The sequence below is a fragment of the Hermetia illucens genome, chromosome 4 (genome assembly GCF_905115235.1).
Source record: "Hermetia illucens chromosome 4, iHerIll2.2.curated.20191125, whole genome shotgun sequence".
NCBI classification, from domain to species: Eukaryota; Metazoa; Arthropoda; class Insecta; order Diptera; family Stratiomyidae; genus Hermetia; species Hermetia illucens.
Genome location: NC_051852.1, coordinates 63,654,244 through 63,942,601, shown reverse-complemented (window position 1 = coordinate 63,942,601; position 288,358 = coordinate 63,654,244). Strand labels below are relative to the sequence as shown.

Here is a 288,358-nt window from a genome sequence, read left to right as displayed (position 1 = left end):
TGTTATCAGTCCAGTCCTGTTGTGGTTTCGTCACAAGTTATTTTCCATGTATTGTTGTTAGCCCCACCCAACCGCCAACCTGGAGGACCAACTGGTACAATTTGCCCCATTTTTATGCGGGGGAGACTCACCTTCATCCTTCGCCATCTGCAGCTTTTCGTTTAGAAAGAGCTCCCTGCGGTCACCAGGTGGAGGTGGAGATAGGGTTTAGTAGTAGAGCTTTTGGGGTTGGTTGCTCGGTTGCTCCATCGTGGGTATCAATTCTTACTGGGACCTGTACTACCCTTTGACCCGATGCGATAGTGGATACAATTCATATTTCAAATTTAAAAGAACATTCTAATACATATTATAGTTTAGAATATTTCCCTATTTACTGCCTTATCACTTTTATCTACATCCATGTAACTATAATGACCCCACTTCGAAAGCATCTTTTATTATGTATTTTTTATCATCATTAGCGCTTAGGACAATTTTGAGTTGTCTCCCTGAATCTTGATTCACTCCTTTTTGAGTGTTGCTTTTCAAACATTGTACAAAATCATCGAATGATAGTCCGTTCTTTACAATTTAGCGTTTGATACCTTTACCCAGCACGTGAAATGCACACAGTTTTGAGCGTGAACCTACGAATTCGGTCATAATTTTTCCAATAATCTCATTTTTCATAAGGCACAATATCTTTTTGTTTACCAGGGTATTCCCCAAATGTTATTAGAAGAATAATCACTAATATCAAAGCCATTGCGACAAATAGGTTTAATTACTTCATATAGACATTGTGATATTTTATTTAATATATATTAACAAAGTTATAATAGGTCAAAGCTGTCGCTTGTTCGCAAAATCAAGACTTTGAATGTCAATATCACACGAAAATGGATATTCTCACATAATATATGCATATACCATATTACGTGCTTTGTACTAATGGGACAAATGCACACTCAAATGTCTTTATAAAAGAAATGCAGAAAACCTATCATACCTGAGTCGCTCCGCTTTCGGTTTCCCGACTTATTGATTCTGCTCCATATTGACCTGACCAGTGTGTTATTAATTTCGCGAATGTTTACGAATGTTTTCCATTGTATTGGAAACATTGCATTGTTCATCACTTTAAACAACTGTTTCTCAAAGTAACTTTTTGATGAATGAATGAATTTATGAATTTTAATAAGTTTAGACAATGCTCAATAGTTTCGGTAATATTTTAATCCAGGCGGTGCACCGCATTCTAGACAGAGGGTGAGTAGATTGTATAGATTATGTAACTCCGTTCCCATTGCACATCTACTTCAAGGATATAGCCAATAGGTGACCAATCAGACACATCTTCTACCTTAAAATCTGCAGGGTTTTCTAGAACTATTTTAAGGTGGAAATTAACACATGGCCCTTGCTTATTGATTATTAAAGTCATTATCGTTATAATTAAACATGCATTGTCCGTGTTCCTGTATCAAGGGTAAAATAGCTGGGAGCAATTGGAGTGTCCAAATTTGTTGGTTCTAAAATTCAAATTTAAATAATCAAACATTCAAAATAAATTAATAATGAATCTAATTTAATCTATTACTTGCGTAGTGACGAACACTGCACAACAGTACCTTCTTCATAAGTAACTAACCTACGGGAATCTGCCATTGCTGTCTGCAACGAAACAATGCAAGCATGCAACGCCACTTCTCATAGTATGCACGGCTAGATGCACGCACTAGAAACTTGTGTGATTGTCTGTCGATCTTTTTGCTGTTGTTGTTGTGAATGGCCTAAAGGCCGGTTGTGATATCGAATACCAAATATTGTAGGAGCACTTCGAGTGCCTCGAAACCCTTATTAGCGTGCACTAAATGGAAACCTACAAGTCCCTTGAATGACTTAGTTACTGATGCTATTGTTTCTGCTTATAAATTTGTTGTTGCTGGAGCACAGCTCATGTTGAATACACCAGCGCATATAGAGCACTGCCGCTATTGTTTCTGTGCAAAACTCTAGCGGGTGGCTGAGATTGTGGCAGTGAATTTCTGTTTCTTGCCTTTAATCCTCCACAAACAAGTTCTGTTAGGAGCCGTTCGCTTCTAGATCTCGGAGGGAACTAATGTGTGCGGAGCAAGATTAGACAATCGATAAAGTCAGAAAAGTGAAGTTAAGTGTTAAAATGAAGTAAAGCGGAGTGCTCTGTGGAGCAATTGATTGACCTAAAGGAAGTATAGTGCTACAGTGCATCTCAACATTGTTGAGATACTGTATACCACAGTGCAATTTACAAATAATTGTTCTATTTTCAGTGAATAATTGAGGATTCCGGAATCAAAAGAAGACGGGCTTGGGGACAATAATGTCCGCCAAGAGGACAAAGTTAGTTCTGCCGGACGAAATTTCATCAGAGGAGGAGGGAACCACGGGCCCTAAAACTATGATGGAGAGGAACTCGAACTTCCTCATTGCGGAGCTGGAGCAGGAGGAGGCCGACATGGCCAAACAGTTGGAGTGCCAGTTGGCACTCATCAAACAACTGCAGCAGCAAATGGCTGATCTGCAAACAGTCAACATGGCCGGGAAGCAGCCGGCCCATCAACAGCAGGAGCAAGAGCAACAGCAGCAGCTACTTATTCAACAACGGCAACAACAGCAGGAACAAAAGAAACAACAACGACAACAACAATAGCAGCAACAACGACAGCAGCAGAATTAAAAAGTTGATGGCATGTGCCCGAAAGTCATCATCGAGAAGGAGGAAGGAGACCCCTTCAACTTCGTGGTACGGAAGAAAAAGTCATCCAATAGAACTAACGTTAGTGCCACTACTGTAAGTGCCCCACCAACCACCCCACAAGCAGCCACCCCCAAGAAATTGAGAATTCCCCAGATAACGGGGTACAAACTAAATGTTCCGCAATTCCTAAAACTCTTTAAAGGGAAAGGGTTGAAAGTAACCCTGAAGAACACAAGGGCTGATAGGACCCTCTTCTTCGCCGAAGCGGTTGAAGATCACGGCGCGACTTTCGTTCTCATAAGAGAGAAAGGGTTGCATACCACCACCAGCACCCCACCGACCTTGAGGACTAAGTCGCTGATTATTCGCAGTCTCCACAGGGAGACAGATGCGGCAGACATATTGCGGGAGCTCAACGAGGAGTACCCGCCATTCAAACTAAAAAGCATGGCCAACTTAGTCACGAGAGTAGACAAGCTTCAGCACAGCGAAAACACGACGCTCCCGATGAGCCCTGCCAAGAGCTCAGTGAAGTATATAAAGTGAAATACATACTTCACCAAAAAATTTCGCTTGAGAAAGTCAAGCCAATGCAAGAAGTACAATGCTACAACTGCCAGAACTTCGGGCACATCACCCTCAACTGTTCTACTGTGCACAGGTGCTTGAAGTGCACAAAAACACACGTTCGCGGGGAATGTCCTACAACCTCGGCGGAGGCGCCGCATTGCTGCAATTGCGGCAATCCCGCCAACTACCGTGAATACCCGGCATACAAAGATATGGTTGCCAGAAGGGAAGCAGGCAGGGCAAAGAAAAACGCGGAAACGGCAAGGAACAAGCAAACGGTGACACAGATGTCACAAAGCTTGTCTCGGCCAGGCGTATCGTACGCCCAAGCAGCTAAGAATACTCTTGCTAGAACTGCAGCCCCTCAAACTCCACAAGGCAACAAACTGGCCTTCAAGAATCTGGTCGAAAGTCTTGCTTCCGTCCAGACGAACGAGTAGGGGCAGTTTGCCGCCATCCAATTAATTATGAACCTATGGAGTTTAAGTCCGCGTCCCTGGTCTCACACGCCCAACGTGCCACTGCCCAAGCGCTGATTGATACTATGAAAGCAGACATATTTTGCGTTTCGGGGACTCATCCAAACCATAGACATAATGTCAATTTCACCGGATACAGCACTATTCGGCATAAGAGCAACATGGGCGCTGCCCTTCTAGTTAAAAAAGACTACCATTTTGAGGAAGTCGTCATTGATGAATTACTAGTCTGTTCCGCTGCAGCGGCAATAGTGAAAACTAACGATAATAGATTTTTGTAGTTTGCGTTTATATCAAATGCAATTCCCGAAGTCAGCAACTGGGCCATGACTTAAAAGGCTTGGGCGATCTCCAGTTAAAATCAAAATATCTTATTTTCGGTGGCGACTTTAACTCAAGCACAAATCCTGGGGCGTTAAGGCAGAACATTTAAATTGGAAAACCCTGTACAATTGGATCCACGACCCTTTCACGCCAGCCAACAATGAGGTGGTCCGGCCGGATTCGCCGACAAGACCCGCTAGTCAATCCATCATTGACTTTTTCCTGCTGTCTGATGAAACCATGCAAAGTTCTCAGGTAACTTCCTGTAAATGTCCGACCATTTTGCAGTTGCACTCAAAATGGCCTCAACTTCACAATTCCAAAGCGAGTTAAGGTAACCATCAGATTATTCGCCCACACTGATTGGGACAATTCAAGTCAGATTTAGTACCAATGCTGAACTTGAAAAAACTCGCTACAGATCACAATCTGTTGGACAAAGAAATCGACAAAGCAATCATTTTGGCTACAGACGCCATCAAAATTGATACAAAGTCGATGAGTTTGTATACAACGAAACCCCGCATGACATCATGCTGCACAGACAGATTTGGCGGAGGAACCTGAAGCGCAACTTCCATAAATATGGAAATAAAGTCAATGCTGAATACAAAGCATTGCTTTCCCGGATTCCGCAATAAAGAATTAACCCGTAATCTCGTAGATATTAAGCCCGGGCCAGATATGTTTCAACAGATAAATAGGCTAACGGGGAAAAATAAGTCCCGTCATTTCGTTCTTACCAAGGAACCAATCTGCGGAGACGCCAGAAAGGCGCATGTCCTTGCGGAATCATTTGCGTCTCAGCTCAATACCCCTCCGCCTCAAAGTAACCCAGCCATAGTGTCGCTGGTTGAAACAACTATCGCCGACTTTGTCTCTAGGCATTCAAATAAGCTAGTGACATTCTCCCAAACGAACTCCTCGGTAAAACCATGACACATTTCCTGAGTTTATCACAACTCACCGCCTTGACCTCAAACCCAAACGGTAAAAAATCAGCCGGACCTGACGAAATTCTTAATTACATTTTTCGGCTAGTTCCCCGAGTCTCCATCAAATTTCTGCTGGCAGTATTTAATAACTGCATAAATAATGGCTACTTTCCTACCACCTGGAAAATAGCTAAAATAATTGCGATCCGAAAAAAGGCAGCTCTAGTGAGCCTAAAAACTTTAGACCCGTATCATTATTGTCCAATCTAGGCAAACTCTTTGAGAGAGCATAGACAATCGGGCTGTCCAATATTGCAATCTCAAAGAGATTATATCCAACTATCAGTTCGGGTTCCGCAGCAAGCACGGAACTCAACATGCACTTAGCTACCTTCACAACACTGTCGTAGCAAGACTTAACGTCAATAATGAACCGACCGTAGCATGTGCATTAGACTTAAAAAAGGCCTTCGACTCCGTTTGGGCAAACGGGATAATCTACAAACTAATAGATCTTGAGTTCCCAATTCCGATCATTAGAATTGAACTAAGCTTCTTCGAAGGTGAGTATTTCTTCGTCAGCGTGGGAAATAAATTCTCCGATCTCTTGTCGGTAACATCGGGAGTACCGCGAGGATCCATTTCTGGACCCACCTTTTGCAATATCTTCACGGCTGACGTCACAACTCCCGAGACCGGCACCGAACTTATTCAATATGCCGATGATACTCTCATCTTCGCTTCAAGCCTGCACCCCAACAGGGCAGCCAAAGCGGTCAAGAAATACTTGAAAGACCTCGGCAAATATTACCTGACATGGGGCATTAAAATTAATGAGGCCAAAACGCAATTCTGCACGTTTCGGAGGAAAGCTAGATAGATAGATAAGCTAAATATTTAAGCTAGAATGTAATTAATCATGTATTAGAGTAAGGCACTATGAAAAATAAAAATACTTAAAATAATTAAAGTTCTGTTAGTGGTGGTGAAGATGCCGCTGATGTTAGAATTGTGTTTGCTATTGACGATGCATTGGTGGGGAATCCTCTTGGCAAACAGTTGTTTCTGTCGTGGTGTTTCTCTGTCTCTCTGCGCGCTGTCCGCGTTTTCTCTTCGACTGCTACTTAATTTCCACTTGCTCCGTCTGAATTCATTGATCCGGAATCTGCCTTGATAACTTGGTGAGAATTTGCACGGAGTAGTATTTTGGTTCCTCTAATCACGGTGTCGTTGATGGGCGGCCGCAATTGTTTTGTCGGTATCTTGAATTTGTTGAAATCAATGAAAGAAAGCACCGTGCTGCTTCCTGTACGGGTCACTAAATGTGGATTGTGCACTTAAATTGCGAATAACGCATCAAGGAAATTTAAATGATTTATTAATTATGAAAACTCTATTTTAAACGTTTATCAATTATGAAAACTCAATTACAAACATTTATATTTTTTTAAATTCCATCCGGAAAATTTTTATTCAATCTGATTGTAATTACGCGGTGTTTCTAGCGATTAATTATTTGATTTATTTAATACTTTTTCACCTATCACTCTCTACATTTTTCTTAAAACTCCACGCATGCTCGGCCAGCTTCGTGACTTTCACCCCGCTAGCGCTAGTAGACAAGCGGGTGAGGTTCACTCCGTGGTGAATTGCATCATTCTAGTGCGGAGCTCGGACGAATCCTCGCTGATCAGTTTGCACCTCCATAATGTTTTTGATGTGTATGCACATATGTATATCTGGAGTTTAACAATTAATGTAAAAATATTTTGTATTTTTAGCTATATATATGACTAGAAAGCCACTCTGTACGTGGTTCCTCACATAATATGAACACATACCCTTTTAACCGAAGTTATATACAAATAGGATAGGTTTGGATATATACAGGTCGGATAGGTTTAGATATATACAAATAATGTAGATTTATCCTATACGGCTGAGTATACTATTGGGAGGGTCAGTATTCCTATGACTGGTTTCTTGTCCCCAACTCGTCGGCTATCTGTCTTCAAATGAGAGGTGGCTTACAAAGGTGGTTAGATCTTTTTGTCCCCCACACTTCCTTCTACTCAACCACACTAGTAACTAAACTAATGCGGCACCGAATATAATGCACTGTCCTTTCAATGTCCTCTTCGAGCTTATGCTTCAGTTCAGATATGGCTTGAGTTTCCAAATTTGGAAGTCTGATCCCGCGCCACAAGATTACAGTATCATACACTTTGGTCCAATTTATAATCCTGGACTTCCAGGGTGCAGTAGAATGAGCCTGATTTTCTGATTCTCTATTGATGTGTTTGATGGAAGTGCGAGACTTGATTAACTACTCTAAAGCTTCATTTACATATAAAGCCAACACATACCCAGTAGGAAGGGCAGGATTTACCAGATCGATTCTGTAAGAATTGCCAGGGAAGGTGCAGCACTTACTTTATTCATTACAGACTAGATTACTTTTCTATAGGCGTGTCCTAGGCTGGTAAGTGCCTACTTTCTGCTTGACTGGTAAGAACTTACTTCATAATGGAAACGTTATCGCTGAAAACAGTATGTACATTATACATATATATATTCTAGGGTTCAGGTTTGCTATGATTTTTTTTCCTATCACTATATCCAACGACATAACTGGTGATCGTTATTTTTATTCATCTGATCACGTCTTGTCTCTTTCCATATTCACTTTTTTTTCTCTATGACATCTGACATTTCTCGTCACCTACTTTGCTCTTCATTCTTGTAGCGAGGTCTGATCTGAGTTGGGAGCGCCGGTGACGTCATCTGTCCACTGGTATTCGCAACATTCGAAATAAATTTCGAATGCCGGGAAACCTGCCGCGCCACATCACTCCGCCCCCAGATGAAACCGAGGGGTTTCAGCGACCGAATCCAGAACTGTGTTCCCCATCAGTCTTTAAAGCGAACGCGCCGTTGTTTAGGGCTGCACACGGGCTTCAGCCTGGACAGGGAGACCGCCTTTTTGTGTTCGCCGATCTCGAGCTGAAAGGAATGTTCTCCCCGCTCGAGAACGCGGTACGAGCCTTCATAAGGAGGCTGCAGCGGCTTCCGCACGGCATCCGTCCTGACCAGGACGTGCGTATAGGTGTCTAGTTCCTTGGGCGCACAGACAGGTGCGGACGAGTGTTGGGTGGGAGGAGTGGCCTCGATGCGTCGGAGATTGTCTCTCAGCAGACGCACCAAACCCAACTCTGTGAGACCCGATCTCTTGTCGAAGACCGGATCACTTGGGAGTCTCGGGTTCTCCCCGTATACCAGCTCCACGGGGCTGGCAGCAAATTCCTCTCGGCGTGTTGTACGTAGGCCGAGTAGGACGAGAGGCAAGGCTTGGGTCCAGGACGGATCGCCGCGTGCCATAATGGCGGCTTTCAGTGTCCGGTGCCAACGTTCTAGCATCCCATTGGATTGCGGGTGGTATGCAGTAGTCCGCTGGCATTTAAACCCCAGGAGTTGGCCTAAGTCCGAGAAAAGAGTGGACTCAAATTGTATTCCCTGGTCAGTAATGACCACCGCAGGGACGCCAAAGCGAGGTATCCACTCTCGACAGAGGGCTTCGGCACATGATTGCGCCGTAATGTCTTTCAGAGGTATTGCCTCAGGCCACCGCATAAACCTGTCGATGATTGTGAGACAATATCTATAACTGTGCGAGTCTCGCAAAGACCCTACTATGTCGAGGTATATTGTGTGGAACCGCTTGATAGTGCGGGGGAATGAGCCCACTTCTTTGCTTACATGCCTGGTGACTTTACACTTTTGGCATGCGATGCACTCTCTGGCCCGGAAATTGACATCCTTGTTCATGGAGGACCAGAAGTATTTATCGGTGACTAACCGATTTGTTGACCTGACGCCTGGATGCGCTAAGTCGTGAACCGCGTGGAACACTTCCTTGCGAAAGGTGGCCGGAATGTATGGCCGAGGTCTCTTTTCTGAGTCTTCGCAGCAGAGAGAGAGGTTCGAGCCGAAGATGGGTAACTCCCGAAATTTGTATTTGGGGTGGATTTGAAGCTCTGAAGTACTGTGTCATCCTCCTGCGCCTTGGAGACGTCGAGTGAGGCGGGGATGCTAAAATCGACCGTGAACACTGTGAACGGCCTGCCTTCAAGGGAGAAGCGGAAGTATTTGATGCTCAAGTACGCGGCGAGCAGTTCACGATCGTAGGTACTGTAGATCCGTTGAGCGGGGTACAACTGCTTAGAGAAGAAGCTCAACGGTTTGCAGACGTGATTCACCTTTTGGTGAAGACCGGCATCTACTGCGGTGTCATAGGCATCAACAAAAACGACTATGGGTGAATCTTGCAAAGGAAATGCCAAGAGTGTAGCTTCAGCCAGTTGCTGTCGGGATTTATTGAACGCGCGGACAGCCTCTTCAGACCACACAATCTCTCGTGTGTCCTTAGTTTTGGGGCCAGACAAGTACGCGTTCAAAACGGATTGGTGTTGGGCGGCCTTGGGCAGGAAACGACGATAGAAGTTTAGCATGTCCAAAAACCTCCGCAAATCCTTGACAGTTTTAGGACGCGGGAAGCTTGTAATAGCATGCACCTTGTCTAAGTCGGGCTGTATTCCTTCAGGGGAAATGGAGTGGCCGAGGAATCTCACCTGTGTTTGAAGGAACTTACATTTCTCAACGTTTAGGATTAAGCCGGCCTGAAGGAGACGTTGAAAAATGCACTCGAGATGGGCTAAGTGCTCAGACTCTGAGGAAGAGGCGACCAAAACAGGTTTCGCAGGACCGAGTGGATGAACTTTTGAAAGGTTTGCGCCGCATTGCACAATCCCAAAGTCATCCGGGTGAACTGGAAGAGTCCAAAGGGTGTTCATATTGCCGTCTTTGGAATGTCTTCTGGAGCTACAGGGATTTGATGATAAGCCTTGGGTAAGTCCAAGGTCGAAAAGATGCGGCAATTCGCGAGGTGATGCGCAAAGTCGTGGATGAGTGGAATTGGATATCGGTCAGGAACAGTCTGTGCATTTAGCCTTCTGTAATCCGCACATGGGCAATATTCGCCGTTTGGCTTAGGGACCATATGCAGTGGGGAAGACCAACGGCTGTTTGAGGGCCTGCAGATACCTTGTTGAACGAGTTGTTCAAACTCTTTCCGTGCAATAGCCAGTTTCTGGGATGGTAGAGGACGCACCTTCGAGAAGATTGGAGAACCAGTCGGGTTAATGTGGTGCTGCACATTGTGCTTCACTGGTTTGGAGACACTACACTCGGTAATAATCTGGCTGAAATTTGGAGAAGTGCCCGAACACGAGATTCGGTATATATGTGAATGGAAGGTTCAACATCTTTTTTCACAAAATGTGGGCTCAATTAGTACTTTTCGAAACTGGTTCTATATTAGATATCGACTGAAACATAAAGGAGTGACGGCTCAAAATATAATATGACCATCAAAAAGTGAAACAGGTTTCGTTCTCAGAACTTATCCAACCGAAAAATCTGAAAAAAATCACTGCGGTTCGTCTCTACGAAACCTGGGCCTCGAAATACATCCGGTTCCGATATCTGCATAAATACAGTTAACAATAGTATATTAGCATATTTTAGAAATTTAACCAGAAACCCGCCTTAAGCATTTGTATAAAGGACTACATAAGGCGCAATTTGGTCATTTGCTGTGAATTTCGTTTCTACAACGTGTATGACGTCATCATCACATATTAATTCGTCAATACCACAACAAAGCCAGCTGACATGAATTGGGGGGTCACAAAGAAACATTCTATTTTAAGTTTTTGGGTCATCTGCATATCAATATCAATTACTCCAGACAGACCTGTGTTTGTGTAGGTATATATGCGCGCTAATGAAGTGCGGGTAGTTAACCCAGACAGATATATTTGTATATTTGTGCATTAAACCAGGGGTATTCAATATACGTACTATATATGTATATGCGTATACTTCCTGTGTGGAGTTGCCAAATCTCCCATCAGGCGCGTCCCTTCATGCGGATAAGGGAATGCTCGGTGAATGTGTCATGGCCACATGCCATGCCACATGCACGCATCCGGAGATGTGCGTGTATGGGCATGTTTATGCGTAGACCGGGTAGGTGGGAAGTAGACGCCCACTCGTGGATAAAAATTGGCTATGGGAAAGATACCCAGAAACAAAACCAAACATGGAGGGGCAGAAGAAGAATGAAGTTACGGTGCAGGGCTTCGGAAACCCAGTACCGGCGGTTTGTGGGAGTGAACAAGCGGGCTCCCGGCCGTCGATATCCAACGACCGCAGTGCCTCAGTAGTGGGAACCTTGGCTACTGTGGCATCTAATGTTACAAGCGTACGGGAGGAACTTGAACTGGCTCCAGTGATGGACCCGTTCAGAAGGAGCTCGATTTTTCGCAGATCCCCTCCCACACGGGCACAAGCCCCCACGATCGCTACCCCCAGTGGGAAGCGTAAAGCGAGAGTCTTCGGTGAGGAAGAATCACTGACGCCGATTCACCCGAGCGATGTTTTGGGCAATGATCAGTCTGGAGCTGCCTTTACTGCCCTCGGTAAAAAGATCATGGAGCTGTGTGAGTTTATAAAGGAGCGGAGGAACATTCACCAAAATATAAGGGCCATGATAAGAGGCATCCGTTTGACGTACGGCAAGGTCCAGGATGAACGAGTAGGGAAGTCTCCCCGCCGCCCCGCTCCCTTGCACACGATGCGCTGGTTACTTTTTCATGGAGAATATTCAGAAACTTGTAAAAAAACGACGAAACAACAGACAAGGAGGAAGAGCTGACATACCCGATTAGACACCGGGGCGCCCAAATAAAGAAGAAGCCTCATCAAGTGGCGCGACTGACCGTGCGGAGATAGCAACTCCATTACCTTGCAGTGCTCCTGTTCTGGAAGTAAGCTCAGTGAGAAACGCTAGTCCTGGGCAGATGGATTTGGACACAAATCGAGTGGAAGTGCATTCGACCTTCCTCGCTCGAGCCGAAGAGGAAAGGCTCATCAGAAAGTGCGCAGCAGTGGTGAAACGTATGCGGTCGGCAACGTTCCTTCAGAGGAACGTCAGCAAAGGCGTCAAAAACGGGCTGAAGGAACTGGAGGAACTACTGGACCGCATTCCCTTTTATAGACGAACGTGGAGAGCAGCGGAAGACGATTGTAGAGCAGAAACAGTCGCACTCCCGGCTGAGAATGCTGCTTGCATCAAACGGACCACAGATAGCCCTCTGCAAAGTGAACTGGGGAAAAAGCGGAAAGAGGACGACGTGCCTGAAGGAGACTTTATCGAAGTAGTCTCCAAAATCCAAAAAAAAGAAGGCGAAAAAAGAGAAAAAGAAACAACGGACTCCGTCGCCAGAGACATGTCTGTCCAAAAACAAGGTGGCTGCCAACCAAAAGCTAGTAGCGGAAAAAACGAGGAAACGAAGAAGGACTAGACCGTCGGCTCTGCTCATTAAGCCGACGGAAGGCAAGACATTTGCGGAAGTCCTTAGTGAAATCCGCTACAGGATGAAACCCGAGGAGAACGGAGCAGAGGTGCCTTCGATACGGAAAACGAGGAGTGGTGGAGTTCCTGTCGAACTGGGCCCAAAGACGACCAACAAGAGCACGTTTTGCGAAGCGGTCAAGGGGCTATTGGGGGAGAAGGCCCTTGTTTCCAGCCTAGAACCCATGTGCTCTCTAGAAATACGGAATCTTGACTGCCTCACAGAAAAGGTCGAAGTAGAGGAAGCGCTAAAGCGTGAATGTCCAGAGGTAACCAGTGCCCGGGTAGGTATTACCTCTGTAAATGCTCGAGGCCAAAAACTCGCCGGGGTGGAAGTCCCCGAGCAATATGCGAGGAAACTCCTTAACAGCGGGAGAATCAAAATCGGCTGGGTAGTATGCAGGGTACGAATGCGAATAGTCCCCACAAAGTGCTACAGGTGTCTCGACTATGGACACATATCAGCAGCTTGCAAGGGTCCGGACAGGAGGACAGCATGCCGGAGATGCGGCCAAGTGGGTCATCAAGCGAAGACTTGCAAGGAAAGCGAGAGTTGTGTTCTCTGCAGGGATCGTGGCGCGTCTGGTGAAAGCGTCGCACACACTGCGAGCTCGGGACGGTGTCCGATCTTCAGGGCGGAATTGGAGAGGGCTAGGGTGCGAACACTATGATCCGCATTTTGCAAATTAACATGCACCGGAGTGGAACCGCTCACCAGTTGCTAGCACAGCTCGCTGCGGAAGTAAATGCTGATCTAGTGCTGATTAGCGAGCAATACCGAAACAAGGACCCGTCCTCATGCTATCTCGACTTATCGGGCACCGTTGTCATCTGGGTTCAGGACAACGTTCGACTTCGTGTTCTTGCCGAAGGTTTGCCGACTTTGGGTTCTGGTCGAAGGTCGAGAGAACGGGTTTGTCTGGATCCGGTGTTGAGGGATAACGTTTTTTAGCGTTTACCTGACGCCGAATGAGACGATGCCGGACTTTCGACGCCGGCTTGATGCTCTGGAGGACGCAGTTTCGAGCACGGAGGGACGAATCCTGGTTGGCGGTGATTTTAATGCCAGGGCTCTTGAATGGGGCATGCCTCAGTCAGACTCCAGAGGGAAACGGATTCTGTCGGCGGGAACCGGGCTCGTAGTTTTAAACACCGGATCTACGCCAACGTTTCGACGCCCTGGTTGTGAAGGAAGCATTCCTGACATCACTTTTGCGTCGGAATCTCTGGCATCATCGGTGGACGGGTGGCGAATCCTAGAAGACTTCTCGGCAAGTGATCATTAGTACATTGCGTTTGAGGTGTTTGACGCTACTTGCCGGCGAGCACCAACACGACGTTCCCCCTGCGTGTGGAATGCCGCGAAGGTGAACACCGGAAAGTTCGTCGAAGCTCTTGGAGCAGGTAGGGCCGCGCTGGAGGACACACCGGGGGGTGGTAGTGTCGCAGCTGACACCGTCGTAAATTCAGTGATGAATCTGATAGTGACGGCGTGTGAGGTTTCCATGCCCCGGAGAGGCCCCAGGCGCGACAAGCCTGGTGGACGGCAGAAATTGCCGACCTACGGAAGGAGTGTCATAAGCTCCGTTTGTACGCCAACGAGGAGGCATGTGCCATAAAGACACAGTATAGATCAGCAAAAAGGAAACTCCGCAGCGCCATAAATAAAAGCAAAGCTCGCGGCTGGCAGAATCTTGTTAATGAGGTGAATGAGGACTCGTGGGGACTTGGCTATAAGCTTGCCACTCGGAAAATTGGGGCTCTGCGGAAGCCCTGCATACTGAGCACCGACCAGGTGGACCGCATTGTGCGGGCATTGTTCTCCAGATACCCTGTACGGGTTGATGTAAATAGCGCGGAAAGCGTCGTGGGTTGCCCCCTTTTCACAATGAGAGAGCTCGAAGAAGCGGTTCTCACTATGAAAAACAGGAAGGCGCCAGGTCCTGATGGCATCCCGGCGGAAGCTTACAAACTGGTGTTCCGCCAACGGCCAGAATTGCTGCTTGAAATGTTCAACGCGCGCTTGAAGGAGGGCATTTTTCCTTGTCGCTAGAAAGTGGCCAGACTCGCGTTGAACAGTAAGGGTAAAGGAGACCCGGAGCTCCCGTCTGCATACTGACCACTGTGTATGCTTGACACGACCAGAAAAGTGCTGGAGAAGCTCATCAGCGGAAGACTCGCTGAAGAGATCCGTGCTGCCGGGGACTTATCCGCAAGGCAGTTCGGGTTCAAAACAGGGAGACCTACAGTGGATGTTGTTATGGAGATGCGGTTCATCGAGGCAAGGCAAACCGAAGCCGATCTCGACGGCTACTGCTCCTCATAACGCTTGATGTCAGAAATGCCTTCAACTCCGTAAGATAGACAAATAAGCTAGGCACACTAGAAAACGCATTTCACGTGCCAAGCTACCTCTTGCAGATATTGAGGGATTATCTGAAAGACCCCTCCCTGTTCTATGGGACGCTAGAGGGCCAGAGGAGGATGGAAATCACGTCGGGACTAGCACAGGGATCCTTCCTAGGGCCGGACCTCTGGAATGCTTCCTACGATAGTTTGCAGAGACCCGATATGCCCGAAGAGTCGCGCCTGGTCGGTTATGCAGACGACGTGGCGGCACTTGTTGCCGGACGCACTGTTGAACAGGCGCAAAGCAGACTTGGCATATTGATGCGACGGGTAAGCGGATGGATGGCTGCTCACGGTTTCAGCCTTGCGTTGAAAAAAGTGGTCATCTTGGCCAGAAGGAGAATCCTAACCCTGCGTTCCATATTGATCGGCGAGTTGACTATAGAGTCAAAATCAGCCTTGGTTTAATGCTCGACTCGAAGCTGAGCTTCTTCGAGCAAATCAAAGCAGTAGCGGACAGAGCTGCAGCTGGAGTCTCGGCCTTGAGTCGGCTAATGGCGAATGTCGGGGGCCCTATATCAACTAGGGGACGTCTTCTCATGGGAGCAATGCAGTCCGTCCTTCTCTATGGTGCGGAGGTATGGGCTGATGCCCTTGACAAGGAGGTGCATCGTAAACACCTCGCTCAAGTGCAGAGGCGGGGAACTTTGCGAGTGGCGTCTGCTTATCGCACCGTCTCCGAACCGGCTGTGATGATGATTGCGGGAGTGATCCCCGTTGCCCTCCTTGCCAAGGAGCGCAAAGCTATCTATCACCATAAGGGCGAAAACTTAAGAGAAGTGGTTGCCCGTGAAGAACGTCAACGCACCCTTAGCGGGTGGCAGCTTTCTTGGCAAAATGAGCCAAGGGGCAGATGGACTGCGCGGCTGATCGACAATTAGACCTATGGTTGAACAGAGAGGACCGTGAGATTGATTACTTCCTTACCCAACTTCTAAGTGGGCATGGAGGTTTTCAGTCTTACCTGCACAAGATTGGGAAGCCGATCTTCTAATTGTGTGTTCTGCAATGGAGTGGCGGATGACGCTGAACACACCTTTTTCTCTTGCGAGAGGTGGGATGGCCTCCGCCAGCAGCTTGACGCAGACACAGGGTAGCTCTCTCCAGACAACATTGTCAGAGAGATGCTGAAGAGCGCTCACACCTGGAATCGTATTGCGCATTATGTTCGGGCTCTTTTTACCACGAAGAAGATTGAACTCGACCGGCAGAGGGATCGGACGGTAAGGGGTTCCCTGAACTAACAACAACTCCCTTCCTCCCCTCCCCTCCCCTCCCGTTGGTGAAAGGAATTCCCTGACTTGAAGGCTCCCAAAGCCGGGAGAGCGGGAGGGCTAGCCCGAAGTAATGTGTCAAACGGTTCCAGGCTAGCTCTCGGATGATAGGGAGGTGTTTAGTTGGTAGTCATCCGTTTGACGTACGGCAAGGTCCAGGATGAACGAGTAGGGAAGTCGCCGATTGGAAAAGTGAACCAGGCAACTCTGGTAACGCCGGTTCAAAACACAAAAGAGGAGAAACCGGGGAAGAGACTGCGCGAGAAGCTGAATGGCTCAACAGGCCAGCAAACCCCGAAAAGAAAAAAGGACTCAACTCCCAAAAAGGCGGAGTTCATGAAAAGTACGTCTGAAGCTGCCAGTAAAAATACTGCAGTGGCTACCTCGAGAAAAGGGATCGAACCTTCAAAGGCGGATGCGGAAGCTTGGAGGAAGGTAGAACCGCGGAAAACAAATTATCGGAGGAAGATTAGACCGGAGGTGATTTTCATTTCCAAACGAGGCGAAGGGTCATTCGCCGACATTCTCAGGAAAGTGAAGGCAGACCCCGAACTCACCAATTTGGGAGACAATGTCAGCCGCATTAGACGGTCCCAGAAGGGAGATCTTATGTTGGAACTTAAGAAATCCAAGGATGTAACCGCGGACAAATTCTTAAGCCAAATCGGGAAGACTTTAGGGCAGGAAGCCGACATAAGAGCTAGCAGGCCGGAGATCACTATAATCTGCAAAGATATAGATGAAATCGCGACGAAGGAGGAGGTTCGCGAAGCGTTAGAGAAACAGTTCGATCTTGCCGGACTACAAGAGTCAGTGGTGAAAACGCTAAGGAAAGCCTATGGGGGAACACAAGCCGCCATTATCAGCCTACCAGTGGAGAACGCACTCAAACTGTTAGCAGCAGGGGGAGTGAGAATAGGCTGGGTTATGTGTCGCCTTAGGGAACAGGTGGCGTTAAAACGGTGCTTTAGATGCCTTGGCTTTGGTCACATTGCGAAGGCATGCGCTAGCCCAAATGACAGGTCAAAGCAATGCAGGAGATGCGGAGTGGAAGGCCATATCAGCAAGGACTGTGGAGCTGACCCAAATTGTCTACTGTGCAAAGGAAAGGAGGGTGTGGACCATCGGCACATTGCGGGCAGCAGCAGGTGCCCGGAATACAGGAGAGCCCTTAGCACAAATCCCAGATGAGGTTGATACAAATCAACGTCAACCACTGCGAGGCGGCGCAGGATCTACTCGCGCAAACCATCCGCGAGAAAAACATCGATGTCGCCATACTAAGTGAACCATACCGAAACCGCGGTGGTAGCGTTTGGGTCAAAGACCAAACGGGCCAAGTAGGACTTGTGGGGACAAGCCTTCCAGGAAATAATGGAGCACCCGGAGGAGGGCTTCATCAGAGCGAAGGTGAAGGGCATCCACATCTACAGCTGCTATGCTCCACTCAGCGCTACACTCGTCGAGTATGAGCGGATGCTTGCTGCTCTTGTTTTGGATGCAAGAGGACGTTGGCCGATTATAATAGGAGGCGATTTCAATGCGTGGGCTCTTGAATGGGGCAGCCGGATAACTAATGTCAGGGGATAACTGATGTCAGGGGACTTCTTTGTTCTCCTCGAAGCATTCGCGGAGCTGGACGTGGTACTGGCGAATGTTGGGTCTTCGTACACTTTCCGGGGAAGGGGCCTGGGGTCTATAGTGGACCTGGCATACGTGAGTGCCACTTTAGCCAGTAGAATCGCTTGGCATGTCAGTGAGGACTATACTCACAGCGACCACCAGGCAATCTGCATAGAGATCAAGGGCGGGTCGAGCTCCAAAAAGAGTTTTCGCAGAATGCCGGGTGGTATGCTTGCCTGGACAGTGAAAGCTTTCGAGGGAGACACGTTTTCCACGGTGCTCAAATCCGACATATCCCTGAATGATACGGCTGGAGCGAAAGCCACCCAGATCACTCGATGGGTGACGGAAGCATGCGATGCTACTATGCCCAGAAGGCGATTGCTCCCCAGTAGGCAACCCAACTACTGGTGGAATAACGAAATCGCAAGTTTGCGAGCTGCATGTTTTCGGGCAAGGAGGCTTTGCCAGAGGCTCAGGGGTAAACCCGGTGGCGACGGTCGAGAGGATGCACACAAGCAATTGCGTGGCCGCCTAAAGGAAGCCATTCAGAGGAGCAAAAAGAACTGCTTCAAACAGCTGTGCGACCATGCCGACGAAGCGAGAGAGTGGTAATGAAAAGGCTGCGGAAATCACCTCAGGTGACCTGTCCGCGCCTCCTGAAATAGATTGTTACCGCTCTGTTCCCTCACCACGAAAATAGACAAATTTTTGTCCAGCCAAATGACGGCATAATACCGCCTGTAACTGTGGAGGAGCTGCGGGAAATATGTGGTAGGTTCGGTGACAACAAGGCCCCAGGTTTGGATGGCATCCCCAACCGAGCTTTGAAACTGGCAGTGAAGACTAGGCCCGACCTTTCGTCAACACCTTCAAGGCGTGCCTAAACGAAGGAATATTCCCTGCCCAGAGGAAAAAGCAAAAGTTGATGTTGCTTCGGAAGCCTGGAAAGCGACCTGGAAACCCAGCGTCGTATCCTCCTATCTGCCTGTTGGATACAATGGGGAAGATGATGGAGAGAGTCATCTACAACAGACTCCTGCCCATCGTCGAAGCCAGCAATGGTTTGTCGGAACGCCAGTTTGGTTTCCGACGCGCCCACTTTACGGTGGACGCAATTGGCATGGTGGTAAACCTGGCAAAAGGTGCACTGATTTCTGGCGGCTGCTGCGCCGTGGTGGCGTTGGATGTCAAAAACGCATTCAACTCGGCCAACTGGAATAGAATTAAACGGGCGTTGGTTGACATAAGTGTCCCCGGATACTTAGCGAATTTGGTGGAAAACTACCTCTCAGAGAGGACTCTCTGGTACGGGACGGATGAGGGCCCCAAAGAGTACATTGTCACATCCGGGGTACCACAGGGATCGGTACTTGGTCCCCTGTTGTGGAATATCATGTATAATGGGGTGCATGCTCTTCCCGTCCCAGAGGGGACTACGATTGTCGGCTTTGCTGGTGACCTAGTTGTGGTTGTTGCAGCAAAACACCCAGGAGATGTGGAGGTTTACGTAACGGAAACAGTGAGAGCGGTAAAGTCCTGGCTAGAAAAGGCCAGGCTGACCTTGGTGGACGCGAAAACGGAAGCGATCTCAATAACGAACCGCAGGAAAAATAACACTGTGAAAGTGGACGTCGGTGGAGATACGGTCGTATCAAAGCCGGCTATTAAATACCTGGGGGTAATAATTGACACCAAATTGAGTTTTAGGGAACACCTAGAGTATACATGCCAAAAGGCAGCCAGTGCCACCACGGCACTTGCAAAAATGTTGCCAAATATTGGTGGACCGAAACATTGCCGGAGGTTGGTGCTAGCCGGAGTGGTGCGCTCCATCCTGTATGGGCAGAGGCGCTTGCAAACTCTCAGAGACGGAAGCAGGTGAACTCGGTTTACCGGCAGATGGCTTTGAGGGTTTGCAGTGCTTTTAGAACCACATCAGATGAGGCAGTATTGGTGGTGGCAGGCATGATCCCGGTTGACATTCTGGCCAAAGAAATGAGTGTCCTGTACAATGCAAGACATATGGAGGGGCATGCACAGCGTAGAAATGCGGCAAGGTCAGAGTCGCTTGATCTTTGGCAACGCAGATGGGACGAGTCTACGAAAGGTCGGTGGACGCACAGGCTCATTCCCAACATTAGGGTGTGGCTTGAGCGAAAACATGGGGAGACCAACTACCACATTACCCAGTTTCTCACGGGACACGGTAGTTGCTACAGGCAGTATCTGCACCGCTTTGGATGATTCTCCGAACTGTCCCAGATGCGATGGCATACCGGAGGATCCAGAGCATGTGATGTTTCACTGCTCTCGATTTGCGATGGAAAGAAGGAGCTTAAAGCAGGTACTGGGCAGGAGCGGGACCCCGAAGAGCTTGGTTACTGAGATGCTCGAGTCCAAGGAGAAGTGGCTTGCGGTTGGCTCGGCTATCATCCAAATGCAGGAGGAGTTGCTGAAGAACAAAGAAGGAGGAAAGACGCAAATAGGAGAAGGATGAGTGCCTAGGAGCAAACCTACCCCACGAAGTAATACCTGAATGGTGGTCCCGCAGGGCTGGGGCTGGAGAGACCGGGGGTGGTTTTTAGTGGGTGTGAATCCCACACGCGCCCGCTGTAGTTCCGCCGTTCGGGCGGCGGAGATGCGGCGGACGTGTCTTTCTACGATTTCATAACGACAGAACCCATCGGGTCAGCTACGGATATCGTAAGTTAATCTTGTAAATGAGCAGCCGCGGACAAGCAGAACGTTTCCATTTGAGTTGACCCTAACCCAACCCCTAACTTATTCTTCCCTTTCTGGGGGAGTAAACCTCCTTAACAAATCCTTAATCCGAGGTGAAGGAATCGATGGTCCTATCGGATGAATTACAGTGACGTTACACTGTATTTCAGCGGCTCCCCTTCGAATACTTTCCCTACCTATGGAGTTAACCATGGGGCATCGAAAAATTGGGGCTCTGTTGCAGGGATGACTTGTTCCCCATTACTCGTGGGATTAAAATTGGGGACAGGAAGACAGTACCCAACATGGTTAAGGGTCACTCAACAACACCAGAGCGGTTCCTCGCCCTTGGATATTTTGGCGGTTATGCCGTCAACCACCAGGGACGAGAGACCTAGGCGTCGTATGGTTTGGACGAACCAACTCAACGAATTTATCGTTCGCGCCTATTACCGTGTCATGGATTCGGAACAGAATTCATCAGACGCCGACTCCATGACGCGTTCATAACCCGCTTCCCGGAACTAAATCATGCTCCGGAGCAGAACGTCGTCAATCAATACTGGGTGATAGTGAAAAATAACCGAGTTGCTCTACCGACCAAACAATAAGTTTTCTGCGAAGTTTCACTTGAGCCCAGTCTGGAGTCTCCAACTTACCGGACTGAACAAAGGAGTAACAAGAATACTCCACCTTTAAGGCACTCCATGAACCCAGTAATCAGGAGAAGCTTAGTGACTGGTGATGTCGATCCAATTTATAATGAGGCTTTGGCCGCATTCCAGGCCGCATTCCAGGCCGCATTCACAGAGTATGCTGAGATTCTCCCAGACGCTACAAAACTGATGTTTACTTCGGCAACTACTAATATCATTGCTGCCGTTGACAGAATTTTGGCTGATCGTTTGGCTAGCGAGATTAGTGCTACAGAGGTTCACAGCCTGATCTACGTTGCAGCTGCCACGACTATTCGTTTCCATAATCAATATCTTAGAGCGAATAACGGAGGTATGCGCAGAAGGACTTTACCGTGCTGGGTATTTCAACTCCACAAAAGAGTCGAAAAGTTGGTCGTGTCACGCAAGCACTCCTTGGAAATTCATCACCAAGAGTGCACAGATGCGTGGCGAACATCATTGGAAACTACCATATGTCCAATGATATGCCAATCGGAGAAACGCTCGACGTGCTGAAGCAGAAACTTGCGGTATGCTCCAATCACATCCGTAGGTACCAAGAAAGCTTTCAGCGAAGAACAGACAACACCTTATTCTTCCAAAACCAACGGGGATTCAACAACGATCTCACTAGCTCAGACAGGAAAAGTAACCTCGATCTGGATTAGGCAGAAAACTTCGGGAGAGGTGTTTGGAGCGAATCCAGCCGCTGAAATTTAGAAGCAGCGTGGCTCCCACACCTTATCCGTTCATGTGAGGCCCTCCCCGAAATGATCATGCCTGACATAACTGAAGCTGACGTAGAAGCAGCCTTTGAAAATGCAGGAATGCGCCAGGAGTTGACAAGATTCACAACTTCTGAAGCGGTTCAAGAGCACTCACTTCAGTTCAGTGCGCGAACATCTGAAAACATCTTGAGGGTCCTGAGGCTGCAAAGAACAGCTTATATTCGATTCGGTCACTGTAAAGCTGGCTGTCCATCAGAAACGAAATATCTCGACAGCCTACATCGATAAATCAGCCTTTGACTCCATATCACATTCCTGGTTACTACAAGTGTTACGCTTGTATAAAATCAACCCGAATGTTGTTCTTCTTTTGAGATCAGCAATGAAGAATTGGAACACGAACCTATCGGTATCCTCACAAATATCAGGAGAGATACCAATCAGGCGTGGCATTTTCCAAGGTAACTCTCTAAGCCCGCTGTTGTTTTGTTTGGCTTTGAATCCACTATCCCACCTTTAGATCAATAGACGGGTAAGGGTAGTTCTTGCAAACAACAACATGCGCAATAGAGCTACCAAAAAGTTGAGGATCACTATCCCACGTCATCAGGGAGGGTGTGTACGAATGAAGACTGAAGCCCACTAAATCAGATTGTTACCGGAGAGGACTCTTCGGACACAGGTTGCAAAGGTAACCGCTTTTTACATCTCCATGTATAGTCCAGCCTTAAAATCGAGTGTTTTCAGCGCTTTATGTAAATTCCGCGGGACTAATTCCGCCGCTGAAATTACAACTGGGGCTACTTCGATCTTTTGTAGTCTCCAAGTCTGCTTCATATCGTCCACCGAAGGATTGAAGTTTCGGATTTTTTTCGTCCCGGTCCAACCGTACGGCTACATCGATTATAAAGCACACTGGTTCTTCCTTCAGAAGCAGAACTAGATCCGGTCTATTATGATTAACACTGTGGTCGGTGGCAATAGTGTGATCTGTGGAGTGTACTTATAGTAAGGATGGTAGATTGTCACTAAGTTATACTTCAACGCAAGATTTTGATGGGGAATCTTGCAGACGGAGTTATGATGATGGGGAATCTTGCAGAGTTATGAAACTGGTGTACTCGGTAATGCTCAACATCCTGCACGCAGATGTTATGTGTACCTAGGATGGTCTCCTTCTCACAGTTGCATAACCTTCAACTGGAGTTACTGATTGAGAAGTCAAGAAAGATGTACCGTTTGTAATTTTTTGTTGGGAGCGAAGCATCCTGAATTGAAGTTAGGAATGCTTCAGTCTCATAGAAAAGTACACCAGTAGTCAACCATTTGTTGGAGCCTTCAATGTCAATCCCAGGCAGCAACAAATTTTTGATATGACCTCCGTATTTACGGACCCATTTGGGTTTCTCTTTCCACATGTCGATCTTCTGTTCGACTGACGGTAGCCTGATGTATTTGGCTAGAGGATTGTTTCTCGTAGAAAAACTTACGAAGAGAATGCACTTGATTGTAGTGAAATGTTTTCAAATCAAGTACTTCCCATTCTCCCTGATGACATGGTATGGTGATCCTGAATTGTGCGTGTTGTTGTTTCCAAGAACTACCCTTACCCGTCTATTGACAGATTCTAAATCCATGTTATTCCACTGTATCGAATCGAAAGTATAGGGTGCGGCAGCATAACTTCCTTTTTTCAAAACTCAATAAAAACTATTGTATGCATCGGAGAATATTTATTTATTTTGTATAATGTAGTTACATGTCTAAAGTTTTTATTTACATTATTTTAAAGATCAAATCTGTTAGGTGACGTCCCCCATTCTCCATACATTGCGTAAACCGATTTCAGGCGTTTGTCATGACTCTTGTTAGCATAGCAGGTGTTATGTTGGCAATTTCTTCTTGGATGTTGGTCTTCAAATCTTGTAGGGTTCTTGGACGGTTCACATAAACACGGGATTTCAAAAAACCCCATAGAAAAAAATCACAAAGGGACAGATCGGGAGAGCGTGCCGGCCATTCCAAATCGCCCCTAATTGAGATAAGGCGCTCTGGAAAGTGTTCCCTCAAAACAGCCATCGATGCTCTTGAAGTGTGTGTTGTTGCACCATCTTGTTGGAACCAAGTGTCCCCCAAATCCAAATTTTCTAGCGGTGGGAAAAACAAATTCTGTAGCATGTTTACATACCGGTCCGAATTCACTGTCACTGTAACCTCATTGCATTGCACGCTGTGAACATTCGCTTGAAAAGTAAACCTCAACGGCAAAGACACGCTCCTCACTATTCCAACCCATGATGGCGACTGAACCGTGTCGGGACAAAACTTTACAGTATCCCCTCTTGAACGAGACCACTAGCGCTCCGCTTTGACATCAACTAACTGAGTGGCACGCATTTTAAAAAAGGAAGTTATGCTGCCGCACCCTGTATATAGAAGGACGGGAATGGCGAAGGTGTTGATCGCTATGATTTTATTTTTCGCGGACAGTTCAGTTTTCAGGACAAGATCCAGACGCCGTTCAAATTCCACCAGTAACTTAGATTTGATTATTGCCACAGCAGGTTTTGTTGCTTGCAATACGCCGAGGTATTTGTACACGTCGTCCGAATCCATACACTCAATTCGGATGTTATTTTGGCTGTATCCTCCGTTGTCGGTGTGTTTTCCCCGAACAATTGTTTTCATGCGACATTTCTCCAAACCCAACTGCATGGTGATGTCCAGCAAAGAACGAAGTTGGTTCTCGTCTTTGGCATATAATTTGATGTCGTCAATATATATTAAATGACTTAAGGTACATTTCGACAGTATGCCATGCTTGACTTGGAACCCGTATTTGCTTTCATGCAAAAGATGGGATAGTGGATTCAAAGCAAAACAAAACAACAGCGGGCTTAGAGAGTTGCTTTGAAAAATGCCACGCCTGATTGGTATCTCTCCTGATGTTTGTGAGGATACTGCTAGTTTCGTGCTCCAATCCTTCATTACTGAGAAGAGCCACATTCGAGTTGATTTTGTATAAGCCTAATACTTTTAATAACCACGAATATGATATGGAGTCAAAGGCTGATTTATAATCGATGTAAGCTGTCGAGATGTTTCGTTTTTGGTGAACAGACTGCTTTACAGCGACCGTATCGATTATATATGGGCATCCTTTTTGCTCATCAGATATCAATTTATGATCATCAAGATGTTTTCATATGTTCGCGCACAGAACTGAAGTGGAAACCTTCTAGATGGTAGGAAGACAAGTAATTGGTCGACGTTTTGAAAGGCAAGAGGCACCCTGTTCCTTGGGGATGAGGAAAGTTATCCCTTTGGTGGAAAATTGTGGAACTAAATCAGGATTGGCAATCGTTTGATTAAATTGATTTGCCAATATCCTGTGAGTGCTCTTGAACCGCTTCAGAAGTTGTGAATCTTGTCAACTCCTGGCGCATTCCTGCATTTTCAAAGGCTGCTTCTACGTCAGCTTCAGTTATGTCAGGCATGATCATTTCGGGGAGGGCCTCACATGAACGGATAAGGTGTGGGAGCCACGCTGCATGGAGCATACCGCAAGTTTCTGCTTCAGCACCTCGAGGGTTTCTCCGATTGGCATATCATTGGACAGATGGTAGTTCCCAATGATGTTCGCAACGCATCTGTGCACTCTTGGTAATGAATTTCCAATGAGTGCTTGTGTGACACGACCAATCTCCTTTTCAACTTTTTGACTCACATATTGAGCCCAAATACCCAGAACGGTAAAGTCCTCCTGCATATACCCCTGTTATTCGCTTCAAGATGTTGATTATGGATACGAATAATCGTGGCAGCTGCAACGTAGATCAGGCTGTGAACCTCTGTAACAGTAATCTCGCTAGCCAAACAATCAGTCAAAGTTTTATCAACGACAGCAATGATTTTAGTAGTTGCCGATGTAAACTTTAGTTTTATGATCTCTGCGTATGGAAGAATCTCAGGTTATTCTATGAATGCGGCCTGGAGTGTGGTCGAAGCCTCATTATAAATTGGATCGACATCCCCAGTCACTAAGCTTCTCCTGATTACTGGGTTCATGGAACGCCTTACAGATGACGTATTTGTGTTGTTCTTTTGACTAGTCCAGTAATTTGATAAGTCCAGACGGAGCTCAAGTGAAACTTCTTGGAAGATTTGTTGCCTAGTTGGTAGGGCAACTCGAATGATATTCACTATCACCCGGTACTGGTTGACGACGTTCTGTTCCGGAACGTGACTTAGTTCCGAAAATCGAGTTCTGAACGCGCCATTCCAAATCTGTGACATGGTAATAGGCGCGCACGATAAATTCGTTGAGTTGGTTCATGCTAGAAACCCGATGGTCTGGTGCCAAAAGCTGCGACATTGAACGCGAACGCGGTAAAAATGGCTACAAACTTCTCTATTTTGGTAACCCACACACTCAAAATGGTGTTGGCATTGCCATCTCAGAGGGTTTCCGTGATGCCATCAAAGAAGTCGAACGATTTTATGATCGGCTGATGAAGCTCACCATTATATCAACTGATCGCACTATTCACTTCTTCACCGCCTATGCACCACAGACAGGTCGACCTGATGCCGAGAAAGATGCCTTCTGGCAACTTCTCGATGAAAAGATTTGTCACGTGCCTGCTGACGATTACATAATCATTGCCGGCGACCTTAATGGTCATGTGGGTGAAAAGGCAGACGGTAACAGGTGCCATGGGGGAAAGGGGTTCGGAGCGCGCAACAAAGGTGGCGAGCGTATAATCGATTTTGCGGACACCCATGACCTTGTACTTATGAATACATGGTTCATCAAACGATTGTCTCATCTCCCCACTTTTTATAGTGGGAACAATAAAACGCAAATCGACTATATTCTCATAAGACACCAACATTTTGCCACTGTCACTGATTGCAAAGTCGTTCCCTATGAGACCATCGCACCTCAACATCGGCCGTTGATTGCCGTCCTGCAAATTTAGCCACCGATAAAACAGCGTGAGGAACGCACTGGCCCGCCGCGCATTAAATGGTGGCGATTTGGTGAGAAGAAAGAAGAAACAGTCTCACTCATACGATTGCCAACCATTACGAATGTGGAAGAATCATGAAACCAAATGAAAGACACGATACATAAAGCGGCCTCTGCAACCCTCGGGGTCACCAAGCCGGGTAAGCGGTACATCAACCGAGATACTTGGCTTTGGAATGATGATGTTGAAATGAAGGTCCTTGAAAAGAAACGCCTCTACCACAAGTTTCTCGACGATAAAACGCCTGCTAATTGGCAAATTTATAAGAATGCCAACCGGGAAGCAAAGAAAGCGGTCGCTGTCGCCCCAGCGAACCATTTCAAAAATCTTTACGATAAACTGGACACTCGGGATGGCGAGAGAGATCTGTATCGACTTGCTAAAAGCCGTGATGAACGCACACAGGATATCGAACACTACTGTTGTGTTAATGACAAGAACGGCTTACCAACCGTCGAGCCGCAACGGATAGATGGCGAGAATACTTCGAGCAGATTTCAACTGAAGAATTTGCTCATCCTCCACTTCCACAATCATTGCCGACATTTGGAGCAGTTCCACCTGTCAGCGCAACTGAAGTCGAGGAGGCAATAAAACAAATGAAATCGGGGAAAGCAACAGAACCTGACGACTTCGCATCTGAGCTCTGGAAAGCGAAGAGCTGGGACCCAACACTGTGATTCAGTGAATTCTTTAACCGGGTTATTCAGGAAGGAAGAACACCATCTGACTGGCAAGAAAATACCACTGTTCCAATATGGAAAAAGAAAGGTAGCCCAGCAGAATGTTCAAATTACTGTCCGATTTGGTTACTTTCCCATACCATGAAGATTTTTGAACCCATTCTTGACAACCGTATTCGCGAAATCGTTGAAATAACCGTGAATCAAGCCGGATTTGTCAAGAACTGCGGAACTACTGACGCAATACACGCTGCGCGGTTACTCATGGAGAAAAACCGTGAGAGCGCATCGCCCTCTTTACATTGCATTTCTGGATCTAGAGAAAGCGTTTGACCGTGTACCACACGAACTCAGCTGGTATGCTTTACGACAACACTTCGTGCCAGAAGAACTCGTGCGCTGGGTTCAATTGCTCTACCACGATCCGAAAAGTAAAGTTCGAAGTATGGCGGGTGTATCAAAACCGCTTCGTGTCTCTGTTGGTGTTCATCAAGGAAGTGCCCTCTCACCACTCCTCTTTGTCCTTGTTATGGACACCCTCACACGGGATATCCAACGTCCACGCCCTACACACTGCTTTATGCAGATGTTTTCCTAGCATCTGATAGCAAAAATGATCTCGAGCAACTTGTTCAAAAATGGAATGATCGCCTCATGCAACACGGTCTCAGATTGAATTTAAACAAAACTAAATTTTTGACGACCGATCCCCATGAAACAGGCACAATCACTGTCAGCGCCAGTGATCTGCCTAGAACTGAGCGATTTAAATACCTCGGGTCAACGGTATCAGCCAATGGAGAACTGTGTTATGAAATTGGTTCACGCATTAACGCAACCTGGATGAAGTGGCGTTCCACAACTGATGTTCTTTGTGATCGACGTATCAACGAACGTCCGTCCAGTCGCTCTCTATGGTTCTGAGTGTTGGCCGACCATAAACGACAATGAACGGCGTCTTGCGGTAATGGAGACGAAGATGCTACGTTGGACTAGTGGTGTCACACGTTTAGATCACATCCGAAATGAGGATATCCGCGATCGTTATGGGGTTGCACCGATCGTGGAAGAGTTGCGAGAGAGGCGTCTTCAATGGAATGGTCACGCAATTCGTGCAAACGAGAATTCACTTGCCAAGATCGGTCTGAACATCGAAGTAAACGACCAAAAGGCTGACCTAAGCAACGGTGGCTTGATACGCTGGATGGGTATTTGAAAGCCCCAAGATTGCACCCAGATCAGGCATTCGATAGAGCCAAATGGCGAAGCCGATCACGACGAGCCGACCCCGCTTGTGAACGGGACAAAGGCTGAAGCAGAAAAAGAAAAAGGTTCATCCAAACCTTACGACGCCTAGGTCTTCCGTCCCTGGTGGTTGATGGCGTTACCGCCAAAACATCCAAGGGCGAAGAGCCGCTCTGATGTTGTTGAGCGACTCTTAATCGTGTTGGGTACTGTCTTCGTGTTCCTGGGGTCCCATCAAAAGAATTTGAAAAATTCTCCCTAATTTTGTTCCCACGAGTGTTGAGGAGGCAGTCAACCCTGCAACAGAGCCCCAATATTGCAATGTCCCATGGTTACCTCCAAAGGTAGGGAAGGTATATGGAGCGGAGCCGCTGAAATACAGTGTAATGTCACTACAGTTCATCCGATAGTTGTTAAGAAAGTTTAGTCCGCCAGAAAGGGAAGAATAGGTAAGGGAGAACGAACGCAAATGGAAACCGTTTGCAATTAAAATGCAGGAAAATATATATTTTTTCTTTGTACACGTGCGTTCCAGCTTCGTTGCTCAAATGACGGAGCTACAGCGGGCACGTGTGGGATTCACACCCACTAAAAACCACCCGCGGTCTTTCCAGCATCAGCCCCGCGGGACCACCATTTGGCCATTACTTCGCGGGGTATGTTTGCCCTTACACAGCCGTCCTTCTCTTATTACCGGCTTTCCTTCTTCTTTGCTCCTTCCACTTCTCCTCGGACTTCAGCATCTACGCAATCGAACTCTCCGGAATCACGCTCCTGCTCAACACCTGGTTTATGCTCCTACCCTCCATTGTAAATCTTGGGCAGTGAAACATCACATGGTCTGGATCCTGCGGTATGCCATCGTATTTGGAACAATTCGGAGAATCATTCAACCCAAAGCGGTGCAGATACTGCCTGTGGCAACCACCGTATCCCGTGAGGTACTGAGTAACCCACACCCTAATGTTGAAAATTAGCCTATCCACCGACCTTTCGGAGACTCGTTCCATCTGCATTGCCAGAGATCATACGACTTTGACCTTGCCGCATTTCTACGATCTGCATGGTACAGCACACTCATTTCTTTAGCCAGAATGTCAGCAGGAATAATTCCTGCCACCACCAATATTGCCTCATCTGATGTGATTCTAAAAGCACTGCAAACCCTCAAAGCCATGAGCCGGTAAACCGAGTTCTCCGCGTCCGTCTCTGAGAGTTTGCAAGCCCCTGTGCCCACACAGGCGACGAATAGAACAGTATGGAGCGCACCACTCCGGCTAGCACCAAACTCCGATAGTGTTTCGGTCCACCAATATTCGACAACATATTTGCAAGTGCCATGGTGGCGCTGGCTGCCTTTTGGCGTACATATTCTAGGTGTTCGCTAAAACTTAATTTGGTGTCAATTAACCGTATATTCACCGACTTCCACTTTCACAGTGCTATTTTTGCTGTGGTTCGTTATGAAGACCGCTTCCGTTTTTGCGTCATCAGTATAGCCGACAATCGTTGTCCCCTCTGGGAAGGGAAGAGCAAGCATCCGATTATACATGATTTTCGTGGTGAGGGAACAGAGTGGTAACAATCTGTTCCAGAAGGCGCGGACAGGTCACCTGGGGTTATCTATGCAGCCTTTTCATTACCACTCTTTAGGCCTCGTTCCAAGGATTTACGCCGGCATGGTCATACTGGTGACTGGGCATCTCGACTAAATTTATAATGAGGCTCTGACCGCATTCCAGGTCGCATTCACAGAATATGCTGAGATGCTCCCAGACGCTAGGCCAAAGATCTCCAAAACTGAAGTTTACTTCGGCAACTACTAACATCATTGCTGCCGTCGACAGGATTTTAGCTGATTGTTTGGCTAGCGAGATTATTGCTGCAGAGGTTCACAGCCTGATCTACGTTGCGGTTACCACGGTTATTCGTTTCCATAATCAACCTCTTGGTGCTAATAACAGAGACAATAAACGAGTCGAAAAGTTGAGAAGGGAGATTGGTTGTGTCACGCAAGCAAGCAATCCATCACCAAGAGTGCACAGATGCCTTGCGAACATCATTGGAAACTACTATCTGTCCAATGATATGCCAATCGAAGAAATCCTCGAGGAGCAAAACTTGCGGTATACTCCAATCGCATCCGCAGGTATCAAAAAAGCTCTCAGCGAAGGACAGACAACTACTTATAATTCCAAAACCAACGAGGATCTTTTAAAAATCTCACCAACTCAGATAGGGAAAGTAACCTCGATCTGGCTCAGGCAGAAGACTTTTCGAGTGTCTTTCCTACCGTGTTGATGAGGCTAATAGGGCGGTATGATGATGGATGTCCGGGTTGCTTATTCGGCTTCGGGAGCAAAACTGGTTTTCCACCGAGCGGGGAAAGCTCCTTTCACCATGCATATTTCAAAAACCGTGCTAAATCAGTTGGATCTGGTCTTAACAGCGAGTTTAAGGGTTGTATTTGGAACAGCATCCAAAACGGGAGCTTTCATCATCATCAACGGCGCAACAACCGGTATCCGGTCTAGGCCTGCCTTAATAAGGAACTCCAGACATCCCGGTTTTGCGCCGAGGTCCACCAATTCGATATCCCTAAAAGCTGTCTGGCGTCCTGGCCCACGCCATCGCTCCATCTTAGGCAGGGTCTGCCTCGTCTTCTTTTCCTACCATAGATATTGCCCTTAGAGACTTTCCGGGTGGGATCATCTTCATCCATACGGATTAAGTGACCCGCCCACCGTAACCTATTGAGCCGGATTTTATCCACAACCGGATGGTCATGGTATCGCTCATAGATTTCGTCATTGTGTAGGCTACGGAATCGTCCATGCTCATGTAGGGGGCCAAAAATTCTTAGGAGGATTCTTCTCTCGAACGCGGCCAAGAGTTCGCAATTTTTCTTGCTAAGAACCCAAGTTTCCGAGGAATACATGAGGACTGGCAAGATCATAGTCTTGTACAGTAAGAGCTTTGACCCTATGGTGAGACGTTTCGAGCGGAACAGTCTTTGTAAGCTGAAGTAGGCTCTGTTGGCTGACAACAACCGTGCGCGGATTTCATCATCGTAGTTGTTATCGGTTGTGATTTTCGACCCTAGATAGGAGAAATTGTCAACGGTCTCAAAGTTGTATTCCCCTATCCTTATTCTTGTTCGTGCTTGTGTTTGACCAGTGCGGTTTGATGTTGTTGGTTGATTCGTCTTCGGTGCTGACGTTGCCACCATGTATTTTGTCTTGCCTTCATTGATGTGCAGCCCAAGATCTCGCGCCGCCTGCTCGATCTGGATGAAGGCAGTTTGAACGTCTCGGGTGGTTCTTCCCATGATGTCGATATCGTCAGCATAGGCTAGTAGTTGGGTGGACTTGAAGAGGATCGTACCTCTTGCATTCACCTCAGCATCACGGATCACCTTCTCGAGGGCCAGGTTAAAGAGGACGCATGATAGGGCATCCCCTTGTCGTAGACCGTTGTTGATGTCGAATGGTCTTGAGAGTGATCCTGCTGCTTTTATCTGGCCTCGCACATTGGTCAGGGTCAGCCTAGTCAGTCTTATTAATTTCGTCGGGATACCGAATTCCCTCATGGCCGTGTACAGTTTTACCCTGGCTATGCTATCATAGGCGGCTTTAAAGTCGATGAACAGATGGTGCAACTGTTGTCCATATTCCAACAGTTTTTCCATCGCCTGCCGCAGAGAGAAAATCTGATCTGTTGCTGATTTGCCTGGAGTGAAGCCTCTTTGGTATGGGCCAATGATGTTCTGGGCGTATGGGGCTATCCGGCCTAGCAAGATAGTGGAGAATATCTTATAGATGGTACTCAGCAACGTGATACCTCTATAATTGCTGCACTGTGTGATATCTCCCTTTTTATGTATGAGACAGATTATGCCTCGCTGCCAATCGTCAGGCATTGATTTGCTGTCCCATACCTTGAGCACAAGTTGATGAACCACTTGGTGTAACTGGTCGCCTCCATATTTAACCAATTCGGCTGTAATTCCATCGGCTCCTGGCGACTTATGATTTTTTTGCCGATGAATTGCACGGACTGTTTCTCCTAAACTTGGTGGTGGCAGTATTTGTCCGTCGTCTTCAGTTGGCGGGACCTCCAACTCGCCGATGTTCTGGTTGTTCAGTAGCTCATCAAAGTACTCAACCCATCGCTCTAATATGCCCATTCTGTCGGAAATCAGATTTCCCTCTTTGTCTCGGCAGGATGAGCATCGAGGTGTATAAGGCTTCATCCTGCTGACTTGTTGGTAAAACTTCCGCGCCTGGTGCGGTTGCTCCCTGTACTTTTCTAGTTCACAGACTTGTTGGTTCTCCCAGGCTTCCTTTTTCCGTCTGTGAAGTCGCTTCTCCGCTCGACGGAGTTCGTGATAAGTCTCTGCGCGTGCCCGCGTTCTTTGAGAATGCAACATTACTCGGTATGCGGCATTCTTCCGTTCCGTTGCTAGCTTACATTCATCGTCAAACCAGCCGTTCCGACTCCTTTTGCGGCTGGGGCCAAGTATATTTGTGGCCGTATCCATGATAACGTTCTTCAGGTGGTTGTGAAGATCATTAGTTGATGCTTCATCTCCAGGTCCTCTATTGACTGCGTTTATTGCGGCATCCATTTCCCTCTTATAGGTGTCGCGGAGGGTTGTGTTGTAGATGGCTTCAGTGTTCACTCTCACCTGATTGTCAGAGGGGATTCTAGGTGGTATTGTTATTCGAGCTCGGAGCACCATGCCAACGAGATAGTGATCCGAGTCTATATTGGCCCCCCTATATGTTCTGACATTCATCAAGGCTGAGAGGTGGCGGCGTTCGATCAACACGTGGTCAATTTGGTTGAAAGTGGTCCCATCTGGAGAGGCCCACGTATGTTTGTGGACCGCTTTCCGCGCAAACCAGGTACTTCCAACAACCATTTCGTGTGACCCTGCTAATTGAATAGTCCGCAGTCCGTTATCATTTGTTTTTTCGTGTAAGCTATGGGAGCCAACGTATCGCCTGAATACGGGCTCCTTCCCTACTTGGCTGTTAAAATCCCCAAGTATGACTTTGATATCATATCTGGGACAGGCTTCGAGGGTTCGTTCTACTGCCTCGTAGAAGGTATCCTTCTCCGACTCTGCAGTCTCCTCTGTAGGGGCGTGAACGTTTATGAGGCTTATATTTCTAAACTTGCCTCGCAAGCGCAGAGTGCATAGCCGTTCGCTTATACTTTCAAAGCCGATAACAGCAGGTTTCATTTTTTGGCTGACTAAGAAACCTTCTCCGAGCACATGGTTTACTGGATGACCGCTATAATATGTGGTGTAGTGGCTCTTCTCCAGGAAACCGGTCCCTGTCCATCGCATCTCTTGCAACGCTGTTATATCAGCCCTATATTGGGACAGGGTATCGGCTAGCTGCTTATCAGCTTCATCTCTGTACAGGGAGCGCACGTTCCATGAGAAAATGCGCAAATCGTTGTTCCTTTGTCGTTGCCGGCTTCGTCGTTTTAATATCCGTCCTATCCGAGGCTCCTGTTGTGGCTTCGTAACGGTTGTTTTCCGTGTAGGGTTGTCAGCCCTACCCAACCCCCAACCTGGAGGACCAGTTGGTACAATTTGTCCCGTTTTTAGGCGCGGGAGACTCGCCTTCATCCTTCTCCGTCTGCAGCTTTTCGTCAAGAAAGAGCTCCCAGCGGTCACCACGTGGAGGTGGAGATAGGGTTTGGTAGTAGAGCTGTTGGTGTTGGTTCAGCAGGCATTTCCCAGATTTTATGCTCCATCGTGGGTACCAATCCATGTTTCGCCCCGGGACCTATACTACCCTTTGACCACCACCGGGAGCTTTGTTATCACTAATTCTCCGGCAATTCTACGCAAGTTCCTCCTCAATTACCGCCAGTGTATTGTGGACGTCCAATGTTATGCTTTGCGTTTTTTTGCATTCCCCTTTCGCTTGGGAAGAGCACCATCACGATATCGTGCAGAAGATGAGGGCAGGTCACTTCTAGTGTTTACCTTCTTATCTTCTTCATAACCACCCTGTACGCTGTTCCCCTGGGGTTTTGGTCTGACTCTGCGTAAAGTTCTTTCAACCATTTTCGCTTCCTGGCCCGTATAGGTATGCTTAAGCCTACCTCGAAGGTTCACATATACTTGCCATTTCACGTCGAAGCCTGATCTTCCTCTAAATCGTTGGCAGATCCTTCTAGCTCGAAAACACGCAGCCTGCAACTCCGCTCTCCACTTCAGGAAAAAACGTACACCCGGTGACTACTTCACGGTCAGCCAGAAAGGATAGTACAGCAACTCCCTTAATGAAATAAACTGGAAACCTGACTACGGCCAGTCTGTCGGCTATACTGTTGTCTAACTCTTCTAAAATACGAGAGATGAGGGGTCGGCAAAAGAAAACTACAGGCTCTCCTGTTAGAACTTTCTCCTCCGCCTGTACCCGGAAAAACGAAAGAAAGGGATGCTGGTAATATGCACACAACTGGTCAAACGGCGGTATGTGCAAACAGATCCATGCAGCCCGGACACCGTTAACCTGGGAGGGCTTCTAGCCCACGACAACGGAAAGCATTGTGAAAGACGGCGAAGTACCTTGGAAATGAGGAAAAGGTCGTTGTTACACCACCAAGTATGTCTGTATTCAGAGAAACCTCACGCGAGAAACTGGCATTGCGAAAGACGGCGAAGTATCTTGGAAATGAGGACATGGACGTTGTGGCTATATCCAGAGAAATCGGAGGCAAGAAACCGGAACTTTCGGCGTAAGATGAGGACAAGCTGGTGAGATCCACACTGAACGCAGCAGACTTTTCAGTTAGCGGTTAGATTGCACTTATGGCTACAAACATAAGAGTTAGTCAAATTAACCTGCAGCATGCCAAGCCTTCTTCTTATCTACTGGTACAAAGGCTGGCAAAGTTACAGGACTTTTCTTATATGTTTCTGGTTCAAAGGCCATAGGTTTGTTTTAACAAAATCTGTGGTATTGGATCAGCCAAAGGATCTAGGATCTTCTTCGATGAGAGATCTTCGAAACCAAAAGCCTGCGTTCTGATGTCAAAATTGTTAGAGGCCACCATGCTAAGACAATTTTATTTCCAGGACCTTGTTGCGGTCAACTTACAACACCAGGTTAACGATAAGAGGAGAAACGTTGTCTCTGCTTACTTACCCCATGATTCTTTGCTACCTCCATCGACGCAAGAACTAAGGGATCAGGTAGTGTATGCAGGTATGTAGGTTGTGCTGCGGACGCTCAAAATATTTGTTGGGGTAGTAGCAAATGCAATCCTAGAGGAGAGCAGCTGTTTGATTTTATCACTTCAGCTGGTCTGATGACCGCGCACGTAGAGTGCGTCCCTACGTTCGTGGGGCCAAGAAGTAGTGAAGTAATTAACCTAACAATCTGCACTTCAAAGTTGTTAGAATTAGTTAGAAACTGGCCAATGCTAGATAAAGTCTCACTCTCAGATCACCGTTACTTAGAATTTAGTCTGACTATTGCAGGCGAACAGCCTGTAATACAAAGGCGGAATCCTAGGAAAGCGGATTAAGCAAAGTTCAATGAACTTCTTGGCGGTCGAGCTCCCTTGGCGACTAGGGACTCCTTTGGAGATAGAAGATCAATTGGAAACTCTGGAAACTTTCTTAGAAAACCGGATGGTACTTTCACGAACTCCAGAGTTGAGTCTATGCAGAATCTCTCGGAAGTACACCACCCGGGTCTCAAAAGTGGGTAGAAGAGAATTAGCGGTGTAACAAGTGGGATTGACATACTGTAAGAGCGGTTGTTACCCATGAAAAGGCGAGAGCTGGTACACTATCTTTTGAACACTTCAAAGTGCCCAGCATGTATGGCATCTACCCAGCTATGCTAAAGGGGGGTATAGAGTAGTTAAAGCAACTTATGAGAAATAATTTTCGATTATGTCTTCCTCTGGGCTACGTGTCTTCCTCTCTGCAGAAAGTGCAGTCATACCAAAGCCTGAGAAAGATGGCTATTCAAATCCAAAGAACTTCAGGCAAATCAGCTTAACCTTATTTTCGATCAAATGTCTGGGGAGACTGGTTGGGCGTCACATTCGCGAGAAGACGCTAAGGTCGCACCCACTAAACGAAAATCAACGTGCTTACTAACGTGGAAAGTGCTGTGAGTCTGCTCTTCATTCTTTGATTTCAAAGATAGAGGAGGCAATTCTAAAAAGGCGAGTACGCGATGGGAGTGTTCGTGGATATTGAAGGGACTGTGGCTATGCACCCTTCCAAAAGTTCTCTAATGCCGCCGGAGGGCATGGTGTTGATGAAACTGTAATAAAGTGGACCTACGCTGCGCTAACGCAGAGATTGCTGTGTCCTCAAGTCGGTGTTGATCGCTACCTAACAGCAGAAGCGACGAAAGGCTACCCTCAAGGAGGTATGCTATCGCTACTTCTATGCACTATGCAATCTCACCACTATACGAACTGCAAAATCTGCCAATACACGTTCAAACTTATGCGGATGGCATGGCTATGCTGGTTGTTGGTCGAGATCTCGGAACAGAGTGCAGAAATACACAACGCGCCGTAGATTTGGTTGACAGTTGGTGTCCCGGACTTCCAGTAAATCCAGATAAAACCACAATGGTATTATTTACAAAAAGTAGGAAACTGAATGGTCTTTGCCTTCCAGAGATGAGGAGTACAACCCTTCAACTCTCCGAAGATGTGATATATCTGGGAGTTATTCTAGACAAGAAGCTTCTTTGCAACAAACATCTAGATAAAGATGAAACAAGCTCTAATAGCTTCCGGGCTGCGTAGACGGGCTTTTGCCACGATATGGGGACTTGGGCCTCAGGTAGTAAGGTGGATATATGTTGCTACTCAATTTGAGGCCCTTAGATTTGTTTATTTAGAGCACTGCAATAAAAGCAGCTCATAGACTAATTCCCGTAGATCTATGGGAAAACAATGGACGTGAGAGGAACAGAGCATTGGAGGAATCATTGGGAGAACTGAATCTAGTTTTCGCAATGCTTTTCGATTCTTGGATTCCCAAACACTCTTTGGAAGAAGATATGATGTTATCTTGAAACGAAGGGAAAACTGGGAGGAACCAGAAGAATGCGTGTGAGGATATACTGACGTCTTCTACATCGATGGCTCATAAACAGAAAATGGTTCTGGAGCCGGACTCTACCTCTCGAATAAAAACGAGAAGTGGCCTTTCCCCACAACGGGTCTTTCAGGCTGAAGTATATGCGATCGTAAGGGCGGCAACCTGGATAATGGATAAATGGTTGAAGGGCGTCGCGCATCTCAATCTGTAGCGATAGTCAAGCTAAATTGAGGACGTACTTTGATAGTATATAATCGATTGAACTCTGTTTCTAGATACAATACGGTAGAATTACTCTACCTGATACCTGGTCATTGCAGTGAAGAGGGAAATGAAATCTGGGATGCTTTAGCAAAAGAAGCTTCAACTTCTCTCATGCCCGGACCAGAACTACCAATTGTGGTGTCAGTAGTAATGCGACCAGTCCGGTCGATGGTTCGCTAGCAACTCAATAATCATATTCAATTATCTTTTTTAAAAATTAGTTGTCATGGCCTGCTACGCCACGGAGAACACCGGTGGGGGCATCTATCAGTCGAATGTTGTTAATTCGACTGACAGATGCCACCACCATTATTCTTTTTAAAAATTAGTTGTCAAGGCCTACTACGCCACGGAGAACACCCCGATGGTGGCACCTGTCAGTCGAATGTCAGTCGAGTGTGCTAACCCCGCTGCGCCACAGTAGCATTGGTTGATACTGTGATCAAAAACTGGGAAAAAGCTTCCCATAATGAGAGGTGGCTGAGCCTTATTGCTGCTTGACAGACCAGACTTTTCCTGTTAGAACCAAACAAACATACGGCAAAGTTTATTCTGTCGAAAAGCAGGAAGACTTGCAGAAGTATTGTAGGCATTCTGACTGGTCATAACTCACTAGCTGGGCATATTTTCAGAATGCGAATTATCCAAGATGATACATGCCCCTCCTGGAATGAGGAAGCAGAATCCGCGGAACATTTTTGATGTGAGTACCCCGCCTATGGACGCATCAGACATCAGATTTATGGTGCTGATGTGCTCAAACTGCAGCGGGTAACATCACATCCCCTAACGGAAATCCTGCGATACATAACCGAAAAAAAATGCATGGTGTTCGTTATGAGTATAATACTCACTGACAAACCATGACATTCTTCTTGCCAAAGTAGTGCTCAGATATGTTAGATCGACTATTGAGCCCGACCCTGTCCCAGGAAAAGTAGACACATTTCGTTCGTAGTTCGACTACCCCAATCAACAGCCCACGCGTCGAAATCACCCACTATGATCTTGGGGTTTCGACTTCTTGCATTCGAGGGCAACATACTTAGCATTCCCTCGAATTCTACTATGGTTGCGGTTTGGGGGAGCATGGCAGCTATATATAGATGCCAGCTATTTTGATCTGAATTGTTTTTCTAAGGCCTGGCGGATATATCCTTTGTTCGTAATTTCATCAATATTGTGAGATTGTGATACAATATAATATCACAATCTCCTGCTTTCTAGCCCGTACTTGTGCTTCTTCCCTTAAAGACTTCTCCACCTTGCCAAGGAAACTTTTAGGCGTTTTGAGCGGAGGCTTCTTCAGCTCCAGCATCAAATTTCCCTTTTGGGAGCGTCTGATTCGGCTTTCGGAGCTTTGCCTCTTTTAAGTGGTTTGGAACCGGCGCCGTTGTTTCCACGATTTTGGTCCATTTATTTGCTTTCTCCTTTGCCGATGAGAGGCCTTGTTGTCTTTTCACGCCCTGCGAAGATCCGAAAGAATCGTTTGCGCCCTCTTTACTCCTCTTTTCAAGCTTACGAGGAGGAGCCACTTGTATTGCCTGAGTGGCGCTTGCTTTCTTCGAGACATTTTTCCCGTCCTTTACATTATTGTACAGTACGCGAATGGCTCAGAACATGTTTTGATGGCCTTTTGCGCAATGTGTTTGTCCTGTATGAATTCGGACAACTCTTTTATTTTCCTTCCGAGTAGGGCAAATGAAGATTCATCCATATTCTGCAACTCCTCTTCTGCGTGGGTTTCCCACTAGGCGGCACGTATTTATTAGCCTTTCAGGAGCTTTCCTGATTTCCTTCCTTCACCAACATTGACTTCAGTGGAGATCGCAGAATCGTCGAGGTTCTCCTAAATGGATCAAACACTAAGTCCTGCGACATCTCCCGAGTAGATGTATAGATTCATAAAGTAAAACGGGAATATGTATACGATAAAATTATTTACGTGCATATATAAGTATAGGATTCTTGCAATTTGAAAAAAAATATGAAGGAATATTTAACCTTTTTAGCCATATATGAATGCAAAAATTCTCTTAAAACTTTTATACCCGAAGCACCCGCTTCCCGTATTCCGACTTGTTTGTTAAGGTTTTGGTGAAACAAACAAAATGTTAAAAATTAATTGCTATTAACAAAGCTATAGAGCGTGAAGGTTTTGTATTCTATAATATATGGACTGATTGCGCTCTCAGACGTGCATGATGTCATCTTCATATAAAAATAAGAATATCTTATTTTCACCTTTCTTAACTTGGTATAGTTATTTGTATATCAGCATCAATTAGTCGGGGCAGGTGTGTATATGCTAACGAAGTTCCGGATAATGCCCAAACCAAATAGATATACACATATATAGCACCAGCGGGTGGGCTATACTTATGATTTTAATATGTACTATTAACATAGTGTGCTGGTCCCAAGCCCAGCTAAAGGAGTTTAGTAATAGTCTTTTTCCGCACTTGTAGGAGACTGACCGATGGAGCCCTGAAACTCTTCAAACTTTTATCAAACAGAATTTTTCACACTTCACGAGGCGGAATCGAAAATTGTCCGTTCGCACGACAAGCTCGCTCTTGTGAGATGCCCGGGGAATTTTCGTTGTAACTTTCGGGTGTCGAGGACAGTAAATAGAAAAGTCGAGATCGGAGCGAAAGCAAAGGAAAGGTTGGACTTGTAATGATTTGACTTGATTTATTTTCACTATTTAACTCTTACTTTTTTGATTATAATATTTTTTTATGATCGCGCTGAAGTGTTCCGTGTCGCGGTTGGGAACAGAAGAGACCGACTTATTTCCATGCGGTCCTTACTGTCCCAACCAACGGCACTTTTTTACCGCTGGCTCTCCACTTCCCCGGTGCGTTCTGAAAACGCGTGAGTGGAGAGTTTCCACGTTCAGCGCCATCTACCCGTCCGCATCCGCAACATCCGAAATAAATTTCGAATGCTGCAGATCCTGCCGCGCCACATCACTCCGCCCCCAGACGAAACCTAGGGGGTTTCGGCGACGGATCCCCGAACTTCGTTCGCCGTTAATCCACAAAGCGGACACGACGTTGCTTCGGGGCGCACACGGGTTTCAGCCTGGCCAAAGAGACCGCCTTTTTGTGACCACCGATCTCGAGCTGGAAGAAATGTTCTCCCCTCTCGAGGACGCGGTACGGGCCCTCATATGGAGGCTGCAGCGGCTTCCGGACGGCATCCGTCCTGATCAGCACGTGCGTGCACGTGTCCAGTTCCTTGGGCGAACAAGCAGGTATGGACGAGTGTCGAGTGGGCGGTGGCGCTTTGATGCGTCGGAGATTGTCCCTCAGCAGACGCACCAACCCCGACTCCGTGAGACCCGATCTCTTGTCGAAGACCGGATCGCTTGGGAGTCTTGGGTTCTCCCCGTAAACCAGCTCCGCGGGGCTGGCAGCAAATTCCTCTCGGCGGGTTGTTCGAAGGCCGAGTAGGACGAGAGGCAAGACTTGAGTCCAGGACGGGTCGTCGCGTGCCATAATGGCGGCTTTCAGCGTCCGGTGCCAACGTTCTAGCATCCCATTGGACTGCGGGTGGTATGCAGTAGTCCGCTGGCGTTTAAAACCCAGGAGTTTGCCTAACTCGGAGAAAAGGGTGGACTCAAATTGCATTCCCTGGTCAGTGATGATCACTGCAGGGACGCCAAAGCGAGGTATCCACTCTCGGCAGAGGGCTTCGGCACAAGATTGCGCCGTAATGTCTTTCAGAGGTATTGCCTCAGGCCACCGCGTGAACCTGTCGATGATTGTGAGGCAATACTTGTAACCGTGCGAGTCTCGCAAAGGCCCTATTATGTCGAGGTGTATTGTGTGGAAACGCTTGGTAGTGCGGGGGAATGAGCCCACTTCTTTCCTTACATGCCTGGAGACTTTACACTTCTGGCATGCGGTGCACTCTCTGGCCCAGGAATTGATATCCTTGTTCATGGAGGGCCAGAAGTATTTTCCGGTGACTAACCGGTTTGTTGTCCTGATGCCGGGATGCGCCAAGTCGTGAACTGCGTGGAACACTTCCTTGCGAAATGTGGCCGGAATGTATGGCCGAGGTCCCTTTTCCGAGTCTTCGCAGCAGAGCGAGAGGTTTGAGCCGAAGATGGGCAACTCCCGAAATTTGTATTTGGGGTTGGACTTGAGGCTCTGAAGTGCTGCGTCATCCACTTGCGCCTTGGCAATAGCCGAGAAATCGAGTGAGGCGGGGATGTTAACTTCGGAGACACGAGACAAAGCGTCAGCAACAATGTTGTCCTTCCCGGACACGTGCTGGATGTCTGACGTGAACTGGCTTATGAAGCTCAGGTGTCGAAGCTGACGAGGGGACGCTTTGTCGGGCTTCTGTTTCAAAGCGAACGTGAGAGGCTTATGGTCCGTGAACACTGTGAACGGCCTGCCTTCTAGGGAGAAACGGAAGTATTTAATGGACAGGTATGCGGCGAGCAGTTCGCGATCGTAGGTGCTGTAGTTCCGTTGAGCGGAATTCAACTGCTTCGAGAAGAAGCTCAACGGCTGCCAAACTTGGTCCACCTTTTGGTGAAGGGCAGCACCTACTGCGATGTCAGAGGCATCAACAAAAACGGCTAGGGGTGCATCTTGATGAGGAAATGCCAAAAGTGTAGCATCAGCCAGTTCCTGTCTGGATTTATTGAACGCGCAGACAGCCTCTTCAGACCACACAATCTCTCGTGTGTCTTTTGTTTTGGGGCCAGACAAGTACGCGTTCAAAACGGACTGGTGATGGGCGGCCTTGGGCAGGAAACGACGGTAAAAGTTTAGCATGCCCAAGAACCTCCTCAACTCCCTCACTGTTTTTGGACGCGGGAAGCTTGTTATTGCTTGCACCTTGTCTGGGTCGGGCTGTATTCCTTCAGAGGAAATGGAGTGGCCGAGGAATCTCACCTGTTTTTGAAGGAATTTGCACTTCTCAACGTTTAAGACTAAACCGGCCTCAAGGAGACGTTGAAAAATGCACTCGAGATGGGCTAAGTGCTCAGACTCAGTAGAAGAAGCGACCAAAACATCATCCAAATAGACGAAACAGAAATCGAGGTTTCGCAGGACTGAGTGAATGAACCTTTGAAAGGTTTGCGCCGCATTGCACAATCCGAAAGTCATTCGGGTGAACTCGAAGAGTCCAAAGGGTGTGCATATTGCCGTCTTTGGAACGTCTTCAGGAGCTACTGGGATTTGGTGGTATGCCTTGGCTAAGTCCAAGGTCGAAAAGATGCGGCAATTCGCGAGGTGATGCGCAAAGTCGTGGATGAGTGGAATCGGATATCGGTCAGGAACAGTCTGTGCGTTTAGCCTTCTGTAATCCCCACAGGGACGCCATTCGCCATTTGGCTTAGGGACCATATGTAAAGGGGAAGACCAACAGCTGTTTGAGGGCCTGCAGATACCCTGTTGAACAAGTTGTTCAAATTCTTTCCGCGCGATAGCCAGTTTCTGGGGTGGTAGAGGACGCACCTTTGAGAAAATCGGGGAACCAGTAGTATTTATGTGGTGCTGCACATTGTGCTTTACTGGTTTCGAGAGACTACATTCGGTAGTTATCTGGCTGAACTTTTGGAGGAGTGTCCGAACACGAGAGTCGGAGATGTCTTCCAAAAGAACGGAAAGGTTATTGTCAGCGTGAGATACCATTTGGCCCGACGAATTTAGTTTGGTTGTGGGGTCTATAAGGGACTTATGTTGCAAGTCCACCAGCAACCCATAGTGACACAAGAAGTCTGCGCCTAATATGGGGAAGCTGACATCCGCCAGGATGAAACGCCACGGAAACGTCCTACGCAAGCCAAGACTCACGTCCACTTGCCTGTACCCGTATGTATTGATGCGGGATGAATTTGCTGCCGCCAGTTTGAGGGGTTGTGGATATAGTCGATGATGCTGGGGTACGGGAAGAACCGAAACCTCCGCACCCGTGTCGACGAGGTAGTTGCGCCTGCTGAGGGGGTCGAAAATAGTTAGGCGACGTGGCGCTGCGCTCTGGGTGGCCGTCGCCAAGACCCCCCGCGGACCTAGTTTTTTGTGGTAGGCGCGAATTTGCAAGGTAGCGTACATCTTGTCGCTTTATCTCCGAAGTTACGATGATACCAGCAAATACCCTGGTCCGCAGGCTGTCTTGACGACCTGCTACCCGAACGCCCTTTTCGTGTGGCAGACCGTGAGCGAGCTCGCGGCCCGGCACTCGAACGCTGAGCGTCCAACGTCGCCCGCATCTCGGCCACGCTGGCAGTTAAGGCCGCGATCTCGCGCCGTAAGTCGCCGACCTCATCCGACGGTGGTTGAACGGCCGCTATGGTTGGGCGAACGTACACCTCCTGTACTTGATCGGCCGTAGCTGCTAGTTCCTCCAAGGAACCGGAGACGCAGGCTAGGATCGCCTGGGTGCCCTCCGGGAGCCGACGCAGCCAGAGCGACTTGATCAGGTCGTCGCCGATCTTGCTCCCACCCAATTGCCTCATTTCACGAAGCAATTGGCTGGGAGTTCGATCACCCAACGTTAAACCCGCCAGCAAGTGGTCTAATTTTGCCGACTCGCTTGCCGACAGGCGCCTGATCAACTCGCTCTTGAGCTGAGCGTACGATGCCGACTTCATCACGTCGGGGTCACCACTTTAGTAATAGTCTTTTTCCGCACTTGTAGGAGACTGACCGATGGAGCCCTGAAACTCTTCAAACTTTTATCAAACAGAATTTTTCACACTTCACGAGGCGGAATCGAAAATTGTCCGTTCGCACGACAAGCTCGCTCTTGTGAGATGCCCGGGGAATTTTCGTTGTAACTTTCGGGTGTCGAGGACAGTAAATAGAAAAGTCGAGATCGGAGCGAAAGCAAAGGAAAGGTTGGACTTGTAATGATTTGACTTGATTTATTTTCACTATTTAACTCTTACTTTTTTGATTATAATATTTTTTTATGATCGCGCTGAAGTGTTCCTTGTCGCGGTTGGGAACAGTAGAGACCGACTTATTTCCATGCGGTCCTTACTGTCCCAACCAACGGCACTTTTTTACCGCTGGCTCTCCACTTCCCCGGTGCGTTCTGAAAACGCGTGAGTGGAGAGTTTCCACGTTCAGCGCCATCTACCCGTCCGCATCCGCAACACCCGAAATAAATTTCGAATGCTGCAGATCCTGCCGCGCCACAGGAGCAAGGTTTGAGGCAACGTACTCTGTACTATCCTCAGTAAAACAAAAATAAAATGCTGAGATCAGGGAAAGAGATAAATAGAGTATAGTTGGAGTTATTCTACTATGCTAAATCCTACCTGATCTCTCTTGGTGACAGGCTCCGCGACAGGTCGACCAAGAAAATGCATAGAATGTCGTTACAAACATGATGATCGGATTAAGTCACAGGCCTTTGAGAAATGCTTTATACGGTAAAGACAATTTAGAGCTACTATAACTTTGTTACTAATAGTATGATTTTGATCAAACTTGGAGATAGTATGCTTCACATTTTTTTTTTTTTGGTTGGGGTAGGGTAGGTGAATGCATTTACGCACACAGGGTTGGACTCCCGATTCGGTACGTCGTCGGACTACCAACTAAACACCTCCTCATCGTCAGAGAGCTAACCTGGACCCGTTAGTCACATTACTTCTGGCTAGTTCCCGAGCTCTCCCACCTTGCGAAGCCTTCAAATCAGTGAATTCCTTTCACCAACGGGAGGGGAGAGGAGGAAGGCAGCTGTCAGTTCAAGGAACCTCCTGCCATCCGGCTCCTCCACCGGTCGAATTCTATCTTCTTAGCAACGAGAAGGGCCCGAACGTAATGGGCAACACGGTTTCACCTGTCAGCAGTCCTCAGTATCTCTTCGACAATGTTGTCTGGAGAGAGATCCCCTGTATTTAAATACAGCTGCTGACGAACCCCATCCCACCTTCCACAACAAAAAAAAAGTGTGGTGGGCGTCGTCCACAACTCCATTGCAAACACACAATCCGGAGATGGCGCCTTTCCAATCTTGTACAGGTAAGACTGAAAACTTAAATGCCCACTTAAAAATTAGGTCAGGAAATAGTCAGTCTCACCATGCTTCCGATTCAACCACGCACCTAAGTTGCCGATGAGCCGCGCAGTCCATCTGCCTCTGGTTTCATTTTGCCAAGAGAGCTGCCACTCGTCTAGAGTGCGTTACCATTCTTCGCGAGCAACCATCTCCCTTGCGCTTGTATATAGCCTGACTCTCCAGGACAGACTGCGTTGAACTCATCAGGAGACGTCGGCTACTATACGTAGGACCCCCAATGTTTGCCATTAGCCTACTTAACGCCGAAACTACAGCCGCAGCCTTGTTCGCTGCTGCTTTGATTTGCTCAGAAAAGCTCATCTTTGAGTCAAAAGTCAACCCGAGGTACTTTACCGCTGATTTTGACTCGATTATCGACTCGCCGAACGATATGGGATGCAGGGTCGGAATTCTCTTTTTAGTCAGGGTGACTACTTCGGTTTTTTCCAGTGCAAGGTTAAAACCATGAGTAGTCATGCATCCGCTTGCCCGTCGCATCAATATACCGAGTCTGCTTTGTACCTGTTCGGTGGTGCGTCCAGCAACAAGCGCTGCGACATCATCTGCATAGCCGACCAGGCGCGACTCTTCTGGCATGTCGAGTTTAAATAGACTGTCATGGGTAGCGTTCCAGAGGTCCGGCCCTAGGATGGATCCCTGTGCTACCCCCGACGTGACCTCCATCCACCTTTGACCCTCTAGTGTTTCATAGAGCAGGGAACGGTTCCTCAGATAGTCCCTCAATATCCGTAAGATAGTTCGGCACATTGAAAGTATTGTCTAGTGTGCCTAAAATGTCTTTCCATCTTACCGAATTAGAGGCGTTTCTGACGTCAAGTGTTACGAGGAGCACCACCCATCGAGTTCGGCGGCTATGTGCCTCTGCTCGTCAAACGGCCTCCACGACTGGCATGACAGCATCAATTGTCGACCTCCCTGTTCTAAAACCAAACTGCCGGGGAGATAAATCTCCGGCAGCGCGTATCGCTTCAGCGAGTTTACTTCTGATGAGCTTTTCGAGCACTTTTCCAGCAGTGTCAATCATACATAGTGGGCGGTATGAAGACGGCAATTCCGGGCCGCTTTTCCCTTTAGGGATCAGCGCAAGCCTCATAACCTTCCAATGAGCAGGCAAGCGTTGAATTCGCCGAGCGGTAGGTCTGGCCAGTTTACCAGTTTGTATACCTCTGCTGAAATACCATCGGGTCCTGGCGCCTTCTTGTTTTTCATAGAGAGGACTGCCTGTTCCAACTCTTTTATAGAGAAAAGCGGAGAGTTCTCTGCGCTCTCCACGCCGACGTCATCATCCCATACGAGGTGTGCAGGGAAGAGTGCCCTTACAATGTCTTCCATAAGTGAACATGGTTTCCACAGAGCCCCGATTTTTCGGGTTACCAGTTTGTAACCGAGTCCGCACGGATCCCTATTCACCTCGTCGACCAGATTTTGCCAGCAGCGAGCTTTGCTCATGTTTATTGCACTGCGGAGTCACCTTTTGGCTGATTTGTACTTCACCATTATGGTCAATGCCTCCTCTCGGTCGCCTAGGCGTTGTGTTAAGCGGTGGAGCCTGTGACACTCCTTCCGGACCTCTGCGATTTCCACTATCCACCAATACATGGAAGGTTTGCCGCGCCTCGATGTCTTCCTGGGCATGGACGCTCCGCAGGCCATCGTTATCAGGTTCATAACTGAATTTACAACAGTGTCAGCTGCGGCGCCACCGCCCCCAGGAGTACCCTCCAGCGTGGCCCCACCTATTCCCAGAGTTTCGACAAACTTCCCGGTGTTCACTTTCGCGACGTTCCATGCACAGAAAGATCGCTGGGGTGGCGCACACCGAGAGTTTGTGTTCACCACTTCGAAAGCAACGTATTGGTGGTCACTTGCCGAGAAGTCTTCCGGAACTCGCCACCCGTCCACCAGCGACACCAGTGATTCCGACGCGAAGGTTACGTCTGGAATGCTTCCCTCGTAGCCCGGGCGCCGGAACGTTGAGGTGGATCCGGTGTTTAGAACTACCAGTCCTGTTCTCGCCGCCATTTCCAGAATTCGTTTCCCCCTGCAATCTGTGTGAGGCATGCCCCATTCAAGTGCCCTTGCATTGAAGTCACCCCGACCAGGATCCACCCATCTGTGCCTAAGATAGCGTCCTCCAAAGCATCAAGCCTCCGACGAAAGTCGGCATCGTCTCATTCGGCCTAAGATCGACACAAAAAAACGGGATCCCTCAACACCGAATCCAGACAAAGCCATCCCCTCGGCCTTGGGCAAGAACCGCCAGGTGGGTGCCGTCCCGAACCCAGATGGCAGCGGTATCTGATATGTCTGGGTGCCATGAAACTGGGCCCTTGTTTCGGTACTACTCACTGATGAGTACTAAATCAGCTTCGGTCTCCGCAGCGAACTGCGCTAGCAACTCGTGAGCGGTTGCATTCCGGTGCATATTGATTTGTAGGATGCGAATCATGTTGACCGTGTCCTAACTCTTTCCAGTTCTGCTCTGAAACCTGGACACCGCCCCGATCCCCCAGTGTGCGCAACGCTCTCATCAGTCGCGCCACGGTCCCTGCATAGAACGCAGTTTTCCTTTTCATTGCAGGTGTTCGCTTTATGGCCTGGCTGACCGCATTTACGGCATGTTACCCTTCTGTCAGCCGCCTGACAGTTTGCAGATGTGTGCCCATAATCCAAATATCTGTAACATTTGGTTGGGGCGGCGCGGATTCGTATCCTATACACAACCCAACCAATTCTTATTTTCCCGCTGTTTAGAAGCTTCCTCGCGTATTGCTCAGCAACTTCCACCACAGCGAGTTTTTGGCCTCGAGAGTTCGCGGAGGTGATACCAATCCGGACATTGGTTACCTCCGCGCATTCGCGTTTGATGGCCTCTTCTAGCTCGTTCTTTTCCGTGAGAGAGTCAAAGTCTCGGATTTCCAAAGCACACGTGGGTTCCAGGCTGGAAACCAAAGCTTTTTCTCCTAGAAGCCTAGTTCGACTAAGACTCCACCACCCTTCGTTATACGTATGGAAGACACTTCCGCTCCGTTGTGTTCGGGTTTAATTTTGTAACGGATTTCGCTGAGGACTTCCGCAGAAGTCTTGCCTTCCGTCGGCTTAATAAGCAAAGCTGGCGGTCTAGTCCTCCTTCGTCTCCCCACCTTTTCTTTTGGTACTCCGTCCTTCGTGTCCGCCTTAATTTTAGGCAGAGGTTTTTCTGATGGCGCGACGTGTTGTTGTCTTTTGTTCCTCTTCGCCTTCTTTTTTTCAGCCCTGGAGAGTACCTGAGTGAAATCTCCTTCAGATGTCCCTTCCTCCTTTCGTTTTTTACCAAGTTCGTTCTGCAACGGGCTGTCAGCGATCCGTTTGGTACTGGTGGTGTTCTCGTCGGGAAGCGCGGTTGTTTCTTTCCATGTTCGCCTATAGTATGAAATCCTGTCCAGGAGCTCGTCCAGTTCCATTAGCCCGTTTTTCACCCCCTTGCCGACGTTTTTCTGGAGGAACGTCGCAGATTGCATGTGCTTCACAACTGCCGTGCATTTCTTAATAAGCCTTTCCTCTTCAGCTTGCGCCAGAGTAGTCGACAGTCCTCCCACGGTAGTTTCCACTGCGCCTCTTTCCCCAATTATAGCACTGTGCGGTATGGTCTGGGTTCCTATCTGCTTGCAGATGCCGCATCATTTTGCGAGTCTTTCTCTCCGTCTGTGCGTCTCGATGTCTCGTCGGGTATTTCCCTTGTTGCGTCCTTCGCTGGGCGCTGGGCGAACGGCGCACTTTCGTGCTGCGAATAAACGCAGCCAGCTCACTCTCCATTTCCACTATCTCTTCGTTTCGTTCGTTTTTATTCTCCATTTGAGTTGTTACCAGCGCATCGTAAGTAAGGGAGCGGGCCACAATAGTCAGGAATGGATATACCCTCGGGAAGACAGCCCCTACCCCAGTTCCCTGAGGCCTGACCTACGTTTAGTTGATCCCGGAATTCACGGACGGATCAGCGCTCGCTCTGGGCCACGCGGTCTACTAACACCGGTTCAATGCACACTACCCGACCAGGGTCCCAAAGGGGCTGGCTCCTGATGCACGCCACAACTAGTTTTAATTTGAATGGATATCGATATGGAGAGTATTTTGAGACCAGGGCACCATATAGAGGCAGCTCCATGATTTTTTTCAGATTTTTCGGCTGAGTAGTTTCTGAGAATGGGTCCGTCAAAGAAATCATCACTTTCCTCCCCTCCCACTGCCCACCTTTGTAACAAATCTCAAAACTAAGGCCGGCTTCGAAAAGTACTAATTAAGACCTTTTATTTGATACCCCACATGACTATATTTGGTGGAAACAATTTTTCACCCCTCTTTTACATGTATTGGAACTCCCCTAAATCTCAAAGTAGGAGGATATCACTTACTGCATGTCTGGGGGTCCACAGGTTCTACCTTCTCACGAAATTTTGTGTCAATCGGTACAGCCGTTTCTGAGAAAAGTGCCTGTGGCAGACAGACAGACGGACACACAGCCAGACAGACAGACATTGAACCGATTTTAGTAAAGGGAAAGGTAGTCCAAAAGAATGTTCAAATCATCGTCCGATCCGGATACTTTCCCATACCATGAAGATTTTTGAACGCATTTTTGACAACCGTATTCGCGAAATCGTTGAAATAACCGTGAATCAAGCCGGATTTGTCAAAAAGTGCGGAACTACTGATGCAAAACACACTGCACGTTACTTATGGAGAAACATCGTGAGAAGCATGAGAATGATCTCGAGCCACTTGTCCAAAAATGGAATGATCACCTCATGCAACACGGTACCAGATTGAATCTAAACAAAAATGAATTTTTTACGACCGATCGCCATGAAACAGGCACAAACACTGTCAGCGGCAGTGATCTGCCCAAAACTGAGCGATTTAAATATCTCGGGTCAACGCTATCAATCAATGGAGAACTGCGTTATGAAATTGCTTCACGCCTTAACGCGAACGCGAACGTCTCAAATCTAAAATATACCTCAATGTCGTCCGTCCTGTCGACCTCTATGATTCTGAGTGTTGACCAACTATAAAAGACAATGAACGGCGTCTTGCGGTAATGGAGACAAAGATGTTGCGTTGGACTAGTGGTGTGACACATTTTGATCACATCCGATGGTGGGATTTGCACCCACTAAAAACCACCCCCCATTTCTCCATCGCCAGCCCCGCGAGATTACCATTTAGGTATTACTTCGCGGGGTCCGCGAAGGGGGTTTTGTGTTTCCCTATGTGAGGAGTATAGCGTAGTTCTCCATTGACTGATAGCATTGACTCGAGATATTTAAATCGCTGAGTTCTGCCAAAGGCAGAACTAAGACAGGCCCAGGACTGAGCGATTTAAATATCTTGGGTCAATGCTATCAGCCAATGGAGAACTACATAATGAAATTGCTTCACCCATTAACGCAACATGGATGAAGTGGCATTCCATAGTTGGTGTTCTTTGTGATCGACGTATCAGCGCACGTCCGAAAGCCAAAATTTACTGCAATGTCGTCCGTCTGCCGCTCTCTATAGTTCTGAGTGTTGGTCGACTACAAAGGACAATGAACGGCGTCTTGCGGTAATGGGGACGAAGATGTTGCATTGCACTGGTGGCGTGACACGTTTTGATTACGTCTGAAATGAGAATATCCGCGATTGATATGGGTTTGCATCGATCGTGGAAAAACTGCAAGAGAGGCGTTTTCGATGGTGTGGTCACGTAATTCACGCTAACGAAAATTCAGCAATCAGTATTGGTCAGAACATCGAAAGCAATGGTAAGCAACGAAAAAGCCGGCCAAAAAAAATGGTGGCTTGATACGCTGGATGGGGATTTAAAGGTCTCGCGATTACATCCTGATCAAGCATTTGATAAAATAAAATGACGAAACCGATCACCACGAGCCGACCCCACTTGTTTCAGCGTTCTCCTAAACGGCCTCTTCCAGTGAACTACCCTGCTTGGCGTTGGCCAAGCTCGCGTACTAGCTCCTGGATGTTTTACTAGAGGACCGTGGTTGCTCTCGTTCCGGGTTGCCGAAACCTAACTTCGGAACGATGGGGTAATCAAACACCACTGAAACAGAAAACACTAAAGGGGTTAGAAATAATACTTACTTGATTTGCTTGGCTTAAGTAAATGAGAACACTCGCGACTCCACTTCAACATACCTTTATTTTCTAATCACAATATTCTATTTCTCTCTTATTAATAATTTTTACTTAATTAATCTCAAAAGCGATTTAAAGTAATTCCCGCGCGTAGTAAAGTGTTCTCGGATAGAACCCTTTAGCTCTGTTCAGAGGCTTGTTAACAACTCAAAATTAAAAGTAACGTTATTCTTAAAATCACCTATGTTTGACCCTTCCGTGTTTACACATTGCTTTGAAAGTGTTCTTGTACACAACACAATAACACTTGTTTGTTATTATAAATTTGGTTGTCGGCGACAAATCGACACCTGCTGTTGCGCTGCGAACTGCTGACACGGAAGAAAGTCATGTCGAGGCCAAATATACCATTTGGTATGTAACATGCTGATGCAAAGGCGGAAAAGAATCTCGTGATGTCCAAACAGGCCATTTGCATAGCATGTGATGTAACGACGGAAGAGGTTAAATGCGCAGGCAGACTGGGTTTCATGGGGCTAGCTCCAAAGATGCGGCTGCTGGAGAAAATCCGGTGAAATCGCTTGAACATCCTCCCGCGCAAAGAAAGTCCAATTGCCTGGACCTGCACTGTTATCTATTGGCAAACGGTCCCAAGTTTCTGGATATGGAAACTCTTGTATTGGTGTCACTCGTTGCCAGCTTGCATTCTAAGGGTGTAAGGCCATCCTTCTACCTCTAACGATCGAAATGATGGCGCCCAAAACGGAAACCCCTAAGTAGTGCGTAGCGCCTTAATAACCCCTTCCATCAATAGCCAGTCCCCTGGTAGATCTCCGATTGATGCAGAATTGTCTTCCGGGTGTTGATGTGTTGTTTTTTTTTCGATGAAGTCGATTGTCTTGTTAGTATTATACATATCAAAGCTTATGCCTAATTTTCTTTTTGCGGAAGGGTCCACAATTTTGTTTGTTCTTAAATGTATCGTTCTTATTTTCTTCATTGTGTTCATTATTCTTTTATAATTGAATTTGCTCTTTAAAAATTATAATAAAAAAGGACTTTGTTACAAGAGGATGAAAATGAAGAATGTAATAATTACACAAATATAAATACTTGGTCGTTTTTTATAAACGCCTGGAAAACTTGAATCGTTTAATTGGATACTATTTTGCTTGTATATGATGTAGTTATCATTATGTTCATATGCATTTTGTGTTTATAGTTAATTCTAGTGTTGATTTAGAAAATATTCATACTTCACAAGATCACCACATTTCGTTTTTTGCTTACTATTTCTGCAATATTTTTACTCTCAGTTAATTGTTCTCAGATTACTTATATTTCGTTTTTTTTTCATTGTGCACTTAAGTGTGCTACCTATTAGTAGTAATTAAACTACACGCGTAGTAATCAAAATTACTCGAAAGCGATTCAATGCCTAGGGAATACCTCATCAGCTCAGTTTCACGATGACGTACCACGGTAAAGAAATGTGATCCATCAAGCGTTGACTTTGCACATTTGAAATCAGAGCGCCGGCTGCCCCAGACATTGAATCTCTTTTGCACGCGTCTGCATTCATTTTTGCTTGCACTCATGCTACCAAAACAACACATATCCAGCGACTGTCACCCAACATAACAAAAAACAAAAAACAATCAAAACAAATCTGATACCTTGACACCATGCTACTGTTCTTGACCGTGACTTTTTTGCCGCCGGTCTGTTGTTAATTTGTATTAGTCACTTATTTACAATCCATTCATACACAAGAATTTTACGTAGGTTAATGTTTATTATTTAATTTCATTTATTTACATTACAATTTCGGATCCAACTACGGGTTTGTTTTTTTTTTTTTTACATGGGAATGTATACACAGGAATTCTAGACTGAGGAATTTGCGGGTGACATGATACCTATAGGGTTTGTCGATTCTTGACCCCATCTCCCGTGCTGCCGATCCGCTGTTGCTAGATGGCTTATAAAGGTAGGGTGATCGTCATCCCCCTTTCGCTTCTTTCTGGCTAACCGTACCCAAATACCTACGATAACGGCCCCTACTAATAACCCTGCCAAAGTACAACCGTGGGGAATGTATTTTTTGAACACATTATCGTCATTAATTACTCCATCGAGTTCTCTCTTTAATGTGGCTATAAGGTGCTTGTTGTCCCGGACGAGGCTGATCTCGGTTGATGGAAGATTAAACCGAGGAGTGACTGTTTCATACACCTTTGTCCAGTTTACTGTAATGGCTCGTGGAATCTCTTTTATCTGGAAGGGGACCTCGCCCATGGTACAATAGTCGAGCTCTACTAGAGAAACAGGAAACCGAATTTCTAACTGAGTGTCATTACACGTGATTGGTATTTTATCAACTTGCCCTTTGAATATCACTCCAACATGGGGGCTAATGCGACCGATGTAGGTCTCATTGCTCCACCGCGTGGTCGAACACCAATCCTTTAATTGTTGGCCTCCCCGTATAATTTCCTTAATACATGATGGTCCAGAGCGTAACAATTTTGTCTCATATAGACGAGGGAGAATCTCTGTAGATTCTTCCTCGAAGAAAAACTTGTCCGCATTGGGCCCAACGAATAGGATGCGGAATGGTATCGTTGTCCCCAAGTCCCAAGTGTTATTTTTAGAATCTGGAGGGGTGATAACTGCTACCTGTCTAAATTCCTCTTTATACGCAAGAGGAATTGTATATTCGATCGTAACGAGATCATTCTGAAGCCAGGCAGACACTGGATTAACCTCGAACACTCTTTCTGGCTCATCTTGTTTCGGCAGGACTACCCCAGGGACCTCCCTATTAACCTGGCTTATAAAAGCCGCCAGTTCCTTGGTAGGTCGAATGTTTCGTAATTGCTCATGTTTGGCAACGATTTCGCTAATTAATGTTTTAATTCCTAGGGAGAACTCCGACAGCTCCTGCCTTAAGATTTCTTTCCCCTGCTGCTCCATTAGCTGATTTATCTGGTTCTCCACCTGATGGTACTCTAGGTCCGTGATGTTTAACGTTAACGCTGCGATTTTTGTCTGTTGATGTCTAAGAGCTTTCACTTCCTCGCGAATAGCTATGTCTCGGTAACTAAGGTAAGCTACTGTCCCCGCCGCTAAGAGACCTGGGATATACTTAGCCCCTGTTTTCAATAAACTACTTGATATTAGGGGGACTATACCAAAGGCCCGCCTAACTCGGTTGACCTTATAGGAAGCGGTCAACTGTCGATTAACATCAGCGACTTGCAGTTCGCATGTAAGTTTCAGCTCGTTGCAATGTTCTTGGACTTCCTCCACCATCTGCCGCTCACATATCCTATGGAACTTTTCCAACTGTTGCGACATTGTGTCGAGATCACGCGTGAGGTTTACTGAGGTTGCAATAGTATATTTTAGGTCAAATGCCTTTACCTGCACTAATCCCAATTCCAAAATTCTGATTTCCAAGACCGGGTCCACTGCCCAGGACACCACTGTGGCGGGCATTAGGCGTATACACAGCAGAGTAGCCTCTTGCGCTAGAGACCACGGCTTCCATCCTTTTCCGCTTCGCGTTCGGGAGGGAATGTTAGGTGGAACCTTGTCCGGTTCTAACGCATTATCGTCTGCTTCCTGCGCTTGAGAGGGCTCAGCTTCCTCTTCTGGAAGAAGGGGAACGAGCTGATGCACGGCACGATGTATATTGTCCCTACCAGCAGTTTTTAGTTTTACTTGACGGATGGTGCCCTGTAGATCTGGAAAAACTTCTAACACTCGCCCGGTCTTCCAATCTAATGGCCTGTGACCACTTTCTTTGATTAGAACAAGTTCACCTGGCCTCAGTTGCCTACCGGGGGCCTTCCATTTATACCGCTTCTGTAGATACCCCAAATAGTCAGTCTCGAATTTGACCCAGAAATGCTTCTGCAGTTCCTGGATCTGACGCCATTTTTTGGTTGCTGGCAGACTTTCATTTAGACCTTCCCCAGCCGGAGGTGACAATAGGCCTCTTTGAATGATGAAATGTGCAGGAGTTAGTACCTGTAGGTCATGACTATTATCAGCCAGCGGATACAATGGTCGGCTGTTTAATATTGCTTCCCATGTGCAGACGGCAGTTTGAAAATTTTCATATGTCAGGTTGGAAATTGAAGGCATCCGCTTTATGTAGCGTTTTAGACTCCCCACTGCTGCCTCAAACAGCCCTCCGTAGTGGCTGGCTCTTGGGGGGTTATGATGCCATACGATCTGACGCTGAGCCAACCTCCCCTCGCATTCACTGGTCAACTTTCCCCAGGCTTCCCTGAGCACTTTGGAAGCCCCTACTAAGTTTGTGCCGTTGTCGGAGCGAACCATTTTCGGCTGGCCTCGCCGGCTTACGAACCTTTGAAACGCAGCCAAAAATGCATTTGTGGTAAGATCCGTACAGAGCTCTAAATGTATCGCTTTAGTAGACATACATACGAAGACCACTATGTAGACCTTCATAGATTTTGTGGTCCGTAAATTTGATGCTTTTATTTGAAATGGTCCGCACAGATCGGTTCCCACATTTTCAAAAACAGCGGATGACCTGATTCGCTCGGGAGGAAGGTCTGCCATTTTCGGGATTATAGTGGCTCCTCGCATTCGAACGCACCTAACGCATCCCCTAATCCACTTCTTCACTCTCTGCTGCAACGCTGGAATGTAATATCTTTCTCGGATGATAGCCATTGTGAGTCCTGTTCCACAATGTTGGTGAAACTTATGAACATGTTGAATTATGAGGTCAGCTAGGTGACACTTCCCGAGAATTATAGGGTGTTTCTGCTCAAACGGGATGAGCGCCTGCTCTAATCTTCCTCCCACTCGGAGAACCCCAGATACCTGATCGACAAAGGGGTTTAGCGTGGACAGCCAATGGTTTTTCTCGATATTCAATCCCTTCTGAATTCTGAAAATTTGCCTCCCGAAGAGTAGTTTTTGTTGATACCTGACGACTGCCCACTCCGCTTGCTTCAACTCCTGAGCTGAGAACGTACCGGAAGTTCCCGACCTCCATCGACGGCATCTCGCGATTGTGTTTATCAATCGAGGTAAACTTGAGAATCGCTGAATAAAATCTGGATCAGGCGTAGGCTCGGAAGCAACTTCTGCTAGATGAGTCACTGTTTCAGCACCAGAACCGACGACCTCCGTGCGAGGGAGTTCCCCTTGCAAGAATTGCGGTCCATGGAACCACAACTTGTGAGCTACAAATCTCCGGGGACACATGCCCCTAGATGCACAATCTGCAGGGTTATGACTTGACCTCACGTGGTGGATATCTGTAGGTGACAAATACTTATGGATCGCGGCTACTCGTCGCTTAACCAATTTGTTTTCGATATCCTTCCGACTCCGAATCCAGCAGAGAGCCACCTCGGAATCGGTATACGCCGTGAATTTTACTGGGCTAGTCCCTAGGTTTTTACGGACGTCGTTGAACAATTCCGTTAATAGTACTACACTTTCCAACTCGAGTTTAGGGATCGTACATGCTTTGGAGCTTATACTCGATCGTGTCTTTAAAGGCGTGACACGCCCTCGGGCTGCGATCAACCGCACGATGTAACCCGTCTCAATTTTGCGTCGGCTATAGATGACCGCGGCGTAACCATCACCGGATGCATCGCTGAAGCCTACTAGCTCCATCTTTTCATCCTTGGAGGTGTGCCCACTCCAACGTGGAACCCGAATTTCATTCAGGTATTCTAAGGACGAGAACACATTTTCAAGTTGCTTTCGGAACGGTTCCTGAATAATGTCATCCCAGTCGTAACCTTCCTGCCATAGATGTTGAATTTCTATTCTCAGTTTCATTACAACTGGAAGCAGCCAACCAATAGGATCGAAAATAGAAGCAGCTATACTAAGCACTCTTCGTTTGGTATACCTAACATTTAAAATTGGCTTGATACTGTACAGGAAACAATCTTCAATAGGACTATAGTGTAGGCCAAGAATCTTAAGATCATTATCTGCCTTGTCAACCTCAACATATGACCTAATTCGGTGACTTTCGTCAATATATTTTAAAACTTCTGGGCAATTCGTCGCCCACTTCGTTAGCGGAAGTTTGCCTTTCCCTAGAGTTTCTGTGATTTTTCGGATGACGTCTTGAGCTTCTTTTATACTGGACGCCCCGTATAACAGATCATCCATATAGAACGCGTTCTTGATGATCCAGTTGATCTCCTCATCAGGAGCATTGTCGTCTGCCACCTGGTGGAGTGTTCGAATTGCTTGCCAAGGTGCACAGTCTAACCCGTAGGTCACCGTTTTCAAGTAAAACTCTCTTATCGGTTCTTCAGGCTTTGCCCGCCAGAGAATCCTAAGCCTGATCTGATCCTCTGGTCTCAAAAGTATCTGCCGATACATCTTAGTAATGTCACTAGAGTATACATACGCAAACCTGCGTATTCTAGTGACAATGTCGAAAATATGGTTTTGCAACTTTGGACCGGGATGGATCATCTCGTTAAGGCTCACACCATTTGATGTCGGACTGGAAGCATTGAAGACATTCCGCAATTTCGTCGACGTGGCCTCTTGGCGAACCACGCTTAAATACGGGATATAATATACTTCGCCGCTAGTGTCAGATTGATGATCCTTTGGAACTTCAGCCATGTGGTCCAAATTAAAATATTCTTCCATAAACTCATCCGATTTGAGCTTGTGGTCTTTGTTTTTCAACCACCTTTTCTCCTGACCGAGATAGTGCTGCACAGCCTTGTGGTACGAGTTTCCTAGTTTAATATTATCTTGTCGCCACGGGGTCGGTACCACGTATCGGCCATCGTTCTCTCGGTAATGACCCTTTACGAATAGGTCCTCACAAATTTCGTCATCTATGCGACTAGATTCATCTCTACTTAGGGGCATATCCCAAAAAGCCCTTAAGTCCTGTTCCCATTCCTTGATAGTGACATGTGTTGAGGTGAACTTCGATACCGAGGATTCCGCCGGACCAGACACAATCCATCCCAATTTCGTGTTCTGGAGCAGGAAACTATCTACGGTTTCTACTCCATTCACGAAAAGTTGTGGAAGGATACTAGACCCTAATAAAACTGGAACGTGAGATGCATGTTCCGTTATGGGATCCGCCAACTTCTTCCCTTGAAACAATGCCTTTACTTGCGGCGGTACCTGTGGAAGGGAACCTTTAGTTACCCGTCTGACTACTAACGCTTTAGTGCTGACCTCGGAACCATCGTCCAATTTAAGGGTGAGACACACAACCGCTGACACTTTCCCTGCTGACACACCACCTACTCCTGAAATTTCGATGTTGGTCTTTTTCTTTTTTAACCGAAGTTTCTGTACTAGATCTTCGGTTATATAGCTGCTCTGACTGCCTTGATCAATCAAACACCGAACTGGAACGGCATGTCCTTCTCTTGCCTCTAGCTTAACGACAGCTGTTGGAAGAACGGTTCCGGACCATGACAATGCTGTCGAATTTTTGGCATGATGAACAGCAGAAGACGGGTTATCCCCTTTGCACGGATGCATGGCAGTAAGATGTTGCCCTTTGCATATTTCGCATTGGAGATTCTTGCGTTTATTGCACGCTTCCCCCCTGATATATTTGTGGGAGAGACAGTAAATGCAAACATGATAACGGCGGAGCAGTTTCTCCTTGTCGGTACTTTCAATGAATTGAGGACACTGGGCTGTGAAGTGCTTCCCCATACATAAGAAGCATTTAATCCAGTTTCTCTTTTCACCATCCGACTTGGAGACCAAGGCTATCTCCTTCTGGGTTTTCCTCTTATTCCCAAGATCCTCCGCCTTGGATATCCCACTTAGACCATCCCAACCGGGGGACATGACCACATATCTATTTTCTAGAAATTGGTCGATGTCGTTTATCGTAACGGGCATTTTCGGATCTCGTAACGTTAAGTCGAACTCCCTCCGAGTTGTCATATCCATTTTCCTCGTCAGGACGAACGGAATGAATGGAATACCTTCATCTGCATTGAATCCTGCTTTCCGTAGGTTCTGAACTGCGGAACGCATGGTATCCAATGCTCTTCCCAGCGTTCTAGCCTCCCTTTGATTTATCTGAGGTAAGTCAACTAACGCCTGAATTTCCTTTTCTATTAAGGCCCGACGATTACTGTACCTTCGGTCAAGAAGAACCCATGCTTGTTGATAATTCTCTCCGTATATCCCTAAATGGTCGATTACACGTTTTGCATCGCCTCTTAACTTGCTCTGAAGCATCATTAAGCGCTCCGCAAAACCGATTTCAGAACCATCGTATACAGAGTTAAAGAGGCTTTTGAATGGTTCGTATTGACTGATATCCCCACTGAATATTGGAATATCTGGGATGGGTGGGGCGGGTCTAAAACGATATCCTGAGTTCCAAGGGGAAAAATGGCTCGAAGGACAAAAATGGTTTGGCCGGGTCTGGCTGGGATCCAAGAAGAATTCTGAGCGGTTTGGTCCAGGAGTCCGCAAATATTCTGGGCGGGGCTGACTAGGATCTAATAAATAGTCCGGTCGTAGATGGGTGGGGAAGGGCCCAAGATTAGATGTACGCGGTTCGTCTCTCCACGTTGGATAATTTTGTCTATCCTTATCACAGGCCCCCCATGCCCCTCCAAATGCAACTTCACATCTGCTTGAACTCCTGGGCAGATCCCTAGCTGTCGCTTCACCTTGGAGTCTGTCGTTGACGTCTATGCCCAAGTCTCGTTCTAATAACCCTGTTTCAACTTGTCTTGGGAAGGCCCCCCTACTCGAACTTCCTTCACCGGGATCTACATAATTTTGAGTCACTGACGGGAACTTAGGGACTTGTTCCCTAACTGACCCCAAAGATAACGGGTCGACCTCTGTTTGTCTCTCCTCAGGGATAAGAGAGGGATGAACTCTCTCAACGAACTCCTTTGTTTTCAAATAAACTGATTGCATGAGTCCCAGCTTATTCTCTCGAAAATATATTAAATCTGCCGAGGGATTCAATAATAGAAGCCGTTTATGTTCTGCAATGAACTCTAAATAGATCTGCCGGACCTCACTCCACGCGGTTTCAAAGCGTTCCTTAGTTCGCTTTTCCTGCCGCAGTTTGCATAGCGTCTCGCGAACCTCTTCAACTTTCAAAACCCGCTTTTGCTGAGCTTCAATGATCTCCTGGATCTCCATTTTTGGTTCTATTTCAACTGGTTGTCACTTAATTGAATTAAATATTTCCGTTTGGTACGGACAGTGTATAAGAACGACACACAAAATACGTGAGAGGCGCAACACTATAAGGATCTTTCCTTTGGTCTGAACGCGCCCACGTAATAACAACAATAATAAAAATACACACCAACGATGTTAGAGTGTCGTTTGAGAAACGTGGGAGGCGCAACACGATAAGGACTTTGCCTTAGGTCTGAACGCGCCCACGGATCAACAACACCACAAAAATTCACACCAACGATGATAGAGTGTCGTTAGAGAAACGTGGGAGGCGCAACGCTATAAGGAACTTTGCCTTGGGTTTGAACGCGCCCACGGATCAACAACACCACAAAAATTCACACCAACGATGATAGAATGTCGTTCGAGAAACGTGGGAGGCGCAACACTATAAGGACTTTGCCTTGGGTTGAACGCGCCCACGAATCAACAACACTACAAAAATCACACCAACGTTGTTAGAGTGTCGTTAGAGAAACGTGGGAGGCGCAACACTATAAGGACTTTGCCTTGGGTTTGAACGCGCCCACGGATCAACAACACTACAAAAAATCACACCAACGTTGATAGAGTGTCGTTAGAGAAACGTGGGAGGCGCAACACTATAAGGACTTTGCCTTGGGTTTGAACGCGCCCACGGATCAACAACACAAAAAACAATGCACACCAACGTTGACGTTCAAGTAGTGTTTTATGTTGTGTAAACGAAACACAATCACTATAATTTCCCGCACTTTATATATATTTTTTCACAAGAGAAATTATTTTTATAATAGTAATTTTTATTTAAAAACTTACTTTGGATCGTTATCCGGCTCGACGGACCAGCTGTTTCAGCGTTCTCCTAAACGGCCTCTTCCAGTGAACTACCCTGCTTAGGCGTTGGCCAAGCTCGCGCACTAGCTCCTGGATGTTTAACTAGAGGACCGTGGTTGCTCTCGTTCCGGGTTGCCGAAGCCTAACTTCGGAACGATGGGGTAATAAAACACCACTGAAACAGAAAACACTAAAGGGGTTAGAAATAATACTTACTTGATTTGCTTGGCTTAAGTAAATGAGAACACTCGCGACTCCACTTCAACATACCTTTATTTTCTAATCACAATATTCTATTTCTCTCTTATTAATAATTTTTACTTAATTAATCTCAAAAGCGATTTAAAGTAATTCCCGCGCGTAGTAAAGTGTTCTCGGATAGAACCCTTTAGCTCTGTTCAGAGGCTTGTTAACAACTCAAAATTAAAAGTAACGTTATTCTTAAAATCACCTATGTTTGACCCTTCCGTGTTTACACATTGCTTTGAAAGTGTTCTTGTACACAACACAATAACACTTGTTTGTTATTATAAATTTGGTTGTCGGCGACAAATCGACACCTGCTGTTGCGCTGCGAACTGCTGACACGGAAGAAAGTCATGTCGTGGCCAAATATACCATTTGGTATGTAACATGCTGATGCAAAGGCGGAAAAGAATCTCGTGATGTCCAAACAGGCCATTTGCATAGCATGTGATGTAACGACGGAAGAGGTTAAATGCGCAGGCAGACTGGGTTTCATGGGGCTAGCTCCAAAGATGCGGCTGCTGGAGAAAATCCGGTGAAATCGCTTGAACTGAAGGCCCAAGAAAAAGAAAAAGATGTGAGGAGCGACGAGTGCACGACAGCTCCGTGTAATATAGTTAAAAATTCCATTGCCCTCTATTTTCTAGAAAGCGATTTAAATAAATCTTTTGATGGAAAGCCCTGTGTTGATAATGGTCAACTTCATACGCTTCACGCTCTCAGTTTAATATTATTAGCAAATGCCAACAATTTAACCAAAATCAAATATAAAAAAAGGGCTGGGGAGAATTAGATTCTTCTTGAATGGAATTTTAATATTTTCCTCGAATTTCAATTATTTTCGTTAATTATGACGTCAGCATCTTATTTGTATGGCTTAGGATGCTGTTAATTAGCACGAAATTGATAAGTTTGAACTTCTATAACTTTGACACTAATAGTTGGATTTTCATGGAACTTGGCATGTGTATGCACGAGACTGACTCTATGTCGGTGTAAAATTTGGTACACCTACGATGAAGTTAAGGGGAGCTTTTTAGTCAATTTCTAAAAATTGATATTATACTATTAGTAAATTTATTTGAGCAGATACCGGAATGGGACATCTCTCGAAGATTAGATTTCACATAAATGTTTTACACAAAACCTTAAAAAGGGCTGCAGATAAATATATTCTTCATAAATGCGACTTTAATATTCCACGCGAATGTGAATTATTCCGGGTAATTATGACGTCAGCCTCTGATTTGCATGGCTTTGGAAGCGGTAAATTCACGCGAAATTGTTAAGTTTGAATTGCTATAACGTTGGCGTTAATTGCCAGATTTCCACGAAATTACAAATTATTGTTTTCTATGCTGGTACAAAATTTGGAAGTCCTGGAATGAATTTAAGGGGGGTTTTTCAGTAAATTTCTAAAAAGTAGTAATATACTATTAGTGACTTTGTTTGAGCAGATACCGTAATGGGACATATTTTGGGGCCTAGATTTCATCTAGGCGCACGACCCTGATTTTTTTCGGATTTTAGGGTTGGGTAGTTTCCGAAAATGAGTCCTGTCTCACTTCAAGTGCGTACATTTCATACAATCGAGATCTTTCATTTGATATCCTACACAACTATATTCGGTGAAAAAAAATTTTGAATCCCCCCTTTGCATGTATGGGTAGCTCCCCTTTAAACTCCACCTAAATTTATGCCACTGGATTTCATAGCTCCCATCTGTCCACCAAATTTCGTTCGTATCGGCTTAGCCGTTTTGGAGAAAAATGCGTGTGACAGACATTGAATCGATTGAATCGATTTTAATAAGGTTTTGTTTTACACAAAACCTTAAAAAAGCAACAGTCATTTTCATGATTTGAAGGTTCGTTTAGAAGGATCCTACTTCTCTTAGTAATAATACAATATGCTTCCTTTCTTCTTTTTATAAGGATATATATAATTATAACCAAAACAAAATGATCATATTTGAATTCACACTCTCTATGAAACACTTTATCAAAAATAATTTCATTTCAGTTCATAAACAAATCGGAAAACCGGAAGCTAAATGCTTTCCTTTGTGAGGAATGATGAGTACATGACAGTTCCGTGTGTAAATAATAAAAAAATCCATTACCTTCTATTTTGTTAAAAGCCATTCCCACAAATGATTGGATCTGAAAAGCACTATATCATTGATCATAGTCAGCCCCATATGAAGCGTAGGAGGAATATTATGAGCAAATGTGACGAAGTCTGCCTAAAATAGCTATTATACAAACAAGTCGGAATACCGGAAGCTGATATTTCTGCGTTAATCTTATGTGAGAAACTTTCTACGCACATTTTTGCATTCGTATATACATAGCTCAAAACCCAAAATTTCATATAACTAAAATGTACGTACATATTACAGATGTAGAAATTATGCTTTACCTAAACATTGCCTATTACCGAATACTATACATATCCATGCACGTATATAAATTGGTTGTACATATATTTCAGATTTACTTCATGTACAAAAGCATACATATATACATATAAAGTACTTATGTTGATTACGGCTGGTTTAAGGGGGTCATCCCGTGTGTCGAATCGCCGGAATCGAATTTTTTTTTTTGCATCAATTGTATCTAGATATTGTGTACAATATATGGGTACAGCGATTTTTTGATATTCGGAGTCATTCGGAAATTATTGTGTTAAACATGTGATAAGTCACATGCCAGATTTATATCCCCATAATAGAACTCCTATTTATTGGTACGAATGACGTTCGAATGACTTCCCTAAAGGGACAGGAATCGAAACCAAGGCTATACATGTATTTCTTGAAGAAAGATATAGCAGATTAATGATCAGTTAAGGTTTTATGGCTAAAAATCGCATTATACTTTTTAAATGCGTTTTTCTCAAAACTGCATGTTGAAAATCGGCTGCCACCATAGCCCAAAATCTATCCAACGAAACTCTTTGAAATTTTCACCACTTATTCACAACATATCTCTACGGTCCGCAAACTAGGATAATTGCGATTCATTCAGTAGTTTTTTTTATTCATTGTAGAAGCCATAAAAAACACCAAAATTCATAAAAAATGTTTAAAACGCCGCCAAAAATTTAGCTTTTAATATTTTTTAATAACCCTAGTTTGCGGACTGTAGTTAAGTCGGTATGTTAGAATGGCGTTTACTTTTTTCTTTAAGATGGTCGCAGCGTCCTCTAGCGTGGCAGCAGAAAAACACCTTTTTTTGGAGATGGGTGTATAAGTTGCCCCGAATTTCATTAACGCACTATGCGATCGGGCTGGAAAAATTATATTAATATATTTATATTAATAAATCTATGGTGAAAAATTGGTATTTGTATCTTTATCCAGTTCTTCACAAAAAATTTCTAAAGAAAGCCAGAAAAAAACGGCCTTCACACGGGATGACCCCCCTAATGTACGAATATATCTATCTGAATTAGGCTCTATACCAAAGCTTCATTAACATATATATATAAATACATACATATGTCTGCCTCCAGTAATTGATATTGATATATAAATGATTAAAAACTAACAGGAAATGTTTTCTTCCGACCCCCATTCATATGAGCTCACTTTGTTGTGATATTGACGAATTGATATGTTATGAATGCATCACGAAATTTACCTAAGATGTGAAAGTTTTACCTTCTACAACTTTGTTGTTAGTTGGATTTCCCTCAAACTTCCCAAAGATATGCCTTATATCTTATATCACTGCCAATTTTGTGCTTCTAGCATCAACTTAAAGGGGGTTTCCGACTAAACTTCTAAAATATTATTAACTTTATTTGTGCAGATATCGAAACGGGATGTATTTTGAAGCCTAGATTTCGTTTAGATACACCACTATGATTTTTTTTCAGATGAGCGGTTGGATAGGTTGTGAGAAAGTGACCTGTTACACTTTTGAAGGTCATATTTTGAGCCTTCGTTTCCCTATATAATCTGGGACCAGTTTCGAAAAATACTAATTGAACCCTTTCATTTGTTACTCCACGTGGCCATATTCTGTGAGATAAAAATAGGTAGAATCCAAATCGACAATGCCGATAGGTAAAAAAAGTTTTTCCCATATTAAAACATATGCGGAAACCGGAAGTTAGACGCTATATACAAATATTTGAGTGGACCTCTGCTTCATTTGTACCCAACACGTAATATATATGCATATATTATGTCAGAAAAATGACTTTAGCGTGATAATGAAGTTCAACGTCTTTGAATTTGCACTGAAGCGATAACTTTGACCTACTATAACTTTCTTAGTAATTGGGTGATTTCCACCAGTGTGTGGTAGTGCTTGGTAGGATCATGTTTTGTATTATAACATTTATTACTGCAAAATTTCATGAATTTCAGTGAAATCCCGGTAATTCGTACATTGATAAATCGTATTTTCGGCTAATTCATACAAATATTCCGGCCCCCAGAGTTAGTTTTTGCGTTTTTGGGTAAAGCAAAACCTTACTAAAATCGATTCAATGTCCGTCTGTCTGTCTGTCACACGCACTTTTCTCCAAAACGGCTAAACCGATCCGAACGAAATTTGGTGGACAGATGGGAACTATGAAATCCCACGCATACAACAAGTGGCATAAATTTAGCTAGAGTTTGCAAGTCCCTCTTTAGGCTCCCCATACTTGCAAAGGGGGGGATTCAAAAACTTTTTCACAGGACTCATTTCCGGAAAATACCCAACCTAAAAATCCAAAAATATCAGGGTGGTGCGCTTAGATGAAGTCTAGAACTCAAAATATTTCCCATTCCGATATCTGCTCAAATAAACTTACTAACAGTATATTCCCAACTTTTAGAAATTTACTGAAAAACCCCCCTTAAATTCATCATCAAATTTCATATTTTCATCAAATTTCCCACCAGCATAGACGAAAATATTTGGTATACACTTGGCAAATTTCATGGAAATCTGACCGTTAAAGCCAAAGTTACAGCAGTTCAAACTTGGCAATTTCGTATTTATGAAGAATCTACTTCTCCCCAGCCCTTTTTAAGGCTTTGTATAAAACACTTGTGTGAAATGTAAGCCTCGAGAGATGTCCCATTTCGATAGATGCTCAAATAAACTACTATTATATTACCAACTTTTAGAAATTGACTGAAAAACTCCCTTTAAGTTCATCCTAGGAGTACTAAATTTTGCAGCCGCATAGAGGGCATACGCATGTCAAGTTTCATGAAAATCAGACTATTAGTGTCAAAGTTTTAGCAGTTCAAACTTATCAATTTCGTGCGAATTAACAGCATCCTAAACCATACAAATATGATGCTGACGTCACAATTAACGAGAATACTTGACATTTGAGTGAAATATTAAAATTCCATTCATGATGAATTTACTTCTCCCCAGCATACCCCTTGATGGCAGAAATGAGCCTGTGAGTCCATCAACCCTTTCCCGAGCGTTCCCACCGCTCTTGCCATCTATTTATGGATCTCTCCCTCTCAGCGTTCGCATGTATATATTCGCCATCTCATCTGCCAAGACGTCAATCGGCATCATTCCAGGGATGACGAATGCTGCATTATCTGAGACAATCCTGAAGGCAGAGCATACCCTCAGAGCTGTTCTCCAGTAGACTGCATTCAGTATGCTAGTGTTAACTGACATCCGCAATGCCCCGCTCCAAACTGAGAACCGCCTCTCTTTTTTCCTCCCACGGAAACAACGTACTCCTGGGGTCCGCCATCGGTGTCATACCAGAGCCTCCTTTCAGGTAAATAACTATCGACGATAGCAACGAGATAGGCGGGAATACCACCTTTGCTAGGATTTGCGTATTAGATTCCAATTGGCCGAATTGAATGCATTTTCCACGTCCAGAGTTACTACCACGCAATATTTCCGTGAATTGCATCTTTGGCCTACCCAGTAACCAATTTGATGGAGGTTTACCAGGCTTAGGCAGAAGTACCAACTTCTGTCGCTTCCATGCCGCTGGAAATATTCCTTCGGACGTACACGCTTCGAACAACTCAGCGAACATGTCCGGCTTGGATTTCACGGCAAGCTTAAGGGCCTTATTGGGTACTCCGTCCAGGTCCGGCGCTTTATTGTCTCCTATTCTGCTGCGGATCTCCAGCAGCTCGTCTCTGGTGACTGGCGGGATTACCGTCAGAGGTGGTTAGAATGTGTCGGTGCTCTCCTCTTGCTGGAGGAATAACCGCTGGATGATTTTTAGCAAGAGGGTGGGACACGTGATCTGCGGAAATTAACGGCCTCTGAATCGTCCCATCACGATTCTTCAGGCACCCCCTCCCCCGGGTTTATGTCCGCTTCTGAGCAGAGCTCCTTAAAGCATTTCCTCTTGCTAAGCTGGATGGCGAGCTTGAGATTTTTTCAGGTTGCCTTATAGGCGCGCTCTTTCTTGCCCCTGATCGACTCTACCTACCGCCCTCTGAGCCGCTCTTCTGGATCGGTGGCAGGCTGATCGAAGGCCGGTCAGTTCATCATTCCACCAGTAGTTTGGTTTTCTACGGGAGAATGAGCACCTCCTAGGCATGGACGCATCACATGCTTTGGCGATGCATTGAGCCAGATGGACGGCCTTTTCCGTAGAGGCGCCTGCTTTGTCAGGTTGATCTAACCACACCTCTATGAAGGTCTGCTCATCCAAAGATTTTACAGACCAGCCTAATATTTTTTTTCGGTTTCGGGGATGATAGCTCTTTTCCCTGTGGCTCGACACATGTCTCAAAGAAGATTGCCTGATGATCGCTGTGGGTGTAGCGTTCACTAACGCACCAGAACATACCCCGCGTCAGCGCAGGGCTGACAAAGGTCAGGTCTACAACTGAGCCTGACCCCCCTTTCTGGAAGGTGTTTACAGCACCTTCGTTAGCCAAAACTTAGCCAAAACTATGCCCATCTGCGCGAAAGCTTCTATTAAACTGCGCCCCCTAGCATTTGATTCTCTGCTGCTCCACTCTATGGCCCAAGCATTGAAATCAACAGCAATCACCTTTGGACTTCGTCCCCTTGCGTCGAGAACAAGATTATCAAGCATTTGCTCGAATTCAGACACTGGGGCGTAGCAGCTGTATACATATACACCACTTATTTTCGCCCACACAAAGCCATTGGCTGCCTGACTTGCAGTACATTATATGGCCTGTCGACCACAAGCCCATATCGCCGCTCCACCAGTCAAATCTGTGACCCATATGCCACCGTGACGGTTTCTATATGGTTCACTTATGATGGCAATTTCCATCTCAGATTCGAACGTGGTCTGCTCAAGTAAATCTTGAGTGACTGCAATGATTGAGGTAAATTTGAATAAACCTCATTTTCTCATTGCAGTGAGCGCCTTTCTAAATTCCGGATATTTACCGCTTCCGGCAATATGCCGGTGATCCTGTCCCTGTTTTGCTTCGCACAATAGGCATTTGGGGTCCCTATTGCACTCTCTCGCAATATGGCCTTTCTCCCCACACCTTCTGCATCGATCGGATCGATCAATGCTGCTGGTGCAACTTCAACTTGAATTGTTCCTTCAGAGCAGTACAAATTTCTCCTTTCGATGTCACTTCACCGAAATCCTCACATTGTACATAGATCTCATGTTTTTGGACACGCACTGCGGCATTCTCCCCAAGTGAGTTTTTCGCTTGAGTGAGAAAGTCATCAGTTTTGCCATCGCTGGATCTTTTCACCTCGAACATGAAATCCCCTTTCTGGGTTCTTCGGATTCTGTTCACATTTCCGCTCAAATCTTTTAGGTCGGGATCAGCTTTGACCTTTTTGAGTATCTCCGCGTAGGGCAGATTGCCCTTAGTGAAGATAACAATCGCATCTGGACGAGTTCGGACTTTTGCTTTTCGATTCGCTTTTTTGTTGGTAACTTTAGTCCATCCATCGTTTTCGTTCGTCTTGATCTTCGCAACGCTGGTCGAGTTTCCTAGATTCGCTGTATGCTTTCGTCCTTCTAAGCTGTTGGTGTTGGTTCTCAGGATGTCCTGTCCGCCTTTTTTTCTCTTAGGTGCCTGCTAATTATTTAAAGGATCCCCCTCTTTTTCACGTACTCGCTTATTTCGCTGGGATTCGATGGTAGTACGGTTAGGCGTCACTTAGGTTGCTTTTGACACTGTTGGCATAGCGGGGATCGGCGTAACCTTAGTACATATTCTTTTCCTCCATCTGTGATCTATTATAGAGGACTCTAATAGCCCTCACCATATTCTTTATGGCTTGGTGCACGTTGTGCTTGTCCTTGATAAATTCGGACAGCTCAACTATTTTTACCCCAAGCTCGGTGAAGGGTAATTCCTCCGGATCGGGACTCTGCTCCCCGTGAGTCCCGGCAGGGTTACTCCTTTTACATGGTCCTTTACTTTTGGCCTGTACTTTATCCTTCATCGTCTTTGGCATTGGTGGAGATCTCAAAGTTGATGAGCTTCTTTTGAATGGATCTCTTCCTTGTTCTTGGAGCACCTCCTGCTGTCGAGCATCTTGAACATGTGCGGTGGGTGTTATCATGGCTTTTGTTGTCGAAAAAGCTGCTTTTAGTTCGTCTTTGTTTGCTCTTGTTATTGGTGTTCTCGGTAAAGTCGTACTTCGCTTGAAAACCTCCTTCTCCAGATCCAAATCACTTGTAACATTATATGCCAAGGTGGCCAAGTTGTCCAACACCGAGGCACTGCGCTCGAGGGATATCGACGACCAGGAGCCCGCTTCCTCACTCCCAAAAGCCGCCGGTACTGGGGTTCCGAGCCCCTGCACCGTAAGTTTCATCCTTCCCTCGTCTTCCATGGTGGTTTTATGTTCTGGGCATCCTTCCCATAGCCATTTTGGTCCACGCACCAGAGATGAGCAAACACTAGCTCATGCACAGTCAGAAAGGAAAAGTGCATGAACACACATTTACACATCAATAGGTATGCCCCAATCCGCCAGCTTGGGTCGCGCCTGATGGGAGATCTGGCCACTCCTCACAGGTCCGTCTGTCCGTCTTTTTTTTTTTTGAGGAGGTGGAAATCTTCAAAAGACTCTGGCCTGGGCACTTTAGCTAGGTCTCCTTTCGTCTACCCGCGGGGTTCGTAACCGCGTCTTCCTCACTTCTTCTGCTTTTCACAATTTATCCTGGATTACTGAGATCATGGAATTGATCGCATCCCAGTCTTCCCGACAGGCTACCATTCTCCGGACAAAATTTTCCGGTGATAGTACTTCACCTAGAGTATCCTCTAGGCTACTCCTTTCTTCCATGAACCTAGGAGACTGGAAGAAAACGTGCGCTGGGTCCCCTGGGACCCCACAGTTAGGACAATTAGGCGAGGTGTCCAATTTAAACCTGTACAGGTATTGACGGTACCCTCCATGACCGGTGAGAAACTGGGTGAGATTATAATTGATCTCCCCATGCTTTCTCTCCAGCCACTCCCCGATGGAAGGGATCAACCTGTAATTCCAACGACCCTTTTCTGACTGGTCCCATTGCTGTTGCCATCTGCTTATGGATCTCTCCCTTTCGGCTTTTTTCACCTGAGATAAGGGAGAGGTGGACCTGCTGTTATAAATGTTCATCAATTCGGTTGCCAGGATGTTAATCGGTATCATTCCCGAGATGGCGAACTCTGCGTCGTCTGAGATGGTCCTGAAGGCAGAACTCACCCTTAGGGATGTGCTTCTGTAAACCGTACTCAATTTATGTGTATTGATAGAAGATGATGATAGAACTCACCACCCTGGTTATGAGCAGCATGCAAGTATGCCGCGGGCCTCCTACGTTCGGCATCATCCTTGCCAGAACAACACTCGTGGTGGATGCTCTTTTACAAGTATGCTCCATGTGCTGCTTAAAATTAAGTCCTCCGTCTATTATCCCGCTTCCGAACAGAGCTCCTTACAACATTCCCTCTTACTCCGCTTGATGGCGAGCTTCAGGTTCTTGCGAGCTTCCCTATAAGCATGCTCCTTTTACCTTTTGCCCCTGATCGTTCGTCTGGCTCCGTAGCAAATCGATCGATATTTCACCAATAATTGGGTCTTCAAGTCGAGAATGAGCATCTCCTAGGCATCGACGCGTCACACGCTTTAGAAATGCTCTGTGTGACATGGAGAGCTCTACCCGTGGAGGTGCCTGCTTTGCTAGGCAAGTCTAGCCACACCTCCACGAATGTCTGCTCATCCATCGCTTTGGCAGACCATCCTGGTGTTCTTTTGGATTTCGGCTTCGGGGGTGCGGGTCTCCTGCCTTGTGGCTCTGTTCTTAGTTCACAGGTGATTGTCTGGTAGTCGCTGTACTTGAAGTCCTCGCTTACTTGCAAGGGCATGTCACGTGCTAACCCAGGGCTGACAAAAGTCAGATCTACAGTTAAACCAGTTCCCCCCTTCCGATAAGTGTTTATATCACCTTCGTTGGCCAGAACCACATTCAACTGGGCAAATGCTTCCAATAAGCACCGCCCCCTTGCGTTAGTCTCTTTGCTGCCCCACTCGATAGCCCACGCATTAAAGTCACCGGCTATCACCTTTGGACTTCATCACCTTGCGTCGTGAACAAGATCGTCTAGCAGGTCCTTAAACTCAGGCAGTGTGAGGCTCGGGGGCCACACAAAGCCTCTAGCCGCCTGACCCATGCTATATTGTATGGCTTGATGACCGCACGCCCATATCGTCGCTCCACCAGTCGAATCTGTGACCCATACACTACCGTCAAGATTTCTGTACGGTTCACTAATGACAGCAATCTCCATCGCGGATTCGTAAATGGACTGCGCAGGCAAATCTTGTGCGACCCTGTAATGATTAAGGTCTATTTGTATGAACCTCATTTTTGCACTGCAGTTAACGCCTTCCTAAATTCTGGGCATTTACCACTTCCGGCAATATGCCGGTTATCCCTTCACTCCTTTTCTTCGCACAAAATGCATTTGGGGTCTCTATTGCACTCCTTGGCAATGTGTCCTTTTTCCCCACATCTTCGACATCGTTCGGACCGATCGATGCCGCTAGTGCATGCTTGCGCGAAGTGTCCAAACATTAGGCATTTGAAGCACCTTTTTAAAGAGATTTGTTCCCTTAGTCGGCAAACAACCCATCCAATCCGAATCTTCCCCACGGCCAACAACTTCTGCGCTGACTCCACTGGCGGTCGCATTGTGGCCGTTTGAGTACCGCCATAAGCTTTTCTTAGCCTCACGATAGATTCTTCCCTGAATTCCTCCAAGGAGGCAGTGCAAGATCTCTTCTCTGGATGTTACCTCATCGAGATCCTTGCGCTGGATATAGACCTCATGTTTTCGGGAACGAATCGCGATATTCTCCCCAAGTGAGTTTATAACTTGGCTACGAAAGCCGTCGGTTTTTCCCACGCTGGATTTTCTCAGCTCAAACATGAGATTCCCCTTCTGGGTCCTCCGGATTTTGCTGACACTTCCGCCTAGGTCTTTTAGGTCGGGGGCAGATTTCACCTTCTTCAGTATCTCCGCATATGTTAGATGTTCTTTGCTGGTTTCTTATTTCTTTTATTATTCACGACCTTAGTCCAACCATCGTTCTTATTTTCTTTCAGTTTCGGTTCACTAGCCGACTTTAGTACTTTTGGTACTTTGGGCCCTTCTGAACTTTTAGTTCCGTTTGTTGGACTGGTCAAGCCCCCTTTTTTCTTTTTCGGGGCCTATCGATTCCCCAAAGCTTCCCCCTCCTCTCTTTTGCCGGCTTTGACATTGGAGGAGATCGTAAAATTGATGAGCTTCTCCTGAATGGATCTATTTGCTGCTGCTGGAGTACCTCTTGATCAGATCCGATGGGTATCGAAATCGCCTTTTTTGGCCAGCTATCTCCTTTTAGCTCATCATTCTTTGCCTTTGCAATTGGTGTTCTTGGCAGAGTTGTGCATCGTTTGAACACCTCCTTCACCAAATCTAAAACACTTGCAGTATTAGATGCAACGGTGGCCAAGTTGTCCACCACCGAGGCACTGCGGTCGAGGGATCTCGACGGCCGGGAGCCCGTTTCCTCACTCCCAAAAGCCGCCGGTACTGGGGTTCCGAGCCCCTGCACCGTAACCTTACTCCTTCTCAATTCGTCCATGTTAGTTTTATTTTCTGGGTGTCCTTCCCATAGCAATTTTGGTCCACGCGCCAGAGATAAGCCAACACTAGCCCATGCACAGTCAGCAAAGAAAAGTGCGGAACCACCATAACGTATTACATCACGGGGCGGAGTCAGCTCACTCTAAGCTACTCACCTTTATTCTATACGCGGCGCACATGACCGCGTTTTCCTTCTCTCCTCTGCTTTTCGCAGTGGATATTTGGATACATCAATTCTTTTGATGCATTTTCGGCACCAGATTTTCTGGCCCAGCACCTCTCCTAGAGTCTCCTCTAGATTCCTCCTTTCTTCCACAAATCTCGGACAGTGGAAGAATACATGCTCTGGGTCCTCTGGGACTCCATCGCAATTCGGACAGTCGGATGAGGTCTCCAATTTAAGCCTGGAAGGTATTGGAGATATCCTTCATGCACTGAGAGTAACTGGGTGAGATTATAATTAATCTCACCGTGTCGTCTGACCAACCACTCGTTGATGGCAGGAATGAGCCTGTGAGTCCACCGACCCTTTCCTGAGCGTTCCCACCGCTTTTGCCATCTATTTATGGATTTCCACCTCTCAGCGTTCTTCGTCTGCGATAAGGGAGAGATTGGCTTCGCATTGTATATATTCGCCATCCGATCTGCCAAGATGTCAATCGGCATCACTCCAGAGATGACGAATGCTGCATCATCTGAGACAGTGCTGAAGGCAGAGCATACCTTCCAGACCGTCCTATAGACTGAACTCATTTTGGTAGAATTCCCTCGCATCCGCAACGCCTCCCTCCAAACTGGGGTTGCATAGAGCATGATCGAGCTCACTACCCTGGCTATAAGCAACCTAGAGGTATGCCGTGGCCCTCCCATGTTCGGCATCATCCTTTGCTAGGGCCATACTTGTAGTTGATGATTTGTCGCAAACATACTGCACATGTTGCTTATAGCTAAGTTTCCTGTCTATCACCACCCCCAAGTATCTTATGATCGGCTTGGAAGTGATGATATGATTCCCGATTCTAACACAGGCGTAATTTCTCTTCCGGCGGTTAGTGATGAGGACCGCTTCCGTTTTTTCCTCCGCAGGTGTCAGTCCAGAGCTCTTTAGCCAACTTTTAACAGCACCGATTGCCTCGCCTGAGTATAACTCAGCATCTTCGAGATGCTTTGCGACAACAAACAGCGCTATGTCGTCTGCGTAACCCACCACTGTAGCTTCCCCGGGAAGGGGAAGATTAAGTACATCATTGTACATGATATTCCACAATAATGGGCCCAATTTGAAGCCCTATGGGACACCCGCGGAAACAACGTACTCCTGCGGTCCGTCATCGGTGTTATACCAGGGCCTCCTTTCAGTTAAATAACTATCGACGATAGCAACGAGATAGGCGGCAATACCAATCTTCGCTAAAGATTTCCGTATTAGATTCCAATTGGCCGAATTGAATGCATTTTTCACATCCACGGTTACCACCACGCAATATGTGCTGGTACTACCCTTTCCGTGAATTGCATCTTCGGCCAAGCCAGTAATCAATTTGATGGCATCAATGGTTGATCTGGCTTTATGGAACTCATGCTGCCGATCTGAAAAGCCGCCTTGGCTCTCAACAACCGGGAGTAATCTATTATAGATTACCCGCTCTGACATTTTCCCCACCGTGTCCAAAAGACATATGGGTTGGTATGACGATGGTTCACCTGGAGGTTTACCAGGCTTAGGCAGAAATATTAACTTCTGCCGCTTCCATGCCGCCGGAAATATTCCCTCGGACACGAACCCTTCGAACAACTCAGCAAACATGTCCGGCCTGGATTTCACGGCAAGCTTAAGGGCCTTATTCGGTACTCCGTCCAGTCCCGGTGCTTTATTGCCTCCTATTCTACCGCATATATCCAACAGCTCATCTCTGATGACTGGCAGAAATTCCGTCACATTCAGAGGTGGTTGGAATGTTTCGGTGCCCTCCTCTTGCTGGGGGAATAACCTCTGGATGATTTTCAGCAAGAGGGTGAGGCACGTGATCTGTGGAGATGAGCGGCCTCTGAATCGTCCCATCACGGTTCTGTAGGCACCCCCACGGGTTTACGTCCACTTCTGAGCAGAGCTCCTTAACACATTTCCTCTTGTTAAGGTGGATGGCGAGCTTGAGGGTTTTGCGGGCTGCCTTATAGGCGCACTCTTTCTGCACTTACCGCACTCTGAGCCGCTCTTCATGCTGGGTGGCAGACTGATCGAAGACCAGCCAGTTCCCCATTCCACCAGTAGTTTGGTCTCCTACTGGGGAATGAACACCTCCTAAGCATAGACGCGTCACACGCTTTGGCGATGCATTGGGCCAAATGGACGGCTCTTTCCGTAGAGGCACCTGCTTTGGCAGGTTGATCTAACCACACCTCTATCAAGGTCTGTTCATCCAAAGATTTTGCAAACCAGCCTGAAATCTTTTTCGGTTTCGGGCATAATGGGTCTTTGCCCTGTGGCTAGATACATGTCTCGAAAAAATCGCCTAGTAATCGCTGTGGGTGTAGCGTTCACTGACGCACCAGGACATACCACGCGCCAGCGAAAGGCTGACAAAGGTCAGGTCTACAATCGAGCCTGACCCTCCTTTCTGAAAGGGACATAGCCAAAACTATGTCCATTTGCGCAAAAGCTTCCAATAAACTGCGCCCCCTGGCATTTGATTCTCTGCTACCCCACTCAAGGACCCAAGCGTTAAAATCATCAGCAATCACCTTTGGACTTCGTTTCCTTGCGTCGAGAACAAGATTATCAAGCATTTTCTTGAATTCAGACAGTGTTAGACTTGGTGGGGTCTAGCAGCTGTATGCATATACACCACTTATTTTCGCCCACACCTCAATACCGAGCATACCCTTAGGGCTGTTCTACTGGAGACTGAACTCAGTTTGTTAGCATTCAAAGCAACCTGCAATGCCTTTCCACAAACTGGAGCTGCATAGAGCAGGATCGAACATACTACCCTAATTATAACCACCCTGGAAGCACTCCGTGGCCCTCCCACGTTCGGCATCATCCTTGCCAGGGCCACACTTGCAGTGGATGCTTGGTCATAAACATACAGCACGTGTGGCCTATAGCTAAGCTTCCCGTGTATCATCACTCGCAATTTGATTTTATGCCAGGCTTAGAAGTGGTGATATGATTCCCAATTTGAATACGGGCAAAATTTCTTTTACGGCGCTTGGTGATGAGGACTGCTTCCGTTTTTTCCTCCGCAAGTGTCAGGCCAGGACTCTCTAACCAACCCTTAACAGCACTGACCGCTTCGCATAAGTATAACTCAGTATCATCGAGGTGCTTTGCGATCACAACCAGGGCAATATTGTCGGTATAACCCACCACCGTGGCTTCCTCCGGAAGGGGAAGATTAAGAAGATCCTTGTACATGATGTTCCACAGCAGTGGGCCCAGTACGGAGCCCTGTGGGACACCCGCGGAGACAACGTACTCCTGGGGTCCGTCATCGGTGTCATACCAAAGCTTCCGTTTTTGCAAATAGCTGTTGACAATAGCTGCAAGATAAGCGGGAATACCAATCTTCGCCAGAGATTCCCGTATTAGGTTCCAATTGGCCGAATTGAATGCATTTCTCACATCCAGGGTCACTACTATGAAATATTTGCTAGTACTGCCCTTTCCGTGGGTTGCCCCCTGGATAATTTTTAACAAGAGTGAAGGGCACGTGATCTGCTGAGATGATCGGATTCTGAATCGTCCCATCACGATTCTATAGGCGCTTCTCCACGGGTTTACGTCCGCTTCCGAGCAGAGCTCCTTAAAACATTCCCTCTTGCTCCGTTGGATGGCGAACTTGAGGGTTTTGCTAGCTTTCTTATAGCAGCGCTATTTTGCCCTTGGTCGATTCTGCCTACCGCTCTCTAAACCGCTCTTCTGGCTCGGTGATAGGCTGATCGATTGCAGGCCAGTTCAGTATTCCACCAGTAGTTTGGTCTTCTACTGGGGAATGAGCACCTCCTAGACATGGACGTGTGAAATGCTTTGACGATGGATTGTGACACATGGGCAAATCTTTCCGTAGAGGCGCCTGCTTTATTAGGTAGGTCTAACCACACCTCTATGAAGGTCTGCTCATCCAGAGCTTCAACGGACCACCCTGACATCTTTTTCGGTTTCCAGCATGATGGTCTTCTGCCCGTTGACCCCACGCATAGCCCGAAGAGGATTGCCTAGTGATCGCTGTGGGTGCAGTCCTGGCTGACGTACCAGGACATACCACGTACCAGTGCAGGGCTGACAAAATTTAGGTCTATGATTGAATCAAGGCCCCCCTTTCGGAAAGGTGTTTACATATCCTTCGTTGGCCAGAATTATATCCAATTGTGCAAAAGCGTCTAACGGACTGTGGCCCCTTGCATTTGTCTCTCTGCTACCCCACTCACGGGCCCAAGCATTGACGTCATCTGCAAACCCCTTGCATCGAGAACAGGACTGTCAAGCATTTCCTCGAATTCGGACAGTGTTAGGCTTGGTGGGGCGTAGCAGCTGTACACATATACCCCGTTTATTTTCGCCCACACAAAGCCGCTGTATGTCTGACCCTCAGTACATTGTATGCCCTGTTGAGCACATGCCCATATCGCCGCTCCACCAGTCGAATCTATAACCCACACGCCACTGTGACGGTTTCTATAGGATTTGCTAATGATGGCAATTTCCACCTCGGATTCGTAGATGGCTCGAGTAAATCTTAAGCGACCCTACAATGATTGAGGTTTATTTGAATAAACCTCTTTTTTTTATTGAAGTTGGCGCCTTCCTAAATTCCGGTCACTTACCACTTCCGGTAATATGCCAGTAATCCCGTCCCCCACTTCCCTCTCACAATAAGCACTTGGGGTCCCTACTGCACGCTTTGGCAATATCGCCTTTCTCCTCACACTTTCTACATCGATCGGACCGATCAATGCCTTCGCGAAATGACCAAATGCTAGGCACTTGAAGCACCTCTTTATAGAAACCCGCTCTTTCAGATGGCGAACAACCCATCCTATTCGAACCTTCCGGCTGCCAATGACTTCTGCGCTGATAATCACTGATAATCGCAATATGTCCGTTTGAGTATTGCCATAGGCTTTTCGCAAACTCACAATGGACTCCTTGACAAGTTCCTCCAACTTGCACTGTTCTATTGAGGCAGTACAAATTTCTCCTTTGTCATCGAGATCCTTGCACTGTATATAGACCTCATGTTTTTGGGTGCGTACTGTGACATTCTCCACAAGTGGCTATTTCACCTGGGGTCGAAAGCCATCAGTTTTTTCCCCAAGCTGGTTTTTTTCAGCTCAAATATGAGGTTACCCTTTTGGGTCCTTCGAATCCTGCTGACATTTTCACCTACATCTTTTAGGTGGGAGTCAGCTTTGACCTTTTTCAGTATCTCCGCGTAGGACAAACTTCCACTGCTGGAGATTACAATCGCATCTTGGCAAATTTTCACTTTTGCCTTTTCCTTCATCTTTTTCTCAACTATCTTGTTCCATCCACCGTTTTCATTCCCCTTGGATTTTGTCGAGTCGGTTGTCGGAGCTCGCAGTTGGGGAACCTGCTTTCTCTCTTCGGTGCTTTTAGTTCCGTTTTTCAGAACTATTTGTACTCCCTTTTTCCCCTTTATCCACATCTCTTTCCCGCACTCTCTTCTTTGGTAGGAGGTTAATTGCAATCCGATTAGGTGTCACTCGCCTGTGACACTGTTGGAGCAACAGGTTTTGACTTGCCCTTGGAATTTTGTTCCTTCTGCTACGATTTATTGTAGAGCACTCTAATAGCTCTCACCATATTTGTTATGCCTTGGTGCACGTTATGCTTGTTCTTGATGAGCTCAGACAACTCAACTATTTTTTGTGCCAAGCTGTGTGAAGGGTAATTCCTCTGCTTCAAGGCTCTGTTTTCCATGATTCCTAACCAGATTACTACTTTTAAATAGTCCTCCACATTTAGCATTCATTGACCTTGCTGCCGTTTTATTTTTTTTTATGTTTGGCATTGGCGGAGATCTCAAAGTTGACGAACTTCTTCTGGAAGTGGAAAAGGACCCCTGGTCCTGGAGTATCTCCTGCTGCTGCTCCTCTTGAATATGCGCGGTCGGTGTTGTTGCTATTTTTGTCATTCAGCTATCTGTTTTCAATTCATCCTTTTCCGATTTTGTTACTGGTGTTCTTGGTAGAGTGGTACTTCGCTTGAACACTTCCTTTTCTAAAACACTTGTAGCATTAGATGCCACGGTGGCCAAGATATCCACCACCGAGGCACTGTGGTCGAGGGATATCGACGACCGGGAGCCTGCTTCCTCACTGTCAAAAGACGCCGATACTGGGGTTCCTAGCCCCCGCACCGTACGTATCCTTCTTCTCACATCTTCCATAGTAGTTTTATGTTCTGGGTATCCTTGCCATAGCCATTTTGGTCCACGCACCAGAGATGAGCAAACACGAGCCCATGCACAGTCAGAAAAGTACATGAACACATATTTACACATTAATAGGTATGCCCGAATCCGCTGGGGTCGCGCCTGATGGGAGATCTAGCCACTCCTCACAGGCTGTCTGCCTATCTGTCTATGGCTATTCCGATTGACACGAAATTTGGTGAGAAGGTGTAAACTGTGACCGCTCAGACATGTAGTAAGTGATATCCTTCTGCGTTGAGATTTTGGGGGGGGGGGGGGGGGGTCCCCATACAACACGCAAAAGGGTGGCGTAACATTTTTTCACAAATATAGTCATGTTGGATATCATATAAAAGGTCTCGATTAGTACTTTCCGAAGCCGCTCTTAGTTTTGAAATTTGTTAAAAGGCGGGGACTGAGAGGGGTGGAAAGTGATGATCTCTTTAGCGACTGAGTGTACCGTGTAAATTTACTGCAACTAAATATCAATATCATACTAAAGTGAATAGTGTGAGACGCCAAATGCATATACATAACGGGCTACATACAAATGGATAGTTCTGCACTCAAATATACCCACAGAAGAAGCAAACAAAACCTTCCATACCTGAAGCTCCGAGCTTCCAGTTTCCCGACTTGTTTATATCTGATGTAGGTTAAATTCTTCACATTTGCTAATAATATTAAACTCAGAGTGTGAACCGTATAAGGTTGATTATTATCAATACAAGGCTTCCCATCAAATGATTTATTTAAATCGCTTTCTAAAAACTAAAGGGCAATGGAATTTTTAACTATGTGACACGGAGCTGTCATGCACCCGTCGCCCCTCACATCTTCTTTTTCTTCAGCCTATATCCCGTTCACAAGCGGAGTCGGCTCATCGTGATCGTTTTCGGCATTTTATTTAATCAAATGTTCGATCTGGATGTAACCACCAGGGCTTTAAATCCCCATCCAGCGTATCAAGCCACCGTTGTTACGGCAGGCGCTTTGGTCACTTACCATTGACTTCGATATTCAGACCAATATTGGTAATTGAATTCTCGTTAGCGCGAATAGGAAGACCACACCCATAACACTTCACTCGAGATATTGGAATCGCTCAGTTCTGGGCAGGTTATTGTCATTGACAGAACTGAGCGTTTTAAATATCTCGAGTCAATGCTATCAGCCAATGGAGAATTGCGTTATGCTCCCGACATAGGGAAACACAAAACCTTTTATACCTGAAGCATCAAGCTTCCGGTCTCCGACTTGTTTATATTTGATGTAGGTTACATTCTTGACATTTACTAATAATATTAAACTCAGAGTGTGAAGCATATGAGGTTGACTGTTGTCAATACAGGGCTTTTCATCAAATGATTTATTTAAATTGCTTTCTAAGAAATAGAGGGTAATGGAATTTTTAGCTATGTAACACGGAGCTATCGTGCATTCGTCGCTCCTCACATGTTCTTCTTTTTGTTCAGCCTTTGTCCCGTTCGTCATTTTATTTTATCAAATGCCTGATCAGGATGTTATCGCGAGACCTTCAAATTTCCATCCAACGTATCAAGCCACCGTTGTTTCGGTCGGCTTTTTGGTTGCTTGCCATTGACTTCGATGTTCAGATCACCGGCAGTGATTGCTGCAAGGTCAACGTACGTCGCAGAATGGTCAAATTTCACAACAAACAATAGCAACCTTGTCCATGTGCTAATGTGCAACTTGCAAGCGATTCCGTGTTCCGATTTGCTACCGAGCTATGTCGTCACCGGCACCATAGCACATGAGTATACTCATGTCAGAATATATTCTGACGACATCGCCCATCGGCTGACTGTTGTGTTTACTGTTTTTTGTTTGATTGGAACTTATAAACAAAGCTTCTTGACCTGAGCATTAATGTAAGTTCCGGGTTGCTGCGAATGGACTTGGCGACCGAGGGTATCTAAGCTGCAGCGAGGCGGAAATAGAGCGGAGTAATCGAAATTAAACTAGCGGTCGTGTCGAGTACGGGCATTTAGTGAGAGCCCAAGCGGTCGAGTATCAAGGACATTTAGAAAGTTTTTGTAATATATGGAAATTAGTGTAGTGCAAATTAAAAGATTAAAAAAGTGTTAGTTATAGTAAAGAAGAGTGTTTTTTTACTTTCTTGCAAATGCGGAACTTCCAAACAATTGGTAAGACCTTAACTTCCTAATCTTTCCCCAGCTTTACTCGACAGCGAGGGACAAAAGGCCAGGAGACCGTCGCGTCGCTCCCAAGAAGTAAGCGTGCCTAGTTAAATACTAGGCTGGACTTGGGGCAACCTGTGCCCTAATATAAGACCCCCAAACAGTCTTTTATAGTCGGCCAATGCTCAGAACTACAGAGAGCGACAGACGGACGACATTACAACAAATTTTAGAATTGGGATGTGCGCTGATACGTCGATCACAAAGAACACCAGTTGTGGAATGTCACTTCATCCAGGTTGCGTTAATGCGTGAAGCAATTTGATTACACAGTTCTCCATTGGCTGAAGCATTGACTTGATATATTTAAATCGCTCCTCACATAGGGAAACACAAAACGTTTTATACCTGAAGCGTCAAGCTTCCGGTTTCCCGACTTGTCTTTATTTTGCACTCCTGATAATTGGTAATCTCGATATTTCGTACAAATTGTCCCTTCCCTCAACAGTACACTTAAACGCGTCGGTTATAAATACGCCTCGAGTTGAAGGAATTGTTCTATAATTAATTGTGCGGTATACTTGAATAATTAGGTGTAAAATAAACGCTTATGTATGTTAAAGTTATAGAACAGGTTTTTGTCCAGAGCTACGCAATCCTGTGATACAAGTCTACGCAAAGCAAGTAACGTGGGGTTGCGTAAGCCAGAATAGTTAATTTCGTGTGTTTGAAAGTAGAATAGCTTAAAAGTGAATTGTCGGCGTTAGTGCTCCCTACGAGCGGAACTAACGCTGAATTGCAGAGGTGACTTCGCTAAGTTTTGAAGTCGTTCGGCATTAACATTGACCAAGTGAATTCCAGTGTGAAGCTACATCGTTTACCAAGGATCGCGATGAAGCGGCTAGAGCGTCCGCGATAAATGACAAGAATATGGCAGCTCTGCTGCAAATTATGTGCAGTATATAAAGAGAACAAGAAGAATCTAGAAAGTAACAGGAAGAAAACAACAAGGTTAATTTACGAGACAACTAATTTATGAAAGTTAGTAGTGGCACTAAAAGGTGCAGTAGCAGAATCATTACAAACGGTTCCGGAGGTAGAGCGAAATAACTATAGAGCGGTCATGGCAGCACTTCAGCGGAAATACGGAAGCAAACATAGGAAACAAGTCTTTCGAATGGAATTGAAGAATAGGTCCGAAAGAGTTGGCGAAGTGTTGCCTTCTAGTAAAAGTCGAAAGGCTGGGGCACATGGCATATATAGATTGTTCGGTAAATAGTATAGGCTATGGTATTAGCAGCGCCACAAGATTTTAAAGGCAAATGTTTTAATTGTGTGATAAGATAGGACATATGGCTCAAGATTGCAGGACTTGCAATGGAAAACATGCTTAGTTTATTTGGGCGATATTATTGTTATGAGAAAAGACTTCAACGATCATCTGAAGAACTTACAGGAACCGTTGCAACAAATTCAAGATGTCAGGCTCACACAAAGAAGTGTTCGCTGTTACAGACAGAGGTGAGGTACCTTGGGCATAAAATTACAGCAGAAAAAATAAATACCAATGGAAAGAAGTTTGTATAAGTGAAAAGCTGGCCAAGACTCAGCAACTTACATGAGCTGCGAAGTTTTCTTGGTTTGTGTACTTACTATCATCGATTTTTATCCGACTTTGCAGATGTATCCAGCAGTTTACATGAGCTTACGAGAAAGGATCATAAGTACTCGTCGAGTAAGGAGGAAGAGGAATCATTCTTGCATCTGAAAGAAAGACTTTTCAGTGCACTAATTTTCCCATACCCTATTCTGTTGATTACTGATGCAATTACGGAATTGGGGGATTGATGGACAAGAAAAAGTTATAGGGTATTTTAGCAAACTCCTGGGGAACCCTGAAAGGAACTATTATGTCACGCGACGGAACTTGTTGATAGTAGTTGAATGGGTGCAAAATTTCCTTAAGTACCTCTATGGATAGCCATTTCATTTGAGAACGGAGCATCCGCTTCTATGGAGAGAGAGAGAGTTTAACGAGAAAAACCTATGCTTCCGGTTTTTCTCGTGGGGTAATTTCAAATGGAAGTCCAACCAGAAAGGTTGATTGGGCTCAGTGGTAGAGCTTCCACTTGGAAGATATCTTTATCGTGTCTAGAAAAGCAAGGATGAGAAAACTTTACAAAAACTTACCATCGTTCCAAAGCGAAAATAAATGAAATCATTAAGGAATACTACAATGGAACAAGCGTTGGACACCTGAGTATAACCAAAATCGTTGAGAAAATTAAGCGTAGATTTTACTGGGTTAAATGCCGGCAGGAAGAAACATGTGTGCAATATATATCCGCAAAAGGAACACAAACACGAAGTTGGGGAACCCTACAGGAATATAATATTGGAGCACAATTCGAGCGCATTGCCATGCATATAGCTGGGCCGTTTCCAACGAGCAACAAAGGCACGATGGAGGGAAGCGGCGAGAATATTGCACTAAAAAACCGTAGGGAACTCGATATGGTCGAGTCGAGAGTAGTCAGGGGACAGTCTACAATGGGAAAGGCCTTATCAAGTAGTGAAAGAAAAGTAAGCGACACCTGGACCGACCAGCACTTTTTAAAACGTCGGGAGGACAGCAAGAATTCTTGTTCGGAACGAACAAATTTAGGCGGTGGGGAGTGGGTCGAAAATCATTTTGAGAAAGATATGTGTGACATAGAAATGACAATTAGCCAGTACACCAAAATTATATAACATTAGGGCGAATATTTAGTTAGGATAACTGTTAACAGATGCGTATATTGCCAGTAAGGACTTCTTTACAAAGGCGCAAAATAGTAAGGTGTTTGCATGTCATTCTGGAATGTTCCGCAGGGTATAAAAGGGCCGGAGGGACCCCCACGGAGTCAATCAGGAAGGAATTGTTCGACAATAGACTGTGTAGTACGGTTGTATAATTGAATGTAAAATAAACGCTTATATTAAAGTTATAGAAAAGGTTTTTGTCTAGTGCTGCGCGATCCAGTGATACGAATCTACGTAAATCAAGTAACGTAACACTATTATTAACTTCATTTCCACAGATATCGGAATGGGATGTATTTTGAGAACAAGATTTCATATAGATGCATCACTGTGTTTTTTCCAGATTTTTTGATTGGATAGATTCTGAGAATGAGACCTGTTTCACTTACATACATTTTGAGCGTTCACTCCCCTATCTTCTTCTTCTTTTTCTTCAGCCTTTGTCCCGTTCACAAACGGGGTCGGCTCGTCGTGATCGGCTTCGCCATTTGGCTCTATCGAATGCCTGATCTGGGTGCAATCTCGAGGCTTTCAAATCCCCATCCAGCGTATCAAGCCACCGTTGCTTAAGTCTGCGCTTTGGTCGTTTACCATCGACGACGATGTTCAGACCAATCTTGGCAAGTGAATTCTCGTTTGCACGAATTGAGTGACCATACCATCGAAGACGCCTCTCTCGCAACTTTTCCACGATCGGTGCAACCCCATAGCGATCGCCGATATCCTCATTTCGGATGTGATCCAAACGTGTGACGCCACTAGTCCAACGTAGTATCTTCGTCTCCATTACCGCAAGACGCCGTTCATTGTCTTTTATGGTCGGCCAACACTCAGAACCATAGAGAGCGACTGGACTGACGACATTGCGGTAAATTTTAGATTTGAGACGATCGTTGATACGTCGATCACAAAGGACACCAGTTGTGGAACGCCACTTCATCCAGGTTGCGTTAATGCGTGAAGCAATTTCATAACACAGTTCTCCATTGGCTGATAGCGTTGACCCGAGGTATTTAAATCGCTCAGTTCTGGGCAGGTCACTGGCGCTGACAGTGATTGTGCCTGTTTCATGGCGATCGGTCGTCAAAAATTCAGTTTTGTTTAAATTCAATCTGAGACCGTGTTGCATGAGGCGATCATTCCATTTTTGGACAAGTTGCACGAGATCATTTTTGCTATCAGATGCTAGGAAAACATCATCTGCATAAAGCAGTGTGTAGGGCGTGGACGTTGGATATCCCGTGTGACGGTGTTCATAACAAGCACAAACAGGAGTGGTGAGAGGGCACTTCCTTGATGAACACCAACAGAGACACGAAGCGGTTTTGATACACCCGCCATACTTCGAACTTTACTTTTCGGATCGTGGTAGAGCAATTGAACCCAGCGCACGAGTTCTTCTGGCACGAAGTGTTGTCGTAAAGCATACCAGATGAGTTCGTGTGGTACACGGTCTTTCTCTAGATCCAGAAATGCAATGTAAAGAGGGCGATGCTTCTCACGGTGTTTCTCCATGAGTAACCGCGCAGCGTGTATTGCATCAGTAGTTCCGCAGTTCTTGACAAATCCGGCTTGATTCACGGTAATTTCAACGATTTCGCGAATACGGTTGTCAAGAATGCGTTCAAAAATCTTCATGGTATGGGAAAGTAACCGGATCGGACGGTAATTTGAACATTCTGCTGGGCTACCTTTCTTTTTCCATATTGGAACAGTGGTACTTTCTTGCCAGTCAGATGGTGTTCTTCCTTCCGGTTAAAGAATTCACTGAGCCACAGTATTGGGTCCCAGCTCTTCGCTTTCCCTATATTTCACCGAATATCAGGAATGCGATCAGTTTCGAAAGATACTAATCGAACCCTAGCCCTAAGGTAAAATAATGCCGCTCACCGAATGTAAAGGGACACATAGACGACACGTTCTCACCGACATAAGCGACAAGTGGTTCAGCGATTTCCGAGTAAATCGGCTGTGACACACAGACTTTGAATCGATATTACTAAGGTTTTGTATGACACAAAAAAACGAAGATAACACTTCCAATCGGAAAATACCTCAGAACCACATACAAACAAAAATGTCCCCGGCTTTTTTTACAGCAATCTTGATCTTTGTATGATATTTCTAAATATTTAATTTTTTTTTTTTTATATTTTTACTAAGAAGCAATGACAGTCTGTATAATTTACCGAGAAAATTCAATTAAAAACGAAACGAAATGAAAATTAAAAATTTATTTAAGCTTTGGTGTAGACCTGAAACCGAGGGATTTCAACTGGGTAACCCGCGGACGTTAAAGCCTCCGGGAAGAAAGGCTTCAGTTTATCTAAGAAGACAGCCTTGGGCTTGCCACCGACGCGACGTCCCACGCTCGGGAACATTATAGCGACCCTCGTATGAGTGGTAGCCGCCCTCACCAGAACATAAGTTCAGACTTCAAGCTCCCCATGGTTGTGGACCGCTGGAGGTGGAGGCGACTTTAATCTGAGAACGACTCCTCCCGAAGCAGGCGCAATAATCCGGTCTCTCCAAGTCCATTCCTCTTGACGAGAACATGGTCGTTGGGTAATCGTTGGTTCTCCACATACGCCAAATCAGCAGGACTGGCAGTAGACTCCTCGTGGACGGCTGCACGGAGTCCAAGCAGAACGAAAGGTAAGACCTGCGACCAAGGCGGCTCGTCGCGCACCATAAAAGCTACCTTCCCGTCGGTCTGCGGATACTATGCGGTTGTACGCTGGCGTTTGAATTCAATGGTTTTCCGAGCGCTGAGAAAAGAGTGCGGCCTGTGATGGTTACGGCGAGAACCCCAAAGCGCGAAATCCACTCTCGTCAGAGGTCCTCAGCACATGATTGTGCTATGATGTCCTTCAGATATATTGCCTGAAGCCACTGCGCAGACCGATCAACGAAAATTAGAGGCTTATGGTCCGCGAACACGGTCAATGGCCTGCCTTCAATGGAAAAACGAAAGTACGTGATGCTCAGATACGCGGCTAATAATTCACGACCATAGGCGCTATAAATCCGTTGAGCGGGATTTAACTTTTTTGAGAAGAAACCCAGCTTTGATTCACCATTTCTAAGAGGTTAGATATTGTCTTCTATTTGCAGTTAAGTCTAAAATTGATAGACCAGTAGCTTACCCCAAACTACAATTTTATTTTATTGTGTATATATATACATTTCAGGAGCAACTTACTTTACAAAACAAAAAAATTGTAGTTTGAAGTAAGCTACTGGTCTATCAATTTTTGATTCACCATCTGGTGAAGAGGCACGGCTAGGTTTGCATCTTGTTGAGAGAATGCCAAAAGTGTTGTGTCTCTTAGCTGTTGCTTGGTTGTTTTCAACACTTGGACGACTCCTGGAAGCCACACTTTAATTTTATAATAGCACCAGACAGTACATTTTTTAACACAGTTTATAATGAGAATTCCCATTTATAATAATTGTTTGTGTTGTGATTATTGAAAAGAAGAGGGGCGATAGAGTTAAAGAAAAGAAAAGGAAACTTTGATTTATATATATATATATATATGCACTTTATTAGGGACTTTTCTTTATATGTACATCTATCGTGGGCAACGGTCACGATCAACTAAACTGGAGATTATAGGGAGCAAGCAATGCGCTCCGGTACGTGAAATAAAAGAATGAGACGCATGATAACTGTATTTCTCAACACTTCCGCCGTTTGAGTGCATCGAGGATCCTATGCCTAAGCCGTTACATAGATGCTGCAACTGTGTCTTTGGAAGTGTTTTGGTAAATATATCTGCTAGCTGCTGATCAGTAGGAACATATTCTACCGATATTTCCCCACTCTCCACAGTTTCGCGAACGTAGTGATGCTTGATGTCTATATGCTTGGTTCGCTTGTGGAACTCCGTACTTTTTATTAATCGGATTGCACTTTGATTATCTACTCGCAGGACTGTCGACGTTGTCGGTAGACACCCGAGATCGTTTAACAATTTCCTCAGCCAAATTGCCTCTTTAGCAGCCGCTGCTGCCGCTACGTACTCAGCCTCCGTTCTGCTCAGTGTGACTAGCTTTTGTCGTTGGGACGACCACGTCACAATCCATCATCTACACCGTCTACTTGTCCTCGAAAGATACACTTGTCGACTTCCATTTCACTAAACTGATATTTATCTAAGAACTCGCGAAACTTTTGGTTCCAGCACCTGGGTGCTTGTTTTAAGCCGCACAACGACTTGTTCAGTTTACACACGAAACCACGTTTTTCTTCTTTCTTGACGTTGAGTCCCTCCGGTATTTCCATGTAGATCTCTTCCTTCAGCTCGCCGTGAAGAAAGGCTGTTCTCACATCATATTGTGTAAGCTCCAAGTCCTGTTCAGTCACCATGGCCAATAGAACTCTCAACGAGTCGTATTCCACGACTGGCGAGAAAGTCTCCGTATAGACGAGTCCCTGTTTTTGTTGAAATCCTCGTGCACAAAGTCTCGCTTTGTATCGGTATACGTCGCCTGACGTATCTCGTATGACCTTGAATACCCATTTCGAATCTATGGACTTTCGATCCGTTTTCCTTGGTACGATTGACCAAGTCTCGTTCTGCTCGTGCGCATCTAACTCTTCCTGAATTGCCTCGGCCCAATTTTCTACCTCGGCACTGTTCATCGCCTCCTGAAATATATTTGGCGGATTATATTCAGCGAAGTCGATCTCAAACCGTATGGGTCGATGGATGTTTGCACGGTCCCGCAGTTGTCTGTCATTGCCTAGTTGATTTTTATATTTTTCTTGAGCTTCCAGGCACTCTTCCTCCTGTTGCTGTTCAACGGGTTTTGCCACATCTTCATTTTCGTCCGCTGGAAGGATGTATTCGAATTCTTTGCCTATTTCTGGCCCAGGTTGTGACTTCTCGTTGAATATGACGTCTCTTGACATATATATTTTATTATTCTGTGGATTGTACAAACGGTAATTCATAGAGTCGTTCTGATATCCAACTAAGATCAACTTTGTGACCTTTGGATCTAATTTCTTGCGAAATTGTTTGTCGATATGCATGTACGCATCTGATCCGAACACTCGAAAATGAGACACATCTGGTGTTTTTCCAAACCAGATTTCGTATGGCGTTTTCTTTTTACCTGTAGCAAGAATTCGTTTGAGCACGGTCACTGCTATCCCGACTGCTTCGGCCCATAGCGATAGAGAAAGTTTCTTTGCCGTTATCATCGTGCGCGCACTCTCGATGAGTATTCTGTTGTGACGCTCGGCTTTCCCATTCTGCTGGGGAGTGTAAGGTGCCGTGTTTACCATCTCGATACCACGAGCCTCGAGATATCACTTCATTTCAAGGTTGCAATACTCTCGACCGTTGTTCGTACGTAAAATCTTCATTGGCTTGCCGAATTTGTTGTTGATCAACTTTTCGTATTTCTGGAAAATGTCGAAAACATCAGATTTGTGTTTCATGAAGTAAACATACCGAAATCCTGATGCGTCGTCCTTGAAGATTATGCAGAATTTTGCACCACCGATCTCTGTTGAGAATGGTCCGCACACGTCCGAAGGTATACATTCTCCAGGTTTTGTTTTTCGATTTGTCTCATTCTTCTTGAATGAAAGCCTGTGTGCTTTTCCGAAGGCACACGGTTCACAGAAGAAATTGTCAATACCGCTAATTTCACACCGCGAATCAGCCCTTTTTGCGTCATTTCGCGCAAAACTTTATTGTCATGTGTCATGTGTCCCCCCATGTCCCATTCGTTCGTGCCAAACACGCAAGTTGACAGTTGACATATATGCTTCTCTCGCAACACTTGGTTTTCTCACTTTGAATAGCATTCGGTAGATCTGATTGTCTTGTTGCACACCGACACCGAAAGCTTCACCGTCACAGTTAATTGTCACTAGTTTTCCTTTGAACAAGACATCGAAACCTTTATCAGTGCACACACCAACTGAAAACAAGTTCTTTCGAATCTTCGGAACGTAGAGTACGTTTTCGATTCGAGCTTTACACCATTTACCGTTCACTAGTCTATCGATGAGCACAGTGCCACTACCGGTAACTTCACACACGCCATTGTCCCCGAGCGATATCGACTCGCCACTGCTTGATTCGAACTCACTGTACCAGTCCCGTCGGTAAGTGATATGCCTGGACGCGCCGCTGTCGGTAATCCAGACATCGCTTGTATCGACTGCTATGAGTCTTTCTACGACCTCACTATTCGGCACTGTCTCCGATTTCACTTGCTGCTATTTATGTTCTCTTGTCGAAGCGACGAACGCACACTCACGAGGATTTTCATTGGCATTGTCTGTGTCCCTTTTCTTTTTCCGGCAGTCGCGAGCAAGGTGTCCTTTCCTTCTACAATAGACACACTCGACACTCTTATTTCTATTTTCGCGGTTTTCCTTCATGTTCTTGTTTTGATTCGCGGCAATTTTTTTTTTGTTCCCGCCCAGACTAAAGGCGGCTAACGCTCGAGTGATGTCATCGTCACCTTCAAGTCTTCTTTCTTCCTTTAATAATCGTTCTAATAGATTATCAAGGGTTTGTCTTTCTTCAGATACACTGTCCCATGCTGTCTGGAGAACGTTGTATTTTATAGGTAGGCTGCAAAGAACCTTCACCATTATGGTCGTGTCCGAAATCGCTTCTCCCAGATCCTTCAGTTGAGACGACATGTTTTGTACCCGGGAGAGATGTACTACAGACTCATTTGATTCCATGCGATATCCGTGAAACTTTTGTAGCAATAGCATCTTGTTTGACACTGATTTCTGCTCGTGAATTCTCACCAGGTTGTCCCACATTTGCTTGGCTGGAGTGCAAATAAGCATGCAGTCGAGCTGGGAATCCTCGATCGACGAGGAAACTATGCACATGGCCGTTGCGTTGTCATTTCACCCACTTTTTGCCATCGGCTGAATCTGCGTCTGCCGACATCACTCGCACGCCCGTCACGACGTCTTGAATCGAGTTTTGCATCGAGTTCATTCGAAATTTCCACGCTTGAAAAGCCATCAAACTTCTTGATGTTTTTTATTAGAGTTGATTCCGCCATATTTTATTTTTCACTCGATTATTTTTCCGTATAGGTTTACCGGTTCACTACAGAGGCGACCACGTTTTCCACCGTTTTTTTTTCTATCGTTTTCTGACTTCAATAATCGAACGTTACGCAGGCTACTTGCTTGGGCCCATAACCTGTTGTGATTATTGAAAAGAAGAGGGGTGATAGAGTTAAAGAAAAGAAGAGGAAACTTTGATTTATATATATACGCACTTTATTAGAGACTTTTCTTTATATGTACATCTATCGTGGGCAACGGTCACGGATTAACTAAATTGAAGATTATTGGGAACGCAAGCAATGCGCTCCGGTGCGTGAAACAAAAGAATGAGACGCACGATAACTGTATTTCTCAACAGTTTGGACGAATACGCATTGATTTTGATATTATTAAGGTTGATTTCAAGTGTTGTGGTTTTTACGCCCTCCTATGGTCAGTAACTATTTATTCATTAGTTATATCTTTGAAATAACTTATCTATGACGTACGTAATATAAATCTATGACGTGATTTTTATTATGAAGAAAAATTAAGATCTCTCCGCCGAAAAAAATCTGATGCTGACAACTTAAATAGACAGAGTGCATTGATATCAAAAGAATCAAACAAAAAACGGTTGGAAAATTACAATTTACACCAAATAAGATGGCAAATGTGGTCGTAAAATGATATTCTCGCCTAAAAATGAGCGAAAAATAAGGGATATTTGTTTGCAAAAATTGTGCCAACTGGTCCTCCAGGTTGGGAGTTGGGTAGGGATGACAACCCTACACGGAAAACTTGCTTATTACGAAGCCACAACAGGAACCTCGAACTGGACTGACAAAACAACGACAAACCTGGCAACGTAAACGGAATAATGATTTGCGCATGTGGCCGCTTCAAGTATGAAAAGTTTTGTTTGCTTATTCTGTGAGCTACTGTAACTTTGTTACTAATAATATAATTTTGATCAAACTTGGGGATAATATGTTTCATATTATATTTTATACTACTACCAACTTTTATAACTCTTGGATGAACTTAAGGGGGGTTTTACTCAATTTCCCCAAAAATATAGTAATATACTATTATTAATTTAATTTGAACGAATATCGATATGGAGAGTATTTTGAGGCCTAGACACCAGGGGCAGCTTTATGATTTTTTTCAGATTTTTGGGTTAGGTAGTTTCTGAGAATGGGTCCGTTAAAGAAATCGTCCTTTCCTCCCATCCCACTCCCCGTCTTTCTAACAAATCTCAAAACTAGCTTCGAAAAGCACTAATCGAGACCTTTCATTTGATACCCCACATGACTATATTCGGTGAAAAAATTTCTACATCCCCCCCCCCCCTTACATTTGGTGAGAATGTGGTGATATCCTTCTACGTTGAGATTTAGGACCCCCTAAATCTCAACATAGAAGGATATCACCACATTCTCACCAAATTTCGTGTCAATCGGTATAGCCGTTTCTGAGAAAAGTTCATGTGACAGACAGACAAACAGACGGGCAGAACAACCTGTGAGGAGTGGCCAGATCTCCTACCAGGCGTGACCCATGCTGTCGGATTGGGGCATACCTATTGATGTGTTAATATGTGTTCATGCACTTTTCTTTTCTGACTGTGCATGGGCTAGTGTTTGCTCATCTCTGGTGCGTGGACCAAAATGGCTATAATGTTACAAGTGATTTGGATCTGGAGAAGGAGGTGTTCAAGCGAACTACGACCTTACCGAGAACACCAATAACAACACCAAACAAAGATGAACTGAAGGCAGATCGTTGGACAACAAAAACCGTGATAACATCCACCGCATATGTTCAAGATGCGCGACAGCAGGAGGTGCTCCAGGAACAAGGAAGGGATCCATTCAAAAGAAGTTCATTAAACTTTGAAATCTCCACCAATGCCAAAGACGGTGAAGGATAAAGTACAGGCAACATCAATAAATGCCAAAACTGAAGGAGCGTATAAAAGGAGTAACCCTGTTGGGTGCTTATAGGGAGCAGAGTCCCAATCCGGCGAAATTACCCTTCACCCAGCTTGGGGCAAAAGTAGTTGAGTAGTCCGAGTTTATTATGGGCAAGCACAATATGCACCAAGCGATAAAGAATATGGTGAGGGCTATTAGACTCCTCTGAAATAGATCGCAGATCAAGGAAACGAATAATAAGGATACGCCGAACCTCACTGTGCTAACAGTGTCACAAGCGACCCCATTCACGACTAACCGTACTACCACCGAATCAGGGCGAAATAAACGACAACGTGAAAAACAGGGGGAACCTTTTAGTAATCAGCAGGCGCCTTAGAGAAAAGAAAGCCGATAGGACATTCTCAAAACCAGCACTAACAGCTCAGAAGGAGGAAACCGTATAGCGAATGTAGGAAACTCGACCAGCGTTGCGAAGCCCGAGACAAACGAAAGCGATGGATGAACTAAAGTTACCAGCAAAAATGCGAAACGAAAAGCAAAAGTACGAACACGTCCAGATGCGATTGTTATCTCCAATTTATCTTACGCGGAGATACTGAAAAAGGGTAAAGCTGATCCCGACCTAAAAAATCTGAGCATGCCCAAAAGCATGAAATCTATATACAATGTACGGATCTCGATGAAGTGACATCGAAAGGAGAGTCTGTTCTGAGCTTACAAAAAGCCTATGGTGGTACTTAAACGGCCACCATACGAGCACCAGCGGAAGTAGCGTAGATGTTGTTAGCTACCGGAAAAGTTCAGATTGGATGGGTTGTCTGCCGTTTAAGAGAACAAACTTCACTAAAGAGGTGCTCATGTTTGGGCACTTCGCGAAGGCATTCATCAGCAGCATTGATCGACCCGATCGATGCAGAAAGTGTGGGGAGAAAGGCCATATTGCCAGAGAGTGCAATAGGGACCCCAAATGCCTACTGTGCGAAGTAAAACAGGGACAGAATAGCCGGCATTTTGCCGGAAGTAGTAAATGTCTGGAATTTAGGAAGGCGCTCACTGCAATGAGAAAAGGAGGTTTATTCAAATAAACCTCAATCATTGCAGAGTCACTCAGGGATTTACTTGAGCAGACCATGTTCGAATCTGAGATGAAATTGCTATCATAAGTGAAACGTATAGATACCGTCACGGTGGCGTATGTGTCACAGATTCGACTGGTGGAGCAGCGATATGGGCTTGCGGTCGACAGGCTAACAATGTACTGAAAATCAGGCAGCCAGTGGCTTTGTGTGGGCGAAAATAAGTGGTGTATATGTTTACAGCTGCAGTTGATACTTCTGCCAAAGCCTGGTAAACCTCCGGGTGAACTATCCTCATACCGACCCATATGTCTTTTAGACACGGCGGAGAAAATGTTAGAGCGGGTAATCTATAATAGATTACTCCCGGTTGTTGAGAGCCAAGGCGGCGTTTTAGATCGGCAATATGGATTCCGTAAAGCCACATCAACCATTCGTGCCATCAAATTGTTTGCTGGTTTGGCCAAAGATACAATCCACGGAAAGGGTAGTACCAGCAAATATTGCGTGGTAGTAACTCTGGACGTGAAAAATGCATTCAATTCGGCCAATTGGAATCTAATACGCAAATCCCTAGCGCAGGTGGTATTCCCGCCTATCTCGCTGCTATCGTCGATAGTTCTTTAACTGAAAGGAGGCTCTGGTATGACACCGATGGCGGACCCCAGGAGTACGTTGTTTCCGCGGGTGTCCCGCAGGACTCCGTATTGGGCCCACTATTGTGGAACATCATGTACAACGATGTACTTAGTCTTCCCCTTCCGGAAGAAGCCACAGTGGTGGGTTACGCTGACGACATAGCGCTGGCTGTTGTTGCAAAGCATCTCGAAGATGCTGAGTTATACTCAAGCGAGGCAACCAATGCTGTAAAAAGTTGCCTAGAGAGCTCTGGTCTGACGCTTGCGGAGGAAAAAACCGGAAGCGGTTCTCATCACTAAACGCCGGAAGAGAAATTACGCCTGTATTAGAATCGTGAATTATATCATCACTTCCAGGCCGACCATCAAATACTTTGGGGGTGGTGATAGGCAGGAAGCTCAGCTATAAGCAACACGTACGGTATGTTTGTGCTAAATCATCCACTGCTAGTATGGCCCTGGCGAGGACGATGCCGAGCGTGGGCCACGGCATACCTCTAGGTTGCTTATAGCCAGGGTGGTGACCTCAATCATGATCTATGCAACGCCAGTTTGGAGGGAGGCGTTGCATATGTCAGTTAACACCAACAAACTGAGTGCAGTCTACCGGGGGCAGCACTGAGGGTATGCTCTGCCTTCATGACTGTCTCTGTTGGCAGATCAGATGGCGAATATATACAATGCGAACCCAATCTCTCCCTTATCGCAGACGAAGAACGCTGAGAGGGAGAGATCCATAAATAGATGGCAAGAGTGGTGGGAATGCTCGGGAAAGTGTCGGTAGACTCACAGGCTCATTCCTGCCATCAAGGAATGGTTGGAGAGACGACACGGTGAGATTAATTATAATCTCATCCAGTTTCTCACGGGGCATGAAGGATTTCGCCAATACCTGCACAGATTTAAATTGGAGACCACACCCGACTGTCCAAATTGCGATGGAGTCCCAGAGGACCCAGAGCATGTATTCTTCCACTGTCCGAGATTTTTGGAAGAAAGGAGGAATCTAGAGGAGACTCTAAGTGAGGTGCTGACACCAGAAAATCAGGTGCCGAAAATGCTAGCGCATGAAGAGAATTGGGATGCGGTCAACTCCATGATCGCATGTATCCAAAATAGACTGCGAAAGGTAGAGTAGAGGAGAAAAGGGCGGTCATGTGCGCCGCGTATAGAATAAAGGTGAGTAACTTATAGTGAGCTGACTCCGCCCCGTGATGCAATACGTTATGGTGGTTCCGCCGGGCAGCGAGGGAGTCGGGGGTGGTTTTAGTGGGTAAAAATCCCACACGGTGGTGTGGCCAGACCAGTGCCTTTTGAAGATTTCCACCTGCTGAAAAAAAGAAAAGACGGACAGAAGAACAGACAGACAGACATTGAACCGATTTTAATAGGGTTTAATAAGGAAGCCTAGGAGAACCATACCTGTTGGCTCTCGTCTGTGAGTTCGAAAAGAACAGGGAGCAAACACACCAGACGCGCACGTTTTACCAAGAAGTCAGTGGACGAAACTTTATACACCTTGATGTTCATCCTGCCGAGACAAAGAAGGAAATCCTATTTAGGGTCGGAAATCATAATCGATAACAGATACGACGATGAAAGCAGTACACATTTGTTGGCAGCTTACAGAAACTGTTCCGCTTGAAACGTCTCACCATATAGTCAAAACTCTTACTGTAGAAGAGAATGATTTCTCGGAAACATGGGTTCTTAGTAAAAAAAATTGTGAACTCTTGGCGGCGTTCGAGAGAAGAATCCTGCGAAGAATGTTTGGCCCCCTACTTGAGGATGGACGATTCCGTAGTCTAAATAACGACGAAATCTATGAGCGATACCATGACCGTCTGGTTGTGGATAAAATCCGGCTCAATATAGATTCTGGTGGACGGGTCACTTAACCCGAATGGATAAGGATGATCCAGTCTGGAAAGTCTAGAAGGGCAATATCTATGGTAGAAAAAGAAGATGAGGCAGACGCTGCCTAAGATGGAACGATAGCGTATGCCAGGACGCCAGACAGCTTTTAGGAATATCGAATTAGTGGACCTCGGCGGAAAACCGGGATGTCTGCCTTATTAAGGCAGGCCTAGACCGGATACCGGTTGATGATGATGATGATGAGGTTTATATAATAACGCTATTGATTACTAATCTAGGGATACTTTGGTGTAATTAAAGCCAATAAAAAACCAATTCGGGAAACCGGAAGCTGAACGCTTCAGACATGACAGGTTTTGTATATTGTTTACATAAGCATATTTGAATATTTGAATATTCATTGGTCCCATTTGTACTTAGCTTGTATGCATTTAGCTAATCAGACCATTAAGTATGACACTGACATCCAAAGTCTCAGAAAGCAAGAAATTTGCACAAAACTGACAAATGGAACCTATTGTTATCATCTTAGTAATAGTGCGATTTCCAGTAGTATTATGATCCATAGTGTAGGTTAAATTACTGCAGTTGCATTGATGTTGATTATTCTAGGATAAACTTAAGGGCGTTCCCAGGAAATTTCTGAAAAACATGCTTATAATAAATATGGCAATATACTGTTATTAACTTATTTAAACAGGCATCAGTATGGAGAGCATTACGAGGCCTAAATACTATGAGCACACCACCATATTTTTTTCAGATATTTGAGTTGGTTTTTGGACCCCGCACTCATCCCTTAAACTCAACGTGGAACTATGTTACTCACTGCATTCAAGGGGATTCGCAGGTCCCACCTTTCTACCAAATTTTGTATCAATAGGAGTAGCCGTTTCTGAGATAATAGGTGCGACAGACAGACAGACAAACATATGGACGGAAAGCAGACAAACAGTAAACACATTTTAATAAGGTTTTGCTTCATACACAAACAGATATAACCCCTTAATAGACAATAGAGAATACTGCAATCAAGAACAATAGACAATAGAGAACTTGCTCCTGCCTACGACACTGCGAGATCGCATCAAAGGACACTCAATGTATTAATTGGACTGTAATGAACATAAAGATTGAATCGTTGAATTCGGGCTGAACATCAGCTGGCAAGTGCTGAGACCGTAACATCACGCTAAGTTATTCAAAATTCCCTTTTCTGTGTCTAAAGCTTCTTCACAGTGACGTATAGCTACATATTTGAAGTTGAATAAAAAAGTTAACTCGCAGGAGATCGATTCCCAATCCCATGTATCTATGAACATTGAAAATGTCCATTAGCAACACGCTTCTTTTAAATATAAACAATAAAACATCTTATATACATAGATCTAATAATAATATATTGTATAATTAATTCGTTATTTTGATGTCTTGAAATGGATGTATATTCTATTCTAATACCAATTGGTTCTCTCTCCTTTTAAATAATTCCCTACATCACAAGTCAATACCTCTATGAGAATATTAAATATTTTGGTGATTAACAAATGTAATTAGTTCAGCTAAATAACAATAACTATTAATACAGTAATGTTTCTGGATTGAAAATGGAACGGACAGACTTACTTCAGAGCTGACGATATTCGGGTACGTGCAATGTGGAAATAATATGTACTTGTAGAAGAAATTTTGTTCAAAACAATGTTAAACTTGAAAGTATTTAAAAAATTCTATTTGTATCTGATTCTCAACAATAATTTATTGGACGGAAATTTTTTTCTATATAACGCACTTTGAAAGAGACGTCTTGGCTTTAAAAGCATTTAATTAATAAACCGCCAACATAATAAATGTCTACATTTACGAACGAATGGCGACAAACCGGGTGAAATTTTGAAAATATATTACCACTCATTGATATGTTACAAAAGGGATCAAATCTGAAGTCGATTTTGACTTATGTGCATAGTGCTTGAAGCTAAAGCGATGCAGCAGATACTTCTCACCAAACGTTAAGTAAGAAGAGAATGACAAAAATGCATGTCGCACAGAACCAAAAATATACCAATTCAAAAAAGTCTCAGGATGTAATCACATTTCAGGGAAAACAAATAAAAAGCTATCAACTGTAGAGATAATCTATTTAACTACTGTTGTCAATGTCCTTCTGCGGATTCAATAATTTGCCTGGATATTTGTCAATGATACAGCAATTCGGAGGTCACATTTCTACCCACAAACGGCAACACTATTTGCCTCACAAGGATTGAGCGATGACTTGTAGTATAGGAGTGAAAGCAGTGAAGGCAGCCAAATTAATTTTATAATCAAGCGAGAAATATGTCTATTCGTCACATCGAATAGAATTGCTCCCCAAGTGAACGATACCAAGTCTCTTGGAATCCATGTCGGTCGATGGCTTACATGATAGATACACATGCAAGCGAAGAAATTTAAAAAAAAAAACTTGAAGGGAAAGGAAGACTCTATAACAACTTTTCCATAGGATCCTTAATTTAATTTGGTGAAAAGAAGGTCGAAAATCATAACCGATAACAGCTACGATGATGAAATCCGCGCACGGTGGTTGGCAGCCAACAGAGCTATTTCAGCTTACAAAAACTATTCCGCTGGAAACGTCTCACCATAGGGGCAAAGCTCTTACTGTACAAGACAATGATCTTGCCAGTCCTCATGTATTCCTCGGAAACTTGGGTTCTTAGCAAGAAAAATTGTGAACTCTTGGCCTCGTTCGAAAGAAGAATCCTCCAAAGAATTTTTGGCCCCCTACATAAGGATGGACGATTCCGTAAACTTCATAACGACAAAATCTATGAGCGATACCATGCCTGTCAAGTTGTGGATAAAATCCGGCTCAATAGGTCACTTAATTCGTATGGATGAGGATGATCCAGTCTGGAAAGTCTAGAAGGGCAATATCTATGGTAGAAAAAGAAGACGAGGCAGACCCTGCCTAAGATGGAACGATGGCGTAGGTCAGGACGCCAGACAGCTTTTAGGGATATCGAATTGGTGGACTTCGGCGCAAAACCGGGATGTCTAGAGTTCCTTATTAAGGCAGGCCTAGACCGGATGCCGGTTGTTGCGCCGTTGATGATGATGATGATGAAAAGAAGGCAAATTTTGAATGATGAAAAGAAGGCAAATTTTGAAAATTTTTTTTTAATAATGACAACTTATTTAGTCAATTTCCATATAATATTGAAACATTTGAATGTTTCCCGAAATTTCTATTGGAAAAAAGTTAAAATTGAACGAGTGACAGGGAATCTCAAGAAAAATAAAAAAAACGGCAAATTTAAACAAATCTAAAATTAATAAATATTTAAAAAAGAAAAATTCGCCCGATTAGCCACGAAGGTGAGTTCCAGTAGATGTCAATTCAATTCTGCTCATCCACCATTGTTGTCAGCACTGCCGACATTTGGAGTTTTCTCTCTTAGCAGCCCATAGAAGTTGGAAAAACAGTGAAACGCATGAAATTCAAGAAAATAGCAGAACCGGATGACATCGCAGTTGAGGTCTGGAAAGAAGAGCTGGGACCCAACACTTTATATCAATAAGTTCTTTAATTGTGTCATTGAGGAATGGGAATATAGAACACGTAGTAGTAAACGCAGCTTGGAACTGCGAAACTACTAACGGAATACACGCTGCGTAGTTACTCATGAAAAAAACACCGTGAGTAGCATCGCCCTTTCCACATTCGTAGATCTGGAGAAAGGGTTTGATTGTATTACTTACAAACTTACGTAGATGTTGCTTTCAACATTTGGGAAATTATTTCGAGTTCTTTAACTAAAAGAAAATATTTTAGAGGGAAAATTATACCAAATTACAAGTTTAAAGAAATTTCCCATTATTAAGGTTTTGTGTAAAACAAAACCTTATCTAACTCGGTTTACCGTCTGTCTGGCTGTCCACCACACGCATTTTTCTCTCACCAAATTTGGTGAAAAGGTGGGAACTATGAACGTTCATGCATATAGTGAGTTACATACATCCTTTTACGTTGAATTTAAGGGGAAGCGGTCCCCATACGTGCAAAAGGGGGTGTGTAAATTGTTTTTCACCGAATATAGTCATGTGCGGTATCAAATGAAAGGCCTCGGTTAGTACTTTCCGAACCCGATTTTAGTGTTGAAATTTGTTGAAAAGGTGGGGAGCGGGGGTGGTTGAAAGAGGTAGTTTTTTTAACGAACCCACTCTCAGAAACTACCCAACAGAAAAATCTAAACAAGTCGGAATACCGGAAGCTCGCGTTTCGGGTATAAAGGTTTTGTGTTCATCTTATGTAAAAAATTTCAATGCAAATTTTTCTATCCGTATATAGCTACAAATCCAACATAATCCTTCATATTTTTCCAAACTACGAGACATACGTACATATTACAGCCATAGATATTATGCTCACCCTAAACAAAGAAACTGCCTATTTCCGAATACTGTACACTTATATGCACGTGTATAAATTGATCGTACCCATATTTTCGATTTATTTCTTATATTTATCTGAATTAGGCACTACCCGCAAAGTTCATTAGCACGTATATACTATATACCTACATACACACGTCTGGTTGACAAATAACTAAAAAACTAAAACAAAATAATTCTCTGCAACCCAATCCATAGGAACTCATTTCGTTGTGGTATTGACGAATTGATATGTGATGATGACGTCATGCAGGTTGTAGAGTACACGAAATTGACAAAAAATTGTAAAGTTTTACTCCCTATAACTTTGTTAATAATAGTTTGATTCTCTTCAAACTTGACTAAATTGTGCATTATGTTCTTCATCATACGCATGCCAAATTTTGTACTTTTGGGATGAACATAAGGGGGGTGCTGAGTAAATGTCAAAAATGTGGAAATATACTATTATTAACTTTATTTGTGCAGATATCGGAACCGGATATATTTTGAGGCCTAGATTTCGTACAGATGCACTCCTGCGATTTTTTTCAAATTTTTCGGTTAGATAGGTTCTGAGAACGAGACCTGTTACACTTTTTGGGTGTCATATTTTGAGCCCTCACTCCTCTATGTTTCACTCAATATTAAATATTGAACCAGTTTCGAAAAGTACTAATTGAGACCTTTCATTTGATACCCCACATGGCTACATTCTGTGGAAAAAAATTTTGCACCTTCCTTTCACATGTATGGGGAGCCCCCCCTTAAACTTAACACAAAATGGCGTCAGTTGTTGCATGTAAAGGGAACGGCAGATCACATACTTCTACCAATTTTCGTGACAACCGGTCCAGCCGTTTCCGAATAAACCGGCTGTGACAGACAGACAGACAGACGGACAGACAGACATCGAATCGATTCTAATAAGGTTTTGTTCCACACAAAACCTTAAAAAAAGGCTGCCACTATATGGTGCCTAGGCTCCGAAATACCTTCCATACCGATTATTATTGTTATTAATAGCATATTACCATATGTTTTTGTAATTGGCTGCAAAACCTCCTTTATGTTCATCTTAACACCAAATTTCGCAGTAATGTAGGCTATAATATAGAGTATGATTCTACCAGTTCGGTGGAAATCGCACTATTATTGACAAAGTTATAATAGGTCGAAGTTGTCGTTTCGTTTCAAATTCAAGACTATCAGTATCAGCCGAAAGCGGATACTCTCACATAATATATGAATATATTATGCGCTACGTACTAATGAAGCAAATGCACACTCAAATGGCTTTATATAAGAAATATATAAAACCGTTCATACCTGAAGCGTCCAGCTTATGGTTTCCTCACTTGTATAAATTTTTAAACTCGTTTTAATTACGTGAACCTAAAACACACCTCCCATCATTTCAGCGGCGGCTTTCAGCGGGGAGGGTGGGGTATTGGCTCAGGCAATTACTTATTCACGTTCCTGACCTATATTTCAGAATGTAAGAAAAGAACAACTGCGAGCTAGGAATGAGGCCTGTGCGAAAGATGAAGAATTATTTTATGATGTTAGAATCGCTGCTTGACCGGCAAGTAGTTCTAGTTTTCGAATATTTTAATCTCAAAGGCTTTTCTTTAACAACTTTTATTTTATTCACGGAAATTCTAGCTAAAAGTTATGATTGTTGTATAGTTTGAAAATGTGTTTCATGACTAATTAAGAAGAACGTGAATATTTGGAATCATATTGTCGTTTTAGTAAAGATTGAATTCTCCACCCCAGCCCCGGAGGGGGTGCAAAAGGGGTAAAAACTCCATCTTTTTTATAGTACCTACGTGACTGAAACATGTCGAGAAAACTTAGACGATTCATGTATGAAATGTTTTGTGTACTTCGTTTATAAAAATATTTAAGTAGACATTTGCTCCATTGCTACCATAACACGTAATGTTTATGCATATATTAGGTCAGAATATCCACTTTCGCGTGCTACTGGATGAAGTTAAGGGAGGTTTTAAAGTCAATTACTAAAAATTATGGTAATATACTATTATTAACTTTATTTGAACAGATATCGGTATGGAGAGTGTTTCGGAGCCTACCATATAGAAGCAGCTTCATAATTTTCTCTATGTTCTGTTTTAGCCCCTGCTTTCCCCCTTGTGCATTAAAAGTCAGAAAGGAAATCCACTTTGAAAAGTACTCATCGTACTAATACGTAAAGTACTAATAGTTTCATTTGATACCCTACATAACTACATTCGGTGAAAAAAAGTTTGCACCCCCTTTTACGTATACCGGTTACGTTTATACCCCCTTAATTCCACGTAGAACGATGAAACTCCCTGTATGCGTTTTCCCTCTGATAAAAGGTTTGACCTCCACATTCCCCACAAATAACAAACTCTCCTTCGGAAATAAAAAACCCATAACTTGCTAAAAAATGACTTAAAAAATCATACATGTAATTCAAGATATCAATATAGAGACATCAAAAGATCAAACTCCGATTGATCTTTCCCATTCAAAAAAAAACATCATACAAATTGCGTAAGAATCAGCTTGCTGATATGGTTTCTCTCTAAAATTAACACAAACAAAAAACAAAAAAATCCCCAATTAATGTTTTCTGCAATACATAATGCGAAATTAGTAAATATGTGTGCATTGAACGTTTTAATCTGGAAAGTTGACTCTGAAGTTGAACCAGTAATTACCACATCTTTTTTTTTCTATAATTATCACAAGCAATTTCGCCATGGCAATGGGCGAATCAACTTTTTTAATAACTTTAACACATTATAATGTAATTTTCAAGAGCAATAAATTTATATTTGGAATGCACTACGGCAAATACAAGTAAGTAGAGCACACAACATTGTAGTATTTATAATACATACATATATAGTATTATTTATTGTATTACATATGCGAATGGCAGGTTTTACATCAGAAATATGTAAATCTATCCGTAGATCCTGCATTGTAAACTAATTAAAATATTCGATTCGATCAAGTTACAAATTTGTCTGTTGTCCATTAGTTGTTGCTGCTAAATTACCACCAAAATTAATGGTGGATAAGATGTCATGTTCATTTTTTGCTTGCCGAAGCCAATTTCGCAGATCTCGCGTGCGTTCCACTAAGTTGGTTGTATAGTTTACCGCACGGGGACTTTGCGATACAATTGTATTTGCTGCTAAGATAGCACTACCTACTGAATTTTGAACTCGCCCTGCAGCTAATTGCCGATAAGTTTCTAGTCGATCAGCGAGGGTTGTTATCGATTGTGGGGCATGCATGAGTGAAGGAACGGTCGCAGTTTGTTGGATATTTTGTGCTAGAATCGACCAATTTAAGTCTCCTGACATCATTTGCGAAGAAGCTGGCAAACCTGCAAGGCGGAAAGAATTATGGTATTAACAAATTTACTCATTATAACCCAGAATATACTAATACTATGTTTTATGAAAAATCTTTAATTATGCGCAACTAAGCTGTATAAAATAAAATCATCTTTACCTTACCTGCGTGGGTGTATTTTCAAAGTTTTGTGTAAAGACAAAGCAAAACCTTATGTGTAAACACAAAACCTTATTAGAATCGAGTAGTGCGATTTTCACCTTTCATTTGATACCCCACATGATTATATTTGGTGAAAAAATATGTACAGCCCCCTTAAATTCGACATAGAATAGTGTAATTCACTATATGCGTAGGCGTTCAGAGTTCACAGTGAGATTAGAACCGCGACCTTCAGTATGATAGCTTTGTGCTGTAACCACTCAGCTATCCGGACTATATACGGACAGAAAATGGAGATTCAACATTTGACTGAAGGACAAGGGATACTTCCACTTCAATAGGACATGCAAGAACTATACTAAACTACCATAATCTCTTAATTGTTAATCTTCATCATGTACGAACAAAATATAAATAGAAAGACAGAAACACTAAACACAATAGACAAAACTGAAGGACGCTCAGACAGTAACCAACAACAAATAATGGCAAACCATATTAATAATATTGCAAAATCGGTTATACTTGAATACTTGAATTAAATGCTATTCCGAAGCACATTCTCAACCCAAAAGAACTAGGCGACATTTAAATATTCAATTCGTCGATATCGTTGAAATCGAATCGAAAAGAAGAGACACCGTAATATCCATCCCGATCACAACAGGGGAGAGGGGGATTATATCCCAACATATACCACCACAATTACATCCTCAATGTACACCGCCACTGTAAAATCATACCACTAGTGCCTGATCATATTTTTGCAGATTATGCACGTTTCCATTTGTAAGAAAGAAAAAGAAGAAGATTCTACAAACGCAAATTTGCATAAATGTCTTTTCATCATAAAGTATTAGGTTGTTGCATATGAAATGACCGATTTGGCAATCAAGTGAAGCTAGTTGCGATTTTGCTGTATCAAACCACCACTAGTTGGCGCTGTTGGTGTCGGATAATAAAGTATAAATACTCCTACATTTAATCAAGGAGTCTCAGCAAGGCACGGGGTGCAGTCAGTGGCATCTACTCTCTTCTTCGCAAGACAGTAGGTCTCAGCACCAAAACCAAACTGACACTGTATAAGACCCTGATTAGACCCGTTATCTGTTACGGAGCACCAACTTGGATCTCATGCTCCAACCAAGCCATGGCAAAATGCGAGTCATTCGAACGCCGAATCCTTAGACACTGCACAGGTTTGTCTTACAACTGGAAAACCAGAAAGATCGGCAAAAACGCCGAAGTGTATAGGCGAGCCAAAGTCAAACCACTTCGAGAACACGTTCTCACAATAATGGAAAGGTTCTTCGAAAGAACGGAGGACCAACCCAACCCATTAATTCGGCATCTCTCCCAACAGGGTAAAACCTCCCCATTGGCCACATTCTTAAGGCCCTGCCAAATCGTGAGTTCATCCCACAGACCGAAAATCCGCACCCTTTTTGAAACTCCCTGCCTGGTAGGAGTGGATAGAGGCTAAGCACAGTCATTTGTAAGTGCTTATTGTATATATTAGATTAAGCTAGATTAAGTTAAAATAAGTTAGGTTAGGTAAGTAAATTTCAACCTTCTCGCGTCTTTAGTGCAGGCGCAGTATTGAAAAGTCAAGATTGTACAACAAATTGTCAAGATCCATGTATGTAAAAAATTATATACTAAGTAAAGTAAATTACAGAGAAGGTCGGGTTGGCCAAACAATGTAATAGTCACCCGAGAGTTAAGATCAATTAGCCATTATTTAAGCTAGCATTAAGTAACCATTGTCTAGTTATAAGTCACTTAAATAAATCATTTGATGGAAAGTTCTGTATTGAAATAGTCAACCTCATGCGCTTCACACTCTGAGTTTAATATTATTAGCAAATTCCAACAATTTAACCAACATCAAATATAAAAAAGGGCTAGGGAGAATTAGATTCTTCTCGAATGGAATTTTAATATTTCACTCGAATTCCAATTATTCTCCTTAATTATGACGTCAGCATCTTATTTGTATGGCTTAGGATGCTGTTAATGAGCACGAAATTGATAAGTTTGAACTGCTAAAACTTTCCCAATAATAGTTGGATTTTCATGAAACTTGGCATGTGTATGCACGAGGCTGTCCTCTATGTCGGTGAAATTTAGTACACTTAGGAGTAACTTAAGGGGAGTTTTTTAGTCAATTTCTAAAAGTTGATAATATACTATTAGTAAATTTTTTAAGCAGATACCGAAATAGGACATCTCTCGAAGATTAGATTTCACATAAGTGTTTTACACAAAATCTTAAAAAGTTCTGCAGATAAGTAGATTCTTCATAAATGCAACTTTAATATTCCACGCGAATGTCAATTTTTCCAGGTAATTATGACGTCAGCATCTGATTTGCATGGCCTTGGAAGCGGTAAACTCGCGCGAAATTGCTAAGTTTGAACTGCTATAACGTTGGCGTTAATTGCCAGATTTCCACGAAATTTAGCACGTATATACGAAATATTGTCCTCTATGCTGGTACGAAATTCGGAAGTCCTAGGATGAACCTAAGGTGCATGTATGGGGAGCCCCCCTTTAAACTCCACTTAAATTTATGCCACTCGCTGTATGCGTGGGATTTCATAGTTCCCATCTGTCCACCAAATTTCGTTCGAATCGGTTTAGCCGTTTTGAAGAAAAATGCGTGAGACAGACAGACAGACAGACATTGAATCGATTTTTACAAGGTTTTGTTTTACACAAAACCTTAAAAACCACGATAACCACCGCCACAACTGTTTAAGCGGAGATAGCCGCCCCGAGTTTTCATCGAGGTTGAGAAAGAGGGATTCTCTCTCCGTTTATAAAATGCTCACCTCTTCCGGAGGTGGAGTTGAAAATTCAACCTTTACTATTATTTGTTTGTTTTCGTTCCTCGCCCCTCATCACTTCGTTCGTCGTCATATCATTGAACAGTGCCCTACAGGCAAACACTTTGGCAATAATGTATTTTTTAAATGTTTTGTGCGAAACAAAACCTTATTAACATCGATTCAATGTCTGTCTGCCGGAGACGAAAGATGTAATCTGTGAATCTCTTTACATATAGCAAGTTTCGCTATATTGTGTTGAGTTCGAAGGGGAAAGAGCGGTATACATTTTTTTCACAGAATATATTCGTGTTGGGTGTCAAATGAAAGGGCTTGTTTAGTACTCTTCGAAACTGATCTTATTAAGGTTTTGTGTGAAACAAAACTTTATTAAAATCGATTCAATGTCTGCCTGTCCGTCTATCTATCGGAAATGAACCGATTGTCATGAAATTTGGTGAGAAGAGGTAGTCTGTGCGTTTTCTTACATGCAGCGAGTGGCGCCATTTTCTGTTGAATTTCAAGGGGGCTCCCCATACATGCGAAAGAGGGGTGTACATTTTTTTCCACAAGATATACTCATGTGGGATATCAAACTGATCTTATTTCTGATATAAGGTGAAACAAAGGGGAGTTAGGACTCAAAATATGTCCCCCAAAAAGTGAAACAGGTATCGTTCTCAGAACCTATCCAACCAAAAAATCTGGAAAAAATCACAGGGGTATATCTATATCAAATCTAGGCTCCATAATACGTCCTGTTTCGATATCTGCACAAATGAAGTTAATAATAGTATATTACCATGTTTTAGAAATTTATCGGAAAACCCAAGGAGTACATGGCATCAGCGATAATGTAGGACGTAATTGTGAAAAGTTTGAAGGCAATCAAATCATTATTAACAAAGTCATGAAAGGTCAAATTTTCGCATTTCAGGTAAATCTTTTAAACCCTAACACGTGCATGACGTCATTATCATATCAAATGAACTTATATGAACGCCGAGGTCCATGGGGACATTTTAGTTTTCCATTCTTGGCTTTTTTTAGTTATTTGCACGTCAGTGTCAATTACCCGAGGTAGATATGAGTATGTATTTGTTTGTGCTATTAAAGCTTGCGGGTAGTAACCAATATAATAGACATGTGTGTACTTAGTTACCATTTTTTTTAATGTATGTACATCACATATATATATATGCTTCTGTGCACGGAGTCAAGTGGAAATGCATGAAAACGCATTAGATCAATTTAGATACGCACATATATATGTATGCATCGTCATGCGGTTATAGACAATGTTTGTTTATTTAGGATGAACCCAGTATTTATGTCGTTGATATGTATGTGCATAGGTGTATCTTGGATTTAGGCAAAATATGACGGAATATTTTGTATTCTTAGCTATGTACGAAATCCTGCATAGGGTGTTTCTCACATAAGATGAATACGAAATCTTTACACCCGAAGCGCCGAGTTTCCGGCATCCCGACTAGGTTCTTTAGAAAGGGTGAAAAGTGAAACAGGTCTCGTTCTCAGAACCTATCCAGTCAAAAATGTGAAAAAATTTCACAATGCAGTATCCATACGAAATCTGGGAGTTAAAATACATCCCTTTACGATCTCTGTTCAAATAAAGTTAATTATAGTATATTAATATATTTTAGAAATTTACCCGAAAACCCCCATTAAGTTCATCCGAGAAGTACAAAATTTGGCAATGGTATAAGGGATAATATAAGACACAACTTTGGCAATGGAACTCCGCCTTGCTATTAACATAGTATGCTGGTCCCAAGCCCAGGTAAAGGAGGACGGTTGAGGCAACGCACTTTGCACTACCCTCAGTAAAACAGTAAAACAAAAATTAAAATGTTGAGATTAGGGAAGGGGACAAATAGAGTAAAGTTGGAATTATTCAACCCGCGACAGACCGACCAAGAAAATGCATACAATGTCGTTGCAAGCAAGATGATCGTCCACCTCAGTCGACGCAACAGGACGGGTCCTGTCGAGAAATGGGTAAGGGTTCTTGACGCATGGACGGCGTCAAGACGTAAGCAAGTTAGTCCGAACAAAACCAACAAAACAAATACGTGTCTGCACGTTAAATGTTGGTACCCTAACTGGAAAGACCGAGGAACTCGCAAGAGCCCTTTCGAAAAGGCGCACTAATATCTGCGCTCTGCAAGAAATTCGATGGTCTGGTGTCAAAAGCTGCGACATTAACGCGAACGCGGTAAAAATTGTTATAAAGTTCTCTATTTTGGTAACCCACACACTCAATATGGTGTTGGCATTGCCATCTCAGAGGGTTTCCGTGATACTATTAAGAAGTCGAACGTTTTGTTGATAGGCTGATGAAGCTCACTATTATATCAGCTGAACGCACTATTCACTTCTTCACCGCGTACGCACCACAGACAGGTCGACCTGATGCCGAGAAAGATGCCTTCTGGCAACTTCTCAATGAAAAGACTTGTCAGGTGCCTGCTGACGACTATATCATCATTGCCGACCTTAATGGCCACGTGGGTGAAAAGGCGGATGGTAATAGGTGCCACGGAGGAAAGGGGTTCGGAGCGCGCAATGAGGGTGGCAAGCGTATAATCGATTTTGCGGACACCCATGACCTTGTACTTGAATACATGATTCATCAAACGGTTGTCTCATCTTCCTATATTTTATAGTGGGAACAGTAAAACGCAAATCGGCTATATTCTCATAAGACGCCAACATTTTACCACCGTCACTGATTACAAAGCCGTTTCTTATGAGACCATCGCACCTCAACATGGGCCATTGATTGCTGTCCTGCGAATTAAGCCACCGAAAAAAACAGCGTGAGGAACGCACTGGCCCGTAGCACATTAAATGGTGGCGATTTGGTGAGAAGAAAGAAGAAACAATCTCACTCACATGATTACCGACCAATACGAGTGTGGAAGAATCGTGGACCCAAATGAAAGGCACGATCCGCAAAGCGGCCCCTGCAACCCTCGGGGTCACCAATCCGGGTAAGCGGTACATCAACCGAGATACTTGGCTTTGGAATGATGATGCTGAAATGAAGGTCCGTGAAAAAAAATCACTCTACCACAAATTTCTCGACGATAAAACACCGGCCAATTGGCAAATTTATAAGAGTGCCAACCGGAATGCAAAGAAAGCAGTCGCTGTTACCCGAACGGACCATTACAAAAATCTTTATGATAAACTGGACACTCGGGATGGCAAGAGAGATCTGTATCGGCTTGCTAAAAGCCGTAACGAACGTACACAGGATATCAAACACTATTGTTGCGTTAATGACAAGAACGGTACTTTGCTTACCAACCGTCAAGCCGCAACAGGTGGATGGCGAGAATACTTCGAGCAGATTTAAAATGAAGGATTTGCTCATCTTCCACTTCCACAATTATTGCCGACATTTGGACCAGTTCCACCTCTCAGCGCAACTTGGCGCTCAGAGTTGGCGGCGAGGAACACGGGGCGACAACCCTGTCGACTGAACCAAAACCAAGTACCCGAGGGGAACCTCCATAGTGGTGGCACCGGGAGGCGCTGTAATCACTTTGACTTGCCGGCCGTGGTGCAGTAAGTGAATGCTCCAAAGGCCTAATCAGGGCGATCAGACCCGAGTCTGCACAGGGACTCATCTGAAGTGGCAATTTGGTCACGAAGCCTCACCAGGGGTATATACTGGTACCACGGGAACCGGGATAGTCCCTGAACTCTCATACTTCGGGTGAACTCCCGTTGTATGTGAGTACAGCTCGGTTGTTTGCGGTTGGCCCCCTAGGGGGAGCTTCATAGGGGTTGTCGGTTATGCGCAAACGAGAATAGACCTTCGGGACTCGGCGTAGTGTTGCGTTTCAACACGGGTGCCATACTCCTTACAGGTTTAGGTAGGTCTTGCATCCACCAGTATGAATGCTAAGCCATACACTTGGTATAGACTGCTACAGTTGTTGTTTGTCACAGTGGGGCTCTGATTGTGGTCACCAAATCAATCCGTGTTTTAAGCAGACCGGGGGATTAAGTCTCCACTACAGGTACCCACGTAAAACACTCAAGGACTCACTGTCAGCGCAACTGAACTCGAGGAGGCAATAAAACGAATGTAATCGGGGAAAGCCACAGGACCAGACGACATCGTATTTGAGCCTTGAAAAGCGAAAAACTGGAACCCAACACTGTGGCTCAGTGAATTCTTTAATCGGGTTATTCAGGAAGGTAAAACACCATCTGCCTGGCAAGAAAGTAAAACTGTTCCAATATGGAAAAAGAAAGGTAGCCCAACAGAATGTTCAAATTACGATTACTATCCCATACCATGAAGATTTGTGAGCGCATTCTTGACAACCGGATTCGCGAAATCGTTGAAATTACCGTGAATCAAGCTGGAATTGTCAAAAACTGCGGAACTACTGACGTAATAGACGCTGCGCGGTTACTCATGGAGAAACACCGTGAGAAGCATCGCCCTCTGTACATTGCATTTCTGGGTCTAGAGAAAGCGTTTCACGTGTGCCACACGAACTCAGCTTGTATGCTTTACGACAACACTTAGTGCCAGAAGAACTCGTACGCTGGGTTCAATTGCTCTACCATGATTCGAAAAGCAAAGTTCGAAGTATGACGGGTATATCAAAACCGCTTCGTGTCTCTGTTGGTGTTCACCAAGGAAGCGCCGTCTCACCACTCTTCTTTGTTCTTGTTATGGTCATGCGGGACATCCAACATTAAGCGCCCTACTCACTGCTTTAAGCAGATGATGTTTTCCTAGCATCTAATAGCAAAAACGATCATGAGCAACTTGTCCCAAAATGGAATGATCTCCTCATGCAACATCATCTCAGATTGGAGCTAAACAAAACTGAATTTTTGACGACCGATCGCCATGAAACAGGCACAATCACTGTCAGCGCCAGTGATCTGCCCAGAACTGAGCGATTTAAATACCTCGGGTCAACGCTATCAGCCAATGGAGAACTGTGTTATGAAATTGCTTCACGCATTAACGCAACCTGGATGAAGTGGCGTTCCACAACTGGTGTTCTTTGTGATCGACGTATCAACGAACATCTCAAACCTAAAATTTACCGCAATATCGTCCGCCCTGTCGCCCTCTATGATTCTGAGTTTTGGCCGACTATAAAAGACAATGGACGGCGTCTTGCGGTAATGGATTAGTAGCGTGACACATTTTGATTGCATCCGAAATGAGGATATCCACGATCATTGTGGGGTTGCACCGATCGTGGAAAAATTGCGAGAGAGAAGTCTTCGATGGTATGGTCACGCAATTCGCACTAACGAGAATTCACCTGCCAAGATTAGTCTGAACATCGAAGTCGATGGTAAACGACCAAAAAGCAGGCCGAAACAACGGTGGCGAGACTGCATCCAAATCAGGCATTTGATAGAGTCAAATGGCGAAACCGATCACGATGAGCCAACCCCGCTTGTGAACAGGACAAAGGCTGAGGAAACAGAAGACAAGTCGGGAAACCGGAAGCTGGGCGCTTCAGGTATGCAAGGTTTTGTTTGCTTCTTGTGTGAGTATATTTGAGTGTAGAACTATCCCCTTTGTACGTAGCCCGTTAAGAATATGTATTTAGCATGTCAGATTTAGTAATTCGGATTGTAAATTTACACGGTAAAGACAACTTTGAGCTACTGTAACTTTGTTGCTGATAGTATAATTTTGATCAACGTTGGGGATAATATTCTTCATATTATATTTCATACTACTACCATCTTTTATAAATAAAAACTTAAGGAGGGTTTTACTCAATTTCCTCAAAAATATGGTAATATACTATTATTAACTTAATTTGAATAAATATCGATATGGAGAGTATTTTGAGGCCTGGGCACCATATGGCGGTAGCTTCATGATTTTTTTCAGATTTTTCGGTTTGGTAGTTTCTGAGAATGCCTCCGTTAAAGAAATCATCATTTTCCACCCCTCCCACTCCCCGTCTTTTTAATAAATCTCAAAACTAAGACCGGCTTCGAAAAGTACTAATTGAGGCCCTTCATTTGATACCCCACATGCCTACATTCGGTGAAAAAAAAATTGTACACCCCCCTTTTACATGTATGGAGACCCCCTAGAAGGATATCGCTCACTGCGTGTCTGGGGGTCCACAGTTCCAACCTTCTCACCAAATTTCGTGTTAATTGGTATAACTGTTTCTGAGAAAGTGCTTGTGACAGACAGACTGGCCGCCATACAGACAGACGGACAGACAGGCAGACATTGAACCGATTTTAATAAGGTTTTGTTTGCAAAAGAAAGAACTTTGAAAATGAACAAATTAACAAAGCTGAAGGTAAAACTTTCGCATATGACTCTCCGTTTTTTAGTTATCTGAATATCAGTGTGAATTACTCGACACAGACATGTGTATGTACATGTATGAGCTAGCACTGCTAGCGCCAAAGGGATCGCAGATAGCCCACTGCAAAGCAAACTGGCGAAATAGCGGAAAAGGAGACTTAACAAAGTAGTTTCCAGGGCCCAAACAGTCGGGAAACCAGAAGCTGGACGCTTCAGGTACGAAAGGTTTTGTGCTGGCAATTTCGAATGCCGCGAATCCTGCCGGGCCATAATACCTTGTTTTCTCAATCAATCAAAGAAGCAGCAGACAGGGCTGCAGCTGAAGTCTCGGCCTTGAGTTGGTTAATGGCGAATATTGGGGGTCCTATATCTACTAGGAGATGTCTTGTTACGGGAGCAACGCATTTCTGCTCTATGACGCGGAGGTATGGATTGATGCCCTAGACAAGCAAGTGAATTATAAGCGCCTTGGTCAACTGCAGAGACGAGGAGCTTTGCGACTTGCACTGTCTCAGAACCTCCTTACTAAGAAGCGGAAAGCTACCTACAGTCGTAAGGGCAAGAACTTAGGAGAGGTGGTTGCCTGTGAAGAATATCAACGAACCTTATGGACTGGCAACTCTCTTAGTAAAATGACCTAAGAGGCAGACAGACTGCGCCGCTCATCGACAATTTAGATCTTTTTTTTTGTGGGTAGGGTAGGTGAATGTATAATATTGGACTCCCGGTTCGTTACGTCGCACATAAGGACAAACGACCATATTACGACGACAAAATCGATTTTAAATATTTTTCCCAAATTTAAAAAAAATGCGCCAGAAATTTACACTATAAGTCCCTTTATTGTGAATTAGAAAAAATTTCCTTTTTTCTGCGACACAGCGCTCATCCCATGCGCGCAAAGTTGAGTAAATGTTTCTATTCGTTGATACTGGTGAGTTACAACAAATTGTTGACAGTTACTATACGGTCGTTACACTTTTGTTAGTAAGAAAAATTAAAGTTTTGTATCATGAATTTAGAATCGTCAGGTAGGTACTTTAATTTGCAGTTATTAATATCATTACTGTGTACGAAGTAATTACTTAGTATGCGTATCACAAAATACTACTACTTGATGTTTAAAAGAAATTGAAATTTTGACTTTTGCTTGTGTTACAAAAAAAGTTCCAAAAAGTTCCATGACTTTTTTTTACTTGTTTTGTAGCACAACGTATAGCTGATAAAGGCATGTAATACTCATGTCCCCCCGTTTCCCCCTTTTCTTAAAATCGCTAAATTTCTTTCAGGTAGTCGACTTGACCCTGTTCCTAATGAAATTCGAATTAAGAAAGGGGAACTTCTTACAGTGCTAAGAAACAGCCAATTCAACAAAATGTCATCGGCCAAATGTAATCAACAATTGATTGGCTACATAACGGAAAAATTTGCCATTACCGAACTTTCAGAAAATTGCTCAAAGCAACTGAAAAATATAGTAAAAACGTTTGTTGCAAAATTATTTATAAAATGGCGCAATTCTCATTACACGTATGAGCGGTTTCGGAACAACAACATGAAATGGCTTGATGAAGATTTAAAACTTCCAGAGATATTTGAATTAGAGTCGCTTCGGCTATCCGGAAGGCCAAAAAAGGACTTTGAAGAAAATTCTCTACGTACTAAGCAAAGGCAGATCAGTGAATTAACATCAAGCATAAGCACAGACAAATTGTACATGGCCACAGAATCAAGCTTAGTCAAATCTGGAAAGAGAGGTGTAGCTAAGGTTGTAAAATTAGCCATCCAATCTTCACCCAACAGAATAAAAAAAATGAAGACTGCTCACGATACACAATCCTCTGGTTCTATAAGAGCATACAGCCCTGAAGAGGCTTTAGGTCTTGTAGTTGATCTTGGCCTAACCAAGGAGGATTATATAACCATGCGAGTTGGAGCGAAGGAAAGAGGGGCTGACATTTACCCTTCGTATCATTTAATAGTAGAGGCAAAAAAGATGTGTTATCCTCCAAACATTACCGTTTCTGAAAAAGAAGCTTTTGTGCCCTTGCAAGATCTTCTTACACATACAGCAGAACGTTTGACACAAGTACAGGCTGAAGTAATTCTTCAGAATATTTTGGAGAACTCTAATATCATCGAAAGTGGTGGGCATAGCATATACAAACAGAATTTTGCAGATAATTCATTATAATTGGATGCTTGTATCTTCGGACCCCATTGTAACAAGTAAACGAAAAAATCCCAAAAAGAATAAAACCAAATTTAACCAGGTGGTAATAAGTATGCTAAGAACTCCTATTTGCTGTGCGAATGAAGACGAAGAAGCAGAACTCTAATTTTAAAAAAATGTACTTATATTTCTACTATACATAATATATTATAGATAAGAATAAGTCCTTTTGAAATACAAATTTTTATTTAATTTTTTGTTTTATTAATATCTCCGCTGTCTGTTAATTCCCGTGTACATTTTTTAATAAATCTAACGTCAAATTGGGTATATTGAATCGTTAAAACCACTAATGTGAATGAAATCTCGTATCTTCAAATGTCATATTGGATCCGCCATTTTGAAATTTTACTCGAATTTGTAACTAGCAAACTCTGTTACCCTTGAATTCTATGTTTTACCAAAATCGCTCTCATAAACAATGAGCAAATAATTTTGTCATGCTAAAATAACGATTCGTCCCAGTGTGCGTCGTCGGACTACAAACTAAATACCTCCCGATCGTCAGAGAGCTACCCTGGAACCGTTTGTCACATTACTTCGAGCTAGTCCCCGAACTCTCCCGCCTTGCGGAGCCTTCAAATCAGGGAATTCCTTTCACCAACGGGAGGGGAGAGGAGGAAGGGAACTGTCAGTTCAAGGAACCCCCTGGCATCCGGCTTCTCCACCGGTCGAGTTCTATCTTCTTATCAACGAGAAGGTCCCGAACGTAATGGGCAACACGGTTCCACCTGTCAGCAGTCCTCAGCAATGTTGTCGGGAGAGAGATCCCTGTATTTAAATAGAGCTGCTGACGAACCCCATCCCACCTTCCACAAGAAAAAAAGTCTGGTGGACGCCATCCACAACTCCATTGCAAAACACATAATCCGGAGAACGCACCTTTCCAATCTTGTGCAGGTAAGAGTGAAAACCTCCATGCCCACTTAAAAATTAGGTAAGGAAATAGTCAGTCTCACCATGCTTCCGATTCAACCACGCACCTAAGTTGCCGATGAGCGCGCAGTCCATCTGCCTCTAGTTTCATTTTGCCAAGAGAGCTGCCACTCGTCTAGAGTGTGTTGCCGTTCTCCGCGAGCAACCACCTCCCTTGGCTCATCTCCCTTGCGCTTGTATATGGTCTGACGTTCCTTAGCAAGAAGGGTAACGGGGATCACTCCCGCGATCACCATCACGCCCGATTCAGAGACAGTGCGGTACGCAGACGCCACCCGCAAAGCTCCCCGTCTCTGTACTTGCGCGAGGCGTTTACGATATACCTCCTTGTTAAGGGCGCCAGCCAATACCTCTGCGCCGTAGAGCATGACAGACTGCGTTGAGCTCATCAGGAGACGTCGCGTACTAGACGTAAGGCCCTCAATGTTTGCCATTAACCTACTTAACGGCGAAACTTCAGCCGCAGCCTTGTTCGCTGCTGCTTGGATTTGCTCAGAAAAGCCCATCTTCAAGTCAAGAGTCAACCCGAGGTACTTTACCGCTGATTTTGGCTCGATTATCGACTCGCCGAACTCTTCTCTTTTTAGTCAGGATGACTACTTCGGTTTTTTCCAGTGCAAGGTTGAAACCATGAGTAGTCATCCATCCGCTTACCCGTCGCATCAATATACCGAGTCTGCTTTACGCCTGTTCGACAGTGCGTCCAGCAACAAGCGCTGCGAGATCATCTGCGTAGCCGACCAGGCGCGACTCTTCTGGCATGTCGAGTTTAAGTAGACTGTCATAGGTAGCGTTCCATAGGTCCGGCCCTAGGATGGAATCCTGTGCTATCCCCGACATGACCTCCATCAACCTTTGATCCTCTAGTGTTTCATAGAGCAGGGAGCGGTTCCTCAGATAGTCCCTCAATATCCGTAAGAGATAATTCGGCACATTGAAAGTATTATCTAGTGTGCCTAGAATGTCTTTCCATCTTACCGAATTAAAGGCGTTTCTGACGTCAAGCGTTACGAGGAGCACCACCCGTCGAGTTCGGCGGCAATGTGCCTCTGCTCGTCGAACGGCGTCCACCACTTGCATGACAGCATCAATTGTCAATCTCCCTGCTCTAAAGCCGCCGGGGAGATAAATCTCTGGCAGCGCGTATCGCTTCAGCGAGACTACTTCTGATGAGCTTTTCGAGCACTTTCCCAGCAGTGTCAAGCATACATGGTTCCCTGAGGGCGTCGACAATTTAGATCTGTGGGTGAACCGCACGCACGCTGAAATTGATTACTTTCTTACCCAACTTCTAAGTGGGCTTGAGAAGGCGCGATCTCCTGATTGTGTAGCCTGAAATGGAGTAGCGGACGACGCTTAATACGCCCTTTTCGCTTTCGTCAGCAGCTCTATGTAGAATTAGGGAAGCTCTTTCCAGACAACGCGCTGAGGAGCGCAGGCAGATGGAGTTGTACCTATTATGTTCGAGCTGTTCTTATTTCGAAGAAGATTAAGCTCGACCGGTAGGCAGACTAGATGGCAAGGGATTCCCTCAATTAACAACTCTTCTCCCCTCCCCACCCCACCTGTTTGTGAAAAGAATTTCCTGACTTAAACAACAACACTCTGTGCGTAAACGCATTTACCTATCCTACCCCCAAATAAAAACAAGTCGGGAAACCGGAAGCTTGACGCTTCAGGTAAAAAAGGTTTTGTGTTTCCCTATGTGAGGAGCGTAGCGTAGTTGGCTGATAGCATTGATCCGAGATATTGAGAGAGATATTGAGATATGCTTGATATTATATTCTATACCTTTACCAACTTTTATAACCCTGAGATAAACTTAAGGGGGTTAATTACGCAATTTTCCCAATGGTAATATACCATTATTAACTTAATTTGGCCTGATATTGATTGATATTGATTTCCCAAAAATATGGTAGTATACTATTATTAACTTAATTTGAATTGATATCGATATGGAGAGTATTTCGAGGCCTGGGCACCATATAGAGACAGCTTTATGATTTTTTTCAGATTTTTTGCTTGGGTAGTTTCTGAGAATGACTCCGTTAAAGAAATCATAATTTTCCACCCCTCCCACACCCCGATTTTCTAACAAAACTCAAAACTAAGACTGGCTTCGAAAAGTACTAATGGAGACATTTCGGTTGATACCCTACACTATATTCGATGAAAAAATTTTACACCCCCTTTTGCATATATGGGGAGCCCCCCCTCCCCCCCCCTAAATCTCAACGCAGAAGGATATCACTCACTGCATGTCTGGGCGGTCACAGTTCCCACCTTCTCACCAAATTTCGTGTCAATCGGTATAGCCGTTTCTGAGAAAAGTGCGTGTGACAGACAGACAGACAGACGGACAGAGGGCCACGGCATGCCTCTAGGTTGTTTATAGCCATGGTGGTGACCTCGATCATGCTCTATGTAACCTCAGTTTGGAGGGAGGCGTTGCGGATATCGGGGAACGCTACCAAATTGAGTTCAGTCTACCGGAGGACAACCCTGAGGGTATGCTCTGCCTTCAGGACTGTCTCAGATGATGCAGCATTCGTCATCTCTGGAATGATGCCGATTGACATCTTGGCAGATGAGATGGTGAACATATCTAATGCGAAGCCAACCTCATCCTCATCGCGGAAGAAGAAGACTGAGAGGGAGAGATCCATAAATAGATAGCAAGAGCAGTAGGAATGCTCGGGAAAGGGTCGGGTGGTTTTAGTGGGTAAAAATCCCACACGCTGGTGTGTCCAGATCAGTGTCTTTTGAAGATTTCCACCTCCCCAACAAAAAACAAGTCGGAATACCGGAAGCTCGTGCTTCGGGTATAAAGGTTTTGTGTTCATCTTACGTAAGAAATTTCAACGCACATTTTTCTATCCGTATATAGCTACAAATCCAACATAATCCTTCATATTTTTCCAAACTACGAGACATACGTACATATTACAGCCATAGATATTCCGCTCACCCTAAACAAACAAACTGTCTATTTCCGAATACTGAACACATATATGCACGTATATAAATGGATCGTACCCATATTTCCGATTTACTTCTTACATCTATCTGAATTAGGCACTACCCGCAAAGTTCATTAGCACGCATATATTATATACCTACATACACACATGTCTGGTTGACAGGTAACTAAAAAACTAAAACGAAATAATTCTCTGCGACTCAATTCATAAGAACTCATTTCGTTGTGGTATTGACGAATTGATATGTGATGATGACGTCATGTAGGTTGGAGAGTGCCCGAAATTCACAAAAAATTGTAAAGTTTCACCCCCTATAACTTTGTTAATAATAGTTGGATTTTCTTCAAACTTGACTAAATTGTGCATTATGTTCTTCATTATACGCACGCCAAATTTTATACTTCTGGGATGAACATAAGGGGGATTTCCGGGTAAATTTCTAAAATGTGGAAATATACTATTATTAACTTTATTTGTGCAGATATCGGAACCGGATATATTTTGGGGCCTAGATTTCGTAGAGATGCATCACTGTGATTTTTTTCAGATTTTTCGGTTGGATAGGTTCTGAGAACGAGACCTGTTACACTTTTTGGGGGTCATATTTTGAGCCCTCACTCCCCTATGTTTCACCCAATATCAAATATTGAACCAGTTTCGAAAAGTACTAATCGAGACCTTTCATTTGATACCCCACATGGCTACATTCTGTGAAAAAAAATTTGCACCCTCCATTTACATGTATGGGGAGCCCCCCCTTAAACTTAACACAAGATGGCGCCACTTACTGCATGTGAAGGGAACACCAGATTACATACTCTCATCAATTTTCATGACAATCGGTCCAGCCGTTTCTGAATAAATCGGGTGTGACAGACAGACAGACAGACAGACAGACAGACAGACAGACAGACGGACAGACAGACACCGTCTCGATTCTAATAAGGTTTTGTTTCACACAAAACCTTAAAAAGATAGACGGACAGACAGACAGGCATTGAACCGATTTTAATAAGGTTTTGTTTGTAATCGAAACCTTAAAAAGGACTGGAGACAATTAGATTCTTCTTGAATGCAATTTTAATATTTCACTCGAATGCCAATTACTCTCGTTAATTGTAACGTCAGCATCATATTTGTATGGCTTAGGATGCTGTTAATTTTACCGAAATTGATAAATTTGAACTGCTATAACTTTGACACTAATAGTTGGATTTTCATGTGGCATGTGTATGCACGAGAGTGTTCTCTATGTCGGTGCAAAATTTAGTACACCTAAGATGAACTTAAGGGAAGTTTTTCAGGCCATTTCTAAAAGTTGGTAATGTACTGTTAATAAATTTATTTGGGCAGTTACCGGAATGGGTCATCTCTCGAGGATTAGATTTCACATAAGTGTTTTACACAAATCATTAAAAAGGGCTGCAGGCAAGCAGATTCTTCATAAATGCGACTTTAATATCTCATCTCGTTAATTATGGCGTCAGCATCTTATTTGCATGGCTTTGGAAGCGCGCGAAATTGCTAAGGTTCAACTGCTATAACTTTGGCGTCAATGATCTATGAAATTTAGCACGTATATACGAAATATTGTCCTTTATGCTGATACAAAATTTGGAAGTGGAAGTAGGATGAGTTTAAGGGGGGTTTTCCAGTAAATTTCTAAAAGTCGGTAATATACTATTAGTAAGTTCATTTGAGCAGATATCACAGTGGGACACATTTTGAGACCTAGATTTCATTTAAGCGCGCCGCCTTGATTTTTTTCGGATTTTTAGGGTGGGTAGTTCCTGAAAATGAATCCTGTCTAACTTTGAGTGGGTACACTTTGACAACTCACTCGCACACTTTGCAATTCACGACTAAACTAATGTCAGTTGCGGAAAGTACTAATCGAGGCCTTTCATTTGATACCATACACAGCTATACCCGGTTAAAAAATTTTTAGAATTCCCCTCTTTGCATGTTTGGAGAGCCACCCTTGAAACTCCACTTAAATTTATGCCACTGCCGCTGTATGCGTGGGATTTCATAGTTCCTATCTGTCTACCAAATTTCGTTCGGATCGGTTTAGCCGTTTTGGAGAAAAGTGTGTGTGACAGACAGTGAATCAATTTTAAGAAAGTTTTTTTTTATACACAACCTTGAAAACGCTTAGATAGGAGGAGGGAGGGGGTTTGAGGGGAGGGAGGAGGGTTTGAGAAAACGTAAAACAAAAATTAAATTGAAGAAAAGAGAAGAAACTCGACGGCGCGGTGTAAAAAGTTGCTACATAGAACGCGACCCAGTGAAAATGGCTATAAACTTCTCTAAATGTGGTGTTGGCATTGCCACATTTCAGGGTTTGTTAACACATGGTGTACCAAACTATTGTCTCATCTTCCTACATTTTATAGTGGGAACATTAAAATGCAAATCAACTAGACCTTCATAAGAGGCGATATTTTATCATCGTCACTGGCTGTAAAGCCGTTCCATATGAAACTACCGCACCTCAATATCGGCCGTCGACTGTTGTCTTGCGAAACAAACTAAACGTGCGGAATATGTTGGCTCACTGCGAATTAGCTGGTGACCATTTCGTGAGAAAAGAGAAGAAATCATCTCACTTACCTTTACAGCTAAAGACACGATCCAAAAAGCGACTACGAAATTCTCGATCAAGTCTAAAAAGCGGTTCACATACCGAAATACTTGGCTTAGGAATAATAATGTCCAAAAGAAGGTACGTGAAAAAAAAACGCCGCTACCAGAAGTTTCTTGTTAATAAAACACTGGCCAATTGGCAAATACCAACCGGGAAGCAAAGAAAAGAACTGGAAGAATCATTGAGAATGTAATTAAGAACTAATCGAACGCATCAAATCATATCATCATTCATCATATGATATGAACGTCTCAAGCATTCGCAGCACATTGAAATCGCTCGGAAGCTTTTCAAATGATCAAGCACACACCCAACCGATTCGTAACCGATTCACATTTAGAGGCCACGCCCACAAGATATCAAAACATTTTGATGTTCCTGCAACCGTTGCCGTAACGTGAATTTGTATGGAGAATTTCTCCACAGACGTGCAACCGCACTGTAACCGGGAACTTGGTCACCAACTTGGTTTGCCGTTTGTGGGCGCTTCCTGAGTTTGTATGGAGAATTTCTCCACAGACGTGCAACCGCACTGTAACCGGGAACTTGGTCACCAACTTGGTTCGCCGTTTGTGGGCGCTTCCTGAGTTTGTATGGAGAATTTCTCCACAGACGTGCAACCGCACTGTAACCGGATTCTCCGTTTGTGGGCGATCTTTATGATAAACTATCAGGTTGTCCACAAAGTTTTCGCACAAATATTAATGTGACAATTAAAAAGCAATTAGCAGACAAACCAAAACAGCAGGTACAACATGTGATATCCCAATGGAAAGGTCAGAGTCCTAACTATAAAATGCATGGTAAATTAGCCTTGAAGGATCAGTGTTGTGAAGGATATTCAAGGATAAACATGGAATTCGACAAAGTACGTTTTCGTCATTGCATTTTGTACGAGTTTCAAATGGGGACGAAGGTGCCGAAGGCGATTGAAAATTTGTCGAAGGTATTCGGTGAAGGAAAGGTAAAGCGCAGGACAGTTTACGATTGGTTCGAAAAATTCTACAGCGGAGACCTGACACTTGAAGATGAACCTCGCTCAGGAAGACCCTATACGATTGACGACGATATCCTGCGCAACAAACTGGAAGCGAATCCTTTTCTTTCGACACGTGTGCTTGCAGAGGATCTCGGTGTATCAAAATCAGGAGTAGCAGTAGCCATTACGCGTCTTGGATATGTTTTGAAGAGCACAAAGTGGGTACCGCACGAACTGACTGAGCGAAATCTGGCCGATAGAGTGAGAATTTGCTCCGCTAACCTTTTACGGAACGAAAACGACCCTTTTTTGAATCGATTGGTAACTGGCGATGAGAAATGGATTGTGTACGAAAACGTAGCGAAGAAACGAGCCTACACTCATCGAGATCAACCGGGTCCATCGGTAGCAAAGCCGTCTATTCATCAGCAGAAGCGAATGCTCAGTATATGGTGGGACGTTCGTGGCCCCATACACTACGAGCTTTTGGGACCAAACGAGACCATTACCGCCGATAAGTACTGCGAGCAGCTCGACAGATTAAACACCCAGCTACGTTCGAAACGACCAGCATTGGTCAACAGGCGAAATATTGTCTTTCATCATGATAACGCCCGGCCGCATACATCTTTAACTACTCAGCGAAAATTGAGTGAGCTTGGCTGGGAAGTTTTGAGTCATCCTGTGTATAGTCCCGACCTTGCTCCTTCTGATTACCATTTGTTCAGGTCCCTCCAACATTTTCTGGATGGTAAAAAAATGACTTCTGAAGCTGACCTCCAAAGTGCACTTCGCACGTACTTTGAGGGGAAGGGGGAAGAGTTTTATAGAGGGGGGATTTTGAAGTTGCCCGATAGATGGAGGGAAGTCGTATCTAATGGAGGCAATTATATATTAGATTAAATAATTAAAGGTTTTTATAAACTTATCTGCTGAATTCTGTCTTTGATTTGTGCGAATACTTTGTGGACAACCGACACTCGAGAATGCGAAGTCGAGGAAATCAAATGAATGAAATCGGGGACAGCAAGAGGATCTGACGACATCGCATCTGAGTTTTGGAAACCGAAGATGTAGGATCTAACACTGTGGCTCAGTGAGCTCTTCAATCGGATTATGGAGGAGTCGAGAACAGCATGTAACTGGCAAGAAAGTTCAATCGTTCCAATATGGAAAAATAAACGGAGTCCAACAGAATGTTCAAATTGCCGTCCGTTCAAATTACCGCTTCATCTTCCTCGATTTCAAGAAAGCTTTCGATATGTGAACAGGGAATGAATCAGGCATTCTCTTCGGGGAAAACTAACCTGTAAATAGTGTATTTATAAATACTTTGTGTCAGTCCCTTATACGAAAGCATGGCGTGTTTGTTATAACTATATATTTTGTCGGATAAATATCTTCATATCTAAATGGATAAATACCTTCAAATCTAAGAGTTTTACTCCACATTTGCTGCTTCCACTCGTACGAAAATCTTGAGAATCCGAGACATTTCACAGAGAGTGCATAAAGGGGCTGGTCATTGAGATTCCAAAGAAGGGCGCCAGTTTTGTGTGTGAAAATTGGAGGAGTATCTCTTTGCACCCTGCTGCTAAAGTAATCCTGGAACGCATCAAAGAACATCTTGAAAACTTCGATAGAGAGCAGGCTGGTTTCCTCTCCGAATCCTCCTGCATTGACCACATCAATACCCTACGGATCATTTTAGAACAGTGCGTGGAGTTTAGCACTTTGCTGCACCTGCTCTTCGTCGATTTCCAGAAAACTTTTGATAGCGTGAAAAGAGAGTGTAACCGAAGTGCTCTACGCAAAACGAGCATTCCGAAGAAACTAGTAGCCATTATCAGAGCGGCATATGATGGCGCAAAATGTTGCATGCTGCACCGAGGTAAAATCTGGGCGGATTTTCACATCCAAAGCGGAGATCGCCGGCGTTGTATCTTGGCAAATGGCTCTGGATTTAAAAACAGCGCGAGCGATGGCGCGGCTAAGCGGCAACCAAATAAATACATACACTCGCTAGAAAAAATGTGCGTACACTAAGCAGTTCCTGGTTATTCGTTAGTAAAACACACGAATAAATTAGTTTTTTTAAAAATATTTTATTGTTTGCATATTGCTTGTGGCCTTGTTGCTTTGATAAAACCACTTTTACGAAATTAGAATTCAAGGAAACTGAAATAAAAAAAGGGAAATAAGAAAAGTCACAAATGTTCAGTAGAAAAAGTCTGCGTACAGCCACATAATTAGGTGATTCCCCGAAATATAAATCCTTGCCATTTGGAGTAAATTGATTGTGAGTTATTGGTTTATGGCTATGTTTGAAGTGTGAAAAATAAGGACGTTTTTTCGTTATTTTGTGTGTATAATTGTTATTATGGAATTGAAGCGAAAAGAGATTTGTGTAAGTGAAAGAAAAGTTATAATAAAATTATGGGAAGAAGGAAAAAGTTTCCGCGAAATAGCCAGGATAGTAGGAAGGCGACATTCATCTGTTCAAAGGGTAGTTAACAACTTTAAATCGACGGGAATAATAACATCGAAGCCACGATCTGGTCGTGAAATGCATGTGAAAATATTGTTATATTTGTTCTGGGTTCGTTTGGATTAAAAACACTATTTTCCGTTTTATTTACACACACACTTTATTTTACTAATTCAATTTAACACTTTCGCACATACGATATTCTCGCTCACGATTTCGCTTTTCTTATTTATTTAGCAGGCTCGCGTCCGGCCCCCTATACTTCGCCGAATGTGTGTGAGAATGTTCTCCGCTTTGCGAGAACACTTACGTCACCGTGTATATTGTGGTCTCGAATATTCGCCGGATTTTCTCGCAGTCTGTGGAACCTGTTAGTGTGGAACTTGTCAAACTTGTCAGTGTCAATTCGATTTGTCAGTTAGTGTTTGTTTTGTGTGTTTACGACACTACCCCCCCTTTAGTCCTTTCGCCCCGAAAGGGTGCCGCTTCTAATGTGTTGGGTCGTTAGCCGTATATGGTGCCAGACGGTCGATATGTACCACTTTCATCTTCGCTCTCGGTTTTCCGTGCCGTTGAATACGATAAACGACGTCATTGATGCGGGTAATCACCAGGTACGGCCCTTCCCAGTCCGCTTGTAATTTCGGTGATAAACCTTTTTGTCGTTTCGGGTTGTAGAGCCGCACCAGATCGTCAGCTTGGAAACCTGCGGTATTAGCCCGCATGTCGTACCGTGTCTTCATGCGGTCGCTGGTTATTTCTAAACCGTTTCCTTACCAAGTGGTGTACATAATTCAATTTGTTTTTCAGTTCGCTAACGTACTCCGACATGATGCCTGAATATCCTGGCGGTGTTCCGAATTTCAGATCGGCTGACATCCGGATATTGTTTCCAAAAATTACTGTGGCGGGCGACTCCCTGGTTGTCGAGTGTTCTGCTGATCGGTAAGCCATCAAGAATATGGGAATATGGCGGTCCCAATCGCGTTGATTCTCGCTAACGACCTTGGCAAGATGGTCCTTGAGGGTCTTGTTGAATCTTTCGACCATGCCGTCCGATTGAGGGTGTAACGGTGTCGTGCGAGTTTTTCGGATTCCTAACAAGTTGCACATTTCGCTAAATATCTGCGACTCGAAATTCCTTCCTTGGTCCGAATGGATTTCGTTCGGGACCCCGTAACGGCTTATCCAATTGAACACCAGCTGTTCGGCAAAGTTTGTTGACACCTAAATGTCCTCCGGTTGCGCCTTCGTGCAGTTCTGCCAGTACTTCCTTTACCCTGGAACGTGGAAGTAGTAGCTGCATCCGATGTTGCTGACCGTCCGGTGATTCCCATTTCCGTTTCAGGACACCATTTTCAATATGCAGGGAGTCCCATTGTGCCCAGTAGCTCTTCAACGTGGCGCTTTTGTCCGATATATCCGCCCAGGCAGGACGCTGGCTCTTTTCCTTCGCTGTAATGATTAAACCGATGTCCTCGTCGTCCAATTGAGCCTTGCGTATTTCTTCCGCAGACCATCCGATTTCTGGTTCCACCGCTAACGCGTTGACTTCGATTTCGGTCGCCTTGTGTTCCGTCTTCCAACAATGTTTGCAATCCTGTGGACAAGGCCGTCGAGATAATGCGTCAGTATTGCTGTGGGTGCGACCTTTCCGATGTACGATTTCAAAGTCATAGGCTTGCAATCGTTCGATCCATCGGGCAATTTGTCCTTCCGGATTTTTAAAATTTAACAGCCATCGTAGTGCTCCATGGTCGGTCCGGACTATGAACTTCTGGCCATACAGGTATTTGTGGTAATGTTTGGTCGCCTCTACAACCGTCAATAATTCCCTGCGGGTGACGCAATAATTCCTTTCACTCCTTGACAGTACTCGGCTGTAAAATGAAATTGGTCTCTCCTCGCCGTCCACTTTCTGTGACAGTACTGCGCCTATCCCGATATTGCTGGCATCGGTGTCGATGGTGAAGGTTACTCCCGGTCGTGGATATTCCAGCATGGGTGCTTCGATCAGTTTAGCTTTGAGTGTATCGAACGCATTCTGGCATTGCTCGTCCCATTTGTATGGCCGGTGCTTCTCCGTCAGTTGATGTAAACATTTGGCGATTTGCGCGAAGCCCTTCACGAATCGTCGGTAATATGTGGCTAGCCCCAGGAAACTGCGTAGCTGACGTTTGTCTTTCGATGTTGGCCAATCCTTTATCGCCTTGATTTGGATCGGTTTTAATTCCATCGGCAGAAACTGTATGTCCCAGATATTTTACTTCCTTAGCAAACAAGGTGCACTTCTTCGGGCTAAGTTTTAGGTTTGCAGATCGTAGCCTTAGGAATACTTCTCGAAGATTTTTCAGATGTTCCTCGAAACTCCGACCGATCACGATTGTGTCGTCGAGATACACTAGACAAATTTGCCAGCTGAGTCCTCGAAGTACGCATTCCATCAGCCTTTCGAACGTTGCTGGAGCATTGCATAGACCGAATGGCATCACCACAAACTGCCATAGCCCCGATCCAACAGAAAAGGCAGTCTTTTCTCGATCGCTTTCCTCGATTTCCACTTGCCAGTATCCACTTATTAGGTCCAGAGTCGAAAACCATACTGATCCTGCAAGTGTATCCATAATGTCATCGATGTGCGGCAGCAGGTAGTTATCCTTCTTAGTGACATCATTTAGTTGCCGATAGTCTACGCAGAATCGAGTGCTTCCGTCCTTCTTTTTGACCAAGACCACCGGTGACCTCCATGGACTATTTGATGGCTCAATGATTCCCTGCTTTCCATGTCGGCCATCATTTTGTCGACTTCAGGTTGCTTAGCGAGTGGTAGTCGACGAGGTGCCTGCCGGATAGGCTTTGAATCTCCAGTGTTGATTCGATGAGTTACCAGCTTCGTCCTTCCGCGATCATCGCTGCTTTCGGCAAAGACGTCAGAAAACTCGTCCACCAGATTCGCCGCCTTCTGATATTCTTCAGCTGACAACCGGTTTGGTTCCAGAACCTCAGTAGATACTCGTCGCAATGGCACCTCAGCTTTCATTTCACTCGATTCCAGCCTCGTTATCGTTGCCACTGGTTCGCAGAGACCGATTACGTCACCCTGTTTTATGGCTACTGGCCTTTCCGATGTGTTTAGGACTCTTATCGGTATTACATTGTCGTCGCGTGGTTTGATTAGTATTCTTGCCAGCATTAGATTTTTGACGGCTGGCGTTTTCGTTGGCTCCACGAGATAGAACCTGTGGCCTTGCGGATTGCCGTCTATTTTCGCAGATATTAAACTTTCCGATAACGGTGAAATGGTCGTATTGCTGTCTATGATCACTCACAGCCTTTTAGCTTCCATATGTGTGATTTCTATCGGAACTTCGACGTTCTGCCACTTAAGGAGTCGCTCTTTGAAGTCGAGTGAGAAGCCGTGCGCTTTGAGGAAATCCATTCCGATGATGCATTCGTCAGTAATATTCGCCACTAGGAAATCGTGCCTGAATTCCAGGTCGCCAAGCTGAACCTTTCGGTTGACCTCTCCTAGTACTGGTACTGCTTCCCCTGACGCTGTTCTAAGCACGTAGTTACTGGATCCAAATAACCTCACATTCGCTATGTCTGGCCTCAGAATCGACTTCATTGCGCCAGTGTCGATAGTTATAACTCGCCATTCGCCGTTGATCCGTCCGCTTAAGCTCAAGTCATGATCGTTTTTGTGAAGACGGGCGATTATGATGGTGTTGTCGTCGGGGCCACAGATTCTATTAGCCAACTTCTGCCCCACGAAATTGGCTTTTACTCGTTTCCCGCTTCCTCGACGGGAGAGGCGGGAGAGGCAGAATTGCGCGCCGTTCGTCTGCGCATAGCTGCACAATGTTGGCAGAAGTATGCCCGTTGTGGCTTTTTACAGTCACGTTTTAGGTGACCCTTTTCTCCACAATTCCAGCATCTTGGTGCTCCTGCTGCCGATGACTCCTTTAAAATTTCGGCTCGTCGACACTCGCAGTCGTGAACCCGTTCTTCAGCTACCTCTCAAACTTTTGTAGCGGTTTTGCACTCCTCTCTGCTGGCTAGGTAGCGTAGGCTGTACGAGAGCGCCTGTTGGACAGACTTTCTCTGTTCGGCCATCGTCACGGCATGTTTCAGCTCGGGGTCTCATAAAGCATTGATGAAAGCTTCGACTCCTTGCACGGTGCGGCTTTCCGGACTCTCTTGGTAGCCAAGAAGTGCCAGCCTCTCGATATCCTGGGCAAGTTCCTGAAGTGTTTCACCAGGCTTCTGCACTCGTCCTCGTAGCTGAGATCGATAGACGGAGATTAGGTTGCTGTCACCGTATCGAGTCTCCAAGGCTGTGATAAGAGCACCATAATGCTTCCGTTTCTCTGCAGGAAGTGTTTGGAGGATAGCGGCAGCTGGTCCTTTTAATGCCAATACCAACGGGGTCGCCCGCTCCTCATCGGTCCAGCGGTTATGAATGGCGGTTGCTTCGAATTGCGTTTTGTATACGCCCCATGGAATTTGTTCGTCGAATATTGGGGCTTTCAGGCTCTTTACCGCTGCTCGTTCAATTGTCACGCTACCATTCTGCTGTATTCCCTCGAGCCGCTGGGTTAGTTCCTTGATTCTGTCATCAACTTCCTCCTTGAGCTGCAACGTTCGTTTGTCGACTTTCTCGATTTTGTCATTTAGGCCTTCTTCCGTTTTCCGGATTTCCTCGCGGACTTCGCAGAACCTCGAATCGATTTTCGCCAGTTGATCGGTAATAACCGTCGTCTTTGTTGCCTGCTCCTCGAATCGTTGATTCATCGACACAGTTTGTTCTTCGAGGCGTTGACTTATCGATGCTGTTATTGATATTGATTGCTCCTCGAATCGTTGATTCATCGCTGATGTTATTGAATTTATCGATACAGTTTGTTGCTCGAGTCGTTGATTCATCGTCGATGTCATAGCTGACAGCATTTCCATTATTTTGTCGGTTTTGGTTGGTGCCTGCTCGGGGGATTGTTCAGTTTCCGAGTCATCCGATAATTCTTTCGCTTCCGGGAATTCGTAGGTATCCGGGTCGAATCCTTCGTTCGTGAGGGCTTCTATTAATTCCGCTAAAAGGCTGGCTTTATTACCTCGCGTCGGCAATCCTCGTTTCGCGAGCTCAGCTTTTAGCTCACTCACCTTAAGCGAATAAATATCTCGCGGCATTTCCGACTATTTACACTGCTCTGTTTTTTTTTTTCACACAGTTCAGAGTCACTCACAGTCACTTTTTGTTTTTAATCCCACTTCTGACACCAATGTTATATGCGTTCTGGGTTCGTTTGGATTAAAAACACTATTTTCCGTTTTATTTACACACACACTTTATTTTACTAATTCAATTTAACACTTTCGCACATACGATATTCTCGCTCACGATTTCGCTTTTTTATTTATTTAGCAGGCTCGCGTTCGGCCCCCCATACTTCGCCGAATGTGTGCGAGAATGTTCTCCGCTTTGCGAGAACACTTACGTCACCGTGTATATTGTGGTCTCGAATATTCGCCGGATTTTCTCGCAGTCTGTGGAACCTGTTAGTGTGGAACTTGTCAAACTTGTCAGTGTCAATTTGATTTGTCAGTTAGTGTTTGTTTTGTGTGTTTACGACAATATTATAATCTTATAGCCTTATGGGTCCTTTTGTTTTTTTTTTCTTCCTTTGCATGGAAGATTCATTCATTCTTCATTGAAACTTATTTGATGCTGCCGTACACTTTAGGTTATAGATGTTATAAATGCAGCCCAAATTATTTTAGTAATAAGCAATATTACGGTAAGAAGAGATAATCTTCGGGATATAACTTTGTCATATCATGTGTAAAACAAAACCTTATTGAAATCGATTCACTGTCTGTCTGTTACAAGCTACTTTCCTCCAAAAAGGGCTAAACCGAACCGAACGAAATTTAGTGGACCGATGGGAACTATGAAATCTCATGCATAAAGCGAGTGGCATAAATTTAGGTGGAGTTTAAAGAGCCATGCATGCAAATGGGGGATTTAAAATTTTTTTTCACCGGATATAGTACTGAAACTGACATTAGTTTTGCCGTGAATTGCAATTGGAACCTAAGCCTTAAAATATATCATTCCGATATCTATTCAAGTAAACCTACTTATATTATAATATATTCCTAACATTTAGAAATTTACTGAAAATCCCCCTTAAATTCATCCTAGGACTACAAAACACCAGCATAGGGGAAGACACATGCCAAATTTCATGGAAACCTAGCCATGTAGCAGCCAACACAGTTATAGCAATTCAAATTTAGCAATTTCGCGCGAATTTACTGCTTCTAAACCCATGCCAATAAGATGCTGACGTCATAATTAACGAGAATAATCGACATTCGACTTCGTTTATGTTCACTTTTAGGCGAGGTCCCCATACATGTTAAATTGAGGTGTAAATTCTTTTTTCAACAAATATAGTCATGTGGGGTATCAAGTGAAAGGTCTCGGTTAGTACTTTCCGGAGCTGATCTTAGTTTTGAAATTTGTTGCAAAGGTGAGGAGTGCGGGAGGCAGAAATTGATCATTTCTGAAACGCGCCCATTCTCAGAAACTACCCAACCGAAAAATCTGAACAAATCAGGAGGTTGCGACTTTATAGTGTCTGCGCTCCGAAGTATGGAAAGTATATCCCCACAAACAAAGTTAATAATAGTTTATTACTATAATTTTTAGTAATTGGTTGGAAAATCCCCCTTAAGTTCATCCCCCCACCATGAAATGTAGGCTATAACATAGAGCATAATCATACCAAGTTTGATGGAAATCACACTATTACTAACAAAGTAAGGTAAGGGGCGCCCACCGGCCTGCAATGTCATCACTGAAAGGCAAGCACTCCCCACCGATTACCTGTCCTAAATCACTATAAAACATAGTGGACACTCTCTTGCCAGAGGATGTGAACTACATAAATCTACCTAAAGTCATGACGAGGATGTGAACTACATAAATCTACCTAAAGTCATGACGAAATTCTTGTAGTGGAAGAAGAGGAAATTCTTGATGCAGCAAGGAAATCCGCTGAAAGTAAGACCCCAGGGCCAGATGGAATCCCGAATATCGCCCTGAAAGTGGTAGCCAGGACAGCACCAGGTATGTTTGCCAACATTTTTACGGCGTGCCTTAGAGAAGGAGAATTCACCGAGCAATGGAAGCCGCAAAAGTTGATACTTATTCCGAAGCCAGGTAAACCATTGGGTGAGCCCTCCTCATATCGACCGATATGTTTGGTCAATGCCATTGGTAAACTATTTGAACGAGTGGAAAAGGATCTGACAAGCAATTCGGGTTTCGTAAGGGGAGATCAACCGTTGATGCAATTTAACACTGCGAAGTGGACGCAAATCGTAGAGGCTCTAACCAAACTACGGGCTCCGAAGTAGGCATCGTTGTTGCAGCGGTCTGTCTTAGGTCCCTTACTGTAGTTAATTATGTAGGATGAAGTGCTGAAGCTACGCCTTCCTAAAGGGGTGACAACCATTGGCTTTGCCAACGATATCGGGGTAAAAGTAGTTGCAAAACGCTTAGACAAGATCGAAATCTACGCAAATGAAGCGATATGAAGCACGGCGGGAATCCACCGTAGACAGACAGGCAGACACCGATTTTAATAAGGTTTTGCTTGCAAAACAAACAACAACAAGTCGAGAAACCGGAAGCTGGACGCTTCAGGTACGAAAGGTTTTGTGTATTTCTTAGTACGTAGCACGTAATATATCCATATATTATGTGACAGTTTCCACTTTCGGGTGATATTGACATTCATAGTCTTCAATTTTCAAAGAAGTAACAAATTTGAGGTATTATAGCTTTGTTAGTAATAGTGCGATTTCCACCACATGCTCTATATTATAGCCTATATCACTGCAATTTCATGGTACTAGGATGAACTTAAGGGGGGTTTCTAACCAATTACAAAAAAATTGTAGTAATATACTATTATTAACTTTATTTAAACAGATATCGGCATGGAAGGTATTTCGGAGCCCAGGCACCATATAGCGGCAGCCTCCTGGTTTTTTTTCAGATTTTTCGGTTTGGTAGTTTCTGAAAATGGCCCCCTTAAAGAAGTGATCACTTTCAACCCCTCGCGCTCCCCACTCTTCCAACGAATGTCAAAACTAAGATCGGCTTTGAAAAGTACTAATCGAGACCTTTAATTTGATACCCCACATGACTATATTTGATGAAAAAAAATTGTACACCCCCCTTTTGCATGTATGGGGACCCCCCCTTAAATTCGATGTAAAAGGATGTAATTCACTGTATACGTGGGCGTTCACAGTTCCCACCTTTCTACCAAATTTGGTGTCAATCGCTATAACCGTCTCCGAGAAAAATGCGTGTGACGGACAGACAGACAGTAAACCGATTTTAATAAGGTTTTGTGTTTACACAAAACCTTAAAAATGACATCTTGAAATATCTTAGACAAATTCGAACGTTAATGTAGTGTAGAAGGTTTCAATACTAGCCCGATTTTAGCTCTTCGCAGCCTCATGGCCTTGATTTTAGATTGATTTTATACAATTTTTTAGTTTTTTAAGGTTTTCTGTAAGACAAAACCTTATTAAAATCGATCTGTCTGTCTGTCTGTCCGTCGCACGCACTTTTCTCGGAGACTGTAGCAGCAGTTAACACCAAATTTGGTGGAAAGATGGGAACTGTGAATGCTCACGCATACAGTGAGTTACATCCTTTTACATCGAATTTAAAGGGGGGTGTAAATTTTTTTCACCAAATATAATCATGTTGAGTATCAAATGAAAGGCCTTGATTAGTTCTTTTCGATGCCGCTCCTAGTTTTGATATTTGTTGGAAAGGCGGGGAGCGGGAAGGGTCGAAAGTGATCATTTCTTTAACGAACCCATTCTCTGAAACTGCGCAACAGAAAAATCAGATAAAATCAAGAGATTGCCACTGTATGGTGCCTAAGCTCCGCAATACCTTCCATACCGATATTCTTTCAAATGAAGTTAAGAATAGTATATTACTATAATTTTTAGTAATTGGTCACAAAACCCCCCTAAGCTCATCTTAGCATCACAAAATTTTGCAGTAATATAGGGCATGATTCTGCCATGTTTGGTAGAAATCGGGCAAAATTATAATAGGTCAAGGTGGATACTCTTACATAATATATGCACATATTACGTGCTATGTACTAATGGGGCAAATATACACACACATACACAAAAGCTTTCATGCCTGAAGCGTCCAGCTTCCGGTTTCCCGACTTGTTAAGGTTTTGTGTAACCACTGCGTTTATATAGTTCTTTTATTGTGATCTTGAAGATCTAGAGGAACTCACTCGAATGAAATAACTGCAGATATGTTTGCATATTTCCTGCTGTCGCAAAAAATACTAAAACAATAAGGAAGTAAATGAAGGAACGCCTTGTAACTTTTCCGATCAAAAGCATGCTAACTTCACTCGTCTGAACTCTGATATTTAACCACATCTTGCAATTAATGGTAGAACAAAGCAGTAAAGTCTAAATGTCTTCATTAATTCCGAGGAAGCTTTGATCATCATTAAAAATTAACTAACAACTAAGAATTGCAATTATTAGCGGTAAAGCATCTCGTAAATGACCGAAAATCAAAAATGAAATTAATTGAGTAGTTAACATAAGTGTCAAATAAAATTTGAACTACTCACCGCTTGTTTGTTTGTTTCCCAATATATCCAGAAACTCGCGAATTTCAGCGTTAAGAATTTCCAAACTCTGTATGCATTCCGATGGCTCCTGAAAAATGTCTTTCCTTCGGTGAATGTTTTCGCTAGCTAAGTCGGTGCTGCTGAAGCCCGAGCTAGAATGTGACGATAAATCGCTCAGAGTGGTCGCATCATCTTTATTTTCAGTTTGCTGATACTCTCCAGGGTTTTCTTTTTCGCACAGTCGTTGTAATGACTGTTCGAGGTGTCGCAACCGAATTACTTTCTCCCCAAGGAGAGCACGTGTTCGATGGAGATTCACCTCCATTTCCGTCAGTTCTCGCTCCTCATTAACAAGCTGATCTAAAGTATGCCGAGTGTTGCCGACTTTGTGCCGCTGTTTGATTTCTCGTTGCCGCGACCGAAAATCCATCCTTTGTGTTCTCAATGACTCCTTAGCTCGTCGGACAGAATCACGCTCTAAATGTATTCGATGCTTGAAGAATTCTAGTTCAGAACTGCCGCCAGCATGTTCATTTGAAATATCCGAGAACGGATATCGTAAATGATAGGTGGTTTCCAACGTGTTATCTGGAAACTGGTCTTCGAGGTCATCCAACTTTTGCAGCTGGCTGCGAAGATTTTCAACAGGAGTGCAAGGTCGGTCTACTTTAAAGTTATCTGAATTCAGGCGAGAAGTTGACGCAGACTTCATGCGCGAAAACAATTTTTTTCGCTGGCGATCGCGAGCAAAGTTATTATTTTCCTGATTACGATTGAATGCTTCTGAATCAGAGTTTCCATTATCGCTGTAAGGAGATGGCAAATATTTCCCTTTCGAATAGTTGTTTGACATTGTAGTGTCTGACTGGCTTATTGAAGTTGTATCTTCCTGGTGTTTCGTTTGGAATTGTTTAATATATTTTGAAGCAAGGGTCGCTTTTCTTTCGCGAGTGGATGGGCTTTCGGAAGCCTTTTCCTGCAAATGACCTTTCGAAATGAGCGAATACGGTTTCGCTGGATCCGTTGTATGTGGTACCGGTAGTGGCGTGCTGCGATTTTCACTATCATCTACCGAAGGTTTATTTGATGTCGAACGGTCTGTTTCTGTAGCCGATCCTGTAGTAGTTATGCTCACCTGTTGGGCTTGCTGTTCTCTTTTTTTCTGCCTTCGTTCCAGAGTGATTCTTACGTCAGTTTTCAAGCGAATGTACTTTTCTTTTAAACACCTATATTTGTCTTCGAGTAAGCGTTTTTCGCATCTAACTTTTTCATACAGCCGGTCTTCCCCATTTTCGCGCATTCTTTGACGTTCTGCTTCAAGTTCAAGCGCAAGTTTGTCACGCATTTGCAATAAATGCGTTTGATGTTCCTTTCTCAAAATTTCCTCTTCACTTTTTAAATCCCTTTCCAGCTCCTGAACCAGTTCAGAATGATTTCTTTGCAGTATATCGACGGTTGCTTTGTGTTCGTTTAGTATTTGTTGCCTTTTAGAATGAAATTCTTCCTGTACAGCAATTCGGTATTCCTCTAATTTATGTATTTGTTCTTCTTCAAGTGTGCACCTAATGTCCTCTAATTTAGCATCGTATTCGGTCTGTATTATGTTTATTTTCTTGCTAAAAAGTTCTTTAATGTTCTGAAAATCACGTTGAAAACTCTTCTCCAAAGTTATCTCTTCTATTTCAAGCAATTCCTTGTTTTGAGCTTGCTTCTGCTGCTTGAAATTATTTGTCTTTTCAGCAATTTCAATTTCTATCTTCGCCTTCTCTTCTTCGATGGTTTTCTCTGCAATTTTACGTAATTCCCGTTTGGTTTTCTCCACATCGGAATTTATGAAATCTTCTTCGAATTGCTGCAAAATTTCTTGTCTTTTATTAACTAATTCTTTTTGCATTTCGTCTCTCAAACGTTTCATTTCTTCTTCTCGTTCTGCTTCTAAGTCACGTTTTAAAGTTTCAAGTGTCCGTTCATGTTCTTTTCGAATATCATCATAGTCATTCTTATCACGCGATTCGGAATTTTGTGGCAGGTCATCTCCGATAGTAGGGTTCTGAAGAAAACTACGAATTGAACAGTCTTTCGATTCGGAATCTGTATCGTCATAAAGGGGCTTGACAGGATTTTGATCACTAAATTTGCGTGTTTCAATAATTGACTTTTTTGAATTCTCCAGCATGCTGCTACTGTCTGCACTAAGTTTGCGCGTAAACATACCAGTTCTGTTTTGCGCTTCGATTGATTGATCAGTGGCATTCTGGGACTTCAATCCTTTGAGATTTGTTGGCTTCATTCCAGATATTACAGTCACTTCTTTAATACGTTTTTCCGCTTCCTGCTGATCATTTTCCAAAAAGTCCCACGGATCTTCATCGGAATTATCCGAAGCTTCTGGACTTGGCCCAAATTTTTTTGAACTACTTGCATCAGGAGAGTAATTGGCACTTAATTTTATTTCATCTAGATTAAAACGTACACTTTTCTTGTCTTCAGTATCTGTATCGTCGAGGCGTTTCCTAACATCGGTTAAACTCGAATCTCGTAAAATTCCTTTTACGTTGGAAATGAATGTTTCCGTAAAATAGTTTTTTGCAGTATAATCATCACTTTTCTTCATATTAGATTTTAAAAACATTGCACCGGTACCCGTTATAGTGAAGCCTTTTTTAATATTATCTCTTTCGTCATGAAAGAATCCTTCACTATTCAAATCTAAAGTTGTCATTAAGCTATGGTTCCCATCCAACCTAAGACTTATCTCTGGATTAGTTTTAACAACTTCAAACCGTGAAGTTCTTATTAGTTCTGAACCAGATGATGCCTGCCTTTTCATATCTGAAAATTGATTGCCTGAATTTTTCTTGAAACCTATTATTGTAGGTTTGTTATTTGGAGGATTCAAATTGAATTCTTCATTTCCTTGTAAGCTCCGAATACCAGAATCTAGCTGGGAAACTTCTTCAGAGTTATCAGGCAGTGAAGAAGTGACATCTGACTTCTTCTCTTTCAACAGACGACGTCGAGTATCTTCTACGATATTTCGATAAATAGCATCAAGTGGGTGGTCCCACTGTGTTACTAGTGTTTTTTTATTATAGTAGTAGGTAGCTTGAATTTTATCGTTATAGCTGAAAAAAAAAATATAATCATGACAATTGATCTGCAAATCTATGAAAAATTTAATATGATTTACAGGAATATGGCGCTTTTCTCACCATTAATTTTATTCCATCAGCCTTTTATAATGGAACTATAAGTAAAAAACATCAACCCAATTGAAGATATTAAAAAAACCTCTTTGAGCCGCACTTTCTCATAAAATTTTCAAGGACGAGAAGCCCAACATGACTTATACCCGAGTGGAGGGAGTTCATGGTATGCGAGCATGATCCAGCAATACCAAATATGGTATATAAAGAGATAAAACGTCATTGTGAATGTAAAGTTTTAATGCACTGGTATGGTCTATGGGTCCTAAATCTTCTTCCGGTAGCAAAACCTTACCCGATATTGCTGCGAACCTTGCACTAGTTTATCTCAATATTGCCTACAATGGTATAATGCTGGTTCCCATACATGCAAAAGGGGGGTGTAATTTGTTTTCCACCGAATATAGTTTGAAAATCACACTATTACTAATAAAGTTATACTAAATCAAAATTGTCGCTTCTAGATAAATTCAAGATTTGAATGTCAGTATGACGCGAAAGTGCATATATGATACATTGCGTGCTAGGTACTAATAGGACAATTGTCAACACAAATATTTTTATATAAGAAATACCTAAAGCTTCTACTTTCTGGTCCTCCGACTTGTTACTTTGTAAATCGTAAAAAAATGACCCTTATTTTGGCTGAGCGACCATGGTGTTTCGCTACCCACAATACTCTGCGTATGCTCTAATAGTGAACCTGTCTACCCGAGTTGCATATCCGAACATCTTCCAATGTCGTGGCGCTTTTGAACAGGCCTTTATGTGAATGCCATTGCATTGTTTTTGAACTGCCAGCTTCCGCAATTTAACTTTTTGGTTGTTTTGTCAATCAACATAATGTAATATTCCCAAATATTAACTTTGTTTGGGCTTTTGTAAAAAGTATCTATTTAACCAAAAAAGTACTGAAAAATGAAAAAACTACTGAGTTACTGATGAATTAAATTTAATACTTTTAGTACCAAAGAGACAACGCTGCTTAAGATGTAGTAAATTCACGCGAAATTGATAAGTTTGAACTGCTATAACTTTGACACTAATAACCCGATTTCCAGTGTGTAAGCACGATGCTGTCCTCTATGCTCTCCTAGGATGAACTTAAGGGGGTTTTCAGTAAATTTCTAAAAGTTGGTAATATACTATTAATAATAATAATCGTTCGTGGAACGATCCATATTGGATCAGGGCTTTGAAGTGTGTTAGAGCACTTCCGTACCGTACGGTACACTACAGTAACACTTTAGGAGGCAATGTGGTCACCATTGCGTTCGCCCGAGATTATTACTCTGATTTGACTCAGATACTCATTTACAGCTGAGTTGACTGGTATCCAACGTCAAATCACGATACAAATCCTACCGCCACTAGTGAGATTTGAACCGTACCACAGCCTTGTGCTCTAACCACTCAGCTATCCGGACACTTAAAACACAATTAAAAAAAAACCACAAGAATACTCTAGGTAAATCTTTAGTCTAAAGAAGTGCAAATAACAGGTATGAAACGTTTTGTGAATTTGTTATGTAGGATTATTTGGATGCATTAGTGTAAAGCTCTTAGTGCCTATGTACTTAGTACGCCATAATATTGATCTCAATGTGATAACAACACTCTGTGAACATATGATATCTTAGAGTGCAGTCAATTCACGAAAAGCACTAAACCCTAAAGCTTGACGATAATAAGAGTTCCATCAAATTTTCCAGTGTGACGCCTTAAAATATAGGCTATATGATTCTAGGGTGTACTTAAGGGGAGGTTTTAGCCTGTTTCAGAAAAATAGTAATAATTTTTAACTTTATTTGAGCAGATATTGTGGTGGAGAATATTTCGACGCCTAAATCTCATATACGTGAATGCTCATGATTTTTTCCTTAGGTAACTTTTGAGAATGGCCTCTTAGTTTGAGTGACTTTTTTCTAGCCGCCCCACTCACCTCCTTTACAACTGTCGAATTCAAGACCTGATTGGAAAGTCAACCAAGGCGGGTTTGTCAACAGATGTATAAATACTGCAATACATACTGTGCCATCTTGATGGAAAGCATTGCTCTCTTCATACTGCTTTCTTCAATCAAAAGGTGCATTTCGGTAATTCCTAATGCCAAAGGAAATCACCAGCTAGATGAAACTGCTTTACCACAATTCTAGGAGCAGAGTTCAAAGTACGGACCAAAAGTGTTCCATGTGTCCGTCGATGTTCATCCTCTCGCCATTCCTCTTTGTTTCTGTCATGGATGCTATCACTCAGGACATCCAACGTCCAGCACTTTACACACTGCTCTAAGTGTATTACAACAAACCTGATCTCGGGGAATTAATTCAAACATGAAATGATCGCCTCATGTAATAATGTATGTGACTAAATCTGAGTAAAACAAGACTTCTGACGGCTGACGCGAAAGAAATCGACACAACTATAGTCAGTGATAGCGACTTGCACAGGATTAAGTAGTTTCATCGCTCACCCTGTCGCCTTGTATGCTTTCCAGTTCGACGCAGCCACTAAGATATTTTGCCGGATCAGTGGTACACCTTCTATTATGACGTGCAAAATGTGTAATGGTACGGTCATGTTTATCACCCTGATAATAGCACTCTAGTTAAGGGTGTCTCTATCGTCAAAGTTGATGGGAAATGACCCAAAGGCCAACTGAATCAGAGATGGCTTGACAAATAGAGTGTGATTTGAAAACCATAAAATTGCGCGAGGAATGTATAGTACTACTAAGATTGCGGCACAATAGATTCTTGCGGTCACCGAAAAGGAACAAGTTCATCTGGGGACTAAGCACTTGTTTGTTTGCTTCCTCCTGTTCACTGTGTATAGTATAGGGCATCCATATAGTGAGACTGTGCTTCAGTTTCACTACCATCACACTTAATGCTATACAAGTGATAAGCTCACAGCAGCAAGATAAGTCTAAGACGATCAGAAACATCCACGACGGTTGGAATTCAATCCCAGGGTAATGAGACCGATAAGCCAGCTCAATAACACCCTAATCATTGCACCATCAAGTGGTGTGTAAAAACTTTATAAGAATCGGTTCACTGTCTGTCTGTCACACCCGATTTACTCGGAAACCGCTAAGTCAATTGTCACGAAATTTGATGAGAATATGTGGTTTGTGAATCCCTTTACATACAATGGGTGGCATCTCGGAACTTATCCAAACGAAAAGTTTGAAAAAATCACAATTCATCCATACAAAATCTAGGTCTCAAAATATATTCCATTTCGATATATGCTTAAATAAAGTTAATAATAGTAAAGTTCATCCTAGAAGTACAAAATGGCTTAGTTATAGTAGTAACATAATGCATTTTTTTGGAAAGTTTGACTAAAATCTAACTATTATTAATAGTTAAAGAAAATTAAAATTGAATATTTCACGAGAATTTATCGCACTCTAAGACGTGTATGACGTCATCATCAAATAAAGTGAACTCATATGAACAACCGAACTGCAGTTTGGAAATACATATGCATATGAAGGGACATTTTGAATTGGAAGTAAAAGTGAATGGGACAACGTGAATAGGGACTTTCTCACACATGATAAATACAAAACCTTTATACCCGGAGCGTCCAGCTTTCTTTCGTTCATTAAGCTTTTGTATTAGAGTCTTTTTTGGGACAATTTAGTGGTTGGCTTTCGCGCTGAGGGGATATAACGATGAACGCTGTTGTAGGGAGCATGACCGTAGTTACAGTTTCGGAGCACCCTAAATGAGAATATTCAGGCCATTAAATTTTCGTGACGCCTGGTTATACTCAATCAACCAAAACATAAACTTGAAATCGTTCATTAAATACCGGCTTATGAATGGAAGAAGATAAAGCATTTTTAGCACAGACAATATAGTTGAATACTATTCATGGCCAGGATAATATGGACCATTTTGCAATACATAACTGAGAGGGATCATTGACCTACACCCCATTGAACGCATACTATACTGACCCCGACCTTAGTTGCAAACGCACAACTGCATGTAACCTCGCGTGTGTCATGGGTTACTTATAATGATATAATTTACCGGGTCAGCTACGGATATGGTATAAATAGGTAGCCGCGGACCTGCAGAACGTTTTCATGAGAATTTGCTTTCTTGAACTATTCTTCAATATATTTATAGTCCTTACTTATTACCGAGCTACGAATTTGGAACGGAATCCAGAAGAGTACAGGCATCGACTCGCTTCCCGTAGCAGAACGTCGTCAATCAATACGAGGTAGTAGTGAAAAATAACCGGGTTGCTCTATCAACTAGGTAACAAATTTTCCCAGAAGTTTCAGTTGATTTCGAAGTACATTCTTCAGCAAACGGAATTTACTAAAGAAGCAGCTCAAATGCTCCATCTTTAAGGCATTCCTTCAACCAAGTAGCCAAAATAAGTTTAGTAACATGAGACGTAGATCCAATTTATAATGAGGTTTTGAAGTTCTAAGTCGCATCCAACGACTATCCTGAGATTCGCGCAGACGCTAGGCTAAAGAGCCCAAAACTAAAATTAATTTCGACAACAAACAACACCATTGCTGCCGTTGACAAAATTTTTTCTGATCGTTTGAGTAGCGAGATTATTGTGACAGTGGTTCATAGCCTGATCTACGTGGCAGCTGCCACGATTATTCGTCACAACAATCAGCACCAGGAGGACCTCTGTTCTGAGTTTCTCGGCACAACAAAATAGTCAAAAAGATGAGAAAGGAGATCGACCGCTTCACGTAAACATATCTTGGAAATCCATCACCAAGAGTGCAAAGATGTGTTGCTAACATCATTCTCCAATGACATCCGCAGGTATCAAAAGAGCTTTCAGCGAAGGACAGTAAACACTTTATTCTTCCGCTGTTAAAGAGGATTTTATTAAAATCCCCCCTATTTCAGTCGAGGCGATCTAGATCAGGCAAAAAACAGATGACCAAACAGATAACTGAAATGCTTATAGGGTATTGACAAATCATTTTAATCAAATAATTTCCCATCAGAGAAAAGTTTCGCCAATTTTCAACATGAAGATAACTTCATCCCCAAGGGACAGGATGTATCTTGCCCTTCAAAATGTCGACCAATTACTTGCCTTCCTATCATTTCCAAGATTTTCGTTTCAGTTCTCTGTACGAATATCTCGAAAAGTATGCACCAAAGGCTGTAAAGAATAACTAGCCACTGTCCATCAAAAACAAAGTATCTCGAGAACCTACATCGATTATAAATCAGCCTTTCATTCCATATCACATCCATGGTTATTAAAAATCTTGCGCTTGTACAAAACAACCCAAATGTCGCTCTTCTCCTGAGAACAGAGATGAAAAATCTGAGTACGAAACTATCGCCAAAGCAACTCATATTGTCGAAATGTAGATAGAGTTATTTAATGTATATTGACGACATGAAAGGTTATGCCGAAGATAAAAACCAACTTGGCTCCTTGCTGGACATCACTATTCAGATCAGTAGGTATACCAGCATATAGTTAGGTTTGGAGAAATATCGCGTGGAAGCAATTCTTCGGGGAAAACACACTGACAATGAAGAATACAGCCAAAATGACATTCAAATTGAAGATATATGTAGGTCTAGCTAGATAAATTCCAAACTGGTATGGATATGCTTTATGTGGCCGAACACGCACGGCTAGGTCATGTTAGGTTAGGGGGCGAACCTGGCCAGGAAGGGAACGGGACGCTTCTACACGGGCCAGAACTCTTCTGTAGAATCGGAAATGGGCTGCTGTTGGCTACGATGTTGAAAAATGATTAGATGCTGCTGAGCCACCGCACCAGGAATAAAGCGGATATCTATGGACGCAGCCTGCAGATTCCGTGCGGAGAGTGACGAAATCTTCATACATGCTCTGCGACAGTGTCTGCCACTTATGCAAAATAGGATGAGGCACCTGAGAGAATACCCGATGCCAAGTTGAAATATCTGGAAATAACGACTATATCGGTTGTCGGCTTTAAATAAAAAATCCAAACGGTTTCCTTTACTAAATATTTTCTATTTTTCTGCGAATTTTCATTTTTCGATGATTACTTGTGGCTCTCCTTAGTGCTTGGCTTGGATTTTTTATTTGCAGTTATAGGACTTTACGATATAAATGCAGGTTTTGTTAATAGTTATAGGCTTGCTTGACATACGATAGTCAATAGGTACATTATAACTAGGAAACAGGAACAATAGTTCCTCTAGAACGCAGTAGAATTTTCGTAAACAGAACGAAAGTTGTAAACGCAGAGCTGCATATGATTAGTTATGCGTCATGCGTTACCGATAATGAGATAACCCACTGGGTCAGCAAAGAATATCGAAATTTATTTTGAATGTTGCGAATGCGAACAAATAGATGGCGCGGAACTTTCCACTTTGTAGAGCTCGCCACGGGAGTGGAAGACTAGCGAGGAAAGTGTGCCACGAGTTAGGGGCTGAAAGAAACACTTGAAGCGAGATGATTCTCTTCTGCCTCTAATGTTTAAATAGTCGGTTATCACGCGGTGCAGTTTTTAATTAATTTAAACTCATTCATAAAAATTAATAAAGTCTAATTATTACATCTATCGAGTATTTATTGTAAAAACTTAGTCTATGTTCCGGTGTACCTAAAAATTGTGGTTTGCAAAAAAATGGACTATTTTAGTTAAATTGGTGACCCCGTAACAAAAAGTTTGAGTAACGGATCTAAAAATTAAAAAAACGATTTCCGAGAATTCGATGTTGTTTGACTGTTTTGTGACTCCTAGTTGGATCATGTTGACATTCTCTGGATTGATCCAGGAGAAGAAATTCACATTAGTTCCTATGCAAGAAGTTGTCCATGAAGGAAAACAAAATTCTCATATCCCATTACTTGTGTAACTGAGAGCAATTCGTTTGCAGCGACTGAGGCCGCTCAACAAGTGGCGAATGCGAAAATTGAAAGTGTCGGCTATTCACACTGTCAGAAGACTCCGGCACCATCGCTGCCGCAGCCACCATCGTTGCCGCAGCCACTATCGCTGCCGCCGCAGTCACCGGAGACGCCGCCGCAGCCACCAGAGAAGCCGCCCCAGCCACGCTCGCCGTCTCCAGCATCGACGTCGCCGCCGCCTTCACCATCAACACCGCAGCAGTTGCCGCCAGCGCCGCTGCAGCCGTCGTTACCTTCACCGCCGCAGCAGCGAATCATTATTGTAATTTGTTGAATTTTGTTGTTTGAATTTTAATTTGTTTTAGTTGAATTTATTTATTAAAAAAAAAAAAAAAAAAAAAAAAAATCAATAAATAGTATGCCCACTGCAAGAGACGGCGTTCAGGCGTTTTAGGTGCGGATCATCGTTGATTGTCCGCTCTCTAGGCGAAGTTCTGGGAAGTGGTTTCGGTCTGCACTTAAAAGCGTCCGCTTCGGTGGTGATTTCTTTGTGCGTGCGTGAATTTGTGGGTTCGGCCTGCCGTGTAGTTAGAACAGTTTCACTGCGTTTTCGTTTTAACACTCGCGTCGAAAAGAAGTTTCCTTTTTACTAGTCATGATGTCGATCGACAACAAAGACGCAGCAGGCCCATCGGACCCACAAATGACCGCCCTCGCCGTGCGTGTTCCTCCATTTTGGCGGTGGAACCCGGAGCTATGGTTCATACATTTGGAAGCGCAGTTCCAAATGTCCGGAATCACATCGGACGCGACCCGCTTCAACTATGAGATGGTCGGCCTGGATGAAGAGTCGATTCTTCTGGTGTCCGATGTAGTGAAGTCGACATCATACACGCAGCTCAAGAGCGAGTTGATCAGGCGCCTGTCGGCAAGCGAGTCGGCAAAATTAGACCACTTGCTGGCGGGTTTAACGTTGGGTGATCGAACTCTCAGCCAATTGCTTCGCGAAATGAGGCAATTGGGTGGGAGCAAGATCGGCGATGACCTGATCAAGTCGCTCTGGCTGCGACGGCTCCCGGAGGGCACCCAGGCGATCCTCGCTTGCGTCTCCGGTTCCTTGGAGGAACTGGCAGCGACGGCCGACCAGGTGCAGGAGGTGTACGTACATGGCGGCCGTTCAACCACAGTCGGATGAGGTGAGCGACTTGAGGCGCGAGATAGCCGCTTTAACAGCCAGGGTGGCCGAGATGCGGGCGACGTTGGACGCTCAGCGTTCGGGCGCCAGATCGCGAGCTCGCTCACGGTCTGCCACTCGAAAAGGGCGTTCGGGTAGCAGGTCGTCGGGACAGTCCACGGACCGAGGGATTTGCTAGTACCACCGCAGATTCGGCGATAAAGCCACCAAGTGTACTATCCCTTGTAAATTCACGCCTGCCGCAAAAAACTAGGTCCGCGGAGGGTCCTGGCGACGGCCACCCAGAACGCAGCGCCACGTCGCCTAACTATTTACGACCCTCTCAGCAGGCGCAACTACCTCATCGATACTGGTGCGGAGCTTTCGGTTCTACCCGTACCTCGGCAACATCAACTATTTCCACAACCACTCAAACTGGCGGCAGCAATTTCCTCCCGCATAAACACATACGGGTATAGGCAAGTGGACGTGAGTCTTGGCTTGCCTAGGACATTTTCGTGGCGTTTCATCCTCGCGGATGTCAGCTTCCCCATATTAGGCGCAGACTTCTTGTGTCACTATGGATTGCTGGTGGACTTGCAAAATAAGTCCCTTATAGACCCCACGACCAACCTTAATTCGTCGGGACAATTGGTATCTCACCCAGGCAATAATCTTTCCATTCTTTTAGAAGACATTACCGACTCTCGTGTTCGGGCACTTCTCCAAAAGTTCAGCCAGATTACTACCGAGTGTAGTGTCTCCAAACCAGTGAAGCACAATGTGCAGCACCACATTATCACTACTGGTTTCCCGATCTTCTCGAAGGTGCGTCCTCTACCATCCCAGAAACTGGCTATTGCACGGAAAGAGTTTAAACAACTCGTTCAACAGGGTATCTGCAGGCCCTCAAACAGGTGTTGGTCTTCTCCACTGCATATGGTCCCTAAGCCAAACGGCGAATGGCGCCCATGTGGGGACTACAGAAGGCTAAATACGCAGACTGTTCCTGACCGATATCCAATTCCACTCATCCACGACTTTGCGCATCACCTCGTGAATTGCCGCATCTTTTCGACCTTGGACTTAACCAAGGCTTATCACCAAATCCCAGTAGCTCCTGAAGACATTCCAAAGACGGCAATATGCACACCCTTTGGACTCTTCGAGTTCACCCGGATGACTTTCGGATTGTGCAATACGGCGCAAACCTTTCAAAGGTTCATCCACGCGGTCCTGCGAAACCTCGACTTCTGTTTCTTATATTTGGATGATGTTTCTGTCGCCTCTTCCACTGAGTCTGAGCACTTAGCCCATCTCGAGTGCATTTTTCAACGTCTCCTTCAGGCCGGTTTAGTCCCAAACGTTGAGAAATGCAAATTTCTCCAAAAACAGGTGAGATTCCTCGATCATTTCATTTCCCCTGAAGGAATACAGCCCGACCCAAACAAGGTGCAAGCGAGAACAAGCTTCCCGCATCCAAAGACAGTGAAGGAGTTGTGGAGGTTCTTGGGCATGCTAAACTTTTACCGTCGTTTCCTGCCCAAGGCCGCCCATCACCAGTCCATTTTGAACGCGTACTTGTCTGGCCCCAAAACTAAGGACACACGAGAGATCGTGTGGTCTGAAGAGGCTATCCCCGCGTTTGAGAAATCCCGTCAACAACTGGCCGACGCTACACTCTTGGCATTCCCTCTGCAAGATGCACCCCTAGCCGCTTTTGTTGATGCCTCTGACATCGCAGTAGGTGCTGCCCTTCACCAAAAGGTGAATCAAGTTTGGCAGCCGTTGAGCTTCTTCTCGAAGCAGTTGAATTCCGCTCAACGGAACTACAGTACCTACGATCACGAACTGCTCGCCGCGTACTTGAGCAGCAAATACTTCCGTTTCTCCCTAGAAGGCAGGCCATTCACTGTGTTCACGGACCATAAGCCTCTCATGTATGCTTTGAAACAGAAGCCCGACAAAGCGTCCCCTCGTCAGCTTCGACATCTGAGTTTTATAAGGCAGTTTACGTCAGACATCCAGCACGTGTCCGGCAAGGACAACATAGTTGCTGACGCTTTGTCTGGTGCCTCCGAGATTAACATCCCCGCCTCACTCGATTTCTCGGCTATTGCCAAGGCGCAGGAGGATGACGCAGCACTTCAGAGCCTCAAATCCAACCCCAAATACAAATTTCGGGAGTTACCCATCTTCGGCTCAAACTTCTCTCTCTGCTGCGAAGACTCGGAAAAGGGACCTCGGTCATACATTCCGGCCACCTTTCGCAAGGAAGTGTTCCACGCAGTTCACGACTTGACGCATCCCGGCATCAGGACAACAAATCAGCTAGTCACCGAGAAATACTTCTGGTCCTCTATGAATAAGGATATCAATTCCTGGGCCAGAAAGTGCATCGCATGCCAAAAGTGTAAAGTCTCCAGGCATGTAAGGAAAGAAGTGGGCTCATTCCCCCGCACTACCAAGCGGTTCCACACAATACACCTCGACATAGTAGGGCCTTTGCGAGACTCGCACGGTTATAGGTATTGTCTCACAATCATCGACAGGTTTATGCGGTGGCCTGAGGCAATACCTCTGAAAGACATTACGGCGCAATCATGTGCCGAAGCCCTCTGTCGAGAGTGGATACCTCGCTTTGGCGTCTCTGCAGTGGTCATCACTGACCAGGGAATGCAATTTAAGTCCACCCTTTTCTCCGAGTTAGGCAAACTCCTTGGTTTTAAATGCCAGCGGACTACTGCGTACCACCCGCAATCCAATGGGATGCTAGAACGTTGGCACCGGACGCTGAAAGCCGTCATTATGGCACGCGACGATCCATCCTGGTCCGAAGTCTTGCCTCCCGTCCTACTCGGCCTACGTACAACCCGACGAGAGGAATTTGCTGCCAGCCCCGCGGAGCTGGTATACGGGGAGAAACCGAGACTCCCACCCGATCCGGTCTTCGACAAGAGATCGGGTCTCACAGAGTCGGGGTTGGTGCGTCTGCTGAGGGACAATCTCCGACGCATAAAAGCCACACCATCAACTCGTCCACACCTGTCTATTCGCCCAAGGAACTGGACACGTGCACGCACGTTCTGGCCAGGACGGATACCGTCCGGAAGCCGCTGCAGCCTCCCTATGAGGGCCCGTGCCGCGTTCTCGAGCGGGGAGAACATTTCCTCCAGCTCGAGATCGGTGGACACAAAAAGGCGGTCTATCTGTCCAGGCTGAAACCCGTATGCGCCCCGAAGCAGCGTCGTGTCCGCTTTGTGGATTGACGGTGAACGAAGTTCCGGGATCAGTCGCCGAAACCCCTAGGTTTCATCTGGGAGCGGAGCGATGTGGCACGTCAGGATTGGCAGCATTCGAAATTTATTTCGAATGTTGCGAATGCGAACAAATAGATGGCGCGGAACTTTCCACTTTGTAGAGCTCGCCACGGGAGTGAAAGACTAACGAGGAAAGTGTGCCATGAGTTAGGGGCAGAAAGAAACACATGAAGCGAGATGATTCTCTTCTGCCTCTAACGTTTAAATAGTCGGTTATCACGCGGTGCAGTTTTTAATTAATTTAAACTCATTCATTGTAAAAACTTAGTTTATGTTCCGGTGTACTTAAAAATTGTGGTTTGCAAAAAAATGGACTATTTTAGTTAAAATCAAATCAGTAATCCAAGATGAAGGAACTGAAGTGCCTATCGTTATGCTATATTTCAGTGGTTCCTTTCCAAATACCTACCTACCTTGGGGCTCTGTTGCAGCACTGACTTTTTCCCTATTAGTGGTGAGAATACAATCGGGGACATTATTTTTAACTATATTAATGGAGCCCCAGGGGCTAGAAGACAGTATCCAACATGGTTTAGAGTCTGTCAATCACATCAGAGTGCCTCTTTACCCTTGGATGTTCTCGCGGTCATTGAGTAGCGAGATTACTGGTCTCAACAAGCAATATCTCGAACCACACAGAGGTAGGAGCACTTTAACGTTTTGGATCTTTCGGCTCAAGAAAAAAAGTCGAAAAGTTGAGAAAAGATATTGGTCGCATCACTGCATCTTAGAACTCCATTACTTAGAGTCCACAGATTTGTTGTAGACATCATTGGAAGCTATCATTTTTCCAATCATTGCAAACCACCCTCTCTCCAATCTTATTCGCAGGAATCCTCAAGGTGCTGAAGCATAAACTTCCAATATATTCCAGCCACATCCGCAGGTAACAAAAGCGAAGGGTAAACGGTGCCCTGTTCTTCCAAAACCAAAGAGGATTTTATAAAAATCTCACCAACTCAGGTCAATAAAATAACCTTGATCTGGATCAGGCAAAAAACTTCTGGAGAGGTGTTTTTAGCCTGACATCACTGAAGCTGGTATTGAGTTAGCACTTGAAAAGGTAAGTAATGGAAGCCGCCAGCAGTGGTTCAGATGATTCCTAATAAAAAAAGTAGTTGCACCTGTCTCCTTACCATTTACAAGGTTTCCACTTCAGTTTCCTGCACGAATATCTCAAAACACCTTGATGTTCATAAATTAATAGCTGAGGAGCAAAAAGGATGCGTAAAAGGCTCCACATACATTCGTGGTTACTACAAGCGTTACGTTTGTATAAAATCAGCCCTAATATCGTTCTTCTCCTAAAAACAGTGATGAAGAATTGGAGCACGAAGCTATCGGTATTCTTATAAACATCAGGAGAGATACCAATCAGACATGGAATCTTACCAGGCAACTCGTGCTTTTGTTTGGCTTTGAATCCATGATTCCATGTTTTGCATGAAAGTAAACACAGTTTCCAAATTAAACATGGAACATTGTCGAAATGTACATTGACTCATTTAATGAATATTAACAAGATTGTATGCAAAGACGAATATCAACTTCAATCCTTGCTGGACATCACCATCTAGTTTAGCACGGGTATAAGCATTGTTTAGGGAAAACACACCGACAAGGAAGGATACAGCCAAAATAAGATATAAATTAAGGATATGAACTCGGATGATGACTACAAACTCTTCAGTATACTGCAAGCAACAATTGATGAGGCAATCATCCAAACTAAGTAACTGGAGGAATTTGAACGGCATCCAGATCTTGTCCTGAAAGCTATGTTGCTCGGGAAAATAAAATCATGGCAATCAACACTTTTGCCATCCCCGTTCCTCTATAAACGTGCGATGTGATATGTTACAGTAGAGTAATACCGATTTAGAATTTATCAATAGACGGGTAACGATAGTTCTTGCAAACAACAAAATGTACAATAGAGCTGCCAATATTCCACGTCATCAAGAAAGAAAATGGATACTTGATTTAAAACTTTGTACTACAATCAGGTCCATTTTCTTCAAGAGTTTTCGTTTAAGAAAAAATCCTTTGCCAAATACTCGTACATCAGGCTCCACTATGATGGCAGATAATAAATTCTTTCCTTTGAACGTGAAAAGCAAAGAATGGGATCTCATGTCGATTGTAACTTCAGTCCAACAGAAGATCAACATGCGGAAAGAGAAACCCATTCACCGAGATCACATTCAAAATTATTGTCGCCGAGGGCGGATTGTCCTGGGCGCGGAACAGCACAGCAAACACAAACCGGCGACGCACCAGTTTTCCCGCTGCATACTCTTGTGTGCGGAAAACCAAATTGGTACTTACTTTCTGCAAGTTCTGCTCGGGGCTCTTTGAATGATCTCTCTCAGGTCACGTCTGATGTTCACCAATCACCGGCAATAAAAAATAAAACCGAAATGTGACCTAGCGTATTGAACATTATTTTCATTTCCTCAACACAAAACTCACAATTCGTGTACATCAGAGATGATTTCCCAAAACTTGGCTCCAATCTGGTTTCTTCATTAACCGTCTTGGAAATAAACTATTTCCCTGCTCTTAATTCACAGATTTATTTTAACAAAATTAAAAATTTTTTAACCACGCAATCTTTCTCTCAAAGACAACTTCACCGTCCGAAACTCGCTTTCAAATAGAAGATTCCAGTTCAGCTCATTAGCTGCCTATCGATCAGCCGGTCTCGGTGCCTCTAATTTCATTCCCGGGCCATAGCCTTCAACTTAAAAGTCCATGCACATAAGAAAGTTTAATTAATTGAAATATAAATATTGTATTTAGATGGAAGAAGGGATGGAAATCATGAAATAAAAAAGGATAATTGAGAAAACAAAAGCGGTAGAAAAAATTTGACGGTAAAGTGAATATTACACATTATTGAATTCATTATATGGTCATATTGGGCCCTGGAAAAGGCAAATGGAATACCCTTCCTCTCGCTAATCCGCAAACACTGCAGCATGTGCTCGCCAACTGCGCCTCTTCAAAAACATTTACTCTCTAAGGCGATAAAATACACATCCAATATGGACTATCTCGACATTCAGCATTTTGCGAACTGCCTCTGTTGATAGTCGTCTGAAGGCCTTCATGCGCCTTTTACAATGGATGTCTCTTGCAGCTTGAACTGCTCTGCTAAGGCAGTGAAGATTTCATCCTAAGAAGTAATCTCATCTAAGTCCTTGTACTGCATGGCGATTTAATGTTTTTGAGCACCCACATTAGCACTTTCCCCAAGTAGCATTTTGACTAAACTGCGGAAGCGTTTAGTTCCGCTCTCTTTGCATGTTTTTAGCAGCACGATCAGATTCCTCTTTTGGTTCTTCCGAACCCTGCTGACATTTGCCCCAAATCTTTCAGATCAAAGTCACCTTACAGCCTTCTTAGTATAATGGGTGGGGGAGAGGTATATTCATTCTCTCCTTCTCCTTTCTATGCTTTTTGGCAGAACCTTACTTCGACAGTCGCGTACTTTTTGATCGAATATCGGCTATCTTGGGACGCTATTGTTTTAGGCAATATTTTCCTGCCTACCGACGCTTTACGTACCTTCCCCAAAGTAAGCTATATACCTTGCTGTTTTTTTTTGGAACCTGTTGATTTTCTGGATGTTCATCTTCTTTTTCTCGAAAACTCCGTTTCCTCGGCTTATCCAAGAGTAATTTTAGGGCTCTCCTTTGATTCCTTCGCATCTTCCCGCGATTTTTTATATACAACTCTGATGACTCTCGCTATATGTTTGATAGGTTAGTGCAGGTAGTGTTGATGGCGAAAAAGATAGTTGATTAACAATAAATTACATATTGCATATAAGCGAATATAGAAAACAGAAGGAAAAGAAAAAAGTGTCAATAACTCTATTTTTGTGAATGGCTAGGGATGAAGCCAGCGGACCAAGTTGCAGACGGTTATAGTCTCGTAACATTCAGGACAAGGGGGAGTTGAAGTAGCACACAAACTCCGCTAAAGGAACCTATAAAATATTAAGATTGCGAATAGTGACTTGTCTATCACATGCGCCAGTTAAAGATCTACAAGATTGCAGAGATATTGGGTTAATTAAAGCCAGACATTCAGGAAATATCGAGTAGGGAACGTTCTTTTTAAAGGGGCAAGAGAATCGAGTGAATCTGCTTTGCACAAATTGAATTGCACCGCAATCACCACCATAATAGTAAGGGGACCACACTACCGAAGTATATTCAGGAATGTTCCCGACGAAGGATTTATAAAGAATGGATGAGAAATGGATATCAATTAATTGATAGGGAATAAAGGCACACATTTTGAAAGCGCGGCTGAATACATCGACATAATGAAAATTACATCAGAGTTTATTGTAAAGTTCACACCCAGGTCCTTGTAAGAGGCAATCATGCCTAAGGGCTGAGCATCAAGATAATAAATGTGTGTCGGGGAAGAAGTGTTTACTGAATAACATAAAGAGTAGCATTTGTTCACATTAAGTGGTGGCTTGTTACGAACGCAGCGCTGATATAATGTGTGAAGGTTTAACTGAAGGCTGCACTGATCAGTAGGCGAATCAACAGCAGAAAACAATTTTAAAGCGCCCATAATAACCATTAAATTGAAGAGTTCTAGTTAAAAGGTTTAAATCCTTGATCCATTCTATTCTCAAGGCCTAATAAGTTAAAGTGCTGACTTCGTATCTTTGTGCCAACCAACACTCGGTTGTGCCAACTTCCTTTTTTCAGAAAATGATATCAAATTTTAAGAAGGATTTTTCAGAATGGAAGCCTTCCGAAGAGCCATTTGGATAAGGCCGGGGAAAAGTTTGCGGCAACAGACGGCGAGACTCGGTCGTTAGAAAATGAACCGATCCGTTGCTTCAAGGAGGCAATGTAGTACTCACTGGACTACTACTACTACTACGAAGCGATAATAAATCATTTGTGGCGTAATATTGAAGACCTCATTTTTTTCAATCTGGGAGCAATGTGAAGGGATAAGATATGAAAAAATATATTGGACGGTACGGTTCAGGAGCGCTGCATATCATTAACATAAAAAAAATTAAAGGAGTTCCAAGTGTGTTCCCCAATAAATGTGTCAGCAGTCAGCCTTCCAAAGATGACCATACCGGAATTCTATGGTGATTATTTGAAATGGAGGCAATTCTTTGATGTGATATCTTAAAACAAATGCCACTGGCAAGGCAGAGAAACTAATCAGACATTTTTCATTAACTAAGGACCACCAAGCTACAGCCTGGAATATAATGGAAGACAGATACAACCACAGGGGACACACAGCCCACATGTTATCATCAAATTTCCTGGTAGACAAACAGACAGATATTGAATCCATTTTACTCAGGTTTTGTTTCACACAAAACCTTAAAAATGCTAGGACACAATTTCCAGGACACAAAGCACGAGAGTTTGCTTGCGATTGGGAATTTGGCAGTGGACACTTCAATATGGGACCCATTATTTTTACAAGTGTTGATAAAAAACTAGATCGTTGACCAATTCGAATGAAATCCAAACGACCGAGTCATTTTATTTTCGCTTCCAATCACTTGAATTATCGGCCAGAAAGACAAACAAGGAACTGCGAAATCATTACCTTAGATGGTGGCAAACCAAAAATTCTGCAGTTTATCCGCTTTCCTCGTGGAAGCACTTTTTGCAACTGTCGGCCGGCAAACGGCTGTAATTCGCACCGGAACGCAAATTGTGGCAGCGGCAGCAGAATATATATAATGCTTTGATATCATCGAAAATCATGGAAGAAAAGAAGGATGCTAATCCAAAATCAAGGAATCATCAATAACAGCGGCAGCCTCAAACCATCAGAAACGTTGTGCTGGTTGGTTGTGTTTTGCTGGGCACAGCCAACCTTGATGGTTATTGCTAAAAATGGACGGACTGTGTAAGAGCTATGATATGATATTTTGGACTCGGGCTCTCAGATCAATTTGGTGACTGAGAAACTTGTGAAGAAACTGAAAATTTCACCACCCAAAGCAACTCTCTGTATAAAAGGCATAGGCAAGGGCAAAATGGAGGCCCGCCACCGCATCGATATTAAAGTTGTTTTGCTTTGTTTTTAAAATCATTTTTATTTTTAAGAAATAGGTAACAATAGTATATAGATTGGAAAAATAAACAATAAAAAACAATCTTTTAAAATAACAAAAATAACTTAAATCTAATGGCCACTGTGGGCTCTCAAAATTTTCGAATAACAATTTACAGGCAGAGAAGAGAAACAGTAAGAGATAAAAATCTAATTTTACAATAAGTTGTCGGGAAATGGTCAAAAACCCGACAGAATTCACTTGGCCTTAGTGGCAAATAAAGAGATATAAAAGTAATAATAGTAATAAATGTTTAATCGCTTCAAAAGATACTTTTAACTTAAATTATTGGGCTTAAAACTATCATAATTATATATTTTATATTATATATTTTTTTTTTATTTTTTTACAATAACAATAAAATAGAAAAGGTAATAATAACAGTTGTAATATTTACAAAGAAACAAAGAATAATAACGTATGTATGTATAAGTTATTATACAACTGGAGGCAAAATCAGTACCCGTTCAATATGTATGAGCATGGCCACCGCTAACCGGCATCCCGCAGCCACCAGTACCAAGATTTCTCTTTTTCATCCCGCTTAATATCAATTGCTCTCGCTCTGGAGTATCTCCAGTCGAATCCCGGAGCCCCCACTGTCAAATTCGGGGGGTATTCTATCCTTTTGTCCGTGGCCCGTCTATGTATATGATACATAACCGGATCACCGGCAGAATCAAGAATTATACCATTCCTGTCAAGATACACGAACGCTTCGGGAGGAATGAAGCCTGTCGTGAGAGTTTTCTCGAAATACCTATCATTTGGGTAGAACGGCTGCGAAACCCAAGGGTTCTCACCATGCGAAGCAGATCGCACTATATGATTCCGAATCAATCTGACGATAACTGTGTCGATTCTTGGCACAGCAGCAGCTGCATACATCACCGCATTAGTTACATAGTGCTCATAGTTTGACGAAGCAGTCCTATTAAGCCCCGTGCAAGCACACAGACATTTCTTTTCAAAGATCCTTATTTTCTCCATTTGGCTAGCATTCAAATTAAACCAGATAGCACACCCGTAGATGAGCACCGGTCTAACCAAAGTAAGATAACAAATAATCTTAACCTTCCGGCTAAGATGTGGAGCATAAAAGAGTCTTCGAAGAGACATGAATGCCTTGCGAGCGCTTTCTAGCGCGACTTTAACGTGCTCGTTAAATTGGAGACGCTTGTCAAGACGCACACCCAGGTATATAACGCACTTCTTGTGAGAAATGCGCTCAGAACTATCCTCGTTCGCGACAATGTGGAAATCTCTCCAATTCTATTTCAAGTTCCTACTGGCATACGCCAAGGAATTTCGAAACAGAATCGTTTCACACTTTTGCGCATTGATTTTCATCCGCCAACTGTTCGTGAAGAACTTAATATCATTGAACATCTTCTGAAGTTCAACTTGCACCTCAGTTATCTTCTTGTGCGCCGTGTAGGCTATCAGATCGTCAGCAAAGGTAACCAACGACCTTTTAGGACATTTATTAAAATCGAAAGAATTGAGTAATTCGCCGGCAAATACCGCAAAAAGTGTAGGCGCAGTCACTGTCCCTTGCTGCAATCCATTCAGAACATGAAATTCTCTGCTAGTAGTGAGATTTCCGTCCGTAATGACAAAGCACTTGCCATACAGCATACTACACATCATCGCTACGAGGTGGCTGGGAAACTCATTCTTCAGGAGCCTGAAAATCAGTCCATCCAACCAGACGTTATCAAAGGCTTTCTCCATGTCTATAAGGCAAGCGCACTCACTATTGTTAATCCGCCAGCAAATATCAGACGTTACTTTCGTTATTGCATGTATTGTCGAATGTCCAGATCGAAATCCGAATTGCGCGTTCGGCAATAATTCCTTCTTCTTGATATGCCCGTTCAAGGCTTTCAATACCAAAACCTCAAACACCTTGCTGATGTTAGGCAGCAAACTGATTGGGCGGTAGCTTTGAGGGCTGGATGGATCCTTCCCTTTCTTTAAAACCGGGAATACTCGGGCTTTCTTCCATTGTCCTGGAAAGAAGGAATTGTTCAATAAACTATTGAACGAAATGCAATAATTACGAATGGCAATGTCTGGTAAATGCCTGAGGACCACGTTGGGAATGCCATCCATACCGGATGATCTCTTATTATTTACTCTTCTGAATATGGAAGTTAACTCTACACATGAGACAAAGTAATCAAGCCGATTATCACTCGGTATGAGATCAGCCTGCAACGCAGAGCTAAATTGGAGAACTGTGGTGTCGTTCAGGCTATGTTTGAAATTGTGGACATCTCGTTCTACAATTTCCGAAAGTCGCGTTGGCTCTAAGTCCGTTCTGGGCTGATGCACCGATTCAAAGTGCTCCCCTACAAGTTCGAGTTTTAGAGCATCATCCATCACGATGTAATTGCCTTGCGCATCAGCAGTTACACTATTCCTGTCTATAACTGAGTCAATAAGGTGTTGTAGCTCGCTGCCACCGACTTTAATTCTCGGCACAGTTATTCGTGACTTCTTCCGGAATAACGTATTTATCTTAGTAAACATGGAATCTGGATCGCTTGGTGAAATACCCTTTAACTTCTCCCGCCATTGGAAGTTCACTTCATTTACGTAATGTTGACGGATAAGATCCCGCGCGATCTTTAGAAGTGATTTGAACTCAACCAATATGGGATGATGATAGTCCCCATATCTCCGATAGATTTTGTTGACGCGAGGGAGCAGAAGGCTTTTCACTTTTTTCAACCGTTTTATGGCTGTAGTTTCATATCCTTCCATATTATTGCGAGGTTTAATCTTAGGGACGACCTGTTCAATTGTTCCCAGCGTCAAGTTCTTCAGCTTGAGAAGATACTGAAGTATTTCCTCGTTGCTCAAGTTCCTGTCGCCTGGTGCAATTGTACTATCGTTTTCCCCAATAAGAGGTGGGCATTCCTCTCGATAGACATTAAAGTTTAGTCACGAATAATGGACTTTTCTACTCGACTTGAACCCTTTATGTTGTCTTATATTGCATCTATGTAGCGAGCGAAGTTATTGGGTATCTCATCGTGGAAAATACCGGAAAACCTGCCGCTGGTTGATTGTGATTTCCATCATCCACAAAGAATTAATTGTTTACTACATGCGATATTAAACTAGCCAAAAATTCACCAACTTTTCAAAACACCGTCTTTCGTTGGGTGATTCCTGGTAAGGTCAATCAAGAGGAAGCAAACCACCACCAACGTGTAGAGTTTTCAGTGATAATGAGCATCGTACTCAAGAGCTCATTTAATGTTTTTGGAAATTTGATGAAGTTGATTATACTCAACCTACATCAACAATTGTGGAAAACAATGCAAAGCTCATTTGGGTCAACAAACCTCAAGAAGTATTGAAGGTCAATTCATAATGAAATTGCCGTTTGTCGATAACCTATCCACTCTTGGTGATTTAAGACAAATTGCACTCGATAGGTTTTTAACACTTAAAAGACGATTGGCAAAAAATACTACAGTCAAGGCGCAGTACGTCAAATTCATAAAGGAGTATGCATCATTGGACCATATGTCAAGGATCGATCCTAACAGTACACTACTTCATGCCTGAACACTGCCGCACCATATTTAGCCGCACCATATTTAGCTACTAAATGCTTATAACAGCTGGCAAATGAGAATGAGAAATTCCCTCTCGCGGCAAAAGCACTTCAAAGGAACTTTTATGTAAATGGCTACCTGACTGGTTCTGACTCCATACCAACAGCCATGGAAATACAACGCCAATTATCCACAGTAGTGGAATCAGCTGGGTTCAGATTGCAGAAATGGTACAAAAACCATTCTCGACTACTTAACAATATTCCACCTGAGGGTCAAGAAGTAAATCTGAATTTTGACAATAAAACTTCCAAATCAGCAAAGCCTCTAGGGCTAATTTGGGCACCAAAGACTGGTCAATTTTGTGTTAAGGGGGTCATCCCTTATGCCAGATCCGCGAAATTGATTTTTTTTGCACCAATTGTATCTAGAGATAGTGTAGTGTCCGGATAGCTGAGTGCTTAGAGCACAAGGCGTCGTACGGAAGATCGCGGTTCAAATGTCGCTGGCGTAATTTGACGTCGGATATCAGTCGACTCAACTATGAATGAATACCTGAGTCAAATAAGGGTAATAACCTCGGGCGAGCGTAATGCTGACCACATTGCCTCCTACAGTGTTCTGTAGTGTACCGTTACCGTCTTGAATGAAGTGCTCTAACACACTTCAAGGTCCTGATCCAATATGGATTGTTGTGCCAACGATTACTATTATTATTATATGGCCAAAGTATTTTTTTGATATTCAGAGTCGTTCGAAAATTATAGTGTTAAACACGTAATAAGTCACATGCCAGATTTATGTCGGTCGCCGTAAAAAGCACGTATCTATCGGTCCGAATGAGGTCCAAGGAAGCCTAAGGATTATGGACTAGGTGTAGCAGATTAATGATCAGTTAAGATTTTATTGCTGAAAATCACATTATACTCTTTTAAATGCGTTGTTCGCGGAACTGCATATTGAAAATCTGCTGCCATCATAGCCCAAAATCTATCCAACGAAATTCTTTGAAATTTTCACGACTTATTCAGAACATATGTCTACGGTCCGCAAACTAGGATAATTGCGATTCATTCAGTAGTTTTTTTATCCTTGAAAGAAGCCTCAAAAATACACCAAAAATTCATAAAAAAAGGTTTTACAAGGCACCAAAAATTTTGCTTTTAATATTTTTTAATAATCCTAGTTTGCGGACTGTGATTAAGTCTGCACGTTAAAATGCCGCTTACCTTTTAAGGTTTTGTGTGAAACAAAACCTTATTATCATAGAATCGATTCGATGTCTGTCTGTCCGTCTGTCTGTCTGTCACAGCGGATTTATTCGGAAACGGCTGAACCGATTGTCACGAAAATTGGTAGGAGTATGTGATCTGCCGTTCCCTTCACATGCAGCAACTGACGCCATTTTGTGTTAAGTTTAAGGGGGGCTCCCCATACATGTAAAAGGAGGGTGCAAAATTTTTTTTCATAAAATGTGGCCATGTGGGATATCAAATGAAAGGTCTCAATTAGTACTTTTCGAAACTGGTTCAATATTTTATATTGGGTGAAACATAGGGGAGAGAGGGCTCAAAATATGACCCCCAAAAAGTGTAACAGGTCTCTTCTCAGAACCTATCCAACCGAAAAATCTGAAAAAAATCTCAGTAGTGCATCTCTGCGAAATCTAGGCCTCAAAATATATCCGGTTCCGATATCTGCACAAATAAAGTTAATAATAGTATATTTCCACATTTTAGAAATTTACCCGGCACCCCCTTTATGTTCATCCCAGAAGTACAAAATTTGCAATGCGTATAATGAAGAACATAATGCACAATTTGGTCAAGTTTGAAGAAAATCCTACTATTATTAACAAAGTTATAGAGGGTAAAACTCTACAATTTTTTATGAATTTCGTGCACTCTACAACCTGCATGACGTCATCATCACATATCAATTCGTCAATACCACAACGAAGTAAGTTCGTATAAATTGGGTGGAAAAGAATTATTTTGTTTTAGTTCTTTAATCATTTGTATATGAATATCAATTATTCCAACGAGACATGTGTGTATGTAGGTGTATAGTATATGGTGCTAATGAACTTTGCGGGTAGAGCCTAATTCAGATAGATATAAGAAGTAAATCGGAAATATGGGTACGATCAATTTATATACGTGCCTATATGTTGTACAGTATTCGAAAATAGGCAGTTTGTTTGTTTAGGGTGAGCGTAACATCTACGGCTGTAATATGTACGTATGTCTCGTAGTTTTGTAGCTGTATACGGGTATAAAAATGTGCGTTGAAATTTCTTAGATAAGATGAACACAAAACCTTTATACCCGAAGCACAAGCTTCCGGTATTCCGACTTGTTTTTTCTTTAAGATGATCGCAGCGCTCTCTCACGGAGAAGCAGAAATACACATTTTTTTGAAGATGGGTGTATAAATTGCTGGGCTGGAAAAATTATCACGCGTGTTCAAGATATTAATAAATTTATGGTAAAAAATTCGTGTTTGTATCATCCAGTTCTTCAAAAAGAAAATCTTAAAAAAGTAAAACAAGTCGGGAAACCGGAAGCTAGACGCTTCAGTTACGAAAGGTTTTGAGCATTTCTTAGTACGTAGCACGTAATATATGCATATACAATATTATGTGAGAATATCCACTTTCGGATGATATTGACATTTATAGCCTTGAATTTGCAAAGAAGCGACAACTTTGACGTATTATAACTTTATTAGCAATAGTGCGATCGGTCGCCTACCCATACCGGATATCCTTACTTTCAGTGGCGACATTTTTTAAGTCAGTGTATGATGGTTCTGATAGCAGCCTTGCGGAGCATCTAATGACGCTTCAAAGCAAGCAAAGAGGCGACGCGAAACGGGTGATTGATCATCTGAGAGTGTACGGGGAAAATTATCTACAAGCATGGAACCTTCTGGATCTGAGGTATAGAAATCGCCGGGCCTTAATAGAGAAGGAGATCCAGGCATCAATGGATCTTCCACAAATATCTCAAAGGGAGACCGGAACTTTAGGGAAAGCCTTGGATACTATGCGATCCGTGATACAAAGCCTGCGTAAAGCCGGGTTCAACACGGATGAGTGTTTTCCATTCATTCCGTTTATTCTAACAAGGAAAATGGATGTGGCCACGCGCAGGGATTTCGAATTATCTTTGCAGAATCCGAAGCAACCGGTGATGGTCAAAGATATTGATCAATTTCTGAAAAACCGATATGTAATTATGCCGCTTGCCAATGTCCCAAACATATTGATAGTGACAACAAAGGGAGGTTGCTTGGGTAGCACTATCTATGTATTAATTGTGCGTCTCATAAATACAAAAGGAGGGACACTTGTAATAAGCGCAAGAGTCTCAAGTGCGAAATATATAAAGAGCAGCATTTAACAGTCCTGCATCAATGCAAGGTTGACGAAGGGAATAGTAGCACCCGCCTTCATGCGGAAAACTCGACGACTCTCTCGACTGTGGATAGTTTTCTTCTCTAAAATACGAAGCTGGGGTGGATAGTGTCCGGCCCAGCTGAATCGTGAACATCTCAGTACACGTCCCAGCCTTCTGAGATATGCCGCTAAGTAGAGATGACTCCACTCCAATAGATGATCAGGTTTGTGAGGAGCTTTATGTGAAAAGCCATTACCGAACGAAAAATGGTGGGTACGTGGTACCAATTTCATGGCGGCAGGATAACGTAAAGCTTGGGAGTTCTTATTATAAGGCAGTTTTTCAACATTTTCTCGCTCAGATGAATAGGTGGCTAAGAAATGAGGATCATAAGCTCAAGTCAGACGAATTTATGGCTGAATATTTGAGATTGGGGCACATGGAAGAGCTCCGAGGGGATACCAGCGGAAAAGTATACTACATTCTGTATCTGAATGTGTTCCGACGAGAGGCTACTTCAACAAAAATACGGAACGTGTTCAACGCATCAAGTCCGACTGCAAATGGGGTCAGCTTAATTCAGATAATTCATTCGGGTCCGAAGATGCAAAATCGCATCTTCGACATCCTCCCTAGAATACGCCGATTTAAATATGTATATTCAAATGACATCACTAAAATGTATCCGCAGATTTAATTGAGACCGGAGGATCAATTAAAACCCAGGATTCTTTGAAGGGCTAAGCCTGAGGACCCAATTAAGGAATATTTCCTGAAAACTGTGACCTACCGATTGGATTGGGCCCCCTGGCAAGCCATCCGTACGCTTCACCAGGTGACCGATGATAATGCTCCGGATGGCGATATATGGATGACTTGTTGTACGGGGCATATAGTATAAAGGAAGCGCAGGTCCCTCTGTGTAAAATCTCAGAGACTTTAGCAAAAGGTCAATTTCAATTACCGAAATGGGCGGATAACAGGAAGGAAGTTCTGCAGTTTATTGATAAAAACCAGCAAATAGAGTCCTACGTAGAGCTCGAGAAAACAGAGACCGATCAGGAAGGGTACGAGTAAGATGATATTGTTAAGGATCCAGTCAAGGACCAGTCAGGAAAAAGCTTGACTTCACTGAAATGCTTAAATGAAGTTCGAATCCCACGATAAATTGAACATAGCCCCGAAAGTGAAGAGGTAGATCTTATAAGGTTTAGTGATGCATCGAGTGATGGCTATGCCGTAGTAATCTATAGTCGGACGAAGGCCAGTAAAAGTTACACCCTGCGCGGGATTGCCGCTCGAGGACGCACGACTCCGCTGAAAACACGATCAAGTATGCGTTCCGGATCATGCACCATACCAAAACTTGAATTAGAGAGAGGGGTCCTTCTGGCGTAGTTATACAGATTAGAGGCCTCTGTCTACATAGATTCATAGGCCAGGTTCAGCGAATCCCAGTTCTTGGAAGGAGAGCTTCGACTCATGCCAATCGTACAAACAGACTCTGAAACTTTGGCTCATGTAGGGGAAATTAAAGCAGGTTAAGATGCTTCCTCAGATTTCATGCTTCGTTTTTCCCGTCTTGCTCGGCCGCTGAGTACCGTGGTAAGATGCCTTCGGTGGAAGAATGGGAATTCAGGTCTCTATTCAGTTCAAGAGTTCGAAGAGGCTGAAATTGCAGTAATTAGACTCCAACAGAAGCAGCTCCTCGGAAAACAGATGAAGAGGATTCAGCAAGGGATGGCAATAGAAAAACACCATTGATTGTCATTTGCAACCCATTTATTGAGAAGCCCACGGGAATTCTTGGCGTGTGTGGAAGGTTGGAACAGGCACTCATTTCCTTCGAACAGAAGGTAAGTCGCACCTGATCGACCTAATTATACAGCAAGCTCACAGAGGAAATTATAATAGCATTGCGGGACCGGACTCACAATGACTATTGTGCGGGAAAAGTATTTTATTCCCGCCCTGTTAAAAAGTGCATCAGGAGATAAGTCGAATGTGTGAGAATGCGGGGAGAAGCCGTGGTTCCGAAGATGGTTGATCTTCCTTCGGAACAAATTAGACCATCTGCGATTTTTGGAAACATAGGAGCGGATTTACGTGGGCCGTTTCAGATAAGAGCCTCTAATTTACGAACCGCAAAAACCATGAAAGTGTACGTAGTAGTGTTTATTTGTATGGCTACTAAGGCCCTGCATCTATAAATACAGGGTGCGGCAGCATAAGTTCCTTTTTTAAAAACTTAATAAAAACTATTGTATGCATCGGAAAATATTTATTTATTTTTTATAATGTAGGTACATGTCTAAAGTTTTTATTTACATTGTTTTGAGGATCAAATCTGTTAGGTGACGTCCCCCATTCTCCATACATTGCGTAAACCGATTTCTGGCGTTTGTCATGACTCTTGTTAGCATAGCAGGTGTTATGTTGGCAATTTCTTCTTCGATGTTGGTCTTCAAATCTTGTAGGGTTCTTGGACGGTTCACATAAACACGGGATTTCAAAAAACCCCCTAGAAAAAAATCACAAGGGGACAGATCGGGAGAGCGTGCCGGCCATTCCAAATCGCCTCTAATTGAGATAAGGCGCTCTGGAAAGCATTCTCTCAAAACAGCCATCGATGCTCTTGAAGTGTGGGCTGTTGCACCGTCTTGTTGGAACCAAGTGTCCCCCAAATCCAAATTTTCTAGCCGTGGGAAAAAAAAATTCTGTAGCATGTTTACATACCGGTCCGAATTCACTGTCACTGTAACCTCATTTTCCTCAAAAAACCAGGGACCAATAATTCCAGCTGAGGAAATTGCACACCACACTGTGACTTTGGGTGAATGCAAAGGCTTCTGATGCAATTCTCGAGGGTTGGTGTCAGCCCAGTAGCGCATGTTTTGTTTGTTAACCGACCCACACAAATGAAAATGGGCTTCATCGCTAAAAAAAACAATAGCACCCTCGGGAACGACATCAAGAAGAAGCTCATACGCGTTCATACGAGAATTGAAGTTACGTTCTGAAAGTTCCTGCACTATCGCCATCTTATAGGGATGAAAATGAAGATCATCACGAAGAATTCTTCTCACAGAACGATCGGATAGTCCAAGGGCAGATGCGTGTTTGCGCGCAGAACGCCGTGGCGATCGCAACATTAACGCTCTCACTGCTTCAATGTTCTCAGGTGATCTAACGGGCCGAGGGACTCCAGTTCTTCCTTTTGTCGCACTTGCAGTTTGTCTGAATGTAGTGACCCATGTAACAATTGATTTGCGGTCTCGGACGGGAGCCAACGGGGCTAAATTAAAGCGATTCCGAAATGCACGCTGTGTTGCAATAACCGAACACCCGCTTGAAAAGTAAACCTCAACGGCAAGGGCACGCTCCCCACTATTCCAACGCAGGATGGCGACTGAACCGTGTCGGGACAAAACTCTAGAGTATCCCCTCTTGAACGAAACCACTAGCGCTCCGCTATGACATTAACTAACTGAGTGGCGCGCAGTTTAAAAAAGGAAGTTATGCTGCCGCACCCTGTATGTATGGACCTTACTAAGCGTGCATGCTTGACCGCGTTTCAGAGATTCATAAGTCAAAAAGGTCAGCTAAAACCAGTTCGCTCCGATAATGGAACTAATTTAATGGGAGCGTCAAAGGTGTTGAGAGAGGTTTGGCACAAGTTGGTATCCGAGCTGGAGGGGGATATGGTCCAAAAACGGATTGTGGGGCATCACAATCCTCCAAAGGCTAGTCATTTTGGTGGGTTATTTGAGGCGGCGGTCGGAAGTTTGAAACGATGCGCGAGATGAATGCCTTCTAAATCCAACCTTACATACGACAATTTCTACACTCATTTGCACGTGGGAGGCAATACTGAATAGCCGGCCTTTATCTCCGTTATCTAATAATAGCCGTAACTTGCGGGTGTTGACTCCAGTTCATTTTATTATGTAGAGAACCCTGCTGTCGCCCCCATGGGGTGATGGATTGCGCGAGGAGCTCCCGGCAACCAAAAGATGATTACAAATTCAAGAGTTGCAGAGGCATTTTTGGACGAAGTTTGAGGGAAACTATTAGAGTTATTTTCAAAAGCGGCATAAGTGGAAGGCTGGAGGAGAGTTATTTCTGATCAAAGAAAATGATCTCAGTCCGTTAAGCTGGAAGACGGCGCGGGTAACTGAGGTTTATCTTAAAGGGGTCGTGCACCATGTGTAACTCAGAACTGCTGGAAAGAACAACGTTCGTCGAGCCGTACATCAGCTCGTTCCTCTCCTACCGGAAGAAGAATGTGAGGCAGGTAACAACAGCAAACGTTTCGCCTCGAACGCGGACGAGAACGAGACGAAAGCATTGGTCCCTGGGGCAGGTAGCGGTTCTTGTGGGATTATACCAATGGCCGGCAGCTATACTTCCTTGGCCAATGGATGCAGTCAGGGAGACTAGGATAATTTATCTGGGTTCGGTACGGGTAAACGTTTTCGAAATCAAATATATCATCGCAACCTCTGTGAACCTTACCCCCCGAGATCACTGCGATGAACTCAGGATATCAAACGAGTTACAAGTCAAGGATCTTAGTCGGGAACTAAACGCAGTGTACAAAATAAAGCGTTCAAATAGGTTGTCTGGCCTCGTCTCTTTTGAGAGTAGCGGACTTATAAAGTTCGGGGCCAAGTAGCTACCTGGGCTAGCGACAGCAGGAACCATAACCTATCTCGGTTGTCGAGATGTAGCTATACGTCACGAAGTGGAGACTATGAAGCACCACCAGGCCAGAATCGCGGCCTTAACGTCCAATCTAACGGAGTTGAAATACCATCAGGTTAAGAGGCAAATCAATAAGATAATGGAGGCACAGGGGAAGTACATGCTTAAGCAGGAGATATCGGAATTCTCCATGGGGATAAAGCTCTTAATTATTCGGCCCTTTTGGTGGAACATGTTTCCCGTATCAACAAGGAGGTCCCTGGGATAGTCATGCCAGAACTAGAAGAGCCCGAGCGAATATTTGAGTAACATCCAGTGGCAGCTTGGCTGCAAAATAAGCTAGTTACGGTAGAGTACCTAATTCCTCGTGCATTTAAGGTAAGATTTAAGCATGTGGCAGTTATCGTTATAGGAGTAGCGGTGCCCTTTCGGTTTGCATTTGTGGGACTCGAGAATGATAAGTTATTCCTGGAGGAGGATACTGCTGAGATCCTTCCAGGCTTATATGAAGCAAAGCTGATTCGATCAGGGCTAACTTGTATCAAGGAAATTGGGCAGGGAAATGAAAATTTGCACGACTGGTGCGCGTTGAAACCGTGGGACAATTGCACATATATCGGGCATGTGAAGACAGATGGGCAGGATTACGATCACGTGTAATGGAGCAAAGGTTTCCCGTCACGCTCATTGAGTTTAAGGTCAGGGAAATACCGCGGAGAATCACCACTAATTGGACCAAAGTGTATAATACAGTAACTCCACGATATAATTCTCCGCCGAGCGGGAACCACCAGATCCTGAAGCACAAAAGGGGAGATTGCTGAAGGAAGCGTTCTAGAGAGTTACATGCCCCATAGTTGTGACGGAGCGCTGGGTTAACACTGGCAGGAGTAATAATATGGGTGAAAAGGAAGAAGGGAGGGAGGAGTGAAGATCAATTTACCTTCGTAAGCCATATTTCGGCAGAGGACAAGTGTCCGAGGAGTTGGCGAAAGGCGTCCGTAAAAAAGGGCGGTAACGCTCCAGCAGGAAGTTCTTCTGTATAGGAGCCGGGGAGGCAACATTTTTTCTCTTTTTGTGAGTTTTTAAATGTAAATTACAGCTTGTACATTTTTGAGCCAATAACCTAAACATAGAGATAAGGTAGACCTAACAATTAGTCAAAACGACTGAGACAATAAAAATAGGAATGGGTAACCAGTAGCGATAACACTAACATATAACAATGGGTGTCAGCCTTACTTATAAAAACGCCATAATCACATACTACGTCTCGCTGAATAAAACGGCAACCAAAGGTCATTGTATATATTACATCATCACAATCATGATATAATCCGAAAAAAAAGAAATACACATAGAGGTCGCAAACTTCGCATGCCTTCTCAATGGTTAATTTGTTTCAAGGTGAGCGTGGCCGTAAATGAGTTGAACAATGTTCGCGCCACAATAAATTCATAGAATACATGACGCATGGGGAAGGTTTGAAAGGGGTGCCAATATTTTACTTGAGAAAAGAAATTTGATAAGGCAGAACAAAACATGGTCCAAGTCAAGTAAAGAATTTATTAAAATCACAAGAAAAGAAGTATGCAATTAGAATTGTAATGGATCAAAAAAATAACTGAAATTGTTATGCAATTTATTGTATTTAGAAATTGAAATTGGCCCAGGAGAAATGAATGAATATGAAATACCCTGGTAAGCATACATATTAAATTTAAAAAGAAATTATAAAGAGAATTATAATGAAAAAGAAAAAATAATAAACTCCGCAGTAGCCCCAAGCCCGGTTATGAAAGAAGGAGAGATAAATAGCTTCAGTCTGAAGCCACCGCAGCGTCTGAGGGGGTATTTGAGCAAAGTCCAAGAACTTTGCAGTCTTGCAGATTACTCACTGAGGAAGCTATTCCAACACTTGGCAGTTAAGTATAAAATGTAAATCCATCTAATGAAAAGAAGGAGAAATTCGAGGTCCGGTACGGATAACCGTACGACGTCGAAACCGCTTGTCGTGGGGCGGTTCGATGTCTAGGCGCCACGACGACCAGGAGCATTGCTCCGCCTGCTGCAACTGTTTCGCCACAATCTGTGACGACCACTTCAGCAGGTTCGCGTAGGTAACGGATAAAATGGACTGAAGAAGTGAACCTCTTCATCATCCACTCCTACTAGGAAATAACGGCGAGGGCGGGTACAACATCTTACCGCCCTTTGTTGCACCAGAGATTCGTCAAGCGTTTCCCGCAATTCGCGCACGTGACAGTGCAGCGAGTCGCAGACCAATACCGACACAATCCCGGCCACCATCAGGGAGCGTGTTCGACGTGAGGTCATCAGGGAAACTGGAGACCGAGAGTCGAGGGGGGCAGAGGCGGTGGCATCAACAACACCACGCCGCACTTCAGGCAACAGTTTCAGTAGTCGCCGAAGCACTCTTCTCCACCCTCCGCTGAGGTTCGGAACGAATTCCAAAGAGCGAGTATCGAATTCTCGGAAATCAATGCTTTGCATAGACCAGGTATTCCCAAGCTCTATGCATCTTGAGCAACTCCGGTAAAACTATCTGAAATCAATGATGAGATTGCCTCTCGGCTGTGTGCTGATATGTCGCTGCTACAACTACAATCAATTATGTATAGTGCTGCAGATTGCACGGTCAGAACATTTGCTTTCATGTTATTGGTTTGAGTAACCAAAGAGATCCACCATGGAAAATTCTTCTGGAACGTCGGCGGGATTCACTTAGGCAGGACATTGCTAGACTGAATCAGATCAGCATTGGCAACGCCAGCAGACGGGTGAGAAATAAAGCGCAGAGGGTTTAACGGAACAACGTCATTTCCAATGAGGTACCCGTAGCTGAAGTTCAGGACATACTAAAGCAGCAACTGTCTGTCATATCCAATCGGTTACGACGGTATGGCGAAAGTCATTCCAGACGTGCCCAAAATGAAACATATGCGAGAAACCAGCGGAGCTTTTTCAGATCACTCAACGAATCCCAACACAGCGTCCAGATAGTACAGTTTTCGGTGACGGAAGCGAAAGAGTATTGGAGTGGACTTTGGGGGTTACCCGCCCAGCATACTGAGCTTACTGCCAATACGCCTGGCATGAATTTTGCGGATGTTACCGAAGAGGAAGTTCGACGAGCCATAAACGGCTTGAAGAACTGGAGGGGCCCAGGTTTGGATCGGGTGCAGAATTTCTGATATAAGAAATTTGCCAGCGTACACAGTCGGTTGGCACACAGTATAAGTAAGGTTATGAGTCAGCTGGAGGAATTTCCACCCTTCCTCACTGCGGGGTTTACCTACCTTATCCCTAAGAAGGACACGGTGCAGGACCCTGCAGACACAAGACCGATTACTTGCTTACCAACCCTCTACAAATTCATAACGTCCATTATTAGTGGAAGGATCAATGCGCACCTCGAGACCAACAACATTCTGTCCAAGGAGCAGAAGGGTTACCGAATTGGGTCAAGGGGTTGCAAGGAGCAACTCATTAGGAACTCATAGCGAGCTGACACATTTGATGCACTTAGATGACATCAAGCTGTATGTTGGTACTGACGACCATCTTAGAAGTCTGTTGCGAATAATAGACATGTTCAGCTGTGATATTCGGATAGAGTTTGGTAAAAGGTAAAGGTCATCACGAGCCGCCTGCTGGACATAGCATCGGTGACCTCCACATCCAAGCTATGTCCGAGGCAGCCTTCTACAAGAACCTAGGAATTCTGCAAGGAACCCATGCTCGAGTTGGTGATCTGAAGGATGCTCTACTGTCCGAATTACCGCGACGTGTAAAGCTAGTGTTGAAATCGCATCAGTCGGGGAAGAATAAAATAAGCGCGTTGAATGTATCTGCTATCCCTTCACTGGCATATGCATTCGGAATATTGCCGTGAACGACCCCCTAGCTGGCAGCATATCTGCGTCCTAGCTAGTAGCCTCGAGAAAGCTTCTCGGTGAAGAGCGAACCGCGAATGACCGGTACACTTCGGGACACACTGGGAGCCGTCGAAAACTCTCTGTGGGCCTCGACGGGGTGGTGTGAGCGTAGTTCTGCCAAGGTGGTAGTTGGGACGTGCATCAGGAGCCAGTCCCTTCCTGGTCGGGAAGTGTGCATTAGATCAGTGTTAGTAGACCGCGTTGCCCCGAGCGAGCGCTGATCCGTCCGTGAATTCCGGGATCAGCTAAGCGTAGACCTCAGGGAATTGGGGTAGGGGCTATGTTCCCGAGGGTATGTATACCCGTTCCTGACTATTGCGATCCGCTCTCTTGCACACGATGCGCTGGTTACTTTTTCATAGAGAATAAACATACACTAATAAAAAAAATCATCGAAAAAACAGGGAAGGAGGAAGTGCTGGGCGCGTTTGGGCGGAGCACAAAAATGCGTCACCACAGCAATCACCGAAAGAGGCAGCGAGAGTTGACATACCCGATGTGACACCGGGGCGCCCAAATAAAGAGGAAGCCTCACTAAGTGGCGCGACTGACGGTGCGGAGATGGCAACTCCAATACCTTTTAGTGCCCCTGTTCCAGAAGTAAGCTTAGATAGAATCGCTAATCCTGAGCAGATGGATTCGGACACAAACCAAGTGGAAGTGCAGTTGACCGTCCTCGCTAGAGTCGAAGAGGAAAGGCTCATCAGGAAATACGCAGCAGTGGTGAAGCATATGCGGTCGGCAACATTCCTCCAGAGGAACATCAGCAAAGGCGTCAAAAACGGGCTGATGGAACTGGAGGAATTATTGGACCGCATCTCCTTCTATAGGCGAACGTGGGGAGCAGAGGAAGATGGTTGGAGAGCAGAAACAGTCGCACTCCTCGCTGAGAACCCTGTTTACGTCAAACGAACCGCAGATAGCTCACTGCAAGAACCGGCGCCCAGGCTGTGAAGGAAGCATTCCTGATATCACTTTTGCGTCGGAATCTCTGGCATCATCGGTGGACGGGTGGCGAGTCCTAGAAGACTTCTCGGCAAGTGATCACCAGTACACCCCGTCCGAAGTGGATGACGCTACTTGGCGGCAAGCACCAACGCGACGCTCCCCCTGCCTGTGGAATGTCGCGAAAGTGAACATCGGCAAGTTCGTCGAAGCTCTTGGAGCAGGCAGGGCCACTATTGCTGCTTGAAGTGTTCAACGCTTCCTTGAAGAAAGGCATTTTTCCTTGTCCCTGGAAAGTGGCCAGACTCGCGTTGAACAGTAAGGGTAAAGGAGACCCGGAGCTCCCGTCTGCATACTGACCGCTGTGTATGCTTGACACGACCAGAAAAGTGCTGGAGAAGCTCATCAGCGGAAGACTCGCTGAAGCGATCCGTGCTGCCGGTGACTTATCCGCAAGGCAGTTTGGGTTCAAAACAGGGAGACCTACAGTGGATGCGGTTCATCGAGGCAAGGCAAACCGAAGCCGATCTCGACGGATACTGCTCCTCATAACGCTTGATATCAGAAATGCCTTCAACTCGGTAAGATAGACAGATAAGCTAGGCACACTAGAAAACTCATTTCACGTGCCAAGCTATTTCTTGCGGATATTGAGGGATTATCTGAAAGACCGCCCCCTGCTCTATGAGCCGCTAGAGGGCCAAAGGAGGATCAAAATCACGTCGGGAGTAGCGCAGGGATCCATCCTAGGGCCGGACCTCTGGAATGCTTCCTACGATAGTCTGCTGAGACTCGATATGCCCGAAGAGTCGCGCCTGATCGGTTATGCAGATGACGTTGCGGCACTTGTTGCCGGACGCGCTGTTGAACAGGCGCAAAGCAGACTTGGCATATTGATGTGACGAGTAAGCGGATGGATGACTGCTCACGGTTTGAGCCTTGCGCTGAAAAAAATCGAGGTAGTCATCTTGACGAGAAGGAGAATCCTGACCCTGCGTCCCATATCGATCGGCGAGTTGACTATAGAGTCAAAACCAGCCGTTAAATACCTTGGTTTAATCCTCGATTCAAAGATGAGCTTCTTCGAGCAAATTAAAGCAGCAGCGGACAGGGCTGCAGCTGGAGTCACGACTTTGAGTCGGCTAATGGCGAATGTCGGGGGCCCTATATCTACTAGGATAAGTCTCCTTATGGGAGCGGCGCAATCGGTTCTGCTCTATGGTGCGTAGATATGGGTTGATGCCCTTGACAAGGAGATGCGTCATAAACGCCTTGCTCAAGTGCAGAAGCCGGGAGCTTTGGGAATGGTGTCTGCTTATCGCACCGTCTCCGAACCGGCTGTGATGGTAACCGCGGGAGTGATCCCCGTTGCCCTCCTTGCCAAGGAGCGCAAAGCTATCTACCGCCGTAACGGCAAAAACTTAAGAGAGGTGGTTGCCCGTGAAGAACGCCAACGCACCCTTACCGAGTGGCAACTTTCTTGACAAAATGAGCCAAGGGGCAGATGGACTGCGCGGCTCATCGACAAATTACACCCGTGGTTGAGCAGAACGCCCGGTGAGATTGATTACTTCCTTACTCAACTTCTAAGTGGGCATGGAGGTTTTCAGTCTTACCTGTACAGGATTGGCGCGATCCCGTGATTGTGTGTTCTGCAATGGAGTGGCGGATGACGCTGAACACACCTTTTTCTCTTGCGAGAGGTGGGACGGCCTCCGCCAGCAGTTTTATGCAGACGCAGAGGAACTCTTCTTATTGCGAAGAAGATTGAACTCGACCGGCGGATGGATTGGACGGTAAGGGGTTCCCTGGACTAACAACAACTGCCTTCCTCCCCTCCCCTCCCGTTGGTGAAAGGAGTTCCCTGACTTGAAAGCTCCCAAAGCCGCGAGAGCGGAAGGGCTAGCCCGAAGCAATGTGTCAAACGGTTCCAGGCTAGTTCTCTGATGACAGGGTGGTGTTTAGTTGGTAGTCCGACCACGTACTGTTGCGGGATTCCAATACCCTGTGCGTAAACGCATTCACCTACCCTATTCCTAAAACAAAAAAAAATTGCCGTGGACGAAGACCGATCTGGAAAACGTCCAGGGGCGGATACATCATCTAAAGTCTGCCGTGGAGCGTGCCACTCGAGCTCATAAAAAGCTCATCATGAAAAAACGGGTGGAGAACGAACAGTGCAGAATGTGTTGTTTGGCGTCAGAGACGTTGGACCATCTCATTTCTGGCTGTATTGTTATGGCACCGGTGCAATACATCACCAGGCATAATGCTGTATGTAAGATTATCCATCAAAACCTTGCATACAAGCATGGGCTGATCACAGGAACATGTCCGATTCATCGATATGAGCCGCAAGCAGTACTTGATAATTCTGTTTACAGCATATATTGGGACCACCAAGTTCTGACTGATCGCCATACTGCACATAACCAGCCTGACGTACTGTTAGTTGACAAGATTCACTTCGCGTATATTATCGATGTTGCCATACCCCATAATAGCAACATTGAGCGGAAATATGTGGAGAAGAAGGTGAGCTATGAGCCATTGGCTCGGGAAACAAAGAAATTTGGCGTCTCGAGCGGGTGGTTGTAGTTCCCATAATATTGTCAGCTACAGGTATTGATGTCGTTGGACTTGCGTACAGTCTGGTTCAAACCATGGAGAAGTACACCATTCTGCATACGTGCTCGATGTTGCTCCCATTGACCTACCACCGGCCATTATCACCAGCGCCCCTTTAGTTTTCAAGTAGGAAGGATCGATCGAGCCTAAATGCTTGGCACTTCGTGCTAATATTAGGTAAAATCCGGCATCTACCGAGATTGTGATAACTCGGAAATAACACCTAATATGAATGAACAAATGTAATTGCAATTGGAAAAGGATAACAATAAAATTAGGTTAACGATTCACGCCGCTTCATAGCATCTCGGCGCGAGCTTCAAGGAGTTCCGATGGTAACAGCCAACTCCAGGCTTTCTTCAGGCGAGAGGATGTTCAAGCATAATTAAATTGAACAACTTGGAAAGACCTTAAATTATCATCCAACAAACTGGTTCATATGCGGGGATTACGAAAAAAGGTCGTTACACTAGGGCAATGCAGCATTGATGGCCCCAAATTCACTCATTGACATGATTGTCAAGTTATTTCCGTAAACAATGCGAGCGTTTTGACGCACATGCAAAATGCGACATACGGTGGAGCGCCGAGTATGTTCTGGTGAGGTAATAAATCAAGCTAAGGAACTTGGTAATATATAAAATATGTAAATAAAAAATCCTTATTATTTGTCCGCCAAACCTTTAGGAAACCGCATAGTCAATATTATACATTTTTAAAAGTACTGGGCGCTACATTTCGAACTCTTTTTGACACTTCCTTTGCTAACTGGCTTACTATATTGACTCGACTTCTTCCATATATCTCCGACGACTCCACGTCTGGCCAATATCACAACTTCAGCTGCCGCTTGATTATACATATTCATAGTTGCCATTTACCTCTTTGTAGGGTGCGGGTGACAAGCCATTGCGATGACCCGGCAGACTTAGACCCTTGGTTTTGTTAATGTGTCTCTTCAATCCAAATCTACTTTGTCTTCTTTCCAATTGCAAAGCCAGTTGTCCAAAGTCCATGAACCGGTGAGATAGTAAACAAACGTCATCAGCCTAGTTGAGGTTTTGGAGGCAAGATATAACAATCCATTGAACTCCTCCACGTCCTCTGGACGAGGCAATATTAAAAACGACACGGATAATAAGGAGATATAATATCGGTGACAAGATGTAACTCTGGTGGAATCTCAGTCATCTGAGATTTTACCTTTGTTCTGTATTGTATTTTGATGCGTTCTAAAATTACATATTTTAGGCATTATTTTTGCGACGACAGGAAATACACATTCAAAACGGATACCCTTGCTTGGAATCTTAACGATCATACCCCTCTTCCAGTCGATGGGAACGGTCTCGAATTTCCAAGATTTCCGTACGAGTGGAGTTAGCAGGTATTAGCAGTGGGGAGATCGTCAAACTCAACGGCTTTACTCCGTTCGAGTGCATTGATGGTCGAGAGAATATTTCTGCTGCTTGGAGGAACAGTCCTTACCCTTATGTTACGCTGACTAGTCATTTCATACCTAAGCGTAGGAACTTTACCGCTCTGTACTCGGATAATGTGCGGAACAAGCTGCAGAAATCCAGAAACCTCCCGTCATTATCGTTACCGTCGCCAAGACCGTGCTTCTTCATTGCAAAGTCCAAGGAAGGTGTAATTAGAGCCCATTTTAGTATTCAGATCACTTATCATGATCACAATGCGGCTTTTAGGAAGCCTCCCCTGAATTGCTTGTAATTTCTCGTAAAAAGCATACTTATCCACCAAATCTCTTTTCTCTTTTTTAAGGTTTTGTGTAAAACAAAACGTTATTAAAGTCGGTTTACTGTCTGTCTATCTGTCCGTCGCACGCATTTTTCTCGGAGACTGTAGCAGCGATTGATACCAAATTTGGTGGAAAGGTGAGAACTGTGAACGCTCACGCATACAATTAGTTACATCCGTTTTCCGCCGCTCTTTCATTATTTCACGCTGTTCTGAATGGCAAACATAAACCCCTCCGTCTCAGCAGAGAGCTCCCCATGGCACAGCCATCTGTTCCCAGATCAATCAAATCAACAACACCGAATACATATCTAAGTGAATATATGGCGAATACATTAATGGGCTTGTTTTATTCTTCCCCCAGACATGCGATTTCAGCACTAGCTTCGCACGTTGCAGGAATTCAGGGAGAAGAGCGTCCATTGGAATTCAGCATAAGCCATTAAGTTACATAAACTTTCAAATCTAACTTGCGTATGTATGAGTGGTGCAATAAGCACATGCCCAACGACATTTGTCGATGTCCTTTGGGGGTTAACTTCTCTCCATCTGGCTATACAGATACAGACGAGGAGAAGAGCTGCCTAAATCGAAGGAAGGTTGATATACTTTCTAGGCGGCGCATTCCAACTTTCTAATACCAAGAGATAACATGACGACAAGGTTCCACTGATAAGATAATATCTACACTTATGAGTCCTCCCACCCATTTTGTGGAGTCGGAAATAGGTTCATGGGTAGTGGGCTAAAACCCGGAAAGGAACAGCTGATTTTTAAACCTCACCAAGAAGGGCCTCCCGATCATAATAGGAATACTCACAGATCACTGGAGGCTAAACTATCACTTGGGAAAGCTAAGGGTATCTACGGACACTGTCTGTACATTCTGTGAGGAGAATTAGAAAACCTCCACACATGTTCTGGGGCAGTATCCAGCACTTGTGGAAAGTAGATTGAGGCACCAGGCAGACTACTTAATACCAGATGTCAGGTTGAAACTCTTGGAAGTAGGGAATGTAATAAAATTTCCGCCGGTTATAGGTTTTTCTTTATGGAAGCAGGTGGAAAGACGCTACTGCGCCAGGTTGCAGAAGTATGTAGGATTTTCACTCACTAAAACCACCCCCACTCTCCGCCATATCCCCGCGGGACCACCGTGAAGTATTACTTCGCGAGGAGGGCTCTGGTTTACACCAGCAAGATTAGATCAGGCGTCCGACGTGTATTTAGGGCTCGATCCTGTTCCTGCAGTTTTCCATGCATCGCAGCAAATGATGGGTTCACCACCCTCCAATTTGATTCCGACCTCATTATCTCCTCGATGAATTCATGAGGTCCGATAGCAACGTTGGGAGCGTTGCTTCACCTCTCTCTTTTAATCAAGAATCTCCGACAATGAAGCATAACAGCTCCGTGTCCTAGGGTGCAGCGTCGTATTTGTTTTTGTTTGGGGACTCGTCCAATCCAAAGCGATGCGAGTACTTGCTGTATCCACGGTGTCCCGTAAGGAACTGTGGTAGATGGTAATTCAAGTCTCCATGCTTTCGCTCGACCCATCCCTCAGTACACAGGATCAGTGTATGGGTCCAGCGGCTCTTTGGGAATTATCCCACCGTTGCTGCTTCGAGTCACATCGGGCATATTCGCCCTCCTTTCTTGGTAGGGACAATGTGCCTGATTCGCTAGTGGCTCCAAGAGAATCATCATACACACTATCTCACTGGATACAGTCCCATATGCTCCGCAGACCTTTAACGCGATTGGCCGGTATGCCGAGCTCACTTTTCTCTGGTTGACTGTGTTGTGTAGTACTCCCGCTCTGGTAGGAGCGGTGTACATCGGGGACGTCAACTTTGCCCTGCATTGCCGGCAGTGCCTCGCATCGAACGCAACCTCCGTCGACGCACTGGCGGCCTGGTATGAGGCCGGCGCAATGCGATACCGTTCTTCTAACCGTAACCTTCGTCGGCAACGGACATGCACTTAGCGAGCAGGAAAATATCTTCATAATACTCTAATTGAACATCATCCAATGCTCTAGAAATTTATATAGTGTTTTAGGAATTTAGGTAAATATAAATTAAGAAAAATAAAGTGACATATTGATTTTTAATTTGAAAGTTCTAGTCTAAAGACAAACGACAACAGCTCGAGTCCGTTAGTTGCAATTTCCGAATGAAACGTTAACGAAAAGAAAATCGAAATTTAATCGAAGATAGGATGAAGCAGCAGCAACGGCGACACAAGAAGAACTTCTTCAAGAAACAATGACGAGTTAGCAGCAACGAGATGACAACCAGCCGCGATGTTAGTAGGGAGCTCGTCTCGAGCTTGCAGAAAACCGGACGGAAAACTCATTGTGTGCGCTCATCGGTCTCGACGAGGAGACCATCGCGCTGGTCAAAAGACTGCTCCTACGTCCCATTGAAGGAGCATCTCATAAGCCGGCTATCAGTAAGTGAGGAGGCCAAACTTAATTACTTAGTGAACAAGCTAACGCTGGGCGACCGTACTCCCAGCCAGCTGCTTCGAGAAATGAGGCAGCTGGGTGAGGAGCAATTAAAATCCTTGCGGATGCAGCGACTTCCTGAGAGCACCCGCACTAACTCGGCCGGGCAGACTCGGGATCGCGGGGTAGCTTCACTTGCGGCCATAGTCTCCAAACTGACCGCGACGATGAGCCCTTCGCGTTCGGGAGGTAGAACTCGATCACAGTGAGTTGCTCTTTGCGAAAGAAAAAGCAGAACCAACCTCCGCCTTTTCTACTGGGCGCGAAATATTTTTTTCACCATGCCCGATTCAAACGTGCTTATGAACCATATGGGCCTGATTTTAACGATCAATTTCAGGGCTTTGCTCGGAATCCCGTTCAATCCCGATGCCTTATTATCTCCAATTTCTCCATAGATCTCTCGCAGCGGAGAATATCTTATAGATGGTACTCAGCAACGTGATACCTCTATAAATGCTGCACTGTGTGATATCTCCCTTTTTATGTATGAGACAGATAATGCCTTTTTACCAATCGTCAAGCATTGACTCGCTCTCCCATACCTTGAGCACAAGTTGATGAACCACTTGGTTTAACTGGTTGCCTCCATATTTAACCAATTCGGCTGTAATTCCATCGGCTCCTGGCGACTTATGATTTTAAGCCGATGAATTGCACGGACTGTTTCTCCTAAACTTGGTGGTGGCAGTATTTGTCCGTCGTCTTCAGTTGGCGGAACCTCCAACTCGCCGATGTTCTGGTTGTTCGGTAGCTCATCAAAGTACTCAACCCATCGTTCCAATATACCCATTCTGTCGCAAATCAGATTTCCCTCTTTGTCTCCGCAGGATGGCTTCATCTTGCTGACTTGCTGGGAAAAATTCCGCGTCTGGTGTGGTTGTTCCCTGTACTTTTCGAGTTCACAGTCTTGTTGGTTCTCCCAGGCTTCCGTAATCCGTCTGTGCAGTCGTTTCTCCGCTCGACGGAGTTCGTGAAAAGTCTCTACGTGTGCCCGCGTTCTTTCAGAATGCAACATTACTTGGTATGCAGCATTCTTCTGTTCCGTTGCTAGCTTACATTCATCGTCAAACCAGCCATTACGACTTTTCTTGCGGCTGGGCCCAAGTATCTTCGTGGCCGTATCAATGATAACGTTCTTCAAGTGGTTGTGAAGACCATTTTTGGATGCTTCACCTACAGGATCTCTGTTGACTGCAGTTATTGCGGCATCCATTTCCCTCTTATAGGTGTTGCGGAGGACTGTGTTGTGCATGGCTTCAGTATTTACTCTCACTTGATTGTCAGAGGGGATTCTAGGTGGTGTCGTAATTCGAGCTCGGAGCACCATGCCAGCGAGATAGTGGTCCGAGTCTATATTGGCCCCCTATATATTCTGACAAGGCTGAGAGGTGGCGGTGTTTAATCAGCGCATGGTCAATTTGATTGAAAGTGGTCCCGTCTGGAGAGGCCCACGTATGCTTGTGAACCGCTTTCCGCGCAAACCAGGTACTTCCAACAACCATTTCGTATGGCGCTGCTAACTGGATAATGCGCAATCCGTTATCATTGGTATCCTTATGTGCCGATGTACCGCCTGAATACGGGCTCCGTCTCCAGGTATGATTTTGATATCACACTTGGGACAGGCTTCGAGGGTCCGCTCAACTGCCTCGTAGAAGGTATCCTTCTCCGACTCTGCAGTCTCCTCTCTAGGGGCGTCAAAGTTTATGAGGCTTATATTTCTAAACTCCAGGAAACCGATCCCTGTCCATCGCATCTCTGCAACGCTGTTACATTAGCTTTATTTGGGACAGGGTATCCGCTGGCTGCTCAGCAGTATTCTGTCTGTACAGCGCACGTTTCATGAGAAAATGGGCAAATCGTTAATCTGTTGTCGTTGCCGGGTTTGTCGTTGTAAAGCCTATCCTGTCCGAGGCTCCTTTCGTGACTTCGTAACATCGGTTTACATTTTGTGCCGTTTTTAGGCGCGGCAGACTCGGCTTCATCCTTCTCCGTCTGCAGTTTTTCATAAAGAAAGAACTCGCAGCGATCACCACGTGGAGGTGGAGATAGGGTTTGGTAGTATACGTGTGGGTGTTGGTTCAGCAGGCGTTTCCCAGGTTTTATGCTCCATCATGGGTACCAATCCACGTTTCGCCCTGGGACCTATACCGCTCTTTGACCGCCACCACCAATATTAAGTATCATTGTTGCTAAAAACGAACAGGCCTCCGTTGCCTCCTCTCGCGTATAGCTTAAGTGCCGCCGAACCTTAGCCCAAGATATCTAAAATCGTCTGCGAGCAGTCAGAGCGAAATTGGAGAAGCAGTTCTATCACCGCGATGTCAATAATGTGCGGGATGAATGCTATATATCATATTTTTAAGTTCAGAATCTGAATCCGTTGAGATTGAAAAATAAAAATAATTATAACAATCTTCCCTAGAAAGCTGTTAAAAAGTACATTTAAGTAATTCGGAATTCCGGAAGGTCGATGCTTCGGGTATAAAGGTTTTGTGTTCATCTTATATGAGAAAAACCCTATGCATGTTTTTCCATTCGTACATGGTTAAAAATTCAAAAGAATCCTTCATATATTTTCAAACTACTACACACATGATCATATTAAAAGCCTAAAAGTGGTGATAAAATCACGCAAACGTACAAACGTACGTACAATACAATATGAAATGAATCAAAGAAAATGGCAAAAAACTAAAAAAAAAAATTAAAATAACCAAAAGAATCAAAATCAAAACCAAACCAAGAATAACCAATGATCATTCTCAACAATGAACTTTGAAGACTTCTCTCTCCCTAAATTATCAACTTCTTATTCATAACTCTCGAAAAATTCTCGGATGGCCAAAATGCCATCCCAGCCTCAAAACTGTTTGCAATATATGTGCAGAATAACTTCCGCCCACAGCCGCCGCAATTTGCTCCCCGTCGCAGAGTATTGGATAACAATAGCAATAGCAAACGTGATGGCGAGAATTCACTCTTCTTCGTTTGAAGTCAGAATGCAAAGAAAGGATGAATCGTTGAGGACGGAACAGACTGTCTCCGCACTCCATCAAAGATTCATCTGACTCGTCACTTTATCCCAACAAAGAAGAAAGAATATTCAATTTTCCAAAATCTGGAACGAAGGGATAGCCGTTTCATATAAAGTTAGGGAGGATACTCCTCAGAAGCTCGAACGGCCTTTCAGCACGGCCTTTGAGCAGGAAATTCTATTTTGCAAGGTGGGAAGGAAAAATTGACGCTTAGGAACACTTGCTTCTAGGGGAAAGGGCGTGAAACCTAAAACTAGGAGGACGAAGTGAAGTTTATGCGGAGCCTAGCCGGGAACAATGTTGAGAGGCTATTGTTTCTCTATCTGACACCAACAAAACGAAGTTGTGAGCTGGAACAGGCTACCTTCCACGGATCCAAGGAATTTAAAATTTAGAGAATTTGAGGCCTGAACCTAGGAAATGGTGGGCTCCACGTTGGGCCCCATTTGTAATATACTAAAGAGAATTGAGATGGTCAAACGACCATCCTAAGTGGCTGCAGACGACCTAGAGGGAAGAGCTATTCCAAAACTTAGAAGAAATTGGCTAGGTTAACCGATAAATACTGAAGCTCCATCAAAGCGCTCTGTCCTCACGTGCTTGCACGCCGCGGCGGAGCGGTTACAACATCTTACCGCCCCTTGTTGCACCAGGGTTTTGTCGAGCGTTTCCCGCGATTCGCGCACGTGACTGTGCAGCGAATCGGAGACTAGTACCGCTTTATTACTCGCAGCGATACAATCCCGGCCACCATTAGGGAATTTGTTTGGCTTGAGGTCATGGAGGAAACTGGTGACCAAGAATCAATGGGACAGAGGCGACGTCATCAGCAATCATAAACAGTTCGAAGAACTGAAGGGGCGGAGTCATCAGCAATCATAAACAGCTCGAAGAACTGAAGGGGCCCTGGTCTGGATCGGGTGCAGAATTTCTGGTATAAGAAATTTACCAATATACACAGTCGATTGGTACCTAACATAAATCAGGTCATTAGACGGCCGGAGGAAATTCTACCCTACCTCACTGCGGAAATTACCTAGCTTGTCTCTAAAAAGGATTCCCACCAAAAAAACACTTAGACTTGAATTACCGTCAACCCGATTTTGTCTAGCGCGTGTTTCACTACGGACAAACATTTTTCCGAAATTTCTCACAAACGTCCGAAAGTTCAGACAAATATAGTCACCATTCAACTTCTCCACTCTTCAAGTCCGGTGCCGTTCCTTACTCCTCAACAGCCAAAAACGATCTCCTCGCTCATCAGCTGTCTCTCCGAGCAGGCGGTCCCGCTCAACTTGGCCTTGAACTTCGGAGTTTATGCCGGCTCAGCGACAACAAACCACACCTCACGCCCCGTTCAGAAGCTATGTTAGAGCGTTGCGTTATGGAAACACAACAATGTTCCAAAATTATGTAAGTACAGCAATTGAGGTGAATGTACGTTATCACCCTTCGATATTAGCCCGACTATTTGAAGAATTAAAATAAAATTTGGAATTATGCAAATCTAAATAAATTCTTGCGGTTAGGGAAAAGGGGCCAGTTGTTGGTTTTTAAGGTTTTGTGTAAGCACAAAACCTTATTAAAATCGGTTTACTGTCTGTCTGTCCGTCACACGCATTTTTCTTGGAAACGGTTATAGCAATTGACACCAAATTTGGTAGAGAGGTGGGAACGCTCACGCATATAGTGAGTTACATTCTTTTATGTCGAATTTAAGGGGGTCCTCATACATGCAAAAGGGGGGTGTAATTTTTTTTTCATCAAATATAGTCATGTGGGGTATCAAATTAATGGTCTCGATTAGTACTTTTCGACGTTGGTCTTGGTTTTGACATTTGCCAGAAAGGTGGGGAGTGAGGGGAGTTGAAAGTGATCATTTTTTTAACGAATCCATTCTCAGAAACTACACAACCGAAAAATCTGAAAAAAATCCAGAGGCCGCCACTGTATGGTGCCTAGGCCCCGAAATACCCTCCATATCGATACCTGTTCAAATAAAGTTAATAATAGTACATTACTATAATTTTTAGTAATTGCCAGGAGAACCCCCTTTAAATTTATCCTAGAATCACAAAATTTCGCGGCAATATAGGCTACATTATAGAGTATGCTTTCACCAAATTTGGCGAAAATCATACTATTACTAACAAAGTTATAATAGGTCAAACTTGTCGCTTCTGTGCAAATTCAAGACTTTGAATGTCAATATCCCTTGAATGTGGATATTTTCACATAATATATGCATGTATTACGTGCTACATACTAATGGGGCAAATGCGCACTCAAATCTCTTTATAAAAGAAATACACAAAACCTTTTTCCCGGGAGCCGACTTTGTAAGGGCAAAAGCCAACGGCGTTCTTATCTACAGCTATTACGACGTGAATGGAGAAGCCGACTGAATGTACCACAGAAGTGGTAGAACCAAGATAGCTGATTGGTCCACTGAAGCTTTCGAAAAAGAGATATTCCTGCCGACTTTAGAAGAAGAGCGCTGAGGAAAAAATTCTGGAAAAAGTAAGCCAGTTACGTCAGCGAGTAGCTGTGGCTTGCGACTTTACAATGCCGTGACGGAGGTTCCACCAAAGTATGGAACTACTGGTGGAACCAGTAGAATTTCGCTGTTGAGATCTTCGTATCTTCGAGTAATGAGGTTTTACCAAAGGACAAGAGAGAAGCCAGAGCATCGACAGTCGGAGAAAGAATACAGCGATTTTCGATTTAGTTTTAAGAGCGCTGCTTATGAGATTGTAATCAACACGATTCGTGACAACAATCCCTCCAAGTGACATTCTGCGACTTTTGGTTAAAATAATCATAATTCTTTTCTCACAACGGAAAGAAAGTGAACCACAACCGACGGTTCAACAGCACGTCTTCTCAATCCTCGGGATGACCGGGGAAGAACTGCGAGAGATCTATGGAGAAATTGGAGATAATAAGGCATCGGGATTGAACGGGATTCCGAACAAAGCCCCGAAATTGACCGTTAAAATCAGGCCCATATGGTTCATAAGCACGTTTGAATCGCGCATGGTGAAAAGAATATTTCGCGCCCAGTAGAAAAGGCGGAGGTTGGTTCTGCTTAATTAGATACCTTGGGCTAAGGATCCGCGGCACTTAAGCTATACGCGAGAGGAGGCAACGAAAGCCTGTTCGTTTTTAGCAACAATGATACTTAATATTGGCGGTGGCGGTCAAAGAGCGGTATAGGTCCCAGGGCGAAACGTGGATTGGTACCCACGATGGAGCATAAAACCTGGGAAACGCCTGCTGAACCAACACCAACAACTATACTACCAAATCCTATCTCCACCTCCACGTGGTGATCGCTGCGAGTTCTTTCTTTATGAAAAACTGCAGACGGAGAAGGATGAAGCCGAGTCTGCCGCGCCTAAAAACGGCACAAAATGTAAACCGATGTTACAAAGTCACGAAAGGAGCCTCGGACAGGATAGGTTTTACAACGATGAACCCGGCAACGACAACAGATTAACGATTTGCCCATTTTCTCATGAAACGTGCGCTGTACAGACAGAACACTGCTGAGCAGCCAGCGGATACCCTGTCCCAAATAAAGCTAATGTAACAGCGTTGCAGAGATGCGATGGACAGGGATCGGTTTCCTGGAGAAGGGCCGCTACACCATATATTATAGCGGCCATCCAGTAAATCATGTGCTCGGAGTAGGTTTCTTAGTCAGCCACAAAATGAAATCTGCTGTAATCGGCTTTGAAAATATAAGCGAAAGGCTATGCACTGCACGTTTGCGAGGCAAATTTGGAAATATAAGCCTCATAAACTTTCACGCCCCTAGAGAGGAGACTGCAGAGTCGGAGAAAGATACCTCCTACGAGGCAGTTGAGCGGACCCTCGAAGCCTGTCCCAATCATCATCATCAGACTTGGAGACGGAGCCCGTATTCGGGCGATATGCCGGCTCTTTTAGCTTACATAAAGATACCAATGATAACGGATTGCGCATCATCCAGTTAGCAGCGCCATACGAAATGGTTGTTGGAAGTACCTGGTTTGCGCGGAAAGCGGTTCACAAACATACGTGGGCCTCTCCAGACGGGACCACTTTCAATCAAATTGACCATGTGCTGATTAAACACCGCCACCTCTCAGCCTTGTCAGAATATATAGGGGGGCCAATATAGACTCGGACCACTATCTCGCTGGCATGGTGCTCCGAGCTCGAATTACGACACCACCTAGAATCCCCTCTGACAATCAGGTGAGAGTAAATACTGAAGCATGCACAACACAGTCCTCCGCAACACATATAAGAGGGAAATGGATGCCGCAATAACTGCAGTCAACAGAGATCCTGTAGGTGAAGCATCCAAAAATGGTCTTCACAACCACTTGAAGAACGTTATCATTGATACGGCCACGAAGATACTTGGGCCCAGCCGCAAGAAAAGTCGTAATGGCTGGTTTGACGATGAATGTAAGCTAGCAACGGAACAGAAGAATGCTGCATACCAAGTAATGTTGCATTCTGAAAGAACGCGGGCACACGTAGAGACTTTTCACGAACTCCGTCGAGCGGAGAAACGACTGCACAGACGGATTACGGAAGCCTGGGAGAACCAACAAGACTGTGAACTCGAAAAGTACAGGGAACAACCGCACCAGACGCGGAATTTTTACCAACAAGTCAGCAAGATGAAGCCATCCTGCGGAGACAAAGAGGGAAATCTGATTTGCGACAGAATGGGTATATTGGAACGATGAGTTGAGTACTTTGATGAGCTACCGAACAACCAGAACATCGGCGAGTTGGAGGTCCCGCCAACTGAAGACGACGGACAAATACTGCCACCACCAAGTTTAGGAGAAACAGTCCGTGCAATTCATCGGCTTAAAAATCATAAGTCGCCAGGAGCCGATGGAATTACAGCCGAATTGGTTAAATATGGAGGCGACCAGTTAAACCAAGTGGTTCATCAACTTGTGCTCAAGGTATGGGAGAGCGAGTCAATGCCTGACGATAGGCAAAAGGGCATTATCTGTCTCATACATAAAAAGGGAGAGATCATACAGTGCAGCATTTATAGAGGTATCACGTTGCTGAGTACCATCTATAAGATATTCTCCGCTATCTTGCTAGACCGGATAGCCCCATACGCCCAGAACATCATCGGCCCATACCAAGAGGCTTCACTCCAGACAAATCAGCAACAGGTCAAATTTTATTTCTGCGGCAAGCGATGGAAAAACTGTTGTAATATGGACAACAGTGGTAGCATCAATTTATCGACTTTAAAGCCCCCTATGAGAGCATAGCCAGGGTAAAACTTTACACGGCCATGAGAGAATTCGGTATCCCGACGAAATTGATAAGACTGACTAGGCTGAGCCTGACCAATGTGCGAGGCCAGATAAAAGCAGCAGGATCACTCTCAAGACCATTCGACATCAACAACGGTCTACGAAAAGGGGATGCCGTATCATGCGTCCTCTTTAACCCGGCCCTCGAGAAAGTGATCCGTGATGCTGAGGTAAATGCAAGAGCTACGATCCTCTTTAAGTCCACCCAACTACTGGCCTATACTGACGATATCAACATCATGGGAAGAGCCACTCGAGACGTACAAACTGCCGCGAGATCTTGGGCTGCGCATCAATGAAAGCAAAACAAAATATGATATATGGTCGCAACATCAACACCGAAAACCAACCAGCCAACAACATCAAATCGCACTGGTCAAACGGGAAAAATAAGGATAGGAGAATACAACTTTGAGACCGTTGATAATTTCTCCTATCTAGGGTCGAAAATCACAACCGATAACAGCTGATGAAATCCGCGCTCAGTTGTTGTCAGCCAACAGAGCCTATTTCAGCTTACAAGAACTGTTCCGCTTCAAACGTCTCACATCTCATGTATTCTTAGGTTCTTAGCAAGAAGAATTGCGAACTCTTGGCCGCGTCCGAGAGAAGAATCCTCCGAAGAATTTTTAGCCCCTACATGAGGATGGACGATTCCGTAGCCTACATAACGATGAAATCTATGAGCGATACCATGACCGTCCGGTTGTGGATAAAATCCGACTCAATAGGTTACGGTGGGCGGGTCACTTAATCCGTATGGATGAGGATGATCCTACCCGAAAAGTCTATAGGGGCAATATTTATGGTAGAAAAAGAAGACTGGGATGGAGCGATGGGGTAAGTGAGGACGCCAGATTACTTTCAGGGATATCGAATTGTTGGGCGCAAAACCGGGATGTCTGGAGTTCCATATTAAGGCAGGTCTAGACCGGATACCGGTTGTTGCGCCGTTGATGATGATGATCCTTTCTCAGAAACTACCCGACCGAAAAATCTGATGAAAAAAAATGAAGCTGAAGATGTATCACACTAAAGTGAATAGTTTGACACAGTATATACAAAAACATTACGACGTAGATGTAAATGGGGAAAATGTACATATATTTTTATTTGGGAAATACACAAAACCTTTCATACCTGAAGTGTCAGGCTTCTGTGATCACGTTTCCTGTATGATAACGGGCATTATCGTGTCGAACCATGACCTCATAATGTCGATGAGGCCGTTTTTATTGGATGTCTTCGTTTTGTCGTTGCATTTGCTAAACGTAAAACATCACATTCATTGTTTCGGTTCGATCGAGTAGTTCGTAATCGGCTATACTTTTCTAGCCCCACCACACGCACACCTTGGTCTCTCTGTGGTTCTTGCTCTTCATTGAACTCAACCGGCCTTTCGGAACTACCAGCACCCTTCAGACTAGGTTTATACCGCGTCAGTTGAAAGTTCTAATTGGTGGTGGTGACCGTAACGATAATGGTGGGAGGTTTGTGGCACATTGTCCGAGGTCATCTGGGTTTCAACTGACTTCGATGAGCAGTAGATTTAGAAGTTGTCTTCTATATGTGCGTAACAAGAGAGGCGCTGAAGTCGGCCTTAAAGGGATCAGCATCTAATGATCGCTTACAGCACTACTTACCACGATTGAAAATCACCTGAACAACTCAATTACTTGTCGATGTCAGCACCAAAAGTAGAATGCGTCGCAACAGATAAATTCCACGAATCTGTCCCGCTTTTAGAGTTGAATTCCAAAGAGTCCTTCCCGTTGAGTAACAACTTATCGTACTCATATCGTCGAGAAAAGGTTTGAACAGGTTGAGCAATTATTTCGAAAAAAATATTCAAAACCAATTCGTACCAAAAGAAAATCTATACAAATTTATGAATCTGGACAATATTTGTTGCGGAGATTCGTTAGAGGATACCAGAATACTCCGCTTCAATGTCGATAAATTAGTTAAGGAACGCAGAACAGAGGACAAACATGTAATAAAAACAGCTGGGTGCTTTCAGGTATGAACGGTTTTGTTTGCTTCTTCTGTGAGTATATTTGACTGTAGAACTAACCCATTTGTGGGTAGCCTGTTATGTATATCCATTTAGCATGTCAGATTTAGTACTTCGGGTTGTAAATTTACAAGGTAAAGACAGCTTTGAGCTACTGTAACCTTGTTGCTAATAGTATGATTTTGATCAAACTTGGGGATAATATGCTTCATATTATAATTTATAACTCTGGGATAAAATTAAGGGGGGTTTTACTCAATTTTCCCAAAAATATGGAGAGTATTTTGAGGTCTGGGCACTATATATAGGCAGTTTCATGATTTTTTTCAGATTTTTCGGTTGGGTAGTTTCTGAGAATGGGTCTGTTAAAGAAATCATCACTTTCCACCCCTCCCACTCCCCGGCTTTCTAACAAATCTCCAAATTAAGGCCGACTTCGAAAATCAAGACCTTTCCTTTGGTACTCCCACATGACTATATTTGGTGTAAAAAATTGTTACACCCCCCTTTTATATGTATGGGGACCCCCTTCTAAAACTCATAGTAGAAGGATGTCACTCACTGCATGTCTGGGGGTACACAGTTGCCACCTTCTCAGTTTCGTCTCAATCGGTATAGCCGTTTCAGAGAAAAATGCGTGTGACAGACAGGCATACAGGCGGACAGACAGACAGACATTGAACCGATTTTAATTAGGTTTTGTTTCGCAAATAAGACCTTAAAAATGCAAGTCGCAGATTATTTGAAACACCCAAAATTGCCTGAGGAATACAAAGTACTTGAGGATAACCAAGAGTTCCCCTTTCGTACTTCTACAAAATCTCCAACCAACCGCGCAACCCGGAGGCCTGGTTCCGCTAATTGGAGGCGCAGTTCGTGCTCGCGGGCACCACTATTGACGCCACGTCTCGTCGCCCGCGGGCCCGAGGAGTATTCCTACTTAAAATTAAAGAGCACCGTCATCAAGTGACTGTCGGTCAGTAAATTAGCAAAGCTGAATCACTTACTGACGGAGCGCAGCTTATGTGACGGCTCCCCGAGCCAACTGCTGCGTTTGTGGTCCACCAACCGAAATGGGCGACCAGGTAGTCACGCGTCGGGGACCTCAACGGGTCCTGCAATTTGCTCTATCACCGCGTCTGTACCAGCCCGTACATGTTCACGGTATCAAAAAACTGAACTCGTTGGGAGCTCCAGCGGCGGTTACCCAGATCGCAGCTCCACGACGCAAGCGCCATTACCTGGTCGATACAGGCGCAGACGTCTTAGTTCTCCCTAACTAATTCTACAACAACTTAAACTCCTCTACCATACACACTTAGGGCTGCAGGTAGGTGGATGTAACTCTGGGACTTCGACGAAGATTTCCATGGCGTTTTGTTATAGCGGACATCAGCAGTCCCATATAAGGTGCAGACTTTCTAGGCCACTATGGATTGCTAGCGTTTCTGCAGAATAGATCTCTTATAAACCTCATAACTTCACTCAGGTCTTCAGAAAAATTTGCCACGTGCTCAACTGTCAATCTTTCTATAACTTTGGAAGAAGTAGCTGACTCTCGCATATGCGCGTTCCTTCAAAGATACAGCAACATAATTATCGCAAGTAGTCTCTCGCAGCCAGCAAAGCATGATGTACAGCACCATATCCGCACTACTGGTTCTAATACCTTCTCGAAGGCGCATTCATTACCACCCCAGAAGCTCACTGTTGCTAAGAAAGAATTCGACATACTTTGAAAGGAGGGTGTTTGCAGACCACCAAATCTCCAATACACATAGTCCGAAAACCGAACAGCGAATGGAGACCATGTGGCTATTACAGACGCCTGAATGCTCAGATCATTTCCGGCCGGTACCTCATACCACTTATCCACGATTTTGCGCACAATCTCGCTAACTGCTGAGTCTCACGACCTTGGACGTAGCCCAGGTGTACCATCAAATCCCTGTAGCTCCAGGAGGCATTTCGAAAACGTCAGTATTCACGCCTTTCGGACTCTTCGAGTTCACACGGATGCCTTTTGGTCTGTGGAATACGGTACAAACTTTTCAGAGGTTCATCCACTCTGTTCACTTCCACTTCGGCATCTAAACTTCATGTCCGGCAAGTGTCACGCATTTCTGAGGTCAAAAATCGCTGTCACGGTCGATTTTTCGGTATTTGCCGAGGCATGGGAGTATAACGCAATGCTTCAGAGCCTCAGGGACAACCCCAGATACACAGATACAGATTTTGGGAGTTTCCCCTTTTCGGTTCAACCTTCGAAGTCAATACTGACCAAGAAGTGCAGTTCGGGTCTACCCTGTTCTAGGAGTTCGGCCAACTCCTAGGCTTCAAATGCCATCGGACGACTGCGTACCACTTGCAATCAATAGGATGCTGGAACGCTGGTATAGGATACTGAAGGCCACTATAATGACACACGATGACTCTGCGTGCCTTTCGTTCTATTTGGCCTAAATACAACCCATCGTGAGGAGTTTGCCGCCAGCTCCGCCGAGGTAGTATACGGGCAGATTTTGAAACTCTAGTGATCCTGTGTTCGATACCAGGCTAGCCCTTTCCACCATTTGGCTTTTGCACTTGCTCCGGGACGCCGTGGCCAAATTAAAATCATACTCGCCCTCCCGTCATTCTTCGAGAAAGGCTAACACCCCAACGACCTGGATGTCTGCACTCAAGTCTTGCTCCGTGTGGGTGTTTCCGTAAGATCCCACAACCACCATATGGGGGTCCATATGAGTATTAGACAGAGGGGAGCATTTCTTCAGGCTTGACGTCGACGGTAGACCCAAGAACGTCTCCATGTCCAGGCCAAAGCTTTTTGTCCGCGGGGCTTAGGTTTCAGGGAAGAAAGGTGCGCAGCGCGTGAGATTCAATCTGCGCTAGTAAAATTGGCGGGCTAGGAGTAATAATGTCTATAATTACCAACTTTTAGAAATTGACTGAAAAACGCCCCTTAAGTTCATCCTAGGAATACCAAATGTACTAATTTGTACATTTCGTATGCACATTCCAAATTGCATGGAAATATGGTCAGTAACGCCAAAGTTATAGCAGTTCAGACTTGGTAATTTGGCGCGAATTTACTGCTTCCAAACTATGTAAATAAGATGCTGACCTCATACTGAACGAGAATAATTGACATTCGCCCAAAATATTAAAGTCGAATTTATGTAGAATCTACTTCCCTTGGTGTAAAACACTTATATGTGTGATATCATCCTAGGAGTGCACCGGCATAGAGCATAGTATCGTGCATACGCTAGCAATACAAACTTATCAACTTCGTGCAAATTTACCCCATCCTAAGCCATACAAATAAGATGCTGGCGTCATAATTAAGGAGAATAATTGATATTCGGGTGAAACATTAAAATTCCATTCATGAAGAATCTAGTTCTTCCCCGCCGTTTTTTGTATCTGTTGCAGGTTAAGTTCTTTACATTTACCAATAATATTAAACTCCGAGTGGTAAGCATATGAGGTTGACTATTATCAATAGTGCTTTCCATCAAATGACATATCCTCATTTCAAATGTGATCAAAACGTGTCACATCGCTAGTCCAACGCAACATCTTCGTCTCCATTACCGCAAGACGCCGTTCATTGTCTTTTATAGTCAGCGAACACTCGGAACCATAGAGAGCGACAGGACAGACGACATTGCGGTAAATTTGATACATCAATCAAAGAGAACACCAGTTGTGAAATGCCACTTCAGCCAGGTTGTGTAAATGCGTGAAGTAATTTCATTACGCAGTTCCCATTGGCTGATAGCATTGACCCGAGATTTTTAAATCGCGCAGTTCTGGGCAGGTGACTGCCGCTAACAGAATTGAGCGATTTAAATATCTCGAGTCAATACTGTCAGCCAACACGAAACCTTTTATACCTGAAACGTGAAGCTCCCGACTTGGTTTTGTTTAGGATGAGCTATATTCATCAGTTTAATATGATCATGTGTGTATTTCCAGTTTGAAAATATATGAAGGATTCTTTTGAATTTTTAACCATGTACGAATGGAAAAACATGCATAGGGTTTTCCTCATATAAGATGAACACACAACTTACTTAAATGCACTTTTTAACAGCTTTCTAGGGAAGATTGTTATAATTATTTTTATTCAGATTCTGAACTTAAAAATATGATATATAGCATTCATCCCGCACATTATTGACATCGCGGTAATAGAACTGCTTCTCCAATTTCGCTCTGCCTGCTTGCAGACGATTTCAATTCATACTTTCCAGTGTCACTCTATGAGCGGCGACACTGCTCAATTATTCTTCTGCAATCACCTATCCAAATTTCAGAACGAAATCAGTGGAAAAACAAATTTATGCAAATTTGCATATAACCGTACAAAATGGAATTCTTTACTCCCCCATAGATGCTCTGACTTCTGTGGTTTAGACTCATTAGAGTGCTCAACCTTATCAAAATCGGTTTACCATCTCTCTGTCGGCCTGTCCGTCCGTCACAAACACTTTTCTCGGAAACGGCTACACCTATGGAGATGAAATTCGCCGGACACATGCAAACTGTGAAATCCCACGCATAAAATGAAAGGCATGTGTGAAGTTAAATGAAGGGTCTCCAACTAAGCAAAGAGAGACTGCGACATTTGTTCTCAAAAAAGCTCTTGTCCTTCAGATCCCGCAGCAAGCAACGTTGATTTGTGTCATAGATGGCCTGACGATGGCTGTTGTCGTGAAGGATTTGGGGATGTAGAACTATGTGGAAGTGAAACCATTCATGCCATCAAATCATAACTACGAGTGGTCAAATTCAAAATGGAAGCGGTCCTTACTACAGAAAAAGCAACAAATGTTAACATTCGGATTGGCGACCACTAAGCCGTCCCCAAATGGATAATTAGATATCTTGGGCTAAGGTTCGGCGGCACTTAATCTATACGCGAGAGGAGGCAGCGAAGGCCTGTTCATTTTTAGCAACAATGATACTTAATATTGGCGGTGGCGGTCAAAGTGTGGTATAGGTCCCAGGGCGAAACGTGGATTGGTACCCATGATGGAGCATAAAACCTGAGAAACGCCTACTGAACCAACACCAACAAGTATACTACCAAACCCTATCTCCACCTCCACGTGGTGATCGCTGCGAGTTCATTTTTTATGAAGAACTGCAGACGGAGAAGGATGAAGCCGAGTCTGCCGCGCCTAAAAACGGCACAAAATGTAAACCGATGTTACGAAGTCAAGAAACGAGCCTCAGTATAGGTTTTACAGCGACAAACCCGGCAACGACAACAGATTAACGATTTGCCCATTTTCTCATGAAACGTGCGCTCCCTGTACAGACAGAATGCTGAGCAGCCAGCGGATACCCTGTCCCAAATAAAGCTAATGTAACAGCGTTGCAGAGATGTGATGGACAGGGATCGGTTTCCTGGAGAATGGCCGCTACACCATATATTATAGCAGCCATCCAGTAAACCATGTGCTCGGAGTAGGTTTCTTAGTCAGCCAAAAAATGAAACCTGCTGTTATCGGCTTTGAAAGGATAAGCGAACGGCTGTGCACTCTGCGCTTGCGAGGCAAGTTTAGAAATATGAGCCTCATAAACGTCCATACCCCTACAGAGGAGACTGCAGAGTCGGAGAAGGATACCTTCTGTCCCAAGTATGACACCAAAATCATACTTGGAGATTTCAGCAGTCAAATAAGGATGCAGCCCGTATTCAGGTGATATGTCGGCTCCTATAGCTTACATAGGGATACCAATAATAACGGATTACGCATTATTCAGTTAGCGGTATCGTACGAAATGGTTGTTGAAAATACCTGGTTGCGCGAAAAGCGATCCAAAAACATACGTGGGCCTCTCCAGACGGGACCACTTTCAATCAAATTGACCACGTGCTGATGGAACGCCGCCACCTTTCAGCCTTGATGAATGTGAGAACATATAAAGGGCCAATATAGACTCGGACCACTACCTTGTTGGCATGGTGCTCAAAGCTCAAATTACGACACCACCTAGAACCCCCTCTGATAATCAGGTGAGAGTGAATACTGAAGCCATGCACAACACAGCCCTCCGCAACACCTATAAAAGGGAAATGGATGCCGCAATAACTGCAGCCAACAGAGAGACAAATAGGGAAATCTGATTTCCGACAGAATGGGTATATTGGAACGATGGGTTGAGTACTTTAATGAGCTACTGAACAACCAGAACATCGGCGAGTTAGAGGGCGCGCCAACTGAAGACGGCAAATACTGCCACCACCAAGTCTAGGACAAACAGTCCGTACAATGCATCGGCTTAAAAATCATAAGTCGCCAGAAGGATGGAATTACAGTCGAATTGGATAAATATGGAGGCGACCAGTTAAACCAAGTGGTTCATCAACTTGTGCTCAAGGTATGGGACAGCGGATCAATGCCTGACGACTGGCAACGAGGCATTATCTGTCTCATGCCTAAAAAGGGAGATATCACACAGTGCAGCATTTATAGAGGTATCACGTTGCTGAGTACCATCTATAAGATAGCCCCATATGCCCAGAACATCATCGGCCCATACCAAGAGGCTTCACTCCAGGCAAATCAGCAACAGATCAAATTTTATTTCTGCGGCAAGCGATGGAAAAACTGTTGGAATATGGACAACAGTTGCACCATCTATTCATCGATTTTAAAGCCCCTATGATAGCATAGCCACGGTAAAACTTTACACGCCATGAGAGAATTCGGTATCCCGACGAAATTGATAAGGCTGACTAGGCTGACCCTGACTAATGTGTGAGGCCAGATATAAGCAGCAGAATCACTGTCAAGACCATTCGACATCAACAACGGTCTACGACCAGGGGATGCACTATCATGCGTCCTCTTTAACCTGGCCCTTGAGAAAGTGATCCATGATGCTGAGGTGCAACTACTGGCCTATGCTGACGATATCGACATCATGGGAAGAACCACCCGAGACGTACAAACTGCCTTCATCCAGATCGAGCAGGCGGCGCGAGATCTTGGGCTGCACATCAATGAAGGCAAGACAAAGTATATGGTGGCAACGTCAGCACCGAAAGCTAACCAACCAACAACATCAAACCGCACTGGTCAAACAGGAAGAATAAGGATAGGAGAATGCAACTTTGAGACCGTTAATAATTTCTCCTATCTAGGGTCGAAAATCACAGTAACAGCTACGATGATGACATGCGGGCACGGTTGTAGGTAGCCAACAGAGCCTACAAAAACTGTTCCGCTTGAAACGTCTCACCATAGGGTCAAAGCTCTTACTATACAAGACAATGATCTTGCCAGTCCTCATGTATTCCTCGGAGACTTGAGTTCTTAGCAAGAAAAATTACGAACTCTTGGCCGCGTTCGAGAGAAGAATCCTCCGAACAATTTTTGGCTCCTACATGAGGATGAACGATTCCGTAGCCTACATAACGACGAAATCTATGAGCGATACCATGACCATCCGGTTGTGGATAAAATCCGACTCAATAGGTTACGGGGGGCGGGTCACTTAATCCGTATGGATGAGGATGATCCAGCCCGAAAAATCTATAAGGGCAATACCGGTTGTTGCGCCGTTGATGATGATGATACTTAGTATTAGGGAGCTAAAATACTGCAGACGGAGTTCATACTCCAATACACGGTTTCTGTCTGGATGGGGGCAGTAGACAACGCTGTGAATCCGAGGGAGGTATGTCTGGTATATTAGCTGAAAGTATATATAGGACGTATATTCTAATATCGGGTGGGGCAATGTTTGTCATCGCGATAATTTCTCTATAGATCTTCTAGCGAGAGTCCCTGTCACAGAAGGAAGGCGAATCTGTCCGAAGCAAATTCGAATGTATTGCGAAATAATTCGAGTAGAGACGCGGACACGGACTGGACGAGTCTCCCGATTGTACCGAAAGTGTTTCTACATCCGAGAACATTATGTTCCATCCTCCTAGGTTTCTGATGCAATGACACTTTCAATGATTTCGGAATCCACAGCACTGTCTGAAGCGTGACATGAATGTGCTGTTGTGGATCAGAGCCCTCCGCGAGAATTGATACTTCATAGTGATCCAGCATGGTTTTAGCGGATGTGAACCACTTTTCTTGCTACAGTAGGAGCGTCTTCCTAAGGTTCAACCTTCTATAAAATTTCAGTCTCCATTCAGAATTTTATACAATAATACTTTTCTAGAATACGTTGATTCAGGACTTACCAAACTTTCCAGTCAGGTGGCAATGCTTGCATGAGTCCTTCTTTGGCTAAGTGTAATAGTTCCGGTTCCCTTTCTGGATCGATGCCAATTTTCATAGCATATTCGTTTATTTCTGCAAATATTAGTAGAAACATGAAGTTATAACCTAAGCAAACTATTTGATTTGTGAAAATTTCTGACTTTCTCTCAATGTTTTAATGAAAAACATAGCCCTCCTTTAAACAGTCGTGTTTCAATTTCAATTTTGTTCATTGCTCTCTCTATTAGGTGGTTGTGGGTAGGAAATGCCTTATTTTAGCTTTTCAGTCATCTTACATGATGCTTTTCATGTATTTTTAATAAGCTGCGAGGAAACGTGAAATTTTACGATGAAGGTCCTATATTTAACATCGATTGCGTAATCCAAACTTGGAGTGAAATACCATTGCGAATTCAATTTTCCAATAAAACTTTTCTTGCACTGCAGCAGTTGATCTAGAGATTTAATAATCTATTCTCAGAAACTACCAAATCGAAAATAGTAATACATCACTAATAATAATAATAGAAATCGTTGACGTTACAATCCAATTGGATCCACGCATTGAAGTGTGTTAGAGCACTTCATTCAATACCCTAACGATACACTGCAGGATAACAGTACCCTGTAGGAGGCAATGTGGTCAGCATTGCGCTCGCCCGAGATTATTACTCTGATTTGCCTCAGGTACTAATTCACAGTTGAGTGAACTGGTATCAGACGTCAAATCACGATACCAATCCCTCTGTCATGAGTGATATTTAAACCGCTTCGGCAGCACGACCACTTGAGCCATTCGGACACTTACTACATTTTCTAAATTTATTTGAAACTGCCCTAGGCCCGAAATACAAAATTTCACAGGAATATAAACTCTAAGTAAGAATATTATTACGTATTACGTATGCGTGTTACGTCCACTTTTATACCGAATTGCCTGTACTCGGTCTGGTTTACGTAAATACTCGGTACTTCCAAAATTCCATTTACTTGATATTTTGATACTTCCGTAATCAGATCCTCACACGTAATTTTTTACATTCGTACGAATTGCAGACACTATTCCCGTGGATCCGTATTACTGGATTGCGTCGCGTTCAAGAAAAATCCGTTAATCTCCTGCACCAGCAGAGCACCGGATGGTTAACTTTTCTGCCATTGAAAAGGAATGGTTCTCAAATCACCATCTAGTGTATGACGCCATCTTTGTTTCAACCGGTCTTTTGGTCATTTCCCATCGACTTAAATGTTCACAGCAATCTTGAAAAGTGAGTTTTTATCAGTACGAATTACATGTACATACCATCGAAGACGCTTTCTCGCAATTTTTCACCATCAGTGTAACCCGAAATCAATTGAAGATGTCCTTATTTCTGAAATGATCATGACGTGATGCGCCACTCATCCAACGCAACATCGTCGTCTCCATTACCGCGGGAAACAACAATTTTCGAGAAACAACAATTTTTATTCTAACCTATAAAAATACAATGCTAAATTAACCTAACTTAAGTACTACCTTAACAGCCTAGCTTAATCTAAGGTATAATCTATGGCTTAAACTAACTTATCGCTAAAGAGTAAATTGAAAAAAATACATATTATGAAATCTGGAGGAAAAGTCGAAAAAAACCTCCATTAGTTGACTTTTTTATAAAAGCGGGCGGGCGGGGAAGGAATTAGGATGTGGGTTGGGATGGGGGGCATGCGGGAGGGGTTTGGGAAAGGAAGCTAGGAGTGGCGCTAAGGATGGGTAGGTTTAGTAAACTGGGATGAGGAGTAGCTACCGTTGTAGAAGATTACTCTACCGCCGGGGTCGAAAAGAAGGTTACGGGCCTGGAGAGATAAGAGGATTTGTGGGAACAGATGAGTTCGTAGAAGATTCTCTTCGACGATCTCGATCTGCATGGCCTGGGAGATGAGTGGATTTGGGTGGGATCTGGATTTTTCCAGGAATTTGAGGGCATGACGGGCTAGGACGGCGTCAATGCGGGGCGTTTGAGAGGAGTCGTAGAGGATCTGGTTGGAGATGTATTTGGAGCGGTCTTCGTTCTTGTAGATGTTTGTACAATGGCGGAGGATTCTGCGCTCTTTGAGGCGGATTCGTTCCATTTGGTGAGGGGAAGTGTCGGACCAGAAGATGAAGCCGAAAACGAGGAGGGGACGGATAAGCTGTTTATAGCAAAACAGCTTGACTTTCTGAGGAGTTGGGCTGGTGTATTTTAGGATTGGGTAGAGAGATTTGAAAGCACCTCTTGCACGGTTCAGTGCCTTCGTGATATGTGGGACGTGGAATAGGCGGGAGTTGATTGTCACCCCAAGGTAGGTGACTTCCTTGACGGTTGGGATGGTGTCGTTGTGGATTTTCAGGGATAGGGATGAAATGTCGTTTCTCATTTTCGGCGTCATCTTAGCGGTACCATGGAATACGATGGTTTCGCATTTTTGCGGGTTCAGGGACAGTTTCCATCGGGTGAAGTACCGGTAGAGCTCGTCCAAATAGGAATTCAGGCGGGCTTCACCGGCAGGGATGTTTCTGGTGGAGGTGTAGAGGATGAGATCATCCGCGTATTGAAGGATTCGGATTGGATTTGGGTGTGGAGTTGGTTTGGGAAGGTCTGCGGTAAACAGGGAAAAGAGGGTGGCGGAGAGGACTGACCCCTGAGGGATGCCAGCCGGGCTAGAATATGGGGAGGAGAGGTGTTCTCGGAGTTGGACTTGGGATTTCCGCCCATCAAGAAAGCTAAGGATTAGCTTACAGAGGTGCGGATGGAACTGGAGGACTTCAGAAAGCTTGTATGCGAGACCGTATTGCCATACGGAGTCGAAAGCTTTCTTTATGTCGAGGAGACAGGCTAAGGTCGGAGCGTTCCGGTTGAGACCGAGGAGGACGTCCGATTTGAGTACGAGCAGCGCATGCTCGACTGAATGTTTGGGACGGTTAGCGAATTGGAATTGTGGGATGGAATGATTGGAGTCACAGTGCTCGTCGATAGAGACTTTGATGATCCGCTCGAAAATCTTGGCGGAGGAAGAGAGGATTGAGATAGGCCTGTAGCTATCGGGATTTAGTGGATTTTGGTTTCCATTACCGCGGGACGTCGTTCATTGTCTTTTATAGTCGGCTAGCAGTCAGAATCAGATGACAGCAGGACGACACAACTGTAAGTTTTGGGTTTGGGAAGTTCGCTAATATATCGATCACAAAGAACGCCTATTGTGGAACACGACTTCATCCAAGTTGCGCTGAAGCGTGAAGCAATTGTGCAAATATAAGCATGCAAATATATATGTGTGAATTTCTACTAACAGGTTAATTGGAATTTAGTCGACCACTTTCTTATTTTAATGTGTGAATAATTTTCCTTGCGGTCACAACAACTTTTATACTAAAGTTGCGGAATCCGGAGTAAATGATCAGTGAAGATAATTAATTGTAAACAAAAAACAATTAATAGCATATTGAGTTATTGATTTTTAAGGTTTTGTGTAAACACAAAACCTTATTAAAATCGGTTTACTGTCTTTTTTTTTTTTTCTTTTCGGCGTTGGAAAGTGGAAAGGTTCAAAACCTACTGCTGGCTCCTGCCACGCAGTTATGTGAGACTTCTACTCACTAAAACCACCTCCTTCTCATTCCACTCTCCCCACGGAACTCCTATCAAGTATTGCATCGCGGGGCTGGATCAGCTTTTAACTGCGGCTCATTATGGTTCTCACCCTTCCTTGTTTTCGTCGTAGTTCTTCCTGCCTAAGCTGTTGGTGAATAGCTTGCAGTTCCCTTACAACCTGGTTCCAGGCATCCGTTGACTCCAGCATAAACTCCACAATGTTTTCGGGTGTTAAACGCCTGTCTGCGACCGCTTCCATTCTTGCTCGGTGCGCGGTGAACCTGGGGCAATCAAATATGACATGCTCCGCATTCTCAGCCACGTTACCACATCTTGGGCAGCATGGTGATTCGTCGTGACCAAATCGATGTAAATAGGCACGATAACCTCCATGTCCACTCAAGAATTGTGTTAACTCGTGGCTTAATTCCCCATGGTTTCGTTCAAACCATCTCCGAATATCCGGAATGATGCGGTATGTCCAACGACCAGTTTGGGACTCGTCCCATCGCTGTTGCCACCGTTCGATAGATTCCCACCGTGCCAGCTGCCGTCGAAATGCGCTAGACTCTCCAGCTGCATACGTTTTGTCGTAGAGTCGCCGACTTTCCTTCGCCAAGATGTCTATGGGGAGCATCCCTGCTAGTACATATGCCGCTTCTCCTGATGTTGTCCGATATGCACTGCATACCCGGAGTGCACTTAATCGATATGCCATTCCCAATTTTCGGCAGTTCACTTTGTTATTCAGAGCAGTTGCCCAAACTGGAGCTGCGTAGAGTAGCACGAAGCTGACTACCCTGGAGAGCAGAAGACGTCGACTTTGTCTTGGCCCACCAATGTTCGGTAGTATCCTCGAGATCGTTGTAGCGATGGAAGACGCTTTAGTTGCGGCGTACTCAATGTGTCTTTTGAAGTTGAGTCTTCTGTCAATAATTACTCCCAAGTATTTGAGCGATGGTTGGGAGTAAATTGTTTTTCCGCCAACTTTGATTTTCACAGTTGTGTTCTTTCTTCTCTTGCTAATGAGAACTACTTCTGTTTTATGCTCGGCAAGTGAAAGGCCAGAATTTCTCAACCAGGAATTGATCTCCCATATCGCTTCATTTGCATAGATCTCGATCTCGTCTTGGTGCTTTGCGACCACCGTTATTCCGATATCATCGGCGAAGCCAATAGTTGTCACGTTGTCCGGTAGGCGTAGCGTCAACACTCCATCGTACATAACTAGCCACAGCAAGGGACCCAGGACAGAACCCTGTGGCACTCCGCAAGTTGTCGGGAATATTTTTAGCCCATCGTCCGAGTCGCAGTAAAGTCTTCTCCCAAGGAGAAACTCGACCACAATGCGTACAATGTACTTCGGGGCTTGTATCTTTTCGAGTGCCTCGATGATTTTATTCCATTTTGCACTATTGAACGCATTTTTTACGTCGAGGGTTATTACTGCACAGCATTTTCCTTCTTCTATTGCAGCCTGAGCCAAGCCAGTCAGCATGCTGATTGCGTCGACAGTTGATTTTGCCTTACGAAATCCGAGTTGTTTGTCGGAAAGGCCTCCTTCCTTTTCCGCAACAGCGAGCAGTCTGTTATATATTACTCGTTCAAAAAGTTTGCCAATGGTATCGACCAGACATATCGGCCTATATGAGGAGGGGTCACCCAATGGTTTACCTGCCTTCGGAATGAGTATTAGCTTCTGTACCTTCCATTGCTCGGGGAATTCTCCTTCCCTAAGGCATGCCGTGAAAACTTCAGGGCAATGTTAGGGATTCCATCCGGTCCTGGAGTCTTTTTTTCAATCAATCTTTTTGCTGCGTCTAGAACCTCCTCATTTTCCACTATCGGAACTTCGTCGGGATTTAACTGTACTGCAGGCAAACTTGTACCATTCAGATCCACTGGGAATAGAGTGTTCACTATATTCTGCAACAACTCTGGGCAAGTAATCGGTGGGGAGCGCTCGCCTTTTAGTGATGACATCACTGACCTATATGCGCCACCCCATGGGTCAGAATCAGCTTCAGTACACATCCGCTTGAAATGTTCGGATTTGCTCCTTGCGATAGCTACTTGCAATTTTTTCCTCGCATCTTTATATTGCACGTGTAGCTCCTCGAACTCAGGTCGGTTTCTTCTGCGCTGGGAGCGTCTCCTAGCTTTGAGACACTTTTTCCGGCATTCCTCAATTTCGGAATTCCACCAAAAATTAGGATTTCGTCTTCGGAAAGTGCTACGTCGAGGCATAGCGGCATCGCATGCCCGCTGCAATTTTTCCACGACCTGTGAAACTTTGTTTTGTGCGCTTCCCGATAGCAATGTATCTTCCAGAAGTACCTCCTTGAACATTTCTGCGTCGAATTTCTTAGTTACCCAGCTCATCGTTATTCGTGTTAATGGCTTCAAATTATTCCTTTGCGAGGTTTGAAAGATGATAGCCTGATGATCGCTGTGTGTGTACTCCTCGCTGACACGCCACTCCAAGTCTCTGATTAAGGTATCACTGACGAAGGTGAGGTCTACCACCGATTGCAATTCTCCCCTTCGGAATGTGTTGGCTCCCCCAGAGTTGGCAAGTACCACGTTCAAGCGCGAGAATGTCTCCAGCAATATTCGTCCTCTTGCGTTGGTTTCTCTGCTACCCCATTCTTCTGCCCATGCGTTGAAGTCGCCGGCTATTACTTTGGGGTTGTAGCGACTTGCATTCAAGGATAGTTTCTCCAGCAATGACGTGAATTCCTCTATTGTGAGGCTCGGTGCTGCGTAGCAGCTATAGATATATATCCCTCCAATCTTGGCACGGGTGAACCCGTCTTCTGGATGTCTTTTCGCATCTACTACAGCTTGGCTTCCGCAGCTCCATATCGCCGCCTTACTGGTTTTGTCTGCTATCCATACTCCGCTATGCAGATTTTCGTATTGTTCAGATACAATCGCAACGTCGACGTTGTTCTCGAATACGCTTTGGGAAAGTCGGTCTTGGGCCGCTCGACAGTGATTCAGATTGAATTGCATAAACTTCATTTGGCTTTATTTATGCACGCCTTTCTGAACACTGGGCATTTACTGCTTCCTGCAATGTGGGCGCTGTCATTACTTTTTGCTTCCACACAGAATACGCACTTGGGCACTCGGTTTACTGTCTGTCTGTCTGTCTGTCTGTCTGTCTGTCCGTCTGTCTGTCTGTCTGTCTGTCTGTCTGTCTGTTCGTCACACGCAGTTTTCTCGGAGACGGTTACAGCGATTGACACCAAATTTGGTGGAAAGCTGGAAACTGTGAACGCTCACGCATACAGTGAGTTACGTCCTTTAATGATAAATTTAAGGGGGGGTCCCCATACATGCAAAAGGGGGGTGTAAATTTTTTTTTCATCAAATATAGTCATGTGGGGTATCAAATTAAAGGTCTCGGTTAGTACTTTTCGAAGACGGTCTTAGTTTTGACATTTGTTGAAAAAATGGGGAGGGCGGGGGGTTGAAAGTGACCATTCCTTTACGGGGGCCATTCTCAGAAACTACCCAACCGAAAAATCTGAAAAAAATCAAGAGGCTGCCACTATATGGTGCCTGGGCTCCGAAATACCTTCCACACTGATATCTGCACAAATAAAGTTAATAATAGTATATTACTATAATTTTTAGTAATTCGCTGCAAGACCCCCCTTAAGTTCAAGCTAGGACTACGAAATTTCGCAACAATATAGGATATAACATAGAGCCTGATCCTACCAAGTTTGGTGGAAATCGCACTATTACTAACAAAGTTATAATACGTCAAAGTTGTCGCTTCTTTGCAAATTCAAGACTATGAATGTCAATATCATCCGAAAGTGGATATTCTCACATAATATATCCATATATTACGTGCTACGTACTAAGAAATCCACAAAACCTTTCGTACCTGAAGCGTCCAGCTTCCGGTTTCCCGACTTGTTTCGATTTAGTGCCGCACCTTAGTTGACTTCTTTGATTTAGTGTCAGCACTTAATTCCCTTTTCTTCAAACACAGTGGAAATATATATATCTATGATAAACAAATAGATATCACTATCTACAATAAATAGATATCACTATCGTAGGCAAAATTACAAGATCCACTTATCTCGTACAACAATTTCTAAATAAAGCAAACTGTTATTTGATCCGTAAGGGTTTCTAGTGAATTTCCCATAAACATAGTAATAGACTATTATTTATTTAATTTGAGCAGATATCGGTATGGCGGGTATTTTGACGCTTGGACACCGTGTGCTTCGTAACTTTTTTAAAAAATGTTCATTTGCCTAGTTTCTGAGAATAACAATAAACGTTGGCGCAACAATCCATAGTGGATCAGGGCCTTGAAGTGTGTTAGAGCACTTCATTCAAGACCTAAACGGTACACTACAGTATACTGTAGGAGGCAATGTGGTCAGTATTGCGCTCGCCCAAGATTACCCTGATTTGACTCAGGTAATCATTCACAGCTGAGTCGACTGGTATCCGTCGTCAAATCACGATACAAATCCCACTGCCGCCAGTGAGATTTGAACCGCGACCTTCCGTATGATAGCCTTGTGCTCTAACCACTCAGTTATCCGGACACTGTTGCGGTTATGGAGGTTGTAAATGCGGTTCATCGAGCCAAGGCACACAGCCGCCGATCTCAACGGATAGTGCTCCACCGGAACTCCTGTTTCTGAGAATCGGTCCGTGAAAGAAATGATTACTCTCCTACCCCGCACTCGTCGCCTTTCCAACAAATGTCAAAACTAAGACTGGTTTTAGAAAGCACTAATCGAAACCTTTCATTTGATACCCCACGTGACTATATTCGGTGGAAAAAATGTTATACCCCATCTTGGAAGTATGGGCAAAATTCCCTCTCCCCCCGCCTTTTTCTTCTTTTTTGGGGTAGGGTAGGTGAATGCATTTACGCACACAGTGTTGGACTCCCGATTCGATACGTCGTCGGACTACAAACTAAACACCTCCCCATCGTCAGAGAGCTACCCTGGAACCGTTTGTCACATTACTTCGGGCTTGTCCTCGAACTCTCCCGCCTTGCGGAGCCTTCAAATCAGGGAATTCCTTTCACCAACGGGAGGGGAGAGGAGGAAGGGAACTGTCAGTTCAAGGAACCCCCTGCCGTCCGGCTCCTCCACCGGTCGAGTTCTATCTTCTTAGCAACGAGAAGGGCCCGAACGTAATGGGCAACACGGTTCTACCTGTCAGCAGTCCTCAGCATCTCTTCCACAATGTTGTCTGGAGAGAGATCCCCTGTGTTTAAAAAGAGCTGCTGACGAACCCCATCCCACCTTCCACAAGAAAAAAAAGTGTGGTGGGCGTCGTCCACAACTCCATTGCAGAACACACAATCCGGAGAACGCGCCTTTCCAATCTTGTGCAGGTAAGACTGAAAGCCTCCATGCCCACTTAAAAATTGGGTAAGGAAATAGTCAGTCTCACCATGCTTCCGATTCAGCCACGCACCTAAGTTGCCGATGAGCCGCGCAGTCCATCTGCCTCTGGTTTCATTTTGCCAAGGGAGCTACCACTCGTCTAGAGTGTGTTGCCGTTCTTCGCGAGCAACCACCTCCCTTGGCTCATCTCCCTTGCGCTTGTATATGGCCTGACGCTCCCTAGCAAGAAGGGCAACGGGGATCACTCCCACGATCACCATCACGGCCGATTCAGAGACAGTGCGGTACGCAGACGCCACCCGCAAAGCTCCCCGTCTCTGTGCGTGCGCGAGGCGTTTACGATATACCTCCTTGTTAAGAGCGCCAGCCAATACCTCTGCGCCGTAGAGCATGACAGACTGCGTTGAGCTCATCAGGAGACGTCGCGTACAAGACGTAAGGCTCCCAATGTTTGCCATTAACCTACTTAACGGCGCAACTTCAGCCGCAGCCTTGTTCGCTGCTGCTTGGATTTGCTCAGAAAAGCCCATCTTCGAGTCAAGAGTCAACCCGAGGTACTTTACCGCTGATTTTGGCTCGATTATCGACTCGCCGAACGATATGGGATGCAGGGTCGGAATTCTCTTTTTAGTCAGGATGACTACTTCGGTTTTTTCCAGTGCAAGGTTGAAACCATCCATCCGCTTACCCGTCGCATCAATATACCGAGTCTGCTTTACGCCTGTTCGACAGTGCGTCCAGCAACAAGCGCTGCGAGATCATCTGCGTAGCCGACCAGGCGCGACTCTTCTGGCATGTCGAGTTTAAGCAGACTGTCATAGGTAGCATTCCAGAGGTCCGGCCCTATGATGGATCCCTGTGCTACCCCCGACTTGACCTCCATCCACCTTTGACCCTCTAGTGTTTCATAGAGCAGGGAGCGGTTCTCAGATAGTCATTCAATATCCGTCAGATAGTTCGGCACATTGAAAATATTATCTAGTGTGCCTAGAATGTCTTTCCATCTTACCGAATTAAAGGCGTTTCTGACGTCAAGTGTTACGAGGAGCACCACCCGTCGAGTTCGGCGGCTATGTGCCTCTGCTCGTAGAACGACGTCCACGACTTGCATGACAGCATCAATTGTCGATCTTCCTGCTCTAAAACCAAACCGCCGGGGAGATAAATCTCCGGCAGCGCGTATCGCTTCAGCGAGTCTACTTCTGATGAGCTTTTCGAGCACTTTCCCAGCAGTGTCAAGCATACAAAGTGGGCGGTATGAAGACGGCAATTCGGGGTCGCCTTTCCCTTTATGGATCAGCGCAAGCCTTGCAACTATCCAACGAACAGGGAAAATTCCCTCTTTCAGGCAAGCGTTGAATGCGCCGAGCGGTAGGTCTGGCCGGTGTTGAAATACCAATCTATATACCTTTGCTGGTATACCATCGGATCCTGGCGCCTTCTTGTTTTTCATAGAGAGGACTGCCTGTTCCAACTCTGCGCTCTCCGCGCTGACGTAACCATCCCATACGGGCTGCGCAGGGAAGAGTGCCCTTACAATGCGGTCCATCTGCTCGCCCTTAAGTGAACAGGGTTTCCGCAGGGCCCCGATTTTTCGGGTTACCAGTTTGTAACCGAGTCCCCACGGATCCCCATTCACCTCGTCGACCAGATCTTACCAGCGGCGAGCTTTGCTCTTGTTTATTGCGCTGCGGAGTCTCCTTTTGGCTGATTTGTACTCCATCATTATGGTACATGACTCCCCCCGGTCGCCCAGACGTTGTGTTAAGCAGCGAGCCTGCGACACTCCTTCCGGAGCTCTGCGATTTCCACTGTGCACCAATACATGGAAGGTTTGCCGCGCCTCGATGTCTTCCTGGGCATGGACGCTCCGCAGACCATCGTTATCAGGTTCATAACTGAATTTACAACAGTGTCAGCTGCGGCGCCACCGCCCCCAGGAGTACCCTCCAGCGTGGTCCCACCTATTCCCAGAGTTTCGACAAACTTCCCGGTGTTCACTTTCGCGACGTTCCATGCGCAGAAAGATCGCTGCGGTGGCGCACACCGAGAATTTGTGTCCACCACTTCGAAAGCAATGTATTGGTGGTCACTTGCCGAGAAGTCTTCCAGAACTCGCCACCCGTCCACCAGTGATTCCGACGCGAAGGTTACGTCTGGAATGCTTCCTTCGCAGCCCGGGCGCCGTAACGTTGGGGTGGATCCGGTGTTTAGAACTACCAGTCCTGTTCTCGCCTCCATTTCCAGAATTCGTTTCCCCCTGGAATCTGTGTGAGGCATGTCCCATTCAAGTGCCCTATCATTGAAGTCACCCCCGACTAGAATCTGCCCATCAGTGCTTAAGATAGCGTCCTCCAAAGTATCAAGCCTCCGACGAAAGTCCGGCATCGTCTCATTCGGCGTAAGATAGACACTAAAAAACGTTATCCCTCAACACCGAATCCAGACGAAGCCGTCCCCTGGGGCTTGGGCAAGAATCCCCAGGAGGGTGCCGTCCCGAACCCAGATGGCAACGGTATCTGATATGTCTGGGTGCCATGAAACTGGGCCCTTGTTTCGGTACTGCTCACTGGTACTAAATCAGCTTTGGTCTCCGCAGCGAGCTGCGCTAGTAACTCGTGAGCAGTTGCACTCCGGTGCATATTGATTTGTAGGATGCGAATCATGTTAACCGTATCCTAACTCTTTCCAGTTCTGCTCTGAAACCTGGGCACCGCCCCGATCCCCCCCTGTGTGCGCAACGCTCTCATCAGTCGCGCCACGGTCCCTGCATAGGACGCAGCTTTCCTTTTCATTGCAGGTGTTCGCTTTATGGCCTGCCTGACCGCATTTACGGCATGTTGCCCTTCTGTCAGGCCCCCGACAGTTTGCAGATGTGTGCCCATAATCCAAACATCTGTAACATTTGGTTGGGGCGGCCCGGATTCGTATCCTATACACTACCCAACCAATTCTTATTTTCCCGCTGTTTAGAAGCTTCCTCGCTTATTGCTCAGCAACTTCCACCACAGCGAGTTTTTGGCCTCGGGAGTTCGCGGAGGTGATACCAATCCGGACATTGGTTACCTCCGCGCATTCGCATTTGATGGCCTCTTCTAGCTCGTTCTTTTCCGTGAGAGAGTCAAGGTCTCGGATTTCCAAAGCACACGTGGGTTCCAGGCTGGAAACCAAAGCTTTTTCTCCAAGAAGCCAAGTTCGACTAAGACTCTACCGCCCTTCGTTTTACGTATGGAAGACACTTCCGCTCCGTTGTCTTCGGGTTTAATTTTGTAACGGATTTCGCTGAGGACTTCCGTAAAAGTCTTGCCTTCCGTCGGCTTAATAAGCAAAGCTGGCGGTCTAGTCCTCCTTCGTCTCCCCACCTTTTTTTTTGGTACTCCATCCTTCGTGTCCGCCTTAGTTTTAGGCCGAGGTTTTTCTGATGGCGCGACGTGTTGTTGTCTTTTGTTCCTCTTCGCCTTCTTTTTTTCAGCCCTGGAGAGTACCTGAGTGAAGTCTCCTTCAGATGTCCCTTCCTCCTTTCGTTTTTTACCAAGTTCGTTCTGCAACGGGCTGTCAGCGATCCGTTTGGTACTGGTGGTGTTCTCGTCGGGAAGCGCGGTTGTTTCTTTCCATGTTCGCCTATAGTATGAAATCCTGTCCAGGAGCTCGTCCAGTTCCATTAGCCCGTTTTTCACCCCCTTGCCGACGTTTTTCTGGAGGAACGTCGCAGATCGCATGTGCTTCACAACTGCCGTGCATTTCTTAATAAGCCTTTCCTCTTCAGCTTGCGCCAGAGTAGTCGACAGTCCTCCCACTCGGCTTATATTCGAAACCATTTGATTAATTTCGGCAGTTTCCACTGTGCCCAATTATAGCACTGTGCGGTATGATAATTTTCGTGCTGCGAATAAACGCAGCCAGCTCACTCTCCATTTCCACTATCTCCTCGTTTCGTTCGTTTTTATTCTCCATTTGAGTTGTTTACCAACGCATCGTGTGCAAGGGAGCGGGCCGCAATAGTCAGGAGCGAGTATACCCTCGGGGACACAGCCCCTACCCCAGTTCCCTGAGGCCTGACCTACGCTTAGCTGATCCCTTAATTCACGGACGGATCAGCGCTCGCTCGGGGCAACGCGGTCTACTAACACCGGTTAAATGCACACTACCCGACCAGGGTCCCGAAGGGGCTGGCTCCTGATACACGCCACAACTACCACCTTGGCAGAGCTAGGCTCACATCACCCCATCGACGTCAACAGGGAGTTTCGATGGCTCCGGGGACTCCCAGTGTGTCCCGGCGTGTATCGGTCTTTAACAGTTCGCTCTTCACCGAGAAACTTTCCCGAGGCTACTACCTAAGACGCAAGTGTTATGCCAGCTAAGGGGTCAGAACTACTTGCTCGGGCACCTCGGGGACGCCACTCCCCGTATCGTAAGCGACCCGTGAAGGATCGTTGACGATCCCTGAGGGAGGAGGGAGGATCCCCCCGCCTTAAACTGAATGTAGAAAGATGTAACTAACTTCATGTGTGGGTGTTCAGAGCTTCCACCTTCCCACCAAATTTCGTGTCAATTGGTGTACCCGTTTTCCACAAAATCTAACGAAAACTGTGTATCAAATGATCTCAATACATTTAGTTCTCCATAAATTACGTATATGCTGTTCAAAACTCATCAGTAGCGAAAGTTCACATTCAGCCGAACATCTCGATTTCTCGAGCGTTGACAGCATACTATGATCGTGGAAACTCGTGCGGGAAAGATCTTTTTTGATGGTATGATTATGTGATTCGCGTTGAAGAGAATTCAGCTAGCTAAGATTTTTCTGAACACCAACAAGTCAATGGGAACGACCAAAAGGCCGACGGAAGCAGCCAAAGCTTGATATTTCAGATGGTAATTTAAGAGCTTCTCAACTCCGCCCGGACTAGGCTTATGCCCGACAAGCGTGGGAATTACATCTAAGCGACCCGACCCCGCCATCGAACGGCTAAAGAATAATAATAATAATAATAATAATCGTTGGCGCAACAATCCATATTTGATCAGGGCCTTGAAGTGTGTTATAGCACTTCATTCAAGACCGTAACGGTACACTAGGAGGCAATGTGGTCAGCATTGCGCTCGCCCGAGATTATTACCCTGATTTGACTCAGGTACTCATTCACAGCTGAGTCGACTGGTATCCGACGTCAAATCACGATGCAAAGAAGAATACAAATTTTAAAAATAATCGAATAGAAAAGCAATGATGTTGGAACACGCAGCTTATTAAGGTTTGTGTGAAACAAAACCTTATTAGAATCGAGTCGATGTCTATCTTCCCGTCTGTCTGTCTGTCTGTCTGCCACATCCGATTTATTCGGAAACGGTTGTACCGAATGTCACGAAACGGGACAAAATGTACCAACTGGTCCTCCAGGTTGGGGGTTGGGTAGGGCTGATAACCGTACACGGAAAACCGATGTTACGAATCACGAAAGGAGCCTCGGACAGTATGGATCTTACAACGACGAACCCGGCAACGACCACGGATAAACGATTTGCGCATTTTCTTATGGAACATGCGCTCCCTGTATAGACTGAATGCTGCTGAGCAGCTAGCCGATACCCTGTCCCAATATAAGGCTGATGTAACAGCGTTGCAAGAGATGCGATGGACAGGGACCGGTTTCCTGGAGAAGAGCCCCTACACCATATATTATAGCGGTCATCCAGTAAACCATGTGCTCGGAGTAGATGTCTTAGTCAGCCAAAAAATGAAACCTGCTCTTATCGGCTTATAAATATAAGCGAAAGGCCATGCCCTGTGCGTTTGCGAGGCAAGTTTAGAAATATAAGCCTCATAAACTTTCTCGCCCCTACAGAGGAGACTGCAGAGTCGGAGAAGAATACCTTCTGTCCCAAGTATGACACCAAAATCATACTTGGAGATTTCAGCAGTCAAGTAGGGATGGAGCCCGTATTCAGGCGATACGACGGCTCCTATAGCTTACATAGGGATACCAATGATAACGGATTGCGCATTATCCAGTTAGCAGTGTCACACGAAATGGTTGTTCGAAATACCTGGTTTGCGCGGAAAGCGGTTCACAAACATACGTGGGCCTCTCCAGACGGGACCACTTTCAACCAAATTGACCATGTGCTGATTGAACGCCGACACCTCTCGCCCTTGATGAATGTCCGAATATATAGGGTGGCCAATATAGACTCGGACCACTATCTCGTTGGCATGGTGCTCCGAGCTCGGATTACGACACCACCTAGAATCCCCTCTGACAATCAGGTGAGAGTGAATACTGAAGCCATGCACAACACAGTCCTCCGCAACACCTATAAGAGGGAAATGAAGCCGCAATAACTGCAGTCAACAGAGATCCTGGAGATGAAGCATCACCAAATGATATTCACAACCACCTGAAGAATGTTATCATTGATATGGTCACGAAGATACTTGGCCCCAGCCGCAAAACAAGTCGGAACGACTGGTTTGACGATGAATGTAAGCTAGCTAGGGAACGGAAGAATGCCGCATACCGAGTAATGTTGCATTCTCAAAGAACGCGGGCACGCGCAGAGACTTATCACGAACTCTGTCGAACGGAGAAATGACTTCACAGATGGAAAAAGGAAGCCTGGGAGAACCAACAATTCTGTGAACTAGAAAAGTACAGGGAGCAACCGCACCAGGCGCGGAAGTTTTGCCAACAAGTCAGCAAGATGAAGCCTTATACACCACGATGCTCATCCTGCTGAGACAAGGAAGGAAATCTGATTTGGAACGATGTGTTGAGTACTTTGATGAGCTATTAAACAACCAGAGCATCGGCGAATTGGAGGTCCAGCTAACTGAAGACGACGGACAAATACTGCCACCACCAAGTATAGGGGAAACAGTCCGTGCAATTCATCGGCTAAAAAATCATAAGTCGCCAGGAGCCGATGGAATTACAGCCGAATTGGTTAAATATGGAGGCAATCAGCAACTATTCCTCGGAGAATTGGGTTATTAGCAAGAAGAATTGCGAACTCTTGGCCGCGTTCGAGAGAAAAATCCTCCGAAGAATAGTTAGTCCCCTACATGAGGATGGACGATTCCGTAACCTACATAACGATGAAATCTATGAGCGATACCATGACCGTCCGGTTGTGGATAAAATCCGGCTCAATAATTTACGGTGGGCGGGTCACTTAATCTGTAGGGATGAGGATGATCCCACCCGGAAAGTCTATAAGGGCAATATCTATGGTAGACAAAGAAGACGAGGCAGACCCTGCCTAAGATGGAGCGATGGCGTAGATCAGGACGGCTTTAGGCTTTTAGGGATATCGAAGTGGTGAACCTCGGCGCAAAACCGTGATGTCTGGAGTTCCTTATTAAAGCAGGCCTAGACCGGATACCGGTTGTTGCGCCGTTGATGATGATGATGATGATTATTTTCTGTCGAGTATACCATTGATTTGAATGTTATTGTTTAGCATTGTTTTATCCAACGTATTTAAACTCTATATGACTGCCTGTAGTTGTGCTTCAAGGTGGTAAAATAATTTCGGCCAAGTGCTCAGATGTTTAATTTATATTCTCCATAATCGTATTGTAAACATTCAACTTGTTGCAGGGAAATCCCAGTGACTTTTCATACCCTGCTTCCCGTCTGCTTTGCTGAGGCATCAGCTCCTTCCTTACACGACATCCATTTAGACCTACACTCTTTGGATAATTCACCGAAGAAACTATTCCGAGAATCCAGCACAATAAAAATGCAGAAAAGTCTTGCAACTTGATCAGGCAAGTCAGATTTGCATATTTTGCACAGCACTTTTTATATATTCTCTTATTAGGTGATTTCGGTCAACTACCCATTTGATTTTTTATTCAGTCTAATTAGACTGCACACTTCCTTTTTTCTGAAATAATATTTTTTGTATTCGGGTAAATCATCCACTGTCACTTGTCAAAACTTAGGTCTGAGGATCGCTGGCAAAGCCGGCACTTCAAGAACTCCGGAAAAGGGTTTAATCAAACAAGTTACTAAACATCATTCGCAAGTTCTCTACAAAAGGGTAGTGGGCGAAAAATGAGCAAACTGGAGTAAATTTTTTATATGTATCGTTAAGGGAATGAACGAGCCAATTTCAATTTTGCATTGTGCTTTAGTCAGAATTTCTCCCAAGAAGATCCGAGCCAACAAGAAAACAAGTCGGCATACCGGGCGCTTCAGGTATAAAATTCCTGCTATCGCACACTGATAAATTAATAATTATATATATGCACATATATATGTAAATTTTTTGTACGGACCTGAATATCCCCGACTTACCCCCCGGGCAAATTGAATTGAATACCGCTGGTGCTAACGTGCACATATGTACATATATCTATTTAAATTTGGCATTAGCGGCAACCCCATTAACATATACAGATACATATACGTACATATATGTCCGCCTCGAGTAATTGATACAAACAGGTATGAAAGGTTTTATGTATTGCTTATATAAGCATATTTCAATGAGGATTTATCTCATTTGTACCGAGCTCACAGTTCACTTTAATATTTGCACAAAAGTGACAGCTTTGACTAATTATAACTCTGTTATTAATAGGAGGATTTTCATCAAACTTGATAGCATTATGCTCTTTTTTCTTTTGTGCGTACACGGAGGTGGAAAATCTTAGAAAGACACGTCCGCCGCAGCTCCGCCGCCCGAACGGCGGAACAACAGCGGGCGCGTGTGGGATTCACACCCACTAAAAACCACCCCCGGTCTCTCCAGCCCCAGCCCCGCGGGACCAGCATTGAGGTATTACTTCGCGGGGTAGGTTTGCCCTTAGGCACTCATCCTTCTCCTATTTGCAGCTTTCCTCCTTCTTTGTTCCTTCAGCAACTCCTCCTGCATTTGGATGATTGCGGAGCTAACCGCAAGCCACTTCTCCTCGGACTCCAGCATCTCAGTAACCAAGCTCTCCGGGGTCACGCTCCTGCCCAGCACCTGGTTTAAGCTCCTTCTCTCCATCGCAAATCGTGGGCAGTGAAACATCACATGCTTTGGATCCTCCGGTATGCCATCGCATCTGGGACAGTTCGGAAAGTCATCCAACCCAAAGCGGTGCAGATACTGCCTGTAGCAACCACCGTGTCCCGTGAGGAACTGGGTAATGTGGTAGTTGGTATCCCCATGTTTTCGCTCAAGCCACACCCTAATGTTGGGAATGAGCCTGTGCGTCAAACCGACCTTTCGCAGACTCGTCCCATCTGCGTTGCCAGAGATCAAGCGACTCTGACCTTGCCGCATTTCTACGCTGTGCATGCCCCTCCATATGTCTTGCATTGTACAGGACACTCATTTCTTTGGCCAGAATGTCAACCGGGATCATGCCTGCCACCACCAATACTGCCTCATCTGATGTGGTTCTAAAAGCACTGCAAACCCTCAAAGCCATCCGCCGGTAAACCGAGTTCACCTGCTTCCGTCTCTGAGAGTTTGCAAGCGCCTCTGCCCACACAGGCGACGAGTAGAGCAGGATGGAGCGCACCACTCCGGCTAGCACCAACCTCCGGCAATGTTTCGGCCCACCAATATTTGGCAACATTTTTGCAAGTGCCGTGGTGGCACTGGCTGCCTTTTGGCATGCATACTCTAGGTGCTCCCTAAAACTCAATTTGGTGTCAATTATTACCCCCAGGTATTTGATAGCCGGCTTTGATACGACCGTATGTCCACCGACCTCCACTTTTACAGTATTATCTTTCCTGCGTTTCGTTATCAAGACCGCTTCCGTTATCGCGTCCGCCAAGGTCAGCCCGGCCTTTTCTAGCCAGGACTTTACCGCTCTCACTGTTTCCGTTGCGTAAACCTCCACATCTTCTGGGTGTTTTGCTGCAACAACCACAGCCAGGTCATCAGCAAAGCCGATAATCGTAGTCCCCTCTGGGACGGGAAGAGCAAGCACCCCATTATACATGATATTCCACAACAGGGGACCAAGCACCGATCCCTGTGGTACCCCGGCTGTGACAATGTACTCTTTGGGGCCCTCATCCGTCCCGTACCAGAGAGTCCTCTCTGAGAGGTAGTTTTCCACCAAATTCGCTAAGTATCCGGGGACACCTATGTCAGCCAACGCCCGTTTAATTCTATTCCAGTTGGCCGAGTTGAATGCGTTTTTGACATCCAACGCCACCACGGCACAGCAGCCGCCAGAAATCAGTGCACCTTTTGCCAGGTTTACCACCATGCCAATTGCGTCCACCGTAGAGTGGGCGCGTCGGAAACCAAACTGGCGTTCCGACAAACCATTCCTGGCTTCGACGATGGGCAGAAGTCTGTTGTAGATGACTCTCTCCATCATCTTCCCCATTGTATCCAACAGGCAGATAGGACGATACGACGCTGGGTTTCCAGGTTGCTTGCCAGGCTTCGGAAGCAACACCAACTTTTGCTTTTTCCACTGGGCAGGGAATATTCCTTTTTTAGGCACGCCTCGAAGGTGTTGGCGAAAAGGTCGGGCCTAGTCTTCACTGCCAGTTTCAAAGCTCGGTTGGGGATGCCATCCAAACCTAGGGCCTTGTTGTCACCGACCCTACCACATATTTCCCGCAGCTCCTCCACAGTTACAGGCGATATTATGCCGTCATTTGGCTGGACAAAAACTTGCCTTCCCCTATTTTCGTGGTGAGGGAACAGAGTGGTAACAATCTGTTTCAGGAGGCGCGGACAGGTCACCTGGGGTGATTTCCGCAGCCTTTTCATCACCACTCTGTAAGCGTCGCCCCAAGGGCTTATGTCTTTTTCGTCGCACAGCTTTTTGAAGCAGTTCTTTTTGCTCCTTCGAATGGCTTCCTTTAGGCGGCCACGCAATTGCTTGTGTGCCTCCTCTCGACCGTCGCCACCGGGTTTTCCCCTGAGTCTCTGGCAAAGCCTCCTTGCCCGAAAACATGCGGCTCGCAAACTTGCGATTTCATTGTTCCAACAGTAGTTGGGTTGCCTACTGGGGAGCAATCGCCTTCTGGGCATAGTAGCATCGCATGCTTCCGTCACCCATCGAGTGATCTGGGTGGCTTTCTCTCCAGCCGTACCATTCAGGGATATGTCGGATTTGAGCACCGCGGAAAACGTGTCCCCCTCGAACGCTTTCACTGTCCAGCCAAGCATACCACCCGGCATTTTGCGAAAACTCTTTTTCGATCTCGATCCGCCCTTGATCTCTATGCAGATTGCCTGGTGGTCGCTGTGAGTATAGTCCTCACTGACATGCCAAGCGATTCTACTGGCTAAAGTGGCACTCACGTATGCCAGGTCCACTATAGACCCCAGGCCCCTTCCCCGGAAAGTGTACGAAGACCCAACATTCGCCAGTACCACGTCCAGCTCCGCGAATGCTTCGAGGAGAACAAAGAAGTCCCCTGACATCAGTTATCCCCTGACATTAGTTATCCGGCTGCCCCATTCAAGAGCCCACGCATTGAAATCGCCTCCTATTATAATCGGCCAACGTCCTCTTGCATCCAAAACAAGAGCAGCAAGCATCCGCTCATACTCGACGAGTGTAGCGCTGAGTGGAGCATAGCAGCTGTAGATGTGGATGCCCTTCACCTTCGCTCTGATGAAGCCCTCCTCCGGGTGCTCCATTATTTCCTGGAAGGCTTGTTCTCCACAAGTCCACAGCGCTGCTTGACCCGTTTGGTCTTTGACCCAAACGCTACCACCGCGGTTTCGGTATGGTTCACTTAGTATGGCCACATCGATGTTTTTCTCGCAGATGGTTTGCGCGAGTAGATCCTGCGCCGCCTCGCAGTGGTTGAGGTTGATTTGTATCAACCTCATCTGCGATTTGTGCTAAGGGCTCTCCTGTATTCCGGGCACCTGCTGCTGCCTGCAATGTGCCGATGGTCCACACCCTCCTTTCCTTTGCACAGTAGACAATTTGGGTCAGCTCCGCAGTCCTTGCTGATGTGGCCTTCCATCTCCTGCATTGCTTTGACCTGCCATTTGGATTAGTGCGTGACTTCGCAATGTGACCAAAGCCAAAGCATCTAAAGCACCGTTTTAACGCCACCTGTTCCCTAAGGCGACACATAACCCAGCCTATTCTCACTCTCCCTGCTGCTAACAGTTTGAGTGCGTTCTCCACTGGTAGGCTGATGATGGCGGTTTGTGTTCCCCCATAGGCTTTCCTTAGCGTTTTCACCGCTGACTCTTGTAGTCCGGCAAGATCGAACTGTTTCTCCAACGCTTCGCGAACCTCCTCCTTCGTCGTGATTTCATCTATATCTTTGCAGATTATAGTGATCTCCGGCCTGCTAGCTCTTATGTCGGCTTCCTGCCCTAAAGTCTTCCCGATTTGGCTTAAGAATTTTTCCGCGGTTACATCCTTGGATTTCTTAAGTTCCAACATAAGATCTCCCTTCTACGACCGTCTAATACGGCTGACGTTGTCTCCCAAATTGGTGAGTTCGGGGTCTGCCTTCACTTTCCTGAGAATGTCGGCGTATGACCCTTCGCCTCGTTTGGAAATGAAAATCACCTCCGGTCTAATCTTCCTCCGATAATTTCTTTTCCGCGGTTCTACCTTCCTCCAAGCTTCCGCATCCGCCTTTGAAGGTTCGATCCCTTTTCTCGAGGTGGCCACTGCAGTATTTTCCCTGGTAGCTTCAGACGTACTTTTCATGAACTCCGCCTTTTTGGGAGTTGAGTCCTTTTTTCTTTTCGGGGTTTGCTGGCCTGTTGAGTCATTCAACTTCTCGCGCAGCCTCTTCAACGGTTTCTCCCCTTTTGTGTTTTGAACCGGCGTTACTTGAGTTGCCTGGTTCACTTTTCCAATCGGCGACTTCCCTACTCGTTCATCCTGGACCTTGCCGTACGTCAAACGGATGCCTCTTATCATGGCCCTTATATTTTGGTGAATGTTCCAGCGCTCCTTTATAAACTCACACAGCTCCATGATCTTTTTACCGAGGGCAGTAAAGGCACCTTCAGACTGATCATTGCTCAAAACATCGCTCGGGTGAATCGGCGTCAGCGATTCTTCCTCATCGAAGACTCCCGCTATACGCTTCCCACTTGGGGTAGCGATCGTGGGGGCTTGTGCGTGTGTGGGAGCGAAAAATCGAGCTCCTTCTGAACGGATCCATCACTGGAGTCAGTTCAAGTTCCTCCCGTACGCTTGTAACATTAGATGCCACAGTAGCCAAGGTTCCCACTACTGAGGCACTGCGGTCGTTGGATATCGACGGCCGGGAGCCCGCTTGCTCACTCCCAAAAACCGCCGGCACTGAGTTTCCGAAGCCCTGCACCGTAACTTCATTCTTCTTCTGCTCCTCCATGTTTGGTTTTATTTCTGGGTATCCTTCCCATAGCCAATTTTTATCCACGGGTGGGCGTTTACTTCCCACCTACCCGGCCTGCGCATAAACATGCCCATACACGCACATATCCGGATGCGTGCATGTGCATGGCCATGACACATTCGCCGAGCATTCCCTTATCCGCACGAAGGGACGCGCCTGATGGGAGATTTGGCAACTCCACACAGCATAGCATCATGCTCTATAGTATAGCCTATGTATATTACTGCAAAAGAACTAACTAAAGGGAAGTTCCCAGTCAATGTTAAAAAAGTATACCCATAATAAATATGAAGTATATTACCACTTCATATTACAATATTAACTTTGTTGAAACAGGTATTGCCATGGAGAGTATTTTGAGGCCTAGATACTAGGTGCATGGACCACTATATTCAGATTTTTGGGTGGAGTAGATTCTATGAACGGGTCCTTGAAGAAACTGACCCTTTTCAGATGCCTGCACTCCACCTACAACCAATGTCAAAACCCATACCGGCTTCGGAAGGTACACCCTGAAGTGCCCGCGTCTTTGCAACAGATGTAATCATTTCTTCGCCTTTCCCAGAGACAATCTTACACAGAAATGCATTTTCTAATATGTAATATTCTCCCCTTTTCTTCCATTTTAACAACAATTACCTTTCTCAATATACTTCTCCCAATTTCCTTTTTCCCTTCGTCAACATTCATTTACACTGACCATTTAAATTTAAAAAGAAACCAGTAATTGAATTTTATCAAAACCTACCACCTGTTACCGGTCCCAAAATTTTCTAAAACTCATTTATATATATATATCTATATAAAAATGCCCAATTTGTACATAACAGTAATGTTCAAATATTATTGCCGGTCAAGAGAGAACATTGACCTTGCATTTAAAATGATCGGTTCCTAGATTTCGAAACGTAGACCTAAGGTTGATCTGATTGAGGCGAATGAGACCGACTGATCGATTGACAACGGAACAGCTGGACTGGAGAATGGATGAATTGGAGATTGGCGCCTGAGACGGGAAGCCTCCAAAAGCACTAATTGAACACATTCATTTCATACCCACATAACTGCATTCGGTGAAAAAAAATGCCTTAAATATCGCAGTAGACACTACTCTTCATCAGATGCTGAACCAAAGCTGGCAAACGTTAAGTTTCTTCTCAACACAGCTGAATCTCGCCGTTCCGTTCATCCCTTGAAGGCAAGCCGTTCTCCGTGTTCACGAACCATAAGCCTCTAACTTTTGCCAGAAGCCCAATAAAGCGTCCCCTCGCCACTTAGCCTACATCAACGAGTTTATATCGGACATTCAACATATGTCCGGTAAAGACAATTTAGTCGGTGACGCTTTATTTCGAACCTCCGAGATGAACGTCTCAGGAGTAGCTTATTTTTGCCAATCGTTGTGGCGCAGGAGGATGACCCAGCTCTTCAGAGCTTGCAATCGGACTCCAAATACAAATTTAAGGAGCTCCCCATCTTCGGCTCAGAGAAGAAAAATTGAAATTAATTAAAAAACAAGTTGGGAAACCGGAAGATAGACGCTTCAGGTATGAAAGGTTTTGTGTATTTCTTTTATAAAGAGATTTGAGTGTGCATTTGTCACATTAGCATGGAGCACGTAAAATATGCATATATTATGTGAAAATATCCACTTTCAAGTGATATTGACATTTATAGTCTTGAATTTGCAGAGGAGCGACAGTTTTGACTTAGTATAACTTTGTTATTAATAGTGCAATTTTCGCTAAATTTGGCAGGATCATGTTCCATGCTGCAGCCTACATTGTTGCAAAATTTTGTGATTCTAGGGTGAACTTACGGGGGGTTTTCCTGTCAATTACTAAAAATTATAGTAATGTACTATTATTAACTTTATTTGAACAGGTATCGGTATGGAGGGTATTTTGGAGCCTAGGCATCGTATAGTAGCAGTCCCCGGATTTCCGGATTTTCAGATTTTTGGGTCTGGTAGTTCCTGAGAGTGGGTTCGTTAAAAAAATGACCACTTTCAACCCCCCTCACTCCCCATCTTTTCAACAAATATCAAAACTAAGACTGGCTTCGAAAAGTACTAACCGAGACCTTCAATTTGATACCCCACAAGACTATATTCGGTGAAAAAAATTTGAACACCCCCATTTACATGTATGGGGATGGGGACCCCCCATATCCGAATGTAGAAGGATATCACTACCTGCATGTCTGCGCGTTCACATTTGATGAAAAAAAAATTACACCCCCCGTTTGCATATATGAGGACCCCCCCCCCCCCCCTTAAATTCAACGTAAAAGGATGTGACTCACTATATGCGTGAGCGTTCACAGTTGCCACCTTTCTACCAAATTTGGTGCCAATCGCTACAACCGTCTCCGAGAAAAATGCGTGTGACGGACAGACAGACAGACAGTAAACCGATTTTATAAGGTTTTGTGTTTATTGAGAGTCGAAGGAAATATTTCGTTTTAGTATTTTAATTAATATCAATTACTCAAAGCAGACATATGTATATGCTAATGAAGCCTTGGAGTAGTGCCTAATTCAAGTATATTAAACCAGCGGTATTCAATATACGAAGTAAATCGGAAATATGTACACGATTTATTTACATACAATTTACAAATATACATGTATGTATAAATATAGCAGTGGGTAATAGGCAATGTTTTTTTGTTTAAGGTGAGTATTATCTCTACCTCTGTAATGTGTACGTACATCTTCTAGTTTGAAAAAAAAATATGAAGGAATATTTCGGGTGTTTAGCCATATACGAATGGAAAAATGTGGATAGAAATTTTTTCACATAAGATGAACACAAAACCCTTATACCCGATATTCCGGCTTGTTTTTATATTTCATTGATCTGAGAAAAAGATTCCGTTTGATTGAAATTCAAAGCCTAATTAATCCCAAAAAGCTGTTTCCTTTTATTTTCTTTATTTTTTCATATTTTTCGACTATCTAAAGAACACACTTAAACAAGTCGGAATACCGAAAGCTCGGCGCTGCATGTATAAAGGTGTTGTGTTCATCTTATGTAAGGAACTCTCTATGCACCATTGCTATTTATCCATAACTAAGAATGCAATATATCATATTCCTCCATATATTGCCAAACTCATCATCATCATAAATCAATATATATATACATATTAAAGACGTAAATATTGTGGTTATCCTAAACAAACAAACATGGCCCATTACCGTACTGTCATGCGTACTTATATGTATCTATATATACACATCTAAATTGATCTGACCGCTGGTACTAAAGCCCGCCATTCATGTTCAGTTCAACCTGTCAGTTACACCGAATGAGCCCGCAACACACCCGGCAGCCAGCTCAACTCTGGATGGGAAAGACGAGCATTAGAGATATTTTTGTGTGTAAGCATTTATCAAAAATGTTCACCAGTGATAAAAATGCCTATAAGATTTTCATTCACATCCTAAACCAACAAGAAATCCTCGCTCCTATATTATCGCCTATGCTTCTATCATTTTGAACTTCTAAGATGAACTTAAGGGTTTTTTGGGTAAATTGCTAAACGTAGTAATATACCATTATTAACTTTATTTGTGCAGATATCGGAATATGATGTATTTTGCGGCCTAGATTTCGTATAGATTCACCATTGTGATTTTTTTTCAGATTGGTTGGATAGGCTTTGAGAAGGAGACCCTGTTTCACTTTTTGGGACACACATTTTGAGTTCTCACTACCCTGTGTTTCACTCAAGTAAGACCAGTTGGTTAAATATGGAGGCGGCCAGTTACACCACTTGGTCAGCAGGATGAAGCCTTATACACCTCGATGCTCATCCTGCCGAAACAAAGAGGGAAATCTGATTTCCGACAGAATGAGCATATTAGAGCGATGGGTTGAGTACTTTGATGAGCTACTGAACAACCAGAACATCGGCGAGCTGGAGGTCCCGCCAACTGAAGATGACAAATACTGCCGCCACCGAGTTTAGGAGAAACCGTCCGTGCAATTCATCGGCTAAAAAATCATAAGTCGCCAGGAGCCGATGGAAGTAAGACCAGTTGGTTAAATATGGAGGCGGTCCGTTACACCAAGTGGTTCATCAACTTGTGCTCAAGGTATGGGACAGCGAATCAATGCCTGACGATTTATTGGCATTATCTGTCTCATACATAAAAAGGGAGATGTCACACAGTGCAGCAATTATAGAGGTATCACGTTGCTGAGTACCATCTATAAGATATTCTCCGCTATCTTGCTAGGCCGGATAGCCACATATGCCCAGAACATCATTGGCCCATACCAAAGAGGCTTCACTCCAGGCAAATCAGCAACAGATCAGATTTTCTCTCTGCGGCAAGCGGTGGAAAAACTGTTGGAATATGGACAGCAGTTGCACCATCTGTTCATCGACTTTAAAGCCGCCTATGATAGCATGGCCAGGGTAAAACTGTACACGGCCATGAGAGAATTCGGTATCCCGACGAAATTAATAAGACTGACTAGGCTGACCCTGACCAATGTGCGAGGCCAGATAAAAGCAGCAGGATCAATCTCAAGACCATTGGACATCAACAGCGGTCTACGACAAGGGGATGCCCTATCATGCGTCCTCTTTAACCTGGCCGTTGAGAAAATGATCCGTGATGCCGAGGTAAATGCAAAAGGTACGATCCTCTTTAAGTCCACCCAACTACTGGCGTATGCTGAGGATATCGACATCATGGGAAGAATTGTGGCGCGGCAGGATCTGCAGCATTCGAAATTTATTTCGAATGTTGCGGATGCGGACGGGTAGATGGCGCGGAACTCTCCACTCGCTCATTTTCGGAACGCTCCAGGGGAGTGGAGAATTAGCGGTGGAAAAATGCCGTTGGTTGGGACAGTAAGGACCGCATGGAAATAAGCCGGTCTCTTCTGTTTCCAACCGCGGCGGCGTTCACACGAATGTGCAAAGATCCAATTTGGAATACCCGAATTTCAGAAAGTGATCAAGTACTGTACGCGCATCTTATTGAAAAAGTTTTTAAAGATAAAGTTGAATAAAGTTAAATTTTTGTGGTTTAAATATTACCAAAGTAGTGATCCCGAATTCGCACCAGCGCCGCCGCCGAGCAGAACCCCAAGGCCATCGTGGTTTTATTAAGTTGGAAAATTTGGGAATACAGAATCATACAAAATCCCATCAACGCTACGAGCTGACGACGAAAACAACGCCGCATCGCAACCCATCAGCACTCTACAACGGGCACAGGCAGGCACTTCGCATAAACTTTCTTCGTTTCAATTTTCGTCGAAGGCGCATTCCAATAATACAGCAACAACAGCTCCAGGAGCAGCAGAGACAAACAAATCGTCATCAAATTTTTCCTCATTATCTCGATATTGAAGCTGTGAATCTTTTAGGAGTTTTTTTTTTGTATGCATTTCAAATTTAATTGTTAATTATAATATTAAGTGTTTAAATTGTGAACACATTTGAGAGAATAATAAGTGAAAATCGCTGCAAGAGACGGCGTTAGGTGTTTCACATCGCGGGTTCTCCGTTTCCTTGGTGGTGTTTTCGGTCTGCGCTGGAGAGCGTCCGCTTCGGTCGTCATTTTCTCTGTTCGTGCGTGCATTTGTGGGTGCGGCCTGCCGTGTCGGAGTAAAATTCACCGCGTTTCATTATAAATTCACCGCGTCTGCATTACAAACTCGTGCTTTTCGGTAAACAAGGTGTCGTTTGACAACAAAGACGCGGCAGGCCCATCGGACCCGCAAGTGACTGCCCTCGCCGTACGAGTTCCTCCCTTTTGGAGGCGGAACCCGGAGCTGTGGTTCGTGCATTTGGAAGCGGAGTTCCAAATGTCCGGCATCACATCGGACGCGACCCGCTTCAACTACGCGGTGGTCGGCCTGGACGAAGAGTCCATTCTATTGGTGTTGGACGTAGTGAAGTCGGCATCATACACGCAGCTCAAAAGTGAGTTGATCAGGCGCCTGTCGGCAAAATTAGACCACTTGCTGGCGGGTTTAACGTTGGGTGATCGAACTCCCAGCCAATTGCTTCGCGAAATGAGGCAATTGGGTGGGAGCAAGATTGGCGACGACCTGATCAAGTCGCTCTGGCTGCGACGGCTTCCGGAGGGCACCCAGGCGATTCTAGCTTGCGTTTCCGGTTCCTTGGAGGAACTGGCAGCTACGGCCGACCAGGTACAGGAGGTGTACGTTCGCCCAACCATAGCGGCCGTTCAACCACAGTCGAATGAGGTGTGCGACTTAAGGCGCGAGATAGCTGCTTTAACAGCCAGCGTGGCCGAGATGCGGGCGACGTTGGACGCTCAGCGTTCGAGTGCCAGATCGCGAGCTCGCTCACGGTCTGCCACACGAAAAGGGCGTTCGGGTAGCAGGTCGTCAAGACAGCCTGTGGACAAAGGTATTTGCTGGTACCATCTGAGATTCGGTGATAAAGCGACAAGATGTACGCTACCTTGTAAATTCGCGCCTACCGCAAAAAACTAGGTCCGCGGGGGGTCTTGGCGACGGCCACCCAGAGCGCAGCGCCACGTCGCCTAACTATTTTCGACCCCCTCAGCAGGCGCAACTACCTCGTCGACATGGGTGCGGAGGTTTCGGTTCTTCCCGTACCCCGGCATCATCGACTATATCCACAACCCCTCAAACTGGCGGCAGCATTTTCCCCCCGTCAATACATACGGGTACAGGCAAGTGGACGTGAGTCTTGGCTTGCGTAGGACGTTTTCGTGGCGTTTCATCCTGGCGGATGTCAGCTTCCCCATATTAAGCGCAGACTTCTTGTGTCACTATGGGTTGCTGGTGGACTTGCAAAATAAGTCCCTTATAGACCCCACAACCAACCTTAATTCGTCGGGCCAAATGTATCTCACGCTGACAATAACCTTTCCGTTCTTTTGGAAGACATCACCGACTCTCGTGTTCGGACACTCCTCCAAAAGTTCAGCCAGATTACTACCGAGTGTAGTCTCTCGAAACCAGTGAAGCACAATGTGCAGCACCACATAAATACTACTGGTTCCCCGATTTTCTCGAAGGTGCGTCCTCTACCACCCCAGAAACTGGCTATCGCGCGGAAAGAATTTAAACAACTTGTTCAACAGGGTATCTGCAGGCCCTCAAACAGCTGTTGGTCTTCCCCTTTACATATGGTCCCTAAGCCAAATGGCGAATGGCGTCCCTGTGGGGATTACAGAAGGCTAAACGCACAGACTGTTCCTGACCGATATCCGATTCCACTCATCCACGACTTTGCGCATCACCTCGCGAATTGCCGCATCTTTTCGACCTTGGACTTAGCCCGGGCATACCACCAAATCCCAGTAGCTCCTGAAGACATTCCAAAGACGGCAATATGCACACCCTTTGGACTCTTCGAGTTCACCCGGATGACTTTCGGATTGTGCAATACGGCGCAAACCTTTCAAAGGTTCATTCACTCAGTCCTGCGAAACCTCGATTTCTGTTTCGTCTATTTGAATGACGTTTTAGTCGCTTCTTCCACTGAGTCTGAGCACTTAGCCCATCTCGAGTGCATTTTTCAACGTCTCCTTGAGGCCGGTTTAGTCCTAAACGTTGAGAAATGCAAATTCCTTCAACAACAGGTGAGATTCCTCGGCCACTCCATTTCCTCTGAAAGAATACAGCCCGACCCAGACAAGGTGCAAGCAATCAGAAGCTTCCCGCGTCCAAAAACAGTGAGGGAATTGAGGAGGTTCTTGGGTATGCTAAACTTCTACCGTCGTTTCCTGCCCAAGGCCGCCCATCACCAGTCCGTTTTGAACGCGTACTTGTCTGGCCCCAAAACAAAAGACACACGAGAGATTGTGTGGTCTGAAGAGGCTGTCCGCGCGTTCAATAAATCCCGACAGCAACTGGCCGATGCTACACTTTTGGCATTTCCTCAGCGAGATGCACCCCTAGCCGTTTTTGTTGATGCCTCTGACATCGCAGTAGGTGCTACCCTTCACCAAAAGGTGGATCAAGTTTGGCAGCCGTTGAGCTTCTTCTCGAAACAGTTGAATCCCGCTCAACGGAACTACAGTACCTACGATCGCGAACTGCTCGCCGCGTACTTGTCCATCAAATACTTCCGTTTCTCCCTAGAAGGCAGGCCGTTCACAGTGTTCACGGACCATAAGCCTCTCACGTATGCTTTGAAACAAAAGCCCGACAAAGCGTCCCCTCGTCACCTTCGACACCTGAGCTTCATAAGCCAGTTTACGTCAGACATCCAGCACGTGTCCGGCAAGGACAGCATAGTTGCTGACGCTTTGTCTCGTGTCTCCGAGGTTAACATCCCCGCCTCACTCGATTTCTCGGCTATTGCCAAGGCGCAGGAGGATGACGCAGCACTTCAGAGCCTCAAGTCCAACCCCAAATACAAATTTCGGGAGTTGCCCATCTTCGGCTCAAACCTCTCGCTCTGCTGCGAAGACTCGGAAAAGGGACCTCGGTCATACATTCCGGCCACATTTCGCAAGGAAGTGTTCCACGCAGTTCACGACTTGACGCATCCCGGCATCAGGACAACAAACCGGTTAGTCACCGGAAAATACTTCTGGCCCTCCATGAACAAGGATATCATTTCCTGGGCCAGAGAGTGCATCGCATGCCAGAAGTGTAAAGTCTCCAGGCATGTAAGGAAAGAAGTGGGCTCATTCCCCCGCACTACCAAGCGTTTCCACACGATACACCACGACATAGTAGGGCCTTTGCGAGACTCGCACGGCTACAAGTATTGCCTCACAATCATCGACAGGTTCACGCGATGGCCTGAGGCAATACCTCTGAAAGACATTACGGCGCAATCTTGTGCCGAAGCCCTCTGCCGAGAATGGATACCACGCTTTGGCGTCCCTGCAGTGGTCATCACTGACCAGGGAATGCAATTTGAATCCACCCTTTTCTTGGAGTTAGGCAAACTCCTGGGTTTTAAACGCCAGCGGACTACGGCATACCACCCGCAATCCAATGGGATGCTGGAACGTTGCCACCGGACGCTGAAAGCCGCCATTATGGCACGCGACGACCCGTCCTGGACTCAAGTCTTGCCTCTCGTCCTACTCGGCTTTCGTACAACCCGCCGAGAGGAATTTGCTGCCAGCCCCGCGGAGCTGGTATACGAGGAGAACCCAAGACTCCCAAGCGATCCGGTCATCGACAAGAGATCGGGTCTCACGGAGTCGGGGTTGGTGCGTCTGCTAAGGGACAATCTCCGACGCATCAAAGCGCCACCACCCACTCGACACTCGTCCATACCTGCTTGTTCGCCCAAGGAACTGGACACATGCACGCACGTGCTGATCAGGACGGGTTCCGTCCGGAAGCCGCTGCAGCCTCCCTATGAGGGCCCGTACCGCGTTCTCGAGAAGGGAGAACATTTCTTCCAGCTCGAGATCGGTGGTCACAAAAAGGCGGTCTCTTTGTCCAGGCTGAAACCCGTGTGCGCCCCGAAGCAGCGTCGTGTCCGCTTTGTGGACGGCGAACGAAGTTCCGGGATCCGTCGCCGAAACTCCCTAGGTTTCGTCTGGGGGCGGAGTGATGTGGCGCGGCAGGATCTGCAGCATTCGAAATTTATTTCGAATGTTGCGGATGCGGACGGGTAGATGGCGCGGAACTCTCCACTCGCTCATTTTCGGAACGCTCCAGGGGAGTGGAGAATTAGCGGTGGAAAAATGCCGTTGGTTGGGACAGTAAGGACCGCATGGAAATAAGCCGGTCTCTCCTGTTTCCAACCGCGGCGGCGTTCACACGAATGTGCAAAGATCCAATTTGGAATACCCGAATTTCATAAAGTGATCAAGTACTGTACGCGCATCTTATTGAAAAAGTTTTTAAAGATAAAGTTGAATAAAGTTAAATTTTTGTGGTTTAAAAATTACCAAAGAATCACACGAGACGTACAAACTGCCTTCATCCAGATCGAGCAGGCGGCGCGAGATGGCGTAGGCCAGGACGCCAGACAGCTTTTAGGGATATCGAATTGGTGGACCTCGGCGCAAAACCGGGATGTCTGGAGTTCGTTATTAAGGCAGGCCTAGACCGGATACCGGTTGTTGCGCCGTTGATGATGATGATGATATGTCGATTTTCCCCACAACTTTTATATGAAATACTATTTATTTACTTTTTGCCCATTTTGGACCCACGATACCAACAGCATGGATCAAATTATCGATACCAGTTAAAGGGTTAATTCGAAAGAAAATTTCGAATTGATGTGGGGCCTGCCTTGTGGCATCACTTGAAACGACAAATCATCGTAATTGTCTGGAGAATTGACAAGCCAAATATCAACCGGTTAATACCAAGTAGTAGCAATTCCTGCAACTACAGCCCCTTGCAGGTGGAATGATGAGAATTATGCTATTTATAGGGCGTGTGTACTTTTAGCATGATAAGTCAAAGCTTGCAGAAAGGATCTGTACTCCAAGTGAAAATAAAACAAGGCGGAAGGCGCTTCGAGTATAAAAATTTGGTGTTTATTTTATGTGAGAAATTTTCTATGGGCGTTTTCCCTTTCGTGCGTAGCTAAAAATTCAAAATATTCCTTTATATATTTCTAAACTCTGAGATATACATATATGTGTACATAATAGGCGAGGGAAAGGATGATGCAATGATGCGATCTAAGAAAACTCTCAAATGCCGTTTTTGAAAAGAAGCATCAGCATTTCAAATTACAAAAAAATTCAAATACATTGAAAAGTCCGCGCCATTGTGTGTGACACCATTAATCGCATCAAGAAACTTCAGCAGCCCGATAATTGGAAGTTGGTTATCAAAATATCAAAATACTAAACATTGAAAGATTGTTTCGTGCCCTGCTGCACATATAATTCCGCAATACCCCGCTGAAATATTCGCAAGAAGTTCATCCCCATCGCCCAACTGAGTCCAATTTCTATGAAGTTAGGTTTAAAATTTTTGAGATCATTTCACTATGTTATGTGTCACTATTATTCAAATTCAAATGAGGTCACAAGGGAAGAGAAACCGCAAAATATCCAACCGTCCGAAAGTTCGAATCTCGCTAAGTGCAAATACATTTTTTTGCGGCCTATGGATCTTTCAGAAACGTGCACTTTATCGCCGCCCAGGAAAAGATGCGAATGAAGTTTCCTATGTACCTGTGTTCGGGCATTATTTCCGGCAAAGGCTTGTCAACATTGTCCTTGCAAAGTACCTAAGGGGAAGTTCACCCAATGTACAACAACATATCGTTGTCAACCGAAAAATTACCGTTGAAAAGCCTTTCAAAATATCAACACCGCCCATTGCAAATTGGTTAATGCCTGCGTAGCGTGTGGAGAACATCACCCAACTAGCGTTTGCAACAAAGAGAAAAATAACCCAGAATTAAAAAAATGCAGCAACTGCCATGGCAACCAGACGGTAAACTACAGGGGCTGTCCGGTTTACTTCTCAATCAGCCAACGCTCCAGATATCCTAAACAAGCGGGACAGTCCGGCAGACCACTGGCAACACATGTAGAAGCGGGAATCAAGCAAATCTCAACATGGCACACAATAACGTGAGTTCTGGCACAGGTACAAACAACAGGATCCCCCCAACGAGCCAACTAACCTTCAAACTGAAAATAGCAGTCAACCCAATTATTACCAACCACAAAAGACCGTTATATACGCAAAGCAATCAGAAACCCCCTTGACAATAGCAGCAACTCGCAACAATGTGAAATTTTTCATATTTTAATAACCTTAGCTAGCAACATACAGCAATTAACCATTACCAAGCAGCAAATGCAGTCCAAACTCACCAGCCTAACAGAGATACTAACCAAACTAACCAAACCATGATCCCCTTTAAAATAGCATATTGGAATGCCAACGGTATAATTAACCGCAACCGAGAAACCGGAAGCTCAGTGCTTCAGGTATGAAAGGTTTTGTTTGTTTCTCCGGTAAGCATATTTGATTGTAGAACTATCCCCTTTGTACGGAGCCCGCAATGTCTATGTATTCAGTATGTGAGACTACTTCCTTTACTGTGATATTGATATTTAGTATTTTGGGTTGCAGTAAATTTATACGGTAAAGACAATTTTGAGGTACTGTAACTTTGTTAGTAATAGTAGGATTGATCAAACTTGGGGATAACAGCTTCATACTATAAACTTAATTTCCCCAAAAATATAGTAATATACGATTAACTTAATTTGGGCAGATATCGATATGGAGAGTATTTTGAGGCCTGAACACCGTATAGAGGCAACTTCATAATTTTTTTAGATTTTTCGATTGAGTAGTTTCCGAGAATGCGTCCCTTAAAGAAATTATTATTTTTTACACCTCCCCCCGTCTTCCCGACAAATGTCAAAACTAAGACCATCATCGAAAAGCACTAATTAAGACCTTTCATTTGATACCTAACATGGTTGTTCTGCAAACAAAACCCTAAAATGAATTGAAAGCCTTCTTAGATGCAAGAACACTAGGACAAATTAGGTCATCTATCGCAACAGCCTCGATAACACTTTCCTCCCGAAAATTGGATCAAAAACAAACAAGGATATAAACAACGCGATAGACTATCTTGTGGTGACGATTAAAGAATGCGCGGATTTAGCCACCCCAACAGCCCACAATAACGGAAACAGCACTTATAAGCTCTACAATAGCACAATTGTCTAACTCCTTCGAGCGAAAAGAAAAGCTCAAGCCGATTGGCAGAAATATAGATCCCCTAGCTCCAAAAAAGCACTCAAGGATGCAACTAAAATACTTAAACACGAACTTGATGCAAACAAAAACAATAAAGTACAAGACTATTTGGAAAACTTGGACCATAGCGCCGACACACACTATTCAATCTGAAAAATTACTAAACGGATTAAAAAACCAATACTGATTGATACATCTATCAAGGACGCTAAGGGTAAATGGGTTATGAGCAATGAGGACAAAGCTAGGGCTTTTGTTCAGCATTTGCCAATGCCTTCATTCCAGACATAAAAGAACTTACAAACTTAGAATTACCACCTACAGACAATATACCGAATAACGTTGGGCAACTCAAATCCTCCTTCGCCTCTCTGAACAGGAAGCTTCAAGAAGTGAATACCAACATGTCTTGATAACCGGCAGGTTAATCAAAGAACTGCCACTAAAAGGGAGAATAACTACGCTACGAATCCTCAGAAATAAGTGCTATCCGTTTAATTGGAAAGACGCTAGAATATCCCGAAACCAAAGAAAGACAGAACAAAAGTGGAATCATACAGACCAATGAGTCTCCTCCCAGTCCATTCCAAGACGACGCTCTGTTCCGAAACATGACTAAGTTTCGGAAACCGGGAATTTGAACGCATCTTGAAGTCGGTGTCTCATGAAGTCAGTGATGAGTTCCGTCCAAACCCGTGACACGGTAAAAGGCGCGTACGATAAACTCTGACTCATCCAAACCATACGACCCCTAGGTTTTCCGGGCCTGGTAGTTGTCAACATAACCACCAAAACACCCAAGGACGAAGAGCCACTCTGATGTTGTTGAGCGACTCTTCACCGTGTTGGGTACTGTCTTCGTATCCCTGGGGTCCCATTAAAATTATTTAAAACATCCCCCATTTTGTTCTCACGCGTATTGGCGAAGCAGCCAACTCTGCAAAGAGCCCCAATGTTGCAATGCCCTATGGTCAACTCCAAAGATAGGGAAGGTGTTTCGAGGGAAACTAAAGTTTACTTCGTTGACGGAATTTTGGCTGATCGTTTGACTAGCGAGATTACTGTTACGTTGCAGCTGCCATGGTTATTCGTCTCCATAATCAACATGTTGAACCGAATAACAGAGGTATGCGCAGGAGGACTTTACCGTTCTGGATGATTCGGCTGAACAAAAGCGTCGAAAAGTTGAGAAAGGAGATTGGCTGTGTCACGCAAGAACTTCTCGAAAATCTATCACCCAGAGTGCACAGATGCGTTGCCGGTATCATTGGATACAACCATCTGTCCAATGAAATGCCAATCGAAGAGATCCTCGAGGTACTAAAGCAGAAACTTGCGGTATGCTCCATTCGCATCCGTAGGTTTGAAAAGAGTTTTCAGCGAAAGACAGACAGCACCTTGTTCTCCCAAAACCATCGTGGATTCCATAAAAATCTCACTAACTTAGGTTTCCATAATTTTTCACCAAGGAAATAACTTCTCTTATCACCAAGAAACTTGGTGCACCTTTTCCCTCGAAATGTCGACCAATTACTTGTCTTCCTACCATCTACATGGTCTTCACATCAGTTCCGAGGCTGTAAAAAACAGCTTACAATCGATACGGTCGCCGTAAAGTAGGCTATGTAAACGAAATATCTCGACAGCTTATATCGATTATAAATTAACCTTCGATTCCATATTATATTTGCGGTTACTGCAAATGTTACGCTTACACAAATCAACTGGAATGTCGTTTTTCTCCTGAGAACAGTGATGAAGAATTGGAACACAAAGCTATCGGTTTCCGCACAAACATCAGGAGAGATACCAATCAGGTGTGGCTTTTTCAAGTCGACTCTCTAAGCCCGCTGTGGTTTTGTTTGGTTTGAATCCCCTTTTCCATCTTCTGCATGAAAGTAAATACGGGTTCCAAGTTTAACATGGCATATAGTCGAAATATACATTACGTCATTTAATGTATATTGAGGAAATCAAATTGTATGCCAAAGACGAGAACCAACTTCGCTCCTTGCAGGACGTCACCATCAGCTAGCAACCAAGCCTACAAATTTGTTTAGTTAGAAGGTTAACGTTTAGTTAAAAGGGTAACTAGCCAATAAGTAACTTGATTCGTAAAGCACAAACGACACTGCTCATGATTTCATGATTATGATTACGGTAAATACGATTGCATGATTGCAACCATAATCATGGCCTGTGTTTATGATTACAATATCGTAATGATGCCCACTCCCCCATTATACGATTACGAGAATCATGATTTAATTGTGTTCAACGATGTCGCCGGTATTAGTTCATCTCGTTAATTACGAAGCGTTGTCTCCACCGACAGCTATGCCAAACTTGATGTCTTCTACGCCTTAATAGCGCTAAATCCTTTTTGGCTGCTGTGTTCAAAATCTCGAAACAACTGAAGGATATTTTAGCAAATGGACAACGATGGCTCATAGGCTAGGTTGATGCACTAGGGGTAAATGGCAGCTATATAGAACAAGCAGATTTATGCGATATGAGCAATGGTTGCCAGAAAAACATTAAAAACATACCTTCTAAATTGAAATAGGAACCGTTTTACTTCTTTAATGTTAACTGTATACGTATAGATTAATGAATGAATATATGGGTAGAAATATTTCTCATTGTCTAGTTTATATTAATTGCTCCACTATTCCCACCATCTATTCCAAACAAAAAACTTCCTTAGTTGCCAATTGAAGAATTATAACCTAATGTATTTATCAAGCAGTGTTAGTTGCAGACATCTTTTGCCGAAATTAATGCGATTTCCTGCATAACGATGAAACAATCAAATTACCTATAAAAGGGAAGAAGAAACTGCACGCAACCCTTCAAATCATTAGAGGATAGCATTTTTGGACACAGTGATATGTTTCGTCATCAGTAAGATATCTGAGAGCATAAATTAATACGAGTGCCACTCACCGTCCATCAGCGGCTGATAGCCTTCCTCAAACACTTCTTCACAGATTACAGATACGGATATAGGGCTGTCACTAGTCATATTCTTCGCCTGGAGAACCAGTCTCTCCCCTTCCCCTCTTAAGTATAATTATTGCTTAGCACTAACCCGCAGGATGCCACAGCTGTTATCTTGAGAAATCAATAACAATTCACTGGCTAGAACATCATCTACTCTTTTAATTTAGATATGTAGAATAGAAGTTTTATCGATGTAAGTGACACGCACAACGCAATATATACCCAGTGACGGTAAAGCCCACTGGAAAATGCAGTTTTTCTAATTATCACCTTTGCACTGTCCACTGCTGTTAGGCGTTGCGCAATTTTCTAATGAGCAGGAAATTGTACTTTCTCTGCACCACTTAAGCTCCGCACATACTAATTTTATGGCGTTGTTTCAGAATATTTTCTACATATACAAATTATTGTAATAACCGTTTCCACTGACTAGACTAACACACTTTTCATTAGAATAATTCATTGCAAATCAAGATGCACCCAGCGATTGGTAGGAATCAGTACAGCCGACGCTTTCCAAGTTGAGACTGAGATATGAAAACAGCTATACAGGACGTGAACGAATCATGTCTCGGTGTAGCGTGGAGGTGGTTTTGTTTTACTATTGCGTTGAAGCAAGACAAATGGGCTCAGTATGCACTCTTCCCTTAAATTATCAGTTTGTTGTTGCATACAAGCTGCCCAACAATTGCATCCTTAAAAAATCCCTGACATTTGTTTGATGCGAAAAGCGATGGTAACATGTAAAATGGGGTGATTCACAAGGAGCACGCGCACAACCTTGCACTAAGGATACAAATGAAAATCTACACAACATTAGCGCCATTCCAAAAATTACTGATTTTCATTTATAAAATCGGGACAAATTGTGGAAGTATGTGAATATCAACAGGAAGTCGGAAGAACTAAGAATAAAACACAATTATGCTGCCACCTAGTTTCTAATAGCATAAAGTGAACCGTCAAATCATAGCTGAGTGGCACTTGGAGCTCACGAGCCTCGCAAAGCCCACTCCTACAGCACACCCAAATGCATCTATTAGATATACTGTACCCACGACGAGCAACGACGTTTCGTCTCGTCCTGTGTTTAACAGAAAACGGAATTTCTAGGAGCTAATTATTTAGGAAGTACCTTATGTAATTCTACGCAGTATGATTTATTAGAACCCTCAGCTGATTTGACATTTCATATCCATATTTTCAACTAATAACGCAAACTTCAATCGAAAACTGACAACGAATAATAATCGCAGCTAAAGACAACGCGAGGCCCAGTTTGACGTTCACGAGGTTGAGTTTGACGCGAGCTTCCAGAAGTGCTCCGTTTAAGGTTTGCGTCTAATCGCATTATGCCAATTTACAATCGACTTTGCGTTGTTACTTCAAAATTTTGAATCGAAATGTCAAATTAGCTGAGGTGCAAAGAAAATCTTCCATTAAATAACATTGCATACAATACATACGATCACATGAAGTATTACCTAAAAACCCCAACCTTCTCAAAATTCCGTTTTTGACAGTTAAACGCTCACAAGCCAAAGGGAGTGACATTCACTATGTAGGCTTCGCAAGGCTTGCGAGCGCCATACGAAGCGCAGCTATAGATAAAACTGGCGGACCGGAGAGGTAAGTCCACGGTGCCGACTTGCTCTAAGGCGCTACCACAGTTAGATACTAGACAGCTACCACACTCCCCCTTGCTCCGGAAGGAGGGAAATCAGTGCGAGTACGCACGATTTCAAATTGTTTTGCCCTTGAGCATGAGCGAGATGTAACGAAAACATGACATACCGACCGGACTTGCCAATACATTGGTGAGATCGGCAAGTTTTTGCATATGTATAAGTGAATACGTGAAACAACTGCTAGATGGGCGAGCACGGCAGTAGTACCAGAATAGCAGAAGCTCAACGATCTCTCTCTTACCAATACGATTTGAAGAAAGATTATGCCTTTCCTCTGATATGTAGAGATAATCGTCTGCAGCACATTCGGAAGTGGGGTCATTTTAGTGTGGGTACTTCCTATAGTAGATCTACTGTGGGCGCTACTACATAAAACGGTTTTATTCGCTGCAAAACTCGCAGACAAACCAACCCTGGAAACAATTAGCCACATCAACGCCCCTTCAGCAATACAAAGCTAGCTTTGTACTAATGGAGGGGGTAAGTTGCTTCCGAAATATAAATTAGTGTGTCGTAAGTGGATGGCGGGCTCAGAACCATGTAGAAAAAAGAAGGAAAAAAAAAAGGAATCCACACTGAACATATAAAAACTTTTTTAAAAAATAACAAGGAAATGAAACTGAAGTATCTATTGTACAACAGGTAGCGTTGATGATCAAGTGATGTAGAAACATGAAAAAGTATGTTTTTAAGGTTCTACCCATTTATTCAACAAGCACCGAGAAGTTCGAGAGAAAGAGTGTGTAAAAGAGTCGGATGGCGTCGAATTTATATCCTTGCCGATCCATATAGTGACGTTACTTTGTTGAGCATGTTGCCATGTTGGTGCTGTCATGTCATTAGCATGTCGCTACATTGCTCCCTCCTGAGTAGTTTTGACGGTTAACGGCTGGAAAACTACGTATCGAATATTACTCGCCTCTCACTCGCTGGTTTCGCTCTTGGTCCTACAAACGTTTTGGGAGCCAAGCTTATTGGTCGTTGGGCTGCTTCCGTTGGATCAGATGTTACTTCGAAATAGGCAGGTTTTAGTCGCTCGACGCTGATATTTGTTGCTTTGCCCTGAATTTCGATTTTAAAAGCGTTGTCGGAAAGTCTTTCTAACACCTTATATGGTCCTTCGTACGGATGCTCTAGTGGCTTCTTCACTCGATCAATCCGCACGAACACATGTGAGCATGTAGAAAGATCCTTGTTGAGTGATTGGCGTTGCACGAACTTGCGTCATATGGTGACGAAATTTCTCAACGAAAAATTTCGGATCGGGAGGCATTCCCTCGTCAAGAAAGAACGCTTGTGCGAAGACCGAGCAAAACCGTTGGCAAAACTTCGACCCATTCACGGTTGTTGTGGCACATAATAGCTGCTTTCATCGATCGGTGCCATCGCTCAATCAATCCGTTAGAAGCAGGATGGTATGCAGTGGTTCGAATCTTTTTGCAACCCACTAAGTGCGTCAGCGACTGGAAGATCAAGGATTCGAACTGGGATCCTTGGTCCGATGTTAATATAGTAGGTACTCCAAATCGTGAAATCCAGTTGGTGTAGAATGCGTCTGCGATAACATCTGCCGTAATTGATCGTATCGGAACCGCTTCAGGCCATCTCGTAAATCTATCGATCATAGTCAATACATACGAGTGACCTTGTGATTGCGTTAGCGGTCCGACAATATCGATATGTACGTGACTGAATCTCGTGTCCGGCATATCGATTTGGCCATGCGATGGTTTTGCATGTCGTCCAATCTTACTTCGTTGACACGCTAGACATGTTCGTGCCCACTCGAGAATGTCCTTGGACATACTAGGCCAGACATATTTTCGGCAAATCAGCTTCTTCGTGACGCGTGCGCTTGGATGAGATAGTCGGTGAGTAATCTCAAATATTCTCCTCCTGAGAAGTATTGGGATATACGGCCGTATTTGGGAAGTTGACACGTCGTAGTACAACATTGTATCCTTGTCGTCAACTCGCAACTTTTTCAAATCCAAGGTCGTTTCAGAACGCAGTAGATGTTGGAGTTCCTCATCGTTTCGTTGCGCTGTAGCTGATTCTTCGGTGGTTACGGCAACCGGCAATGTAACGGCACTAATTCGGGACAAGGCGTCTGCTGTAACGTTTTCCTCGCCAGTGACGTATATGATATTGGTCGAGAATTGGCCGATATAGTCCAGTTGCCTTAATTGCCGTGGACTAGCTTTATCGGCTTTCTGTTGGAAGGCAAACGTTATCGGCTTATGATCGGTTTTGATTAATAACGGACGACCTTCGACCATGTAGCGAAAAAACTTGACTGCACTGTAGATTGCTTGGAGTTCTCGATCGTAAGTGCTGTACCTACGTTGTGTGTCGGAGAACTTCTTCGAAAAGAAACCGAGCGGTTCCCAGACATCGTTGTTCCACTGTTCGAGAACTGCTCCCATAGCCGTGTCCGATGCGTCTGATTTGATGGCTAATGGTGCATTCTCAATGGGATGTCGTAGTAACCCAACGTTGGCAATTTGCTGAACGAAGGTGGCGAGCGTATAATCGATTGTGCGGACACCCATGAACTTGTACTTATGAATACATGGTTCATCAAACGATTGTCTCATCTTCCCACATTTTATAGTGGGAACAATAAAACGCAAATCGACTATATTCTCATAAGACGTCAACATTTTACCACTGTCACTGATTGCAAAGTCGTTCCCTATGAGACCATCGCACCTCAACATCGGCCGTTGATTGCTGTCCTGCGAATTAAGCCACCGATGAAACGGCGTGAGGAGCGCATTGGCCCGCCGCGCATTAAATGGTGGCGATTTGGTGAGAAGAACGAAGAAACGGTCTCACTCATACGATTGCCAACCATTACGAATGTGGAAGAATCATGGAACCAAATGAAAGACACGATCCACAAAGCGGCCTCTGCAACCCTCAGGGTCACCAAGCCGGGGAAGCGGTACATCAACCGAGATACTTGGCTTTGGAATGATGATGTTGAAATGAAGGTCCGTGAAACGAAACGCCTCTACCACAAATTTCTCGACGATAAAACGCCTGCTAATTGGCAAATTTATAAGAATGCCAACCGGGAAGCGAAGAAAGCGGTCGCTGTCACCCAAGCGAACCATTTCGAAAATCTTTACGATAAACTGGACACTCGGGATGGCGAGAGAGACCTGTATCGACTTGCTAAAAGCCGTGATGAACGCACACAGGATATCGAACACTTCTGTTGTGTTAATGACAAGAACGGTACTTTGCTTACCAACCGTCGAGCCGCAACGGATAGATGGCGAGAATACTTCGAGCAGATTTCAACTGAAGAATTTGCTCATCCTCCACTTCCACAATCATTGCCGACATTTGGAGCAGTTCCACCAGTCAGCGCAACTGAAGTCGAGGAGGCAATAAAACAAATGAAATCGGGGAAAGCAACAGGACCTGACGACATCGCATCTGAGCTCTGGAAAGCAAAGAGCTGGGACCCAACACCGTGGCTCAGTGAATTCTTTAACCGGGTTATTCAGGAAGGAAGAACACCATCTGACTGGCAAGAAAGTACCACTGCTCCAATATGGAAAAAGAAAGGTAGTCCAGCAGAATGTTCAAATTACCGTCCGATCCGGTTACTTTCCCATACCATGAAGATTTTTGAAGGCATTCTTGACAACCGTATTCGCGAAATCGTTGAAATAACCGTGAATCAAGCCGGATTTGTCAAGAACTGCGGAACTACTGACGCAATACACGCTGCGCGGTTACTCATGGAGAAACACCGTGAGAAGCATCGCCCTCTTTACATTGCATTTCTGGATCTAGAGAAAGCGTTTGACCGTGTACCACACGAACTCATCTGGTATGCTTTACGACAAGACTTCGTGCCAGAAGAACTCGTGCGCTACCACGATCCGAAAAGTAAAGTTCGAAGTATGGCGGGTGTATCAAAACCGCTTCGTGTCTCTGTTGGAGTTCATCAAGGAAGTGCCCTCTCACCACTACTCTTTGTCCTTGTTATGGACACCGTCACACGGGATATCCAACATCCAGCGCCATACACACTGCTTTATGCAGATGATGTTTTCCTAGCATCTGATAGCAAAAATGATCTCGAGCAACTTGTCCAAAAATGGAATGATCGCCTCATGCAACACGGTCTCAGATTGAATTTAAACAAAACTGAATTTTTGACGACCGATCCCCATGAAACAGGCACAATCACTGTCAGCGGCAGTGATCTGCCCAGAACTGAGCGATTTAAATACCTCGGGTCAACGCAATCAGCCAATGGAGAGCTGCGTTATGAAATTGCTTCACACATTAACGCAACCTGGATGAAGTGGCGTTCCACAACTGGTGTCCTTTGTGATCGACGTATCAACGAACGTCTCAAATCTAAAATTTACCGCAATGTCGTCCGTCCAGTCGCTCTCTATGGTTCTGAGTGTTGGCCGATCATAAAAGACAATGAACGGCGTCTTGCGGTAATGGAGACGAAGATGCTACGTTGGCCTAGTGGCGTCACACGTTTAGATCACATCCGAAATGAGGATATCCGCGATCGTTATGGGGTTGCACCGATCGTGGAAAAGTTGCGAGAGAGGCGTCTTCACGCAATTCGTGCAAACGAGAATTCACTTGAAAGATTGGTCTGAACATCGAAGTCGATGGTAAACGACCAAAAGGCAGACCTGAGCAACGGTGGCTTGATACGCTGGATGGGGATTTGAAAGCCTCGAGATTGCACCCAGATCAGGCATTCGATAGAGCCAAATGGCGAAGCCGATCACGACGAGCCGACCCCGTTTGTGAACGGGACAAAGGCTGAAGAAAAAAGAAATTGTATCACGTACTTAAATCTTGTTTCGTCCGACGTGATGTGATTAGTGTGGAACGCAGCCTCTACCTGCTCAAACCAAAATGCCGGGTCGGGTCGATAAAATGAAGGAAATTTTTGTATGCGTGCCGCTTCCACGAATACGCTTGCTGGTCGATTAGCTGTCGGCGGCAGGAAATCACTCTGAAGGGATGTTTTTCGGGCTGTGGCGATTTGGCTTCAGTGGCCATTTTGAAACTCGCGCTTAGTGCCGATTAAACGTATAGATGTTTAAGATCACTGCACTTTTTATTTTAACTCTAGTCGTCGGGGTCACCAATGTAGAAACATGAAAAACTATGTTTTTAATGTTCTACCCATTTATTCAACAAGCACCGAGAAGGTCGAGAGAAAGAGTGTGTAAAAGAGTCGGATGGCGTCGAATTTATATCCTTGCCGATCCATAGAGTGACGCTACTTTGTTGAGCATATCAGCTGCTGAAAGGCGTTGCCATGTTGGTGCAGTCATGTCATTACCATGTCGCTACAGTGAGTGGTGTTACGCATCAATGGAAAGAAGTTGGCCACGCATCCCGGTGGTATCTAGTTCTCGCTTGTGGTATCCCGCTCATCAGGGACTTGAGAATGGAACGAAGGAACATCGGTGCAACTAAATGCTGGTTTAAGCCTCTCTCTGGAGACGTTACAACTCCTTCCGTTGATGGCAATCGTGTAGAGCACACTAGATATGCGGCGAATTACACGGTGGGGTCCGGTATATGGTTGCGAAACGACTCCTTCACTTGAGGCACTCGCATGAAAAGATGAGAGCAAGCTTTGAGACCTGTGTGGACAAAGATTGCACGACAAACAACTTTCGATCGCTGGCGGTGTTACCGTTGACGAGCAATTCTCCGGGAAGTCGCAGAGTGGTTCTAAAAAGGAATTCAGCGCAACTGGCGCCTAAGTCCTCTTTGAAAGAATTTCGCAGGCCCAAAAGTACATTGGGAAAAATTCCAACCCAATTGGCGTTGTCCTCGTGGCACATAATAGCTGCCCTTGGGAACCTATGGAAACGTTCGACTAATCCGTTGGATGCCGAGAGAGGTACTCGTACGTTTGCATCCCAGGAGTTTGGTAAGCGATGTAGGGAACGCGGAGTCAAATTGAGTACCCAGGTCGTACGTGACGATGCTAGGAGCTCCACAGCGGGAAATTCATGTGGCATAAAAGGCGTCGGCGATGGACTCAGCACTTTGATCTGCCACAGGCACTACTTCGGGCCAGCGTGAAAATCTGTCCACCATTGTTAAGCAATAACGGTAACCACGTGAAGGCATCAGTGGTCCGACGATATCGATGTGGACCTGTTGAAACCGTTTATCGGGCGTTCGAGATGCTTGACCGAACAAACTTTTTACTAATGGCTCGAAGCGTAGCGCGGGCGCTAGGAGGTGAGGATTGATGGTGCATGTCGAAGATTCGCTTACGTAGTGTTGCAGGGAAGACACGTTCGAGCGAAACAATGCACGGCTTCCCACATGCTGGGCCAAACAAATTTTTTAATAAAGGCTCGTATCGTAGCGCGGACGCCTGGATGTAAGCATCGATGGTGCATGTCGACTATTCGCTTACGAAGTGTCACTGGTGCGGAAGGCCTGATGTGGATCGTAGAGGTATCGCAGTATAGCTTGTTGCTGTTACCGATACTGAACGACTGCAACCGAACTAGAGTTATCAACCGACAGGGTACGAGGTTCTAGGTCGGCTTGCTGTTCGCTGGCTAACTCGTCGGTGCTAATTAGCGCTGACAGAATTATATACAGCTTCAACCCGGGAAAATGAATCAGCAACAATGTTGGCTTCACCTATAATATATCGAATATCCGTGGAAAATTGCGAAATATAGTTTAGGTGCCTGAGCTGACGTGGCGATGCCTTGTCCGCTTTCTGCGAAAAAGTGAAGATAATCGGCTTCTGGTCCGTTCTGATTACGAACTGAGAACCTTTTAGCAGATGTCGAAAATGACGAACGCTGCTGTAGATTGCGAAGAATTGGCGGTCGTACACGCTGTATTTCTGCTCGGTGAAAGTGAGTTCCCTCTGGTAAAAACGATAGGTAGCCAGCGGGAATTACTCGAGCACTGCGCCTGCTGCAACATCGGATGCGTCGGTGATCAGAGGCATTGGTTAGCCCGGTTGATAATGAACCAGCAATGTGGCTTCAGCTAGCAGCCTCTACACCTTTCAAAAGCGGCTTGGAGTCCATACGATGGCTGTTTTATCGTCTTTCTTAGAATGCCGCAGATATTCGAGTAGAGGTACCTACAGGTTAGCGGCGTTGGGTACAAATCTCGATAGAAGTTGAGGGTACTAAGAAATCGACGAAGATGTTTGACTGTGTCAGGTTTCCTAAACTGTCGTATCGCCTCTGCACGCGATTCTGGAGGTGAGATGGCGTGTTTGTCAACCGTATTACCTCAACGCGTTCTACACTGAACGTGCATTTGGCGATGTTAATCACAATGTCGTATTTGGAAAGTCGATCGAATACGATTCTGAGATGTTGTTGCAGGGACTCAGATGTCACCAGAATATCGTCTACGTAGCAAGAGCAGTACTCGAGACCTCTAAGAACTTCATCCATGAAACCCTGGAAGGACTGAGCAGCGTTGCACAATCCGAATGTCATTACCGCAAATTCGTACAGCCCGAACGACGTAGTAACGGCGGTGAAATGCTCTAAGCAGCTCAATTTTCGAAATCATGACTTTTCTGGCAAAGCTTGTGACGACGTCCTGAATGTGGGGCACCGGGTACCGATCCGGCTTAGTCGCGGCATTAACCCTGCGGTAATCCCCACAGGGGCGCCAATAACCTTACTCCTTTTTAAAAGGACGGCAAAATTCTTTCTGCAGCAAATATTCAAATTCTGCTTTCGCGGTTTTTAACTTCTCCGGATTGAGTCTGCAAGGGCGCTCTCCAACAGGTCCACCTGGCAGTGAACGCCACCATGTTTTAGTTGCTCTCTCGGAATCGATGGATTAGTTATGGCGGGATACTGCTTCAGCAAGCTATGGTAATCGAAATCGGAGACTACGGAGGAAACAACGTTCTGCACGATTGAACTGATCCAGCCGACTGCGGACAAACGTGTGACAGGATCACTATAATGCGGAAATGGCTTAAGAAATCGGCTCCGATAATGGAGTTTGATAAGTCAGCGCAAAAATCCCAAGAAGAGGATCGTCGTAGCCCAAGGGATACTGTCAAGTGTTTGTGTCCATACGTTCTAATGGATGAACAATGTATAAGCAGATGGCTTGGTATATTGGTTATTACCTGTAAGTTTTTAGCACATACATATACATAGGCATGCGTACCTCGAGTAATTGACATTGATATGCAACTAACTCAAAAAAGAGTCCAAAAATGAAAACTAAAGCATCCCCATAGATCCCGCCGTTGCGAAATTTTCTACTTCTAGAATGTACTTAAAAGGGGGGCGGGTTTCCGGTAAATTTCAAAATCATGGTAATATACAATTATTAACTATATTTGGGCAGATATCGAAACGGGGTATATTTTGAAACCTTGATTTCGAATACTATTGATGCATCACTGTGACGTTTTTCAGATTTAGGTTTGGTAGGTTCTGAGAGCGAAACTTGTTTCACTTTTTGAAGCACACATTTTGAGTGCTCATTCCCAAATGTTTCAGTTAATATCAGAAATAAAGGAGATCAGTTTCGTAAAGTAATTTTAACTTTCACACAAAACCTTAAAAAACATCTTGTAAGTGCAAACTCAAGCAATGACCAAAAATGTTGATAAACAAAAACGCACTGGCCTACTTCATGAAATATTAACACTGATAAAAGCATGTAGCCTGATTAACTGCAGGTTTTCAAAATTACCAAAATTGAAATTCCACATTGGCCAATACATAGACACTGCCATAGAAATAGAGGTAATACATAAAAATAAAGTTCAAATAAAGCGGTATATACTCGAAAATCTAATAAATAATTAAACAATTAAGCTGGCATCAGTGCAGGAACTCATAGAGCTGGAAATGTTCTGATGTGGCGCGGCAGGATTCGCAGCATTCGAAATTTATTTCGTATGTTGCGAATGCGAACAAATAGATGGCGCGGAACTATCCACTTTGTAGAGCTCGCCACGGGAGTGGAAGACTAGCGAGAAAAGTGTGCCATGAGTTAGGGGCAGAAAAGAAACACATGAAGCGAGATTATTCTCTTCTGCCTCTTGTAGTGACCGCGGCTGCGCGACGGGAGCGGAATTTCATTCGGCTCTTTCTTAATTAATTTGCTTAAACAATGCATTTAATAGTGTGCAATTACCTTAATGTTCGCCGCAGATTGCACATTATTCAATGCATTCGAGCGAATTGAGGAGGCGAATGATTTGCCGCATCTGCAGGCGCATGCGCATGTTGCCGCAACATTGCCCAGTGAGAAAGGCTATGTAGCGGGAATAGAATCGGTGCACGAACAAAGCACAGCGAGAATGTTGCTGGGGGGGGGGGAAGAGTTTTTTGGGCGACGGAGGAGATTGGTTTGTGGGTGCTGGGTGGAAGACAGGAGAAAAAGAAGGAGCGGGTTTTGGCTAGAGAATCGAGGAAGAGGAACAGAATTCAATTTTGATAAAAGGAGAAATAAAGAAAGAGGAGAGAAAGTCTTGGAGAAGAGAAGAAGATCCGGAGGTGTGAAGATTTTTCGCGAGCAAAGGAAAAGAATTCAATGAGAAGAAAACGAAAACCATATCGTGCTAAGCCCTAACGCAAGGGCATTTTAAACAAAGATTCCGTGGATAAGTTCAAATCGTTAACAAATCGTTCAATCGTTGGCAAGTGTTAAATGCACAGTGATTTAAGGCAAAGAGAAGAAAAACAATTGAAAAGGCAGATAGTTGAAGTGTCGGATGATTAAGTTAATATTTAGCTGCAGAAGTAAAGTGTCGGAATTCCCGCGCTGTGTATAAACAAAAAAAAAACACATAAAACGTGAAGTACGAAATTATAGAGAAGAAGTGAATTAACGTTAGTTTTTTTCTAAGGACTATATATTTTGTTATTATTAATATTTTGAATTTTTAAAAAAAATATAGGTACTAGAAGCATCAATCCGAGCTCGGAGTGACATCAGAGTAAATTGTTCGTTTACTTTCTTTTCTCCTTCTTCTTTTTTTTATGATTTTTATTTTATTTTATTCTTTTCTTGTAAGTTTTACATTTTAGTTATTTTTATTTTAATTTTTTTTTGTAATAATTTTTGTTTTAACATGTATTGAAGGCTGCAATAATGATGACTGAATAATCTGAAGTAGTTTGAGGACTTCCTCCCCTTAGTTCCTCCTTACTCCCGCAGAATTCCTATTAAAGGGACATCCTCTAAACGAATAACTGGCCGGAGGATGTCGAGGAAGGGTGGGAACCTGAGAGGCCGCGCCTCGTACAAGATCTAAGGCGGAAGAGACTCCTTGATCGCGGCACTCGGGTCCGAAGACTTACGGCTCCACGCGCGCGGTCGAGCCGGTTTTTTTTTTCTATTTTCCAATTTAGCTCGCGTTCTGTTTGTCCATCGATAGGCCGTCGCGAAACTCCTTGTAAAATCGAATTTAAAATCCGGTGCGAACCCACGCATCGGAAAAGGCACGTTGTTTTAAGTAATGAAGCGTGAGGGATCAAAGCGCTCAAAGGACCCCCCTCCCCCACATTCCCGAGCCTGGCTAGCACAGAGGCGTGCAAGAACGTGTCGACCGAGCACTTTGATAGAGCTTCAATCTTTGTGGGCGGATCTTCACGGTCAATTTTGCCAATTTGTTTAGCTTTTTGGGATAGCTCTGCCCTCTAGGTCGTTATCGGCCACTCAGGATGATCGGCCTGATCTCCTATTTCTCCTATTATCATTACAAATGGCGCCCAACGTGGGGCCAAACATTTCCTGGATTCAGGCCTAATTCATTACTTACAGGTTTCCTGAATCAAGTGGAAGATAGCCTATTCCGGCTCACAACTTCGTTTGGTGGTGTCGGATAGAGAATCAATAGATTCTCAATATTGTTCCCGGCTAGGCTCCACGTACACTTGTCTTCAGATTTCTAGTTTTAGGTTTCACGCCTTTTTCCCCGGAAGCAAGTGTTCCTAAGCCTCAATTTCCTTTCCCACCTTGTAACGTAGAGTTTCCTGCCCTATCCTTGGTAGAATACCATAAGAGCTAGTCGTTTGTTGTGTTCGTCTTGAGATACGTCTCGTAGGTGATTGCCTCCCAGAAGCCTCTGGATCTACGGGCCTTTGCGGCTATAAGCTGAAAGGTATTGCCGTCCGAGCTTCTGAAGAGTGTCCTTCCCTACCTTTATGTGAAATGGCTATCTCTTCGTTTCAGCATTTGAAGAAAATTAAATATTCTTTCTTCTTTGTAGGGATGAAGTGACGGGTGAGATGGATCCTTGATGGAATACGGAGGTAGTCGGCTATATGCTGTGCCGTTCCGTCCTCAATGATTCATCTTCACTTTGTTCTCTGACTCCAGACGAGGAAGATAGAATTATCGCGATCCTTTTTTTTTGCTTGTTCTTTTTATCTAATATTCTGCGACGGGGAGCAACTCGATTGTTGTCTCTTCTTGGAAAAACACTGTGTGTTGAAGTTTTCTGCACACAGATAAAAAAATGTATGAGGTTGGGATGGCTTTTTGGTCATCCGTGAGTTCTGTGGGAGTTGAATATGGAGTGGCAATTTAGGGAGGGAGAAGTCCTCGGAATTCGCTTTTTTTTTTCGTTCTTCTTTTTTCACTATTTTCTTTCTTTTGCCTTGTTTTTTTGCTCTTTTCTTTTTCTTTTCGATTGATTAGATTATTTTAACTTTTCCTTGTTTTTTTTTAACTTCTTTTATATACTTCGTTTTTTTTTTCTTCTCTTTTCGCTTCTTTTTCTCTTTTTTTTTCTTGGACTTCCTTTTGGTCGCTTCCAATTTTATTTTATTTTCTCTTTCTTTTTTCTTTTAAATTTTAATAACGATATGTCCCATCAGAGAGATCACGGGTCTCGCGACCTTTATCGCCTTCCTTCCACACTACCTCCAGGTCAATGGAGCTCAGCTGAGCTTGACCTGCCAGCACGCCGTGACAACTGACGGTGGCATGAGGCGGCGAGGAGAGATCCTGTGGGTTGGGTTGATCCTTCCACGCGGGATGCTAGGGCGACGGACGCTTCACGAGTTGAAGGATCGGTTCGAGAGCAATTTGCTGCGCTTCGAGACTCGAACCGGAACACGCACTCAGTGCATCAGGCAGCTCAACATCAGCCTGCTTCAACTCGTGCAGTGCATTTTGAAGACAGACGTGACTATGGACATAATAAAGACAATTTTTACATACATGACCATAGACGTGACGACCGCTTAGTACCATATCAGCGGATCGTGTTTATTCAATTTTGGCATCCTGGGACTTGGTTTTTGATGGCACATCCAAAACTTTGCCCATCAACCAATTCTTGTTCCGCGTGGAGGCTTTGACCAACACAACCTTACAGGGGGATTTCGGCCTGCTGTGTACTTATGTACACACCCTTTTCAGAGACAGAGCAGCAGATTGGTACTGGGACTACCACCAGTCTGTCGGACGAATCGAGTGGACCTCTTTTCGTGAGGCTCTTCGCCATGAGTTTAAGGATTCTCTAGATGACTGGGATATCCTTGAACTGATGCGAGACCGCAAGCAAGGTCCATCCGAAGATTTCGACAGTTACTATAAAGCTGTGCGTTCGCTAGCCAATAGGCTAGAAAATTCCTTAACGGAAGACAAGTTGGTAGAGTTGCTACGTCGTGGGCTGAGACCTGACGTTCAGAGGCAACTTCTCTATTTTCCGGCTAGTACGGTTCGCGAGCTGCGTAAGTTAGTGCAGCAGAGCGAAATTTTAGAGGAGCGTCTCTCAAGTAGGCTCTCTCATCAATTACACAGCTATTCTGCTGAATCTGAAGAGGGTGTTGACATAAGGAGCATCTCAGGAAATCCTCAGTCTGAGATTCAAGATCGTGATTTGGACTTGGTCTGCTGGAATTGTCGGCAGATTGGACATTTGTTTGAAGACTGTTGGGAGGATCCCAAAGTCTTTTGTTTCGGTTGCGGGCACCCGAACACTCGTAAGCCCGTATGTCCGAACTGTCGAGTTCCAGAGCCCAGCCCCAGTCATCAGGGCGCTCCTGCATTTGACGCACGTGACTGCGCAGGCGTTGCGACAACATCTTCCACAGTAACTCCGAAAGTTACCGTGTTGAAGCGGTCCGATAATGTTAATATGCCCTACCCGGATTTGACCCCACCACCAATTATTTCAAGAAAACCAATGCTTTCGGTTTTGAGGCCGTTGCACGTAAGACTGCAACAATATCAAGCGGCCAGAGAACGGATTTTCGGAGTAGCAGAGATGGCGACGAAAAAACCGAAGCACTCAACTCTTCGCTTACGCCAATATTGGATGCGAATAATGCGCAACCGTCGTCTTTACTACTCTGCCATTCTCACGAGTCGGCCCAATAATGATATTCGCCCGTATGCGGATGTCACAGTCTTGGGTGAGCGTGTTTCGGGACTGATTGATACCGGAGCCACTGTAAGTTGCTTAGCTTCGGATTTCGCCCGGAAAATTATTAACGACGGTCGGTACAAGTGGGAGAGATTACGCATCGATCTCAGGACAGCTGACGGGACTAGCCACTCGACAGTAGGCAGAGTGTCAGCTGACATCACGTTTCGTGATCGGACGGAATCGATGTCGTTCCTCCTTATCCCGTCGTTAACGCAAAATCTTTACCTTGGAGCTGATTTTGTGCGCAAGTTCGATCTCGCACAGGACTTATTTGTACTTTCCATTTGTTCAATCGAAAATGTTGAGAACGTCAATCAACACCAGTTGACGACACACCAGCGAGCAAGGCTCGAGGCTGTCATTGGCAGTTTTCCATCTTTCGAGTCGGAGGGCTTAGGACGTACAAGTTTCACGACACACGTCATCGATATCGGCGGTAACAAACCGATTAAACAGAGACACTTCTCAGTCTCTCCCGCCATCGAAAAGCTCTTCTACGAAGAGATTGATAGGATGCTGGCTTTGGGAGTCATCGAAGAATCGCAAAGCGCCTGGTCTTCGCCAGTTACCCTTGTGGTGAAACCTGGTAAAGTGCGACTTTGCCTTGATGCACGTAAAGTGAATAGTGTAACAGTGAAGGACGCTTATCCTTTACCTCTCATCGAGGGGATTTTCAGTCGCCTCCCGAAGGCTAGATTCATTACGAGTCTAGATCTGAAGGATGCGTTCTGGCAAATTCCTCTGGATGAGGCGTCCAAGGATAAGACTGCCTTCACCGTCCCCGGTCGGCCACTCTATCAGTTTGTGACCATGCCGTTTGGGCTCTGCAATGCACCTCAAACCATGCAGCGACTGATGGATAAGGTTATCCCTGCCCACTTACGTCATCAAGTCTTTGTATATTTAGATGACTTGCTGCTTATTACAGAGACCTTCGACCAGCACCTGCTGCTCTTAAGCGAAGTGGCCCTCTGTATGAGACGCGCTGGCTTGACGTTGAACATCCGGAAGAGCAAGTTTGTCATGAAGGAAGTTCGATACTTGGGGCACATCATCGGTAACGGGACGATTTGTATCGATCCCGACAAGGTACACGCCATCAAAGATTTTCCGCGGCCGAAAACCGTCAGGCAACTGCGGCGGTTTCTTGGGATGTGTGGGTGGTATCAGCGATTTGTGCCAAATTACGCTTCGCTGACTGCACCGTTGACAGACATGCTTCAGAAGAAGCGTCAGTTTTGCTGGTCTGAGGAAGCTATCTCGGCCTTCGACGCTCTGAAAACGAGTCTCTCCTCGGCTCCAGTTCTGCACAGCCCCGACTTCTCCAAGCCTTTCGCCATACATTGTGACGCAAGTCAACATGGTATAGGAGCGGTACTGATGCAGAAGACAGAGGAGGGATATGAAGTTCCTATAGCGTATATGTCGAAGAAGCTTACACAGCCTCAGCGAAACTACACTGGCAGCGGTGGAGGCAGTGCGCAAATTCCGAGCGTATGTCGAAGGCACCACATTCGAAGTGGTAACTGACCACGCTTCGCTCAAATGGCTGTCCGACCTTCACGGCAGACTGGCCAGATGGACATTGAAGCTTCAAGGATTCTCGTTCATCATTAAACACAGAAAGGGATCACAACATCTGGTCCTGGATTCTCTATCTCGAATGTATTCACCAGCGGAGGTGGATGCTTTGGAGAGAAGTGGGAACAACGCAGACGTGGATTTTAATTCACCACATTTTCGGTCTGCGAACTATTTGCAATTAATAGAGCGTATTAGGGAGAATTCCAACAAACTCCCTGATCTGCAGGTATGCGATGGATTGGTATACAAACGAACCAATCATACTTCAGGAGATGAGATGCAGGAACAACAGGCTTGGAAGCTTTGGATTCCGGAGGAGCTGACGATGGAGGTGATCACCCGTGCCCATGATCATCCTTTGAGTGCACATGGGGGGGTTGGTAAAACCTTGGGTAGACTGCGGTTGTGGTTTTATTGGCCTAAAATGGTTTCACAGGTCAAGAACTATATCCGCAATTGTGAAAGGTGCAAGACGTCAAAAGCTCCCAACCAAACGCTCCAACCTCTAATGGGAAAAGCGCTCATCTCCGATCGGGTATTTCAACGTTTGTATATCGATTTGATTGGCCCATACCCCAGATCTCGCTCCGGAAATATCCGAGCAATAGTCGTTCTCGATTCTCTCTCAAAGTTTTCATTTGTGGAGCCGATTAAACGGTTTACCGCAAACGTGCTGACCGAATACTTGGAGAAGAGAATCTTTCATGTGTTTGGAATCCCTGAGTCGATCACATCTGATAATGGGGTACAGTTCAAATCCGTGGCTTTCAACGATCTTCTGAACCAGTATGGCATTCAAAACATTTACACCGCTTTATACTCCCCGCAGGCCAACGCCTCGGAGCGAGTAAATCGCTCACTGTTGGCTGCTATACGTGCTTATATCGGTCCTGATCAAAGAGATTGGGATAACAAGTTGTCATCCATCAACTGTGCCTTGCGTTCAGCGAAACACGTCTCGATAGGGACATCACCCTATCACGTCGTTTTTGGGCAAAGCATGGTCACCCATGGGAGTACCTACGCCCTTTTACGACGCCTGAACGCCTTACCTGATGCGACCTTGGAGATCTGTTCTCAGGATAAACTTGCTATTCTGAGAGCAGAGGTTCAAGAGCGAATCCTCTAGGCAAGAGAGACAGAGGAAAGGGGTTACAACTTGCGATCCCGAGCTCGTGAATTTCAGGTCGGAGATATCGTGTATAAGCGGCTCTTCAACTTAAGCAGTGCAGCAAAACGATATAATGCCAAATTGGATCAGAGGTTCGTGAAGGCGAAGGTCATCGGTCGAGTCGGAACCGTTCATTACGAGCTGGAAGACATGGAGGGTCGTAACCTGGGCATCGCTCACGCGAAGGACCTCAAGGCCTAATGTGGGTTTGGATCTCGGTCTACCTTTCCTCGTAAGCGCCAACACTCAGCCGCTATCAGCAGTGAGGCCCTCACTGGTCTTCAGCTTTCTTTCCTCGAGCGGGTCTCGAAAACCCAGCTGCCCTGTAGTGACCGCGGCTGCGCGACGGGAGCGGAATTTCATTCGGCTCTTTCTTAATTAATTTGCTTAAACAATGCATTTAATAGTGTGCAATTGCCTTAATGTTCGCCGCAGATTGCACATTATTCAATGCATTCGAGCGAATTGATCTTGACAGGAGGCGAATGATTTGCCGCATCTGCAGGCGCATGCGCATGTTGCCGCAACATTGCCGAGTGAGAAAGGCTATGTAGCGGGAATAGAATCGGTGCACGAACAAAGCACAGCGAGAATGTTGCTGGGGGGGAAGAGTTTTTTGGGCGACGGAGGAGATTGGTTTGTGGGTGCTGGGTGGAAGACAGGAGAAAAAGAAGGAGCGGGTTTTGGCTAGAGAATCGAGGAAGAGGAACAGAATTCAATTTTGATAAAAGGAGAAATAAAGAAAGAGGAGAGAAAGTCTTGGAGAAGAGCAGAAGATCCGGAGGTGTGAAGATTTTTCGCGAGCAAAGGAAAAGAATTCAATCAGAAGAAAACGAAAACCATATCGTGCTAAGCCCTAACGCAAGGGCATTTTAAACAAAGATTCCGTGGATAAGTTCAAATCGCTAACAAATCGTTCAATCGTTGGCAAGTGTTAAATGCACAGTAATTTAAGGCAAAGAGAAGAAAAATAATTGAAAAGACAAATAGTTGAAGTGTCGGATGATTAAGTTAATATTTAGCTGCAGAAGTAAAGTGTCGGAATTCCCGCGCTGTGTATAAACAAAAAAAAACACATAAAACGTGAAGTACGAAATTATAGAGAAGAAGTGAATTAACGTTAGTTTTTTTCTAAGGACTATATATTTTGTTATTATTAATATTTTGAATTTAAAAAAAAAATATAGGTACTAGAAGCATCAATCCGAGCTCGGAGTGACATCAGAGTAAGTTGTTCGTTTATTTTCTTTTCTTCTTCTTTTTTTTTTTATGATTTTTATTTTATTTTATTCTTTTCTTGTAAGTTTTACATTTTAGTTATTTTTATTTTAATTTTTTTTTGTAATAATTTTTGTTTTAACATGTATTGAAGGCTGCAATAATGATGACTGAATAATCTGAAGTAGTTTGAGGACTTCCTCCCCTTAGTTCCTCCTTACTCCCGCAGAATTCCTATTAAAGGGACATCCTCTAAACGAATAACTGGCCGGAGGATGTCGAGGAAGGGTGGGAATCTCAGAGGCCGCGCCTCGTACAAGATCTAAGGCGGAAGAGACAGCAATTGAGACGGTGATCCGTCGTGGATCTTCCCCTCCTTGATCGCGGCACTCGGGTCCGGAGACTTACGGCTCCACGCGCGCGGTCGAGCCGGTTTTTTTTTCTATTTTCCAATTTAGCTCGCGTTCTGTTTGTCCATCGATAGGCCGTCGCGAAACTCCTTGTAAAATCGAATTTAAAATCCGGTGCGAACCCACGCATCGGAAAAGGCACGTTGTTTTAAGTAATGAAGCGTGAGGGATCAAAGCGCTCAAAGGACCCCCCTCCCCCACATTCCCGAGCCTGGCTAGCACAGAGGCGTGCAAGAACGTGTCGACCGAGCACTTTGATAGAGCTTCAATCTTTGTGGGCGGACCTTCACGGTCAATTTTGCCAATTTGTTTAGCTTTTTGGGATAGCTCTGCCCTCTAGGTCGTTATCGGCCACTCAGGATGATCGGCCTGATCTCCTATTCCACACTCTAACGAGTAAATAGTCACTTCACTCTTTCTTCATTTTTTAAATAAATTAATTAATAAAGTCTAATTGTTAAATCTATCGAGTATTGATTGTAAAAATCTAGTCTATGTTCCGGTGTACCTAAAAATTGTGGTTTGCAAAGAATTGGACTATTAAAGTTAAATAAAGTTAAACGTTGGCTCCCATAGCTTACACGAAAAACAAATGATAACAGACTGCGGATTTTTCAATTAGCAGGGTCACACGAAATGGTGGTTGGAAGTACCTGGTGTGCGCGGAGAGTGGTCCACAAACATACGTGGACCTCTCCATACGGGGCCGCTTTCAACCAAATTGACCACGTGTTTATCGAACACCGCCACCTCTCAGCCTTGATGAATGTCAGAACATATAGGGGGGCCAATATAGACTCGGATCACTATCTCGTTGGCATGGTGCTCCGAGCTCGAATAACAGCACCACCTAGAATCCCCTCTGACAATCAGGTGAGAGTTAACACAAGCCATTCACAATACAGTCCTCCGCAACACCTATAAGAGGGAAATGGATACCGCAATAACTGCAGTCAACAGAGGACCTGGAGATGAAGCATTACCAAATGATCTTCACAACCACCTGAAGAATGTTACCATTGATACGGCCACGAAGATACTTGGCCCCAGCCGCAAAATAAGTCGGAACGACTGGTTTGACGAAGAATGTAAGCTAGCAACGGAACGGAAGAATGCCGCATACCGAGTAATGTTGCATTCTCAAAGAACGCGGGCACGCGCAGAGACTTATCACGAACTCTGTCGAACGGAGAAATGACACAGACGGAAAAAGGAAGCCTGGGAGAACCAACAATTCTGTGAACTAGAAAAGTACAGGGAGCAACAGCACCAGGCGCGGAAGTTTTGCCAACAAGTCAGCAGGATGAAGCCTTATACACCTCGATGCTCATCCTGCCGAGACAAACATGGAAATCTGATTTCCGATAGAATGGGCATATTAGAGCGATGGGTTGAGTACTTTGAGCTACTGAACAACCAGAACATCAGCGAGTTGGAGGTCCCGCCAGCTGAAGACTACGGACAAATACTGCCGCCACCAAGTTTAAGAAAAACAGTCCGTGCAATTCATCGGCTAAAAAGTCATAAGTCGCCAGGAGCCGATGGAAGTAAGACCAGTTGGTTAAATATGGAGGCGGTCCGTTACACCAAGTGGTTCATCAACTTGTGCTCAAGGTATGGGACAGCGAATCAATGCCTGACGATTGGCAACGAGGCGTTATCTGTCTCATACATAAAAAGGGAGATATCACACTGTGCAGCAATTATAGAGGTATCACGTTGCTGCGTACCATCTATAAGATATTCTCCGCTCTCTTGCTAGGCCGGATAGCCCCATACGCCCAGAACATCATTGACCCATGCCAAAGAGGCTTCACTCCAGGCAAATCAGCAACAGATCAGATTTTCTCTCTGCGGCAAGCGATGGAAAAACTGTTGGAATATGGACAACAGCCGCCTATGATAGCATAGTCAGGGTAAAACTGTACACGGCCATGAGACAATTCGGTATCACTAGGCAATTAATGGAAATCACAACAACATCTACTAAATTGTTCGATACTATGTCAATAGATACAATTGGACCGTTTACCAAAACCAACCAAGGTAACAAATACGCTGTAACTGTGCAATGCGACACAAAGAGGCGAACATTATTACAAGAGCAATAGTTCATAGGTTCATATTAAATTACGGACCCATGAACAAAATAAAAACAGATCTCGGTACTGAATATAAAAATCAGTACTCACGGAGATATGTGAATTTCTAAAAATAGAGCAAATATTTACAACAGCAACTCACCTTGAAACCATAAGAACTCTAGTATGGGACCACAAATGTCTAAACGAATATCTACGTACTTTTGCAAACAAAACCAAAAACAATTGGGATGATTGGTTACAATATTACTCTTTTTGCTGCAGCACACCACCTAATTCCGTACATGGTTTGAAAAAAAAACTAAATAAACCTTACCCAGTATATAATTACGAAAATCATGAAAATAGAATTAAGTAAAATTCTCATGGGAAATATTTTTAGGCTAGACAATAAGGCAGCATTTTTCATTTTACATTAGAAGGTAACGATTAAAATAAACGCAATCGAAACGAAACCATTGTATCCAGTAATGGAGCTACAGCTATTTAGTTGCACCGACTCACCTTCGTTAGCTTAGGTGGAGCCACAGCAATTTTGCTGTTCCCCTCGCGCTTCAGCCTGGAGCTACAGCAGTTTCGCTGCTCCGACTGAACCCAATATTAATTGAATCCCTGATGGAGGATGATTTCCTCAAAGGGATGGACATTCACTACATAGCGACCATTATTAATTACATGGCAACCGTGAGCTTTCATAACTTGGCAACCAAGACCACCTTTCATCACACATTCAATAGTTCTTCTGGAACGTAGTGCAACTTCCCTTGATAGTGTTGTTATTATGTTCTGTAGAGCATTTTAAAAATTTTCAATGATCCATTGAAGCCTAAGGCATCAATGACCAGATCGAGTGTGGAAGCGTCCAAAAGGTAGGTATCATATAAATTAACTTTTTATGATGATGACGTCATACACAAATTCACTTGAAATACACAGATTTGATCTTCTATAACTTTGTTAATAATATCTGGATTTCCTTCAAACTTTCCAATTGTGAATTATAACGGCTACACATTTTCTACTTCTAGGATGAACTTAAGGAGTAAATTTCTAAAATATGGCAATATATTATTATTAACTATATAGAAACGGGATTTATTTTGAGGCCTAGATTTTGTATGGATGTACCATTGTGAATTCTTGTCAGATATTTCGGTTGGATAGGTTCTGAGAACGAGACCTATTACACCCAGTATCAAAACAAGCCCTTACATTCCATGTACCCTATGACCATATTCTGTGAAGAAAAATTGTAGACCCCTCTTTCGCATGTATGGGAAGTCACTAAATTTCGTGGCAACTGGTTCAGCCGTTTCCGAGTAAATCGGTTGCGAAAGACTGGCAGAAAGAGACAGCCAGATAGAGAAAGGCAGACATTGAATCGATTCTAATAATGTTTTTTTTTCCACAAAACTTTAAAAAAAAATGTCACCTCTGCTGTTGTCGTATTTTATGGAATATCATATATATGGTTTGCCTGTGCGGAGTTGCCAAATCTCCCATCAGGCGCGTCCCTTCGTGCGGATAAGGGAATGCTCGGCGAATGTGTCATGGGCATGCATATGCACGCATCCGGAGATGTGCGTGTATGGGCATGCTTATGCCCGTGGATAAAAATTGGCTATGGGAAGGACACCCAGAAATTAAACCAAATATGGAAGAGGAGAAAAGTAGTTTTTTTACGGTGCAGGGCTTCGGAAACCCAGTGCCGGCGGTTTTTGGGAGTGAGCAAGCGGGCTCCCGGCCGTCGATATCCAACGACCGCAGTGCCTCAGTAGTGGGAAACTTGGCTACTGTGGCATCTAATGCTACAAGAGATAATGGTGGAGTGGAAATTAGATCCACACCGGATCCCTTTAGGAGGAGTTCGAAGCTTGGGAGATCACCACCGAGAACAATGGTTCTTTTTGGTAGTCGAGATTCGTCGCGGGACTCTGAAAGAAATACGAATAGTCCCTTAATCGAGATCATTCCTTGTGGCGCAAGGCGCGAAAGCAAACGGGAACATACCGGAATGGCGTTCGTTACACTTGGGGAACGAATAAATGAACTGTGTGAGTTCATCAAGGAGAGGCGGAATATCCATCAAAATATTGGAGCCTTGATAAGAGGCATTAAATTGTCTTATATCAGGGCACTCGAAGAAAAGAATTCCCAAGCGTCAGTTGGCAAGGTCACAAGGGAAACGCAGGTGACGCCTCCCCGTGATAAAGCAGGCGGAAAGACAGGAAAACGGGCTAGAGACGGTACCAGCGAGCCTCTTGGACCACAGCAAGCCACGAAGAAGAAAAAAGCCTCTTCACCAAAGAAGGCGGAGTCGGCGAGAGTACCCGCGAAAGTCGGTAATCTCACGATTGTAGCCACAACACCTACAAAAGTGGAAGAAACCAACGCCCGGAGGCCCGAACAATGGACTAAGGTGAGCAACAAGAGGAAAAAGGACAAAAAGAAGCTCCGCCCGGAAATAATAATTTATTCCAAGAAGGGAAATATGTCCTATGCCGACATCCTCCGAAAGGTGAAGTCAGACCCGGAATTGAAGGATTTGGGGGATAATGTGAGCCGTATTAGGCGAACACAGAAAGGGGATCTGATGCTGGAGTTAAGTAAATCCGCCGACAAGTCGGCCGATAACTTCCGCGGGAAGGTGGAAAGTGTACTTGGAGAGGAAGCTGAGGTAAGAGCTCGGAAACAGGAGATAGTGGTTGAGTGCAAGGACCTAGATGAAGTCACCTCACGGGAGGACATCTGTGCTACGCTAAAGCAGCAGTTCAACCTTGGCGATATAGACCAGAGTGCCATAAAAAGGATGAAGAAGGCATATGGTGGCACGCAGACCGCTATTATTAGTTTGCCGGCGGAATCAGCTATTAAGTTGATTACCGCGGGCAAGGTAAGAGTAGGTTGGGTCGTGTGCAGGCTCAGGGAACAAATCTCTCTAAAGAGATGCTTCAGATGCCTCGATTTCGGCCATTTTGCGGCGGCATGCACTAGCCAGCATGATAGGTCGAGGAGTTGCAGGAAGTGTGGGGAAGAGGGCCACCTCATCAAAGATTGCACCGGAGATCCACGGTGTATGTTATGTAGTGGGAAAGAGGGCGTGGACGGCCGGCATATTGCGGGAAGCAGCAGATGTCCGGTATATAGGAGGGAGCTGAACCGCACAGGAAAATGAGATTGATACAAATCAATCTCAATCACTGTGAGGCAGCTCAGGACCTGCTCTCGCAAACCATTCGAGAGTCGAATGTCGATGTCGCGGTTATTTGCGAGCCATACAGAAACTACGGCGGTGCGACTTGGGCGGTGGATGCGTCTGGCAACGCCGCAAGCTGGGCGTGCGGAAGACAGGCCATTCAGGAAGTCATGGCCCCCCCGGCAGCCGGTTTTATAAGGACGAAGGTCAACGGTGTCCATATTTACAGCTGCTACGCTCCTCCTAGTGCAACCTTAGCACAATATGAGGAGATGTTAGACAGTCTGGTGTTGGATGCTAGAGGCCGCAGCCCTAAAATCATTGCGGGCGATTTGAACGCGTGGGCCCTGGAGTAGGGAAGCCGATCGACGAACACCAGAGGTCAAATTCTGTTGGAGTCATTTGCGGAGCTGGACATCGTGCTGGCCAACGTTGGATGCGTGGCCACCTTTCGAGGAAGAGGGTCGGGTTCGATCGTTGACCTGACATTTGTTAGCACTTCACTGGTGAGGGGATGGCTTGGCAAGTGAGTGAGCACTACACCCACAGTGACCACCAGGCCATCTTCCTCCACATTGGGAACCGGGGAAGCAGTCAACGACGCTCTGGAGGTGGAAAGGCTAAGGCGGTTGGTTGGTCTATCGGAGCTTTCGACGAGGAGACATTCCTGGCCGCATTGGAGGGAGCCCATGATCCGGATGGAACAGCGGTGGAAAGGGTCACACAGCTGTCTCAGCGTGTAACCGAAGCATGCGACGCTACGATGCCACGACGACGTTTGCACCACGGCAAGAGGCCAAACTACTGGTGGAACACGGAGATCGCTGCCTTGAGATCCTCTTGTCTCCGAGCGAGGAGACTTTCCCACAAGACAAGAGGAAGGCCGGAGCACCAGGAGCGTGAGGAGGAATACAGGGATCTGCGAAGCAACCTTAAGAAGGCCATTCGGAGAAGCAAGCGGGAATGCTACCAGAAGCTCTGCATGGAGGCTAATACGAATCCATGGGGTACAGCCTACCAAGTTGTAATGAAGAAGATCCGCGGGCGAAAATCACCTCAGGTGACATGCCCACGGCTCTTGTTGCAAATAATTACAACTCTTTTCCCGCAGCAGGAGCAGGACGAAAGAGAACCCCAACTGGCAGCTCAGCAGGACGTCTTCTCGATCCCTGATGTTACCGAAGAGGAACTTTGGGAAATCTGCAGACGTATTGGGGACAGCAAGGCTCCGGGATTGGACGGAATTCCGAACAGGGCTCTGAAGGTGGCAGTCAAGGCCAGACCAAGGTGGTTCGCAAGCACATTCGAATCGTGCATGGCGGAAGGAGTGTTTCCCGCCCAGTGGAAGAGGCAGAAACTGGTCTTGCTACCGAAGCCTCGAAAACCGCCCGCCGTGTCCTCTTCATATCGTCCTATTTGTCTCTTAGACACCATGGGGAAGATGTTGGAGAGGGTGATATACAACAGGCTGCTCCCGTTCATCGAGCTTGCGGGTGGTCTTTCAGAGCGGCAATATGGGTTTCGGCGAGCCCGTTCTACGGTCGATGCAGTAGCAAAGGTCGTGGAATTGGCTCGAAATGCGATGGCCATGGGCAAATGCAGCCATTCATACCATCAAGTCATGGTTACGAATGGCCAAGCTGGACCTGGCGGACGAAAAGACGGAGGCGGTCCTCATTACCAACCGTAGGAAGAACAACACGGTTACCATCCGGGTTGATAATCGTGAGGTCGTCTCAAAATCGGTTGTCAAATACCTGGGGGTGATGATCGATGCTAAGCTGAGTTTCAAGGGACACTTGGATTATGCGCGAGAAAAGGCAGCAAATGCCAGCTCATCCCTTGCAAGGATGATGCCTAACGTGGGAGGGCCGAAGTATAGTCGCAGGCTACTCATCGCGGGAGTGGTGAGGTCGATCCTGCTATACGCGGCCCCTGTCTGGGCGGGAGCGTTGAACCACGCGGTCAACCGGAGGAAGATATGTTCGGCATACCGGCCAATTGCACTAAGGGTGTGCAGCGCATTTAGGACGGCGTCGACGGAGGCAGTGTGTGTTATCGCAGGAATGATCCCTATAGATCTTCTAGCGAGCGAGGCACACTGGCTCTACGAAAAACGGAAGGCAAATCCAGCCGAGGTGAATGCGGATTTCCGAAAAGCCATCAGGAGAGAGTTGTGTGGCAAGTGGCAACAACGATGGGATAACTCCGACAAGGGCAGGTGGACCCATACATTGATCCCGTGCATCGAGAAATGGGTCAACCGAAAGCACGGAGAATTGAATTACCACCTGACACAGTTCCTTACGGGACACGGTGGCTATAGGAAGTACTTGCATCGCTTCGAGTTGGACGAGTCTCCCAACTGTCCTGAATGCGGTGCTACACTCGAGGACCCGGAGCACGTTATGTTCTATTGTCCCAGATTTCTACAGCAGAAAAGGAGGTTGAACAGCATCTTAGGGGCGGACATCGAGCCCTCCAACCTGGTGGAAGAGATGTTGAAGTCGGAGGAAAACTGGATGGCGGTAAATGAGGCAGTAGCCGTGGTGCAGACAAAACTCCTGGAGTTGGATCGAGCTCGGAAGGCGGCGCGACGGAGACGTGACATGGACGAGCTGGTATAGCGAACCAGAGCCTCCCCCGCGAAGTAATACATCACGGCGGTCCCGCGGGGAGGGGCGGAAGAGTGGGGGTGGTTTTAGTGGGTGTGAATCCCACACACTGCTGCAACCTGGCGCAGCAGCGTCTTTCTAAGATTTCCACCTCCACCCATAAAAAAAAAAAAAAATATATACGGTTTGATATGACTACTAATATTGTTGGTACACTGTAAAAAATTGTTTTAAGAGAGAGGACGTTAAAGAGCGTGCATCTAAATAAGTATGAGACGATACCATGAAAAGGCCAAAACATTTATTCTGACGTAATGCAATTAACACAAGGAAAGTATTGAAACTGGCACCTAAAGAAATGCAACAAAATTATTGACATAGCAGAAAAACAGAAAACGATTCTAGGAAAAATCAATCAAATTTGAACTTCCTTTTCAATTGATATGTATGCAACTGCAGCTGTAAGACAACGGTTGATCGAACTGGAAAGATCGAGGGGCATCTCGTTTCCAGCTTCCAGCAATGCCTTCCGGAAAGAGAAAATGTGCTCTACATGGAATTCGAACAAATGTTGTATGGGTTAAAATTTACCGATTGGCGATTCAAATGGAGTCGGTGTGGGACATTATTCGAGGAAGAAGTCTACTTCGCATTGTTGCCCTACTGATAGACAAAGGGTTGTTTTATGCCTGAGGTGGCATTTTGTAATAAATAAAATAGAGTACATTAGAATATACTTCTTCTTCATCTTCTAGTCAATGAATACCAATTTATTCACTCCGGTTGCTTAAAAGGCCTATTTTAACTATATCCCTACATCATGTTTGACATATTTTGTATTTACTTCTGCCAAACCACAAAACTAAATATCCAAGATTTCCAAAGCAAGCTTTTTCACAAAGGCAGACTGGTTATTTTTCTCTACTAAATTTAGTACTTCTGGAAGTAAAAAGTCAGCACTAATTAGGATGCAGTAAATTCGCGCGAAATTGGTAAGTTAGTATTGCTACAACACTATTAGTCCGGTTTCCATGAAACTTGGCATGCGTATCCATGTTACTGTCTTCAATGGTGGCACATTTAATACTTCTAGGATGAACCTCAGGGGTCGTTTGCGACTTTGAACAGGTCGCTTACTGTATGGGGTATGAGGTGCCCAAGTAAGTAGTTCTGACTCCCTAGCTGGCCCCTACTACCTAGGACGCAGGTATACGCGCCCTAGGTAGTAGCCTCGAGAAAGCTTCTCGGTGAAGAGCGAACTGCGAATGATCGGTACACGTCGGTACACACTGGGAGTCTCCGGAGCCGTCGACAACTCTCTGTCGGCGTCGACGAGGTGATGTTAGCGTAGCTCTGACAAGGTGGTAGTTGTGGCGTGTATCAGTAGCCAGCCCCTTCGGGACCCTGGTCGGGAAGTATGCATTGAACCGGTGTTAGTAGACCGCGTTGCCCGAGGGAGCGCCGATCCGTCCATGAATTCCGAGATCAGCTAAGCGTAGGTCAGGCCTCAGAAAACTGGGGTAGGGGCTGTGTCCCCGAGGGTATACCCGCTCCTGACTATTGCGGCCCGCTCCCTTGCGCACGATGCGCTGGTTACTTTTTCATGAAGAATAAACATACATTGATAAAAAAAAATCGACGAAGCAACAGGAAAGGAGGAATAGCTGAGTGCATCAAACGCAAGCAGGTAAATGGCACACTGCAAAGCGAACTAGGGAAAAAGCGGAAAGAGGACGACGTGCCCGAAGGACACTTTATCGAAGTAGTTTCTAGGGCCCAAAAAAAGAAGGCAAAGAAAGAAAAAAGGAAACAACTGACACCGCCGCCAGAGACACGTCTCTCCAAAGACAAGGAGGCTGCCAACCAAAAACCAGGAGTAGAAAAGACGAGGAAACGAAGAAAGGCTAGACCGTCGGCTCTGCTCATTAAGCCGACGGAAGGCAAGACATTTGCGGAAGTCCTTAGTGAAATCCGCTACAGGATGAAACCCGAAGGCAAGGGAACAGAGGTGTCTTCCATACGAAAAACGATGGGTGGCGGAGTTCTCGTCGAACGGGGCCCAAAGACATCAAAATTATTGACACAGCAGAACAATGAACGATTCTAGGAAAAATCAATCAAATTTGATCTTCCCAAAAACTCTCTCTTGGTGCGACAAGCCTTCTATGTACTGGTGGATGGCAGAAATTGCCATCCTACGGAGGGAGTGTCATAAGTTCCGCTGTTTGGCACAACATTTGCACGCCAACAAGGAGGCATGCGCCATAAAGGCACAGTATAGATCAGCAAAAAGGAGACTCCGCAGCGCTATAAATAAAAGCAAGGCTCGCGGCTAGCAGAAATTTGTTAACGAGGTTAATGACGACCCGTGGGGATTTCGCTATAAGCTTGTCACCCGGAAAATCGGGGCTCTGCAAAGCCATGCATACTAAGTACCGACCTGATAGACAGCATTGTGCGGGCATTGTTCCCCAGACACCCTGTACGGGTTGATGTAAATAGCGCGGAATGCGCCGAGGATTGCCCGTTTTCACAATGAAAGAGCTCGAAGAAGCGGTTCTCGCTATGAAAAACCGGAAGGCGCCTGGTCCTGATGGCATCCCGGTGGAAGTTTACAAACTGGTGTTCCAACGGCCAGAATTGCTGCTTGAATTGTTTAACGCTTGCTTGAAGGAGGGCATTTTTCCTTGTTGCTAGAAAGTGACCAGACTCTCCTATCATGCGTCCTCTTTAACCTGGCCCTCGAGAAAGTGAAACGTGATGCTAAGGTAAATGCAAGAGGTACGATCCTCTTTAAGTCCACCCAACTACTGGCCTATGCTGACGATATAGACATCATGGGAAAAACCACCCGAGACGTACAAACTGCCTTCATCCAGATCGAGCAGGCGGCGCGAGGTCTTGGGCTGCACATCAATGAAGGCAAGACAAAGTATATGCTAGTAACGTGAGCACCAAAAAACAACCAACCAACAACATTAAACCGCACTGTTCAAATGGGAGAAATAAAGATAGAAGACTACAACTTTGAGACCGTTGATAATTTCCACTATCTAGGGTCGAAAATCACAACCGATAACAGCTACGGTGATGAAATCCGTGCACGGGTGTTGGCAGCCAACAGAGCCTATTTCAGCTTACAAAAACTGTTCCACTCGAAACGTCTCACCATAGGGTCAAAGCTCTTACTGTACAAGACAATGATCTTGCCAGTCCTCATGTATTCCTCGGAAACTTGGGTTCTTAACAAGAAAAATTGCGAACGCTTGGCCGCGTTCGAGAGAAGAATTTTTGGCCCCCTACATGAGGATGGACGATTCCGTAGCCTAAATAACGACAAAATCTATGAACGACACCATGATCGTCAGGTTGTGGATAAAATCCGACTTAATAGGTTACGGTGGACGGGTCATTTAATCCGTATAGATGAGGATGATCCAGCCCGGAAAATATATAAGGGCAATATCTATGGTAGAAAAAGAAGACGAAGCAGACCCTGCCTGAGATGGAGCGACGGCGTAGGTCAGGACGCCACGCAGCTTTTAGAGATATCGAATTGGTGGACCTCGGCGCAAAACCGGGATGTCTGGAGTTCTTTATTAAGGCAGGCCTAGACCGGAGCGCAAGGCTGTCGTACGGAAGGTCGCGGTTCAAATCTCATTGTTGGCAGTGGGATTTGTATCGTGATTTGACGTCGGATACCAGTCGACTCAGCTGTGAATGCGTATCTGAGTCAAATCAGGGCAATAATGTCGGGCGAGCGTAATACTGACCACATTGCCTCCTACAGTGTACTGGAATGTACCGTTACGGTCTTGAATGAAGTGCTCTAACACACTTTAAGGCCCTGATCCAATATGGATTGTTGCGCCAACGATTATTATTATTATAGACCGGATACCGGTTGTTGCGCCGTTGATGATGATAAACTGCGCCACACTTTTTTTTTTCCGATTTTTGGGTTGAGTAGTTTCCGAAAATGAGTTCTGTCTCACTTTAAGGGTACACATTTTGACACCTTACTCGCGCACTTTACAATTCACGTCAAAACGAATATCAGTTTCGAATAGTACCAACCGAGACGTTTCATTTGATACCCCATATGAATACATTTGCTGAAACAAATTATTACGTCTCATCTTTGCATTTATGGGGAGCCCCCCTTTAAGCTCTACGTAAAATTATGTCACTCACTGTATACGTGGGATTTCATAGTTTCCATGTCCATCAAAATTTCGTTCGGATCGGTGCTGTCGTTTTGGAAAGAAGTGTGTGCGGCAGACAGACAGTGAATGGAATTTAATTAGGTTTTAGACAAAACATTATATTTTTTATTAAAATTTGGTATCTAACTTCCTAAAAGTATACAGGCCATCTCAGACTAACGATAGATGGCACCACAAAGCTATTATTAGAAATTAAGATAATCTTCGAGGAGCTCGAAATCCCATTTGGGCGAAATTCAACCAATGTGACTAAATAGGGTTAATATAGTATAATATTGCGGCGCGCTGTTGGTCGAGAGCCGCGACTTAATAGAATGAATGTCACTTTGGCCTAGAAGTGAGAAATCTTATCTGGCAATACAGTAGGCATTGAAGGGACTGACGTTTCCTCGTTTGACCTGACAACCGCCTAATGGGACCACAAGTGTCATTATAGGTGAGCAAAGTAAGGTGGAAGGGAATGTACCTTTGGTTGAAGTGAAGTTTAACAATTGTAAGTTCCTCGCCAGAATTCATTTACCAAACCCAGATTAATCTAAACTTCAATGATTTTAGCCTTTGCGTTATGGCGTTATCGGTCTCGAATTTCCTAAAACAACAGAACCTAACGCGATACCTGCATACTACTACGGCATGCAATGAAATCAGGAAACTAGCGCGACTGCGGGTAGTTGACAATAGTGATATAGGTAAACGTTCTATGGCGGAGGGCAAACCGCCCCGATGTATTCACGTGTATAATAAAAAGGGTGTTGGGATGATAGGCGACAAAGTCCTGGTAGCCATAAAAGGTGAAATGAAGAAAGGAATATTGGTTGGTCTCAAACAAAATCAAAAGCCAAAAATACCGAAGTTCGATAGTAATAATCTGGTTCTCATCGATGACAATGGATCTCCGTTAGGCACCAGGATTCATGTACCCATTCCTGTAGTATTGCGAACAATTTTAAAAGAGAAGAATACAGCAAAAGGCTCAGATTATACTAAACTACTGGCCATAGCAACAAAACTCGTGTAGCTTACTATATGTAAGAAAGAAATACATTGTTGTTTATTAAGAAACATTGTTATGTTATTATAATTTTATTTGCGAAAAATTCCCATGAAGCTGGAGAAAATCGGTCACAATAACAATTCTTTCAGGAGCATAGAAGTCTGCTTTAACATTTTTCTATATATGTCAACCGAAATTCCTAAGATAGGATCACCGATATATTTTTGGCCTTGCTAGATTTTAATTTGAATTAGTGGTTCTACAAATCCCAGACAGCTGCTGTTTTTCAGTAATTTCTTCTTTTGGAGTGGTTCTTAGCTGCAGAAGCACACACACGGTAAAAAGCATTTCTTTGCGAAGAATCAAATAGATTATTTGCTGAAGTGTTAATATTTGTTCAAATGTTGTGTTAGCGAAATGCTTAAAGAGATTTTTCAGTGGTGTAAATAACATTATTTAAAAAGACTATTTTTAAGAGAATAAATATGAAAGTGAAAAATTCTATGTAGGAATTAATTTCTTATGGACAATTTATTTCTTTGTTTGAATTTTACTTTTGTTCTTATTCATTACAAGAATTCTTAGTTATGTTTAATGGCGGGTTTGGTCACCATTTGCCTTCAGACCAGTTTGTAGTCAGGCATGCTTCTACACAACTTTCTCATTAGCTCTGGTGAAAATCCATTCTACTCAGTAAATATAATGACGGAATTTCGAATGTTGTTGGGATCATAGCATATTTTTCGCTTTACTATGATCCAATCGTACTCAACAGGGTTGCGGCTTTGTCACACCTTATATCTCAGACACGGTTACTCCTATTGATACGAAATTTAGTAGAAAGGTGCAAAGTGGTCCATGCACATGGTGCACATATCGATAACTGAATATTACCATATTTATTATAAGTTTATTTTTTAGAAATTGCTCGGGAGTCACCCTTAAATTTACATTAGAATCATTAACTTTTGCAGTAATATCAGCTATACTATATGACATGACACTACCATGTTTGGTGCAAACGGAAATATAACTAACAGAGTTATAGTAGTTCCAAGCTGTCACTTTTGAGTAAATTTCTTGCGTTCTTAGGTTTTGAAACTAAATTTATAAACATTACGAGCTAGTTATAAAGGAGGTTGATGTCGACTCAAATATTCTTATATAAGAAATACCCAAAACCTTTCATACCTGAAACTTTTCGCTTCCGGTTTTCCGACTTATTTTCTCAGAATTTGAAAGGGGTCAATTAGTCCTTTTCGAAGCTGATCTCATGCAGCAGACAAACAAATCTCTATCATTATTTCTGAGGTGCAATTATTTATTTCGTAATCTGATTTTCACCATAGTTCTCTGTTTGATTCAATGAACGATAGTTAGCAAAAAGCGATACCTTTTCCATTTACAATATGGAGAATACGCCGATATGATTGTTGTGTATGGTTTTGCTGGAGGAAGCGGTCACAATGCACTTCAAGAATATCGTCGTCGCTTCAACAAAGGTTTGGTGACAGGCATGCGTTCGAAACAACGTATCATATCTTCTGAGAAACTGGTGGAAGTCATAACCGTAATGCCTCAGAACGTAATCGGAATATCAGCGTTGAGTCGAAGATGGGTCGCACTACATCCAGATTTACCTTGCAAACAATCGTTACCCTTACCACATCATGGAACTCCAGGATTACTCCCAACAGACAATGAGAAAACCTCTTAAGATTGGAATTACTCCAGGAAAATCCTGGCCTATTCACTTTTGGAATCAACAAAACCCACTGCAATTAGCATTTCTTGATTGGAATATGAGTTCAGCGGAATGTATGGATAGTTGTACCAAGCGGTGAGCTGCTTGATTCTATCATAATTCCCCATAGGCTGAATTCATTTGCCTTTCGCCAAATCTTAGGAAAAGGAGTAGCTCTTAAAATACTAGACAATATACATATTATTGAACAAGTGGACCTATGGTGACAGATGGACGCATCCCCAGCACCCAAAAAGGAGAATTGTTACAGAAGATAATTCGGGGAAGTGTGGATAGGTCAATATGGCTCAGTTGCATGGCCTCCGCGAAGGCCAGACCTAACAGCTCTACATTTTAATGTATGGGGTTATATTAAAAACGCAGTTTATAGCTAATCAATCACCTGCTAAGATTATTTGTTGCAAATAATCCATGCTATTTGACATGAATTAAAAGAAAAACTCAAACAAGTTCTCAGAGCAATTTCGTCGGTCAACAAAAGATGTCGTTTGTGGTTTACGCACCAACCACCGGCAGCTCCTTTAGATGGAATGTTTTTATTAATCATTGCCGCCGCCCGAACGCCGGAACTACAGCGGGCGCGTGTGGGATTCACACCCACTAAAAACCACCCCCGGTGTCTCCAGCCCCGCGGGACCACCATTAAGGTATTACTTCGCGGGGTAGGTTTGCTCTTAGGCACTCATCCTTCTCCTATTTGCAGCTTTCCTCCTTCTTTGTTCCTTCAGCAACTCTTCCTACATTTGGATTATTGCGGAGCCAACCGCAAGCCACTTCTCCTCGGACTCCAGCATCTCAGTAACCAAGCTCTCCGGGGTCCCGCTCCTGCTCAGCACCTGGTTTAAGCTCCTTCTCTCCATCGCAAATCGTGGGCAGTGAAACATCATATGCTCTGGATCCTCCGGTATGCCATCGCATCTGGGACAGTTCGGAGAATCATCCAACCCAAAGCGGTGCAGATACTGCCTGTAACAACCACCGTGTCCCGTGAGGAACTGGGTAATGTGGTAGTTGGTCTCCCCATGTTTTCGCTCAAGCCACACCCTAATGTTGGGAATGAGCCTGTGCGTCCACCGACTTTTCGTAGACTCGTCCCATCTGCGTTGCCAAAGATCAAGCGACTCTGACCTTGCCGCATTTCTACGCTGTGCAGGCCCTTCCATACATCTTGCATTGTACAGGACACTCATTTCTTTGGCCAGGATGTCAACCGGGATCATGCCTGCCACCACCAATACTGCCTCATCTGATGTGGTTCTAAAAGTACTGCAAACCTTCAAAGCCATCTGCCGGTAAACCGAGTTCACCTGCTTCCGTCTCTAAGAGTCTCCAAGTGCCTCTGCCCACACAAGCAACGAGTAGAGCAGGATGGAGCGCACCACTCCGGCTAGCACCAGCCTCTGGCAATGTTTCGGTCCACCGATATTTGGCAACATTTTTGCAAGTGCCGTGGTGGCACCGGCTGCCTTGTGGCATGCATGCTGTAGGTGTTCCCTTAAACTCAATTTGGTGTCAATTATTACCCCCAGGTATTTAATAGCCGGCTTTGATACGACCGTATGTGCACCGACCTCCACTTTCACAGTGTTATTTTTTCTGCGGTTTGTTATTAAGATCGCTTCTGTTTTCGCGTCCGCCAAGGTCAGCCCGCCTTTTCTAGCCAGGACTTTACCGCTCTCACTGTTTCCGTTGCGTAAACCTCCACATCTTCACACAACCACAGCTAGGTCATCAGCAAAGCCGACAATCGTAGTCCCCTCTGGGACGGGAAGAGCAAGCACCCCATTATACATGATACCGATCCCTGTGGTACCCCGGCTGTGACAACGTACTCTTTGGGACCCTTATCCGTCCCGTACCAGAGAGTCCTCTCTGAGAGGTCCACCAAATTCGCTAAGTATCCGGGGACACCTATGTCAGCCAACACCCCTTTAATTCTATTCCAGTTGGCCGAGTTGAATGCGTTTTTCACAACCAACGCCACCACGGCACAGCAGTCGCCAGAAATCAGTGCACCTTTTGCAAGGTTTACCACCATGCTAATTGCGTCCAAAAACTGGCGTTCCGACAAACCATTGCTGGCTTCAACGATGGGCAGGAGTCTGTTGTAGATGACTCTCTCCATTATCTTCCCCATTATATCCAACAGGCAGATAGGACGATACGACGCTGAGTTTCCAGGTGGCTTGCCAGGCTTCGGAAGCAACACCAACTTTTGTTGTTTCCACTGGGCAGGGAATATTCCTTCTTTTAGGTGCGCCTCGAAGGTGTTGGCGAAAAGGTCGGGCCTAGTCTTCACTGCCAGTTTCAAAGCTCGGTTGGGGATGCCATCCAAACCTGGGGCCTTGTTGTCACCGAACCTACCACATATTTCCCGCAACTTCTCCACAGTTATAGGCGGTATTATGCCGTCATTTAGCTGGACAAAAATTTTCCTTCCCCTATTTTCGTGGTGAGGGAACAGAGTGGTAACAATCTGTTTCAGGAGGCGCGGACAGGTCACCTGGGATGATTTCCGCAGCCTTTTCATCACCCCTCTGTAAGTCTCGCCCCAAGGGTTTATGTCGGCATGGTCGCACAGCTGTTTGAAGCAGTTCTTTTTGCTCCTCGGAATGGCTTCCTTTAGGCGACCACGCAATTGCTTGTGTGCCTCTCCTCGACCGTCGCCACCGGGTTTTCCCCTGAGCCTCTGGCAAAGCCTCCTTGCCCGAAAACATGCGGCTCGCAAACTTACGATTTCGTTGTTCGACCAGCATTTGGGTGGCCTACTGGGGAGCAATCGCCTTCTGGGCATAGTAGCATCGCATGCTTCCGTCACCCATCGAGTGATCTGGGGGCTTTCTCTCCAGCCGTACCATTCAGGGATATGTCGGATTTGAGTACCGCGGAAAACGTGTCCCCCTCGAAAGCTTTCACTGTCCAGCCAAGCATACCACCCGGCATTTTGCGAAAACTCTTTTTCGAGCTCGATCCGCCCTTGATCTCTATGCAGATTGCCTGGTGGTCGCTGTGAGTATAGTCCTCACTGACATGCCAAGCGATTCTATTGGCTAAAGTGGCACTCACGTATGTCAGGTCCACTATAGACCCCAGGCCCCTTCCCCGGAAAGTGTACGAAGACCCAACATTCGCCAGTACTACGTTTAGCTCCGCGAATGCTTCGAGGAGAACACGTCTCCTAACATTAGTTATCCGGCTGCCCCATTCAAGAGCCCACGCATTGAAATCGCCTCCTATTATGATCGGCCAACGTCCTCTTGCATCCAAAACAAGAGTGGCAAGCATCCGCTCATACTCGACGAGTGTAGCGCTGGGTGGAGCATGGCAGCTGTAGATGTGGATGCCCTTCACCTTCGCTCTGATGAAGCCCTGCTCCGGGTGCTCCATTATTTCCTCGAAGGCTTGTTCTGCACAAGTCCACAGCGCTGCTTGGCCCGTTTGGTCTTTGACCCAAACGCTACCACCGTGGTTTCGGTATGGTTCACTTAGTATGGCCACATCGATGTTTTTCTCGCGGATGGTTTGCGCGAGTAGATCCTGCGCCGCCTCGCAGTGGTTGAGGTTGATTTGTATCAACCTCATCTGCGATTTGTGCTAAGGGCTCTCCTGTATTCCGGGCACCTGCTGCTGCCTGCAATGTGCCGATGGTCCATACCCTCCTTTCCTTTGCACAGTAGACAATTTGGGTCAGCTCCGCAGTCCTTGCTGATATGGCCTTCCACTCCGCATCTCCTGCATTGCTTTGACCTGTCATTTGGACTAGTGCATGCCTTCGCAATGTGACCAATTTATCAGAAGGTGTGATCGTATGGCGGAGTTCGCTTGTGTCCGCCGAAGCGAATGGTTCGTTCTGACGATTGCCCTCGACTGTGTTCTGATCGGGCTTGTGCGCTGTTGCCAAGTTTACGATCATCGATATTCAATTGTTTAGCCGTGTTTGATTAACGGTTTATTTAACGGTAAAACAGTGACAATTAGAGTTTTAATAACCGTGACTTCGCGTTAACAAAGTGAAGCCGGTACAAGCCTCGCGCCGCGAGTGCGGAACTTATCCTTACTCGAGGGACACGAAACCACAGCGTGTAAAGGAAGCGGAACCAGCTTACACTGCCGCTGCCCATAGATTGGGCAATTTTAATATCTCCACATAACTCCTCCCTTCGGCCGACAAGACCATTACGGCCGAAGAAATGATAAGTGACGACTGCCCGTCATAACTATCGACGACGACCAGAGCTGGTTTAGAAAATTACTGCGTTAACTACATCCAAGGCTTCCAAGATGAATTCAAACTTGCTTCAGGTAAGTCTGTTTTCAAACGAAAACAAACAGACTCGGGCATCTCGGACAACGAGGCCCCAGCGAACAAAAACCGATTTTATCTCCTCTCTCACAACGAGCATCGCCCGAAGCGACGCACGCACGTCCCGGAACCTCGAAATCCGCTGACACGGCTATTCCACCGTTAGTTAAAGATAAGAATAGAATTAGCTTTCCGAAACCCTTAGCCCTTTTTCGCCTGCACATTCTTCCATTCCAAGGGGCTTCTTCATGGAAGCGAGGTCTCCATTCAATATATCTTTTTCCTCGCTGTGGAGCACAATTACCGACTTCTATTACAACTATTTCCGTCTCCCCATGAAGACAAACCCGAAGCGTACCTACAATTCCTCTTCAAATTGCTAGACAACCAAAATGAAGGTGTTCACACTCAACACTAATTCGCTCATTTCTAACGACAAACGTTTCGCTCTCCTCAAGCTCTTAGAGGATTCCAATCCTAATCTCACTCTCCTAAACGAAACCAGACTGGGGGAAGCCCCCAACGTTAAATTACATGCTCCCGGTTACAGTACTTTCCGCTACGACGCGGGCAGAAGCACAGCGATACTAGTCAAAGCGGGACTAAGGGCAAATAGTATCCCATCGGCTGCACTGGCGTCAAATTGCCTGTTAGCAATAGTCAGACTTCCGGTCAGGGGTGGTGGCGTCCTCCGAGTCCTAATCGGCTCTCTCTACTTCCCGGGCGGCACAGGTCGTCGCCTCACTCCCACTCTGGACGAACTCTGGGAAATCGTGAGCAGTTTCGAATGCCTTCATCCTCGGGGGTGACCTCAACGCGAGGCACGTATCTTGGGGCGACTCAGTTAACAACGAAAACGGCGAAGTGCTCTTCGATTGGTTCCTGTCAGGTCCATTCCTTAGTGCGGACATCATTAACGCGGGAGTTCCATCCTTTCCTCGTGGATTCTCTTTCCTAGACGGCTCTATAATCTCGTCCAATCTCTCAGCATGTGTCACTAGCTGCTCCTCTTTAGCAGCCCACTCGGACCATCATGCCCCCACCCTCTCTCTACTTCTACAGCAAATTCTCCCTTCACTCCACCAACCGTACAAATGTATGTTTGTCAATCTGACAAACTGGGACGATTTCCAACGCGACTTAGACAGCGTGCTGGGCCCTCCCCTGGACAAATCGCGCATCCACTCTAATGTTGAGCTAGATACATACATCCGGAAAGTGAACTCTCCCTTCGAAACTACAATCGACAAACACGCTCCAGTTAAAGAACCTGGCTACTACCATCACGGGTGCCTTTTCCCCTCAACCCTCCTCTTAGTGCGCGATAGAAAGAGACTACTGCAGCGCAGGAAACGTTTATTTCACCGGTCACGGAACAGATGTAACGCTGACTACCGTCTCCTCTCCGAGATCATCAAAGACCTGTCCAACAAAATCAATGGAGCTATTCGGTCCAAATTGAACACATCTTACAAGAAACTCCTCAAATCCCTCAAACCCGGCCCACAAATTTTCTCAGTAATTAATCGATTGGCCGGAAGAAAAAAATATACTAACTACTACTACTAAATACCCCCCCCCCCCCCATCCAGTCCAATTGCCCCCTCCCCTTATTCAGAATCCTTGCAGACTTCATCTCCAACAGAACTTGTCACGTGCGTTTCGATGGACTACGCCTCAGCGACTTCCCGGTAACTCTGGAGTCTCTCAGGGATCTATTCTAGGCCCCAAACTTTTTAACATCTTCCTCCACGATATTCCAATCCCTCCCGTAAACTTATTCCCCACGACAACGGCAACTCAGGCAGCCCTTCTCCCGCCCTCTTCCCCCAACGACAATGGTCCTCCCGCGTCAGGAGGGATCCTCTTCGCTGATGACACATCCTATATGCGAGTGGTCTCAGGCCCTTAATAGCCTCCCTCTCTCTCAATATCCTAACCAATAGGGTCATCGCTTATTTCAACCGGTGGGCCCTTACCGTTAATTCTCTTACGTCTGAGGTTATTTACTTCAGAAACCCCAGTGGGAAGTGCCACTGGCGCACAGTACCGGAAAGCAAAACCCTGCATTTACGCATTGCTAACTACACACTCAAGCCGAAATCAAATATTAAATACCTGGGAATCTCCCTCAACAACAAATTCAAATCCAACCCTCATGTCAGATCTGCTATCGTCAAAGCCTCAGCTGCCTTAAAAAACCTCCTCTCATCCCGGGCCCTGTTCCCTGCCACCAAAACCCTTTTATACAAAACTCCCATTCGTCCAATCCTAACCTACAGTTTCCCAGCATGGGCTACCATGTCACCGAACGTAGCAGAAGCCCTCCAACGCCAAATACAGAAACCTAAAATTTCACCAAAACTCTCTTCTGTACGACCTTTCCGGGGTTTGCCCCATAATTCCGCACATGATCAAGTTGTCGCGCGTCAGACTGAAAAAGTGGCTGTCCTACCCTAACCCGCTGATAAAAAGTCTCGCTAAACGCAATGCACTGTTACGCGAGCAGAGGTACTACGTGTCAGGGCTAACTCTTCTCTCGGACAGTAACTCTCCTCTCAACCATCACGCCTCCCCTCTCTCCTTCATGCCCTCCTTTTATCAAAGCTCCTCCCCGGACTTCCACAGAGGCTAAACGCGTAAGTCCAATGTTCTGGCAGTCAATCCTCGCGCAGGTGTAGATCACCTTCTATTATTTTTCCTTACTTAGTCCAGATTAAGACAATAGACACTAATTAGCCTGTACATAATGTAATACCTCCAAGCATTAACTTCTTCCCTAAATTAAGGGGTTATATACAGTTAGAAGGCCGAAAAAAAGCGCATTTTCGAGAATTTTTTTTGAGAAACCTTTTAAAGTTATTGATCTAAATATTTGAACATATATTATGGTATCTTTTGACAATATTTTCAGACTTAAAACTAGTAAAAATATTTATTTGGACAGGAGCTACAGCTGATCTCCGGAAGCTCCTCTCAAAAAAGACGTTTTGCGGTGACCACTATATCACTGAACTGGAATCTCTGAAATTAAAAAACCAAACAGATTTCGTTAAAGTAATGTTAAATCTAGTAATTAATCGAAGGAATAAGCAAAATAAATTTTTTTGACAAAATGGTGGCTTCTAGAAAAAAAAAATTGATTTTCGGCCAAAATTTCGGCCTTAAATTGTTTATAAAAAAAAAAGTATTAATCGGAAAGATAAAATCTTCGATCAATTACTAAAAAATATATTTAAGAAACTTGTGTCAAAATTTGAGATCAATCGGTTTAGCCGTTTTTGAGTAATGTTGGTCACCGACTTTGAAAACACCATTTTGAGAAAAACGCGTTTAAAGTTTGAAAAGCACTTTACATAAGATGAAATTTTTTTTTTTCAACTTACCTGGAGTCGTCTATTCCAGGACCATATAATAAACCCTCCGTAGCTTCGGCAGCTTCTAATAACTCGAGCTGATGTTGTCTGCGAGCCATTCTTCCATCTTGGGTGCTCTCACGCGCTCTGATATCGGAAATGGTCCCGCGCTGCTCATTTCCTTTTTCAGCATATGAATGCGCATTGGGTCCAAGTGTGATTCCTATTGCCTTCATATAATATAATAGTGATGCCATTCCTTAATCCACAAATTTTCCTTGCATCCGAGGACTCTCATGACAAATAAAAATCGTCAATTTATTTCATAAGAGTGCGCGACAAAAAGACTAGAATTTATGTTACGATCTTATCACACAGCAAAACAATTTTAAAGCCAAGTCCTCGTCCAGAAGCAGTTTGAAACTTCACATTTCCGTCACAGGTCTTACATTTCACATATTCAGAAATTGCTGCAAACACTGTTACAAAATTTAAAATGCGATACTCAACAGACGGATCACGCGGAACTGAGATTTCCTCTTGTTCTTTAAATTTTTTTGCCGAGGCACTGAAACTACTTTCATCCGTTTCGGCTGTTTTTGGATTAAAAACATTTTTTTCGCTTTTTTGGTCTCGACTTACGTATATTAAGAGATTTTCTCATTTCTCTAGAAGCCTTCATTTTCAAATTACAGATAGAATTTTAACGAACTCACAAGTTTACTGCTTGGCTTAGCTGCTTATACTGACTACCACCTTTCAGGTATAAAAGCGACAATAACACACTGATGTTTTACCCATCTAAATACATTAGAAGGGAACATTTAGAATAGGTAGGTGCACAAAAGGGACACAGCGTTCCAGGTAAGCGCTGTCGTTCCGGCCTTATGCTTCCAACCGCTCTGAAACGCCTTTTAAAATTTGCATGTAACTTCGAAAATATTCACCGGAACGATGTGAAATTTTCTGTGTGTATTCTTAAATATATGTACATTAAGAAAATCAAATAAAAAAAAAATCGTTTTTATGAAAATTCTAACTGTATATAACCCCTTAAGGTCCCTCCTTCTACCAATTAAGCCCCACAATACATGCCCCGCAATCCCACAGTCCTTTTCATCCCTCCCGCCTTGGGTCACTGTCTTCGCACAGGTCCAAATCAAATAAAAGGTAGCCCTTTCTCAGAATGCTAACACCACTGGGAAAGGACTGCGCTTTACTCCAATTCCGTTGATCAATCCTGTCCTCCGGTGCCTAAAAAACTCCCTTTTTCTCGTTTTCCAGTACGGAGTACTATTTTGTGTTGTTTGTTTGGTTGTAAGTTATAAATTATTCTTAGGTTTAAGCACACGTTATGTCAAATGAGGACTGACATGCACCACCTTTTCAGTTTATAACATGTAACCGGCTAGGCCGGATATCTCCGTAGGTTAGCGTTACATACTTAATTAGTCACGCTTGAGCTTTTAAGTTATTATTCCTTTTGTACCGCATATGTATTTCTTTTCTTTGCTCAATAAATAAATCTGAAATCTGAAATCTGTGATCGTATGGCTTTATCACTTTTTTAAAATATTTGCATGTTAGGGTTATGTGGTATTAGGCAAGTTTATAGTTCAATATTGTATTGGGAGGTAAGTTCGGCGAGGTGGATCCATTGGTTCGGGTTATTATTTTTAGGGCAGTGTTTAGGGAAGGTTTATTGTGTAGGAAGTTGGAGTGGATGCGTAGGGAGTAGTATTTGGGGCAGTCGATTAGGATGTGTTGGTTGTCCTCGGGGACACTACGTTGAGGACAGTTCCCATCAGTCAAGATCTTTATTCTATGTAGTTCTTTTTTATTGTAGGCATGGTTCGTTAATATTCTGTTTGCAATTTTTATATTTCTCGCAGATGTATTGGTTTTTTTTAAACCAGTTTACCTGCAAAGGGATGTTGAAGATATTGTGAAAGAAGGTGCCTTTAGTTTGTGATCTGAGGGTACTTTCGTTTTCGCATTCCCGGCGGAGTTCTATAATAGCTAGTTTTATGGCGTCCTTCGGTGGGATTTTGATAGGGGTCATGGCCAGCTTTGCTTGTAGATCTGCTTGCAAATTTTGGGGAATGCTCTTGTGACCTGGTACCCAGAAAATCTTGAACTGTCTGCGGAGGGTGGAAAAAACACTAAAAGTGTCCTGAACCACTATGTCTGAGGAGTAGGGGCATTAAGCTTAGCGCATGTTGTTTTGCTATCTGTGAAAATGGCAATTGGATTTTCTAAATAAAGTTGTAGATTGATGATAGCCATACAAATGGCCATTAGTTTAGGAGTAGTAGGAGTTTGGATTTATCCTGGCTGCGCGTGTTTGGGAGCGATCCAAGTTAATGAAGGCACAGGTGGCGTTACTTTCCGTTTCGGAAGCATCTGTGAAGATGGTACTGGTTCTTTTCTTTTCCGAGGTTTTCTATTCGGTTTTTGTAGTAGGTTTGGGGATTTTCAAGTATTTTTGAGCTGGGGAGAGGGTCGCTCCACTGCTCGGTTATTGGGTTTTGTGGGTTGGGAGGGCAATTGTGTTTGGCCGATGAGATCTTTGAATCTAAGTAGGACTTTGCCATAGATGAAGGTGCTTTGCGGAGGAGGGCAGTTGTTTTCATTGTAATATAGCCTGGATTTGACAAGGGATTTGAGGGAGTAGAACTTGGCGCTGCTGTAGTGGGAACTCGTCGGCAAGCGCGTAGACGACATGGCTAGGTGTGGATCTGGGGGAACTAAGAATGCGTTTTATTTGGCCACAGTGGAGAGCTTCGACTTTGTCTAAAGTGTAATTTGGGATGTTGAGGTTTAGGGGTGTGAAGTATTCTGTTTTCGATTTAGTAAGTGCTCGGAATTTGGTGAGGCCTTTTTCCGGGTGAAGGTTGGAGCTGAAGTTTATAAGAGATTGCACTATTTTTTTGCCCAGGGTGGATTCAAGTAATTTCTGGCATTAGTGTGGGTTTGTGGTTTGGGCGTTGGTGATTTTGTATGGGTTGTTGGTCAATTGCTAGTTGGATAGAGTGCCTTCGAGTCCGGTTGAAGACAAGTAATTTGGATTTAGCTGGGTTAAAATTCAGTTTCAAATCTTAGCAATCGTCGTGAATTTGTAAAGAAGAAACTCCAGATTGCATACCGCGGGGGGAGGTTTTTGCCATTTGACAAAAGAAGGCAGTCTTCTTCTGTGAATTGGAGGAGGTAATTTTGATTGTTTGTTATAGAGTGAAGGGCTGCGTGGATATATTGAACAGAGTGGGGCTTAGACAACTCTCCTTTGAGAGACCGTTGTGATCCACGCCACAGTTAGATACTAGACAGCCACCACACTCCCCCTTGCCCGTCAAGGGGGGAAATCAGGGCGAGTACGCAAAATTTCAAATTGCTTTTCCCTTGAGCATGAGCGAGATGTAAAGATCAGCTGTGTTTGACATTCCGCCCGGACTTACCAATGTGTTGGTGAAATTAGCACGTTTTTGTCTATGCAGAAGTGAATACGTGAAACTACGTTTGGCTATATGGGTGAGCACGCATTAGTGCCATGGCTGACATATCCTTTTCATCTCTCTCTTATCAATACGATTTGATGAAGATTATGCCTTGTCTTTCTTTAGCGTCTCTGATGTGTGCAGATAAACTTCTGCAGCCCATTCGCAAGTCGGGTCATTTTAGTGTGGGTACTGCCTATAGTAGATCTACTGTGATCCACCGTTTCTGTGCCATGTAGGGAGAGGGTCCTGTGGGAGAAAAAGTTTGTCATCCAATTGTATATATTCGGGGAAGTGTTCAGCGTGACCATTTTTTGGGTTAGGATGCTGGATGCTGCGATCAAAAACACATGTGAACTCTATGACAATTGCGCTAGGGATGGTTTTGAGAGATTTGTGCTCTATGGTGTTTATTAAGTTGTTGAGGCAGTGTGCAGTGGATTTATTATTTGGAATGCATAGGAGTGGAACGGTATGGCTTTTATTGGCAGAATGTGGGTGGCGAGCCTATTATGAATTACATTATTTATGATTTTTAGGGGGGCGTTTAGTAGAGCGATGGGTCCGAAATTGAAAGGGCTTTCTTGGTATTTTCCGGGTTTCAAAATCGGGCCAATTTCGGCTTCCACCCATTCATCCGGGATGTTTAAGATAGCTAAGAGCTTATATTTTTGAATGGGGTCAATGTAAGAAATCGTGTATGTAATTCTGTTCGTGCCTAGTGCGGATTTTTTTTCTTTTTCTGTAGGGGTCTCCTGTATCCCGGGCACCTGCTGCTGCCTGCAATGTGCCGATGATCCACACCTTTCTTTCCTTTGCACTACTAGCGGCGTACACATTCGTCCCAGCCTTGGTCAACCGCTTTGCTTACAATCAGTAAAAATCTTTCTCGCTCTCTTGTCAGATTGTCTTTGGAAAAGGCTAATGAAATACCGCCTATGTTCCAAAGCCGCCGACGCTCTAAATTCCAAACTCTAGGGAGGAATATTTTTTTCAGAATTCTGGGGTCCTAATCCGCATCAACTTGATGCCGGACCGGACCAAATGGGGAACAACTTACTCCCTTTTTTTGGTCCACGGACCCTCGTTTAGGTTTAGCAAAAAAAAATGTTAGGCGATGACGGCTATACCGTTTCTTACCAGGGCAGAGACAAATCACCAGACGCTGCCTTACCTCTGCCCTGGCAGCAGCGTGACCGAAGCGGTTCCTTTATATAATTCGCAGAACACAATATGACTACGAATTATATTGAGCGCAAATACGCCAATTCTGTTGACCAAAGCTTGGCCAGAGATGAAAATATTTTTTTGAGTATTGTGGGGTCCTAAGCCCCCATCAACTTAATGTGAATTTCTGTTTTTTTTAGTCTGCAGGATTTGATTATTCATTGTTAGTTCTGTAAGAACAGAGGACACAATAATAAACAAAGTTATACATATACAGTGGAATCTCAATAATTCGTACATCGATTATACGTATTTCTAGTTAATTAGTAAAAATCTGACCGCCCCTAGAATTAATTTTATTTATTTTGCACTTCCGATAATTGGTAATCCCACACGAATTATCGGGATTCTACTGTAGTACTAAAGACTTATATGTATACCCTTTGGTCCCTGTTTTAATTGAACTTATTTACGCTTACTATTATAAATGATGCTCAGTTCTCACCAAGATACTAAATGGACTATATCTATCGATTCAGTAATGTCTACAACGATAGCAAAACCTTTCGAAGTGAACCTGGATATGTATCGTTGAACCAATTCGGGTGCGGTTCTATTCCACTTCATAAACTAGCGAATAATCGATCATTTTACGACTAAGCTTAAAGTTTCTATTTTTTATTAACAATAGTATGCTATGCCTTCAGAAACATGAAATTATTCGATCAGGTCAGACAAAAAGTGTTGTGCTGATAGAAAGGCATTGTTGCCGTTTTTAATCATATAAATTACAAGTTTTAAGAACCGAAATCGATGTCTAGTTAAGGACATATATTTAAAATCCTTTCATATTCCGAAACTGTTGTGATAAATTCAAAACTATATAGTAATGAAGCAAATTAAAATACTGACAAGAATGAAATGGGCCGATAGTTTTTTTATTCCTAGACGATTTTTTGGACTAGATTTGAGTGAGAAGTTTCCATCAAAGTTGGATGACTTAATTCCACCAAAGTTGGAATGCGACAAACGCACCTATACACGACATTGGGTCGAATGTCCACAGCCAATAATTGTTAAGCAAACGTCCAAAGGGGAGGCGATCCCTTTCAATAGGCGGCAAGTCAAACCACGAACTGCTAGTGATTGTGCTGCAATGCGCAAATGCGACGGTTCAGTAAAACATAAGAATTGCTTATACGGCCCCACTACCATAAGTGAACGGATATATCCGCCATGTCCATCGTTTTCGGAAACTCTGAAATACATTTCGATTGCGGATGTTGGTGAATGTAACTGCCTGGAAGAGAGATTGCCATTGCGGTTTGGGTATCAGAGGCCTTGCACTGACTCGCACGGAACAACGATGAAATCGGTTTCCTCGGGTGACGCAGTTAATTATTAACAGTTTCAGGAATTGAAAATTCGCATGACATATTTCAACGTTTTCATATGCTAGAAGAAACAAAGTTAGCACCTGATAAACTTTTATTTATTGAAAATTGTATAGATAACGGCGAAAAAGCCACCTTACGATAAAATGTAATTAATTAGAAGCTTAAGATCAATTTTATAATGGGTAGTAAACCGACCCATCTATTTACAAATATGTAGACATAAAAAACTGTTTCTAGAGGATATAAACAAAAGCTTACGATGGTAATCGACACAAATATCTTAAAGATTAATACTATATTATTTTGTAAGGAGTAAATATAATATATATTGGAGAAGTGCCTAGTTGGCCAAGCTTCTTTTAGTTATGCACGATCCTTCGAAGCTCTCAAGCGTGTCATATGCAACGTAAACCACTACATTGACCGTTTCGTCGATTGTAGGCTGCTCGACATTTCGTCATCACTCAAAGTGAACCTCTTCCTCTTTTTCGAATGCTCTTGAACTAACTCTGATGGTCGAATTTTAGAATTCTTTTGTTGGAGCCAATTGGTGTACTAGAAAATAAAGCGCAACGTTAACGTCAGAAACTGTGTTAGATATTACATACCAGAGTGTTTGTTCGAATGCCTGCTTCATAAAGCCCCCTTTCTATACTATCCATCTTATTCTCTGATTTGATTTCATCAACAGTATTTTTGGATATAGTGAGCAAATGCCTTACACGTTGCCTACATGTCTCATATAAAATTCGACCAAGCGAATGATTCCGGTCAAACGAAGCCAGATATCGACCATATTCGTAGTATTGCATATTCATCTTGCCAAGATCGATGTTTGTACTTTCTGCTTCACAAATTGCATTATGTACATTTTTGTACAATTCCGGTATTTGTATTCTAGAAATCACATTCTTCAATAAAAGATTTTTTAAAGAGTATTAAGAAGCCACAGCGTCATACATCAGATATGGATTGTTAATTTTCAACTCCTTAACGTACCACAGCGGAAGCTTTACAATTTTCCCTGGCTCCAAATGATCTGTCTCACATCCCGGGTCTAGGAAGCCTGCAATTTAATAGGCAATTAGTTAAAATATTAATGGTAGCTCCTGCCAGCGCAGACTGACCCATTTTTAACAGACGACTGCTCACTTGACACGAAATTTTTTCCTGGGTAACAAAAATATCGTCCACTGAATAATAGCTAGGAAAGTAACTTCTCGACCCCATAATTCCTCTAAGAATTTAAAACCACTTGGCGGGAACTACCATATGCCAAAAGTCCGTCATCAACAATGTCCGATCTCCCCAAAAACCGATAGTGGTGACATTTCGCCTATTTCTATTGTGAATTGATTTCCTTATTTGATGTTATGTACGTTCACGATTGAGGCATTCCCTTTCACACTAAAAGTGAGCAACATGTAGCAACAAAATGCACATTATCAGTCCGCTGCATAATTTTCAAATGCTCGACACATTCCGGTGCAGCTACGCTACCGCGACCTATCAATGTACACGG

The 288,358-nt window shown here is 44.6% G+C and overlaps 3 protein-coding genes and 2 long non-coding RNA genes across 7 annotated transcripts; 3 read left to right on the top strand and 2 right to left on the bottom strand.

Moving 5' to 3' along the window:
* Window positions 1-105,866: 105,866 nt before the first annotated feature.
* LOC119655130 (centrosomal protein of 164 kDa) lies at window positions 105,867-239,616 on the bottom strand. Of its 3 annotated transcripts, none has more exons than XM_038060865.1 (4): window positions 238,677-239,616; window positions 200,673-200,784; window positions 137,888-141,012; window positions 105,867-106,611 (listed from the first exon to the last, which is right to left on the bottom strand). In XM_038060865.1, the coding sequence occupies exons 1-4, from the start codon at window positions 238,753-238,755 to the stop codon at window positions 106,235-106,237; spliced, it is 3,693 nt and encodes a 1,230-aa protein (XP_037916793.1). In that variant the 5' UTR covers window positions 238,756-239,616; the 3' UTR covers window positions 105,867-106,234. The 3 variants fall into 3 exon arrangements, with proteins under 3 accessions (XP_037916793.1, XP_037916794.1, XP_037916795.1); XM_038060866.1 differs by having other exon boundaries at window positions 238,822-239,616; XM_038060867.1 differs by having other exon boundaries at window positions 239,004-239,616.
* On the top strand, window positions 201,413-202,211 carry LOC119655132. Its single transcript, XR_005249881.1, has 3 exons — window positions 201,413-201,570; window positions 201,748-201,959; window positions 202,031-202,211. It is a non-coding gene; the product is annotated as an uncharacterized LOC119655132 (long non-coding RNA).
* Window positions 239,617-270,692: 31,076 nt separating the features above from the next.
* On the top strand, window positions 270,693-271,424 carry LOC119655854 (39S ribosomal protein L14, mitochondrial). Its single transcript, XM_038061973.1, has 2 exons — window positions 270,693-270,853; window positions 270,916-271,424. Exon 2 carries the CDS (start codon window positions 270,926-270,928, stop codon window positions 271,376-271,378), a length of 453 nt encoding a protein of 150 aa, XP_037917901.1. The 5' UTR covers window positions 270,693-270,853; window positions 270,916-270,925; the 3' UTR covers window positions 271,379-271,424.
* A 12,983-nt stretch (window positions 271,425-284,407) lies between these two features.
* LOC119655604 lies at window positions 284,408-285,376 on the top strand. Its single transcript, XR_005249928.1, has 3 exons — window positions 284,408-284,744; window positions 284,812-284,958; window positions 285,021-285,376. It is a non-coding gene; the product is annotated as an uncharacterized LOC119655604 (long non-coding RNA).
* A 1,533-nt stretch (window positions 285,377-286,909) lies between these two features.
* LOC119655853 (probable DNA replication complex GINS protein PSF3) lies at window positions 286,910-288,166 on the bottom strand. The gene is made up of 4 exons (XM_038061972.1): window positions 287,964-288,166; window positions 287,797-287,902; window positions 287,445-287,733; window positions 286,910-287,391 (listed from the first exon to the last, which is right to left on the bottom strand). The coding sequence occupies exons 1-4, from the start codon at window positions 288,064-288,066 to the stop codon at window positions 287,251-287,253; spliced, it is 639 nt and encodes a 212-aa protein (XP_037917900.1). The 5' UTR covers window positions 288,067-288,166; the 3' UTR covers window positions 286,910-287,250.
* Between the last annotated feature and the right edge of the window lie 192 nt (window positions 288,167-288,358).

Bases quoted from the DNA above. Each gene is read 5' to 3' on its own strand.
- LOC119655130 (XM_038060865.1), bottom strand. From the start codon at position 238,755: ATGACTAGTGACAGCCCTATATCCGTATCTGTAATCTGTGAAGAAGTG. The intron at 200,785-238,676 runs GTGAGTGGCACT...TAATATTTGCAG, and splicing joins CTATCAGCCGCTGATGGACG to AAATAAACGAATATGCTATG. The intron at 141,013-200,672 runs GTAAGTCCTGAA...TTTTTTTTTCAG, and splicing joins CCACCTGACTGGAAAGTTTG to CTATAACGATAAAATTCAAG.
- LOC119655854 (XM_038061973.1), top strand. From the start codon at position 270,926: ATGGCGTTATCGGTCTCGAATTTCCTAAAACAACAGAACCTAACGCGA.
- LOC119655853 (XM_038061972.1), bottom strand. From the start codon at position 288,066: ATGGGGTCGAGAAGTTACTTTCCTAGCTATTATTCAGTGGACGATATT. The intron at 287,903-287,963 runs GTCAGTCTGCGC...ATTAAATTGCAG, and splicing joins CAGTCGTCTGTTAAAAATGG to GCTTCCTAGACCCGGGATGT. The intron at 287,734-287,796 runs GTATGACGCTGT...TGTGATTTCTAG, and splicing joins ATTAACAATCCATATCTGAT to AATACAAATACCGGAATTGT.